The sequence below is a fragment of the Cydia amplana genome, chromosome 6 (assembly GCF_948474715.1).
Source record: "Cydia amplana chromosome 6, ilCydAmpl1.1, whole genome shotgun sequence".
In the NCBI taxonomy this organism is placed as follows: Eukaryota; Metazoa; Arthropoda; class Insecta; order Lepidoptera; family Tortricidae; genus Cydia; species Cydia amplana.
In genome coordinates, this window is record NC_086074.1 from 78,476 (window position 1) to 366,833 (window position 288,358).

A 288,358-nucleotide genomic window follows, 5' to 3' on the forward strand; every position below is an offset into this window, starting at 1 on the left:
ACACTAGACAGTTATGAAATAGGAGCTCAAATAAGTAATTATTTATGGAATTTCCTTAAGGAGCGTGTACTTAAATGTCTGATTTCAGACACTTATACCGCCAGACATACCGGTCGAGGCTTGGCACAGGGTGACCCCCTCTCGCCTTTGTTATTTAATATAGTGACGATTAATATCTGCAGAGAAATAACCAATGTAACAGTATCGCAATATGCTGATGATTTCGTTTTATACACTGCTGCCAAGAACGTCAATGATGGTATATTTGAGATACAATCGGCTTTAAACATGTTGAATAATCTATTAAAGGAAAAGGGGCTATCAATTTCAGGTTCTAAGAGCAAAATATGCATTTTTGGCAAGCTTATAAAGGCCGAGACAATAAACATTAGCGTAAACGATTCAGCCTTACAAGTAGTTGATAATGTTAAGTACTTGGGGTTGTGGCTTGATCGCGGACTGAGATGGAAGCGACATATAGATGAAATAACACAAAAATTGAATAAACTTATTAATATTCTTAAAGTTCTTACAGGACCGCGTTGGGGTGTACATCCAAAACACTTAAGGCGATTATATATAGCTCTTATACGTAGTCGATTGGATTACAGTAGTTTCCTTTATGACACGAGTGCAAAATGTCACTTATACAAATTAGATAAAATTCAAAACCAATGTATGCGAGTGATTGGTGGATTTATCAAAAGTTCCCCTATACATGTAATGGAAAATGAATTGCATATCCCCCCACTACACATTCGTAGATATTATCTGGCCAGTAAATACTATTTAAAATCTAAGTCCCTTTTGAATAATCCTACAATTGATTCAGTTTGCAATTTATCTGAAGTTCTTGGCTCTCGACAGTATGGCATTAAAATACCTCTTTTAGTTTCGATTCACAATTGGCTAAAGGATGTCCTAATTCAGTCAAAAGAGCAACTGGAAATGTTTACCTTAGATACTTGGGTTAGTAATATAAAAGTGTCTGATGTCATTAAAATAAATTTAGAACCCATTACACAAGCCAAAAGACTATACGACAAAAACCAACTTAAATCTAATTGCACACAATATTTGGACGAAACATATAGGTTGCACTACAAAATATTTACAGATGGTTCCAAAAATAAGGAAATATCCGGTGCTGCCTTTTATGACCCCCAGTGCAAGGTATCGGCTAAGTTTAAAATATCAGCCAATGTATCAATTATGCAGATCGAACTAGTTTCTATTTCAGAAGCATTATCTTGGATTGAATCAGTGGATGGAAAAGAATTTGTAATCCTGACAGATTCAAGAAGTGCCCTTCAGCACCTGGCTCGATGCACCTCGAATTATCGAGGAGCACCGATAGCCTATTCCATACTAAAAACAGTTCGCACGTTAAAACAATGCAATAAATCGATTACCCTTCAATGGATACCATCCCATATAGGTCTCACAGGTAATGAGGTGGCAGATACTTTAGCAAATGAGGCGGTTAGTGATGGAATCCCATTTAGTATTGTACCTACATTTATGAATAAAATTTACCTAGCCAAAAAACAATGTAGGCAAATGTGGAGTGAATATTTTGATTGTAGATCGGTAGATAAGGCGATATGGTATAAAACGATCCAGCCACAACTTTTAAGGAATCCATGGTTTGAAGACTCGGGCATGGGTCGACGCGAATTAGTTTTAGCATTTAGATTACGTTCCGGACACATCCCATTAAATAAGTTTGCGTTTTTGATGAAAAAGGTGCCGTCGCCAAACTGTGACGAATGTGACATTTTGGAGGATGCATACCATATCATCATGGAGTGTGTCCGGAATGAAAGTGAGAGAAAGGATATTATGAATGAAACCTTATTTGAAGTTGGGGGTTGCAACCAAATTTTGGGGCACCCACTATCTGAGGATGCAAAATGTATATATAAACTTGTTGCGGTAGGATTAAGTAGAAGATAAAGTTACATTTTTGTATACTTACAGAGCGACATTGTCACAAAAGTGACCAAGCTCTTTAAATAAAGATATAAAAAAAAAAATACCTCAAATTATACCTAATATCCTCATATCTAATTCTAATAAAGCAATTTTGGAAATATTTACATTTAGTATATTTGTTTTAATTTTTTCTACTCCCGTACCTTTATTTGTCATTTAAAAGGTCATCATACACACACCTTTAAACCCCTATGTTATAGTTGTCAAGACAAGTCTTTAGTCTATTCCCCAAAAAAGTATTTGTGCATACACGCAGAATCCTTTTGGTACTTTAACGATACTTCGTGTAATCACCACTTAAAAAATATTTGTTCCAACCTAATTTTAATTGATTGATGAGTACTAAGTGCATTGCTGCTAATTTACAAAATATTCATTAGGTTCTATAGTAGAACCAATAAAATTCCTTCAGAAGTCAGAAACGCGCATGTGACACCCGTAATATAGCAAGATCCATAGACTACGAACACCGCTTAGCGTTGCTTGTTAGTCTCCATAGGCTACTGTGGCCAAAATCGAGAAAAAAATTTATCCAAAATTGTAATTTAACTAAGAGCAAGTACCAGGGCCTCATGAGTTACTAGAAGGTGTCGCTGACCATCCGGCCGTGGGGCGCGGGGCGCGGTGGCCGGGTCGCGTATCTTAGCTGTATACTTTTGGTTTGTTTACCTAATATATGTCCTATATGATTCCACTTGTTTAAAGTATTATTTTTGTTGAATGAAAAATATTTGTTAAATTTACATTTTTTTTTTCAAAGTAAGTAAGTGCTTGGTCGTAGAAAAAGTATTGTATGCAACGTTGTTTAACCGAGTCAAAAAATACTCGTGGCGTCTTTATTAACAATTTTCGGCTTCGCCTCAAATTGTTACTCACGCCACTCGCCTTTTTTGACTCCTCTTAAACAACGGTTGCATAAAATACTATTTCAATTTTACAAAGTGTAATAAGACCCCTGCCGAATTATACTCATAATGTCATTCGGGTAAAATAAGAGTATTGAAACTTGGTTTACATGTTCCTTTGGTAATATCTAAGCTTTAAGTAAGAAAAAGTTCTCATGAGTGGGGGGTGGAGAACTCGGGGAAAGGGGGGGGGGGGGGGGGGGATTTAAAGGTGAGATTTTTCAGTTAATTCTTACATAAATAATTTTTACTACGACTTATAGATTCCGAGATATAAGCGACTTTCTGGAAAACCGTTATACTTATATTAATTTTATGCTTTCTATTTAAATATTTAATTGAGAGATTCATAGATCGCACTTTGTAAAATTGAAAATTTAAAAAAAAAAGTACTTCATGTAATTATTTTCAAAATGGCTTTCTTAGTGTTAGATACCTAATATCCTCATAGGATATTAGGTATAATTTGAGGTATATTTTACAAAAAATATTGAACGGTATTGTATCTGGAGAAGCCCAAACTTGGTATGTTTTGAAAATTATTTTTATTATAATTAAAAAAAACCGGCCAAGTGCGAGTCGGACTCGCGTTCCAAGAGTTCCGCACATTACACAATTTTTAACAATATGTTTTTTTTTTTAATGAAAAGTCAGTAAAATGTCTTTAAAAAACCCGTAGGGGTCGGATCAAAAACTAAGTACTTAAGTCCGACTCACGCTTGACTGTATATTTCTAATAGGTTTTCCTGTCATTTATAGGTAAAGAACTATTTAGTGTATTTTTTTCAATATTTTAGACCCAGTACGTAGTTTCAGAGATAAAGGGGGGGGGAAAGGGTCATTTTTTGCCTATTTTCTTGAATAACTGCTAAACTATTTACTCGTATCTTAAAATGATCATTCCAAAGTTTAATTAATAATTAAATTAATAAACTTTATTTTGAAACACTTTTAGGTACAGAAATTTACAAACTTTTCTCAAAATGAGCTCTTTCATTTGATATGTAACACGATATCTTAGTTTGAAAAACTTTATTTTTTAATTTGCTCTTGTACCCCCCAAAAGTGGCCTACATATTTAAAATTCATTTGTTTACGTTACATATATGTCCGTCTTTGGGTCACAAACTTACATAGGTATGTGTGCCAAATTTTAACTTCATTAAAAGTGAGTAAAATGTCTTTAAAAACCCCGTAGGGGTCGGATCAAAATCTAAGTACTTAAGTCCGACTCACGCTTGACTGTACATTTCTAATAGGTTTTCCTGTCATCTATAGGTAAAGAACTATTTAGTGTAATTTTTTCAAAATTTTAGTCCAGTAGTTTCAGAGATAAAGGGGAGGAATGGTAATTTTTTGCCTATTTTCTTGAATAACTGCTAAACTATTTATCTTAAAATTATAAAAAAAATATATTTGAGATTCTCAAAATGAGCTCTTTCATTTGATATACATACGATATATTTTGAATTACTTTATTTTTTTATTTGCTCTTTTACCCCCCAAAAGTGGCCTCCATATTTAAAATTCATTTATGTACGTTACATGTCCGTCTTTGGATCACAAACTTACATATGTGTGCCAAATTTCAACTTATTGAAAAGTGAGTAAAATGTCTTTAAAAAACCCGTAGGGGTCGGATCAAAAACTAGTACTTAAGTCCGACTCACGCTTGACTGCACATTTCTAATAGGTTTTCCTGTCATCTATAGGTTAAGAACTATTTAAGTATTCTTTTCATTATTTTAGACCTAGTAGTTTCAGAGATAAAGGGGGGGGAATGGTAATTTTTTGCCTATTTTCTTGAATAACTGCTAAACTATTTATCTTAAAATTATAAAAAAAAATATTTGAGATTCTCAAAATGAGCTCTTTCATTTGATATGTAACACGATATAGTTTGAAAAACTTTATTTTTCAATTTCTCTTTTACCCCCCAAAAGTGGCCTTCATATTTAAAATTCATTTATTTACGTTACATGTTCGTCTTTAGGTCACAAACCTACATATGTGTGCCAAATTTCAACTTTATTGGTCCAGTAGTTTCGGAGAAAATAGGCTGTGACAGACGGACGGACGGACAGACAGACGCACGAGTGATCCTATAAGGGTTCCGTTTTTTCCTTTTGAAGTACGGAACCCTAAAAAAAGACTAAAATGTAATGATATGATATTTTTGGAATCCGCTCAGAAAGCCCTTTCGTTTAATACCACACACGATAAGTTTCAAAACAGTTTTTTTAAAATTCCATACAAAAAAAAGCTAACTCATCTCGTTTTTTTTTAATGGTGCTTCGGGTCAAATTGTTTCAAATATCCTAAAGATCAATCGTACCGATCAATCGTATCGTATCGTACCTTTAACATCATTTGCAGCATTTTACTGAATTTCTCGGTGTACTGCCAGCGCTATTAAGAAGGCGCAGAAATAAAAAAACAATTGAAAAGAAAATTTTGGGTGAACCCATATCTTCGTATAATGAATGAAGATGCAAATCGTTTCAAAAGAAAATACCGGCACGGCACCGCAGAAATCTGCGGCGCCGCACGCCGCTCGGCGGCACCGCGCGCGGCGAAACTCACCGCTTTGCGGCACCGCGCGCGGCGCCGCGCACCGCTTTGCGGCACCGCGCGCGGCGCCGCGCACCGCTTTGCGGCGCCGCAGCGCGGCACCGCAAAATTTTGCGTTGCGGCGGGCGTCGCCGCAGAGCGGTTTGCGGCGCCGCAGATTTCTGCGGTGCCGCGCCGCGCGGCGGCGGCGGCGCCGCACCGCTGTCATGTGGCCGGGCCCTTAGGGATCACTTTGTTTAATTTCACCCTATAAAGCTAAAGCTCTGCCCTATCTAAGTACAGAATGTCTATATAAGTAGGTACGTTTATATGTATTTATATTACGATTAGTCGAAACGTCGAAAAACGTTGACGTTGTCGTTCTTAGGTATACCTATGTTTAAGAAATGCCCAAAATGTATAAAACAATTTAGTCGCAGAGCCTAGAGTCATAAAAGCGTATCATTTGGCTTCGTTGTGCAAGATATAATTTTGCATGTGACTACCTAGTCGTTTAGAAAAAAACGCGTCTCTAGATATGCCAAATCAAAAAACATAATAGTTAAATTCACACTTTTCGATTGGTTAATCGGTTCGGTTGTAATCTTGTGTGGTTTAATCTACATTTTCGTAATGATAATTATCGTAAATAAACGTACTCTAGACGTAAGCCCATTTCTGATGCTGGGCGGGTTTCGTTGAAACATGGATTAGGATGCGGCTCGTGGCTTCACCGTCCGAGTGTCAACCTTGGTTCACGCGTCAACGGTCCCTGTTTCATGTAATTAAAAATAAACCGTCACCTCAAAGGCATTGTGTTTTCCGAATCGGAACAATAGACATACGCTCATCGAACTCTATTGTCTATGGCGGTCAAAAACAACCGCATCCGCCCAACTTGGACTAATTGAAAAACACAAAAACAATGCCGTGCCGTGAACTTGACCATTTTGTTGATTACTGTGGTAAAACTGTTGTATAACAGATTATTAGAGTCGGACCAAGAAAAGTCTGCAGCAGATTTGATAGCCCCCGCAGTGCAAGTGTTTATTTATACGTCATAATTTCATAGAAGTTTGACGTTTAAAATAACACTTGCCCTGCGTGGCCTATCAAATCCGCTGCAGACTTTTCTTGGTCTGACTCTATTACATTTATTTACTTATCCCTTTATTTAGGGTGCTAACGTGATCGGCAATAATATTTTGCTCAATGTGCCAAAAATATCTGACACAACTCTTATAGTTCTACGAGTCAAAAATATTATTGCAGGCAATTGCAGGTAACTTACTTAACTAATACATTAGGTTACATCATAATCATAAACCAACCTATTAAATTTAATTACTTGACGATCTTTGCAAAAATAATTATTTAAAAGGCGTTGTTTGATTACAGATTAGATGAGAGAATGGCCACGTTACCCATATACGTCTCGCTGAGCAGGTAAGTTGATCATCATATATATATGTTAATGCCTGTGCAATGTAATATTTAGAATCTACTTAATAGGTATCTGTCAATAGTCATAAATTCCAACAGCCAACACTTTTATTCCAAAGACATAACGTGCCCACTCCGAGGGAAATAAAGCCCATCTGAATCTAAGTAATAGCACAGATTAATAAATACGGTAATTGACTTGACCCCCGATGCTGTGCAAATGCTTGCTAAAATTGGATGTTGCCTCGTGAAAATATTGTTTTACATTTTATTTACTTATAACTATAATAAATGGTCAGCCAAGTGTGGTACATAGGTACTATTAGCACTGAACCAACTGAAAGAGTGTCAATGTCAACATCAGATCTTCAGATCTTACCCCACACAGTATTTCCCAAAATACAAGCTTCTGAAAGTCCTTTCCATCAAAATATCAATTTAACAGTTTTTTAACTACCTCCAGCCCCCGTCGTACGCATCAGCATCACCATACGTGTCTTCTTATTTACTACTTAATTACTCTCCAATAATGAAACAGCATAGAAAACTGCTTTTTTCTATGGGATTCCGCCCTTTTATGCCAAGACAACTATAATTAAAGCAGTTTACGAGGTGGATGTTGCGTTACGAAGTTTACGAGTTACTTTTATATCCGAAAGTTATGAAAATGCGGTTGAGTGGTCGATTTTATGCGCGTGGAACGTGGATATACATGCAGGGAGACATGATAGTAAAAATGATGTAGTATTTAAATCATGTTTGATGGTGCTTGCAGTAATCGTATCCGACGTTTAGAGGCGACAAAAATAAGTTCATGAACTTACAAGAAATGGCCCATTAGTAATTTTTATGAAATACTGTTAACATCGACGTGTATTTGAGTTTAATTGTAGTGTCATGCTCCCATTCAGTATTAGGTACTAGGTATACGGTACAGGAATTGCGACCATCTCGCGACGTGACCGTGTCCTTGTTCAATTTCCATCGACTGTTTGCTTGAGGGATAGGATAGCAAGGAGATTGACGAGAACCACATAGAGTCCTGCACAATAATATCTTGAACAATATATGAAGCGCGCAAAATATGATTCGCTTAATATGGTTCTACAAATAAGTTCCAGTTAGATATTATTGCGCAATAGGCTACATGACTAATTTTTTTTATGGTATCAATCGATCGGGTTTGTTTTTAGGATCAAATGTCTATATGGGACCCATTGCATTAAAGTAACACAAAAGTCAGAAATTGTAGTCAAAGTCCGACAGTCGCACTTCACTCGCGAAACGCCCTATACAAAACGGCCAGAGGCCGGGCCGTGACGTCATCGCCCATCTTGTAGTATGGACAAAACAAGAAAATTGCGTTTTTGTCGGTGAATTATTGCGTTTATGTATATAGTTGCTATACAATATTTTTTTGGATGAAAAGTAAGGAATCGAATGGTACCCTTACTTTTATCGTTTTTGGAAGTTAAAAAAAAAACTTAAATTTTGAAACTTTCAGGTCCTGTAATTTTGTAAATTTTCAATATTTTATTTTAATATCCACATTATTGTGATACATTGCTCGTTTGCTATCTATTTTACTAGATTTTGTTATAAAATTCAACATGTGTCATTATCCCTATTAGTTGTGTTGTGTGATATTATTGCAGGGGACTGTACGCTACTTGTTTCTGAGAAAAATTGACATTTGAACTTAACGTTGAGCTATTAAGCAAAAGCGGTGTTTTTTCCGTGTTTACATTCCTCATTGGTGTCTCAGCCCATGGTTCTATCTATCTAACATGATGTACCATCAAGTAAGTCAGATTCACAAACCTACATAAAATATATTATAAAATTAAAGCATACTTAATGAATATAGACTTTTACATATTTAGACGATGTATAATATTCATCAATAAATATCAAATATCAAATAATGCATAAGAAACAACACACAATGAGTACTTAACACGAGTCGCCTCCTCCGGCCGATATAACAGTACATTCGGACGTCGTCCACAGCATTAGGAGACAAAGGTGACAAGTTGATATGTGCTGTATGACACGTTGTCACATTCTGGATGGGTAGTGGTTGGAGCTTTCAAGCTCGGGTCGTCCCTAGCCCCTGCGACCGCTTCCTGTCCCATTTAGGAAGTAAACGCCGATACGTGTGTCGGACTTCCTAGGGTTGACAATGTCAAGCCATAGGTATTAAATCAATTACTTTCGTATTAACGTATAAAAGAAAAAAAAATGTTCCCGATCATTTTTGCAACATGTAATTTCTTTTATACTTAAACGTTTTATCTATCCGTCACATACAAAGTGTAGAGCAGCTATTCCGGTCGTAGTAACCAGTAGCCCGAATCATAACAGGCAAAAAGGTGGAACTAAGGGAACTAAAATAAGTTGTTGTTTTTGGAATCTCGTGCATACCTACTTTAGATAAAACAAAATTATAACCATATATACCAGTCAGAAAATTTTGAGAGCTTGGCCAATGAAAAATATTTTAGCATTTTATGTCGACGGTTTCGTTGGCAAAAAAAAGTATAAGAATCGGTAGGTATAGTTCGTTTTTTTTAGCATTAGAAAGAACTTGAAAGAAGGTAAGCGATTTTGACATGTCTTTTAAATGAAAAACACTTTTTAAAAATCAATAACTATTACTTATGAAAGCAGAAGACTATAAAAGATCGTATTAGATTCATAATTGTTACATATTTACCGTAACTTATTTTTAAAATGTGTTTTTCAATTAAAAGACACATCAAGATTGTTTACCTTATTTCTAAAATGCTAAAAAAAACGAACTATAAGTGGTAACATTGATGGTAACCCTAACGCTGCTGTTAGTTATTAATTCCAAAGCGGTGATATTGCCATTTCGTCCGTCCGCCACTTCCCACATACTAAGCAGCCTAAACAACAGCCACGCCCGGCCAAATACCGACATAATAGGAAGCAATCCTTTTTCGGAAGGCGTTTTTGAATGTTGTGGACATGTTTTATTGCGATGTATTTTCATGTAAATATAAATAAATATAAATATTAATGGACATAAATATAAATATTAATGGACATTTTTACACAAATTGACTAAGCCCCACGGTAAGCTCAAGAAGGCTTGTGTTGTGGGTACTTCAGACAACGATAGATATAATAATATACAAATACTTAAATACATAGAAAACAACCAAGACTCAGGAACAAATAAATATCTGTGCTCATCACACAAATAAATGCCCTTACTGGGATTCGAACCCAGGACCGCGGCTTCACAGGCAGGGTCACTACCCACTAGGCCAGACCGGTCGTCAAATATGATAGTTTAACAGCAACATTAAAGTGGCCATCTGAACCTTATGGCATTGTAATAAGGGTTACGAAGTATCAGTTAACAGCGGAAACGATGATACCAAGAGGCTAATTACACTTTAACCCTTAAAACGTTTATGTCCCTTTTTTGGTACATGCGCTAAATGCGGCGCCAAGTTTAAACACTATGTGCGGGCTAGAAAAGGAAGTACGTTGAAGAAAGTGCAAGAATTGTACTTTTTTTTTCTAGTTTATGGCAATATCAGGCAACATTCGGTTTATGCGCAAGCGGCAATTGAAATATGAAATTTGCTGAATTTGCGACGGAGTGTGTTCCTGACGTCATAGAATATAAAGTAATAAGCTAAAGTGCTTTCTTTGTGTTGATATTATTACTAGGGGAGTTAAACATTGTTATTATATATAAAGTTCATTAAATCATAGATTAATTATAAGTCAAAAATCGTGAAATAAATCTTGTCCCATTTTTGTGACATTGTCGATAATACTGGCAACCAAGTATCATGCATGCACGTCCTAAAAAACGGACCGTGCCGCCTTGTGCGCAGACACGATTGTGACAGAAAACGGACATTGCCATACTTTGGTTCTATATATTTTTTTCATTTATTGTCATTTTATAGGCTGACGTTGCGTTGGGATTGTGTGATACATAACTATATGTATACATTTTATTGTATTTTAGTTTCAGGTGGTTCCACCATCTGACTCAGAGGAGTGAGATAATAAAAAAACGACGATGACGAAATTTTACTACTAGAGACAGCTTGTACGTACCTTGCCCTAATCCGACTCTCTTTCAGCCAAGTCAGTTTCTCCTGAGATGTCAGATATGATGGACAAAATATAGATCGGTTCATTTACGAAGACGCGTACTATTATTCTTATTGCCATGCCATTAAAGTTTAGTGCACCACATCGTGAATCTGTACTTAAAGATGATTTCGAAGTCAAACGGCCTTGTGTAAAAACCTTGTTAATAATATAATGACTCGACCTGAACACGACCTGTCCGCTAGTACTGCATCTACAAAACTTAATTCCACGTCAGCAAACGCATAATTCGCTTCAGTATCCAAATGATTGGCACGTCTTGAAATGTGCTACGGTTAAAACCTATTTCAAGTCGATGAAGAAGATGTTACTATTCCTGAGGCCTGTAAAATGTAATCCCTTCAAAATTCAGGAGAGTAAATACCTAAATTTGAATCGAGTTGTATGTGGGGCAGACGTAGTAAAGGATGGGAAGGAGACGAAAGCATTTATACTTGGGTACAGGAACATATATATAGTTGTTGTCAAGGACCGCCAACCAAAGTCTGCAGTCTGGGAGAATGACAAGCATTAGCCTCTGATTCTTGCCAAGGAGGAGCGATATAATCCCAGAATGTTTCGAGATGCCATTGGGACTGAAAACATCTAAACTTTAACAGGAACGACAGCTTTTCTCTACCACCAGCTTAGGTTCCAGATAGTCCGTGTGATAAGGAAACAAGCTAGATATAGAACTGTGAGATCATAGTGTTAAATGGTTTGATCATTTTAGTATAGCAATGTTACTTAAAATAATTGTAATTTGTAACTAAGTTTATGAGCCTATTTTGCATGTATAAGTAGCCTTGAAATTTATAGTTTTGGTTTAATATTTCGGTATGTGGGTCATTCTATACATTAACACTGGAAGTAAATATAGTATTATTATGTTTCACATTTTTTTTCTATTTGATATTAAAATTAAACGTTTTTCAAAACATTTACTAGTGTGTTATTTGAAGAATTTACAATTTTCTTGCCGTGTAATACTTTATTCATTTTAATTATTTGAAACTGTATGACAGCGTTGTCCGTTTTTTAGGACACCCTTGGGAGCAATCAATCTATAAGGTTCATGGCAATGTCCGTTTTAACGGACGTCCTAAAAACCCTACTTTCAGAATTTTTTAATTTTTTTTTCGCAAATTATAGTACTTTTTAACTCATTACTATCCCTAAAAACATTCCATGATATAGGTGGATACATTATTTCATGTCTTGCCGTGTTAAGGGTTAACGATTTTTGTACATTATTTACCTATAGTTTAGTCCTGTTTAATCGTATATAAGACAAAATAAATGACTTTAATTTTACTATTTATGAACCGCGAAAAAGGAAATTGGTGGAAGGAATTTTTCAGAAGGTGTCAGGTAATGGTGACCGCTACCGCTACGTCACCTGTCGAACGGGTTTTCCTAACTATTATTGTACCCCTAGTGTAAATTTCATTCGGTAGCGTGACGTAACCTTTGGTGAGAGAGGCAGTGTGAGACTGTGAGTGTATCAAGTGTATAAGTGTGAAAATCACTTATACTTCCACACTTTTCGTTCGTACTAACCACTAATGATGTGTATATAATGAATTGATATTACAATCAGGTCATTACCTCGGATCATAATCTGTAATGAATTTAATTATCCCGACTACACCTCGTTGTACAATCTCATTTCACACTTCATTACACTACCTCCATCATACGAGCGTTATTCTCAACTTAATTAATATTGTCTGAACGGCAAGTTTAGAAGACTAGGGAGAGAACATGTGTTGAGGGTTGTACCGTAGTAGACACTATTGACTGAGCAGTTGTCAACCTTATTACAAAGGTATAAAAGGCTTACCTATGGTTAGTTGTGTTGCCAGTTCGGAGTAGACTGGAGATCGCAGTCTCATCTCGCCGGCAACGGTCGGGTGGTTGTAAAATGGTAGGAAATTAAAGTCGCTGTCGTTAATTTATTGTGTTTATTCGATTTTATTGTTCACTATCACGGTTTTCGTTTCTATCTATTATGCTTCATTTGAACTGAGCTATAAATTTTATCGCTAAACGCACATTTTAAGCACATATTATTACATGCCGGCTGTAAGTACCTTGTAAGTACATAAGTACTCGCCGTGAGTCTGCTAAAATCCGACCCAATCGGAGAAGGGCAAGACGAGACGAGAAGGGAGCATTATGTTATGTACACACTGGTTCTTGGTCTGTCTCAGGCTTTATCGACGAATGAGAAAAATTGCAATAGGTATTTTTTTGAATGAATTTTACGTTACCGATTCCAAGATTAGATTTTTATGAAAACAAAGTGACAAATCTTTAGAGTCTGTTTGGAAAGAAGAATGTTTGGTATGGAACTGTGGAATGTATTGGGCCCCATACATTCCACTCCGACTCTTCTCTTTCCGCACAGACTCTAATTATAAAATAATACACCGAACTTATTTTGTTTTCGTACCATCTTCATCGTGCCTATGTGACAAATGTCATGCTTCCGTAACTATCGCTGCTCAACACGCGTTACAAACACAAACCTATTGACAAAAGCGATAGTTGTATTTGTAAACTATTTACAACCGTGCAATTTAAACAATAATTATCTCATAGCAAATAAGGTTGCCTATCGCTTGTAATTTCTTGGTCGGTTGATAACATATTAATAATTCTTGGAATATTCAATGGAAATGGAATGGAATGTTCTATTTCTATTCTAGTTTATCGAAGTTTAATATATTGATATGTCGCAGGGAAATGATCAAAACAGAGATTTGAACAAATCTCTAAGGGATATGATCAAATCACGCAGGATGTTAAAATGGCGAATCCATATCATCATTTCCCTAGAAAAATCCAGTCATTTGACCAAATCACTGACTCTGAACAGTGAAAAGACAAAATCGACCAATAAACGCGAAACGCTTTTTCATTTCACTAGATTTGTTTAGGAATTTGACAAAATCCCTAACCACGACAGTAAGTTGACGAAACGAACTCAAAAAGTCAACTAAGTTAGTTTTATCATTTCGCTAAACAGGTTTAGTGAAATGATAAAGTCTCAACTGGAAGATGGTATATGGTGATTTGATTAAATCTCTGAACGGTTTAGTGAAATGACGAAAGCAAGTACAGAATACAGCAGTTTACTCTACAGTTAAGCAATTTGATCAAATCTCTGACTAGATTAAGTGAAATGGTAAAATAAAATGTCAATAGTACTGTACGTATCAAAGTTGTTTATTAAACCAGTTATTTTAATCAATTACAAGAATAGGTGGTTGTAAACTGAAACATAATAATTAATTATTAAGAGGGATTGTCTTTTGAATTATTATAATTATACCATACTTTCTTACTACAATATACTATGGTAAAGTTACCTTCTGATAGTAGAGTTGCCAGTTTTGACGGTAATGAAAAACGAAGCTACAAGTGCGTAAACGTAATTTTAATTGAGTACTTTCCTCTACTACAAATTAATTATTTCACACCGTGCACGAAATAAAGCACCAGATAATTATTAGAAAAACATAGACAGCAGTTATTTTAAACATAATTTATATTTAATAAATCGGATTGAAATGTAAAAAGTATGTGAGTTGACCGTGACGTCACTATATTTATCGGTTTTCATATAAATTCCATATTAGGAAATCGTTTTGACAGTTCTATAAAAGTAGCTGATTTGACTAGTAGGAAAGTAGCCAATTATTAAAACATGTGTAGACTTGTGGCATCTTGAGTTACACATGACATTATTTTTTTCACCTCAGCAGCTCGAACAAGGGTACTTTGCTACTTAAAAACAGTGAGCAAAATCGCATTTTGCTCACTGAGTGAGACAAAATGACATTCAAGTGACCTTAATATTCAAATGTCATTTCAACATGCGGGGTCTAATACAAGTTCGAAATACTTGGATTTTATTATCTCTGTCCCTTTCACGTCGTTAGCAAAAAGAAAGAGACAAAAAAATTTTCAAACGACATTCAACGGTATATTGACGGTTTATAATAGACCCCCGAAAACCGTCAGAACGCATCGTTCCAAAACACATACAAGTATGAATTCTTAATATGTAATTAATGAAAATAAAGTTTCAGATTTGATAAAAACTGATAAAAACACTATATTTTACGTAATTTATTGTACGATTAAAATAATGAACTCAAAAAATACACAGTATATCACGTAAAATAAATAATTATGCTTTTAAGAATCTCTACAATAGTTTACAAATAGTAAGTATCCGTAATTCGGACCGTATCTTACAATGTTTTTTTTTTTTACAAAAAAAAAGTTGCCGATTCAAATGTCAATCAATTGATGGTCGTTGTTTTCATATATTACCTATTTTACTGAAATTTACTACGTTTGTTTGTTTGTTTTTGTGTTTGCAGTGGCGTAACTAGGGGGGGGCTGGGGGGGGCACGTGCCCCGGGCGCCGTCCAAGGGGGGGCGCCAAAATGGGCAAAAGACCTCCCATAGAAAATGGACCAGCCAAAATGTAGGAAACAGTCAAATTTTTTTTTCGCGACTTAGGGGTTGGTCTCATAGTAAAAATTGCTCAGTATAATCCCAAAACCTCCCTGGCAACGGAAATGCAGTTATTTTTTAGCCACCCTGTATACAGGGTGGTCCAAACCTCGACGTCCAAAAAATTTTTTTAGAGTCCTCGTCGTTGGTTATCAGAATATACCCCATGTATGTTAGCCGATTTTTCGTAGTTTTCGAGTTTAACTTTTAACTTTTACTAAGAAATTCCGGGGTGAAGCTTTACTTTGCTTTTATGCCTTCTAATAATTGTTCGTGGTATTTGCACTGATAACATGAAATAGCGATGGGGAAGTGACCCCATAAAATAATAGTAGAAATAACAAAAGAGGATTTTTGTAATGAATTACTAATTTGGAAGCTTTCCACCTCAGTTCCTTTGACCGGCGACTCTGACAAATTATGACTATCACTTTTTTTACCTTTTAAAAAAACGTAGGGTCTAGCAGTTTCTAAAATAACCAAAAGTCCTTGAAATCGCTTGTATTTTTTATTTATTTAGGTAAGGGCAACATCTAAGCTTGACATGCTTGAACGTAAAAGTTTGTATGTTTTTCCCAACTCAGCCAAGTGAGGATGCTGATTTTTTTTAGCAACTGCGCCGTTTGTGAAGGATTATGTTACAAAAAGAAACATTCAAAAAAGTTCAACAGTTTTTTTAAATAAATAATTGCTTCACCCCGGAATTTCTCAACAAAAGTTAAAAGTAATAAAAATAAAAATCATAATTCGAAAACTACGAAAAGTTGGCTAACATACATATTCTGATAGCCCACAGCGTGAGGAATCTAAAAAAAATTTTTGGACGGCAAGGTTTGGACCAACCTGTATAACACATGCCGTGCCAACATCACTCGTTCTGTGATACTAGAATGCCGTGAAAAACCTGTCAGGTATTGAGAGCATTCTATCCAGAGTTTCGGTGTGGGATCGGGAGAATTTAGTTCAATTCAATCCCACCAAGCCTCAATTTTGCGCGTTTACCGCTAAGAAAATCTCATTTTTCAAGGCACAACCCTTTCCATGTCAGGGAGTATTGGGAGCCTCGGTGTTGACATCTCCATCAGTGACGTCCAATAATTTCGTAGCCACTTTGCTGGGTAGGCTGCGCTCGTATCCAAAAAACTCGATGTGCTCAATAAAGGGAGGCGATACTTTACTCTGGGGCAGAAAGATCCATAGGCGTACCCACGGTGGGGCAAGGTGGGGCAACCTCCCCTACTTCTGCCCTACCCCTCAAAAAATGCTGCGTACTACCATGGACAGATCCCATATAATGAGTACTGCTGTCACCTTTGGGGCAGGAGCACCTCTAGGCTGCCACCTTGGTCCCTTGAAATCAGTCCAAAGGCGCGCTATGAATAGTCTACGATCCCAAACTTACAAGCGATATTGAATCTTCAAGTCTAAGGAGATCTCCAAAAAAGAAATTTTTAAAATGGTCGGCAACGCGCATGTAACGCCCCTGGAGTGTAGACGTCCATAGGATGCGGTGACCGCTTACCATCAGGTGAGTCGTAAGCTTGTTAGCCACCGATGGACTAAAGAAACACTTATTTGTCTAAATCAAAAGTAAACTTTAATAAGTAAAAAGTAACCCTTTCGTTAGTTCATTTCGTTTGGGGGGGGGGGGGGGCGCAAATTTGGTGCCTGCCCCGGGCGCCATATCCTCTAGCTACGCCACTGTGTGTTTGATTGCGGTAATTATACTTAATTGTTAGTATATCTTAAGAAACATGACTAAATAGGTAAGTGATGAAGAAGGATTACATTTTTCGGGTTGTCTAAATGTTCTTACTGCTGAGGTGAAAAGTTTTATGAACTACACGAGATCAAAGTTATTTACATCTCGTGCGCTTTTGAGTCCCTTACTACGCTCAAGATTCTAAATTAGATTCACTCGCTACGCTCGTGAATCTACTATAGAATCTTTCGCTTGCACGGGACTCAAAATAAGCACTCGAAGAAATATCAAACTTTGATCTCTTGTTGTACAAATAACTATTTTACAGGCACATCTATTTGTTTTGCATTGTGCTTTGGACTTTTCACAGGAACACTTCTTGAACCCCTGTCCTCCAAATACAGATAACTTAGCTGCAATTTCACGTAGACTGTACTTCGTAGAGGGAACTTCTGCAGTAAATGACGTTGTGGTTGGCTGAAGTGCGTTTCTAGGCAGCCAGTCTTTTATAATGCCGACAGATTTACCGATTTGGTACAGATTATTTTTAATATTTAAAACAATCACCGGTACATTATTTCCATCTAATAGACCTCTGTCTACCTTAGGGACGTCCACCAACACGCTTTATTTGATTAGCAACTCTTTGAATTTGTGCAGAGAAGTCTCTTTAATTTTTTCAGCCGATATTTTCAAAAAAAAAAATCACTTAATCTAGTCAGAGATTTTATCAAACCGATTAGTTGTAGAAAGTAAACTGTTGTATTCTGCACTTGCTTTCGTCATTTCCCTAAACCGTTCAGAGATTTAATCAAATCACCATATACCATCTTCCAGTTGAGACTTTATCATTTCACTAAACCTGTTTAGCGAAATGATAAAACTAGTTGACTTTTTGAGTTCGTTTCGTCAACTTACTGTCGTGGTTAGGGATTTTGTCAAATTCCTAAACAAATCTAGTGAAATGAAAAAGCGTTTCGCGTTTATTGGCCGATTTTGTCTTTTCACTAAACAGAGTCAGTGATTTGGTCAAATGACTGGATTTTTCTAGGGAAATGATGATATGGATTCGCCATTTTAACATCCTGCGTGATTTGATCATATCCCTTAGAGATTTGTTCAAATCTCTGTTTTGATCATTTCACTGCGACAGATACATGAGAATACCTACTGCATGCGTGAGCGGTGTTCATAGATGGAGGAGAGCTTTGTAAACTTTGTAAATAAGTTAACTCGTCTGCACTAACTTTGACGTGTAGTGAATTAGACGCTTATGGTGATACCTCCACATTTTGTTGTTGCTGCCGTTTGCATAGATTCATCTTGGTCCGACTCTATTATGTATAGGTATTTGTAGCTACTTATGTGATATGTGAGCGAGATTCCCTGAGAGTAAATTGTCTAAATGAGATCAAATCGTGATAAATATGTTCAATTCGCCGGCATCTTCTGTAGTCAATGTCTTCAATTTGTGACAGTTTATAATAGTTTACTTGGACCTGATTATTGAATCACACGAAGTGTAATCTTGTAGACAATTTGCATGCCCGGGTTACATACCCGGGCATGCAAATTGTCTACAAGATTAACGCATGTAACGAATGTAATAAACACACGCATAGGTATGGTAATGGAAAATTAATGGTTGAATTATTATTGTGAATGCATTGCCGCGTAGCATTTTGTCGATAGATCCCTACTAACACCTACTATAAATAAATGCGAAAGTAACTCTGTCCGTCTGTCTGTTAGTGTTACCTCTTCACTCTTAAACCGCTGAACCGATAAAGAAGAAATTTGGTACCTATGGAGATAGTTTTTTGGCCCAAGGAAGGAAATAGGATATACGAGGGCTGTTTGATAAGTATCCGTTTATGAAAAAAAATATCAGTTGTTTTGGTTTATATGCATTTATTTTTCTTCATAGTCTCCTTTTAGCTCTATACACTTGTTCCACCTATATTCAAGCTTCAATAAACCATCCAAAAAGTATGATTTCGGAAAGTCATTAAAGTAGGCCTCTGTGACGGCAATGACTTCGTCATTTGATCCAAATCACTTACCACCGAGCCATTTTTTCAGGTTGGGAAACAAAAATAAATCGCATGGGGTCAAATCTGGAGAATACGGGGGGTGAGGCAATAGGGCATAGCGTAATTGTGTTAATTTAGCCATCACAACTCTAGACGAATGAGCTGGTGCGTTGTCGTGATGAAACAGTACTTTTTTATTTTTTAAATGGGGTCGTTTGTCCTTCAACACAGCGTAAAATTCATCCAATAAATTGGCATAGTACTGCCCTGTTATCGTTTTCCCCTTTTCTAAGAACTCAATATGTATAATACCCTGCGAATCCCAAAAAACGGTCGCCATGACCTTTCCAGCCGTTGGGACGATTTTTGCTATCTTTCGAGCAGGTTCACCCGGTAAAATCCACTGCTTCGACTGCCCTTTCTTTTACGGGGTGTAGTGGTGAACCCACGTTTCGTCTACGGTCACGAAACGACGCAGAAACTCCTTCGGGTTACGTTTGAACACGGCCAAACACTGCTCCGAAGTAGTCAGTCGGTTCCGTTTTTGCTCCTCCGTGAGTAAACGCGGCACCCACCTCGCCGATACTGTCTTCATACCCAATTTTTCTTCTAATATGTTTTTTACCCGCTCGATTGGAACATTTACAGCATCAACGATTTCTCGAAGTTCAATTCGGCGGTCGGCTAAAACGATATTTTCAATTTCTTAACCATATCGTCTGTAGTCACCTCAATTGGGCGGCCTGGGCGATCCTCATCAAAGACGGTTGTTCTCCCCCGCTTTTACTCGTTAAACCAGTATCTGACGGTTGCCATAGAAGGAGCACATTCATGGTAAACAACTTGCATTCTTACTTTTATTTCATCACATGTTTTTCCTTCCAAAAACAAGAATCTAATTACAGACCGATACTGCTCTTTCTCCATTTTCACAATTTTAAGTTCACGCTTTCACTGAATCGCTGTCAAATGAGAAAAAAACAAAAGAATGCTGTTTTTAAAAAAAAAATCCCACCTCTGAAAAATGGCTTAAAACGATTGTATAGATATTTTCGGTTCCGTGATATTAATACATTTGGAAAACGGGTACTTATCAAACAGCCCTCGTAGTTTCAAACAATCATCATCACCCCACGCAGTCAAGTCGCGGGCAACTAAAGGTTTAATTGTTATTGCGAGTATACGCGTAACATTTACATATATGTATAGGTAATCAATCATTTATTCCGAGTAAGTTGGAGTAAGTTACATAACAGTCGTATCTTGGTTAGAAAAACTTAATTCTGAAAATATAAGTACATAATTGACTTATACCTAAATAGAAATATACACAGCGGGCTCAGCACGGTTCCATTTTTTATCCACTATCACTAAGGCCGTCACTTTCGCACTTACATACTTGTTAGAACGTGACAGGCATGGTGATAAATGATAAAAATGCGACCGTGCTACTAGGGCAGATGAGTATTAAGTCGATAAATTTATAATAATTTGATGCTGCGTCGTTAGAGCAGGTGTGCGGACTGCGCGGGCGCCGGGCGCCGCGCACGTCCGTCCATCTCGCCACCGTGAGTGCCCTAAGTTACCTTGTACCTACCCAACCAACTCAATTTGCCTGTCTGACGTACCTGTACGTGTGCCTGTACCGTAAAACCACCTTGCTAAAGACATAAGTGAAGGCAAAAGCCACCAAAGAAAGTTTATAAGCAGACTCAATTTGAGTCTAATGTTGTCAACATTTAGACCTTATAGGTTTGGAAATACATTTTAATTTTACCACTTGACTGTGCCAATTAAATATTACGCGCGGGAGGCAAGCAGGACTTAATTTTTCGTTTTGTACTTCATGTGCGAACTGTGCCGACGACTTTGTTTAAAATCGTTTAGCATTCTTTTCCGCTGTTTATTTGATACCAGTGATTTGCTTAATTACATACTACTACATATACTCGGACAGTCAGTGAGACATTTTGCATAGAAAAAAAGTTTACGATCACACCCACAATGCATGCACTGTTAGATTCGCGCTTGGTTGGGTTTACGGCCTATAAGCGACATTTACGACTCAAGATGGACGTAATTTGTGTGGAACTGTCCGATTGGAGATATCTCAATTATTCGTTTTAGTAATGCTAGTCAGAATTCTCATTGTTTCAGCGATTCCGATTATCATTCGTTTAAAATATTCCGTTTCGTTTCGTTTGTTTCGTTGATTCCGTCAATCACATTTAGCAGAAAATTATGGCGCCGTAATTCAAGTAAAAATATATCCCGTAGAAATCACTATTTGCCGTATGTTTAATTTAACGAACGTGATGGAGGAAGCGGAGCAGGGAGCGGGACATGCAGACGGGCAATATGTACATGCGTGGAAATCGATGAGCGCAGGGAAAAGACATCTTCCCATCACTCTGTCCAAACTCTTGGACACCACGAGGCTGTTTTCTTTGAATTATTTGTCTAAACAAGGACATCCTTCCTTGCCAATACCTTGGCTTGATAAAACAGTTTTCTTTGTCAATAGCTGGATGGTAAGGGCATGTGTCACCAGCCGCCCGGTCCTTCCCTGCCCAAAAGCTGCGCCCACGCCGCCGCCGCCCCTCCGTGTAAGGCAGCTTGTCGGTGCACTCAAGCACTGGGCAGGAGGAGCCGGCTGCCGTACAAGTATTATTCTAACTTCTTTGCTTTTAACTATTACCGCTCAGCATTGTTAGGTCGAACCAAGCAAAATCTGCATGGCATTTGCAGTGATAAATAACATTAATGTCTCTATGAACATATGATGTTACTATGATACTACCTCACTTTGTTTTCGATACAAAGATAGTTTAGTAGAAATCAATATTTTTTATGTGATCCCAATCGAAATTTTTATTTAATTTTAGAACCAATTAAACCTAAAAATATCGATAATCAAGAAATAGGAGCAATATTACCGCCATTTTGTACATATGATGGTCACCGTTTTCGACTTGATTGTTGCGTAATTATTATAATCAAGTCGCTGGCTGTCTCTTTCAATTTCCATTTAAAAATAGTAAATACATTGCTATATCGCGTGGATAGCAGCATACCTCGTAGGCCTTCGGAAAAGCTACCTTAATTTATATGTCAATTAATTCCTATATCCTATATTTACAGGTATTAATTTGATGTATTTTGTTTGTATGTCAGCCGGATTAGCAGTAAACTAATAAATTATAAACATCTTTAATGAGGGTCCTAACACCATATATGCATCATTTCTCGTATCATAAAATGGTATTAAAATGAGAGTCCGTTTTAATGTTTAATACTTGTATGTAAATTATTTTAAATGGCCGTGTTTTTGCCGGATTTACCTTTTAGGGATAATTTTAAGGTACCTACTCGGAGGATACGATAAAATGGCTTGTAGGTAAATAAAAATATTTGTTTTTATACTTTCTGAAATAATTATATACCTACCTATGTACAATTTGCTTCTGCCCGCAACGTCATCGGTTTGAAATGATTATGATACCTAATTGTGATAAAAACTAACCCTAACTTTGTCCTTTCTCGGGCCTCAAACTATCTCCATGCATATTATCAAATATCATGTATTTAAATCGGTGAAAAAAACCCTGACACCCGCCAAGTCTCCCCGTATCCTGGCGAGTGACCAAAAATTCTGTCATGTCAGGGGAAATCCTCACGTATATACCTACCTATGGCAACTGTATACGCGACGACGTAGGTACAATTGTACATGCATAAATTAATTATAGCTTTAAGGGGAAACCATATAATAAGTTAAAACACTTGTTAAAAAGTAAGAAGCATTGATTTAACGGTTACATACAAATCACAACCACTCGATAGTTTTTATCAATACCGTTTCTTGTGTGGATATATATTTGGAATGGCACAATAAGCATTGTGTGCATATGGGGTCTTCGTCGCGCTAATAGCAGAGAAACTTACTGCCATCGCCACTGTATAGTGTAGAGAAACCATGGGAACTGAACCAACTGCATCGAGTCGTTTGTTCTGATGTCATCAGCATCTGCAATTCTGTAGTGGAGCCCGTAGGGTAGACCGAGGCGAATCGGGTCATTTCGTGTTTGACGCCTGACGGTAAATAAATACAATTTTTAAAGGTGATACTGTTTTTATTAATATTCAGTTGGACAAATTATTTATTAATTAATATAATCCAAGGTTCAGACATACAATAAAACTTAAATATGATTTATGAAAAATAAAATACTAAACCTCTAAGAAAATCCGATTCGCCCCATTTTTAGGGGTAAATTGGATCAAAGAAACTGTGGCATAAAATCTAAAGTAATAATATTTAACAACGTTAAACATATGATTAAGAATCACGAAGGGCAAATACTTGAGATCCACTGTAATTGTTGTCTTTAATATTGCATTTGAGCATTAATTTTATTGTTCCTTTCTAGTTCAATTTTTTATCACACCGCAATATAAAGCGGAACATAAAATCACTCCTATATGCTACTATTAGGTATATGTTTTAACAATAAATCTAAAACATGCTAATGGCCTTTTAGCAACAAAAATGAATAACTTAAATGAAAATAAACAAAAAAATTAAACTTTTGCATACCAAAACTTGAACATCACATATAACTGATTCACCCCATATCAGAAAATTTGTTGTTTGTTACGGGATGATAATTGGAAATTAAACGAACTTACCTGTAAGTGAAGTTCATTTCAATTATATTAGCTGCACAAACTTCGAAATGATAATTTTACTTGTAGTAGGCGCATCATGCCGCCTCCGGCCATGCTATTTAGAGAGAGAAAGTTTTTCTCAAATTCAGACTTCCGAACGCACGTCACGCAACCCACGCGTGACGCTTCTGTCAAACGTCATTTAGTTTAGAGTAACAAGCCAAGTCAAAACACTTTCACTGCCAGAGACCCGCTAGGCGGGTTCTCTTTTCTTAGGCGCTTGGCGCTACAAAGCGGAAAAACACATATTATCAGCTTCGCTCGTAGCTCGCGCTGGCAGTGAATATGCCAACAGATATAACAGCTTGGCCAACTCGGCAAAGCCAAAATTGTCTAAAACTTTGACAGGGATTTTTCACTATTAGAATCCCTGGTTGTCTCAGGACAACGCGGGTACTGGGCGGGAGGGATTATCATTTCGAAGTTTGTGCAGCTAATATAATTGAAATGAACTTCACTTACAGGTAAGTTCGTTTAATTTCCAATTATTATTACGCTGCACAAACTTCTTCAATGATAATTTTACTTGTAGATGTTTAGAGATAAGTATTCAAAGTTTGATTTGGCTTTGTATGGGAACAATGAAAGCAATGATTTTTGATTTCATTTTAAAATACCTACCGTTTTAGTTCGGTATGAGTAACTGTCTATTTCCAATATGAATATAATTTTAATTCTTACACATTATTTAGAGATCTAGTGAGATCATCATTTCATCAAACTGCTTATCATATGATACCTAGTTGAAACAAATAATACATTGTTCCTTATTAAAGGGTATTTTATTAGTACCACTTAGTACCAAATAAAAAACTTAATTATGAAGTATAGGACTATCAAAAAATCTAAAGATGGCATAAAATGAAAGTTTTAGAGAATTCAATAGCTATAAGCAACTCTTAACTGTCTCTTAACAGTGTGTTGCTGCTTTTAGCAACCCTTATTCTCTTATTAACTAGATAGAAGAAAGAATAACTAAGGATCTAACAAGATCATTGGATGAAACTATGGCCCTATTATTATGAAATTGGGCAAAATCGTCAGAAGTCTTACTCCAACGTAATGTTTTTCTTCCATCAATATGACACCAACGCATAACAGGTTGAATGTTTGTTGAAAAAAAGAAATATCAATACCACTTAAAGTATCTTTAAGAGTCGACTTAATTCATCTACGAACCGTTTGGGAAGTGATGAGGTATTTTTCCGGCAATAAATAATAACTAATGAATAACATTCTTCGTTCTTATATATCAGTAACATACAGCTAGGTAATGTTTTGGCCTGAGAACAAACCTCATTCAATTTCAAATTAAGTAGTTTTTTCCCTACAAAATGTTAAAGATAGCAACATTTCTCAAATTTAAAATCAAGGATAGGGTTTTAGCGCGCTGTGTGCAATCACCATAGCCAGAATAATAAGTAACTTTTTACTATTTCTTAATCTTGTAATGAAAGATTTTTATTAGATGGTGAAATTATTGATAAATAATTAAATACTGATTTAGATTAGGTACAAGCTCACACTTAAGGTTGAGGTGGGTGTAGTCAAAAAACGTTTTTCATAAAGCGTTCCACCTTATCATTTGAGGAGAGCCTATGCCGCAATACAGGCATAAGAGCAATTTATAAAAAAATATTTCTATACCTAGCTCCCTCATTACATAATTCTATTAAATAGCAAGCACTTCTCGAACAGCTGCTATGAAATAATTAATGTAAGTATGCTTAATTGTTCCACAAAAACATACACCAGTGTTGACGGTGTTGGGCGCAAGGGACTCCACCGTACTGTTGGTCGCGCCAATCGGAAGTTCCTCCTCTCTCCTCCGCTCCTTCAGTGATGGCTGAAGACACTTCCCGGTTAACACAGGGGTAACCAGGATAAGACGATGTTGAATCTTGTTAACCCGGTGTGAAACCGAAACTTGTGAAACCGGTTAATGGAATAAGTTTTTATAATTGAGAAGCTAGGGCTCAAATCCATATAATTATATGTATGTAACATATAAATATTTTGTAAAACTGAGTAGGTACAATGACCGTGCCTTCTGCTTTTCCTAGAACTTTAATACCTTGAATTTCATTTCAAATGGAAGGAAAGCACAGATAAAATGTTTTTTATAACCATGAAAATGTGAAAGCATCTATGTAGAAAAACATCTGGGTTAATTAATTACTTCACTAGGGTAAGTATATGTATAGCGTTCACATATTTCATCTGCACGACTATTAATAACTCGATCAGAGGAGTTCCAGAATGTTGCAACACATTTCAAAATATTCATTGTTTAATTTATATTAAATCTCCGAGATCTTGATACTCGAGGTAAGCCAGTGCTGTCAAACTGGTTTACTTGACAGACATTCAGACGTACTCATTTGAGTAACCACTGTTGAATTGAAACTCGTATGACAATCTCAGATTGATTTCTAATACCTATAGGATTCTCACTTGCATATTTGGCAGGTTTTTATCAGCAAAATCGAATAGTTTATCATCTCTCACTCATCTTATGCTAAATGATCCTAGACATAAACATACTATATTTCATTTCACCTAGTCGGTTTTTAATTAGTTGAGATAGCTGTATTATCTTCTTTCAGTAGTATCTCACACTGATAAATCTGAAAGGAATGTCTTTGAGCATAAAGACGATCGACAATCGACATATTACTGAAGAGATAAGTTGACAATGACAACCCATGGATTTGACAGTGACAGCGACGTTCCGTTCGCGCTCCGATTATTCTGAAGCAATTCTTAGAGCTGCGTCAAACTTGGCAATTTTTCTCTTCTTGCATTCTTCAAATTCAAATGCGTAATGTCGGGATGTAGAATGAATTTAATATATGCGATATAATCCGTTTTATTTAGCCATCAAATAGCTATACAAACAACCCATTTATATGAACAAAGTTATAAACTTATAAAAATGTAACCAGTTTATAAAATATTGGGTAAATAAATAATCTAGATATTAGCCAGCTTTCTGAGGTATTTAGGTGCTAGTTCCATTTGATTATGACTCCATATATCTTGTATAGGTACATACATAGTATAAGAAACATTTATTGTAAGGAGTTTCAACAATGGATATAGTGTGACCTCTAGACCTTATACACTTCATGAAAGGTCCGATACATATAGCTAGAGAGATATCTATATATAATCACATAATAGTCTAATGACAGGAATTAAAATTGAAATTTCATATTTCTATATGAAACACAGATGTTTCCCAAATTCAAGAATCAGGTAAAAACAACTTGGAGCTAGTGCCATGTAACAATTTGTGTTATTAGTTTTATGGCAGTTCCAATTTCTTGTTGTATTAAAACTGCTTAGATGCAATAATTTTACTTGTCTTAGCAATATATCTGTATTTATTTCCCATAGGGTTTTGTACAGAAAATATTTTAACGAAATATTGAGCTGTATGAAATGTAGGTACCTACATTAAGAACATCATAGGCATATATTATTTTGTACACACAGCATATATCAAAGTCACATATTTTTCCAGTACTTGACTGTTAATTTTACAGAAATATCCATTTTTCGGAATACCTGTAAATACTGGCACAGATAAGATAGGAGTTTTGTATGAGATGTCCTGGACAGAATCCTTGCAAGTATGATGACATTGCTATGAAAAAAGGTATATAATTTAATTAAACCAGGGCTTTTATAAAAAATTGTTCTAAGTGAACACAGGCTGTTGTGTTGGTGCTGTCGCTGGGACTAGGTGCGACCTTGTGCCTGCAGAGAGGATAGTGTTGCTCCGCTTCCTTATTGCTGCTTTTATCCAGGCCGTGCTGTCGCTGGGACTAGGAGCGACCTTGTGCCTGCAGAGAGGATAGTGTTGCTCCGCTTCCTTATTGCTGCTTTTGACCAGGCTATTTTGTATGTTGCTAGTAAGTAGTAAATACTTTATTGTATGAAACAAAGATAAGTAACATCAAAAACATACATTGTAAAAATATGATTGGTAGTTGAGCCCTGTAAGATTAAATTTCTTAGGACTTACAATAATTTATAAGTCATTAGTTATTCTTGCTAGCACACCTTATCACATACATCACTTGTCAACAGCATGTTTAAAAGATTTTTTAAAACATCTTATGCCATTTATTGGGATTCATTATTGAACAGCTACCTTAGCTAAGATTGTTAATGATGACAATCGCACAAAAATGAGCAGTCACTTATGGTTCTGTTACAGTGCACAATTGTATTGAGAGCTAAATCATCACAGTTAGAGAACAGGTTGATTTTGTTTAATTTCAATACTTAGCCTTGTTCCCTACTGACAAGCATCTCGCCAGCCGCAGCGTAATTCTCTGGGTTCACCTCGGAGCACCAATAATTATTTACAGCGCGGAGTATTTTTTCATAATCTTGTCCGGACCATACTTGTTTTGTAATGTCCTTAATTATATATCTGCGAACAAACAACAGCACAGTCCTAGAAGGGTTAATCCCATAATATTCGAATTTCAGGTGCCTTTATCCACAAGGTCAAGATTTGCTCGCTCGCTTAGTACTTCGCTTGCTTGAATTAGAATAAGTACCTACTTAAATTCAGCTACTTGAAAATGAGTATATATCAAGAGACGGCCTAGTATTGGCATACCACATGATTAACTCATTTGGTTAAGAGCTGTGTCTAGAGTGTAACACGCCACAAAACCCAGTAGGTAAGTTTATCTAACAAGACTTGTAGGTGGCTTATGGTCCACTACCTATTTGCAGGTAGGACATGAGCAATGTCTCAGTGCTGTTGGCAAGGAATATGTGACAATATCCCATGGCTACTGGCAGTGAACGCACCTAGTGTAGTACGCCAAGGTTGCCAAGTGCGAATATCAAACAGAGATGTCTAAATTAACACTCCAAAATGATTAGCACAGCCATTTTATGCATTTAGAAACAGATACGCCTAGAATAGCGTTCCAGAATGCATGTGTACAGCACAACCACCAAGTACAGTCAGCAACCAGAGTTGGCTAGTTATAAAACTCCAAAACCACATCACCAACACTAAATAGAAATAACATAACAAATTAGCATTTGGTACTACCATTCTATTACTTACCATTTATGTTCCTTTTTGAAATGTTACATGTTTTAAAAAAGTAACTATTCGAATGCTGGCATTCGATGCTAATTCAGAGAGCGAGGCTTACTGTGGATACCGAGCGAGATCTAGTTCTCGACGCCGCTGGCGGAGATAGGAATCTTGATGATATAGAATTACAGACCTAGAATAGGCCCAAGATCGTGATCTCGATATGTACCGCGTCCGCGCATAGCGGCCCATGGCGACGAGAGGTCGCATTCAGCCTTGATCGCGTACGTTCTTGTATCTTCTTCTCCAATCTTCTTATTCTTCCAATTTACAATTGGGTCACTTTTTATCCTATTTTCCACGTATTTTAAGGAATTTCTTGTCCTTTTATAAACAAAAAGACTTTTTATTTTAGGACACGTAATGGCCGTCGGCTGCATGAAAACGACAATGACGTTTGACAGAAGCGTCACGCGTGGGTTGCGTGACGTGCGTTCGGAAGTCTGAATTTGAGAAAAACTTTCTCTCTCTAAATAGCATGGCCGGAGGCGGCATGATGCGCCTACTACAAGTAAAATTATCATTGAAGAAGTTTGTGCAGCGTAATAATAATTGCAATAGTCGATCGGCAAATAACTTCTCGGCGTCTTGGTTTAATGTTGGCTGTCCACCACGGCTTTTTGCTATGCTTTGAGACATTGTGCATTGTGCATGCTTTTCAAGCTCGTGAACGTTGTACAACTCAGCCGCTCGACGTAGGGATAGCTGTTTCATTAGAACCTTATCAGCAGCTGTAGTCATATTTTCTGTCGACCATTCCCCCTGGTGGGTCTTCTTTTTATACGTACGCACCATCTTAAACATGCAAGCATATAATAAGCTAAACAAAACCGTCCGAAAACCTTGTTTTACAATGTGATCCTAAATGCCCCCCAGATGATCCGAATAACCCCATATCATAGGTTGGAATTATTTTCGCTTAACGGAAATATACTTTTAAATACAATGAAAACAAAAACAAACCAGGAAACACTATACATGATTAACAATAAATAACAACAATTACTAACATTTAACCTTTCGCGTTCACTTTTATCACGGAATGTATTTGCACATTTTTTACATCGGAGTCAAAATCACAATACACCTGTACGAGGGACTCATCGGGAACCGTCACCGTGGCTGACGAGTGAGCCTTATCCAAGGGCAGTAACTGTGGCGGCTTGCATTAGGAACAGAGCTAACCCGGGACGCTGATTGGCTGGCTGTAAGCTGTAACTAACCACGATTTTTCAAATTTGATAAAAATGTTTATTTTGATCCGATTTCCCCAGTGATCCGAATCGCCTCGGTCGACCCTACAAAGAACTATTATTAAAGAAAGAGAGCCAAGAAAGGTTCCAGCTTACTGACAAATATTTATAAACATATATTTATCATATATCATATGTTATATTTATATACAATGGATCCTAAAAATCTGAATAAAGAAATTATTACTAGGTAGCTATATAATATTTAAAACCTTCGCGATTTGGACACATATTAACTCACATTTATAGACGGATTTTCGTGTGCGTGGATATTGTGAGTGTTGCGTGTCGGACTATTGACAATAATTAACATTATGTGTAGTGGGTGGTTTGAAAATGTGATGTCTACCCCAAACTTTTTCATACACTTTTCGTCGGGTATCTGCACAAATCTCTGTTTTGACATTTTGCTGGGACATCAGTTAGCCGCGACCAATGACCAGTGAAACCTGTGTCGAAACGTCGGTATATAAAGGTAAAATTGAATAAATTTCGCGTTAGACCCGTCTATAAATGTGAGTTAATAGGTAGGTATATTATTAATATTGGTTACGTAGCATAATTTCTAAAATCAAAAATCCTAAGTACGAAATTCCTAAAGACAGAACATCGAAAAACAAATTGTCTAATGTACGAAATTCCTAAAGATGCATGTCCTACGGTTAATTAACCTATGTTTTAAATGTCTAAAGTACAATACTGCTAGTGCACGAAAATACTAACGACCTTTTTTCCTGCGTCCAGTTGACCTAAGTTTAAAATGTATAAATTGCGAAATTTCTAACGACATGTGTCCTACGTTCCTCGACATGTTCCTAAGTTTAAAAAGTCTACCGTACGAAATTGATAATTTTATTGAATATCACGACTTTTGGTCGTTCATGAAATGTCAAAAGTGACGTTTCTTCAAACGAAAACGTCACTTTTGACACTTGTATGGATGGGATATGTCAGTGTCAAACAAGCGACAAAAGTGACGTTTTTGTTTGAAGAAACGTCACTTTTGACACTTGTTTGACACTGACATATCCGATCCATATCGTTTCTATAACGAATATTTGACGTATCTTAAAGTTCGAATAAGGCTGTAAATCAATAGGTAGGTTAGGTTCGTTAGGTAGCTTCAGATGCCCGAAGGGCAAAACGCCCAGAAAAAGGAGCCCCGCGTAGCGGGGCTCCGTTGACTCAGGTTAATAAGTAAATGTTCTCGGAAATATTGAGTTTCAAAGTACTGTTTAGAGGCTTTTTGAACGTAGCTATTTTGAGCACTAGACATATTGACTTTCGAAGTATTGTCATTAGGCATCTTGTACAAAGGAATTTTGATTGACATGCATCTTTAGGAATTTCGTACATTAGACATTTTGATTTTCGATGTTCTGTTTTAGGAATTTCGTACTTAGGAGATTTGATTTTAGAAATTATGCTACATAACCTTAATATTATTATTCTATATTGAAACACTAACTAACAACTGAAAATGAAACATAAATGATGTTAAATTTACATAAAATATTGACGTTTATGGTGGCGTTGCCATATTTCACTGCAGAGTTAGAAAAATTAAGCAGATGAGGGTGATGGCATTGTCGAATGATCAGACGTAGACGTTCCAGACGTGCTCAGAATTAAATTATGATAAGCGTCGCATCGTAAATAATATTATCATGGCAATATACCTAATCCTACCGTTAATATAACAAATGCCTTTTTACACACGGTGCGGTGCTTTTCAAATAAACTTATTTAGCAAAGTGATAATGACTTCCCAGAATCTAGATAGACATCTAAGTAAAGAACAAAGCTCGTTTATCAAGCTAAATTTAAATTTAACTTTAAACAATCATCGCATAACTTGGCGTCGGCGGACCGTTAAATTACGTTAAAATCACGTGTCATGGGGTCCTTTATGCGTGCTTATAAATAGGAAGTTCACAAGACTTGACTCCTTTACCTACCTATTCTAACAACAAAGGTTCGCTCGTAGGTTAAGTCCACATTTCCGAGTTAAGATGCCGGTATCGATTTTAGTTGCAAAAATGTAAAATTGATAGATTTAGTCGATGAAATTGTGCACCTTTTGTTACGTAATAGAAATCAGAAGTACTGGTATCTATTAGCACGTCTTCTTATCTTGCATTTGTACAGATAATTTTTTTGAAAACTGACTCACTAAATTAGTAATGATTTTTTTTCTGATGGACGTTTAGGTAAACGCGCGTAAAGCACTGATTTAGTCGATCTTATTTGTAAATTTCGTAAAGTTTGGACTGCTAAAAATGATAATTTTGTATTACACATATCCTGTACTCCAACTTGCATAGGCTACATTTTTCTTATTTGATATTGAAGAAGAGTAAATGAAAGATAGACGAAATCAATTTTCACCAGAAATTACTTCAAAACAAGTGAACGTTTTTCGTGAAAATCGACTTAATTTCAACGTAATTTTGATACTTAAACAATCTACAACATTTCCTGAAACTGCTCTTATACATCATTTTTTATAATTTATAACTATAATTTTTGAGTGAATTTTTAAAAACTGCCTCTTCTCGTCATATATTGCCGGTGACGCACGCTCGGGACCTTATTAGTATATAGTATATCGTTTATTGCAAACCATGGTACAATATAATAGATGTTACAATAAGAAACAGATCACATGGCACCCTGGTAGGGTATGGCAATTATCCTTAAGACTACATTAACTTTAAAAGGCAAGATGAGAAGACGTGTTAATAGAAACCAATACTTGTTATTTCTATATTACGTAACAAAAGGAGTACAATTTCAACGACTAAATCTATCAATTTTACATTTTGGCTCTAAAATCGTTAACGGAGCCTTTCGTGAGAATAAATATTACGTCCCCCAAGTTCATAGAAATTGTGCATTTAGCAGATGGACGGATTGCAATTAGGAAATTATAAATTATAATACTAGTATCGAGAGCAGGGATTATTAAATTATACAACGGGACTTAATCGCGTATCTAAGTTTTAAGATTTACCTCCGACGTTTCGAGGACGGCGTTGTCCCCGTGGTCTCGGAGAAGACTGGCTTAAGTTGACATCAGCATCGTCTAACCGCGCGAGTTTTTCGAACTACCCGCACTTGGTCTTGTTTATCCGCTTGAACGCTTAGACGATGCTGATGTCAACTTAAGCCAGTCTTCTCCGAGACCACGGGGACAACGCCGTCCTCGAAACGTCGGAGGTAAATCTTAAAACTTAGATACGCGATTAAGTCCCGTTGTATAATTTAATAATGTGTAAAAATCGTGAAAGTTTAAATCAGTGTGAGAGATTCGAGAGAACCGAGAATTTGCGGTTTTGGGACTGGGGGCCGATTTTTGAAATTCGATCGCTCGATTTCGTCACTCGAAAATCGGTGGAAAACGGCGAAATGCTAAATTTTTGAAATACGAGCGATCGAAATTTGGAATCTATTGGTATTGACCACTCGATTTCAATTCTATTAATAGAATTTAAATGCCTAGTAGTGGAGATATTATTTAACGAAATACACGAAATCGAGTGGTCAAAATTCAAAAATCGGCCCCCTGGTTTTTGTTTACACACTCAGAGAGCACAGCCTAATTGCAATCTCTGGAAACGAATTTTAGGAAACGCTGGACAAACTAACTCTTTCAGCTGGGCTATTTATGTAGCTATGCTTGTATTTAAGAACTTTACATATTTTTTCAGTGACAAACAGTTGTAGTAACAGTTGTAACTTCTTTAGGGCTGTTGGAAAATATCTGCATATATTCCCTAGTCATATTACTTATCCAATACACTGCTACTCGTACGTGGTTCTAATGATTGACAATTATGATATATGTAGTGCTGTTAGGAATGTGCAGTTTTTACCGTGACTCCCTTACGTAAAACCACAAAGTAACCGACAGTTCATAAACCTTATCCCAAAGGCAAAAACTCTACTTCTGGTAATATAGTTGTCTAACAGTAATTATCCTATAACGCAAGTAACGGTCCTAACAATGATGGGAACAGCGAAGTCGCTAAACGACGTTTTATCAAGAGCATTGTCAAGTGCGGAGTTCGTTTAACATCAGAAATCGGGGAACACTGCTGCTGGTGGAGCCCATACTCCCATAGCGTACTTACTAGATCCCCTGCAAAAAGGCTTGGTCACCATCAGATATATCGGAGCGGCCGAGGTGTTGACAAATACCTGTACAAAGCCTCTAATATCAAGTCGTTAAGGTGCATGTACGGCACTCACTACTAAAGAAAAAACCTAACGTTCTGAATGGGGTTCCAGGGGTTGGGGAAACCAGAAACCTCTTGGAATGCTACCTACCCTATAGGTACCTTCAAGTTGACTGATGCACCGGCCATTTCTAAAACTCCACGAACGATTTTGCAGTCGCTTCCCTTTATCACAATTTTCAAAATGATTTCGATGCACTGTAAAACTGCTACATAACTGCTTTCCAAATGGTGGGGCAGTATAGAAAATCGCTATGGTAGGAAATGTTACAAACTGACAAACAAGCCGAATAGCACCGCTATGGAATGTAATAAATAATATAAAGACTCGTATCCCCACGCAACGGTTGTCAAAGGCAATGCGCATGACTTACAGTAGCCAAGTGTAATTATTGTGTACGGCAGCATGCAAATATCTAGTATTATAATATACGCGCAAGTTCGGCCGCGTAACAAAGGCGAAGTAATGACTCCCGCGCAGCCAACCGTCACCGCCAATCGGGATACTGTGGATATTTGACAGCTTTTCTGGCAGGTTACTCGTATGCGCATTGTTATTGCATAAAAATCATTGGCAAACGTACCTAATGGCAAACGTCAACGGCATTTGTACGATCGATTGAATTCGTTACTCCTACTGAGACGTCAAATATCTAAAATATTGAATTTGTATTTGCAGAGTTTGTATCTAGAAGCGATTGAGTAGGTATGGTAGGATTGGTAGGTACAGGCCAGGTATAAAGGCATACAGCATGCAAATATCTGGTATTAGAACACAAGTTTTGAAGCGTTCACAAAGGATAAGTGATGAGTGGCGTGCAGTGCAGTGCAGCCTACCGTGTCCGCGAGCCACTGGCGATTTGTTAGTTGTCAAGCAACAACGGCATTTAGGTACTGAAAGCGTGTATTCGTAGTCTGTTTAAGCTTACTCTGCTTTGATGTGATAAAATGTGGCAGTGCCACTGTAAACGTCATCTTTTATAGAAATTAGGAACATTTATGGTGAAAGACTTCGAATAAAAGTTTCTGCATAGTTAGCCTGGTCCGACTTAAGGATGCTTGATTAGAACAGCTGAAAAACGACGTGCATCGGCCAGAATTTAGAGTGATATCAATACTTTAAATGCTTGGATAAACTTTAGCTGATAATTTCTCATGCCCGCAACACTTTCGCCGGCCTTTTCGGAATGAGAAGCTACGGGATAGTAAGCTTATAGTAGTGATTTGGCGACATATCGCGACAAATGCAGCGGTCAAAATTAAATACTCGATTGGATTATCCTATAACTGTAACGAAAGGCACTTCTTGTGGGTTATTTCGGTCAGCAACACGGAAGGCCTCTTGTTATCGCACCGGTTCCTGTTTGCATTCCTCGCCACTCGTAAATAACACCACATTCGGGAAAGGTCGGGAAGGCTCTCGTAAATCTCGTGACTTATCACCTTTTGTGTTCCAAGCTCTGGGGTACTACTCCAGTCGCTTTAAGCTTATCGCTAGGGGTCACAAAACCGTGCGTATTTTAGAAAACCGGTTTTTCGGTTTTTGTGCAACAGCAAAACCGGGTTTCCGGTTTTTTCGGTGATTTCAATTTTACATATGATTTATAAAATAAGCAAGTATTTTTTAGGATCAATGCTTTATTACTCAGTCTTCCACGACATTTCTATTTACTCTATCTTTACCAAGACCATCAAATTCCATCAATAAAGTTTTTAACCTCATGGTCAGCAACAGGGATGTTGCGAACATCCGTATCCGCATCCGCAACCGCGGAACTTCCGCATTATTTTCAACATCCGCATCCGCATAAAATCGATGCGGAGCTTATGCGGATGCGGATGTCGAACAAGTCGGTACAGGAACGTCTTAGCGGCGGCGTAAGTGCTAGGTAATTTCGTCATTACCTATAACGAAATCGTCTAGATCCAGAAAAGTCGGCGAAATTACTGTTTATTAAATATAACTGACCTATATTCTTGCTCAAATACTAAACGTTTCGTTTTTTTTTAATAAAAAAATACTAAAAATGTAATATTTGACGTTTTCTAAGTACCTAATCTTGACATCCGCATCCGCGGATGTGAGCCTTTAAATATCCGCATCAGCATCCGCATCCGCGGATGTCAAAAAATCTGCATCCGCAACATCCCTGGTCAGCAATTCTGAAACGGAATGCCTGAGCAAAATATTACGTAACAACGGGGTGGACATAGTCCTCCTTCAGGAAACACACCGCCGCTGATAATATCCAACTCGCTAAACGAGGTAAGTTACAAGGGATTTGATTTGGTTGCGTCCACTACATCAGCTGAGGGTATATTAAGATGTGGAAGGCTATCATGGACTGGACACATAGGAACAACACTTTCTTAACCATTTCTAACAAAGGCAAAGGAACCTGAAGGAACAAAGAAGAAGAAAACTGTACATAGTAAATATCGCGGGATTGTATTTTGTTATAATTACTACAATCAACATTTTTAACTAGAGATCAACGAACGTTCCTACTAAAATGTTATTTAAACTACGTAGTACAGGAAATTAAGGGATATTTAGTGAAAATAGTAAGCTTTTTTTTATATAATACCTACGTATACGAACTTCGTATAATCTATTGTGTTGTTCTAAATATAATAACAAACTCTGAAGTAATTGTTGCTCATCAAAATAATTAAACGATGTTTATAGAACTGTAAAATCGAAAACCTCGAAAAAGGCGGTTTTATCAAAGTCAAAACCCGGTTTTGGCAATTGGCTGAAAACCCGGTTTTTTCGATTTCGGTGAAACCGGGTTTGTGACCCCTACTCATCGCCTTAAACGTCCCAGTCAAAAAATAGGACATCCTTACACAAACTGAATAAGCAGTGAAGTGAAGTTCAAAAAGGCTTATTAATTACTTAAATACGTAGAAAACACCCATTACTCAGGAACAAATATCTGATGTGTTCATAACACAAATGCCCTTACTGGGACTCGAACCCAGGATCATCGGCTTCATAGCTGCCTATGAACCCGATGCCACTATACCAACTAGGCCGGACCGGTCGTCAAATCCAGACCCATGCAGTACATTTTTTACTAACATTTAATCGCAAACAGGTGTATGGTTCACCTAAGTGTTTACCGCAACCTGTATTGACTAGTTGGATTTTTTTTGAAGACCTCTTTACTTTGTAGTGTTTGAGAAATTCTCGATAGGAAGTAGCGGCAGATTTTTGATTCAAGATGTTTTATTATGAAATAACTGTTCAAACTAATCGTTTTAAAGATAATTCTTTAATAAACAGAAATCTTGGGAAATCATACGGAATGTGGAAACGGGTAAAAAATATGAATGCGAAAGTTCGGTGGCCTAATACATGTTTATACCTATGTAGTATGTATTAGATATTTGTGCAGCAATTAAGGAGTCCCACAGCTGCCAGGCCGACACCTAAATCAGTCATTAAATATGTTTGAGAGAGGCGAGTGGTCGGTGCTCGGCGGGAACAGCGGCTCGGGGAACAATGGGAAGGTAAGTTGGCGTTGCTGACTTGCTGCTGACAATGAGCTGCTGTTGCTGGGCTCTGGGGGAAGGAATGCGAAACAAAAATTGTGTAAAACAGTGAGTGTAAACAGTCATTCATCAGATACAGGTAACAGGTTGATTCATAAGAGTTAGCGCGACATTTGTACTGAACTGTTAAAAAGTTAAGTATTAACAATCTATTGAATTGAACTGATACTGATATATAACAAACCACGTGTGATATGCAACCTGCCAACCCATTTGACGTCAACAAGGTGCAGGCACAGTCACAGAACAACGTGACATTACCCGTTAATAGCAACAATTAAATTAAAGCATTACACTACGCTTTAATAACAATAATAACCTTTGCGGCAATTGCGGCGGATTTATGCGCCTTAAGGATTTCCGTCGCGGGATAGGAATAGCGACATTTCTGCCAGTCAACCTTGCTCGATTAATTGTGTGTACGACACTTCGTTACACTTATTTATATCATTCTTGAGTTATGAGATTTATAATATGACATAGGTATATCATAGTAAGACGTATGTTTGTAGGTGCTTGTGTTGAACCAATAATATTTATCTCGGAATTTCAGTTCGGGGGTTCGAATCTCGAATTAATTAATAGCTGACTTCAGCCGTAAGGCTGCCGTAGCCCGTAGGGCAATATAACTGATACACAGTTACACTTCATTATATTAATTTAAGTCGCGCACAAAAGCTTACGTCTAGTTTTTTTTGCACCAAAGGCAAACGAGTGAAAAGAATGCACTGCGGAGCGGTCATTTTACAATGACCATCGCCTGTGTAATATGTAGGTATCTTTGTGCTTTAGGGGTGGTCGCAATAAGTGTCACGCATATAAAGCGCCCATAACTAGCGTCCGTTACACCGATTATCCGTAATCAAATTCCCTGCACTGATACACTTTATATCAAGGAAATATGGAGACGTGATGACAACCCCACTGTATCACCAAAACAAGCGAAAATAACGCTTAAGTCTGCACTACTAAGGCTGTGTGAGCTGTAAAGTTAGGTTGGTGAGGGAACATCCTGTGGTGGCGCGGATGCGGTCGTGTAATAAAACTATGAACGAAAGTCGATTGCCTTTTAGCATTCAAAATACAGATCGACTGCCTGGTTCCGCTCTTGTACGTGGTTGGTTGACTTCTGGCGACTCGTCGCGTTTAAAGACTTATGCCATTATCCACTTTTACATACAGATGTTGTGTATAATTATTCTCCATCGTATTTTCACGGAGACGCGGTACGATAGGAAGATCAGCGCCGACTCTCGGGTCAGCATTATGCTGAGGCGAGCCCATTTCGTGGTAAACAATATGTAAATTTTATGAATTTCTAACCTTTATCATGTTACTTTTGTATGTTTAACTAGTTTATCACGAAAAATAAATGATTTATAGTGTCTTGATATTTCAGTCAGTCTCGGTACAAAAAGTACTGACGTTGGCATGGATGGCAGGAAACCATTAGATTAGATCTGCGCACTGTCTGTTGTGGTAATCCTTAAGAGCCAACAGGAGCTAAGATTTAAATATTTTAGGTAAATATACCCGTCTCGCTAACGGAAGCGGCTCCTAAAACTAGTGCGATAAGGACAAGGCGAAAAATCCTGCGTAAAAATCTCAAAAATCGAGGTTTTGTACTCGACTGTTTCCTCCTCCAAAACTTAACCAATCGTAACCAAATTTGGAAATCTAAATGATTATGACATTATCTGTGTCGGACCGTTTTGCTTTTTTGACTAATTGATATCAGTTTTGAATATCACGCCTCTCATTGCGGCATAGTCAATTAGGCCATTTTGGCCATTTTTGAAGGGCTCTAGCGCCTTAAAAAACAAAAATATCAAAAAAAGCAAAACGGTCCGACACAGATATTGACAATATTAATCTGTGTTGAAAAAATCATTGCTCTAGCTTCAAAACCCACGGAGGAAACAGTCGAGTACGTTTGTATGGAGAAATGACCACTCCTGTTGGCTCTTAAGAGTTGAATCCAGCGGCCTAATAGTCTGTCGGCTAACTTGGCAAGTAAGGCCTTGCAATTCTGTAACCGCGCTTTTAAACAGACGCCGTCTGCTGGACGCGCTGGCTCCTCGGCAGTCCTCGGTCTGTTGTTGACGCTTATACGCTGACGGTGCGTGAAGCGTTGTATTGTATGGGACACATTGCATGACAAGAGTCGAGACATTTAAAGAACGCAGCATGACATTTTGCGCGCAGGATTAAGACAAGACAATTATTATCCTTTCGCCGGACATGTCTATCATCTTGCAGCTAAAAGGGACAGAGATACAAAAACAACATGTACCTTTCTGATGTTCGTCTCAGCAGAAAGTCTCCTGAAATAAGCGCCTGCAATTACGTACCGTCAGGATCAGGACTGACCGTCCTCCGTCAAAATAATACATACCTACTAAATCCAACCCGAGTAAGCTCTTGCATGCAGTCAGTATTGACGACTTGTGTAAAAACTAGAAGAGAACAGGTTGAGTTACTAGTTACTAGCTACAATTACGACTGATTCCCGCCGAGCACAGGAAGTCTCCTTAATAGTTTAAACTCGTTTTACATTTAACTTGATGTGTATAGTATAAACATAGAGCTTCGGGTAATTGTTTTTAGTTTCAATTGATCAATGCTTGGCATGGTGACCTTTTGAGTTAGATTTTTAAATTTTATTACACCATGATGTGGCCAACAAGCGTACCCTCTAGGCCTTTGCAACTTCGGAGTAAGGGTAAGCACTTCAAAGGCGTCACAAGCACTTTGCTGATTCTTAATAAAGTACCTAAGCTATTACATAAACATGATTAGCTTGGATTTTTTGCAGGGAAGCCGTAATTGCCAGAACATAGATTATTAGATAGGTATTAGTTTTTATGTCATTATTACTTAAAAGTCTTTCAGTCTCTATTTCCACCAAACACCAAATGTACCACTGCAAATGTAATGTTAATAAAACACGGCAATCATAATTTTCTCATTAAGAACTAGAAATAGTAGGAATGGAAGTGACACCATAAATGCCGATCCTCTCTGGCGATTTTTTACAGAAAACTCAACTTAAACAGGATTTAAAGCATTTTACAGTCGAAGGACATCCGTCAAACTTGACTGAATTCCGTTACTTTAAATATAGAATATGATCCCACCTGTCCTCTGGAAACTGGTAGAACTAAGTATGGTTAATTAGTCGCCGCCACATTGTTTGTGTCGAACAGAATGGTGTCGACCGTCGCCCGGCTAGCACGTAACGCAATCGATCATACGCTCTGCATAAAGAGCTCGACTTGATTCGATTCTAATGCTTTGAGAATACACCCTCAACTCTTCCTATTCGAAAACAGGGCCCAAGTTTTGAAAATAGAACGCGCGAAATAACACTGAACTTTTTTCTCTGTTTGCGGCCAGTGCTTTTAGACTTTTTAAAAAGTTGTAGTGTTTTTTTATTAGTGGCCATGACTCCAGTTGGACTTCTGTTTAAAGTGAACAGGTGAGTTGGCAACTTGGCACGGCGGTGTTAATGATTCGTGCACTAACAAGTACCTATGCATGCTTTGCCTATGTATGGTGGCTCGAGATGTATGGGCGAGCTTGTTTCTATGCCGGTTATGTTTTTAGTAAATAGGTGCCAGTTGAGATGTTGCATTAGTTAGGATGAATATGTTTGCGTATAGGTTGTTATAATTACGTTTTCAGAATTGTTGTTATTATTTTTATAAATATTTAAAAAGTGCGGCGTACTAAAAATTAATTGAATTTCAATAGGTAAAATATAATTATTAGCATACATTAGAATTGGTTTACCTATATTTTATTTAAAATATAGGTATTTATAATTTAAATCAGGTACGGTATTTTCTAAATTAATACAATTAAAGGGTGTTGTATTTTTGTATTTAGTCATATAATGTTAGTCGAATTTTACTCGAAATGTAATATTCGAAGCCACAACCAATAAAATTAAATCGATGATGACTAACTGCCGTATTCGAACTTCAAGATATTCACAAGAGACGACACGTACTAGATCCATTATAGATAAGTTATAGTTTAGATTTCAACTAGTTCTCTTTTGCAGCGCAATTCGAGCAACCAATGTCACTTTTACGTTAGATAGAGTTAGATATGTGAATTGGATCTCCAAGCCATATCTTGTGGAAATCGTTCAAGAGTATCTCCAGAATCGCGCAAATGTCAAATTTGACAGGTTAGTTCTTAAATATACCTATCGTTATCGTATCCTGGCGATGTTTTAAAAGATATCTAACAGATGTCTATTTCAAAATCCGAATCGGGCCCTAAATGCCCCGGCGGGTGTATTAACTAGCTATATGTCAAATGTCATCGCTTCCGTTTTGTCTACGGCCTTTCAATGGCGACCTTTGTCAGGGTCCATGTGATCTTAAGTTGTAAAAACGTACCTACGTATTGTACCTACACATATTGTACCATGGTTTGCAATAAAAAATACAGGCAGGCAAAGAGATTTCACATAAAAAATACAGGCAGGCAAAGAGATTTCACAATGTCCCATTCTTTAATTTCTTGTAGGTACCTACCTTCACTAAAATAAAAGGTTCTACACATAGTCATAAACTAAGCAGTCATGTCGAGTCTAGTTTACTGGTTTTCCGGGACAGACGGACGGACAGACATGACAAAGTGAGATTAATGTCCGTCGGAGCTCGGTATAAATTTACATCTCATCTGTAAAGTTCAAATCAAACCCAAAGTTATGCGTTATTCAGTGGCAGCTGCTGGAGGAGGAGATTTAGAAAAAAACTATACCTATACCCCACTGTGGACTATATGTAGGTAGGTATTGGAACATTGTTATAAAAATATATTTTTTAGTACAGTTACAATACAATCAAAATTTTACTTCATAAGGCAATTTCAATGTAAAAGATTTATATGTACTTAAAATATGTCAGTTAGCCTTCACATGGCCTTCACCCACGACTTCGTCTGCCTAAGTCTTTTAAAAATCATTTCTTACTAGCTCTACAATATTTGAAATGCATATTTTTAATTTCAACGATTGAGCGTTGTGTTTCTTTTATGACTTAATTTATAAGTCTTATTGTACCTATTGTAAGATATATACCAGGTGTTGTGCTGGTGCACATATGTACCTAGCTAATAGTAGATATGAAATAAATAATATACTTAATACGAACTTTATCATACGACATAACTTCCTAGTCTATTCAGTCCGTTAAACCAGGTAGCGCCACTAGCATTTGGTTCGTGCCTTGATCTTTATATAAATTATATCAAGTGTACAAATGTCACCGTGTACGTGGCCATAATTACCGCAATATTTACATAATCTGACGCTCTGTATGAGTGGAGAGAGTGTGTCGTTTACATGAGCGATGTTCGGACTTTACAATTTGTCAATTCACACGAACCAATATGACATAAGTATAGCGAAGTCACGCTCTCATTTTACGACGATATTCTGAAAAAAACATGAAATATGACATGAACCTTATTAACATAATATCTAATATGTCTGCTACTAGTTTTCTTTGCTTGTAATTGCAATACAAAGAAATTAGAGCGAGCATTAGAAGTTTTACATACCTACAAAAGTTTTATTCGATGTATATCCTTTCTATAACAATTTTTAGCAACAAAAGTTAGTAAGAGTATCAGACATAGATATATGTTATCCACGAAGAAGTTCATGCCAAGTGTCTAATAATTTATTCATCACATATATAAGTATTGTTTTAAAATGAGAGCGTAACTTCGATAGTATGGATGGAAGCGGTTTTTTAGCGGCCGATTCAATCATCATATCTAATATCAAATCATTAACAAATTTTACAACCAGAATGCCGCTTACATCGCGTGGAAATGTGAAATTAATCACCCGCTAACATTAGATCAATATCTGATTGCGAGTGATGACTTTATAGTTGATATAACGACTTGTGTAAGCTTGAAGCCGGCAAGTGCGCGTCGGATCGCGCACAACAAAGTTGCGAGGAAAACCATCTATTAGGCCCCGTAGACAACATGCCAGACATTAATATGGAAGAGTGGTAGAGAGACACAAAACGATTCGATGGCGAAGCGATACCGATTGTCACCTTGGCTAGGCCGCCAGGTAAGTCAGTCTAATACATCAAGATCTTTCGCCGCTTTAAACTTTAGCGTTCGTAGACATACTCCACTTAGGTACAGAAGGTTGGTTTTTTTTTATCTTCTGACTGTGCCTGGGTGAAGAATTTAATACCCAAGTATATATAATGTTATCAAGTACGAGAGTCCTATTTTCTTACAAAGTTTTCCCCTTAATGACGGACTCATGCTTCACGCTTGAGTATTTGTTGTTGAGTAGTACCTCTATTATATCTTTATCTTCATTATCACACCTAGTTTGAACATTGCAAATATAGAGTCTGTCTGGAAAGAGAAGATTCGTGGAATGTATTGGGCCCCACGACTCTTCTCTTTCCGCACAGACTCTATATATGTTTAACTTTATAAAAATACAATAAAAACTGATTTTGATTTAATTTTATTTATATTAGGTATTTGTTGTTATACTTAGTTAGACACAATAAAAACTAAGAAATGTTCAACAGTATGGAAGAGGAGGTTTAGGAATATGATTCTGTTTGTCACCCTTCGGGCACGGAACCTTAAATGAAATTTAATTAGTTAACAATCAACATAACGTGTGCAACATACGTGTTCGTGGTTTTGCCATAACAAGCATTTCTAGTGTAACACGTATACTTACTAGCGACGTGATGAATTTTAATCGATTAATCGCAGAAAAACCGGCCACACTTCTCGGGGCGCCTGTGATTAGGTAGGTACCGGCCCGAGCCCTTGATCAGGGTAGAGCGAAATCGGGTTTTGGCGCCCTTCGTTGAAGTTTTCAAGCGTATTTTCCACCCACCCCTCCCCTCGCCACACTCGCGTCTTTTGAAACGTATTTTCTCATTTGCCATTTTGGCGCCCCCCCCCCCTTGGCGCCTAGAGCGGCCGCTCCACTCGCTCTACCCTAGATCCGGCCCTGGGTAGGTATTGCTACAAGTGTAACATAACAAAGTAACCCAGTACAATTAAATCAATCATACATTATTTATTAAGTTATTTACTTATTGGTTACTTGCTGTTATAACTAGGTATGTAGGTTAGTTGTACGTAATTTAACTGTCTTACAAAAAAGTAGAAAACACCTGTCAATTTATGAAGTGTAATTAAATGGAATGATTACATTGATTACAGTTAAATATTAGGTTTCCAAAATGTATATCATCAGCAGTTATGTTTTAATTATATTTGTGGGTACCTATAATGGATTTGCAATTAGGTAGTTTTTTGTTTTATTTACAGGGTGGCCCAAAACGCGTTGGCAATGTTGTTACTGCGGCATATTGTTGATAATTTAAACATACGTTTCCGCTTATGTATCAAAGCTAAAGGAGAGTACTTTGAAGATAATACGTTTTTTTAATTAAATAATTGTTGTTTTAATTTTTAATGAAATTTTGTAATTAAGAAAATAAAGTAAACAAATAAACGTTAAATCCCCATACTTTAAAGTCCATGACAAAGACAGTTGACGCTCAGCAATCTCAGCATAAAACAGATTCAGGGGGTATATTCCTGTAGGTACCTATAGCTATAGCTGACTATGACTATACAATAACCATTCAGTTTTAGAAACTTCCTACTTCCTGGCTCGTACAGTAAAACTGTGGAATGAATTGTCGCCTGTAGTATTTCCGGTTTGATACCACAAGAGCGTACCTACTCCCATCTTAAATGCCGTTAGCGCAGTTGCAACCCCTCTGTTCTTGCAGGTGTCCATGGGTGACAATAATTGCTTCCCATAAGGCGATTCGCCTGCTCTTTTGCTTCCTATATAAGGATATTTTAAAATCGTCAAGCACGTGGAGTTACCAAACCTCTAATAACCAATGCATCAGACATTAGCTAACTTGTCAAAAATCACGCAAATATGTCTGGCGTGATAACCGACCCATCCATTACGGCGAGTTATGTGTTACGTGCTTATTACTGTAAGTATTTGGTTTCCGTCCGTATGTGGTGTGTAATCGTGGATGTGGCCTGTACTGGAAGTGGGTTCCGGGAACGGCCGCTATTTATCTTTAATGCTACGTTTGCTAGGAACGTACGAAGCTTTGCTGAAAAATGATTACATAGGTTGATGGATATGCGGATAAAATGTGTTGCAAGAAAATTTATTGTTTGATAATTATACAGTTATACAACTATACCACAATTATAATAATTAGGTAAACAATAAATAAATGTTTTATATTAATAGATTTACAATAAATTTTTCTGTCCGCCGCGCCGATTAAATGCGTTAGATTTTCGTCGTCGCTCCTGAATGTCTCAGTTATCTATGAAAAAGATATAAAACCTAGTTGTCTGTTTGAACCCTAGTCGGTCTTGTCCTTATAATGAGAGTCTAGGACTCTAGGTGCTTTTCATATAATTTCAGAATAATTTCAAAGGAATAATTAAAATATCATTTCGATCCCCATCCCCATAAAAAAATATGAGAAAATTTCCGAAATTTTTCAATTTGGTCAAGTTTTTGCAATTTTGGAAATTTTGGGCACCTGTCCTGAATCACATGAATACATTATAACACATTCGTACAAGAAGTTGATGTTAAGCTGTTGGCACTGGCAGTGAGTGTGGTGAGCCGGTCGCAGTAACCGAGCCGGCTGGGAACCAACTCAACCAACTACGCCACATACTAGCTACGCAATCAGATGTTACACTCACAGGACTGCTCTGAAGGTTCTCTAGGCAATATATTTTGGAATATGATGTACAGATTAACCACATTTGGTTTGTACATTATTGTTAGCTTATTTAATTTGCTATCATTTGTTACCCCACATGTCAACATGTGCATGCATTAGTTTAGGTGGAGGTGGGACTACTAAAAGTTGGTGACGTTTACTGCATCTGACTGAACTGTTTTCCCACAAGGGAGCGTACTATATGTAGTTGTAGAACCACTGGCAGTGCGTGATGCGCTGTGCCGTGCGCGTACGCCATTATGGTCTATTTGTATTGATATCGCCTTACTCCCTGTTTGATTTCATGCCCATGAGTAGAGAAAGCGTCAACTGTGCACTTTACATAGTTTAACTAAATAGCGTTCTACTTTGATTAATTAAGTATATTTTGGTTAATCACCCTTTTTGTCTGCCTGTGTTATAAATGAAATAGATACGTGTAGATGATACTAGACAAAAGCAAAATTTTCAAATAGCAACATTAGCAATAGTACCTACTTAAAATGCATTAGGTTTAAGAACTGCTTTACTCTTCTGAATTTCTTGCTGGGAACTGTACCAATAGTTGCAGTATAGTCTTTTTATTACTTAAAAGTTACATTTTCAAATAAATTTCTACAAACATTTTATGTGACAGCTATGTACACCATATACATATGTAAAATGAGCTGTCAAAGGGGTCCTCATTCGGCGCGAGGGGTATAACAGCTGTATTGGCGACATACCTGTTATGTCTCCAAACTGTTAAACGCATCAACTACAAATTAAGAGAAGCCAAAACAAATCTGATGACAACTCAACCCATTGTGTAGGAGGTTAGTGTCCACGTAACTGACGTAACGTGACCGCATACCTGCACTGCAGCCCATGAATATGCATGCGACAAACTGTTCACTGGTTACAAGTTACAACTACTGCGGGCGCCCACGGGGCTTGTTTTTCGACAAAAAAAACCGGCCAAGTGCGAGTCGGACTCGCGCACGGAGGGTTCCGCACCATCAACAAAATAGACCAAAACAAGCAAAAAACGGTCACCCATCCAAGTACTGACCCCGCCCGACGTTGCTTAACTTCGGTCAAAAATCACGTTTGTTGTATGGGAGCCCCACTTAAATCTTTATTTTATTCTATTTTTAGTATTTGTTGTTATAGCGGCAACAGAAATACATCATCTGTGAAAATTTCAACTGTCTAGCTATCACGGTTCGTGAGATACAGCCTGGTGACAGACGGACGGACGGACGGACGGACGGACGGACGGACGGACAGACGGACGGACAGCGGAGTCTTAGTAATAGGGTCCCGTTTTTACCCTTTGGGTACGGAACCCTAAAAACTAACACCTTGCTTAACTTATTTAGACTACTTTCCTAACCAGTCAAAGCAGCTATTTTTTTATGAAACCTAATTTATTTGTTAGAGCCGAGGATCCTCTGTGGGTCACTGTGTTAGTTGGTTATGTTGTTATTATTGGGGGAAAACAAACAAACGGAGTTTCTTTTGCATCGATAAGAGCGTATGTATAGCCAGACTATAATGACGGAATCCCAGAAGTATGAAGCGCCGCGGGTAGAGTTGGTTACTACATCTTTGCATTTATATCTTATTTAGCAGGATCTCTTACGTAAAGATTGTGCCCACAATATTTGTAAGTTGTTTAACATTACCTGAACAGCTTATGCATTAGCATGGCCACAGTTAACTCACTATTCATATACCTTATCGCAAAAACACAAGATCTACACATAGTCAGTGAAGAATTGTGCTGTCAGTACAGTCAGCGTTAATAGTAGCGGATAAAACTAGTGATGGGTAGGACATCAATTTAAAATGAGTTTGTATGAGTACCTCATTTTCTAAAATGAGGTGTTACAATGTCTTACTTCAAATGAGGTGAGGTACTAGCATATTTTCAGCGTCGACTATTCCATTAATTCCAACGGCGACAAAAATATTTAATGTATATACATATTTATGTATTCATTACTTCCTTTATAAATAAATAAATAGTAACATTTAATTGGAGTGCAATTCTGGAGGTTAAGAATAGAACTTTTAGGAGAAAGATAATTTTAGAATCAAGTAAAATGAATAGAGGAGTGAAGTAAGACATTTTTGCGGTACGAAGTACTGCGTAGTGTTGAGTCGCTCACTTGTGAGGCACCTCATTTGTACCACTCATTTTGTTAATTTGTCGCAGAACTTCGTACCGCAAAAATGTCTTACTTCACTCCTCTATTCATTTTACTCATTTACTCTCGCGCATCACATTAATCTGAGGTGGTAAGTTAGTCACTTCTATATAATAACTAGCGACCCGCCCCGGCTTCGCACAGGTTAACAAATTATACATAAACCTTCCATAAAAAAAATTGTCGCTGTTGGAATTAATGGAATAGTCGATGCTGAAAATATGCTAGTACCTCACCTCATTTGAAGTAAGACATTGTAACACCTCATTTTAGAAAATGAGGTACTCATACAAACTCATTTTAAATTGATGTCCTACCCATCACTAGTACTGCGACAAATTAACAAAATGAGTGGTACAAATGAGGTGCCTCACGAGTGAGCGACTCAACACTAGATAAAACAACGCGCGAAAAGTATTCGCCATGCATCCTGGTTAGATACTCTACCACATAAGGATATGTTTCTACAGTTCGCGAACAAAATAATCTATCACAGTCTAATTGTTCTACTTACATATAGAGACATCTTTTAAGTTATTAGGGAATGGTAAGTTCATGTAGGGTAAGGGAAACAGTATGAGGATTCCTTACAGCATCAAGTGTTTCTCTTACCCCGTCTAACCTTAGATACGTTGACGCGTAGTCTGATCCGTAATTTTTGAAGCTGACTATACCATCGTGGACACAGTTAACTCACATTCATATACCGTATTGCATAGACATACGGTCCATCAAAAGTGATTCGTGTTGTGCAGTGATTGCAACGCTTGACCCCCGCGTTGTATCTCATTGGCACAAATAGCTGGCTCCGGCTATCTTTAGAGTTTACCCATTACAATGCAAAGGGAATCGTAAACTTTAAGCACTACAAGCCTTCTAACCTATGGCGTAATTTTGCGAAGGCAGTTGTCATACTGACGCCATACTGTGGCGGTGCCAGGGTGAAAACTTCCTAAGAGTATAATTTAGTTTGGTTTCTAACGTCCATAAACAGACTGTTTTATTGTTTTAAAAGCAAATTTACTAATTGATTTTGAAGTATTATCCGAACATATTGCACTTCCTATACTATAAGATGATTTTGATCGTATTTTTTTTTGAGGATCATATCACTAGTCGAGTTAGACAAAACTAATCAAGGTTTGTACTATGGATGGTGATACCTAGACGACGATACACTAATGTAAATGCGTAAAAAACGTCCATTACCATAACTCTGGGAAATATATACCTACTTGTGGTAAAATACAACATAACTGACCATTTAAACTGTTTAAAAATACTTACCCTTATTTGCAGAAGTTTAAACTTAAAAAAAACAAACTGTACCTACTTAATTATTTAGCAAACGACTAAACTGTATTTTTTAAATCAAAATCAATAGAAATAATGAATTATTAATTTATATACTTTTAGTTCCACACGGCGACGAAGATAATTAAATAATCAACGCACTATGATTAATTGCTCGATTATAAAAACGGCCACTAAATTATGCGACTCGGCAATTAGTCTTTGTCGTTTGATTAGAAACCAGCGCACGCGCATTATCATGGGTAATTACCAACAACATAATCTCCTATTGGCTATTCCTGTCCTTACGCTAGTCTATACCCAGTCTAACATCTCACCCACAATCTAACACAGACTCTATACCGTTAACTTAAAGTTCAGAATCGATTGGCGCGTGCCAAACTCATAAATACAATGTGGGTATAAAGCAAGGAGATTTTTTCTCAATCATTCGTAATTAGTCGACAATCCGAAGAAAATATAGTGTTCTTCTCATTGCTTAAGCTTTATTACTAAAACCAATATTCATTGATCTTAAGACCAGTAACAATCATGTTCAATGGGAGTTCATACAATACTGGTTTGTCTAAAGAGAGTACGATTTTATATTAACAGTGGATGCGTGTGTGGATGGTTGGGGGGCGTTTTTGCGCATCTCGAACGTTACCGGAACAGTTTTGTTTAATAACCAGTATAATCGACGCAGTGGATCGTGAACGCTGATTTATTGAGGTTTAATGATAGATTTGGTGACAGAGTTTTCCATTTTTATCGATTCGAATGGAGAAGATTGTGGTTTTTCAATTATCGAGTCCAATGAAGATTACAGTTTTCTATACGGTTCGTTTGGCCTATCGTATCCTTCTCATCTTAGCATTTTCCCAGTTGCATCCGAAAGGAGTTCGGGATTCGCTTTCTGGTAACCGAATCGGTTTTTATTAAAGCTACTGCCATCTTTTAACCTTTCAACCCAGAGAGGCTAAGCTACTAGAAACTATTAGGTTTAGCCAGGTTTCCTCACGAAGCTTTCCTTCATCGTGGAGCAAATAGTTAGAAAATTTAATATCAAATTATATTTCGTACAAAAATGCCAAGAATAGCGTTCGTCACAAAATCGTTCACGACGTTCGAATTCACAAAATCTCCGTTTTAGAAGTCTTTGTTTTGCTAGGCCGCAAGCGTTTTTATCGTATTTAGACTGATTTTGTAAATCGAGATATCCTGGTCTTGCCCTGCAGCCGCGATAGTTTTGAAAATTGACCTTTCTTATACATAAAATAAACCTAGATATTGGAACGAAATTATAACGGTTAGTAAATTGTGTTCGGCTGTTAGCTACTCAGCAGACTGACTAGTCTTATGGAAACATTGAACCGAATTTTTATACCTAAAACTATAAAGTTATACGTGTTAGGAGTTTTCAATAGCAAATAAATTCATATTGAATTTGTACGCTGGTTCATGGTCGTAATAGCGATTAAAACCGATGTCTGATGCGCGCTGCCTTTTGATTTCCTGTTTATCAATTAGATGTAGCCACCTATGCTGAAGTGTATTTTAAATATTTCAGTGTTCCATATCAAACTTTTTGTTAAATTTGGTTTTCGTTCTACTAGTATTAACCCCCTTACTGACTCATTAAGAAAAATAATCACCCACAACCCACAATGTATTCCTAACATGGGTGAATTCAAGGATTTGAACCTCTTTTCTCTCTCTCGTCTGTCGTTTCCTCATGAAGATCGTGGATGACAAGGATTGATCTACACTAGCTATCGCAGACATCGCAATCCATGGCGTCCTTTACAATAGAGTAGATTTTGCGGTAGACGAGTCCTTCAGTTGATCTGTTCATCTGGTGTGAGACTTTGCCAAACCAGCTATATTAATATGGCAATTAAATTCCAAAGCGTTAGAGATATTCGCATACATTAACCTCCTTTCAGCGGCGGGCGGATAAAAAGACGAATAGCAAACATTTTGTTCGTGCGTCTTTCACAAATGCCGTCCATCTTCTATTGGCATAGCGCGCATAACCATCCACGCGTTTTGTCAGATAGCGGCAACATTCTTAATTAAAGCAATATTAATATGAATTTCTGCAAGTAACTATTATTTATTACTAAGACAGAACAATTCAATTATTCCGAAGTAATAACTTTATTACTTACATTACATTATGGTTTTTTTGCATGATGATATCTAGTAATGGAGTCACAAGTTTCCACGCATAGGGTTAAACGAAACTAAGTAGGCAGCGACTTTGCCTACTATTATTTTCAATTCAATAAAGCCTAGTATGTAATGCCTTTGCTTTGGGTGGAAGGTCACATGATTCGCAAAAATGAGTGCCTACGCTAATTCTTGTTATTCGCTCCCAAGCGGACCTCAGGTTTCCATGAGCCATTGCAAAAGGCCGGCACAACGCCAGGATGATGATGATGATGTCTGTAACGTCATTCATCATACGTACCTACGCATATTTAAAGTCCATACCTCGACGGGTATTCGCCCCCACAGTCTAGCGGCGCACGCGCAGATGCCGGAACCCGTCCGTCCGTCTGCGTGTTGCGTCCGATGTAATTGTTATCTACTACTCATTATTGGTACAGTCGGATACTCAAGCGCCCAAGTTTAATAAGCGAAGCTCGTAGTCGTGTATAATTTAAAACGTAGTATTAAATGTATGGCTCCGCTATTTTTAAAACATTCCAAAAATGAATTCGCAAAAAAATTACATATAGGTACATATCTATTATACAGGTAGAAACTGCTCACAACATTTCACGAGAATAGGTTAAAGAAAAACGAACAGCCGTACAGCTGCCGAATAGTAACACGAAGGCAGTTATGCCCCAGATGAAACAGAAATGCTTCGCTCGCGCCTTGCGCTCGCTCGGTCAAAATACTTAAAATGATGATGGAAGTTAAAGAGAGATTTACAAAACCTTAAAACCCTACGCTACACAGTGGCCAACTAGCCCCTTACCTTGTAAAATGTACGAGCAACAGCCGTCAAGTTATGGTGCCTACGCAACATTTTATGATGTATTGTTTAGGTATGTTCTTAGTAAGCAAAGGGTGTATCTGAGCAGCGGCATCGCTTTAAATATGTCCGTTTGTCACTGTTAAGTTAACTTCATAGCCTAAACTAAACCGTGCCTAAGTCAGGGTGAACGGCGTCATTGTTTATTTTATAGCAGCTTTATAATAATAATTAACCCTTTAACGGACGTAAAGGTGTCAGAAATTATGCTAAATTAATACTTGAAGTTCAAAATAATTGTGCTTAATATATTTCTTCTGCCTTTTAAATGCTTAATTATGGTTCAAAGTCCGAAAGATCCTATCCAATACATACCTAAAGGATGAATTTTGGTCAGGGCACCTTATTAATTCTAACAAAATAAAAGTATATAGATTTTTGAAATACATATCGTGAAATCTTGTGCGTAGGGTTCGATAACTAATTATGTATATATAAATTTAATTGTCGATTCAGTTTTTAGAAATGGCTCTAGCCTAGGGCTTCCAAATACCGGACGTCTCACAATACCGGTATTAATACCGAAACTGTCTTCATCAATACCGGGATCCCGGGATCCCGGTATTGGATATGAATCGCTTAAAAATATATAGTTTTATTAAAAAGGGGAATTAGAAAGGCTCACTGGAATACCAGATATGTCCTAAAAGCTATTAGAACAATAAACAATCAATGCCGCCATCTGCAATAATTTTATTTCACACTCCAGGTTGGCAATAATTTTATCCAATTTGTTGACTTCACCTCACCAGTCACATTTGTAGTCCAACTTAACCAACCAGACAACATTTTTTAAAATTCCCGTCAAAATTTGTTTTGCCATTATTACAGTTATCCTTGCTCTTTCGTTTTATTTTTTGATAAAATTATAAGAACGAATTATGTTAATGTTAATGTTAATGTCACTATCATCATATTCATCACCCACATAACTTCAGGATTCATCCACCACCAACAACCAAATATTTATCTGACGCATTAGGCAACGATCTTGTTTCAATAATAAAAAGAGACCAGTTAGAGTTAGACCAAGTAAAGTCTGCAACGATTTTGATAGCATACGCAGTACGCAGTGCAAGTGTTATTTGTTTGTACGCCATAATTTCATAGAAGTTTGACGTTTAATATAACACTTGCACTGTGCGTGCTATCAAAATCGTTGCAGACTTTTCTTGGTCTAACTCTAGATGCGTCTGACGTTTAGTAAGCTTTTTGATACAGCCGAATATAATGGATTTAAAGGGTTTATACTGAGCATTTCCGTCATTTTTAAAATACCGGGATCCCGGTATTGCCTTTAAAAATACCGGTATTGAAAAATGCGCTTAAAAAGACGGGATCCTGGGATCCCGAAATACCGGGATCCCGGTATTGGAAGCCCTACTCTAGCCCAATAATATTTGATTGTGTCGGCGGCTGTACGATCTAGCATCGATTAATATGCCGTCAGTCAGTGCGTCAAGCGGCTGCGCGTGCGATAACGACGATCACCGAGATCCAATCATTATTGCTATTTAATTGTCCACGTCTATCAATACTTACTCACTCCGCTAGAGGATGTAATGCACAACTATCTACTTACCTACTAGCAGAAATAGAAATAAAATTCAAAATAACTAGTAGTTCGCCCCGAACTGAGAACTCGCGGTTCGCCAAAAAGATCAATTGAATGCAGTCGTCAAAGGATAGAAAACCGTGTGCGATTTATTGCAAGATCTGTGGAGCCCTTAATTGATAAATTTAAGTCACCATAGAAATTAATATAAACTGTATCTGTGGTAAGCCGTAATCTTTCTTGTCAAATGTCAAATACTAAATAATATTATGTTTATTTTATTTAGTTTTTATCTTGCTAATTATTTCAAAATCTTAAATTAAAAAACAACATTATAAATGTGTAAACCGAGCACTTTCATTTGATGCCAAACTCGACCATACTTTCTTGCAATTAAAAAGACCAGAATAGCAAGACCCCTCACAAATAGTTGTTTAGCATTTTAAGCTCTTCTACCTCAATAACCTATTGATCGAGCCTGCTCAAAATTTAATGACTAAAATGTAATGCCTTCAACTTTACGTTCACCCAATTTAATTTAAATTAGAACAAATTTACTTAAGTTATTGTGTATCAAACTATCTTCTGATAGTTCAGCTTAAAAACATCGAAATGCCGGGGCGTGCCCCTAGCCAGCCGTGCGTTCCAAATGTAAGAACTTCACTTCGCTTCGCTCGCTCGTTCGATTATAGAGAAGTTATAATTTTAATTTGCAGATATCAGAAAATAACTTTTTCGATCCCGTGATTTTATAAAACGTCAAAAACTTTTGGTAAAATTGGTCGCCATTTCAAATTGTTGATTTTTAGTCCGCTCGCATCGATCGATGTTGAAAAAAAAAACGATGTCATATTGTATAATTGTATACCTACTTACCTAACTGAAAATGGATATTAATCTGAAAACTTGTTTCATGAAAATAAAAATAAAAACTTATTAAATCAGTAAGACAAGTCATAGGACATGATTAGTTTCATTTTCGATGGGAAATAAGTACCTACCTTAAGTACCTTATATTAACTATTACAGGGCAATGATTAATTAGTGTAATATTTGTTTGTTTCAGTGAGGGCCTGTTCACCTGCCCCGTGAATGCCTCCCCCGTCGACTACGCTAAGGCAAGCGAATTGAACATACAATACTAATACTCCCCGTATATTTTTAATGTTCATATACCTACTGTACTTATTAAATTAAGTTTAAGGGCATTTTTCTCGTAGATTTTTTTAACCAAGTTTTGAAGAGGATCGATTCAACAGGAATTCAACTTTGTGCTCCTGGAGGGAATTTTGGGCGCATTAAATACGAAATACAAATTTTGGGACAGCAAAAGTGTGTAATTTTTCCGTTGAGTTACGAAACCATCATTTTCGTAACTTAGGGGAAGATTTGGTGAACCTATAGGTATAACCACCAAATTTTATTAAAATCTGACGTCAAAGAAAATCGAAAACAAATAAAAAGATGGCCCTTAACAAAAACAGTAGCTTACGACGCTTACGTACCGAATTAGTGATAAATGTGATAACTGATAAATTCGATTGGACGAATTTGCGCCCGCGCGGGTGGTCGTCCGTTGCCTTTGCGGTGCCGCCAGCTGCCGCGAGATGGCGCGCATCACAAAAACAATAACTACCCAAAACCACCGCTTCTGTATTTCTGTACCACTTGCTTTATTGCTCGTAAAGGGGAAATTACATACATCCTTTTTCAAAAAAGTTCGTGATTAGAAGGACAGAGAAAGGTATATGTTGTGTCCGGCGAAACGAAAGGTGAGTTGTCAAATCAATCAATAATTTCTTCATTTCTGAAAGTCGTGTCCGTCCTGTAGCGACCTCTTTCACCAGTTGTCTCCATTCCGTCCTGTCTGTCCTCAGCTGTCTTCATGGCGGTCGTTACTGGGAGGTCAGTCAGGGTAACAATCCTGTCGGTCTCGGAGATCGGCCGCGAGGTCGTTTTCCATCTACTTCTCCGACCACCGCCACCAACAACCAGTTTTTCTAAGTTCTCAGGTTCTCTGCGGGCTATGTGCCTAACTAAGAACTCCTTGGTGCTATGCCTAACTAAGAACTTTTTGGTGCTACCAAAATGGAGAGATGTAATTTTTAGCCCCCAAAATCACCACTCTCAGTATCCCACTCGCTTTTAGGTACTGGTCGGTCGTAAACAAACAGATGGCGTTGTTTAAGTTACGGTTACGTAAACATTGTTTAATGATTGTAACTGTTCGAGTGTGAAGATAAAGTAGCAAATGAAATAAACATGAAGTTTGGTTTTTCATAGATAGGTCAGAATCGGAACCAGACATGTATTATGTACCTATTATCTATACAACCACCAAAAACTACTAAAACTATAATTATTGACATTACCTACTGTACATAATGTGTCATTAAAGGTCAGTTTAGATCAAAACAGAAAACCTCAGAGCTCAGAAGAACCGACACAGGCCACACAGGGTATTTTTTTCACAATTTTCGTATCGGTCCCCTGTTATAGTGATCACCTGCATTAGGTACTTATATAAAAAATATACCTCTTAGCAATGGTGATGCTTTCTTTGCCCATCATTTATTTTGAACTAAATTCTCTATCAGACATATATTTAGTGACTGAAATGTAATCTGTTCAGCCGACCAATGTCGAATTAATGTTTTCGGCGGGGTTGTTTTTCGATTAAAACGAGCTCAGGGAAACCTAAACCTCATAATTGGCGCAGGCGTAGGTATATAAATGCTGTAAGTATACTGTTTGCAAACCAAACTGATGACCGAGATCGTAAAATTTCTCATTCACACTTGCCTGATGGTGTGAAAGAGCAAAGAATTCTTATTTATAATAAAATTATTATTTCACCACGATCGTCTCTTTGATTTGCGAATAGTAAAGGCTTTTTTATTGACGGTAACATATAAATTGCGAGTAACGAACGGTATTCGAACAGCGAGCAGGGGTACGCTACACACGCGCGCTTTTTGTGCGCTGGCGTGCGAACCGGCGGAATCTCAAATCTGAATCCCCTGAATAATGCAACGTTTCCAGCTGCCGCTCTCAGATGATGGAGGCGGTGTCATCGGCTTTTACGACTACATTTATAATTGTTGGCATAATTATATATGGCTGATGAATTGTGAGCCTTACTCCAACGAGATAAAGTCCTCTAAGAGTCAGCACGTTGCTGAGCTGCCGAAACCTCATTGAGAAACCTATTGTAAAGATATTGGGTCCTCTGATGGTCAGCTAAAATGATTGTCGATGTTATTGCAATGATCGATACAATTAATAATCACCTGATTTGCAAGCCTTACAGCAATGATATTAGTAGGCATATCTTTAGATATAGGTAGGTACATATATGATAACATTATACAATATGAAATAAATAAAAATTCTATTATAGCGCCATCTACATTGCAAGATTCAATATAACGTCGATTCATGTCAATACTGTTCGTAAGATGGCGTGACGGTCATATGCAGTGGGGCAATAATTTTGATTTTCTTAAAGTTTAATATCATATAGGCTATCTATCTGCATATCATTTCATCTCTACGTGCCTACTTGTACTTTTGTATTATTTGTGGGTTTATTGTACTTTATTAATATATTTAAACACTTAAAAGTTTGTACCTAGTATCCTTAAACATTGTTCCAAAGCTTCCATCATTATTCCGCATAGCAACAGCATTTTACAGACAACTACAGTCAATTCTCAAACGTGCCACCGATTTTTCACACACAATTACACAACACCAACTTACCTCTGCAGCTGGCAAAACTCTGAACTAACTTCGCTCCATACTACCTCCGCACCATTGTACTACAGTAGCGCCACCGCCACGTTTAACCGCACGCACGTATAGGTTTGTTTTCCTTCGTTTGGTCCTTCGAGCCGGATAAAACAAAGGAGCCACGAAAACAAATCTAGGCGGTTTTTGCTTGTGAAGCCATTCAAAGCAATTATTAATTGGTCATCAATTAAAAATCAATATTACTGGATTAGTTGTTAACCTAAACATGGGGATTTGGCACGCGAGATGTCGGGTGCGCACCGACCGCATAGGTCGCTGCGTTTGCCGCGCCTGACATCGGTCGTATGGTTTAGGTACTGGAATCTGAATGAATTATATATACAGAAGCATCTATATATATAAACAATGATGTAGGTATGTAGTTTATAATTTCTGATTTTGGTTTTATGTGTAGATTTATTAAATAAAATATAAATAAACGCATATTGAGGTCAAATTTACACAATTTAACTTAGCTCCAAACTAAGCATTGGTATAAAAAAATAATACTATAATTATAATAGGTATCTAGTATCTACGTACTGTGATTGGTTTGCATAATTCTATATACGAGAACTTTGAACTTTAGAATTTAGGTTCATTTCACTATGAAGAGTGTTTTCTTTTAAATTTTTGCGTAAAATGTCTAGATTTCTAATGGCGCCTATTTCTATGGATTTTAAAATAATACGGATTATGTGTCACATGGTTGGACTAGCCTAGCCATTCAGCGCTCGTGTGACGCACCATACAATATTTATATCTTTTTCTCAATTAGAGTGTCTTTGTGATCTGATCTCTTAATTTGACGCTTTTGTCTACCTTTAAAGTTTTAAAAAAATCCGCATCATGACTTGGATTGGATATAACATCCCAATCGACTGTCGAGCACCATGCTACGCTCTTGCACGTTTATTGCAAGTGTGGACGACGCACCTTTTTATACGTTTACTTTTATACTTTTATTGTAATTTTGAATTTCTTTGTTTTTATATATTTTGATGTTCTTTTTGATACCATTTTTTGGCAGTGTACTCTTAGGTTTCATGAAATAAACATACTATCAGAACCAGTGCGCCCTTTACCATTAACATTTTGGTCCATTCGTGGATTTAAAAGTGATAGTATATAGTGAATTAAGTATGAGTCAAAATTAAGAAATAAAAAAGCAGTATTAATTGTGGTAAATATGGTCGTCACACGATCGGTGAAAGCGGGTAAGAATGGTAACGAAGGTAAGACCGTTGCGGAGAGTGAGGCTGGGCCGTCGAACGTGCCCTCAGCCCCTCTTGTCGACCCGACAACCGCACCACCGGCGCCTTCACGATCCCGTCCCGTAAGTACGTCATCTCGCTCTTCGTCTACGGTAGTGGCCAGGCGATTAGCGGCTGAAGCGCAGCACGCGCGTCGCCTCGCCGAGCTAGAAGCGAAACAACTACGCCGCCGCCGTGAGGCCGCTGAAGCTGCAGAGTTAGATGCACGCCGGCTGGCTGATCTTGAAAAACTGACCGCAGAGCTAGAATTAAAAGCAGAGATCGCCGCCATCGACGCGAGTCACCATAGCTCTAGGAGCAGCCAAATTAATATAGACCAATGGTTCAGTAAGTCTGAAGCTGCTTTTAACCATGAGGAAACATTTACGAACAATGTTTTTTTCAGGGATCTGGAAGCTAAAGCCCCTCGCGCGCATGTCGTGTCCCCTGTGCGGACAGTGACTGTGCGCCGCGACTGTGGTGCCGCGATAACGGCGGCTCCTCTCGAACGCCGCGACTGTGGTGTCGCGATGTCAGCGGTCATTCCTGAACGTCGCGACTATGGTGCTGCGATGACTGCGGCCCATCCCGAGCGGCCCGAGAGAGAAGAAGTTCCACAGTTGGTTAAAAGTCTGGGTGTTTTAGTTGACAGTGTAAATAAAGGCATTGGCCACGCCATTAATCGTGTTCCTTTACCCCGTTTCGATGGCAAGTCGCATTTAGATTGGCTTGGCTTGAAAAAAGCCTTTGAAAACACACAAGGTTCCTACACAGCTGCGAATAATCTGGCAAGACTGAATACTGCGCTGACGGGCGCGGCGCGCGAGGCAGTCGCCGCGCTGCTTGTGTCTGCGCGCGAGCCCAGCGTCGTGGTGCGCGCGCTCGACGCGCGCTTCGGCCGCCCCGAGATGGTGGTGGCGCACGAAGTAGCTGCGGTGCGCGCATTGCCGCGCGTGAGCGCTGAAGGTAAGGATTTAGCTGTGTTTGCCAGTCGAGTTCGCAACTGTGTCGAAATAATACGTTTATTGGGTCATACGGAATATCTGGCCTCGCCTGAACTATTTCAGGCTTTAATTACTAAAATATCTCCGCTGTTGCGAGCTAAATGGCTAGACTATGCCGTTCGTTATGAGGCTGCCGGTCTGTCAAAGTTAGAAAATCTAGCTGATTTCCTCGCTAACGAAGTCGACCTGCAGTCTCGGTTCGGCATAATCCCTGAGCCGACTACTGCGTCACAAGCGGTAGATAGTAGGCGGGCCAGGGATAATGTGCACGTTGCCGCTGAAAATAATTCTGTGAATTCAAATTCAACATCGCGAAATAACGCTAAATTGAATTCATCGGCGACTGCACCTAAAATTAAATCATGCGTCGTGTGTGAAAAACCGCATGATTTAATTCAATGTGACAAATTTAAGTCGATGTCAATCGATGACAGATGGAGTTTGATTAAAAAGAAAAGAGTCTGTCATCGATGTCTCAAAATAGGTTGGCATAGGTTTAATTTTTGTAAGGCGAAGAAAGTTTGTGACATTGACGGATGTACGTTCCGTCACCACGTTTTACTGCACAACCCGAATTACGAGCGTTCCGCAGCTGCGCACGTTGAAGTAGATGATGATGAGCCGGTAGCGGGAACTTCTGGCACTACACCGCGAGCTCCTGCTGACCACGCCGCACCACCTACTGTCGTGAGCGACTCCGCTTCATACGATGTCGAATCAAAGGAGATTCTGACCCATACATCGACATCGGTTGCCTCGGGATCTCCAGCTCAGACGTTGCCTGCTCGCCCGTTATTGAAGATCGTAGCCGTAACCGTGTCCGGTCCGTTAGGTTCCGTGAATACGTACGCCATGTTAGACGACGGGGCCACAGGTTCGTTTATTGAGCAAGATATCGCCGCGCAAATAGGTGCCTGTGGACCCCAGAGGCGCATGAGGTTAGACTGTGTCGGCGGGTTAGGAAAGGATACGTCTGTGCAGTATGTCGATTTCCAAATGAAAGGTCGCCGTGGTAAGGATACGCACTATATTAGTAAAGCGCGGGCGATGAAAGGTTTAGGTCTCGCTACTCAAACTCCCGATAGGTCGAGCGTGCTTAAATTTTCTCACCTTTCAGACATCGCGGATGAGTTTTGTTACGGCAACATACAGCCATCGATTATAGTCGGTCTCGATAACTGGCACCTCACTATTCCTAGGGCTATACGCGAGGGCACTAGGGCAGAACCAGTCGCGATTAAAACCGCGTTAGGTTGGGTCCTATTCGCCTTTGGTTGCAGTAAAACCGCTCCCGCCGAAACTGTCAACCACGCTATAGTGAGCGAGCCCGCGGTCGCGGATGTCGGCGATCGCGCAGTTTTAGAGCAGTTGATTCGCGAGCAGTATAGTTTAGACTCAATCGGCATTTCGAAACACGAAGCGCGCAGCGCTGACGATGATCGCGCTATTCAAATTCTCGAACGTACTGCGTGTCGCCTGCCTAACGGGCATTTTGAAGTCGGTTTACTTTGGAAGTCGGACAATTTATCTGTGCCAGATAGTCGCAAGCTTGCCTTATCTAGGTTTCTTAGTCTCGAGAAAAAGATGGCCCGTGATTTTCAGTATGCAGAGCGTTACCGTGAAAACATACACGACATGTTTCGGAAAGGTTATGCTGAACTGTGCACGGAAGAGCCTAGCGCCAAGGCGCCCGTTTGGTTTTTACCACATTTCGGCGTAACCAATCCAAACAAACCGAACAAATTAAGAATTGTTCACGATGCTGCTGCTAAAAATCACGGTGTTTCGCTAAATTCACTTCTATTAACCGGTCCAGATTTGTTGCAGCCCCTGCTCGGAATCTTATTGCGGTTTAGAGAGGGAAAAATTGCCCTAACTGGTGATATTCGCGAGATGTTTCCTCAAGTCAAGATCCGAGCAGAGGATCGCGACGCTCAGAGGTTTTTGTGGCGCGACTCGCCTAAAGACCCTATCATGACATACCGTATGTCATCTATGATTTTCGGTGCCGCTTCCAGCCCTTTCACTGCCATTTACATAAAGAACAAAAACGCAGTTGAATGGCAGGAGCGCTTTCCAGATGCGGCTCGAGCCATCATAGTTGACCACTATATGGATGACTGTATAGTGAGCTTAGATTGTGTTGACGAGGCCGCAAAACTTGCCGCCGAGATCACCAACATCCATAAACATGCTGGCTTCGAGATGCGTTCTTGGACCTCAAACAATCCCTCTGCGCTGCGTCTACTGCCCAAAGAGAGCTTGGCTGAAGTCCCTGTAGCTAGCAATAACGTAGATGTTGATCTTGGACGCCTCACTGCTCCTGTACGTACATTGGGACTTATTTGGCAACCAGTTTCCGATAAAATAGGTTTTAATATCGGAATTAAAAGAGAACGCGCGCTGCCAAATAAGTTCACAAAGCGTGAGGTATTGGCTCACGTTATGCGGGTTTTCGACCCACTCGGTATCCTGGCGCCAGTAGTGATAACGGGTCGCATCATGTTCCAAAATGCGTGGCGTAAGGGTATCGATTGGGACGAGGAGCTGTCGCCAAGTGACAGTGCAGCATGGAGACTCTGGTTTGAGGATTTATTTGCAATTTCTGGTTTACAGATTCCACGCTGCTACTTACTTGGCGAATTAAAGATTGATAAGTGCGAGCTTCACTTGTTTTGTGACGCGAGCGAGTCGGCTTTCGCTGCGGTTGCATATTGGCGATTCGTCTTAGAAAATGGTGAAGTGAAGCTGGCTCTTATATGCAGCAAAGTCCGCGTAGCTCCTTTAAAACAAATCTCCATCAATCGCTTAGAGCTCCAAGGAGCGTTAATCGCAGCCCGTCTCGCTTCAACAATTTGCGAAGCACACAGATTCAAGCCTATAAATCGTGTATTCTGGTGCGATTCTATGACCGTTTTGGGGTGGCTACGAAGCGAGGCGCGCTTATTTAAACCATTTGTTTCTCACAGAGTAGCCGAGATTATGGAAATAACCGACGTAAAAGAATGGCGATGGGTGCCAAGTCAACTCAACGTTGCTGATGATGCTACCCGCATCAAGCGAGTGACGTTATCTCCAGAATCGCGATGGATTTCGGGTCCTGAATTTTTGCTCTCTACGGAGTGGCCCAGTGAGCCCAGTTCACCAGAATATCCAGGCATGGAAGAAGAGAGCAAACGTGCAGCGCGTCCTGATTTAGTTCATCTCATTAGTGACGTTGAAAAGCTCGAGCCAGTCTCAGCCGATCCTAAACGGTTCAGTTCTTGGGTGAGGCTGGTGCGCGCAACAGCCATAGCTCACAAGTATTTGACGTTACTTAGAATCCGTTGCCTAGCTAAAAGGGGTCTATGTGTAGACAATTTAGTCCGCTTAGAGGGGGGCTTGTGTAGTTTTGTGTTTCAGCCATCCAACCAATGGCAACAGTTCGCCGCCCCGCGCTCTGTGCGCGAATCTGCCGCGGGCCTGACCGCCGCAGATCTACGTCTAGCCGAACTTCACGTTCTACGCCAGTCCCAGTTGAACACATTTCCTGTCGAGATGGCCAGTCTAGATAGCCATCCCGCCCAGCTTTTGCCACGCACCAGCCGTTTATCCAAGCTATCAGTGACCATCGGAGACGACGAACTTATGCGTTTGTCTGGCCGAATAAGGGCAGCGTCGCAGGTACGGGACGAGATGAAAAACCCCATTGTGCTTGATGGCAAAGATCCAGCTGTGCGCCTGCTTGTCGAGCACCACCATCGCAGGGCTGCCCACGGCAACACAGAGACCGTTGTGAATGAGCTACGACAAGATTATCACCTTTTGTCACTGAGAAGTACCGTCCGCAATCACCTCCAACTGCTTATTTTGCCGAATACGCCGGGCCAAGCAGTTTCAACCCGTGACCAGAAGCACGCCTTGGACACCACAAACGGCCGTTTACATTCACAGGGCTGGATTACTTCGGTCCAGTACAAGGTTCCGTTGGCCGAAGACGCGAAAAGAGATACGTCGCCCTTTTAGATATGAGCGCCGCGCCGGCGCGCCGCCGCCGCCGACAAAATTTTCGCGCCGCCGCCGCCGACGCTGCGCTATCGGCGTGGCATCGGCGTGACCTTGGTAGTTACTACTACTTTCGGAATTAGTTAATATATTTTTAATCGAGTTTAGATCATTAACGGCGCCACTTCAAACAGTTTATAGGCATTCACAAGGTATTTTAGGCCCATATAATTCAAAAATATCGAAGGCAATTGCAAACTTATCTGTCTAGTAACCGCGCTACTAGTCTTGGGGAAACGAAATGATTTAATATCAATTTTAACATCAATATGCTTGTAATAAACATACTGATTTCCTTCCATTTTATTGTGGAACGTTCCACATTACAATTTATAGATTGTATATAATATACACTACACATATGTCAATCACAATTAAAATATTAACTGTGATCAACTCTGGCTAACGTGAGACTCGAACCCACATCTTTGGATTACCGATTAACCGATCCAATGCTTAACTAATTTTGCCAGCTAACCATCCGTCATTTACCGCGAATTTAACCATTGCAAGCATGGTTAAAAGTCTTTAAAGGCATAAAAGGGGGTTAATTTTGAGATATTAAGCGTTTCCACGTCCAAATGTCCGGCCGTTGGCTTCGCACGGAAGGGCGTCGGAATCCGGTCTCAATTAAACTTGGCCACTGTTTAAATTTCAAGCTTTGCTCTCTCGCAGCTCAATCTTTGGCCTTGCATCGCTCGCATGGAATTAAGCCGCTATCTGAACCTGCAAGTTTTTGGCCCTGTTTGGAGCTCAACTTTCGGCCTGTTTTAAAACGCTTGAGCATTGGTCCTTATCCGATCTTAGCTCCATTGCAGCTCGGCCTTTGGCGTCGCACGAATGCGCCCGCAGGAAAGCTCCAGATCTTTAACACTATGGCTTCAGTCTTTATCGGCCTGCGCCCTCGCTCTGCTCTCTTGCAGCTCGGCCTTGCACAGAAGCGCGCCGCAATCGGCGCTCCAGGCGTTCGGCCGTCAGCCAAGCTTACACTTGGCGTTCGATTCTTAGCTGTATGCTTACCTGCAGCTCATCCTCTGGCCTCGCATTGGGAGGCGTCGAAATCAAGTCTTCGGTGTTACATGGAGCTCGGCGTTGGGCCTCACTTTTTGACATAAATCGGTTTTGTTGAATCGATATTGGTTAATGACGGAGCTCGATTTTCTTTGGACTGTCGACAAGACGTTTCCCTGATACAGTCATTTCGCAATTTTTAACTTAGCTCAAAAGATAAGGGCCTCGCTAAGATCTTACGGCCAGAGCCTCACCAAGATTAAGACCGCCTCTGATGCCGCGCGATACCGCCTATCCACAGTTTATACGATATCATTTTTTTTTCGTACCATTATTCAATAAATTATCATTGAAAATAAAAAATGCATTTATTTCATAACTTTCCTACAGCAAAAACATGTTTTTTCGGTAAAATTTTGGTTTGAATTCTTTTTTCATTCATCGAAGGTGTTTCAAGGCCACGCCGCCGATTCGCCGCCGCCGCCGACCAATTTTGACCGGCGCGCCGCCGCCGGCTAACTGCCTATCGGCGCTCATATCTACGCCCTTTACACCTGCCTCGTACTACGTGCAGTCCACGAGTCTTGTAGACAGTCTGTCAACCGACTCTGCGATTATGAGCCTCCGCCGATTCATCGCTCGAAGAGGTACCCCATCAGAGCTGTGGTCAGATAATGGAACTGCATTCGTGGGTGTCAACCGGGGGCTTCGACGTTTATACGATGACGCTACGTCCCAGTTCGCTGCTGCTGCGCAGAGAATCAACTGGCGTTTCATCCCTCCGGCGGCGCGTTTATGGGTGGCTGCTGGGAGAGGCTCGTGAAAACGGCATTACTGCTGTCTTCCCAGGCCATGATGGCATTATAAGAGTTGCGGATGTGCACAGCCTTAGGGGCAGTTTGCGGCAGCCCTTGCGGAAGCTGAATAAGCTCCCCCCTTTTAATAAAAAAGGGGGGAATGTGGACGACGCACCTTTTTATACGTTTACTTTTATACTTTTATTGTAATTTTGAATTTCTTTGTTTTTATATATTTTGATGTTCTTTTTGATACCATTTTTTGGCAGTGTACTCTTAGGTTTCATGAAATAAACATACTATCAGAACCAGTGCGCCCTTTACCATTAACAGCAAGTTATCGCGGTTGGATATGTAATGATAAGCAATAAGCAAGAGAATGCGAGAGACACGAATGAGTTTACATACACAAGACTACTAATGTTCCAGACCGCTGGAGTCGATCTAGATCTAGGCTATCTTTGAGCCTACTTTGTATTGTGATAACGTTTGAATGAGTTACTATAAATGTCATAATTTCTTAATTTCGTAGGAATTTTACGTTTATGGAGACACTTTACGATCTATTATTGCAAAGTCTATGTAGAGTTAGCCCGATACCTACCGTCAACGTCGAAAAATCTCAAAACGATATCTGCCTCTCTGTCGCTCGGATATGTAAGAGCGATAGAGAGGTAGACAAAGATATTCGATGTTGGCGATAGGCCGCCCTCAGCTTTGGTTCGACTCTGTCTTCCTAATCATATCGCGTCATGTCGTCGCCGCGCGACCCCATACGGTCGGCGCGCACCAGACCAATGCGTTTGCGCATTCGTGTCACTCACCTCTCCCAACGACCTTGCAATGCTAACCAGTCACGCGACGCGCCCGTCCCGCTCTAACACACCGCGTCGACATAGCGCCGCCTCGCCCTGACCGCACACCGGTCTGGTAGCATGGCGCTCGCGCACCTTTGTGCTATGGAGCAGAAGGGTCGTAGTGATAGTTCAACAGGTGAATTGTAGATGGCGTTAGTCTGGTCGATGTTAGATGATCTTGGAATTATACAATAGGGTTGGCTGGTCGAAGTATTTTACAGATAGCGCCAGCGTAGGTTTTACCTGTCAAACGGATTGTGTCAAGATGTTGTTTTTTTGGGATTTTAAGGCTTTGCAGCTGCCAACCCTATTAAAACAAAGGTATGAAAGGATAGATCGAGTAATTCTTTTTTCTTGAACCTGCGTAGGTAAGAGTTTCCTGTAAATTAAAATGGAATCTCCGCCATTTTGTAGAAGTTTCAGGTCGGTTTTCACATTCTTACCTGATTATGTAGTTCATTGTTTTCTTAGAAATTCGAATAGGGTATACTTATTAGTACGATGACTTTTTTCTCTCTGTCGATCGGTATTTCTGTAATAAGTTTTTTAATAAAGGCGTTGCATAAATGCAACATGATAAATGGAGCCTGTAATGAAGTTGTAAGACTTGTAAGTGTCCGGTTTGCTCGATAGCCCGGCAGCTGCGCGGGCGCAGGTCGTGAGAACCTGCGCGGCTGATCATTGGCTGATTGTGACTGATCGAGTTGGATCGGATCTGATTCGATCGGACGTATTACGGATTAAGTGGCTCACTGTTGTTGGTAGCTCCAAGTGATGCTGATCTAATATAGTTTTGTTGCAGCAACATTCTATACCGGTTGGTCGTTTTCGACACACCGGGAAAAGGTCGTAGGAGCGAGAACGCCGAAAGCAGAAAATCGGTGAAAAATCAAAGGCAAAGCCTGAGAACCTGACCAGTGAACACGTTGGTGATCCTAGAGAACTTCTTGGTTAAAGCATTTTGTAGGACTTCTTCTTCAAAACAGATAACTGAGGTTTTATTTATGGCATAAGTCGATAAGTCCTTTTGCGTAATTTTTCGAGAAATCTCGGAAAATACTCGGCTAAATAGCGTTGCTCGGTATTCTTATAGTCTTCTGAAACTGAATCGTTTTTTTTATTAACTATGTAAAACACGACCCACTTAGATGGGACTTAGATAGGATTTACTAACATAACTTTAAGGTTTTAGTTTTAATGATACTAATTAATTTGAAAAAAAAAGAAGATAAGCCACCTCGTCAGCATCGTTAAAGTACTTGCCTGTATTCTTCTCAACTGCATATGATATTCTTATTACAGCTTCCTTTTCTAAAAGGTCAACAGACCTTCAAACCCATCTCAGACCCCAGTAGTAAAAAACCCATTATATTTACAAGCCCAGATGTCGCGGGTATTCAATATTCCACGTTCCTCCACGTCGCCTTTGTTTACGGATATTTGCATCAGAAAGGACCCGTTTTATGTTCAATAAAGCCTTGAATATAGTCAATTTGGGGATGAGGTCACTGATCTATCTCAACTAGGGGTGGGATCAACTCGTCTTTTGACCCTTGAGATAGGGTTTATGAGAAGTAGACTGATGCTAGTCATAAACGTCAAAACTACACTGTTTCGTGCATACTGTACCACTTTTTACACGAGCAGCCTGTGGGTTAAATACACACAGAAGGCATACAACGCTCTCCGTGTTCAATATAATAACACGTTAAGGGCGCTGCTGCATTTACCGAGGTTTTGCAGTGCCTCGGGAATGTTCGCGGAGGCGCGTGTGGATTGCTTTTACGCCACCATGCGCAAGAGAGCAACCTCAGCGGCGCGGCGTGTGAGCGCCAGCGGCAGCGCCCTGCTGGCAGTCGTCGCCGACAGGCTTGACGGACCATTTATGGGACACTGGTTGTCATTGCATGCACCAGTGTCCCATAACTGGACCAAATGATGTAGCTACCTAGTTAAGTTAGATTATGTAATTTATTTGTTGACATTTTTATTTTCATTTTCATTTTTATTTTCATTATTTTGTATTGTTCTGTTAGTATATATATGGTTTGTTATTGTGTCGTTTAAGTACTTGTGTTATGTATTGTGTGATTTGTCTCTGTGTTTTATGGGTGAAAAGCCTGAAATAAATGATATTTTATTTATTTTTATTTATAAACTGTCAACATACGTGCAAGTTCCGAATTTTTTTCTAAAAGTGGAACTGCTTTCGGAAACAAGTGGAAAATTTCATGGAAATTTCTATTTAGAAAACGGAAAGTTACAATCTTCATACAAAAATATGAGAAGAAACTGTAATTTCTCCTAATAGAAATACCTACCTAGATCTAGGAAGATAACAAAATATAATTTTAGTAAGTATGAATAATTACAGGATTAAACGAACTTACCTGAAGTGAAGTTCTATCCTGATTATATGTAGTGCTTAGTCCGAGGTAGTATTTACATGTAGTATCCTGATTCCAGAAATACCTACCTAGATCTAGGAAGATAACAAAATATAATTTTAGTAAGTATGAATAATAAGGATATTTGACACAAACAGACAATATTGGACGAAGAAAATTAAACGATTAGGTAGTACCTATATTGATGTAACATACATAGTTGACTGCGAGGATAAGAGAATGAGTATGAGGATGCGCAGCGCGCGCGCATCACTACAACAGATTAATCTATAATTTGAGTGACAAAGGGCGGAATGTGACGTGAATACACGTCCACGTCCGAAGATGGCTGATACCATTCACATTGTAATGACTAATATTATTATATTAGTCGCTTTTGTACGATTTAGAGGTTTCACTGTCAATACACAGTCACACACACACGCACAGAATTATATTAGATTAGAGCCCTACAAGTAAGTATACTACACTAGTTTGTTTACTAGGTAAGTTATCTAACTGAGGTTTGGGTTTGGGTGCATTTTTGTTTAATTTTAAACAAATCAAATTATTTTTATTAAATGTTTTGAAATGCAAGATAGGTAGGTATAAATTTTAGATAAAAAGTTACCTACCTTAGAAGTTACGTCTTCAGATTCAGACGATTCACGTCTTGACAGTTACATTATAATCTTATATCACACTTCCCACATGATTGAGTTTACGCAATCTCAGAAACTTAATATCGTCTTGTCCATCATTGCACGAGGTTAAGAACATTATTGGTTTTAACCCTTGTTTATAATAATTGTAAAGAATCATTCGCAATTGCGATTTCTTGCCAAAAGGAAACTAATATATCTCATATTTAAAAGGGCACCTATAGCCCAGTATTGCTGGTATTTATGGACAAACGATACTCAGGCCGATTACCTCTCGCGCTTAACATTTGATGGAGCTATTAATTTCCGATTAAACACGATTATTGTTTATGAAGTACGTACTATGTTCATTCTGTTTGGCTTGAGATATCGATATGTGAGCCCTTTGATTACACTGGATGGTTGAGGTTTCATAAACATTTGTATAATGTGATATGTGTTTGTAGAAGATATTTAGGAGCTTCGGATTCCGTCGGTATTATATAGTAGCAAGGTTTTGCAATTGGTTGTTTGACGGCAGATCTAGTACAAATATTGAGTGACACTGATCAACGAAATTGTATAGCTTAATTGCTATACATATATTAAATTACGCCCAGATGTAGCGAATACTGTGCTTTAAATTTTAATCCTTGAGGCAGTTTTTGTTCGTAATTACTAAAATCACCTAAAATCAACATTTTTTATCTTTATAGTTTCCTATGTGCCTGTACTGTCTTCTCTGTATGTGTGTCTGTGTGTTAAGTTGCTTACTCTCTAATATATTATTATAATATTTATTTGACGTAATGGTCCGGTCTTCACGGATTTAAAGTTTTTAACCTGTGACTCCTGTGAGAAGTAGTTTGATAAATTTGACATAGAATTTTGGTTTCTTTACGTAATGTTCTTCCACTAATCCACCATCATTCTTAAAACTAGCTTCTATCAAATTGCCACCCGTATAAAATATAATAACTTAGCTTTTATCAATTTAACAAAAGATAATGATCTCATCAAATTCGTTTTCATTTCACGTGTATTATTATAATTCAGTTGTGAAACCAGTTAAGAAATACAACAATGAATAAAACATCCCCAAAACAGATTATCAAAATATCATATTCCCTCAAAAAAACCCTTTCAATCCGACATTAGAATATTCTCTGGACGTGTTTTCACGCTCCGCCGACAGACAACACCACAAAAGACGTCGTTGCCCATCGGGGTGTGCATCAAAACTTGTCTAGTCTTATTGTGAATCGGGTTCCTTTTCTATAAGTTTGATTTAAATTTTAATATCCGTGTGAATGTACCATCACAGTAGTAACATATAATTCATATAACTTTCGCAAAGACAATAAGAAAGCGACCAAATACCTAAGCATTTCTTCATATATATGAGAGTCGTTAAGGGAACCGATACATTCTATGACTCTTTCTCTTTCCGCACAGAGTCTTTGTAGTATAAAATAGTTATACGCAGCAATGTTCACGGGTGTGAGTGACCCGTTTTTAAAATAATTATTAAATTTTCAAGTCTCACAAGGTACATCTATAGTAATTTTTCACTGACTAATATTTGCGTTTGTATATGGAATAATCACCCTTTCATAATGTTAACTCTCTACCTTGTAATCGAATAATACGTGTAGGTAATTTATGGATAAAGATTTAACAAATAAACTAAGCCGTCAAAGCTTGATCCTTGCTATGAAGAATGGCTCTCAAGTACCAACTAAGGAATGGTAGAGACAATTTCAATAGATCGACACAGGTATATTAAAACGGTGTAATTATGGCCATATTTCAAGACACGGGCGATATATTTTATATTACGTATATCGAGTGTAACAATGGCATATATTAAGGAGGGTAATATATTAAGGAGAATATATCAAATTGTCACATAATGCTTCAAGATGCGCGCGCGTCGGTGCCGCTAGGGCTGCATCATACCATCACAACAAATTTATTTTAGCTTCATATGAAACACATACTAAGTATATGACGATACTCGTACTTTCGCCCTCAGTTCGGTTAATGATACATTTAGACTTTTTAAAGCGATTATAGAGTCAGACTGAGAAAAGTCTGCAGCGATGTTGATAGCCCATGCAGTGCAAGTGTAATTTTAAACGTCAAACTTCTATGAATTTATGACGTGTAAATAACACTTGTACTGCGTGGGCTATCAAAATCGCTGCAGACTTTTCTTGGTCTAACTCTACGCAATTTTTAAATTAATATTAAAAAATATATATATTTAATCCCTTCTTAAAATACTGCATTGCGGCCAAATCCGTTTGCTGGAAATGGCGTCCAGGAGCGTATTTTTTTTCAAACCGTAATAAGAAATAGAGCCCATTAGCTTTAAAAGAAAATGGGCTCTATTTCTTTTGACTGCTGAAACTACAAGCCATCGCTGCTTTGTCGATGAATATAACAATTATGTAGGTACTAATATTGTTTGGAAAAAGCGCTCGTGTACGGGATTTTCCGCAGACGGATTTAACCGCATTGGCTTTACATCAAAGACGCACCTGACACACGTTCGAATTGACCTTCAGGCTTTCTGAATATTTACATCATTGTCTAATATAGGTTATAAAATCTAATAAAAGCGATCGTAAACTATCAATGAACAAATCTAATTGCCAAACCTAACGAAGCGAAGTTGTCTTGAATTAAAAACTTCACACCGCTCTATAGTGGCAGCCCTAGCCTACCTATCTAGGTAATCATAATCCATCATAGCCGCTTACTGATGCTGTTGGCTTATCGCCGGTCAAAGGTTCCCGTAATTCCTTCGAAAAGTACCTACCAGGCGCATTACTTTTAGATCTAGATCATTTTAAATGTACGTTTGTGTTCGAGTTTATAGTGTGTAGCTTTCCTAAAATTTACGTTAATAAATTTCAGGGAACTTATTACCTGTACTGTGCAGGCTAATTTCAAACAAATTTTAAGAAACAAAGGAAACTAAACTAGCGAGGAAATGTCGCCAGCATCCTTGGTACAATGCCTCAAGGGCCTATTTTAGATTTAAGCTAGTTTTTAATTTGTTTTAGTACTGTATGTACCACTGTATATATGTATCTTGTTTGTAAATAAATTATATTAGTATGAGAAATTGTTTATAATATAGGTCTACCGTTTAACTGATGATGCGGTTTGAAACAATGTTATGATGGTCAGCAGCTATGGACTGGTTGAAGCTTGACTGCATGAAGCTGACTATATTGCATTATTTTAAGAAAGTAAAAATGTTATAGTGCTTTAAGTAGTCCCAAATTTTAGCTACCTCCTACTAGAAAATGACCGTGCAACTTCTTTACCGACTACCTAAGATAATTGGTAGACCTGTAACTTATTAACAGTGCAGCAGTGTGGATGTGGACATCGGTACACGATGTAAATGTCCTATTATTAAAAGTTATTTATCTCACCCATCAAAAACTATTTAATCAAAAAGCAGAATACGTTCGTTAGTTGTATCATAATAGCCGTATGTGACACGAGGTGACCTTATGACGTCACGTGTGATTTACAGTCGATGCCCGAGATAGTTAAGCCGACAGGAATGTGTCTGTCAAAGAACAATGTTCATACATTCCGTAGGGTTCCGTACACATCTTAAGATTCTTAAGAGGACATACGTCATTATTATACCTACAAATAATACGATATCGAATACTTGTTTACTCAATGGTTCTTACTAAGTACATTGGAATAATGGAATTGGAGATAGCTATACTCCGTATACTTATAAAATATTGGTATGATTAAAGAAAAATATAGTTATTTGAGTTAATTAGGATGGTATTCCACCTGTACCACCCTTAGGTAATTATCAATAAATCTTTGCTCTCCCAGTGAATAATAACTTGCTAGTCAATTACTATTAAAAACAACACAAAAAAAATGTGGCTATCATGTCATTCATTAATTCAAATAAGTGAGAATCTACCCTATGTTTAAATAATAATTTGGACAATAATTATTAAAGTGATAGTTACTCAAAAACCGTTGACGAAGTGGACAGATTCCCGCAGTTAATAATTCTCCCAGATTACACATTCATGAATTTCATGATGCACCCTTTCATAGATTCATCTTATTAATTATACCATATTTAATTCTTGTAGGTCACTACAATACCTAGAGAGATGATAAAAGGGCGTAGGTACTTTTATGAGAGTACCTAAATATGACACTTGGGACTTAGCACTTGGTCAGAAAGCTCAATAGGGGCTTTCACCCTGCGCAAACGCACGACACGTTACAAACGCTTACAAAGTGCGGACGGACCGAAACCAATACTCGTAGAGTCGGACCAAGGTAACTCTGCATGGCATTGGCAATGACAACGTGTTTCAATGTCGTCATTATGGAAATGAGTAAGAGAATCCTTAGGGCAAGATAAACACTTGTAGGGAATCCTCATATTGCTTTTCTTCTTCTTCCTCGAGTTACACGTCCGCTTGACAACTAATCCCTGCACTAGTTATTATGAAAGCGACTACCATCTGACCTTCCAACCCAGAGGGAAAACTAGGCCTTATCGGATTAGTCCGGTTTCCTCACGATGTTTTCCTTCACCGAAAAGCGAATGTTGAAATATCAAATGATATTTCGTACATAAGTTCGAATACTGATACATACTGATTCTCTGACTGAAAAAATATGTGTTTTTCTTACCTATCCCATACCTATATATGACCTTACCTGAAGCCTGACTTTGTCTCTAGAATACTCTAGATCATCCCTAAGATGGTTTCGTTGAGCGTTCTCGTCTGTAAGACACGACAATACCTACACTTGTAAATATTACGTGAGAAAGCCCGAGCCCTTTACTGTCCGAGTTCTGTGAACTGGGATTATTAGGTTATCTCTCGGAGATCCTTCTCGTGTGGGATTATGTTTAAATACGTAACGTTCACTCATCATGACTTGACTTTAAATAGAGTTTACTGCGGGTATTCGTATCAAACGTATCAGTTAAACAATTTAAAACAAAGAACTATGTAATATGGTTAAGTCATATTTATGTAAATGAGTTGGAACTCTGGAAAATTAAGATTTATAAGAAACTGACTTCTGCCTGCTTCGTCTGTGCACGGAATGATGATGATGATTGATTATACTATTCTACATATGTATGTCCTTCCCCGGGCCTTGAACTATCTCTATACCTATCTTTCGCATTTTTAATATCATTATAAATAGTAAGGCAGTATGTACCGGTATATGTACCTATATATACTTTATTGTACTTACATAGAAATAAAAAACATAATAAACACAGTTGACAGACTGAATTAAATAGAGATAACATCATAAAAAAAAGGATATAGACAATTTGAGCGCCATTACATGTAACTACATACATACCTATTATGTATCTGTAATATTAAATATTATCAACATCTTTATGTATGTATTCTCTCTCAACTTCATTATAATAAAATAAATGTAAAAAGTAGCACACCATCGATATACATTCATAAAAATTCCATCACCAACCACCTAGCGAAGAAAGCCCTTAAAAGAAAAATAAAAACAATAGCATATCCTCAAACCACTACTTACCAACTTTACATTACACCTCAACTCCTTCAGCTCCACATTAACTAGCTGCAAAAACAAAGTTTTCCAATTACCAACTTAACTTTACGTTATTTTCCTCCACTGCCAACTAAGTTAGCTGTAAAATAAAGTTGGTGATAAAGGTCTTCGCACACGTGCTAGGCCACCTTGCGCAGATGGGCGCGCAGCTGCCGCCGCATGTGGAATGAGTTGAAATCTCATGTCGGCTGCACCTTGTCTTTAATGATTGTTACAATCTGACGCGTGGCCAGTTCGGGAGAGATAATCATAATCATAATCATAATCATTTAATCGCAATCCATGGTATTACAGGTGTTAACTTAGATTAGGTACAGCATGGACCCTACAAGGGCGTGGCAACATAATAATATTATACATAGGTATATAAGGGAAATTAAACTAATTAATTGTCCATAAACTCTTGCAGAGTGTATGGGCATTCGGTTAAAAGGTAAGTCTTGAGCTTATTTACAAAGTTATCATATTTATTTTCATTTTTTATGTACTGGGGGACCTGGTTATATATTCGAATGGACATCGAGTAAGGGCCTTTGTTGAAGAAATGTAGGTTAGCGGGAACTGCTTGTACAAGTTTATACGGTCAGAGAAGGTTCATTTCGTGTACATACATATTTAATTTTTGGTCTTCGCCGAGATATAAATATTATAGGTAGTACCTATAGGTACCCCCTAAGTTTACGTAGCAAAATGTTGTCAATTGTCATTTATTTACTGAATCAATTACACTAGTTCTCTTCTCCGCTCCGCTAGATTACAACCAATGCTATTTGGTTGATTCCCTCACGTCTCCTCTCATCTCCGGTCATATCCACCTCAGGCCTCAGTGGGAAAGGCAGCTTCACTACTGCTGTATGTAGTCGAAACAAATACATTGAATCTACTTCAGCGCACTAAAAGCGTTTTTTTTTCTTAAGATCTGATGATTGCTGTAAATCTTTTTTTTTTACCTAGGAACTAGCATATCAATAAAAACAAGAAAATATATACATACATACTTACAATGAAGTTAAGTTTTTATACCTATTCTAATACAAGTTGTTGGAAATAGCAGGCGCGTACCGAGCCGTGTCAATGTAATCAAATTAACATTAGCTCTGGATTTACTATGCTTTTGTTATCGGCGCATCTTTATGGTAATCGTATAGCTTTCCCGCTCTATAGCCTCGGTGATGAGTGGGATGGAGTACGCAGGTGGTACGATGGCATAGGTTGATGTAATGTTTCATGGATCAGATCATTGTGTCTCTGTCGGTCTGTTTTAATGAGATAAGGACGTGTTTAAGAGAAGACACAAACGCTGCTTGCGGTATCTTGACTCATCATTAATTTAAATTAAATGTTTTTTATAACAGGTACTGGTAAACAAGAGTACGATTCGCTCAGTAGAAAGGGTTAACCTACGAAAACTAAACTTAGGTACATGAAACGTTTTTGGTGGGATCAAATTTATTACGAAAGGGAGACAAAAGGGATGAAATCGAAGAAAAAATGTATTATTTTTCCAGTGCGTTTGTTTGACCTCACATTCCATTTCAATAAATTTGTTAACGCTAACGCTAGCATGAATAAACGCATAGCAGCAGAGGTCAAGCCCCAACCAACTCAAAATTCACCTGAATTATGTATTAACACAGGACCCACAGATCGTAGACGATAACTAGCCGAGTGTTTTAGATCTATGTTTATTTCATACACACATACATTATAGACTATTTGTTGCGTCTGGAACTCTTATTCCATAAGTTTCTCAACTACTTAAGTAGTTAATTGAATATTCTAAAAGTATTATTGATAAAACAATAAAAATCCTATAGCTAATTTTGTACTAACTAAGGCTAATTTTGTTAAATCAAACATTTGTCGTAAATAGGTAGGTTAAATGATCAAACCTGTTTTGCTTTTGTTATTGACTTTAAAATAGGTACAGCAGATAAAACATATCCCTCAACTATTACATACATACATTTCAATAATTTAAGATGTGACTAATCGTTACATTATTCCTCAATCCTCTTTATTTCCCCAATATTACCACCCACTACTAAACTCAATACCTGCATGGTACATAATGACAGAAACCAAAAGTCCAACAAAAAAGCAAATTCTTTACAAAACGAAGCGCTTCATCTACGATACAGCTTTACAGACGAATACGTTCAACAACTATGCCTTATTATACAAGTAGAGTAAGCACGCGTTGTCACACTATTTTACCCAATTAACCGTTGCATTTAAACATTTATCATTCATCGAAATACTACACCTTACTCCTTTGTAATAAAATGCAAAATTACAAAATTAAACAGGTATTGTTTACATTTACTGGCATCATAAACTAAGCCTGCTGAGGTAAACCTTCCATTGTGTTTTAAGTTTTAGCACCGTGTCATCAATTTCTTTTCGCCGTGCAAGACTCCATAACAACGGTAGGTAAGATCCTTTACAGGAGTTGAGGAGTCGTCTTTTGTTTCTAAGATAACGGATTCTTTCACCTGTATTTGTGTACAAAGTTACATTTGCGATTCTCGAAATCACGGTTTCTAAAATTACACTTAATGATGCTTAAGAAGCGAAGCGCAAAGATAAAGTTGTTTTGAATTTTTGACACAATAGGTCAGCCATTTTGGTTTAGTATTGCACATTATGCGTGATAACGGATTGCATTTGTTTTGCCACACGAGCATTGTAAAACATGTCTCTATTGACTGTTTTGTTGTTTTTTGCAAATGCTACTTATAGGAAAACTATGAAGAAGAATGCTATCTGTTTCTACTAAGGAAGAGTGAAATAAATAGCAAGGTATATAGCTCCTGCCCGCGATTGCGTGGATTCTTACTTATGTCATTTCTTAGGCGGGCGTCAAAGTATCACTATAGGTACCCAATTTTATCTAAATAGATTTAGTTGCTTAAGCGTGAAGACGTAACAAACAGACAGACAGATGGAGTTAACGCGTAGAACGCAGTGTCGTGTGGATGTAAGGTTTTTCGTATGTTCGTCTTGAAAATTGACTAGTCTCTATAATCATGATAAACGTGATAATAGTTTTCCTCTAACCTCGATCACGACGGTGTGTTCCCATTTGTCCCCGCCCCTCGTACCTAACCGCCGCCATGCATGAGGCGACAAATGGGAATCATTTACATATATGAAAATATATATTTGGATAAATGGAAATACACGTTACCATCACGTCTCGTGGCCAGTAGCGGGGGTGTTAGCATTTCCAGCAACACTCTACACTCACAGCAAGTTGTTAGTGTTACTAGATCCAATTCACGTTCAGGCCGTTATAACGGACAGACAGACGGTCGAGGTCGGACAAGGTCGGACAGGTAAGCAACATGTCGCGACAAGTCGCGCTCTGAACACAATTATACCTTTTATGGGTCGGATCGAATGTGAAGGCTAGGGGTTTTGTTTTTGTTGGTAAAAGATAGTTAGTGCCATCGAGGATCTTGATAGAAAAATAAAAACTGATAATGAATTATTGATATTTGAATGTTAATCTGTAAGACCAATTAGCTGTTATTGTCTATTACGGCTCTACTTCTGGAGAATCTTCTGGATTTACTGTATTGTTTAAATTATTTTATAGGTAGGTATTCGATATCATACCTAATTTAAAATTAAAAAAATTCCATATTTGACTGCAGTGCTATCGAGCGACTATGACATTTATGAAGAAAGCAATTCCAATAATAAATAGGCCAATTTAGGTATAGTGATATCATCTCGTACAGTTTTAGATAAGTAATAATTATAATATTTAGGTATCTATTCTTAGTATGTTCTTACATTACGCGTAACGTGAATCCAGTGGAGGCCCTACATATATTTACAATTGCGCTCTTTTTAGAGTTTTAGTCGCTATCTGTAGGTATGTATTTAATTCTAAACGGGACTCTAGGGTGACCCTTAAGAGGTATACGACATACACAGGTATTTGATAGAGAATCACTGTTTTTTCAAGCCAGGGAATGTTTGACATGGTACGAGACTACGACCAGTAGGCAACGTTGAAGCAGTTGACGGAACCTTATACTATTCTTATGTGTCCAAAGTTCAAAAGCCTTTCTCTTATGGTTCCTTTTACTCGCCCGGTCAAAGCAAACACCGACAAAGTCAAATACCGGTAAAATAGATCCCGAGGATGACAGTTTCATTACCGGGAATAGTCCGACCTCCCGACACGTAACAAACAAACAAACACACAATCAGTTAGCGAGAACCCACCGTGGAACTCAATCGCGCCGCCTACTACATCTTCCACAACAAACATTTTGAAACTTTAGCAAAAAAGAACCTTATTCTTATTATAAGCCGATAAAGTTCTATTTCAATTTAAAATATGGTGATCTTCTTATTAGATATAAAATCAATGAAATTTTGAATTTATGACGATGGAAATAGAGTTGAAATTGAGTTACATATTTAAGGATAGTAACAAGGTGTGATATACAGGTGTCTTGCACCACCGGAGTCGACATACACAACTTAGTTTGCATTTCTCTCACCCTTTTGTCCTTGTATTAAAGTGCATTTTATAACGACAGTTTAAAGATAAGTTGGTGGCGGTAGGGTAAAGTGACTCGTCGATGACAGCTGTGGGGTAATTTATTGTCGACAATTCGCGATAAGTGATCGTTTTATGATCTCTTTGGTGGCCGAAATGTTCGGAGAATATTTTTTTACTTTGGAAATTGGACGCGTCTTTATGGTCAATTATGTACCTACAAGAGTAAGACCTCGTTACAGTTGTTACCAAATAGATATACGATGTTTATTATTTACAGTCACTTTAGTCAACAAAAAGAAATGGTAGGTAGAGACTGTAGAGTAGAGACATATGTAATATGTATGTACATAAATCGGCACCTTTTTTGTAGACATTACAAAAGTTAATGATTTAGATACATTTATTATCTAATACCTACTTTCAAAATACGAATTTTAAGAATTAGTTTTTTACATGACAATAGGATGAAAGTACGCAAATTAAGCTTTAAAGTTATTTTATGATTTCCACAAGAAAGTCGCATGTAACTGTTGATGTCGAGTAGTATTTTAAGTACATATGTACATAATTCCACATGTCACCGTACGTTTGTTATCTTTTCTTAAAACCATTATGTTTAAGATAATAACAGTCATATCCAACATACAGATAAATCCATATTTGTCATCTATTAAAACATTAAACTTAATAAAACACACTTTATTACAGTCAACAATATGTTTGCGCGTCCATCTGTCTGCATCAATATTAAACCTTCATAACATCACATTACCATCATTCGAAAATAGACTTTGAATAGTATAAAATAAGTTTTACTTTCTAAATTTCGACCTATGAAGTTGGAACGTTTTGTATTTTCAACGTATGATTAGTAATGATAATGACTCATAAAAGGCACCGAACTTCTCGAAATTTAGTGTCCATTTATTGTGGTGTTTACCCTACGGATTCCTTTCTAACAGACAATGTAGAAGAAAATACCTGATGCGCTCGATCCATCGCCGGTGTCTTTACACTAATAGGCATCAGTTTATGTAGAAAAGCAGCAGTGAATCGGGCCTATGTAAAACTGTTGTTGAGGCTTGAAGTTTGTTTCGCTGCTTGTCCATTGCCGCATTTGCAACGCGTATTTTTAAAATTGTACTTAGTAAATAAGTAATGGATCGTATTTTTAGTAATCGTTTACATAGTTTATTTGTGTTTTGGTGCGATCGGTATATGTCGTTGTGTGGTCTGGGGTTAATCAGTGTTGACATGTATTTTATTGTCCAATATGGAGGTTCGGAGAAGTCAAGAAATGCGTTTGTCAATAATCTTAGAGGATTTATTGAAATCAGGGATTTCAATCAGTGTGTGTTGTCTGTCTTTTGAAGTTACCGACGCTTATGTTTTAAATTTTATTTTTAGTTATCCTCTGATCCTTAATTGGTATACACATCATATTCTCTTTGATTTTTTTACGTTGGCTTTAAGATAAAATTTAAATTATGTATCTTGCGACATTGAAAATTTCAAGATTATGTATTACTAAGTAAGTTTACCCAATTAAACATTTGAAACAGTTAGCTAAACCCTTATTGATTTCATTATCCTGCCACATCTACAAATGTTTATTTGCTTGCAAGCCATGTCACAACCAGTAATTACAACAAGTCGAATTTACCACTGATCACCCAAAACAAAACCAGTACCTAAAAGAATCTCTCCAAACACCATTAATAAGGCCTATTCACACAAACGCCATATGTGTCACGATTGCGTGCCTACCGTAAAATCAAAATGACCTAAGGGCCCACACGTAGTCACGTATACCCGCGATACGACGTCGTATCCCTATATCTTGTTGGCCCTAACCCTATCGCCAAAAAAGAACGCAACTCATGCTAGACCGTCAGGGTAGGTAGGTACTAGTTAGTTTCAGCAACATTAATTTTATTGACAACATTATGATATGAAAATATTAATTGACTAATGATAGTCTTTATCTCCTTACAATAAAGTGTAATTGATAATTATGTTTAGCATGTAAGGACTAAGGGCCAATCGCAAACTACTTCGTTCGTTCGCTTATTAAACTCTCTGGGTCCGATTCGGATTTAAAACTACTTAGAAATCTATTAGACATGACCAATATACGACAACGAATTTTTTTAAGATCTAGCCTGTTAAATTAGACATTTCCACGATTCTGGAGATACTCTTGAACTATTTCCACAAGAGATTATTACGATATTTTAACGTAAAAGTGACAATTTGTTGCCCGAATTAAGCTGCAAAAGAGAACTAGTTGAAATCTAAATTATGTACTAACGTATCTAGTAAGTACATATCGTAACGTTCTCTAGTTTAGCACGGATCTTGTTTGCCGAATACCGCGGTCTATCACTTGAATATGCAAGAGCGATAGAAATGCAGATACCTAATGAAATTTCAGCTAAGTACCTATTTAATGTCCTACCTACCTATCGATGTTCGCGGTAGAAGATAGGCCTATTTGGTTTTAAGCTTGGTTTAGCAAAACCCACTGAACCCACATGGAGTCATGGACGCATAAATCAGGGCATCGCCTGAACAAACGGACACACGTATTGTTTTAACAGCGGTTGGAGACAAATTGCCCTTTTAGTTTAGGGGTGAAAAAAGTTCGAAGCCAGAAGGCAGGCTGCAGAAGATTACCGCCTTTTTTGTACCTGATTATATTTTTTCTAGCAGAGGTAGCAAAGGTCCTTTGGTCTTTAGCCTAGCTCATCATCATCTTGTGAGATTAAATACTTACTATTACATGAACATATTAAATACCTACCATAATTGTACTGCCCTAGAAATATTAACTCTGTCTTTTACTTCTCATGCTTAAACCGCGGAACTGATTTAGATCAAATTTGGTATGAATTTGGCATTTTATAGCGAAATAAAGATACAGTGTAAACTCTATACATATAGCGACACTCAAGGGACCGGACACTTTTTGACGTTATAGAGAGTTTTCGTTAAATAGAGAGAAATTAATATGAAAGTAAACCAACTAGAGGCAAAAATGTCGACGTAATAGGGAGTGAAACGTTATATCGAGTGACGTTATATGGAGTTTACACTGTATTTGTATTTGAAGATAGTTTGATGACCGGGAAAGACAATTAGGATAGCGTTTATCATTTATCATCATTACCTATTCCACGGAGGCAAAGTTGGGAGCAGAAGTTTTAACCCGGGTTGTAGCATTTTTATATTAGGTATGTACTTTACAATATTGAAAGATAGACGAAGATATTGCGTAGGAATCCGGAAATTCTTCAGGACAACCTGACAAAGTACTCAAAGTAGGTACCTATTATAAAGTGTAATAACAAAGGTACCAAAGAGCACGACTATTCCAATGACTATTCCCAGTACCAGGCGACAGGAACCGCTATTCTTGCATTATTAATAAACAATCGACAATCAGAAAAATCGTGGCCACGCGCCGCGCGTCCACGGAATTGTATAATTTCATTCCATGTGAGGCGCCATATTGTTTTGATCGTCTTGCACGCCAGTACGTGACAGTTTTGTAAAGAACCTGGGATTTTTAAATTTAGAATAAGTAGATTTAAATCCTAATAAAGTCCGTCAACCAAATCTTGTCAGTAGTAAAAGGCGGCAAATTTGAAAAATCGCGGGTTAGCAACACTGTGTTCAAATAATTCCAAAACGCGTGTCATCTGTGTTTTATCTGTGGAATGTGGATCGTGAATGACAGCCGTCACCTTATTTGTTTTCATTTGGTTTTCATTCTGAATCGTTTCTGTTTCAAGAGATATTTCTGCTGTCACCATTAAATACCAATACATTAAATAAGAATAAGCAAAGCTAAGGGGCCTACAATGTACAATCATGCTCGTTGATGGTAAACATTACTAAAAATTGAGGTTATGACAAGTATTGGAAGAACTCTTTCGAACTTTTAAGATTATGTTCAGTTTTTTTGTTTTAGGGTTAAAAGGCATAAATAAAATTAAAACGTATGCCTAAATCTATCCAACAAGACCGTAAATTGTGTCCTGGAAACCGTCCATAGGCCCACATGTCTAATATTTTCAGCAATCAGTTGTGACTATTTACAAAGGTAAACCTTTTAAACAGTATTAAGAGCCTTGATTATATCGCCGTTCTTTCGCAATATCTACCTAATCCATACATGTTTGTTGCAGGATTAAATCTTGCCCAATATAAGGCGTTCGTAGTAGGTAGTATCTTTTCAGACAATACTTACCTATGGCGGTTTATGTACGTGTACAACGCAACCAAGTCGAAAAGTGACCCTTATCTTATTTACCTTTAAATTAAATAAACACCCAAATATCAGTTGTTTTATTTTTAATATATATATTGTACAATATATACCAATCAAAAAAATTATACAGGTATGTCATATTCATTCAGAACAGTACACTAATTTACATTAACAAGTGGCATATTATATTGTAAATAACAAATATATGCACTATCTAATTAAGTAATTATCTGCATTTTGATATGATTTTATTTTAGTAAACTTAGAAGACATAGATAGGGAACAAAGAGAATATAAGCACTACTATAGGGAGTTGTTTTTGATATCTTCAAATTTGTTCATCATTTTGATTAACATTGTTTTAACATCGCTTTTAAATTGTCCGTCCATGTTTCAATTTTTTTCAATAAACCGCGAGTGACAATTTGAATTGACGTACGCAGGGCGCGCTCAGCGGAAAAAAAAACTGTTGGTTCGATGTACATTGCTGCTTTTCTTAGCGCAATACTGCTCTTTGAGTGTTGCCCTACTTTAGTTTGCTTTACATTGCTACTGACAAGATTTGGTTGACGGACTATAGTTATTGGGAATTATAATTTGAAATTGTTTTTAATAGAGTTGGGACTACTTGGGACATCGTCGATTATGGTGTCGATGAACATGAATATTGCTAGATTATGCAGATCGTTTTACTGAAATCAGAGGCCCTTACCGCGAAATGCGTTGCTCGTATACCTAAGCAAGAGCGATATTTGATTTTGGCGATAAGCCCTCAGATGACAAAATTAGATACCCGTCAAAATACGTCTGCCGTACATTTACAGTAGGTAGGTATGTGCACTGCACTGCTGACTAGTGTTCCTAAAATAGTGGTGTAACTTCATATTTATATGTAATTTTGTAATATACGTAGGTACCTATTGTTTTTATGCAAATGTATTTTAGAAACTTTGCACAATTCGTAAAAAATATGCGAATCTTTGAGTAGTCGTACAAGGCAAACCATACGACGTTCATTATAATTGTGGAGATTCTATCTTCATAATCTATCATAAATCATGAATATACATACAATTATACATAAACTTTCGGTTAAATTCAATTAATTCTTACAGCTACTTAAGGTTAAATACAATTAATCCAAACAACTTAATTTACAAGTATTTATGAAAATAACGCCATGTGTATGTAAACAAGCTACTGAGAAATATGTCTCGGGTTCTGCCCAATCCATTTGGCATTCAATTTCAGCCTCCCACACAGACAGACGGGCTCCTTATTCGGAAACTAACTAATGAACGATATTTAAAACGATACCGTCTACGCTCAATTCTGCCTTCATTCAATAAAACCATTTACGGCTTTTTAGAATAAATCCCAACTAGTCTTGTATCCTGGACAAGTTTGGAATTGTCTTCCGTTAAAAATTGCTAATTTGCTAATACTTAATCTACTTTACATTCCTTTCCTATATTTTACAAGTAATTTATAACACCTCTTTCAAATTTCGAAGTGAAGCTATAAAATCACGATTTTTGTTGCATTACATCACCTAGCAATAAAAATAATCTTTCAAACTATCCAATTTACCAGCTTACTTAAGTATCTTAGTAATAGACAAAGGTGTATTAAGTAAGGTGTAGTAAGTTCATCATACTTCGATCCACATAAAGGTCAGTGAAAGCAATAATCCGGTAGCGCCAGCATTCTACTTAAACCACATATTCAGCTTATCACAAATTAGAGGTAGAAACTAGCTGTCAAACTAAGCCAACTGACACTTCTAATAAATGTGTCACCGGCTTTATATTTTTTCACGCTATAGTCTAAAAGTTCTCTGCCCTTTCTTTGTCTCTTGATTTTCAAATTGAGAATGACGCAACGGTTTTGAGTTTTGAAAATAGAATGTTTACGCAACAGACAAAGGGGAGTATTACAAATCGTCATAACGGTCGATAATGCGTTCCGAGAGTGACAGTTAATTTATGAAATGGCAGGCATTCTGATTGTTTTCACTGGGTGAAGGCGGGAATTCGGTTTGAAATTTATTGATGGCTGAATCGAAATAGTTGGTTCTAAATAAGTGTAAAGATAAAATTAAAATAAATCCGCTTTCTGTGACAACTTGACTTTTAAAATTATTCTTACTCATAACAATGCATTAAATGTTTTGTAAAAGCTAATTATCGACTGATGGCGACTGTACGTAGATCAGTATCTACGTACCGTCGCCATCAGATAAATCGGAGCGTCCGAGGTGCTCATAAATATCTGAACACGCACTTAAACGCCTCGACAATTTAGAGGCGAGTTTAGATATTTGTGAGTGCCTTCGCAGCCCCGATATATCTGATGGCGACTGTATATGCAGATTTACACATTTAATAATTTAAAGAAATTGACAATATTGACATCGAGCTTTAAATTTGTCAAGTTCAATATTTAAAGAAAACGAAGAGAAATAAGTATATACTAACGTACTTAAGTTTATTAATACCGCGCGAAATATGTAAACTTAATAGATTACGTAGATAGTTTATTTTGTTGTTAAAATAAGTTCAACATAAATTTACAAGTCACTCTACAGGTGTGACTCACAATAATATCAATTAAACATAAATAAGTACCAGTCTTTAAAAAAAACTCCATAATTCCAATTATCGATGACAGTTGACATTCGATAAACGTAATAAAAAAGGAAAAAGGACCTCAATTACATTCTATTTTTAAACATTAACTGGACTAATTACGCTGACAACGTGGTTTGTGGCTTAAACTCCCTAAACCAGACCAGGATTATGACAAGAACCTTATTACATCGCAATAAGGGCTAAATTTAAATGGTTGTTAAAAAAGTTGACGTTGAATAATCTTTAGCCGACTAATTCGTTTGACAGTCGACAGTCGAGTAAATCTCTGTAATCATAATCGACCTAACGCACGTCCCTAATAGCGAACGTTGGCGCCGTAACTTTTTAATTTCCGATTACTTTCTGAATGTCACATTTTCTTTCATCCTTCATTTAAAACTGAACTTTATTTAGGTGTAATAAAAATGCTTTTGCAACAACAGGAAAGGGAGTAAAGAGATGTAAGAATACTTAGTGATTAGTGATTATACTTTTATTTCATGACACAGGCTGACAATCATAATGCTGGTTATTAAACTTTTTGGAAACTTGGACAAAAAGGTGTTGGTAATTCGTGAGATTAGGGGTGCCCTCAAATTGGGATGTTTTACTTTTTAATGTCAACTGTAATTCTTCTGTCAAGGGAATAGATTAAGGACCAATTAAGGACTTATTACGGCAAATAAGTGGCTGAAGTTATCATAAAAGTAATTTATTTATAGTATTTTATGCAACCGTTGTTTAAGACAGCTCAAAAAGGCGAGTGGCGTGAATAACAATTTGAGGCGAAGCCGAAAATTGTTAATAAAGACGCTACGAGTATTTTTTGACTCAGTTAAACAGCGTTGCATACAATACTTTTTCTACGACCAAGCACTTACATTGAAATAAAATTGTAAATTTAACAAATATTTTTAATTCAAGAAGTAGCAAAAATGGAGGGTACTTACGGGCGGGAAAAGAATGAATGAATGAATGAAATTAAAAAAAAAACATGTCTATGGTTCACTTATTTGTCAGAGATGACATTTAAAATAAGGTTGGCAACACTGTATTTCATTCAATATTTTTTAAGTGGTCATTACACGAAGTATCGTAAAATCGCCAAAAAGGTATGCACAAATTATTTTTTGGGGAATAGACTAAAGACTTGTCTTGACAACTATAAGGTCGGGTTTTAAAGGTGTGTGCACAGCCCTTTAAATGACAAATAAAAGTACGGGAGTAGAAAAAATACTTAACGAGTTTATTTACGAGTATGATATTAATTACCAGCATCCGCATTAGCAGATTGAACAAAAACAAATGGTGAACGAATGGTCAAATCGACCGGAAGGAACGATTAGCCCAATATCCGGTAAACGGAGCGATTGGGCAATAACCATAAAATGGATATAATTGTTTAATAAATAAGATAATTGCTGTTAAATCACTCATATGGTAAGTATGTTAACTTAACATGACTAGGTACTAGAGTTTAATTAAGTATACAGTGCGGGATTGATGAATATCTTAGTCTATAAAATAAAAGCATGTTAATAATATCACTAAAAAGAGTGTTGTAAATTCCGGGAAATACCGTTGCAGTTTCAAAAAAGCGTTTAGCCAATAAGTAATAAATTTTGCGAATTTTCTACAAAATGGACCGATCCGTGCTCTACCTCATTAACACAAAACCGTAACATTTGGACGACCGTCCGTGTCGGACGCGTACAAAAGGAACGCCCTTTCTGCGCGTGCACATATGCTCACCATACTACAATTACGTCCAAAATGACGTAAATTTACTTGAACCCTCATACCATTATACCTTTTTAAAAGCCAATACCTAGGACTTCCATTCATCAGAATACTATTCAAGAACGTTATCAAAATCGCTTACAGAGCCTAACATGCACTCATGCGAACCAGCAGGTTCGGTTCGAACAGGGAACCGTTCGCTCTCTAATTTGATTCAAGTGTTAGTATTAGGGTTGCCAGATGGTCGGGATTCGGCGGGATTCTCCCGATTTTTAGCATGTGTTCCCGATTCCCGACAAAGTGAAAATTGTCCCGAAAAACAGCTTCACGTTATAAAACAATAATTTCAAGTTCCGAACTGTCGTCGAGCGAGCAAGCGACCCGCGTCGAGCCCGTCAGCGTGCGCGCGGGGCGCGCGTGGCGAAATTGCAGCTGTTGTAGTGCTAATAATGTAAAATATCGTTGTTTTTAATACAATTAATTTAATTTGAATGGTTTTTTTCCCGACTTAAGGCCCAAAATCCCGAAATATTGATACTTTTTCCCGATAATAGCGCCTTTCGATCTGGCAACCCTAGTTAGTATGACGAAGAATACGTAAGTGTCATTCTATGGAACTTGCTATAGTTGCTAACTAAGTAAACAAACCGCCGTCTCTGAATGATGAATTTACTAGTGACTTTTGTTTACATAGTTAGCAAGTTCCATAGAATGACACTTTAGATGCCTATGGGTTTGAGGACTTTGAGGCCCTTTCGCATTGACTGTAATTTTTCCAGCCGGGCTAGTACATGATTGACGCGACAGTATCTCGCGGCGAGATAGACTACCCTCATTTATTAACATAGTTAGAAAAAGACGGGTAGTCTATCTCGCCGCGAGATACTGTCGCACCAATAATGTGCTAGGGGTGCCGTCCCTCTTTTATTAACAGAGTTAGAAAAAGACGGGTAGTCTATCTCGCCGCGAGATACTGTCGCGCCAATCATGTGCTAGGGGTGCAGGGGTTATATTGACAATGGTAGGTTTTACCTACATATATGTATTATAGTGTGTTTTCTTAGAAAGGCACCACGGATTGGGTTGGTTTCTACTCGGTACCGTAAAATGGGGTGAGTAGGGTTCGCGGGGAGAGTTGGGTAATAGTCATAATAAAAAAAAAAAAATCGATCCAACAATCTTCCAAAATCACCTTTGTATGAAAACCCAACTCACCCTAAATACGAGGGACTACGGGGTGAGGTGGGATTTCCTGTTTATCCTCAAAGTTATGAAATGGAACCTGAATGGAACTACCCAAAATGAAATAAAAACTAAAATACAATCGTCCGGAACACTTATTATAATACACCATTCAGTTTGCATATGTAAAAATAAAGCCCTTGCTACACGGTCGCCGACAAGCCTTCTAACCGTCTGACCTTGGTCAGTTTTGGTCAAATTTTGTTGGAAACAACTGTCTACACGGTCCGGGACGGACCAAGGCCACGCGGTCTGAAGGCTTGTCGGCGACCGTGTAGCAAGGGCTTAAAATGTTATCGAGGTTTTAATGTCAGTTTTACGCTAGGGAATAGTTATTATATTATTAATGGAATAGTTATTTTAACAGCTGTTGGCAGAATCAGCTGACGCGACATGACATTCACATCTCAAAATGACAGTTGGGGGTGTCGTTAAATTTATGTTCGGGTCTTATATGTCAACTGTATGAGGTCTCTGGACAATGAATGTCTGGCATCTTTGAATTCTTTGGGTCAACGGTATATGAACAAGCAAAATGCAAAATGCAAGTTGACTTTTGGTTTTGTCTGAGATAATAAGATTCAATGAAAAGTGATACCGCTCGAGATACCTTGAGTAACCATTAACTGTTGTCAATTCAATTCAATATATTATGTTTTTTTATTAAAAAGGAATACATATTGTGAAGTTGATCGGCCATATGTCTAAATCTGATGAGATGAAAAACTGCATAAAATCGACGTTTAAGTGTCTTTAAATAGCTGAGCTATATCAACAGTGGGACTTATAAAGGCTGTTTTTTTAAGTTAAAGCACATTTCTAAATTAATTTTATTACTCTTTTATTTGCAGGTAAGTTCACCATTTGGTTCGACTCGACACCCAAGATAGGTGCGATAATAAGTCAATGTAAGTATATACCTGTGTTTTGCATTGCATGTCAAGACATGACTTTACCAATATCGCGTAACCAATATCATCATACGAGGGGCGTTCAAAATATTCTCGGTATTGATATCTTACGACCTCTTCTAAAATTTCTTTCGTTACTGGCCGCTAAGGTTTATTCATTGACATTAAAAAAAAGTATAATTCGAACCGAGATGGTCTTTTGTTTTTCTGCAATTGCTGAACAAACATGAACATCATGTGCGAATTGACAATGTTAACTAAATTAGAACATCGATGCGTGATAAAATTCTTGACAAAACAGGGTAAAAATCAAAAAACCATAAAAGAGGAAATGGATTGTGTTTACCGTGAGTCTGCTCCTTCTTTATCTACCATTCAAAAGTGGTCAAGCGAGTTTAAACGCGGAAGGGAGAGTATTGAAGATGACCCTAGACCTGGCCGGCCTGTAGTAGCTACTTCACAAGAAAATATTGATAAAGTGGAAAAACTTATATTGGAAGATGGTCGAGTGAAGGTAAAATCTATAGCACAAGTAACCAATCTCTCTATTGGTACCGTACATGATATTATACATGACCATCTTAATATGTCAAAAGTAAGTGCAAGATGGGTTCCGCGAATGCTGACTCGGCTTCAAAAAGACATGCGTGTAGCTTGTTGTTCCGATTTTATTGACCTGTGCGGTGAAAATCCTGATGAGGTGCTGCAAAGAATAGTTACTGGAGATGAAACCTGGGTTCATCATTATGACCCAGAGAGTAAACAAGAGTCCATGCAGTGGCACATTAAGGGTTCAGCTCATCCCAAGAAGTTCAAGGTCATCCCTTCAGCTGGCAAGGTCATGGCCACGATATTTTGGGATTGTGAAGGAGTATTACTAATCGATTATAAAGAAAAAGGTGTAAATATCACAGGACAGTACCACGCTAACATTCTACGTCAATTAAAGGATGTAATTAAAGAAAAGAGGCGAGGAAAGTTAACCAAAGGTATTCTGCTTCTGCATGACAACGCCCCCGTCCATACTGCTCATATTGCCAAGGCAGCTATTGTTGAATGTGGGTTTAAAACTGTTACTCACCCACCGTATAGTCCGGACTTAGCCCTCAGCGACTTCTTTTTGCTCCCCAATCTTAAAAAGGATCTGCGTGGAAATAAATTTTCTGACGATGAAGCATTGAAGGCGGCAGTGGAGGAGCATTTTTACACGAAAGATAAAAAATATTTTTACGAGGGATTAAAAAAAATAATTGATCGATCTTTTAAGTGTATGAACATAGGGGGGGAGTATATTGAAAAATAAAAATATCAAACTTTTCGTACTTGTTTGTTTTCATTCTCATACCGAGAATATTTTGAATACCCCTCGTAAATTAAAAAAAAAAAACGCAAATGGAGCATGATCGATGTTAATATGCTAATAATATTAGTTTCAACGAGGAAACGTGGTTAATGAAGGTATTAAGGCTCCGTTAACGATTTTAGAGTCAAAATGTAAAATTGATAGATTTCGTTGTTGGAATTGTACAGATTTTGTTGCGTAATATCTAAATAACAAGTATTGGTTTCTTTTAGCACGACTTCTCATCTTGCCTTTTAATAATGAGGTCTCGAGCGTGCGTCACCGGCAATATATGACGAGAAGGGGCAGTTTTTAAAAAATCATCAAAAAATTATAATGGTAATTTATACAAAATGATGTATCAGAACAGTTTCAGGAAATGTTGTAGATTGTTTAAATATCAAAATTACGTTGAAATTAGGTCGATTTTCACGAAAAAAAATCACTTGTTTTGAAGTAATTTCTGGTGAAAATTGATTTCGTCTAACTTTCATTTACTTTTGTTCAATATCATATAACAAAAATGTAGTCTATGAAAGTTGGAGTACAAGATATGTGTAATACAAAATTACCATTTTTAGTAGTCCAAACTTTACGAAATTTCCAAATAAGATCGACTAAATCAGTGCTTTGCGCGCGTTTACCTAAACGTCCATCAGAAAAAAAATCATTACTAATTTACTGAGTCTGTTTTCAAAAAAATGATTTGTACAAGTGCAAGATAAGAAGACGTGCTAATAGATACCAGTACTTGTTATTTCTATTACGTAACAAAAGGTGTACAATTTCATCGACTAAATCTATCAATTTTACATTTTTGCTGCTAAAATCGATACCGGCCTCTTAATAGGCTGATTGTATACACCCACGCTATAAACCACTTAAGTTGACACTAAATCTAATTATTACTTTTTTTATTCGCTTATTAGGTACCTAGTAAACATTGACACACACTACTTACTCAACTTTCGAATAATTTCTTCTTAGATATATAATTATTCACTCTCTATAGAGACTGTGCGTATTAGATGATCTAGAGACAAACCAAAGAAAGTCTGCAGCGCAATAATTTGACATCGAATTAAAAAACTACATATGGCAATGTTTTTAAGCAGTCAGTAAACGTCATGCACTATGGTATGTGTTTGTCAAAATCGTTTAAATATTCATTGTGTTTTGTGATGAACGGAATAAACATGGTGAAACCTTACAAAACCGGCGTGCGGGAGTTACTTTTCCGCATGACGAATAATTTTACACTTGTAAAAAGTCAGCACGAGGCGATTCAAGCTGAAAAACGACAATGTTTACAAAATTTGGAGTTGATGACGGGTAAGTGGAATGAAACATCTTAATACTTCACCATATGTACCTACTTAGATAATATAATATTGGTTTAGACAAAGGTTTCACAGCAAATTGAACACACCTAATAGGTATAGGCATACTTATGAACTTCCTCTAACATTTCGAGAAACTCATTGGTACTAGCCGGGTTTTGAGCTCGAACCCACAACCTCCATGCTTATGCTCACGGCATGGGTACCTAATTTTTAATATATGTTTATTGTTTTAATGGTTTATTTCGTTTTTCCGAAAACTTTAGTTCGCAAATTGCGGGCAATTTCTCTGTCAATCTAATTACGCCTTAATGGGAGTAAAAGAGAAAGATGCTCGCATATTGAGAACTTCGGTGTTCGCGGTAGGCCCTCTGTACCTATTTACCGCCGTCGCGGATATTACAAAAGCTTATTAATTTTGATGAAGCCAAATGTCACATTCTCCCAATATTATTTATCAATATTAGTATATGTCTACATATTAATAGTGACATCTATTGTTGGAATGAAATTTATTTTACCATAAAAATTAAGCTGTGCATACAGCTTAATTTTTTCATAGACGGTAAATATGGTAGAAATTTCACAAGTATCAAGACTATTTAATCCATTTTCTGTGGTGTTGTCGCATACTGATTTTTAAAAACTACTTTTAATCTAGCGCTGCAGACTTTCTTTGGTTTGTCTCTAGTGGCCTAAATGGGAGACATAACTCCAACTAAATAAACAGGCTCTTGTGGTATTCTCTACCGGAGGCTGATTGTAAGTAATTTAACCATTTATTAAGGTTTTGAATTTGTTTTGATTCGATACGATACGCTGACGCTGATTGGTGCGCGTGATGAGATGGCGAATGACAAGTCGAAAATCGTGGCTATACTTAATCAACCTCATATCTGCAACAATCATTTGATGACAAAAACACCCATTTTGGCTGCATACACGGTGGCTAAAAAATAACTGCATTCCCGTTGCCAGGGAGGTTTTGGGAGTATACTGATCCCGAAATCGCGAATAAAAAATGTTTCCTCCCATAGAAAATGGACCAGCCAAAATGTATGAAACAGCCAAATTTTTTTTTCGCGATTTCGGGGTTGATCCCATAGTAAAAGTTGCTCAGTATAATCCCAAAACCTCCCTGGCAACCGGAATGCAGTTATTTTTTAGCCACCGTGTATAAATCGCAATCGAATTGCGGGAGGATAGGGACCATTCATATACTTCGTTTTTTTTAGCATTAGAAATAAGGTAAACAATCTTGATGTGTCTTTTAATTGAAAAACACATTTTAAAAATAAGTTACGGCAAATATGTAACAATTATGAATCTAATACGATCATTTATATTCTTCTGCTTTCATAAGTAATAGTTTTTGATTATTAAAAAGCATTTTTCAATTAAAAGACATGTCAAGATCGCTTCATCATCATCATCATCATCATATCAGCCTTTTATCGCCCACTGCTGAGCATAGGCCTCTCTTCGAGTACGCCACTTATCCCGGTCCTGAGCCAATCTTATCCAGAAGTGACCCGCAATCTTCCGAATATCGTCTACCCAACGACCCAACGGACGCCAGGCACTCCTTTTGTCTGTAAGCGGCCACCACTCCGTTAACATTTTGGCCCACCTGCCATCACTCTGCCTGGCAACATGTCCCGCCCAGCTCCATTTAAGTTTGGTAATGACGTATCCGACGTCCAGCACCTTGGTGCGTCGTCGGATCTCGACATTCCTCACTCGGTCTTGCAGTTTGATGCCGAGCATGGCGCGCTCCATGGCTCTCTGTGCCACTCGGATTTTATGCACAGCCTCCTTAGTGAGCGTCCATGTCTCGACACCGTAGGTCATGGTGGGCAGGACACATTGGTTAAAGAGGCGAGTTTTCAGGCATTGTGGAATGTTAACGGGTTTGAGGATGTCCGCTAGTTTATTGAATGCCGTCCAACCCAGCTGGATTCTCCTGGAGATCTCCTTCTTCTGATGTGTTCTGTCAAATGATAGAATATGTCCAAGATTCAAGTACTGCTCAACCACCTCCAGTCTTTCGTTCCCAACCATAATGGTTGGAATCGATTTACCAGAGATGTTCGCTCGCGAGAGAGATCGCTTACCTTCTTGCAAGTTCTTTCTAATGCTAAAAAAACGAACTATAATACCTACCAATCTTGAAACACCAATCGGCCCATATACGAATAAAAATAGAATTGTTCCCTAGCCTAACCAAAATATCAAATTTAAAATACATGAAAGGTATGGGTTCCTAGGCGAGTCATATGTCATTTATGCTTCTATTCTTATATGTACTGGTAATCCTTTCTACTCACTGGCTTTGCCGCAGTCGAGTAAAACATAACATGCGACATAAAACAACATTTTACTCATTCCATCTCATTCTTATGACAACTATTATGGATGCGCCATCGGAATTCCATTTCATCCACAAACTCCCAAATCTCCCAATCTAAACAAATAAAATAACCTCATATTGAAAAGATCCATTGTTGACAATCACAAGAATTTTATCTCAGGTTAATCTCTGTCCCAATTAAGGTCTATTATACTATAATATTTAAAATACTATCTATATCTAAAACTTCCCAAGTACACATAACATTGTAGTGTTAATTTTCACTTAATTTCTAGCAACTTAAGGTCTAAAATTAATTGAACATTCACGTAAGTTTCGGTTATTTTAAGACTGCCTTATAATCAAAACATCCCAAGTTCAGATTTTGACTTTGACTTGCTACAAGTCAAGATACGGTCTTTTGTGTAAATAATATATTATTTAGGCTTTAGAGCTTGTATGTCAGATATATTTATAGCGCGGCGCGCTCTTTCTTTCTTCGCTGGTATAGAAGTATGTAGTTCCCGCAGCTATAATAAAAACGGTTTTCAAAAATTTTTAAGTATTTTTTGCAATGAAGGAAACTCTGTACCTATCTCACATTCCAATCTAACGCATCACAACGCCTCTTCAAAAATAGCTATGATACAAACATAACGTTCGAAAGGTCAGGACATATAACATGTACAAGAACAGGTCCATCAGCTGTTCACAAACCAGATCCGGACTCGTTATTCGACACTGTCGCCGTCTCTTTCACTCGACAGGCTTGGTGGGAATGGTGGAGAGAGATGGAAATGTCACATTTCCGGTCGAGACCCGTTTAACCGTTGATATTGAGGCCTGCGGATTAAGAAAGTGGTTTCGATTGATTGTTTATGTACCTACCATCGTTACATATACTGTGAATTATTAATGGGCTACATGCATGAACAATATTTTATTATGTATTTTCATAGGTACACGTTCAACAACACCAAATACGCTCCCGACCCGTGGTCCAACCGCTATGTCCAACTGGTTGTACCACGAGTAAGTAAAACTATCCGTAGTTCGACTGTCAGAAATAAATACAAAAAGCGGCCAAGTGCGAGTCGGACTCGCCCATGAAGGGTTCCGTATTTAGGCGATTTAAGACGTATAAAAAAAAAACTACTTACTAGATCTCGTTCAAACCAATTTTCGGTGGAAGTTTACATGGTAATGTACATCATATATTTTTTTTAGTTTTATCATTCTCTTATTTTAGAAGTTACAGGGGGGGGGGACACACATTTTACCACTTTGGAAGTGTCTCTCGCGCAAACTATTCAGTTTAGAAAAAAATGATATTAGAAACCTCAATATCATTTTTGAAGACCTATCCATAGATACCCCACACGTATGGGTTTGATGAAAAAAAAAATTTTGAGTTTCAGTTCGAAGTATGGGGAACCCCAAAAATTTATTGTTTTTTTTCTATTTTTGTGTGAAAATCTTAATGCGGTTCACAGAATACATCTACTTACCAAGTTTCAACAGTATAGTTCTTATAGTTTCGGAGAAAAGTGGCTGTGACATACGGACGGACAGACAGACGGACAGACGGACAGACAGACAGACAGACAGACAGACATGACGAATCTATAAGGGTTCCGTTTTTTGCCATTTGGCTACGGAACCCTAAAAATGTGAAATCCGCAATTATTTTGTAATATTTTTGTAACGATATTCGAGTTAATGTAATAGCGTAATTTTTTTACATATCTTGTATGTGTGGTAAAAGGTGGTCTATTTCCTTTGGAGCATTGTAACAAAATAAGATTTTTTTAAATTAAAATATCGTCATACAGAAAGTTTTTTTCGCTCAGGTTTTTTTTTATATTGTATGAAAGTACGAAACCCCCATTTTTGGTTCAGTCTGATCAAGCTTTTCTATTAGGTCTTTTGCTATTGAATTTAAGTATTTCCGCAATTTTAGTAAGTATTTTATGAATTTTATGATCGAATTTAAACTGTTGTGAGACATACTAACATTGAATAATTGTATGATAATTGATCAAATTTCACATGTCAAATTAGAATAGGTAGAACTTAAATCCGTTTAACAATAAATCGCGCATGAACATATTTTAGTTATTCTTTTTTTTGTTGTTAAGTTTATGATGATGCTTATCTACCACTGTACAATAATAGACACACTTACCATACATCGTCGACATCTAATACATATCTCCCCTAACAATATTTGCTTTTCCCACAAAGCATTAATTTTATTGTTTTCCTGAATTTATCGGCTGTCACATTAACGGCATAGCCCAGGATAATTAAAAAAAAACACGTGTGCAGTCCCATGTTACCCCCATACTCACACCAATTTTAAAATAAATTGACTACAATTTCTATTTATTATATTATCGACCTTAGTAAAATTACATAAAGATTTAAAATTGAATAAAATGTTAATGGTTTCTATGACTTTTTGATAAATGATTGTTCAATTGTTTCGTTACTAATTGTTTTAAGGATAAATTGGTTATTATTTTCTATTGTTAAGAAGACCGGATATTATTTTTAACCCTCGTTAAGTGCAATAAAGTGTTAATACCCTTATCCTTATCGAGGGCTCTTTATATTTGTTATAAACAACTTCGAAAAGTTTGGACTGTGAAGAAATAGAGTTGAAAATCGGATAAAAAATACCAGTTCAAAAAATATTGGAAGTAAAAAGCCGCAAGATCATTTGTTAATTTGTCATTAGTTAATTACTTGAAGTACTTATTTCAGTTGTTTTCCCTTAGCTCTTCTAAATGACTGTTGGGAATTCGTCCTTAGACCAATATCCTAATGGCATTCTGTTTTTTCCTTCGAGATTTTTCCTTAATAAAATTTAATATTCGACTGAACAAGGGAAGATTGAATGCGAATGTTTGTTTCAAACTCATTTGAAGTGTTTTTAAAGTTGTGTCATATGTACCTACTTAATAATTTCCATGGTAAATTAGGTAGTAATCATTGTAAAGTGTCATTCAATAGAACTTGCTAACTATGTAAACAAAAGTTACTAGTAATTTGACATTCAGTGTCAATTTTAGTATGGCGGTTTGTTTACATAGCTAGCAAGTTCTATTGAATGACATTTTAGCCCTAGTAATACTAGGACTCCTAGTACTAGGGCTACTAGGAAATACTACTCAAGAGAAATAATTAATTTGACGACTTTTACCAAAGTATACCTACCTAAGTACGTACCTACATTAAATTTATAATATTTGGAATAGCTTAAATTTGCGAATTTTCTGTGTAAAATTACGTAACATTTTAAGAGAACTGAAAAATTACCCTGAAATCTGATTAGGAAATATGCTGATGGTCTCTCATCGTACATATAGATATATATACTTCTCCTGGATTATTAATATGTTTTTTTAATGAATCATTATGTTTTTAGCGTCCATAGCATTTTACCGTTAGCAATTACAAAATAATTAGTCATAACAAGCTGTACTATGCTTTATGACTGTTCTCACAGTTATAAAATTATAACAACTAAATTATGTTTAACAATAGGTAATATGTAGTATAGTATCATGTCAATGGCGAAAAATAACCGAGACAAATTACTATGACCTTGTGTTTGTAATACATAATAATAATAATCGGGACAAGCCCTTGAAAAAATAAATAATGAATAAATGCCTCGAACTCCAAAACATGTAATATGTATTTGTATAAGTTGCAGATAGAGAGTATTCCCTCTATTTAAACAATTAACATTTTTTTTATAAGGTAAGGGTTTCACTTCACCAGACGGTGTATCTATAATTGTATAAGTATGTATTTATAAAAAAATGCAGAGTAGGTATAATGTATCTATATGATGATACTACGCAGTTTCAAATTAGTGTAAGGGACAGTTGTCAGATTGTTGTAAAGGACATCACTAGCGAATTTTAGTGTAGATGACATAGATTTCTGTAATAAGTCTCTCTAATTCCTAGGTAATAAGGGTGACGACATTTTGGCAAAAATACCAATATCTCAGTTCTGCAATGGAATTCCGCTTGGTGCCCATAGAACAAAATGAAGTACATAGAAATACGTATCTAATGACCTTACTCTCATTTCTGTTGGCGTTGGGTCCAAGCTCCATACAAAGTTGCCCATGGCCCTTTTACAGAAAAGCACAAACAAAAAAATAAGTAATTATCTTTACAAAACGGTTGTATACTAAATTAACCTATGACATCCAAATCAATCAGGAACCTCCAATAATTATCCCATAGACAACAGACGCGGCATTTTACGCTTTGCCTCTATAATTTATGGGCCCAGAAATAGTCCCTCATTTCGGCTACAACGCTTTTGACGTAAGACTAATCTCGTGTAGTCGGCGACAAAGTACGAGTTTTTAGCCCTTTGTCGTATGTGCCATTGTCACTTTTCACAGACGATTCGTGAGCCTTGTTGCAATGATATACGATCTATCAAAGGTCAATGTCGAAAGTTGTTGTTAGTACAATAATGAACTAAGACAGTTTCGTTGCAACAGATTAGTTAATGTGACAAGGTGCTACTGACAAGCAGTACTGTTTTGGATGGTAGGGTAGGGGGATATGGGAGAGTTAGGATGGAACATAATTAGGAATATGATGTAGGATTTCAAAACAATAGGATAGTGCAACTGCAATGAGTAGGGTAGCAATATGTGGGTCCATTTCGTGTTAAGGTAATAAAATAATAAAATGCGTGTATTCAATTGTTCAATAGCCACAATAGGTAACAAACAATACATGACAATCATGCCTCAAATAAATACTGTGAAATTATTTTTACATGGGTAATTTTTTTTTACATATGTATTTACTAAAAATGTATTCGCAATTTTATTTTCCTTTTGATAGTATTGATGTTAAACATTGTTACATTCATGCATTGTAACATACGATAACATGTGTAATAGGTAATTTGTAACGTAGGTACCTATATCAATTTTGCATAAATAACAGGCCACTTAAAATACATATATCAGTTAACTTGATTTGTGACAAATACTAATGAGTACATTATTTAAGTATATACGTCATTAACGAAAAATTCCAATGAAAAAAGAATCATATGGAAGCGACATACCTACAAAAAAAGTGTGGCCGACGCCATATTGCCAAGAACTGAACATGGCGGTCTGTAGTGCTGGGCAGACAAGTTGATATTTGACAAGGATATCGATAAACTAAGTTGTCATCATTTTAAACACATAAACCTATTAGATCCACTTAAAGAGAAGAAAAACATAATGTACAAAAGGCGGACTTTATACGTCTTATGACATTCTCTACCAGTCCACCTTAAGCCCTATGCCTGCCTTAAGGCAAAGCAGAAAAAATGTTGATGTTGGCGTGTAACTTAAGATAACATATAATTGAGAGAACGCTATTTGTTGGCTTATGAGTCTTATGACGGCCGTTTGCATTATCGATACCTACTCTAGTTCATAATCGTACTAATTACGATTAATTAAGACGATAGTGCAGATATCACAAAGTTGCAATTTAATTAATAATATAAATGCATAGATAGTCAGGCAAGTCTTGTCGGTAGAAAAAGGCGCAAAATTCAAATTTTCTATGGGACGATATCCCTTCGCGCCTACATTTTTGAAATTTGCCGCCTTTTTTTACTGACAAGATCTGCTTGACCATTTATAATTAGCGCTATTGTGAACTAGGGTACCGTTATTAGTTAAATATAACATAAGAAGATTATTCTTCCTATGTAGAATAAAACAACATTCATACACAAAAATATTCTTTATTCATTTCTGATTCGGAATAATACAACTTTGTTCAGGTAGTTCCAGAAAGATTCTTTTTCCGTTTGTTTTTTTCTATAATATTGGAAACGTACATCAAGATAAGTTTGAATTACACTTTTTATCAGCAAGTGTTTGTGTTTTGCCTTATATTTTCTGTTCCAATGGTATCTAACCATTTTTTTCTCGTACATTCAGTTCAGATTTCGGTAACCTGAAAAAACAAAAATATTATATAATATATGATTACTTACTTTCCCTCAGTACAACCGCTTTCAGGAGACAGGTTTTAAGTATATACATATATACTTGGTCAACCAGATCTTGACAGTAGAAAAAGGCGGCAAATTAGAAAAATGTAGGCGCGAAGGGATATCGTCCGTCGTAAAATGAGATTGGTCAAATTTTTGCTAATTAATTGAAAATATAAATTTACATACAAAATCTTTCAAATACATGTTACGATTCTTCCCCAAACTTTTCTTAAATTCGATATAAAAGCACATCACTAACTGTCAAATGTACTAATTTCTATAGTACGAAAATATCGAAAATAAATCCTTAATTTATTCCAATATATCGCAAATAGTATTTATTGGCTAGTTATTAACTAAACACACACCATAAGAAGGCAGTCATCTATGAAATAACAAATATTTCAGTTAAAATGTAAACATACCGGTGCAACGACAAACTTTTCCGGTTTTCCTTTTTTCTTGAGCCACATCCAACAAAACTGCACTTAGGCATTATGTCCTTTCTTGTCCTTAACCACTACACCACATTATTAAACAGAAATATTCGCAAAATTTCCGAATATCCAATATTTTATTTTAATAACAGATCACTTTGACGGTTCATGTACCTTGGAAAACGTGAACTGAATATGGCGGACCGGCCACAGTAGGCATGTCACGTGACCATCAAATGAAAAATGTTGCCATAGCAGAACGCACTGAAGTATTGTTATCCTTTTCCACATAAGGGAAAATATATTGGTTAGAAAGTGACAACATAATTTTTACTTATTCTGCATCGAAATGCTTGGTATTTGTATAACTGATTGCATGTATAGAACAATATGCCGTGTCCACTCTTTTATACGTCATTGAAAAATTCTCTAAGATACTTTACGCTGCGTCCAACATGCCTAACCTATAATAACACACAGAGCATCTTCAAACAAAAAGGGGTCGCTACCCCTTCGTCGCGTCGGACCCCCGAGCCGGGCACTCGGGCTCCTTTGTTCTCGAAGGTCCCTTGCAGTTGCATCAGGGGAGTAAGTAATTAGGAAGGTTTGCCTGTTAAGATTGTATCTGGGCTCCCGTGGCGAGAGATATGGGGATGTAAAGCGCAATTTTCGACGTTTATGCTATTTTCATTATAACGTATTGTCTGATTATGTAATATTTTGTGTTTAGTTACATACATCGTTTGCCAGATTACTAATACATAGTATGTATACCTAGTTTAATACTCACATAAGTGTGCTAAAGGGGCAGCAATTACCAATTTCCAATTTCCACCAGCGAATTCTGAATCTGATTTTGTTTTAAACATTGATTCTTTGTATAATATTCTAAACATTATTGTAAAAACAAATATAACTATTAAGATGTGATTAGCCTTATTTTGTTTGCTTATTTTATTGCTAAAGCGTGGGTTTGCTCTGATAATACCTATATTACTTTTTGAAGTGAAAACTTCTTTAGCGGCGCTGGGCACTTTTTGAGGTGGGGAAAAAATGATAAACTCGAGACAGCGTAAGGCGATCACGTGACCGTAAGGTTTAGATGGCCACTCATTTAGATGGCATTTAAATCAATAAAAAAAAACTCAATGACATAATTCAATAAAGCTACATCTTGATGAAATCGCTAATAAAAGTGAACTCTAGTACTGGTGAATAAAACTCAAAGTATCATGACCAAATATATTTAGATGCGAGGTCTGCAAGGTAACTTTACAATTTCTATTCGATTTTTAAACAATTTACGCTACAAATTTGAATTTCGAATTTTAAACAAGCTCACTGACCATCAATTTCGGAACTAAAGTTTTTCAATATAAAGGAGGATGGGTCAATTATACATAGTGCTGCAGACATTTTGGACTAGTTAGTCATTGAGTTTTCACTTCTGTCGGCACTCCCGGAGTGCAACCCGTTGTGTTTTTTTTTCATTATTCGTATTAATGTTTTAGCAAACAAAAGCGATGACGTTAGTTGTTATTTGGTATACATTTACATCTAAGTAATTATAATAATGTCCACAGGGCTTTTCAAGTTGTGTCGTTTGCCACTAAAGCTACTTTCAAGAAGAGCTCTTACCAAAGGAAACAGCTATAAGATCTCTTCTAAACCTCAAAAAAGCTTAAATTTTTTAGTGGTTTCCTTTGCGCTGCGGGCGGCAGCTGCGCGCGCACGTGCGCGTTGCCTCGGTGGCCTGAGCGAGTGCGAGTGCAAAGATCCGTGTCCGGGGGGCAACATTTAGCACAGTATAAAAGTTGCCTTTTAAAAATATTACAATACCAATAAAGTAATGAGCGAAATTGATTTTCTCCTTGCGCCATTTTTATATTTTGTGTAATTATTAAGCTTATGATGTGATAATCAGAATTAGTGATAACTTAGAACCTTGTGCGAATTAAATAAGGAAATAAATTACTGAATACTGAATTCCAATCAGATGCTTAAACATTAAAAATAAGTAAACCTAACTCAGTAGCTTCATGATTTCCAATAATTTACGCAAAAACTGTTTTTATATTACACCATATATAATAATTTTATCTTTTCGGAATACAATAAAAAGTAATTAAAACTACAATTGCAACAAAGTACATACTTTGTTGCAATTGTAGTTTTAATTATTTTTTATTTTATCAATTATTTCGCTAGTATAATATACATATAATACAATCTATACAAAGCCTAAGCTTTTTTAAAACAAATCAATGCAAATGACATTAAACTACTATGGTCCCTTACGTAATTTTTTTAATATACTATAATGCTACGTCCAATACAATGCAATGTTAATAACAGCCAGCTCCACCGTTGAGCCGAGTTATTAATACATACATTGACCGTTTAAATTCAAAATGTCCAAGTTTAAAACTGAGTCCAAGGGTGCCACCCCGTCGTAATGAGTGTTATTTCGAACCTTTACGGCCGTCGCTAATTCCCGAGATGTGGGTCGAAGCCAAATGGTGTAAGGACCAAATGTTGTAAGTGACATGTAATTATCCATCATAATACTAAGAGCAAATCGATATTATTAGAGGTTGGGCTTCAAAGTCACGATGAATTTGTTGAATTTTAATGCAGGTAGACTGATAACTAGGTCGCATGTTTGATTGTTTGTTAGGTAGTTTAATATTGACGGTTTGCTTACAAGGAGTGTGAAGATTCAAGGCTTTCACTTATAAGAAAATAATATCTTCAGTCTTTACTTATAAAAATACGTATATGTACTAGTAGGTTAGGTAAGAACTCTTATTTATTTACCTCAAATTACAATGTTTTATATTAGAAAATACAATTATATACCTACCTATAGGTAGGTACCTATAGCAGATGATTAATTACGTAATTTATGTATTAATTACTGTTCTATAAAATTCTATAGGTACAAAATACACCATCCACGGCACGACTGGCATGATAAATGTCAAGAAATATTATGGAACTGTTTTTTAAGGAGCTAATTGCGACGTATACGATGTTATAATGTCCCTTACGTCATTTACAGTCGTGGGGGATCTATGCGGCCAGTTATATTGGTTATTGTTTCGTTCCGCCAGCAGCTGCCGGACAGAGGTTTACTTCACCACATGTCGGGCATAAAACTTAATAAATATGTAACTAAATACACACACATATGTTCTACAAGTTCATCAGTTTACACACAAAATATTAAAATTGTCTGTATTTCTTCATTTTACAAATTTATAAAATGAAGTCAATATGTTCAGGTGTAGCTAATATACTTAGGTCATACTGAAAATTCCTGGACTGGCCACTTAGAAAAAATAAGTTTTCTCATATATCAGAATCCAGAAACTTTTAGTATGACCCACGTACTAGCTATCATATTGTACATTGATAATATACATACCTATACCTAGGTAGGTAAGTATAACTACGTATTAACTCAAAGTGAACCTCAAACAAACCCTACTTGACTTATTTTCTGTTAATGAAATATAAAAACAAAATACCAAACTTATAAATCCTGTAATTTTTTATTATTATTTTCAGTGGGCAGAAAACGTATTATACTATACCACGTACGTATACTTATCAAATAATATCAAAGTTATATTTCTTAGCTTGATGCCTTCATCAAGTACCTAATGGCAAAAAAACTTTGTTACAAAAATGTATAAACTTACTAGAGTTAGACCAAGAAAAGTCTGCAGCGATTTTGATAACCCACGCAGTGCAAGTGTTATTTACACGTCATAAATTCATAGAAGTTTGACGTTTAAAATGACACTTTCACTGCGTGGGCTATCAAAATCGCTGCAGACTTTTCTTGGTCTGACTCTACAGGCACTTACATAGAATTATTTGATAATGCATCATATAATTTACACCATGCGCAATAGGCTATAACTATCCAAGGTGTCATAAAAACGCTAGAAATCGAATTCCTTATTAGCTCTGAACTTTACCGTACCAATTAAACTCAGACTAAACGCGAACGCATATCAATAAACAAAAGACTGCACTGCATGGCTTGCACCGACGCACACACGTGCACTTACACCCTACACAATGACGTAAGTGCTGCTGTGATGCATTGGACATACGGCCTGTCGGACGCAGCGCGCCCCTCCAGTCGGGTCGCAACTTGCAGGCTGTTGTAGTATCCGGCATTCGGCCGCCGACCCCCGCGCCGGGCGAACGTGACGCGTTGTGAAGTGCAGTGTTCATGGACAGCCAACATGGTGCGTTCTCTGTCTCAGTGGACGAAGACCCTCAGCTTCCCGGCGAGGCTGTCTCCCAACCGCACCTCCAAGGAGAGTGTGGTCAACGTGCAGCCGGGCTCCCCTGGAGTGTCCCCGACTCCGAGCGCCTCCTCGCTCCCCCAGGGATCGGATAAAACAGTTTCCCCTATCCCCATCACGGAGATCAGCCAAATCGTAAGTGATTACTATACCTACCGTTCACCCTCCTAGAATTTTCAGTAAGATTGCGATGCGATGCATTTTGCATCTAAATAGGCACGTTGCACGCTTGCATTCGAATTTGATGACTTAAAACTTTTTTGTTTATTGTTTTTATGACTTACATTTTAATAATTCAGTTATAAAATTTACTTCACATTCACACTTATATTATTTATAAAAATATGTTTAAACTTAAAGGTCATACAGAAATTAAGTAGTAAAGATTAACCATATTCGATGAAAAGTTTTGAAATTACTTGCAAAGGTATTTTTTTGAGCAATAATTGCCCAACGATATGCGAAAAATTTGATAATACCTACGACTCTTACACCATAATCGATTAATATTGCTAAAAATGTCCTTTACGTCATCCAAACAAGGCTTTAGTATCAAGTTCACTTATCAATGTAGTTTAGAACGTGCCAACATTCCAACGACGTGTTGTGCTATCCTTCACCTTAATTTGTGATGATGATGCCCAGGCTCATTAACTCTTCACATGGCGACATCACAGTGCATTACTGGAGTAACGCAATTGTTTACGTCAAGGTATTCTGACGTTTGCAAAAAGACTCATCATTAGGGTTCGAATTCAATTGGAATGTACATTTTTTATTGGTGACACAATTCTATTTCGACAGTTTTATATCCAAGTAGCATCAATGGGACTTTAAAGTCTTAGCACATAGCAACTGTCTAATAAACAAGTTATTTATTTATACATCCTTTAAGGTTGTGGCACAGTTAGATCCACATCCCGAAAAGGTTTGCTACGTGTCTCAAATCCGAATATGCATTCCATATTTGCGAAGCAATCCATAAAGGAAGTAAATCCGGAACAGGTCCGACTAAATCTATTCATGCGTTATAGAATGCCGTGTGTGTTCAATGCTTCGCTTGGTGTACCTTGTCAAACAGGCGTTGGATAACGTGTTGGTGTTAAGTAACGATGGTGATGGAGTGTCGTGGTATGCGGGGGCCGGTGTAACCGTTATGCCCCCCTTGCAGTTACCTTGGCAAGGCCGCTGAGATGCGAGTTTTTGCAAGCACATGACTTTCACCGCTGGAGACACCTTTCTAAATGTTTCAGGCCTTTTGCTGGGATATGAAATTTTGTACATACTTGGCTAGAAAGCTCTTACTCTAAAGAAATAACCTACCTAACAGTAACAGCCATCACTTCACTTTAAAAGGTTAGGTATCTACTTAAAACTTAAAAGTCCACAAGTCCATATACCGATACATTTTGGTGTCCTTTACGTCGATTTGAGGGGAAAAGTTACACCTTCGAAAATATGAAATACAAGACAAGTAAAAAAAGTATTTATTTGCTAGGTAGCAGGATGCCGTTTTATCGCTACTTCACAAAATATACTCATATAGATACTTATGTTGCTTACATATGCTGTTTTTATGTTGACATAGTAAATATGTTTATAAAACTTTATTTTGATTGCCCAGAGTATCCGCGATAATATATGTATGTACTTCTTAATTAGATAGTCAATATAGTCATCTAGTGCACACGTAAATACCAATGGTAATCACTATAATTTACGCAATTTTTAATGTAGAATAAAACAATGAACGTAACTTTCATTGTACAACAGATAACGCCGTTGTAGCCATTGAATCACTAATTACGAAGATTTTAGATAACATAACATAATTCACTTTCCCTTGTCTAAACACTCCCGTTGTGTTGTAATTTCCACAATAAAACACTAAATAAAGTGTTGCCGTTTAAACTTTTGCATAATGTTGCTAATCTATTTTAAACTTGAGAATGAATTATTTGAACGATATGTTGTAAACTTTTAATCGAATGACTTTAATGACGATCATGAATTCCATTAATCTCAATAATAAAAACATTGTTTATACTTTCGTTAATTATACATATATGTACCTACTCAATTAAAGAAAAGATGAATGTTTACCAAAAAAATACCATGTCATCCTCTAAACAAGAAACTCAGCCAGTGAATGATGAATAAATCGATTATATACCTATTGAGAACTTAATCGAATTTATTTAAGTCTAAATTATCCCCTCTTATATTACATACCTAAATAAATACCTAGAAGCAAGTACCTAAAGTAAAATCTTAAGATACCATCAAACTAATAAAGTTTTTTAAGGGCTCTAAAAGTAATTTGGTCCCTTACGACTTTTTGCATGAAGTCGTTTAATGAGTTTAAAAAGTTGTCACTCTCGCTTTTGAGCTGATATATTGAGATTGGTTTTGAACTTTTGAGCGGTTATTTTACAAAAATACTAAGTATTAACAATCATCCAGGGCACTACATTAACTTGTCAAGGTTCGTGACAGTAAATGACACCGTAAATAAGAACTATAAAACTGAAGCCGTAAAAGAAAGCCATCAATAATCCGCCATTCCGGATTTATAGCACACCGGTGCTACAACGAATTAAAAAAGTTAAATTTAAAAAGTTGTTTAACGTTTCAGTTATTGACGACAAAGTTGTAAAGGTCGCTGTGCAAGTACATTGAACTTGACTCGAATGCCAGCCTTAAAATTCTTCTTATTCTGTTATCTACTTTATAACAAAAATGCTTCGGTATGCTATAATTAACGACATAATAATTTCAGTTTAGTTAAACTGCAATATGTCCGTTTTTAAGACATTTTTTTCAAGTAGTGTTTTCTTTTCTTTGTAATATGTTTGTCAGTTTCAGCAATCAAACAAAAATTATTCCTATTAACGCAAGTGACGTAACGGACATTAAAAGTTAATAGTCCTTTACAACAATAGGCCTAAGTTTGACGCAAGAAAAACGATATACATAATATTCGCAATATATGAAAATGCTCGGTGCAGGTACGGTGCGGTTTGTCAATGTTTCGTCAACAAACAAATCCAGAATAATAGTAGAGACAAATTGCGTAAATCGTAAAGGACATTTAAAGTTACTTCTTTATACCAATCGAAATAACATAACGCATTAAATAAATGTAATATTTTGAAGTTAAAGATCGTTCGTTGATCACCACAGCAAATTGTCGGTTGTTAATTTCGAACAAACTTTTATAGCAGTAGCGCCTTGTACATTACTGAAAGAAAGTACCTTTTGTTTTAAAATTACAGAACTAGTTTGTTACGCAAAGCTTCATAAGCAGATGCTCGGTGCACGGTGTGTCCCATAACCTGGCGAATGCCTTTATCGTGGAATGCATTTGATTGCCATAATGCTGCCGTTAAACCCCCGGCTGGGAAAGGCAACGTTCCTCGATAATATGTAGGTACATTCACTGACATTCTGCGATATTATACAGGTAGCTTTCACGTGTTAGAGTTCCTATATGGGTAATTCAAATGTCAATATTAAAAGGTACTCGTAATTCTATGTATGTCAGTAAGAATCCTATGTGCTTCCACGAGGTAGACAGAGTTACCTTGTTTATAATATTAGTAGGACAAATTTAAACCCATGTAATGCTAGCTCAAATCCGTTTCTAAACACTGCTTTCCATTTGAATTTTATTCATAAGTTTTATAATATTTTAATATTGAGTGTGTCAAAGCCCTTTAATGTTTTTTTTCTACAACAGGCAACATTCTAAACGACATGTCAAATCTTCAATACATTATGAGTAAAGCACGCGTCGTTAATGGATATGAATCCAAGGCACTTTCTTTTAATCGGTCAAATGGCTATGCCGTGATTCACATTATGCCAACTAGATGAGACATTCACGAACTTGATAAAATATGGTTTTAATTTTTTAATGGACCTTAGCCTCTGCTAACAGAAACATTAGTTTTGTTTTAAAGCTTTGACATATTTTTAATACTTCAAAGCGAGAACTTTTTTCTTATAAGTAGGTACCTATATACTTAGGGGTCATCCATTAATTACATCACACGAAATTCTAGGTTTTTTGACCCCTCCCCCCTCGTGTGACGTCACATTTTTTCAAAGAAATCGGCAAATCGAATGAAGTAGGTTGTACAATGTACCTATTATTAATATTTTACCAAAATATTTTTGAAAAATACCGCACTGTGCGGTCGGCAGGAGCAGCCGCTGAGCAGGCGGCGTCCCTAAAGAGGGACAAGTATTCGGGGCTAACGAATTACTTGTTCGTTCCCCTGGCTGTGGAGACATCTGGGTGCTGGTGCGCGGAGGCGAAAACCTTTCTCGGGGAGCTGGGGCGTCGCTTGCGGGAGAGAGGTCTCGAGCCCCGCTCCGGGTCATTCCTGGCGCAGAGGTTGTCCATCGCGGTTCAACGCGGAAACGCAGCAAGCGTGATGGGCACCTTTGCATCGGGGGCGATGCGGGGTGGGTTGTTTGATTAGTTTTTATGTGTAGGTTTAGTTGTATTTATAGTTAAGGTTATTAGTATATTTCTTAGTTTCAACAAATAAGAATAATATTAGTAAGTTTTTGAAAAAAGAAATATTAGCAATTTTATATCCCAAAACTGATTAGGAAAGACAATTAAACGAATAAAAATGATTATCTTTCCAAAAATTTGTTATTTAACTGTACAGCGAATTAAGTATTTTAAATAAGTTAAAGTGACGTCACAAAGTTTGTGACTCCCCCCTCCCCCTATCAAAACATGTCACATTTTCTTGACCCCCGCCCCCCCATAAACGTGTGATGTAATTAATGGATGACCCCTTAGCATCATTAAAAAAATTTACACGACTATGTATAACCTCTTATCGAGTTACATTGGAAAGCAAAAGATTCTGGTCACTATGTGCTACTAAACGAAATCATAGAAGTTTTCTAAACGAAATAATAAAAGCATAACACACACTTACACTGTCTTCTATATATATATATAAATGCAAGTGTCCTGACTGACTGACTGACTGACTGATTCATCAACGCAGAGCCGAAACTACAAAAGCTAGAAAGTTGAAATTTGCACACTAGGTTGAATTTATGAAGTGTACAAGAGATAAGAAGCGATTTTGAAAAATTCAACCCCTAAGGGGGTTAAAAAGGGGATGAAAGGTTGTATGGGGTGCAAGTTTTATTTTAAGCTAGGAATTTGAAACTTTGTAAAAAATTACTATATTAAAAAACAAGAAAAATAATTTCTGCGTTTTCGAAAATTCATCCCCCAAGGTGGTGAAAAAGGGGTTGAAAGTTTGTATGGAGATCAAATATTTTTGTGAGCGTTAGACTTGAAACTTTGTATATAGGGATATTATTATAAGACGGGAAAAGTAATTTCAGCGTTTTTGAAAATTCATCCCCTAACAGGGTTAAAAGGGGGTTGAAAGTTTGAATCCATTACAAATGCTTTGAAACTTTTTAGAAAGGCATAATAGCCGATGACAAAAAAAAAGTAATTACGACGTTTTAGGTAATTCAACCCCTAAGGGGGTAAAAAAGGGGATGAAACTTTGTCCTGGGGTGCAAATTTTATTTTAAGCTAGGACCTTGAAACTTCGTAAAAAGGTATTAAATTAAAAAACATGAAAACTAATTTCAGCGTTTTTAAAAATTCATCCCCCAAGGTGGTAAAAAAGGGGTTGAAAATTTGTACGGAGATCAAATATTTTTGAGAATGCGGGACTTGAATCTTTGTATTTGGGGATATTATTAGAAGACAGGAAAAGTTATTTCAGGGTTTTGTAAAATTCATCCCCTAACAGGGTTAAAAAGGGGTTGAAAGTTTGTATGGAGTTCAAATTTTATTTTAAGCTAGGAACTTGAAACTTCGTAAAAATATGTTATTAAAATACAAGAAAACTAATTTCAGCGTTTTTGAATATTCATCCCCTAAGGTGGTGAAAAAGGGGTTGAAAGTTTGTATGGATATCAAACATTTTTTCGAACGCGCGACTTGAATCTTTCTATTTGGGGATATTATTAGAAGACAGGAAAAGTTATTTCAGCGTTTTGTAAAAAAAAAACATCCCCTAACAGGGTTAAAAAGGGGTTGTAAGTTTGTATGGGGTTCAAATTTTATTTTAAGCTAGGAACTTGAAACTTCGTAAAAATATGTTATTAAAATACAAGAAAACTAATTTCAGCGTTTTTGAATATTCATCCCCTAAGGTGGTGAAAAAGGGGTTGAAAGTTTGTATGGATATCAAACATTTTTTCGAACGCGCGACTTGAATCTTTCTATTTGGGGATATTATTAGAAGACAGGAAAAGTTATTTCAGCGTTTTGTAAAAAAAAACATCCCCTAACAGGGTTAAAAAGGGGTTGTAAGTTTGTATGGGGTTCAAATTTTATTTTAAGCTAGGAACTTGAAACTTCGTAAAAAGGTATTATTTTAAACGGGCAATAAACTAATTTCAGCGTTTTTAAAAATTCATCCTTTAACCCTTAAATTGGCAACGTGAATCACGTGGCACGTTGACTTTGAAAAAATACTGAACTTGATTTAAAGGTTTGTTTGTACAATGTTTACTGGCAACTCGTCAATTGTGTTATAGTTTATAGTAGAAATAATAAATAACACTACTAACACTGAGATATAACTGTCAGTGCCAAAATTAGTTCGCGAAGGAAACACTTGCCGGCACCTTCGGTAAGTTGTACTAACTTTTTGAAGTTTTTGGTGTGCTGATTTTACTTGACATGTGTGGAATTTCATTTAGAAATATTAATCTATACGAATAATTACACGATCACTTGTTTCCTTCCTAATTCAAAAGTCAGGCAAACGAAACATTTGTATGTACCACAGGAGTACCGTTGCCAATTACATGATCCAAAGACAACGGGTACTACGAGTTCCATCGCCAACTTGTCCGAAATATACTTTTGTTTATTAATTGCATCGTTTTGTGAATTTTTGTTTATTTTTGGGCATGAATTACAGTATTGTTGTGTTTCTTTGTCGACAGTGCTTAAAACTAACACGAGCGCACAAATCTTGGCTTTGGTTCCTACACCTTATGCATGTTGACCTGTATGATAGTTTGTGTAGAGCAGGAAGGGCAGTTATTGATGAAAGTGGAAGAAGCTTACCAGACAAACAATTAATACACAAGGCCGTGATAGAAAGACCGACAGAGAGTAACCGCTACGACAATGCAGGTCATTTTCTTGAAAATGTAACAACAAGGTCGCGTTGTAGGTACTGTAAGGAGGGCAGGACCTTTGTGTATTACATCAAATGTAAAATGCCTCTCTGTTCCGTCGTTGGCGACAAAAACAATAGGAATTGCTTTCGCCTTTTTCACCAAAAGTAGAGTTTTAATACACTTATTTTTTATAAAGATTTCATAGTAATAAAGTGCATTTTTCTTTAATTTGTTGTTTTACTAAGCTCTTGGCAACGGTACACACATGGCACATTCACCAGACACGTCATTTCACTGGTTAGTTGGCACTGTGACACGTGTGGTACATAGGTTTTCTGGAAATCTGAAAAACCTGGATTTTTTTTCTATTTTTCCAGGGCAGCTTGGACTATGTCTAGTCGCTTTTATCAGTGAAAACTACATTATTTGTAACTTTTATGTCTTGCCAATTTAAGGGTTAAAAGGGTTAAAAAGGGGTTGAAAGTTTGTATGGGGTTCAAATTATATTTTAAGCTAGGAACTCGAGACTTCGTAAAAAGGTATTTTATTAAAAACGAAGAAAACTTATTTAGTGTTTTCGAAAATTCATCCCTCAAGGTGGTGAAAAAGGGTTAAAATTTTGTATGGAGATCAAACATTTTTGTGAGTGCGAGGCTTGAATCTTTGTAAAATGGTATATTATTAAAATACGAGAAAAGTAATTTCAGCGTTTATAAAAATTCATCTCTTAATTAAAGGGTCGAAAGGGGGTTGAAAGTTTGTATAGGGTTCAAATTATATTTAAAGCTACATACTTGAAACTTCGTAAAAATGTATTTTATCAAAAGAGAAGAAAACTAATTTCAGAGGAGGCCAAACATTTTTTTGAGTGCGGGACTAGAATCGTTGTATAAAGGCATATTATTAGAATACAAGAAAAATAATTTCACTTTTAAAAATTCATCCCCTAAAATGGTTAAAAAGGGTTTGAAAGTTTGTATAGGGTTCAAATTTTATTTAAAGCTAGGAACTTGAAACTTCGTAAATAGGTAGTTAGGTAGTAGGTTTTATTAAATAGAGGACATGAAAATCTTCTAAGGGGGTTTAGAGGGATTACATCGAGGACAATTTTATTCAGTTAGGGGCTTGAAACTTCGTAGGTTGTGAAAGACAAGTCTCATGCGTTGTATAATATTAATAATTAAGAAATGATTAACCGTCCTACCGCAATCTCTTGCTGCATAATGTTCTAAGCTAATGTAGAATATATAACCACCAATATACAAATCCACGCGTACGAAGTCGCGGGCAACAGCTAGTTATAAAATAACTGTATATTAAACGTTTAATGATGCATTACAGTAAAACAAACAATTAATAAACATGAGAATAAAATCATAAAGTATTATTCCACATATTTACGATTCTCTGTAAAACATGTTCTATTTCCGACATGGCAACACTTTTTAACGCTGAGACAGAAAGTGCAGCGGCCATATTTATTAGGTATTTTATTTAGTCGGCAAAACATCTGCGTGTCAAATTCCATAGTGCCATGTGCAAGCGGTCGGTGGGAGCGCAGAGCGCACACATGACTTGAAACATAAAGTTATGTAGATTCGAAAATGGAACGTCGTGCTTTGTTGATTTTGGGTTGGCTTGTCTATGCTTTTAACCGTCTTTTGTGAAGATTTTAAAGTTTGATAAATGATTTTTAGATGGAATTTGATGAAGATTTATTGAAGATTTGAATAATATATTAGTTAACTATAATCCATTGGTAACGTACCCTGAGTTATAAATATAAAATAAGAGTGAATTTTAGCCAATGTTTTTATTCATAAATTTATACCTACCTGTCAAACAAAAAACTAAGTTAGGTATTTCAGACAACTTAACCCGTGGAGCGCCCTAACAAGACACGTGTGCCAGTAACTAGTATAGGAGTTCCATACTACGGTAATTTTGGGACGCTCCACGGGTTAATTAGTAGGTCAGCTCATGTAACAATGCTCTTAAATCTTACAAACTAATGTAAATTATGATTATGATATCATTAACGTATAATCATCTGCCCATAACGGCCTACTGTACGCATTTTCATAAATAAGGTATCTATACATCTTTATGATCCTTTTCTTTGCTTGCGCCATTTGTACACCAATTATTAGTTGCTATACATTTTTTTATAGAAGAATGATTACCAGTAAAGTACCACGATTAAGACAAATACTTGAGCTAACCTTCCCCATATGTAATTACCGCCGTACAATATGGAGCAGTGAACCATAGACGAGGAAGGGTGTTTTTTGTGGCGTCAGCTGTTCGTCAGTGTTGCGGAACCCGACACCCACTCTTACAAAGGGCATAAATAATAGAGATTTTGAACGGAACCTTTTTTGCGGGTGGCAACTATTTTATGCTTTATTCTTGTGATAAGTATGTTCTTTTGAAGAAAGAGTAGGTAGATATATAATAATACCAATGTAGTTATAGCTGGTCAAGCAGATCTTGTCAGTAGAAAAAGGCGGCAAATTTGAAAAATGTAGGCGCGAAGGGATATCGTCCCATAGAAAATTTGTATTTCGCGCCTTTTTCTACTGACAGGATCTGCTTGACCATCTATATATACATAGTTTGGCCCAGGACAGGACTGTATCATTATTTTCAAACATAGAGGGAATCATACCATGCGTTGTGTTAGGCCGCCTTTACACCTGTAAGTTTTACTTACGTAAGTAGGGACAAAGCTATTTGTTAGAATGAGATAACGATATTCATCTCTCATTCTGTGGTATAGCTGTGTCCCTACTTACGTAAGTAAAACTTACAAGTGTAAATCCGGCCTTACGCTGTTACTAAGCACTCAAAAGAAAGGGATGAGTACCTATAATTTTCCTGGTTCTTACCGACTGACAAGTTGTGTTTCAACATTTGAAACTTTTACATACTTACCTATGTTTAAAATGTAATTAATTATTTCATAATTAGAACTCTTAGGTAAGTACCTAATTAAATTTAACATTGTCGCTTCTTCATATACCTACTTTTTTCTTAAAAGATAGTTTTTCAACCTCGGAGAAATATTTGTGTAAACTTTATTTTTGAAGATTATCTTTTCACGCGACCTCATAATCATCACATTCTTATTATAATAATCTTCCTCGCGTTGTCCCGGCATTTTGCCACGGCTCATGGGAGCCTGGGGTCCGCTTGGCAACTAATCCCAGTAATAGGCGTGGGCACTAGTTTTTACGAAAGCGACTGCCATCTGACCTTCCAACCCAGAGGGTAAACTAGGCCCGTTTGGGATTAGTCCGGTTTCCTCACGATGTTTTCCTTCACCGAAAAGCGACTGGTAAATATCAAATGATATTTCGTACATAAGTTCCGAAAAACTCATTGGTACGAGCCGGGGTTCGAACCCGCGACCTCCGGATTGCAAGTCGCACGCTCTTACCGCTAGGCCACCAGCGCTTCTTCACATTCTTATTATATGGCTATATATAAAGTTATCAAACAAGCCTTGCAAAAATCATCGCACACACAAAATGCCTCTTCACGATATCAAATGTCATCGGCGAGTAACGGATGCGATATCCGATATTCCTTGTCAAGATATCAATGTGACCCTCTCCATGCCGGATATTAAAAAAATGATAAAAAAAGGTTCCGGAATTTATTCCTAAAGAAAGGATGTTAAACGGTTAGAATCGCCGGGAGCTGATAACATTTGACAATACATCATCCGTTTAAGGATAATCAAATAACTAGAATCAACATAAAAAACACTTTAAAAATATTATTTAAGTTGTAGAACCTAGCAGCTTTTCTATCATATAAATTAATTCAAGTACATATTACAACGACTACACAAAAACCTAAGTACTTTAAAAATATTATTCATGTTGGTTGTTAAATTACAAGCCCAGCAGCTTTTCTATCATAAAGATTATTAATTGATGAAAGTACTTCAGCACACTTAATAACAATGCGGTGCATTAAACAAGACAATAAGTACACCCTACGACAGGCTGAGAGGCGTACCTACTTGAAATAATTGTCCAGTGGCAACACTAAAATTTAAACACAGAGTTCGAATTTCGACATTCCAAAATGGCACCTGCCGGGAGCAGATGTTGGCATAATGAAAGGAAGGCCATGCTATGGCTTAAATGTATAAAATTTGGGCGCACGCACCAAAGACCAGCTGACGGTAAAAAAAAAAAAATTTAGTACCTGGTTCGAGAGGAATCAACAATGCTTGTCGATCAGCTGAGCAGATGGTTTCCGAATTAAAAACCTTTCTGATTTGTTACAAAAAATTATAGGTCGCGAAATGTGTGATGCACGCAGGACTCAGGAATGTGCTTTGTGTCAAAATGTTTTAATCCTGAAAAAGTTAGCAGTTGCAAAGTGAACGCATAAATACACTCTTGTATCATTGATATATTATTGTTGAAATGTAATTTCTATCCGGAAGGCATCTGATCTTCAATAGGCTAGGTTGCTTTAAATATAAGGTAAAAAACAATATTCTAAACAAAATCAAGAACATCCTTGTTTAGATTATAATTTTTATGGAGCCATATTAAGCGAGTCAAAGGTACTTGAGGTTTATTTATACAGGAACAAAAACCCTTTCTAGTCGGAAGTCTGGTTCGTATCCCAACTGTTTATTATCCAAGTCCAAGGGAGCCTTCCCCCTTGTAACCTTTAAGTTGTAAACATACTTCAATGTCAATCTTGTTTTGTACAGAAGTGGGTGATGTTTCCAACGTGCCTTTATCTGGTGATTTGTTTACTGATAGATATTCCTTATAAAAAAAGAGGGCATGCTTATTTATAGAGGGCATATTTATATACTTAAGTAAATGTATAGCTGGCTTGAGATGGATTTCTGATTGGAACGTAATATTGTGCTTAATTAAAAAATAATTTTATAACGATTTGGGTCGTTTTGAAGAGCTAAAGTTTTTAATATTGTACGTTGATTTAATATAACCCATTAAGGTTGATCTTCTCCGATGCCACTGTTATTTTGATAGGTTTTATGTTCAAAACCCTCAAACTAATAACGGGTCTTGGGAACCAAAAGCATTCCAAGCAAAAAAGTGAACAAAATTCAAATCACCTTTAAGTGGTCAAACGTTACCTTTTTTTCTTAAATTAGTGGTCCCAACCCAATGCAAGTTTTTAAATTTATAACTTTTTAATCACTGGAAAGGATTGTAACGATCACATGATACTTGACAGGGCATCATTTGACTTCGGATCAGTAACCGATGATAATGACGAAATTGATTTAATTATTGTATCGTTAGGTGTAATTGCTAGGGCGTGTTAATGATTATAATAATCATAAGCCTTTATTGTTAATGGAGCATGATTGGAGCGTGAAAGAGTAACGTACGTGCGCAAATGTGATTATTCCGTGAGACGTTAGTCTGTTTAAACTTGTCTATTTGATTGCTACCTAGTGTTCGAGCAGACATTATTAAGGTATCGAAGCTTTAGTAGTTAATAGGCTGTCAATAACCAATGGCTGAAGACTTATCCTATTAGTCGTCGGCTACTTAAGTTGAGCAGCTTAATTGGACATGACAATGCTTAAGTTGTCAGACTTTTGTTGGTTTATCGATCCTATGGGTACTAATAACGAACATCCATTATAGAAACAGATAAAGTTTAGAAATCACAAAAATGTGTTTATTTCACTACCTCAATAGGTAGGTATGTCGTCAATTTACATCATCAGTTGTTTTAATTATTTTTTTTTATATTTACAACACGCGTCAAGCCAAGTTCTACTTCTTACTTGCTTGTCTTCTTCAATAATATTACGTGCTTTGAATTTAGTCCATAATGACTCACATCTACGTCTATGACTCATTCGTTGTGTCTGTTCTTTTCACATCAAAGTTGTTCCAGTAATGTTATCAAGTTAAGTGCTAATCTAATTTAGGGCTATTAAATACTATCGTTTCATTAGATCTCTTCACTGTGACCGAACACGGAAGCATCACTGGTAATTTATCTGATGGACCCACATTTTGTTGCATGACAACAATACTTATTCCACGATTATATCTTTTAGGGATGAAGGGCCATTTAGGTTAATTAAAATTTTTATGATGGTGCAGTGTAGGCGGTTGATATCTTAATTGTTGGTTAGAATGGTTAGGCTGCATTAGGCGCATCACCTTAAATATATTATAAATATTAAAATTCGGATGCAAGTAAGATCTGATCTGCAAATAACCTGTGAAACTTCCATCTATAGAAAATTGGTCGATGAGTAAGATTACTTGTTATTCTTATTACTTACTTAGGAACAAACTGAAAAATCTGATAAACAGTATATTTGGAAACAAAGTTATTCCAAATATCGAAATTAAAAACGATAAAATTTGTAAAACCCCCTTATTATTCGCCCGATTAGATAAACAGAAGTGAATATGGTAAAAATTCATTAAGACTGCACGAAAACGGCGGTCGAATATTTGAGATGCGATCACAAACGATCCAATATAAAAATTGTGTTTTTATCGATCGAGGTCTTCGATCTTTTAACTGGGTTCTGATTATCCATATGGCCGCGACACTCAGTTGGCCGGATGTCGGGTAATATTTAAAAGTCGTACCGCATTACGCACTTGATTTCCGTCTTCCTTCGCCGCTCCTGCGGTAACGTCACAATCCAATTTAGACTTTTTAACAACAATAATAAAACACAAATTATATTCTACAATGTTGCCAGTACCTATCCATTAGTGGATCCTATAGTTCTTATTTAATCCGTGGGAGAATGCCTGATGCGTAACGAGCGCTTCAAATTGTCGAATTTTATCAATTCGAAGGCGAACGAAATTGTCGCGTCATTATTCTTTAAGTATGTTGAAACGTTTGAGATATGTCTCATTGTCAAGGTAATTTGGGCTGCGATTTAACGGTCAAGTAATCGAGTAATAAATATCTTCATTGTTTAGTTTTTTAGTTCTCAATGTCATGGCTCTTCTGTTTGGATACGCTACGCTTGAGTTACCGAGAATTTCCATAAAAACAGACGTGGATAGGATAAAACAATGGTGTCATTCAAACATCAAACCACAAAGATGTCTTCCGAGTGCTCAAAAGTACTATAAATAGTTAGGGACTATTTTCCTGGTTTGAAAATTTACTGCTCTTTTCAAAATGTAGCTTTTCTTGGATTCAACTTATGCACACATTACGCAAATATTTGTCATTAGCAGTAGTGGGTATATAGTGGGTAAGGTACATTCTGTCGTAATGCACCGGTTTGTCCACATTTACCAAGAGTGCTTTTAGTGAAACGTCTTAACCTTTATCTTATTCTAAGATTCTACGCCAGAGCATTATCTTATTGGATCCTAAACTGATTACGATATAGTACATTATTGTCGAGGTTCGGAAGTAGCTACTTGCAGGCTGAGGATTCGTTTTAAACGGACGACCTTGGGAGTCCGTTTAATTGAATCCGAAGCCAGCAAGTAGCCTTCCAGCCGAGTCATATATAGTGCTTTTCTCAAAAATGGTGCAAGAAATAGAAATATTTTACAGAACTTACAGAAGCAACGTTCTAATTTTCCATTAATTTTCACAGAAAAAAATACAACCATTAAAAAAATTAGCTTGCCGCCTTTAAAAAAAAAAGCGGCCAAGTGCGAGTCGGACTCGCCCATGAAGGGTTCCGTATTTAGGCGATTTATGACGTATAAAAAAAAAACTACTTACTAGATCTCGTTCAAACCAATTTTCGGTGGAAGTTTACATGGTAATGTACATCATATATTTTTTTTAGTTTTATCATTCTCTTATTTTAGAAGTTACAGGGGGGGGGACACACATTTTACCACTTTGGAAGTGTCTCTCGCGCAAACTATTCAGTTTAGAAAAAAATGATATTAGAAATCTCAATATTATTTTTGAAGACCTATCCATAGATACCCCACACGTATGGGTTTGATGAAAAAAAATTTTTTGAGTTTCAGTTCGAAGTATGGGGAACCCCAAAAATGTATTGTTTTTTTTCTATTTTTGTGTGAAAATCTTAATGCGGTTCACAGAATACATCTACTTACCAAGTTTCAACAGTATAGTTCTTATAGTTTCGGAGAAAAGTGGCTGTGACATACGGACGGACAGACAGACGGACAGACGGACAGACGGACAGACAGACAGACAGACATGACGAATCTGTAAGGGTTCCGTTTTTTGCCATTTGGCTACGGAACCCTAAAAAGAAGTGAAAATACGCCAACCTATTTGAGACACCTAAATAGTCGCGGTACCAACATTAAGCCTGTAACAGACTATCGCACCGCACCGCGACCTTGGAGCGTCGCACCCATAAGTGAGAGCGAGAAACAGATATCTCTTTCTCGCTCTCACTTATGGGTGCGACGCTCCAAGGTCGCGGTGCGGTGCGATAGTCTGTTAGAGGCTTTATAATAAATAATAAGTGCTGATCATCTGTTTGGCTGTTTAAGGGACCTATGCCTTCATTTGATATGGCCATTTGAAGTTTTAAAAAGTTTGGAACTCGTTAAATAATGGAATTTGTATGCGACATTGCAGTCCCGAAATCGAGACTGCAATGTTTTTAACTTTTTAATTTTTTGAATGACCATAAACTATGCACTTCGCGACCTATTTTTTAACCGGCAACGTCGACTTTGCCGTCCATTTTTGAGAAAATAACTTTATTATGTATGGATTATTATGGAAGCTAATAAGCTTCAGTACTTATATAAGTATTATAGTTAACTTAAGTATTCGTTTTTTCTAACGTTAGTTTTTAGCTCCATGTCTCGTCATAGCACCTATGAGTTATACGTTTCTTATATGAGTTATAGGTTAAAATAAACAAGTAAAGCAGCACTTACCTAGGACCTGTGATACATATAAAAGTACCTATTTTATTATTATTTAATACCTATTTTACTCAGATGGAAAAGACGACTAATACCGTCCCAACATATTTTAAAGTGACTTTATAAATAATAACATTATTCGGAGATATACAGGGTGGATTTTCTTTTTGGGTCAGTGAGGGCAGCTACCAGATCCCGTGATGCTACGAGAAAACGGTCTTAGAAGACCTTCCCTCGATTTTAAATTAATGAAGATTGGCTTTTACAGATTTTGGAAAAAACATACAGGGTGCGAGAAAAAGGACATTTTTGCCAATCGAGTCCATTCCTATCCAGTATCAATAGTTTCTTTGGGGTCAACTTACGGTAATGTACTAAAAAGCCACAAATTAAAGAAAACTTTTTCCATACATTTACTATGGAAAAAAAGTGAAATTTAATACACATTTTTCTATCTGGCCAATCAGTCCTGTTACATTTAAGGACCATAATACTGTATGAAGACACTGCTGTAGGACTGATGGGCGACATAGAAAATTGTGAATAAAATTTCACATTTTCTCCATAGTAAATGTATGCAAAAAGTTTTTATTAATTTGTGGCTTTTTAATACATTACCGTAAGTTGACCCCTAGGAAACTATTGATACTGGATAGGAATGGAACCGATTGGCATACAAAAATAGCATGTGAAAAATAAGTTATCATTTTCATACAAATCGTATGGGAACTGTTTTCCTCGATTTGTGGCTTTTCTAGCCGGAAATTTTTTGTTGGTTCCATACAAGCTTTTGATCCTCAATAGGAATGGGTTCGATTGGCATCAAAAAAAAAGTTTGTCATAAATGACCTTTTTCTTGCACCCTGTATGTTTTTTCCAAAATCTGTAAACGCCAATCTTCATTAATTTGAAATCGATGGAAGGTCTTCTAAGACCGTTTTCTCGTAGCAGCACGGGATCTGGTAGCTGCCCTCACTGACCCAAAAAGAAAATCCACCCTGTAGATCTTCTGGATAAAAATCGTCGATAGGCATTAGTCATTACTGGTTTAGTCATCGTGTTGTTATGCACACACGCACCTCGGTTTAATTTTATTGTAGGTAAGTATACGGGACGCATTCGGAACAAATATCCCAAATACATTATGCAAAAAGATTGATTCCGTTGAAATCGTCAATCAAAGGTATATTTTTATTTATTGCGTAAGTTAGAGGTAGGTAGGTACTTAAAGTTTAAAATACGATGATGACGGATAACGGTTATCTACTAACTCGGAAAAATGTCTAAACATTTAACGCAATTTATTAATAATTAATATTAAGTAAATAATATTATATATCATGATGACAACGGAACAACTTGTAACTACTTGAAATTGAAACCAATCTTTGAGGATTCTATTTGATGATGATTTTTAACAATTTTAAATTCTAAATATCTCAGTATCGAAGGGATGGCTGTTACCTATAATCCTTGCACTGACAATAAATTTATCAGTAGACACATAAATGTACAAATCAAACCCAACTCCCGCATTTATTTGATTACATCCGCCACTTTTTATGCCAAATCGCTGTCGCATTCGCACCGCCACGCCATTGTGTTCATTGACCGTAGACAACGCCCTTGACTACCAACATTAAAACAAAAACATTTTAATCTACCAACACAACAATTTCAATTTCGCGAAACTGGCAACCCAGATTATTTTCCCACGAACCATACACGCGACTGTTTTGTTTTCAAACTTAACATATCCGTGCCTGGGGCGATTTAAAAAAGTAAAACGTCATGCTTTCGTTTGATAGTCGTTTGATTGCCGGTTGGCCCGTGGCAGTCTATCATTAGTGTTATTAACCGTGTTCCACAGATGCGTAAGCACTTTTTGACGTGTGTAAGTACCGTGATTTATTATCACGCTCTAGACAAATTGCTCAGCGTCCATATGGCGTACTTCTGTTCAAATTAGACCCTTTTATTCGAGTGTTTTTTTCTTATAAATGCACCACACTACTACGTACACTGCAATACGTTCATTATGTGCTTAGTAGTGTCTGTCCGTACACTTGTTACGTTTAGTTTTTATTGTCTCCCATATATGACATATCAACAAATCGTCCCACGTTTATTATTTAGAGCGTTCGATGTCATTCATAAGCATATTTTTCTGACTTAATCATATCAATATAAAGTTAAAGTCCGTCAACCAAATCTTGTCAGTAGTAAAAGGCGGCAAATTTGAAAAATCGCGGGTTAGCAACACTGTGTTCAAATAATTCCAAAACGCGTGTCATCTGTGTTTTATCTGTGGAATGTGGATCGTGAATGACAGCCGTCACCTTATTTGTTTTCATTTGGTTTTCATTCTGAATCGTTTCTGTTTCAAGAGATATTTCTGCTGTCACCATTAAATACCAATACATTAAATAAGATTAAGCAAAGCTAAGGGGCCTACAATGTACAATCATGCTCGTTGATGGTAAACATTACTAAAAATTGAGGTTATGACAAGTATTGGAAGAACTCTTTCGAACTTTTAAGATTATGTTCAGTTTTTTTGTTTTAGGGTTAAAATGCATAAATAAAATTAAAACGTATGCCTAAATCTATCCAACAAGACCATAAATTGTGTCCTGGAAACCGTCCATAGGCCCACATGTCAAATATTTTCAGCAATCAGTTGTGACTATTTACAAAGGTAAACCTTTTAAACAGTATTAAGAGCCATTATTATATCGCCGTTCTTTCGCAATATCTACCTAATCTATACATGTTTGTTGCAGGATTAAATCTTGCCCAATATAAGGCGTTCGTAGTAGGTAGTATCTTTTCAGACAATACTTACCTATGGCGGTTTATGTACGTGTACAACGCAACCAAGTCGAAAAGTGACCCTTATCTAATAACCCTTATCTTATAAATAAAATCATATCAAAATGCAGATAATTAGATAGTGCATATATTTGTTATTTACAATATAATATGCCACTTGTTAATGTAAATTAGTGTATTGTTCTGGATGAATATGACATACCTGTGTAATTTTTTTGATTGGTATATATTGTACAATATACATATTAAAAATAAAACAACTGATATTTAGGTGTTTATTTAATTTAAAGGTAAATACCTTTAAATTGTACAATATATTGGTATATATTGTACAATATACATATTAAAAATAAAACAACTGATATTTAGGTGTTTATTTAATTTAAAGGTAAATACCTTTAAATTAAATAAACACCTAAATATCAGTTGTTTTATTTTTAATATGTATATTGTACAATATATACCAATCAAAAAAATTACACAGGTATGTCATATTCATCTAGAACAATACACTAATTTACATTAACAAGTGGCATATTATATTGTAAATAACAAATATATGCACTATCTAATTATCTGCATTTTGATATGATTTTATTTTAGTAAACTTAGAAGACATAGATAGGGAACAAAGAGAATATAAGCAGTTGTTTTTGATATCTTCAAATTTGTTCATCATTTTAATTAACATTGTTTTAACATCGCTTTTAAATTGCCCGTCCATGTTTCAATATTTTTCAATAAACCGCGAGTGACAATTTGAATTGACGTACGCAGGGCGCGCTCAGCGGAAAAAAAAATCTGTTGGTTCGATGTACATTGCTGCTTTTCTTAACGCAATACTGCTCTTTGAGTGTTGCCCTACTTTAGTTTGCTTTACATTGCTACTGACAAGATTTGGTTGACGGACTATACATGGGTTTTTAAGACTACAGTTTACATATTTCAGTTGAATCGTTAACAAAGTAAATTTTTGCATAATACCTACCTATAGATTAAGTTGAGAAATCCGTTACAACAGGTAGGCGTTTCATTTTAGCGAACCAAAGATCTTTATTACCACATATATTTTACCAGTGTGTACCTACACCTATGTCACCTAGCTTTTAGCGAACAAGATCATACAAAGAAAACTAATTTAAACCCACATTAGATTGTCGCAATCCCCTTTAAACGTGGCGTTAAGTCCGCAAGAAAGGGAAACGACGCATAGAAGCAAGAATTTAATGCTCTTTTTGCCTGAGCTATTCTAATTATTAACCAATCAATTTAAATCAGTAGAACCAATATACCGGAGTCTCTATATCCACAATAACTACCTGAAATGAAGAGAAGCCTTGTAGTGGTTGGTCTTAGTCAATGCGGCGTTTAAAACAGCCTTTCTTGTTTACCAACATCGAGACGGTAAGATTTTGCAAGCCTACTTTAAAAACCGGTTGGCTCTTCAAGACTTCTCGGTAAAGCCTTAAGTCTTTCACTTTAAGAGCTAGACTATTTTTAGCTATCATTACGAAAGGACACTTCCTTAGCCTTACATGTTAGTCAAATGTTTTAATGGTTTGGATAATGTGCGCGTTGCCCCGAGTTCTAACTTGTTGGGAGACGTGTCAGGACAGGTTGAAGGCTTTCCTCTTATTGTATCAAACTATCAACTAGTGATCCATTCCATACCTACCTAATTTGGTGATGCATAACTTGTCTTCACTTTAGTTTTGCGAATCGCCTTGAACTTTTTGTCGTCAATGGTTGGAATGGAATCATTCATTCTAATGATTCTAATGATGGTCTTATATACAACATTCTCTTTAAACATACGTCACTCTCTTGAGGCATGCGGTTTCTGTAGTCCATGGAAACTCCTAGGATACTTTATTTAGGGGTAAAATTTATGACGTTTCGCATTCCGCTTTAGAGATTATTGATTAACAAACCGCACACCTAAAGCCTATCAATCCGTCAAAACTGTAAATATTTTCTTTATTCGAACGTGTTCCACTCGGCAAGCTGATTAGCGGCCTTATAAGGCCTTGCGTAGGCGCATATGGGTGAGGCATAACCTCCCGTAAGCTCAGGTGGGTAAATTGGGCAATTTTGCCACTCTTCCGACGGTCGGTGTCAAGTTGCAACGCGTTGTACGAATCTTTTAAAAGAAAATTAACAAAACATTTAATTCGAAATTCCAGATTGATTCTGCGAGTTCTCAAGAGTTCTTGTACAAGTCAATATTTTTTCGATTTAAGTTTTACCTTGCAATGTGTAAAACGAGTTACGTGGAGTTCCTATACGAGCTTTTAGAGGTATGTATGTCCATACTTGTATTTTTGTAACCTACAGTGAAGTAAGTAATTTGATTTCCGAGGGTCTACCGCGAACATCGAAGTTTGTAAATTCCGGGCATCAAATGTCTTGTTGTTGCCCAATCCTATATTGTATTACATGTCTTAAATTATGTTGGAACAAATAGGCTTACCAATGTCTCCCTCAAATAAGGTTAGGGGTAGATATTACCTATATTGACAATTTGCTGCTTTGACTTTACAATGACTCGCCGATTCATACTCGCATTAGTAAAAGTGGGTCAAAATCGTCGCAAATTTGTTTGCATATTTTACTAACATCGAGCCAAATCGGCACCACAACCGGTCTAACGAGTTTTCTTTGTTTGATCTTCGTGTCAGTGTAATAAAAGTGATTCGACCTTTTTACTGACTATAACACTTGGCAATAAACATGATATGGCACTAAAACTGTAGAAATAACCTTCTTTGGTAAAAGAGCGTGTTATATGGCATTTGCTAGAGTCTGTCTAAGCTAATTGAGTAGCAAAGTGTGGGAGTGCAACTATAAACATCATATTCTTATAGAAATTTGTCGTGTACGGTGACGCTCCCACACTCTGTTAATGCAAAATCTGTGCGGAGCTATCTAACTAACTAATATGGCTCAGCTACCCAAAGAGGGTATCAACCTCCGAAACGACATTTCCCGATCCTGCGCCTTTTCTTGCCAATTCTCGGTTTGAGCTGATAGAACAAGCTTGTTCTGAATATACAAAAACTAGCGACCCGCCCCGGCTTCGCAGGGGTTAACAAATTACACATAATCTTCCTCTTGAATCACTCTATCTATTTAAAAAAACCGCATCAAAATCCGTTGCGTAGTTTTCAAGATCTAAGCATACAGACAGACAGACAGCGGGAAGCGACTTTGTTTTATAATGTAGTGATACATGAAAAGGCTTCTACGTACTTGTCTTATATTATCATAATCATAACTACCTATATTAAATTAGCATGTTAGATGATAAGATATTACAGGCAAATCGGCAGGTGTAGTGTATCCTAATACAAACAACTTAGGACTTGGCATATCATCAATCTCGAAACCACCAACAATGTACCTTACTCCATTCTTTTACAGTCTAGTTTTACTTGTCCTTACACGTTATTAAGTTCTTTTAGTACTCATTAGTCTAATTAGTCTAAAAGACACTTCAGAGAAGCAGTCAGCTGAGCGTGAGAAAATATGCTGCCATATTAAATCGAAAAAGACTCAAGTAAAGTATTTTTCCTATTAAATGCGACAGATATGCAGGGGACTCTTAATGATAACTACTGCCACTTAGTTAATGCCAATTAAATTTGTTTTGCCCTTTTAGGGGTTCTTAAATCAGCAATTTGTTGCACTTTATCCCACACAAATTACTGAGGCTAAAAATTAGTTAATTAGAATTTTGTGATAAATAGTAAATGACGTCTTTGGTTTAAGAGATAGTGTGACGGTATGGTAGGTAGCTATTCATGTTATTGTCTTCTAATTGAGCTTATCTTTATTTCTATTAATAAAGAAAGTATATCTCATAATATTGCTAGTACAAGCCAAGAAGACAAGAGGACGGCTTGGGTTTATTTATACCTATTCAATAGGTACTGCGTAATGATATACCTAGGTACTTAATAAAAGAAATGTCTGAAAGCAGAGTTAAAACTCAACATGCTCATGTTTAATTCTCAGATAAAGGGGTTTTGCACATCACTAATCACTACATAGTATAAAACAAAGTCGCTTCCCGCTGTCTGTCTGTCTGTATGATTATACATATCTTTAAAACTACGCAACGGATTTTGATGCGGATTTTTTAATAGATAGAGTGATTCAAGAGGAAGGTTTATGTATAATTTGTTAACCCGTGCGAAGCCGGGGCGGGTCGCTAGTAATATATAAAATAAACGAATGGAGGATAATATTATAGTATAGTACCTAGGTACCTACTGTAACCTGTAAACCTATGAAACTAAGGAAAATGTACCCGGCTGGTTACATAATACCTAGGGATGTAATAAAGGAAAGAAAACACAAGAGTCCACTTGATAGCTGTTTTATTTCTTCTTTCAAAACTCCTACATACCCTAAAATTACAACTTCTAGCTCAGTCTGCTAACGGTAGAGCTGTTGGTTCATTAATATCTGTAATCTTACATCTTAGGATAAACCACCAACAAGCTAGTTGTTTAAGTAATTAAATTTTATTCAGGTAATTATAACACGGAAAGTTACACCTGAGCATTAAATTTGGCAAGTAACACTGTCCATTAGATCACAGTAAACCTTGGTTATGATATTAAAGTTATTCATTATATAAATGTGACAAAAGCAAAAGGTTACCGATCTATGACAATAACAAAACTTGAACTTCAAGTAACTATGAGCTTACTAAGGGCTACCAAAGGGCTACCTAAGGGCCAACACATACCTGCTGCCACAGACGATGTTAATTTCTCCAAGTTAACTCCTCTGCATTCCGCCAGACGAACGAGACTGACGATCTAAAAAAAATATAACAAATATCATGAGATTTAGCTTTGTGCACAACTGCTGACAGACACCTAAGTACTGAACCGAATCGTAACACTTACAGAAAAGTCTGCAGCGGTCAAGAATAGCATTTGGGTCGGAACTCGTGACAATGGCCATGAAGACGTCCCGATCTTGAGAAGACCCGTCTCTTACATCAGCTTGCCACGCTCAAGGGCACGCACCTCTTTCCTCAGCAACATGGCAAAGGAAAGCAACATTTGCCTCGACCTATTAAAGCCTGGAAAGAATAAATAACTTAGTCTTTACCGAGTTTGGATTTAGCCGGTTTGCAGCGAAAACACAACATTGCGAGAATTACTTACCCAGTAACCAAAATATATATCTCCGAAACTATATACATACAGCGACAATGGATTTCCACGCTGAGTTTTATATTAATATATTTTAATTTTTGTAACAACCAATATTATGTTCTGACACTAATACATCCGTCTTTTCTTCTCATTCTATTTTTCTCCCATTTCAAATTTAGAGCTTTTTACAACGAACTGCACGTTGCCAGTCATATTGTGCTACCTTTTAAAACATGTAGGTTTAATTACCTAACGACACAAGGAAAAAAGGAAAAAAGGTGAAATACAAATATTTCTATTTGTAACTAAACTATATAATTAAATTAAATCATGTTTAATATTTCTAAAAATAAATTAACACTATAACAGAAATACCAAAAACAACGAAGCTCCACCAAAACCACTAGCTGGCGCTATGTGACACTACGGGAAAACATGTCTGTTATCGATGTTATCTTAAAGTATATCTTTAAAAGAATGAAGCGTAACTATAATCAGCCTTTCTAGCTAATAAAACACGAATTTGTTTTATAAAATAACGTAATGTTGCATAAATTAATTTAACTCAAGTTTGTATCGACGTGTCAGAAAACGTGAAGCTAGGTTTGCGACTGATTATGGATTCTGGCCGTTACCTGAGGGCCTACCGCGAACCACGTTCGACGTGTTGCCTCTCTGTCGCACTTGTAAATTCGTACGTAAGTGTGACAGGGAGGCAAAATGTCGAACGTGGTTCGCGGTAGGCGCTCTGGTCTGGTCTCGGCAGGTTGTGACAGGCCGGAGTTATGTGACCAACTTTTTAATCGGATTTTTAAGTTACTAGAACGGATGAAGTATTATTTATTTGCTACTTATTTGTTATTATGCTAAGAAAGGTGTATTTGTATTTTCAGTATTTCATGTAATGGAAGTGGCATAATCATAATGTAATTAATGGATATTATCGGCAAAATTTTAAAATACTTAATTCATATAATATCTATGGTAGGCTTTATATTATTTTTAAGTTTTCAGTTTTGCCAACATATTTTTTTTACCCTAATATTTCAAAGCCCTGGAATCCAGTCGATCTGCCACAGGTAAGTACCTTTCCCAAGGAATTCCACTCTCGGCCCCAGTGATTAGGTAACTTCCGTTCTCGATAGGCGTTTGCGCAAAGATATTAAACGTAAACCGGTGGGCGAAATGGGAACCAACTGGCTATAGGAAAATGTAGGGGAGTGCGACACTAGCGCCACTGGTGGTGACGTTTAATGTTATCGGTAAAATAAGTAGATTAATACAAGCGGTTATGGTAAAATATCAAAGAGCTCACAACTAAAGATGCAACACACACAAACAAAACAAGGTCGCTATACATATGTGTTCGCTGGTGCCTTGAGGAGGGACGCAGTTTAAAAATGGGATATATTTTCTAAGATTAGAAGCTATCATTGAAAGTTTTATGTTTATGTACTTAAGTTATTAAAGTGACTTACAATCTAGGTAGGCAGTTGTCTCCTTGTATCTTAAATATGTATAAGAGAGAGGGTAAACTGCCTATGTCTACGTCGAACGGTAGTCAGGATAGCATCTACGGCCACACAGCAACAACGTTATGTAATGTAACTGATGAACTGTGAGATAAGAGTGTGAGAACTAGATGAAGCGGCATGCAATGTACCTTACCTTCGTATTAGCTCATAGCTGTGTAGAGTTGAAAAGTAAAAAAAAAAAAACATTATGGGGGCATAGCTGTGGTTGATATACTTACAACAGATTATTTCAGAATAATTTTCAAAAATGTTAATATGCAGAGAGGAAAATTATGACTACGTTACTATGAAAAGGCGATTTCGCACGGGTCCTCCACTTTCGTCTTAAAGAGGCTCAAATTTATTCATATTCGATTTTATATTTAATAATTAATAGGTCAAACGTTTTTTTAAGAGCCACAATTCGTTCTGATCTTTTTAATGATATGGGTCGAAACGAAACATAACCTCCTTTTTTAATCGGTTGTAAAGAAGATGATTTCAAATAAGAATTGAGAACGCTGCGTTTGCGCATCCGGCGATAAGATGGCGCCGTTTCCGGTGAGGCTGCGATGTCCGGTCACTCACTTCTGGGTTGCACTTTGCACTGCAATAATGACTGATCAAACAAATGCCTATAGTGCGTCAAGCTAATCTTGTCAGTAGCAATGTACTGCAAATTAAAGTAGGGTAACACCATGTAACACTCAAAGAGCAGAATTCCGCTAAGAAAAGCAGCAATGTACATCGAACCAAAACGTGTTTATTTTTCCGCCCTTCATACGTTAGTTCGAGTGAATTATCATAACCTCAAATTTTAGTAATGTTTACCGTCAACGAGCATGATTGTACATTGTAGGCACCTTAGCTTTGCTTGATGTCATGCATAATCTTGGTATTTAATGGTGACAGCAGAAATCTCTCTTGAAATAGAAACGATTCAGAATGTAAACAATAAGATGATGGCTGTCATTCACGATCCACATTCCACAGATAACACACAGATGACACGTGATTTTGGAATTTTTCGAACACAGTGTTGCTAACCCGCGATTTTTCAAATTTGCCGCCTTTTACTACTGACAAGATTTGGTTGAGCCAGTATACATTGATTATTTAAACAAACACTTTTTAATTCCATTAGGTTTAGGTAAATATGTAGGTATGTATTTTTTTTCTGAATTGTCGCTAATGACTCCTCGCGTATTAAATCCAAGAAGAATGCATCTCATACGATACGAGCCAATATAAAACTGAAACTGTCAAGTGTCAGTGTATGAGTGTAGTCATAGACAATTAGAGACGATAGACGCTGGCGCCATCTCTTGCCAATTGACCAGTACTGAAAGCCGTGCGAAAACTTTTTGTAGTGGCTATAGCTAACTGAACCTCAACCTAGTAAAGTTAAAACAAAAATATTAACCCAAAAACAAACGACAAACGTTGGACGTTGCACAGCCGGCGACTAGTAAAACAAGTGAATGTTGCGAATGATTCATTGACCGTGAATCATTTGACTCATTGATAAAAGCTTGGACACTACATTGTTGCTAGCTTCATTCCACGGTGTAAATGTCGCTGTATTGTTTTTGTTATTTGATACATAAATAGGTACTACTACTTTATTGATATTTTAATTTATAATGACACTTATTACCTACCTACTTGATATGAAAATCGAGTTCTTAGTGTGTCATGAGTCCATAACGGATCTAAAAAGCATAGTAAATTACACGTAAAAAATTTGGACGTAGGTTTGCAAACCGAATCAACCAACCCATACTAAAACTCCATTAAAAAATGTCTCCCTTCAATGTTTGCAAAATTATGTTTAATTGTCTGTTCTAATATTCTTTTGGTTAAGCTTTATTTAAGCTTTTATTTATTCTTTAGGCTTGTTAACACAAACTATGAAACATTGTAAATTTTAAACTCTCTTTAATTTTTAATGAAGTCACCCAGTAATTGTCATTATATATTAGGTAGTAAGTATAACTATAACTTCCAGTAGCGTGAGTAGTTCCTAGCTAGGCAAGCAATATGTACATTCATCTTTTATATGTGTACAGTACCTTGAAAGATGCCTGTGCCTGTAACAATAAGATGTCTAGAAACGTGTTATTGTTGGCACTGCAGCTCCGAATGTCTTGAGCTACTGTTCAAGGTGACCTGAATTTCACCAAGTGTCAGAATTAGCGAGAAAGCACTACTTTTGACGGCTGTCCTAAACATGAACCTAGAAACATGATATTAAATAAGTTTAAATACGCTATTGTTTCTTTGAGATTTAAGCTCTGGTTTCTTTAGGATAGCGTAGCCGTCATATAACGACCGTCAACTTACAAAATGCTACTACATCCATATTTAGCCGTATTATTTTGTATGGAGACGGCCACTATATATATGTATGACGGCACCGCTACTCTAGGAAAACAGAGCTTTGGGAAACGCAATAAATTGACTAGGGAAAAGTGAAAATTAGATTGACGGGTAAAGTTTTATTCGATTAGATCGGCCGTTCTTCGTCCTTAAGCCAATTATTATTATATAAGGTAAACGTACTGGTGCTCGACGCGGTCCTAGTACATGTCATCTTGAAACTTATCTATTGGGCATTAGCTGTCAAGCACTGGTACGTTTTTTTTATTTAGCCTATTAGTGTGTCCCACTCTAGGCAAAGGCCTCCCCTCTTACTAGACTACGTACGTTTACCTTACATATTTGTATCTAAAAAATCAAGTTTACAAAAACACAGTAATTTTAATTTATTGTAAAGAGAGTTTAAATTCCTCTAATTTAAAACGTAGTCGGTGTCTAAACATAATTTATATCATTCTGTTGTGTGATTCGGAGCATATAAAATATGAAGAAAGATTGTGCATTAATAAATATTTCTAAAATTTAACGATCAGTACACATGTTATTTAACAAGCAGTTATAACTTTAACTCGTCGTACATGTCTCGCCAAAGGCAAGCCGGTGGCAATTATTGCCGTTTTACGTCCGAGTAATATTTACTGTACGTAACTGGATACGTTCAGTTACTAATTAACTATGTAAGTAGCTTCCGTAACTCTTTAGCTGTAATGAAGTAGCGACAGTAATCTTTATAAGATAAGTAACTATACAATTACAAGCAGAAATAAACAACATTTAAATAACATTTTATTTGTAAGTAGTTCTCATTTGGAGTAACTTCAAAAACGGGGTAAATTTGGAAAAAGCCAATAGTTATTAGGTGTCTACTAAACATAGAAGCACTTTCTACTGTAGCATCAACAGTAAGCAAAATGCCTTATTGGTAAGCGTCAGTGACATAGAAGCGTGAACTAAAACTAGCCGTGGGCCAACTAAAGTCGCATTTCTGCGAGCAGCGTAAGTATGAAGTACCTCTGGTTAAAGATATTCAAAATTACCCCACTTTCCAATCTATCCCAAAGCACATTATTAATTTATAATAGCAAGACTATAATCATTTTACATCGCAGACAAGTTAAGCTTTATAAACGAGGAGATGAAAGTTTAACAGTTTAAAAACACCTCTGAAAAATCCTTATGATTAGGATTATCACCTCTTCATCATGTTTTCTGTAGTTTAGCCTCGACCAGCGTAAGTGTGACCTATGCTCAACCATATTTGGTTGTCTTGGGTTCTTATTTATATTGGTTCTTCATAAACAAGTTAAGAAATCTATATGGTTAGGTATATGGGTATCTGAATGCTGCTTTCTCTTTTTAATGCCCATGAGAAACAAGGACGATAAGTTCAAAAGTAATAAAGATGTCTATTTGCGTTTCGTCTACTTATAGTGCGATCCTAAACGGCAAGTTTTGGCTGGTAAGGTGGATTATAAATAGGCGCTGTGTTGGATAGTTGTTATGATTTTGAAGCTTGGTTTAACACTTGCTAGTTCGTTTTTAAAATAAATGGAAAGTGTAAAAGCGAACAATTCTCTCAGCATATATGCTAGGCTAGGTTTTAGTATACTAAAACCTTGTCAATACATTTCTGTTGGATCATGGAATCTAGATTACCTAGATCTAATACTTCCTCAATCTCCGATGTTTTCCCAAAAGCCCCTCTAACTATGTTTTAAATATCCCTATAGTGTAGACTTGTGTATCAATATTAATCAATCAAATTTTTATTAAAGGTACATTCAATGTAACTTATTTATTTTATTATTGAGTAAATATAAATAAGTATATTGCAAAGTTTCAAGCCTGATAACACTTTAGTACTGAATTCGTCGAACGTTACCAAAAATAGAAAATACTAACCTAAACTTAAAAGTCCATCAGTTAGCTATTAGGTACCGTATTTACTTGACAAATAGGATGAAATCAAAACGCAACTGATATTTCGGAGCGACTATAATTGTCAGTCAACATTGTCATTTGAAAAATTGTCGTTTAATCCGTCAACGACTAACGACCATACACACTAAAGTAATAAGTAACACAGAACAAATGTGATCAAATCAAATCGCGATCTGTTGACCTTTGGAAGCCTCGACTCGAACCACTCAGCTGAATTGGTTGATGGGCTAAAGGGTAATTGACACTGCGGTTCGAAAGGTCGCATCTGCGTTGCGGAAAGAGAAATGGCGTAAAAGACGCATATGCATATGTCATAGCGGCGTAGTTTTTCTTATAAATCTTTGTATTTTAGTTTGTACACTCTTTGTAGAGTGCACTTTTTGCAATGTGATTCTTACAAACCACAAAGTATCTTTTAGACTAGCACGGCAGATAGGTGAACAGTCGTCCATGGGGAAAATACACCAAAATATGTATTGGAAATTTTAATGCTGCACGTGACCTTACAGCTAAGTTTAATAACATGCCATGTGTAGCTACATAATTACTCAGTACAGATAATATTGACACAAAGTCGCATTTGCACATGCGTCCTTTCTACTGTCAAAAGTTAGCGCGTCGCCCGCGCAGATTGATCGATCGCCGGAAACCAGCGCTTGTGTCCGGAATGACGATCCATTTTAAATATTTAGCGAGTTACTGAGCAATTTATGCTTTATTACGTGTCGGGGCTGCAAATTATCACTTTTATAAGGTTTTTGACACTGATGGGAACCATAAGGCACTTCCGCATTAAAATATAAATTTACACGTGGACCTTTTCAAATGTAGACTTATTTTATTGCGTTAAAAACAAATGAGTATCCCAGATTGTCAACACAGCTCACTCAACCAATACACAAATACATACCTGATAAGAAACCCATCATACTAGATTCATATATCATAAATTAGGCAAAATATTCGGTTAAATTAATAAACATTTACTTTACATATTTTCTCCACGCCCTTGCTAAATTTACCCATTGTTTGAGATTTCAAGAGAATATCGATTTATACAAATGTCTGAATCACCCTTGGGTGTGCCTTTATTCTTATGGGAATCAGCGAGGGTGAAAAAATGGCACCCCATTCAATTTGTGCGTTTTGAAAGGAAAAATCACCCCTAAAAGTTTTATAAGAGCTCGTAAAACAAGGGAAGTGCAAACTGCGATTTGATGTGATGGCGTTTGTTAATGGCATTTGCCTTTATCGTAATAATGCTGTAATAGTCGAGGCTGACGAAAAACCTTTTAAAGTTCGACTTTTATGAGAGTTAAATGAATAGGTAATTCATTTCGTTGAAGTTAATACGAAGAATAGACCAACAATTAGTTTGAATAATTTAAAATTATAGCGCGTTTTCTGATATTTTGGTTGGTGTTGTTTCTTTAGTTACATTATAAAATTTATAATAAAGCTTCATTTACAGAGTAAAATACAGTTACAGAATAAGATATTCATCTAAATATCTCAAAAACTAATTGAATCAAGATAAAAGCGCGGCTAAGTGAAGATTCTTCTGTCATAATGGGTATAATGACAGATATTGCGAAAATATTGATGTGAAGCAACATACGGTTTTAAAATAAACAGAACGCATCTCCGGTTGCAGATTTAAATGATTATGAGAATAACTAGCTGTTGCCCGCGACTTCGTACGCGTGGATTTGTATATTGGTGGTTATATAATCTTCATTAGCTTAGAACATTAAGCAGCAAGAGATTGCGGTAGGACGGTTAATCATTTGTTAATTATTAATATTATACAACGCATGAGACTTTGTCTTTCACAACCTACGAAGTTTCAAGCCCCTAACTGAATAAAATTGTCCTCGATATAATCCCTCTAAACCCCCTTAGAAGATTTTCATGTCCTCTATTTAATAAAACCTACTACCTAACTACCTATTTACGAAGTTTGAAGTTCCTAGCTTTAAATAAAATTTGAACCCTATACAAACTTTCAACCCCTTTTTAATCATTTTAGTGGATGATTTTTTTAAAAGCTGAAATTATTTTTCTTGGGTTCTAATAATATGCCTTTATACCAGGGATGTTGCGGATGCCGATTTTTTGACATCCGCGGATGCGGATTTTTAAAGGCTCACATCCGCGGATGCGGATGCGGATGCGGATGTCAAGATAGTACCATAAAAACGTCAAATATTACATTTTAGTAATTTTTATTTAAAAAAACCGGCCAAGTGCGAGTCGGACTCGCGTTCCAAGGGTTCCGTACATTAAGTCCCACTTACGCTTGACTGCTCATTTCTCTTTCTTTGCTCTTTCTCATAGGTTTTTTGGTTAATGACTAAATTACCTAGCAGTCTAGCACTTACGCCAATGCTAAGACGTTCCTGTACCGACCTGTTCCACATCCGCATCCGCATTAAATCCGCATCGATTTTATGCGGATGCGGATGCGGATGTTGAAAATCATGCGGAAGTTCCGCGGTTGCGGATGCGGATGCGGATATTCGCAACATCCCTGCTTTATACAACGATTCAAGTCCCGCACTCAAAAAAATGTTTGGCCTCCATACAAATTTTCAACCCCTTTTTCACCACCTCAGGGGATGAATTATCAAAATATCTGACATTAGTTTTCTTCTCTTTTGATAAAATACATTTTTACGAAGTTTCAAGTTTGTAGCTTTAAATAAAATTTAAACCCTATACAAACTTTCAATCCCCTTTTTAACCCTGTTAGGGGATGAATTTTACAAAACGCTAAAATAACTTTTCCTGTCTTCTAATAATATCCCCAAATAGAAAGATTCAAGTCGCGCGTTCGAAAAAATGTTTGATATCCATACAAATTTCCAACCCCTTTTTCACCACCTTAGGGGATGAATTTTCTAAAACGCTGAAATTAGTTTTCTTGTATCTTAATTTAATACCTTTTTGCAAAGTTTCAAGTTCCTAGCTTAAAATAAAATTTGCACCCTAAGACGAACTTTCATCCTCTTTTTATCCCCCTTAGGGGTTTAATTTTCAAAAACGTAGCAATTACTTTTTTTGTAATCGGCTATTATGCCTTTCTAAGAAGTTTCAAAGCATTTGTAATGGATTAAAACTTTCAACCCCTTTTTAACCCTGTTGGGGGATGAATTTTACAAAACGCTGTAATTATTTTTCCTGTATTTTAATAATATCCCGAAATACAAAGATTCAAGTCCCGCGTTCGAAAAAATGTTTGATATTCATACAAACTTTCAACCCCTTTTTCACCACCTTAGGGGATGATAATTCAAAAACGCTGAAATTAGTTTTCTTGTATTTTAATAACATATATTTTTACGAAGTTCCTAACTTAAAATAAAATTTGAACTCCATACAAACTTTCAACCCCTTTTTAACCCCCTTAGGGGATGAATTTTACAAAGCACTGAAATAACTTTTCCTGTCTTCTAATAATATCCCCAAATACAAAGATTCAAGTCCCGCACTCTCAAAAATATTTGATCTCCGTACAAACTTTCAACCCCTTTTTTACCACCTCGGGGGATGAAGTTTTAAAAACGCTGAAATTAGTTTTCTTTTTTTTTAATTTAATACCTTTTTACGAAGTTTCAAGGTCCTAGCTTAAAATAAAATTTGCACCCCAGGACAACGTTTCATCCCCTTTTTTACCCCCTTAGGGGTTGAATTACCTAAAACGTCGCAATTCCTGTTTTTTGTCATCGGCTATTATGTCTTTCTAAGAAGTTTCAAAGCATTTGTAATGGATTCAAACTTTCAACCCCTTTTTAACCCTGTTAGGGGACGAATTTTCAAAAACGCTGAAATTACTTTTCCCGTCTTATAATAATATCCCCATATACAAAGTTTCAAGTCCAACACTCACAAAAATATTTGATCTCCATACAAACTTTCAACCCCTTTTTCACCACCTTGGGGGATGAATTTTCGAAAACGCAGAAATTAGTTTTCTTGTTTTTTAATATAGTACATTTTTACAAAGTTTCAAATTCCTAGCTTAAAATAAAACTTGCACCCCAGGACAAACTTTCATCCCCTCTTTTACCCCCTTAGGGGTTGAATTACCTAAAACGTCGCAATTCCTTTTTTTTGTCATCGGCTATTATGTCTTTCTAAGAAGTTTCAAAGCATTTGTAATGGATTCAAACTTTCAACCCCTTTTTAACCCTGTTAGGGGATGAATTTTCAAAAACGCTGAAGTTACTTTTCCCGTCTTATAATAATATCCCCATATACAAAGTTTCAAGTCCAACACTCACAAAAATATTTGATCTCCATACAAACTTTCAACCCCTTTTTCACCACCTTGGGGGATGAATTTTCGAAAACGCAGAAATTAGTTTTCTTGTTTTTTAATATAGTACATTTTTACAAAGTTTTAAATTCCTAGCTTAAAATAAAACTTGCACCCCATACAACCTTTCATCCCCTTTTTAACCCCCTTAGGGGTTGAATTTTTCAAAATCGCTTCTTATCTCTTGTACACTTTATAAATTCAACCTAGTGTGCAAATTTCAACTTTCTAGCTTTTGTAGTTTCGGCTCTGCGTTGATGAATCAGTCAGTCAGTCAGTCAGTCAGGACACTTGCATTTATATATATAGATAGATAGATAAAGGCGTAACTAAGAAGAAACGAATCATATTCAAGGATGATCATACACTACGGAATGAAAACGATGCGGATTAGACTTACTATATGGTAATCTGAAGTTTCTAAAATAGTCCCCTATTTCTGCCGACTCTCACGCGTCAATCCAATCATACGGAAGTTAAACTAAATCAAAGATGGCGGTTCGCGGTCGGCGCAAACGCATTGACAGCTACGCGATCAAGCCATACCATACCTATTTGCAAAATATTCTCGGCTGCTCATAGTTTTCATTGGTCTCCGGATTTCTTTCCAATATATCTAGATGAAGATCAGAGTTATGCTGGTCCGTTTGTGAAGTTGATGAGTAAGCATAACAGTAGATCTGATACGTCGCCATAACACCACGGATCTAATACACAGCCTGTAGTTACTGTAACGTAATCTTTTATTAAATTATTACGGTACGACTGGCGTTATAGACGGTAATTTATAGGTAATACTGTTTTATTTTTATTATTATTGTCGTCTAGTACCCAGAAGTCAGAACACAAGCTTTATTAAGCTTATTGTGGGACTAGGTCGATCTGTGTCGACTTGTCCTATAATATTTTATTTTTATTTTATTGGGTTACAATACAATACCGATAACTGTTTATTTCTTGTAATTGTAAGGTTTTCTTTAAATTAAACCAACACAAAAAAAAAAATCTTCTTATTCTTATGACGAGGCAAACCGTGGCTATGTAAGCAAAGTTGATATTCTGGAAACTTCTCATAATATCACCGTTTAGTATCAACGATTTTTAATATAACAAGTAGGTCAGAGTGTACCCTATTTCTGATTACAATAATCTAACGGTCATATTTTTCATCAGATATTATGTTGTAGGTATGTAGGTAAATATTTGTTTAATAAATGTACATAAAGAACAATAGCATGATATGAACTGTTGTATCGACCGTTAACCGTTATCAGAACGCACCACCAACATTTCCTTTCAATAGAATGACGCATATTATTCCTAAAAATCATTGCAGATACGTCGTTATTATAGGTACCTCAAAAGCTCGCCTCAGATAAGGCCTATAAATCAAACACATTTATGCAACATATTATCTTCAAAGTTACCGATTCCAATAATAGATATTGTTAAATATATGACGAGTCGGAAGAAAGGTCGTGTCAGGCCGACAAAAGAAAATTACGAAACGTACTTGTGATTTAATTTGTTTGCTGTTTGGTTCCGACTTTACTTCGAAACGTATCTATCAAAGGTCACTTGATAATTTGTACAGTATATTGAGTATATCAAACTGCGCTCGGTAGGTACAATAAAAAAAACTATCCCAATGTCGATTATTATGACTACAATTAAAACAAAACTTACCTTTAAATCGGGGAAATATTAAATTGTCAATTTGTTCGATAATCTTGATCAGATAAGATAAGCGAGTGGGTTAAACCATTACTATAATTTTTTCATGAACCGCTGCAATACCTACGTGCCTAGCGGCGAACGTACGCGCATATTTGCGGTTTCAAAAAACATTAGGTATTAAGTCCTATGTGTCATGTGATTTCCGTGTAGATGCGCCCTTTTAACCCTAGATATTAGCCTGTTAAACGTTTCAACGGTCTTATTTGAATTTAGAATGAATTGTAAGAAAGAATATATTTCGCAAGCAAAGATTTACAATGGTGGCGTTGACTGAGTTTTTGTCTTGGTTTCTATTTTCTATTATGATGAGTTGATGACTTATGCGTAGGCAGCGTAGGTAGCAAAATTGTTTAGCAAATATGTACCTACATATTTACAATCAGTGGTATTTTTAGTAAGATAAAAAATACCTAGTTACGCCGTTTAACCTTTGATATGCGTGTGGTGGTCAAGAATCGTAGGTTCACATTAAAATTTCGGTTGTGCCGTATAGAGCAGAAAAAAATCATTCTCGCAAAAAATGCAAAAAGAAGGCTAAAAATTCAGTCAGGATCAAGAGGCTAAATACCTTCTTGGTATTACCTTTGTTTGGTCGTAAGATAGCCTAATTAAATTAACGTACTTAATAAAGGCTCGGTTTTTTACAGTTCAGTCGGTTAGAAACCTAAAAAAAATAAGTTTGTTATTGTAAAACTTTATTGCAATGTCAATATTATCATATTAGCATATTATGCTTCAATAAATCCAGGTCTATAAGACTAATTAGAAGTGGGAAATATTGACTAGCGACATTTGATTACTTTCCGAAATAACTTTACTTAACTTGAGACCGGTGTATGTACCTACTTTATTACGACCCCTGACAAGCAACGGGATTATAAATCCGATTCTAACAGCCATGGTAGCTAACATGTCAACACTCTTTTATTTAGAGAATAGAACAAATAGGTGCTCGTACATACTTGAAATTAAAACTTGTAACCTAACACCCGACGTCTCGACGACAACCAACTTAATTGATATCATGTTCCACATTCAAATGAAGTGTTCTATTTTCAAACACCTTTTATTCTTAAGAAAAACAAATGGATTTCTTTTTCATGTTAATTAGAGCTGGGTTGCCAGAGTGAAAATAAATTTTGACGTTTGAAATGACGTTTGTAAACAATCAATGCATTAGCGTTGCGTCCAGTAATCGGTAATTAATGTCAGATTTTTTATTTGAATAAAGGCGTATCTGACTTCACGGTTTAAAGTCAGATGCGTCGTTATATTGACTAAAAGGTTTAATTTTCTATTGTCTTCGTGAATAGAATAATGGATTTCAGATGCTCATACGCAAATGTTTTTAGCTTTTATTACGATTTATGCATTATTCTAAATAATTACCTACCTACTTTAAATTTAAAGCCGAACACCTATGCTTCAAAATGTTAAGGTGCATCCACACCGCAGTTAACTTTTTCGGAGCAACCATGTGCAACAGAAATCAAAATAAATGTAGTCAAATAAAAATATCACCAAAACAAAGTTGTAATTGTAACTAATAAGACGAATCATTCTTTTGTTACATTACAGTACGATGTAAGATGTGCTTGTAAAATTCTATTGTCTCTCTAATTGTCAGTTGTCTTTCTTCTAAACAAAATGCTTATTAAATGTATGTGATACTAATCGCTGTAATGTCTCTATTTTACGCCTTCGCCTTCTACTATCCTATTGTTTCTTGGTTATTATAAAATGCAGATAATCTTGGCATGAATGAATGTATAGTCTTAGTCTCAGTCATATTGTATTGTCACAATTATTGCCTTGTCTTTATATTTTAGACATTAAACTACACTTACATTAGCCAGTTTACTACCTAATTATCCTACTTTTATGTCGATCGATTGATTTAGTTGCTCTTAGCCAGCAATTATCTTAAATCGCACGCCGTTTGTTGCAACGTCTGTAGACTCTGTAGAAGGTATTAAGCTAGTTAAGAAGTAAGTAATACCTAATGTAAACAAAACAGTAACGATGACAATTAACACGTAATCTCACGCGCGGCCGACGAACTTCCGTCGGACTCATATATAATCGCCTCTTTATTCCCTATTGTCTTGGACACTGTTCGCTCGTGTTTTGAACTGTTTATTCATGATTTTGTGACTTATAATTTACGTATTAGTTGTATAAGGGCAATTGCAACTCTGGCTAATAGCCTCAAGATTTAAGGGATGAAGAGAAATAATAAAGATAAAACACAAAAATAATAAAGAACAGCTCCCATGATTCAACATGTGCCATTTAATTTAAGGCAGTAAGGTATAGGTACCTAAATAAAATAAATATGTTAACTTAAGCGTTCTGAAATTAATCAAAATATATCCTTTTCTTCCTTAAAGTCTGTTGGAAAGAAATGTTATTTTCTCGTAAAAACATTTAAACTCCAGAACACACGAAAAACCCGAAAACGACCGAAACCAGATTTTTCAACTTTAACCACCGAAAAACCTCAAATCGCAATAACGGCTTACGAACAGTTCCTTCACAGTTTACTACGAAAATACTTCAAACTGAGTCTATTTATCATGAACCCTCGAGATCTTAAGCTAGTAACGAAGTGAGGGGTCAAAGTGTAATGGTTTTTGTAAGTCCAGATATTTCGGGAACTCTGTTTACATTCCCATGTCACCATCGACACTGATATGTTATCGATTGTTAATTTGCCACTGCAATCTAAGCTTTAACGCCTATAGATTAAAGTTGACAATGATTCGGTTGTGTATGTGCAGGCGCCGTCACTTGTCAATCATTTACAAGTTTCCAAAACAGTTTGTTTATGGGATCTAAAGTAATAAGTTAATTTGTTGTTTACATTGGATCGTATATTTATGGTTCAAAGCGGCTCCCTTTGGTAATACATTTTGATAGATTAGTACCATTTTTAAGAAATTATAATTATTCAAATGCATCAAGTCGATTTGCTTCTAAAACAATCAAAAAGTTCTGCGTACAACGGAACGCGTGCAAAGTTATAAAATGCGCACAAAAATTCGGAAATTGAAATTTACACGTTAAAAATAATGTCAAGTCGTTTATAATGTTGGGTAAATTGTCGCCCGCGGCGGACATGCAGTGTTGTAACATGAGAATACATTGAAACTACTAAAATAACTTTTTTATTGACTCAAATTTTGCAAACAAGAACATGACCAGTTGTTTTTTTTAAACCTTTTTTCGAAAAGAGGTTACAAAAGGATTAATGTTCGTTGTTAATTAAAACATGACAGAACACTAAAAATTAGAAATGTCTATTTGTGTTTGTTTAATTATGTTAATTAACATCGTTTTACTTGGAAACCGTTAAGACTAATTAATGTTAATCTAACTTTAGCAAATAAAAGATACGTCTCTAATTTTCACGTTTATTTCTATCTTAGTTTAGAGCTAAAATAGTTTGTATTTTGTTATTGTTTAAATTGGCATATCTAAAAATCGTCATGTACCATCCACTATACCTACACTGGCCTCACCAAACGTAACCGATAATCGCATGCTATGCGTTTTACATTACATTACGGCATTCGGATTAAATTGTTTGCCCCTACTTACTAAGTAGTACTTAGCCAGCAATTATCTAAAATCCCATGCCATTTGTTGCTACGTCTGACTGTAGAAGTCTTTACCGACAATTTTTAAACACTACAGTTAATATGTTGCTAGTACTTTGTCAAAAATGGCAGTAACGTTTCTAAATAATCATGAATTTGATCGTTATATAGCATCTAATTACATAGTTATAGGACTCCCACGCCGCTGCATCGGCGCCTACGCAGACCTTCATCGAGCCTTGACAAACAATGTTGCCACTTGTCAAATGTACAGAGATGCGATTTATTTGAAATACTTCTATTTAAAATGCAAATACAAAATGCAAAATACCTATTTTGTATTTTGCATTTAAATGCCTTTTAGTAAAAACCATTTTGTATTTTATTTGAAATACTTTTCGAGATGTATTTTGCATTTTTAATATTCATTTCAAAATGCAAAATACTTTGTGATTAAGTTTAGCCAACATTACCAGTCAAACAAAATGAAATGAACGAATAACGCTTGTATTGCCGAATTTAACCGATAGAGGCGTCTGCTAGCCATGCGCGCCCTTTTTTAGGGTTCCGTACCCAAATGGTAAAAACGGGACCCTATTACTAAGACTCCGCTGTCCGTCCGTCCGTCCGTCCGTCCGTCCGTCCGTCTGTCACCAGGCTGTATCTCACGAACCATGATAGCTAGACAGTTGAAATTTTCACAGATGATGTATTTCTGTTGCCGCTATAACAACAAATACAAAAAACAGAATAAAATAAAGATTTAAGTGGGGCTCCCATACAACAAACGTGATTTTTGACCGAAGTTAAGCAACGTCGGGCGGGGTCAGTACTTGGATGGGTGACCGATTTTTTGCTTGTTTTGCTGATGGTGCGGAACCCTCCGTGCGCGAGTCCGACTCGCACTTGGCCGGTTTCTTTCTTTGGTCAGAGTGCGCGCCTTATAGCCGTCATAGAGAAAAAAAAATACATAGAGTGCTCACTCCATACATCAGTTTTAGTACCAAAAAGACTATTAGCATCTAGTATCGAGTAGCGGAACTATCAGTACTGCTACTTGACAATAGATGTAGCACCGACCGGAAAGTCTTATGCTGTTGAGATAAGACTTTCCAGTCGGTGCGACATCTATTGTCAAGTAGCAGTACTGATAGTTCCGCTACTCGATGCTAGATGTAGACACTGAAATTAATAGTCTGAACTGATGTATGGAGTGAGCACTCTTGTCTTACTTATTTCTCTATGTAGCCGTTTAGACTCGCGGCTCGGCTCGCGGCGCGTCTCGTGGCTCGCCTCGACACACTCGCATTCGGCTTGTCATTCGGTTATAAACCTTATGCCGTGCCGTTAGTGTTTAAATTATATTAGCTCGACGAGCTTGCGAGCCACGAGAGTCTAAACCGGCTATTATGTCTGACTAGTGTCAATGTGAAACGAAAATGACAAACATTATCTATTCTATGGCTATTCTCATGATAAATACCTAAAATAAACAAAAATATCTGAGATTTAGTCAAAAGGTATTTTATTTTGAAAAAGCATTTTGAAAATACCTATTTTGCATTTAGCATTTGAAATACAAAACGCAAAACTATTTGGTATTTTGCATTTGAAATAGTAAATCTGAAAAGTATTTTGCATTTTGTATTTAAATGCTTTTTTAAAACCATTTTGTACATCTCTGCAAATGTAGATATTCCTTATAGGGTAATAGTCAAGTGTGTGATTAAAACACTTTTAAGTAATAAAATATTGTGTCATCCTTATTCGTCATTATGACATTGGTGTTTGTTAGAAAGGGTCAAAATTTAACAAAGATTTGGCAAATTTTATGAATACTTAAATACAAATAAATGCCGAATAAGCGGAGAACATAGAAAAACCACAGTCATATCATTTTTGTTTTCGATTTCCAAGTAACGGTTTTACCAGTATGTGTTTTAAACAATCGTTTATTAGGACTCGTTGCCTACGCCGAGCTGTCTCCGTGGGCGGGAGGTTACTATTTCTCTGATTGCGTTTCGTAAACGCAGCACTAATCATTTGCATTCACTCGTCGATATTTGATTGATTACGGCTGCCCACGCGCAGCTCTGGGCCGGTTGGTCCTTCCAACTAGGGCTTGCAATTCGAATATTCGAATATTCGAATTTGTCGAATATTCGACCTGTTTTGATATTCGAATATTCGGCCGCTCAGGTTTCGAATATTCGAATATTTTTTATTACTAATAAAAAATCTATTTTATCCGCTGTAGTTACAGTTTCTGTGTGTTTTCCGAGTATTTACAGTGACACTGATTTAAACTTTCACGATTTTTACACATTATTAAATTATACAACGGGACTTAATCGCGTATCTAAGTTTTAAGATTTACCTCCGACGTTTCGAGGACGGCGTTGTCCCCGTGGTCTCGGAGAAGACTGGCTTAAGTTGACATCAGCATCGCCTAACCGCGCGAGTTTTTCGAACTACCCGCACTTGGTCTTGTTTATCCGCTTGAACGTTTTGCGCACTAGGGATGTCACTCTGTCGACACACAACACTAACGATATTCGATTTATCGACTGTCGATATTCGTTTACGCTTACATTTACTAATGACTGGATTCCATGTGGATGAGATCTTGAAACCCTCGTCCCGATTGAAATTACTATGTTTTTTGATTTCAATGGCTTCCCGTACTTTACTACTACTAGTACTACTACTACTAGTGCGCAAAACGTTCAAGCGGATAAACAAGACCAAGTGCGGGTAGTTCGAAAAACTCGCGCGGTTAGACGATGCTGATGTCAACTTAAGCCAGTCTTCTCCGAGACCACGGGGACAACGCCGTCCTCGAAACGTCGGAGGTAAATCTTAAAACTTAGATACGCGATTAAGTCCCGTTGTATAATTTAATAATATTTACAGTGAATGAGGAACGGTAGGTACCCAAATACGAAGGAAATAATATTTTTACTGTATTCCTCTCGATAGACTTCGTGAATACAGTGAAACCTAACTCAATTTAGAAGAAAACGAAATCAAAAAGTATGCTATTTTTACGGTGCGTACGTTTTAAGTTAAAGGGTCATTCTGTTTATTCAGTACAAGCGTACGTTAAGCGAATTTTTGAAGTCTAAACCTTGCCACTCATCGCAATTCTCAAATTTGATCATACCAAACCTGCCCAACTAGGTAATCTAACCATGCACCTTTAGCTGACGAATAATCCACCCAGTAGTCAACTTTTTCCCTTAAATATTCCAATATTATATAATTAGCCGACCATTAGGAATAAAAACTTGCCAAAACAAATAAAATCAATAAAGATTCAAAATACAATGGAATTAAAGGCCTTTTTACAGGCCTCTGAGTGACTACAAGTTAATTTAAATCGGAAAATAATTACCTAATAAAAAAAATCTTACATACCTAGGTTTTTTTTTGGATGGTTAAAGTTATTTTATTTCACGCAACGACGCATTTATAATAAAAGTTTTATCTAGAAATATTGAATACGTCTAATTTTAGCGTTTTACTTGTTTTTATAAAATGTGGGCATTTCATAGTAGGATGATAAAATCTAGTCAATTAAGTGGATTTCTGCAAAATATCATTAGTTTTAGCAATATGTGAAAAAAGCTTTTGAATAAAACGATAATAAATCGATTTCTCGTTCCTTTTCTTATTTTTTATAATATTCGAATAATTATTCGAATATTCGAATATGTCGTCATAAAAAGTCGAATATTCGAATACCTGAAAGTTTCGAATATTTGCAATCCCTACTTCCAACCCAACCAACCGGATTCTTTTCAGAGTCTTTCCGGAAATCGGTTAAATTGCTAGGTACTTTTAAATTACTTCCGTGTTCCATTCCTGTGGTTACCATAAAATAAGGTGGGTGAATAATTTTTCTTGCGACTTTTTGCCATGGTTACATTTTCCTGGGTCGCTCTTTAAAACCTTTGTTTTTCGGAATTTCAATTCAACAAACGTTTATTTTTCTGGTAGTTATAAGCTCTTCACACAAGAGGCCATCTAAATATAAAGCGTTGTTCAAAATTTCATCTAACAAACTGTGCTACTTTTGTGTCCTTACGGGACTAAATATCAACAAGAAATCGTTGATCCACTCAGGTACATGTGGCATCTTTGAGTGAAAATAGGCTAGGAATTTGATTTCCATCTATGATATCCAAAATAGGAAAGTTGCCAGCACAAAATCGATCAAAATAAACCAGTAGCAACATCTCCAACTGAATTATGTTTTACAAATGTCATCGTAACATCCTCGTTTTCATCCTCTATCCCTTTCCAAGACTAATGACACGAAAGGGCCATAAGCTAAGCGCATTAAATATGTTGGAGATGTGATGTTCCCGTCTTGTTTCCTTCACGATACAACGAGTTCTATAATTGAGCGATGCGGGAGAGTTCAACATCGCACTCTATCTTTTTAGAATACGACACAAATAACATTCTATATTTGAAAATTTATACACAAACTTTGTAAGCAGCATTTTCCTTGAAGCTTTCACAGAACTCTCACCTTTAAAACTTGGTAACAAGAATTATATTAGTTTGCAATGTTAGGAGGATCAGGTGCGTGGTTTACTTTGTAGAACACGCATCTTAAGGTGGTATGGTTATGCGGCAGTCCTGCCGATGACCACATGCATCAATGTTTGTAAATAGAACCCGCGTATGATGAGACTGTTTCGATCGCTTCTCGCTTTCTGTACTATTACGTTCATCGCCTGCTCGTTTCAGAGGCTACATCATGAACGTGAACAAAGCCGTTATTGTAACGAGAAGTGCAGGTAGTTGTCGTGAGGTGATGGATTTAGCGCGAGGCAGGCGTTTGGCCGGTGACACCGAACGCTTAGTGGGGATGCTTCGGATGCTAACAGATCTCTAGTTGGATTGTTTACAAACAACTTTTGTTTATTGTTTACTAGATACGTTACAGGTGGAGTTTATTATATTTCTTGATAGATAAAGGGCGTCTTTTGACTTTAAATATCAACATGAAAATGTATTCTGCAAATAGAACACAAAGAATAAAAATCTAACATTGAAGATTTTTTTTTCTTTTTCTGATGATCATTGAATACTAAATTAAAAAGAGATGAAACAATGCGTAAAGATCTTTATTGTGAATGCATATTAAAACTTTGCGCTTTGGTGCTTCAAAGAATTAGCTAAGTTATGTGAAGAAACCGAGTTCAAAGGCTCGAACGAGTTTATTTGCCCATTCCATTATCCGGCTGGTTTGGGAAGTGAAAAATCACGCTTATCTTTATACAAACAGGCAGCGGTGGTCTCCGACCAGATGTTCGTTGCACCCATAAAGATAAAACGTACGCGTGCATTCATTTTGTACCAGCGTTCCGAAGTGAGCGCGCGTTGAAAATATTACGCGCGAAAAACAAATTCAAGCCGCCATTTCGATGTGTTCCATATTCGAACGCGCGGTGCGTACGAGCGTTCGTTTTATATTCTCTTTTTGAGATGAGTTTATTTATAATCGGGTTGTCCTATTTAATCCATTATGCCAGCGCTCAGTCTTAGCGTGAACGTTCGCTACGCGTGCTTCTGATCCCTCTGATCCTTATTCAACATGTTTAAACTACTAGTTTCTAAAATTAAAAAAGTGACTAATATGTCAAAAGTGAGTTTGTTAATGACAGTTTTTGTACGTTTGTCGGCGACATTTGTTTATGGTTTGTTTGTTTTGTTCCAGATATACCCGGATCCGGAGTCTGAGAAGGCGATCATGGGATCCGTGGTGTACTGCATCCACCATAAGGAAGGATGCCAGTGGTCCGACGAGCTTCGCAAACTCAAGGTGAGCTTTAGGCAATGTGTTTAATACCTAGAGCCTAGAAGGTAGGTTCAGGAACCATCAGTGATGGAGGTAATACTGGGTCATTTCAGCGCAAGAGTAACGCGAGTCACCATTTTATTGCGTGTTCCTTTTATTCAGTGCTACTTTTTATTCCTAGATATAGTGACACTTAAAGTTGTATGAAATCGTGACTCGCGTTAAATTTTTTGCTAAATTTTATTTTAGTGTCACTTTTTGACAGGCTGGTTCCATTGAAGTAGGTTTCTAGGCTTTGTTATTGTGATACTGAGAAGTATTTAGTGCGACAGTAGTGATAGTGAAATTAGACCACGAGCAATCTCAATGTATCGATAGTACGTCACACGGCACACTTATATCTCGCTTTATTGTTAAGTTACTTTTTATCGTGTTTACTTTACATGTTCATGTTAATTTGGATAATGGACGGCGTGTTAATGACTTTGGCTTTAAACAAAAGTTACGACATAAATTATTTGTTAATTTCGGTAGTCTCGCGGTATTCCGAGATAAATGCATGGGAAAGGCTTTCTTACTCGACTTTTACTATTTTATTGGTGTACCTACCATGATTAGACCTATTTTATCTAAGAGTGTAACACTTGAATTCCATTCAATAAGCATAATGAATACTCTCTCCGAAAATTACAATTCAAATTTAGTGTCTCGTTCTCTTCTGGTTGTTTGGAGTCCCTCAAGGAATAACTCTAGGGGTCATCTTATTTCTTCTAAATATGTTGTACTTGTCTGTTATTCATCAGTAGAAGGTGCTTTATACCAAAAATATCCGATAAGACACGGTATCGCAGCATTCCAACACAAATCAGTTTGACGGTCAATTACGTTAACGCGGCGTAGAAGTATTTGTGGAGGAACATGTCCAATATTTACGGATTAGAATTCCGATCCTGCCTTTTATTGACTGTGTCTGAATAGCAGCCGTGTCGTGGTTTCGAATTTAGAATACTCACTTCGGCCCATCGCTAAAATCTGGAACTAACAACGATAATCAACGTGAAACAATAAGATATCTTTTTAAACTATTTAATACCTTATGTTCGGAAGAGCAATGCAATGTAGAAAATCGGAATAGGTGTTGATTGGTTATATATAATAAGAATTTTTCAAGGATATCTTTACAAATGGCTTAATTTAAGTAACATAGGTATACGAGCACCTAGAAATAGAAATATATGTCCTACATAATATACTCCTTGAAAAATACATAAGAAACTTTTTCCGAACTACCTACTGGAGAAATTATTTCAAATGGGTCCTACGCACGAACGAGTGAAGTTTCTCCAAAGTTTTACGCAGATTAATACGCTTTCTTCGCAATCTAACGCACTCTGTCATGTATAACTGGTATGACTATTCCGATTTTGGAGTGGACTAATTTTCCTTAACACTGAACACCTTTTACGGATGCAGTGTTGATAGGGCAACGAATTTGGAATCTGTTAATTAAATTTTCCAAGCGATCTTAAACTTATTTTTTTCTTAACATTCATAGAAACTTATGGTTAGCATTTCTAAAAATACTCGTCCACCGAAAAGACTCAAGTCGATATTCAATGAGCTTAATAATCGACTCGTCTTCTTTTGCCATTTTTTTTCTAGTGAAGAATAACAGCACATCATCCTTATAATTTACTTTTTAAATGCATCATGATGATAATGATATGTAAGTAGACAGGTATTATCGCTGCAGGTGGTAGTCGCTCCGCGACTGCACTGCGGCGCCTGCGGGACAGTCGCAACAGTCTCCTGACTGTTATAGCGGACAGGATGGACAGTCAGCTTCTTGCGCACTGGGCCGGGGTACACTCGGTGGTGGCTAGGCTGAGTGTATGTAGTTATTACCGGTGTATGTGCCTGGCTCCTGTCAAACACTATTTATAGTCTAGCTCATATTATTAGTGTTCCGTACAAAACTTTGTTTTTTAAGTTAAATTTAGTTTGTAGTTAGTTAGTTGTAAGTGTATGGACTCAAGGTCTGAAATAAATGATTTTTTTTATAGCAATCAACTCATTTCGAAGCCTTATAATGTCGTGATATTTTTAACTTTTTTCTTTCTATCTTTATGAAAATTCTAAAACAATTTGGTGATCTTAAAAGCAACCTTGTCATATTCCAGGCGCACCTGAACACCTGCAAGCATGACGCGGTGCTGTGCGCGGCGCAGTGCGGTGCCATGATACCGCGGGTGCTGATGCAGGATCACCTCCGGTACACCTGTGCTCGCAGACGGGCTAACTGCGATCATTGCGGGAAGGAGTTTTCAGGGAGCGCTCTTGAGGTAAGGACATTTTATCTTCTAATATTAAAGCCAGGCAGGATCTATGTCATGCGATTTTTTTTTATCACCATGCGTCTTTAGTGGTTCCGAAGGTCATGACTCAAACTCTTCTGCTGAAAATCAGTTCCTCCCTAGGCTCATTTCTTTACCAAGCACAATCGTCGTACATTTTTTGCTGCATCGGTGCAGTAATCCATAACACCTCGATGGTTGTTGTTCCACTATTTCAAACACTGGAAAGAGCCTCAAGTCATTGCTCTGGCCGAATATCTTATTGGGTTCTGCGTGAATTTGAACGTCGTTAGGTTTTTCATACTCTATCTGACATTCCCCCTTGTCGTTTAAGTAGGTATTCTACAACACAACCAATGCTACTCATTCATTATCTCTCTAAAAAGATTCCAGATTGTAATACTTAGATGACTTTTCTTACAATATAAATTCCGCCATTAATTATTTAAACCATCAATTGTATCTTATTTCAGGAGCACCAAGGCAACTGCGGCCACGAGCCGGTGTACTGCGAGAACAAGTGCGGCGCCAAGGTGCAGCGCCGCCACACGCAGCAGCACATCCAGCAGCACTGCAGCAAGCGGCTCGTGCCTTGCAGACATTGCGGGCAGCGGTACACACAGGTAAAGAACTTACATAGGTACTCGTATTCGATCTACATCATTGATTAGATGATTTAATTAGGTTCTAGTCTACTTTTACGGAGGCGTTTGGGTATTTCGTCGCTTTCCCTGCTTTGTCATCTGACATTTTAAGAAGCATTATTTATGAATTTAACCCAAATCCATTAGATACTATATAGTATATTCATTGTTCTTGAGTATATAGTATATATTCAAGAACAATGAATATACTCACCTTGTATGGATCAACTTTCATTGAATTTTTGATCTTTGGTATACCTACATATATTACCCCAAGAAACCTTAATTTTCTCGATCTCCCTGTATGTTTTTGAGACGCGGAAACTAAAAAAATTAAAAACACGACTTCTTAAAAAGATAGGCGCGTTTGAGGTTCGGCTAACTGATAATGAGGTTCATATCGACATCTTTCTTTTTTCCAGGACACAGTATCAGCGCACGGCGCGACGTGCGCGCGGGCGCCGGTGCCGTGCCCGCAGTGCTCCGCCGCGGCCACCAGGGATGAACTAGAGACACATCTGAGGGATCACTGCTCGGCCGCCGGCGCCTGCGCGTTCAGAGACGCCGGCTGTCGGTTTAAGGTGAGTTCACGGTCGATCCGGCAAGATTAAAGTTCCAGAAATAAGTAGTTTTATTCATTATTCGAGGACAGAGCGGCCCGATAGGTTCAGAATCCACGAAAGGGATCCCCACTCCGCTTCTGATGTTTTTTGCATCGTTATTTATAAAGCGTAAAGACACGGTGAGACGGTGAAACTCGACAGTTTACTATGTTACTGACCCATCATCCTCAGGGCACCCGGGCGGCGCTGGAGCGGCACACGGAGGAGTCCGGCGCGGCGCACCTGGCGCTGGTGTCGGCGCTGGCGGCGCGGCAGGCGCGCCAGCTGGACGCGCTCCGCGCCGCCGTGGCGCGCCTGGCCGTCAACTGCTCCGGCGCGCTCGTGTGGAGGATCTCCGACTGGGCCGCCAAGATGGCCGACGCCAAGTGCAAGGACGGCGTCGAGCTCGTGTCGCCGGCCTTCTACACCACCCAGTACGGATATAAGTTGCAGGTTAGTTGTTCGGTGACTTATTGAAGAGCTAATAAAAATCTCCCCGTGTCCCCCACCGTAACCCGCCTTCCCCGTTCGGAAGCATCGATGTGGCAGATGGCGGACTCGGTTCTTATGAATCGCGTTCGGGTTTTATGCGATTCGCTTGCCCGGATATCTATCGATGTCGCTCTGTTGAAGCTTCGGACATTTTTGAAGTGAAAACTTCTTTAGCGGCGCTGGGCACTCTTTGAGGTGGGGAAAAAATTATAAACCCGAGACAGCGTGAGGCGATCGCGTGACCGTAAGAGGCGTAAGGTGGCCCCTCATAATTTAGATGGCATTTAAATCGATAAAGAAAAACTCGATGTTATTTGACATCTATGTTGCGGACTCCTTTTCGAGACTCTTTACCTATGTTCAAATAATTTGACGTTGTCATGGCAGTATGTAAATAAACATGTCGATGAAAAAGTGTGATCTTATTTGAAAATGATAATAATATATAATAAATAAATAGAATACCTCCGCTAAACGTATGTATCGTGTTACCGGGCATCGGTAACATAGTGAGGTGAGTTTTCACTTCTATCGGCACTCCCGGAGTGCAACCGTTGTTGCTTTTTTTACGTTCAATATTGTATGTATTACACTTTAAGCAACGTATAATTCGTTCTCATACCACATTGATTTCCTTCACATTAGTTCAACATGACAATTTGCAATGACAACCCCAAAGCTCTTTGTTTACCAACACGCTCCTTGATTCACTGTTGCCACGACAAAAATAACTTCTTACTCACTGATCCTTATTTAAACCGACTATCAAAGAACGGTGACACACTTATTCGTAACAACATTATATCGTTTGCTCATAAATCCTGTTACGATGTCTTTGTTTGCTTGACATGGTGTATTAATAAGCTAAAATTTCATGTCAATTATTCTAAAACTAGCTTCTGCACACGAGTTCGTCCAAGTAGAATTATAGTACCTATATCCAAACCACTTCTATATAGATTCCATGACCCATGGATGATTTTTGGGATGAAAACTATCCCATGTCCATCCACGGGACTCAAAACATCTCTTTGGGAAAATTCATCTAAATCGATTGTGCGGTTTAAGCGCAAAGAGATTACAAACAGACAAAAAGCTACTCTCGGATTTATAATACCTATTAATAATTAAAAAAAATCATAAAACGTGCGTATCATCTGTTAACTAGTACAGTTCGATCGGACTAGCTTTTTGCGTGGTTTTTTTTTCGTTTAGAAATCGTTTGATGCCACAGGTCTTTTATCTAATGAACATTTGTTGGAATAGTCGAGTATACTACATCACACTTCCATGAAATAAACTTTATACCCAACAATGTGTCATGAACCAACAATTAACCTAACTCCTTCTTTCCAGGCGTCTCTCTTCCTAAACGGCAACGGTGCAGGCGAGGCCACCCACATGTCGGTCTACATCAAGATCCTACCAGGCGAGTACGACGCCCTGCTCCGCTGGCCCTTCGCCCACGCCGTCTCTTTCACTCTCTTCGACCAGAGCGCCTCGCCAGACAGAGCCTGCAATATCGTGGAGTCCTTCGTGCCCGACCCCACGTGGAAGAACTTCCAAAGACCGTCGAAGGAGCCGGACGCGCTTGGGTTCGGGTTCCCGAGGTTCGTGTCGCACGAGATGCTGAAGAAGAGGAGTTTCGTGAAGGATGACGTCATGTTCTTGAGGGTTAAGGTGGATCCGAGCAAAATTGTCGCCGTTTAGGTTAAGAGAAATTATCAGATCTGCCCAAATTTTTGACTACCGATTATACCAGTAATTTGATTTTGGGAACAATATTTTTTTTTTATCAATGGTTTTGCTATTTTGAACTAATTTGTAATTTTGTTTACAGTTACTTAATACGTTTTTGGTATTTTTAGTAGGACATCTGACATTATGATTATTGAAAATTAAAGACATACTGGCGAATACCGCACAAAATTAAATTAGTCATCGTTATATAGTATTACAATATTTAAAAGTCATAGATTTAATGTAAATATTAATTAAGTTTATATTATAATTAGGTTATTTATGTGAATACTTGTAAATATCGTAGGGTAGAAGCACATTTGATGCATTGTTATCCTTTCACTAAAGATCTCTTGAATTTTATTGCCGACAGACGGACGTAACGAACGGAGCTGTTTCAAAGATAATTGAACCTTGTTTACTTGAACAAATAGTGTATATCGCTTTGAGAAATTCATGCAATTAAAATGTTATAAGTGCCATAAGAAAGGACACACGTTTTTATAGGACACTGCAAAAATAGTGTGTTGTCAAATAAGCTGCGTTTAGGCGTTTTTGTCAGCCTTGAGACTAATATTAAAGGCTTTTTGAAAAACGCCAACGACCCCTGACCCACAGATTAAAAATAATTGTCTTTGAAACGTGCCAAGTTCGGTTACCTCGGCAGATCTTTGTACATAGAACTCTGTTTTAACAAAAAATAATTTATCCATAAAAGTTGAGAAATTTATTGTAAATACAACATTATCGAGGAACAAAAAATTGTAAATATGTGTTTTTTTTTCTACTTAAAAAAAAAAGTCTCATCTGTGTGTTATAAGGCTGGAGATAGACCAAAGTGATGACTTTGCCAGGGGAGAAATGAGAAAAATGGCGCCAAAAATTTATGTTTGTCTCTTAGAAAATAAATAGCTTAAATTGTAGTTATTTTTTTCCAAAAATATTTTACCAGAATCAAATGGCAAACACAAATTGAAGGCCTCCATACATTTCTTACAGCAAAGTCCATCAACATGTAACAGCACAATGCTGTAGTTATATGCGTAGGTATATTTAGGCATTTATCATCGATTCCTTTATCAAAATCATTTAAACACAGAAATGTTAATTTGAAATATGTTTGAGCGTTCATGATTTATTTTGTATATAATTTTCTAATTATTGGTATTTCTCTATGATTGGTGTGTATCGTTTTTTAAATTGTTAAATTGTCAGATCTCTTGTAAGCTCGCTTTAAACTAATCTCAACGGTAATTATACATTCCAATTAAAACATATAATAAGTTCTGTAACAGTTTTCCTATTTTCTCAAATCAAAATTACATATATTTTTTTTATTTTACTGATTAGCTAACCCATTTTTGATCAAATAAAGCAGTGTATGTAACTGTACATAATTAGACATTTAAACTCATGTGCTCATATTATGAAACTCACTTCGCTTGTTTCATAAACTCACACTCGTATTGTAATGCCTTTCATTATGTGACAAGTAGATACATAAACTAACAAAGAGCCCACCATTAGTCAAAGTTTAACCTCTGAATATTTTTTACGCTAAAAACATTCAAATAGGTATCTACCTAAATGTTGGTAGGTATAGCTGGTCAACCAAATCTTGTCAGTAAAAAAAGGCGCGAAATTCAAATTTTCTATGGGACGATAGGTATCCCTTCGCGCCTACATTTATCAAATTTGCCGCCTTTTTCTACTGTCAAGATCTGGTTGACCAAGTATACCTACCTAGAGTAATACTACATCATGAACAAATTCAATAGCCAACTGAATTGAAGTAGTAGGACGGCGGTTTTTTCACTAAGATGTAACTCTAAAGCGCTTTTCAAAAGAAATATCTAAAATTATTCTATGGCTATTCAAAATACTTCTGGGAAAATAGGTACAAATATCATAACAGATTTTTTGTATAATGGTCAATTTGGTCATATTTTATTTTGGTAAATTTGGTCTGTTTTTGAAGTAAGTTTTTTGCATAATTTTTAATTTCATTCCTCATGTCGCAATATACTAGTAGGTATATAATGTATTAGCTAACGAATATAAGACTAACAAAGTAGTTAAGTTAGAGTAGCTAAAGTTAAGTTCTACGCTTAGCATTAAGGATTGTACATGACTTTGAATTAAGATAAAAATATATTATTTTTTTCTTAAAATATTTTTGTTATTTTATTGCATTTCCTTCTAAAATTAAACATATTTAGGGTAAACTACCCAGTAATTGGCCCTACGATACTATCATTCGCCTTTATTTTGAAGAAAATTCACCAGGGATCCCATTAAGGTGCAACCGTATTGGAGGGGGCCAAACATTAGTATAGTACCCTATATAGCAATTCAGCGTAAAACCAAAGAAAGATAATAAACATTATCTATGGTTAGGTAATGTAAAATGGCACACAGGGCCGGTTTTCACACCAACCACAATTAACGGACTGGTTAACATCACTCATCACGGACTTTCTATACCTACAATAAAATTTAGCGAAAACGCTTTGATGGTGTCAGTAGGTTTGGTGCAACCGACCTATAATGTCCATGGGCGGCAGTAATCGCTTACCATCAGGTGATTCGTCTGCTCGTTTGCCTCCTATATCATTAAAAAAATGATAGCTTAAGTAAATGGCGCCATACGTCACAAAATTGTCAAACGTTACGCTTGATAAATTTGTTACAGCATAATGTACAGACCCGTACAGCGCCATCAATTTCAGCGGTCAATTTCATCTTGCATTACTTTGTATTTTTACTAGGCAACTAGCATAATTATTAATTATAACTAAATGATAACAAGTTACATTGTTTTGAAAGCATTATTGTCACTCTTACTAGTTTATCTATAGGTACAGTCAGCAGCAGAAGTTGCTAAGCGGGCGAGGTGTTCAAAACTCCCTTGACACGCTCTTATTCTCTTAACAATAAAGTCGCGTCAAGATCATTTTGAACACCTCGCCCGCTTAGCAACTTCTGCTGCTGACTGTACTCTACAATACTTACAAGGAGCAATAATAGCCAATAACTAATAAAAGGTTATCAATTAGGCTCAGAAAGTTGACATGAGACTAGAAACGCGAAATTGGAGCAGGACAGTAGATAAAGGAATCAATTACATTTTAGCAATCGTGAATATGACATAGTTTGATAAGATGCTTCATCATCATCATCATAACTTAAAAGGCTCTTGTCGGTGGAGTAATCGACAATCATTTCTTTCTTTAATTTCCTCATACGACGCATTATTTTTTTATTTGGCTGAGATAAGTAATTCTAGGCTTCCCTTCTCGTCTTTTCAATCCTGCCATCCAAGATAAGATAAGATAAGATGCTTACTGCAGCCATTTTCAGTATCAACTAGTGGCGCTGCGCACTGTAGGCATCGAAAACCCTTCATAGCTTTGCCATTTTGAAAACTTAGGTACAAAACGACGATGAATGTATTTTTGAAAACTTGCTTACTAAATTTCATGAAACTCGGTGGAAACATTCAACGCCTGAACATATATTATTCGAAAGTTTAGTTATCCAAGCTGATTTGATTATGGATATTTATAAAAATGTGTTGGTTCTATATCTGGCAGATAATTTTTATACCATCTGTGTTTAATACCCGCCACGATTTTTTCACCAGATATACCTACATTTCTGCTAGACAATCTAACTGACTCATATTATACCTACATATATGTACCTATATCTAGTTGGGACCTGGATCCATATTTACTTTGATACTATGGATACAATTATGAAATTTAACAGTAAAATAAAAATACTTCAATAAATCTTAAAATGCTATAATCATATCAACAATAAACAAAGATCACTTAATTCCAGATGGTATGTTAACTTATCAATAACCATAGAGAAATACTAATATCTAGAAAGTATGTAAGTAAGCCAAGTTCATAAGTTCTGCGAGTTTCCAGACTGGCTGAAAGAGCTGGTGTTGAGGCTGGACGAGGGAATGGTCTTCGATGTCAACTGAAAATTAATTGCTAATCAAAGAAACCAATAAAAGTATATGTAAAATTTTAAATGAATGAAACTCAAATGTGAGTAAGTTGTGGAGTAAGCTTAGGGGTCTTTTGATTCCCATCCTGCAGTGAACATGTTACAAAAGAAATAACACATTATTTTAACATCCAATTTTATCTTTATCAATACATGGTATAAAACAAAGTCGCTTCCCTGTCTGTCTGTCTGTATGTATGCTTAGATCTTTAAAACTACGCAACGAATTTTGACGCGGTTTTTTTAATAGACAGAGTGATTCAAGAGGAAGGTTTATGTATAATCTGTTAACCCGTGCGAAGCCGGGGCGGGTCGCTAGTATTATATAAATAAGAAGTATAGTACGATAAAAATCCACTAACAGAATTGCATAAAATCTCTGCTCCTCTTTGCGCTATTGGTGAAATTTTACCTCCAGTGGACAGGCAGCCTTAAGGCTACTTTTTAGTGTCAATTGGACCATCACTGGATTAGGTAGTAAATTAAATAATGTAGTAGAAAAAGGTTTTTAAGATTTTGCTCATCTCAAATGTCATGTTCCAAGGATGAAGGAACTAAGTTGTTTGGCTCCGTAAACTATTTGAGCACTAGTAGTAGTTGAGTTGCTGGAAGTCTTTAGGGCCGCTGTGCCCCGTAGTCTTTTGGCACAGACATTAGCTGAGCCACCTTCCCTTTCAATTAGTTTGTAAGCATTATTGTGTACTTTTATTATGTACCTATGTTCAAACTCTTTGAATAAACGTCTTTTATTATTATTATCCCTTTATTTATTTTTCCTCTTACGTTAGGTTATTTATAATATGAATATAAAAGTAAAATATATAAACACTTACAAAACAATAAAAAATACATATAAACACATTATAAAAAACCTAACCTAGGATTTATTATTATTAGTACTCACCATCTGTATCCTGTGCAACTCATCCATCGCCTCCGGCAGCAGGGGCTTCACCGAGTTAATCTCCATCATGGTCAAATGGTCCAGCCTGCCGTAGCGCCCCCCCGCCTTCATCAGCGCGTCCATGGAGGTCCGCAGCTTGGACATGCGGATGTCCCAAATGTCTTTTATTATGGTTTTGATCTCGGCGGCTCGGGGGACGTCCTCAGGGGCTGTCCCGAGGATGAGCTTGGCTTCCACCATGTAGTGTTCATTTGGCATTTTTGTGAATAACCTGGAAGGTAAACGAAAGTTATTTTACTAAAGTGTCATTCTATGGAACTTGCTAACTATGTAAACAAAAGTCACTAGTAAATTCATATTTTTTGACAATTTCACTATGACGGTTTGTTTACATAGTTAGCAAGTTCCATAGAATGACACTTTACATTATAACAGTACTAGGAAGCTGAGATCAGACTATAAAGTAGCTTCCTAACATTTTCAACATATTAAGAGCAGTGTTTGTACCTTAATGGAACCACAAAAAAGAGTGTCAACTGGTTATTTTCTAATAAATAGTACATTGTAATGCATAGACGCCAAAATAGAAGCTAACACCTCCAGTGGTAATTTGAGTGAAATTTATTTCACAAACATGATTTTACGCCAAAAAGATTAAAAAAACAGAGCTTTATATCTAAAGAATTATCAAACAAACATAATCTAATACCCACAAGACATATTCTTAGGGGTGCCATCGGTCCGGGTTTCCCCGGATTTGTCCTAGTTTGGAGGCCGTCCGGGGGGTTTTCATAAAGTGTCCGGGAAAACCAGGAGACTTTTTATGTGAGGACACGTCCAGGGAAAAAATGCAATTTACGCCAAATGTCCAGGTTTTTTTAATTCTTTGTTCGGATCAGGAGAATTTAGAGATGGCCCTACACATTCTCAACAAAATAAAGATTTTTTTAACAAAAGTAAAACTAACTTGGAGGTTTTCTCCGCTTCTTTAATTCCTTCTAAAACTTCGATATCCATCCAGTCAGGAGGCACCATCCGGCACTTTTGCTTCTGCTTGAGCATGACAGCCAGCCACAGGGGCACGTTCATCGGCAAACCCGCCCGGAAAGGCCCAAATTCGCCGCAAATCAAGTAGATTTTGTCGTAAGTGAAATTCGGTATGATACTAACTATTCTGTTCTCGCCAATGAACTCTATTTCGTAAGGATCCATTGTTTACTCGATTTAAAGCTTTTACACTGCAATTTTATCAGTAAAATAAGTAAATAAACAATTATCAAAAGCCGGAAAGCACTGAAAGCAGGTTTGATTTGACAGTTTTGAGTTTATGACAGTGAGGTTAGATGTCAAAGAAACAAGCGCGGGAAAATAAAGACGCGTTCAGTTTAGTGTAGACTGGTGCGATTGTCAACTAAAATAATTCTGTATTTTTATATTAAATAAATTTTATAGGTAAACTTTACACTTAAAATAATTTACATACGGGCAGAAAAAACGTCAAGAAGTTATAAAACGAAAATTAAATAACGACGCCATCTATCAATGTCTCCGCGAACTTGTTACACGACGTGAGGCTCCTCTTTCTAAAACTCTCGCTGGAAAGGTAATCTATTCTAATAGATGTCGCTAACAACCTCATTTTACAATATTCAACAACACCATTTCTCCAAGATCAAACTTTTTCAATTGGAAACGGAGAAAAAATATTTAAAAACTAAACAAAGACGATCATTATTTCCAGTACGTGAGAAATTAAAGTCGATTTATGACGCGATCGAAGCAAATGGCTTCGAGCAAAGTGCAAACTCCTAATTACTAGCAGTAAATTAGGGTGGACGGTTGACAATGTCTCAGACGGTTAATATTTATGGGATGACGGGGCCCGGACTTTTGCCTCCCCAACGTCTGTCATAGCATAGACTATAGTTAAGGTTTGTTGAAGGACTTTGTACCACTAGGATATTTTATGTGTAGTTGCGGAAATTCGGGGTGCTGAGTGTCGTAGTTTAAGTTATGATGGGGCAGGGTACCTGTTTTATTAACATTAATTTAAGCTGTTCTGTAGGAAATGGTTTCAATGCAAGTTTATGTTCATAACATCCCGATTCTGCTTATCAACGCGCTTTCAACTAAGATATTTAGTTTGATTAAGTTCATTATGATTACATTTAAAATTAAGTACCTATGGCCTATGGGTAAATAAAAAGATTTGTGCTAGGTGTTTTTCCGGAGTAGACACACATTTTATCGTAAATAAACAGGCCCGTTAATCTCTCGCCAAGAACGTGTAATAAGTGTGAGTGCGGAAGATTTATAAAATAAAAGCAAACTCGCACGGAAAATAAATAACAAATCTGTCTGCACGAACGAAAAAACACATTGTCTCCTCAGACATCTTTCTCCTTAAATCTGCATACAAATTCGTGAGATCGCGCGCAAATTCACCCAGTCATTTAAAACCCATTCCGTTTGTGGAAAACGCCGTTTTTTGCCCATAAATATGTCTCGGTGACAGTCAGCATAGCAGGGCGACATCTGGCGGGGCGCGCGGCGATTCGTACGCTAGTCACGCCGCTCAACGATAGATGGCGCTGTGTGTCACTCAGAGCGAATTCTTCGTTTCCACTGCATTAGGTCTGTGTAAATAAGTAACAGTTGCTTGGGGTATAAATATTGTGTGTTCTGATTAAATGTTGCTACTCTTTACGTGGATGTGTTCGTTGTTTATTTATAGTTTTACTTCTCGCGCCTAAACTTTATGTCGTTATTCATTGATAACAGATACCTATGTCAGAGTAGCAACAACAACACACAAGATTTTAAGGGTGTTAAGTACCACACCAATCGATCGATAATCGATCAACGGCATCGATCGATAGCTAGGTAGAAACTATCTAACTAGTGTTTCATTCTACGATCAATTCCATCGATCGCCGATTATTGACAAAAAAAAAGTTAAGTTTAGTGTGGTAAAGAGTTGTGATCTAAAATAATACTTTCCAAGAGCCAATCTAGAACCTAAAGATCTTGCTTTTGGGTGAAACACATTTTTTAAGAAGGTCACTTCCATGTCACTTCCAGCCGTCAACTTTTATTATACATAGAGTCTAATACTCAGACTAATAGAGAAGAGTCGTTCGTCGTCGTCGAGAGAGAGTCGAAGACTCTTTCCGCACAGACTCTACGTATAGGTATATATCCCATCCCGTTTTTAGGGTTCCGTACCCAAAGGGTAAAAACGGGACCCTATTACTAAGACTCCGCTGTCCGTCCGTCCGTCCGTCCGTCCGTCTGTCACCAGGCTGTATCTCACGAACCGTGATAGCTAGACAGTTGAAATTTTCACAGATGATGTATTTCTGTTGCCGCTTTAACAACAAATACTAAAAACAGAATAAAATAAAGATTTAAGTGGGGCTCCCATACAACAAACGTGATTTTTGACCGAAGTTAAGGCACGTCGCGCGGGGTCAGTACTTGGATGGGTGACCGTTTTTTTGCTTGTTTTGCTCTATTTTTTGTTGATGGTGCGGAACCCTCAGTGCGCGAGTCCGACTCGCACTTGGCCGGTTTTTATTTTTTATTTGAGTCTCAAGTACCTACTGAATATCCTCTAGGTATGTAAGAGTAAGAGTGCAATAATTAAAAGTAACTTACCCCAAATCCACTATCCAACCATAAAATCTGAACGCACCCATAATAAGTAGCAGTAAGTTGCGCAAGTAAGTAATTATCCGGCTAATTGCTCCCGGTAGGCGCAAATGTGATTTAAATTACTAAGGTTTGGCGGAGATAAGTTAAGAGGTTAAGCGCGTTTGGATGCAGTTGCGCGTAACCTTTGCGGGTTCAAGTTTTATGAGAATCTTACGCCTTAAAGGATAATTCCCGTTAGAACGGTCCGGATCCAGGCTTAAGCATCCGACCCTTCCATTTCTGTCGGGTGATCGGTGATCAGGTGATGCTTTCTATAGAAAATAAAGCGTCGGACGCCTCGGCCCGAACCTGGACCGTTCTAGCGTGAGACATCCTTTACACAAGTTACCGCTATTCGATGAAGATATACCTACCTACACCAGAAATAGTTAAATTTCATAATTAATGGTCACATTAATGGTCACTAAATTTGAAAACAAGCTGTAAAATAGCAAAATATATCTAATCCATTATGCAACAATAGTTAGGTGTCGTGAAAATAGTTACCTATGTTGTTTTCTATTATTAATACCTACCGACTTAGTATAAGTACCGAATTTATTTATAATGTGCGTACGGGGTAGGTTAATATCAAGTAATATTGAAAGGTTTTTTCATGAGGGGTAAGATAAGTCGCTCGTAATGCTTTGGTATATGGACGATTTTTTGTCTTTCCCCCCCATAAAAACCTTTCAATCTTACCCCACCGCAGGCTTACATGTCATCTAAGTAAGTAATAATAATAGAAAATATGTATAAAATACCTAAAAAAAAATCGAAAAAAAAAGAGATATAAAAAGCAACTTATTAATAAAAACAATTGAAGCGATCCCCCGAGCCGAGGTTGGCCGCAGCTTAAGTTGAAGACGAAAGTTGCGAAGTTTTGTGCAGCGGCCGCGAAGATAACAATAATTCACTTAATTACCCTCTTAAACGTATTCACCACAATCTGTATTTGTGGCTGAAACTTTTTATATAAAGATTCTTTTCACGACTAGCTTCGCCCGCGACTTCGTACGCATAAAAGTCGTTACAAACTTCCAAGCAAGGAGTTTCATGAAATCCTTTCTTATTGAAGCTCTGTAATAGTTATAATAGGTATATCTTTTTTAAGCTTCCAGAGAATGGTAGATATGTTTGCCGCATAATAGTTGGATTTACTTATATGCTACTCCTTGAGTCTCTTGACTGTACAGTCGCCATCAGATACATAGGAGCGGCCGAGGTGTTCACAAAATCTGAACACGAACTCTAACGCCTTGACAATAGAGGCGTGTTTAGATTTTTGTGAGCACCTTGGCCGTTCCGATATATCTGATGGCGACTATACCTTCTAAGAAGCGGTTCTCCGATTTGAACCAAGAATTTTACCCCCTTACTTTTACAACCGAAAATCATTTAGATTTCCACATCCCCAGTTAAGACGTTAATTACCACGGATGGACGAGCCTGATATACCGTTATGATCGGCACGATTTATCGGCCAACAAGTCGGGCAACTTCGCCGATTCCGATGAGTAACGCGCCGAATGTTGCTCAACTCCCGTTTGATTTGCTTGGATACGTTTAATGGTTTTAAAATATTACCCGAGTTTAATGAACCGAGGGCTTTGATTGGTGCGCTTGAGGGTGGGTTTGGATGAGTTTTGAGCAGAGATTCAGTGGTTAATGTAAGATGTGTAAAGTCAGAAAATATTGAAGAAGATTCCTCTGAGAGGCATATAGCTATATCTTTTATAGGTAATATAATATATGTATGTTAAAAGAGAAAAAGTCCTGCGACAGGATACATGTAATAACCCCTTAATTCTGAATTTCCAAATCAAATGATAATTTTGAACCATGCAAGTACGGAGTCGAAACGACTTTTACAAGTTTTACAATAACTGACCAATTACAAGCTCGAGGTACCTAGCTAAACTGTGGATTGTGGAATGAACAGTTGCCCGCGCTATTTCCGGACCGATACAACCTCCAATCAAACCTATAAGAACAGAGCGTACAGATCAGGTACCTATACAGGGATACCGCAGTTTGTACAGTTAAGGTACCGTTTTGGATTAAGACTACACTGCCGTGTCATGTCACGCGCATCTCATGTAACTTTAAAAGTTGAGTTTCGAGATAATTACGTTTAAAGTTTTAAAGATACAAATGCTGTTAGAGTCGGACCAAGAAAAGTCTGCAGCGGATTTGATAGCCCAGGCAGTGCAAGTGTCATTTATGCGTCATAATTTCATAGAAGTTTGACGTTTAAAATAACACGTGCACTGCGTGGGCTATCAAATCCGTTGCAGACTTTTCATGGACTGACTTTATCGATGACGGTCTTGGAGGATATAATCAAACGGAGACGCCATGTCTGTAATTTTCTGTACAAAACAGTCTGCCGATTTTTGCGGGGGAGGGGAACGTCAAATGTATGCGTAACGTAAAAATAGCCATGTCAGATAAACGTCAGTCCATACATTGTGTATGACCGTTGGCCGCCTATTTTCGACAGAGGGGAAAGCCTATTAATGGCTACTCCGTTTAGTTGTATCCTCCAAGATGACGGTTCATCGTATTTTTTTATTTTTTTCTAATCTACATGTAGGAAATATGGTCACAGAATAGGATCTGTAAAGGCCGGCAACGTCAACCTCATACTAGTCATACTTCTCACTCAAAAATATGTCCCATTGTTCTAATTCGCCGACATAAGAGCTATGGGACATATTTTTGAGTGTGATGAGTGTACCCATATTTGTACACTTGACTATAATAATGTAGAGTCTGTGCGGAAAGAGAAGAGTCGTGATGTATGGGGCCCAATCTTGGAGGATACAATACAACTAAACGGAGTAGCCATTAACGGGCTTTCCCCTCTGTCGAAAATAGGCGGCCAACGGTCATACACAATGTATGGACTGACGTTTATCTGACATGGCTATTTTTACGTTACGCATACATTTGACGTTCCCCTCCCCCGCAAAAATTGGCAGACTGTTTTGTACAGAAAATTACAGACATGGCGTCTCCGTTTGATTATATCCTCCAAGGGCCCAATACAATCCACGACTCTTCTCTTTCCGCACAGACATAGAAAAACCTTTTTTGTTAATAATTATTTAAGCGAGCAATTTTAAGATTAATTCTGAAACTGTCATGTCAGTGTCAGTGTGTTTGAAAGACGTGAGTTTGTTGAGTTGTTGATTAACAATATTTATATTTTCTTGTGTCTGATTTGTGATATGTGGTGACACTATCATTTTGTGTTGCGAGTTGCGTATGCTGTATCGTTTACGTTCACTGTTTAGTGAGTGATTGTGGTAATTGTCTTGTATTTACTCTGGCGTTTTTTTGTCTGACGCCGCGCGAACTACTATGGGTAAGTCTTACATAATACCACTTCATAGCTTACAAGTAGAAGAAGCTCCCTAATGCTACCTAAATATTATGTGGTCAAATCTAGTGGATAAGTAGCGCTAGCCTCTTGAAAATGGAAAATATTGAAACAGTCGTCCACTCTTTCATCTTAAGATCTAGTGTGCCGCACACTTGTTTACCACCGTCACAAAAACTACAAACCGCGCTGTCAGCGACGAGATATACACGGGCCATTAGCATCCGTCCCTCCGACAAATCTCGTGACGCGTAAATCAGACTTAAGCGCGATTAAAAAAGAAAAGTGTTCATACGTCCTCGGCCCGTGTTCCAGAGCAATCCGCGCATTGTTGGATGAAACCAGTGGAGTAGGATCTCCGATTTCGCTACGCTCGCGGGTCGAAATGACAAGAAGTGGAATCTTGAGCGCTGCAGGGGTTTCAAGACACGAGCGTTAAGCAATCTTTGCTACCAAATGAAACATACAATTTTTCACCACACCAACACGAAGAAAATACTGTAAAACATTACAGATGAAATCCAAATGAACGCTATTAAAATATATTAAATATTTATCATTCAAAACTATCACTTAAAAGCCAAATCCACCATGAACATGACGAAACAACTCCCGATTTGCATCAAATTACTTTGACACTCTAGTGGATAAATGCAACTTTCTCACCAGTTTTTGAAGAATAAAGACAGCCTTTACGAGCTGATGTGGGGAAAACATTTTTACTGTTTTATGCAAACATAATCTTTCAGTGTATCAACCTTCTGAATATAGAGATCTTGTTACAGTAGCGACAAGACGAACTCGAGACAAAATCCTTAGCGAGGAAGTCAGGCCAAAGCCGGCCAGATTTACCTCAGGCATCCACTTTAATTAGCGCACTTTGTTGTCGAGAAAAATTACTGGCTTTAGGAATGTGGATATAGATTTAAAGGGCTTGGGGGATGTCAGCGTTACAGGTGACTGGGGAAAAGACGGGCACGGTGGTGAAATGATTTCTAAATAATTATTTTTATATTCACTTCCGTAAACAATTTAAGACAGAAAACAGTCACGGGTGGTGATAGTTTTTAATATTAGGCACCTAATGTATCATGAATCCTATGCCAAGTTAGTACCTGCCTTTAAAGTGAATGGCACGGCACGTAAATCGTAAATTTAATTTAACCCTTTCGGCGCGCATAAATAAGCCGAATTTTGCATCACGTTCAGCTAAATCATACCAAAGTAAAAGCTACTATTATATACTCGATCATTATCAGTTTATAAGATTTACTAATGTACCAAGTTCACTTGTAATTTATGAAGCGGATAAATGAAAAAACAAATAGTTTCACATTCAGCGAACAACCAAAGACAAACAAGTTGCTATCCGCACATGCTACTAACGCCCTTCGTAGCCAAAACAAAGCATTTTAATATCTCCACAATATCATGAGATCCTTATTTATAATAGCAATAACATCGTTCAATAATGACGGAACCATATTTCGCCACCATTACATCTTGGTCTGCCTTCCCCCGCCGTAGCCTAAGAAATGCAGGTTATTTCGCGGGGTGAGTTCGCCCAATGTGGTGCGGAGGGTTATTGGTTGTTTGGAGCAATGTTAGCGATTTATCGTATGTTCTATGTTCGGAAGCGAGTCACGTAGCTCGTAGGGACGGGTGTCCGTCAGGCGCATGATAGGATGATTTGAACGTGACGCGATAGGGCGGGATGAGGCCATTGGTATTCGGGACGAAGGCGATAACACATCTAATCTAGGTTTACACGGCTGTGATAGTTTAGGCATGCGTCCACGCCGAGAGGAGACATCGGTGGGTATAGCGTGGTCGGGTTAGGTAAAAACCGATCACGTATAGGTATTCCGTCATTTCCGAGTTACAGCTATTGAAATAAAGAAATAGAACCAAGAAATTTATGATTGTTTTGAATATTTTACTATGTCATCAACAATTACAGATTTAGGCAAGTATAATATGTTACGTATAAATACGATCTAACATGGAACTGGACGAACTGGTCGGTTTTTCCCCGAATCTATTTTATAATTAATAACTATTAGTAATTATCTAATTAAAATATACAATTATTTCACGGAGAAAGTGATTTAAGTAAAGTACCTACATATTATATATTACGGAAATGGCTAGTCCTTGCCAGTTTTGTTTCAAGCTTAACGTCTTTTTGCATCAAAATCTTAGTAGTAGGTTTAGGAAACTAACTTTCTGACAGTATCGATCATCTGTCTTTTTATATCGGTAAGTAAAAACCGTTAAAATATACCTAATGGTATAATTTACAGTAGTTACAGATATTCACCATGCATCCACATCTCTCCACGTCTCCTCATTTAAGTTTGAGAAAACAGAGTGTTGAAAGTTGAAACACAAATCACAATTGTCCCCTACATCACGTTTGTGATTGTGATTTTACAGATATGTAAAGTTTGTGTATAGGTTAGTAACTAGATAAAAAAAACCATAAAGAGACAAGGGTCCTGTAAAATTAAGAATAAAAAAAGTTCTTTTAAAGTTGGTAAAAAATAAGTTCTACTAATCTGTTGTTAAATATTATCATTATCATCATCATAAATATCGTAATATTATGTCAATTATGTGCCATTATAAAATTAAAAACTGCATCTTAAAAAAACCAAGATTTTAAACATAGTTTTCTCATAAATGTGAAATTTGTCCATAATGCAATATTTTCGTAACCGATAGTGTAGAATGTACAAATTGTATAATCCACAGAAATTGAAATATGACCGAAACTTCCTTGAAAATATGCGAGTAATGACCGCGAGCTAAACAAAAAACTGTCGAAACAGTCGCCCGGCCAAAGGGGAGAGCGGGCGAAACTATAAATTGCGCTCTAATTACCCCGGGGCAGCGTCACATCATGGATCCAGACAGTTTTATGACGATTTACGGCACATTTCGACGCGGGGACCGGCCCGCTTAGGGAATCCGACCCGCCGGCCAAGTCTGGTCTCCCCTGCCCTCCTCCTCCTACTTAAAGAAAGGGGAGGAAAGAGCGGAGCGGAGCGCTGTTAAAGTCTTCACAAGAATGGTCGGTATACGTCACCTTTTAGACTGTAGGGGGTTTTAAGGCCTCCAGTTCTTTATGATAATGAAATCTGAACAGGGTGACGCGGAGGTGATGCTTCGTGGAGTTTTTGTTGCCCCCCTTATTTATTGGACGTATGAGAGGGGCGCTGCAAACTTCTGAATGGAATGTGTTTCGTGTTGCCGTAATGGTCGGAATGTTTTGTTTGATTTTGAATTTTTCCGAGGGTTATATTATTATTACTTACATAGCATGTGCTGTAAGGCTGTAACTTATATGTCAAGTTACAAAAGACAAGAGTTCCCTCCTAAAAAAATCCTCGAGTTTATTATCTTGTTATACATATTGCAGTTATCAGTGAAATATTAAAAATACTTAAAAAAAAATTCTTAAATGTTTCATGATTTGACCGCTGACATTAATTTCAACCGCTTTGCGCGTTATAAATTGAATGGTAAAACGTGGCCAGTGTTTAAAAACGAATGGTAATTTTATTTTTAAACGATTTGTAACTTAAGTCTCATCATAGGTGGCTACGTACGTACAGTCACCAGGATAAATATATGACTGTGGGCAGCCGTGCAAAAATATCTGGTGCTCCATTGGAGGCATAAGTATATGACGACACAACCTCGGTAAAAATATGTGATGCTTTGTGGCCGGCAAAAACATCGTTAGTCTGTATCCGCATAAATATCGGATCGGGTCGCTTCAAAATATATATTTTACGACTCATAAAAATCAAAATTATGTGATTACTCTCATCTGGCATAAATATCTCTCCACTGTAAATGTAAATATATCGGATGGACGACGGACCGTCATATATTTTTGCTGGTGACTGTACCGTTACAGGTCCTTGCCAGTTTGTTTCATCAAGAAATCCCAGGTTTTATTTATTATGTTTGGATTTGTACAATCAAAATATTTAGAAGTCAACGTATAGAACATGAGTAACATCAAATTGGTTTCCGAGACTCTAAGAACAGTTACCACGACTAAACAGAACAAGAACCGAATAAAACCGAAACACCTAAATAATTGTCAGTCGATAACCGAAATCCACACGCGATCATAACCGTTTAACCGCCAATTTTATACTCGCAGTTCGATTCCGACCGAATTTACAAGCAATAAACGTGCAAACAGACGCCGCTGTTACATAAAATCAAATCAACAGTTATCCCGCGAGCCTATATCACAATCAGGGTTAATCGCGTATGTGACAAGTTGCCTCGTTCGATTTTGCATCCAATTTTCTTTGGTCTCCGCTGTGGTACCGTGTTGCCCTTACTTCCCCCGCTCGGTTAGGTGATACAGGGGGTGTGAAAGGTTTGAGTCTTGTGGTTGGTTAGACACACGCGCCTCGCTCGCTGGCTCCCGATACGGCGTGACTGACGGACAAGCATGCATTCAAATGGCGTATTTTGCCTCCCCTCAGAATAAACATCTCGAGCGCGGATCCGACGCCAATTTGGAATAGAATTTGTTGCGGAATGCCGAAATGCTTTTTGAGGGTTAAATTGCACTTAATTTGCACTAAACAACGGTTTTTGATGGAATTGGCGGAATTAAATGTTAGTCTGTGCGAACGTCTCGTGTGTTTCAACTCTGTTTCGTTGCGATGGTTCTTGAATTTATCAAATATGTATTGTTTTGTTTTACGATTATTGCGCTAATTTTGTGGATATTGTGTTTACTCTGTGTTATTTACCTACTTTAAATTTCTCGAAGTACCTACTAATACATAGGTAGGTAGGTTGATCATGCAGAAATAGTAAATATAAAGTATAAGGATTTTTACGTGTGTTGTTCACAAGATTACAAAAATTTTTGAAACTAAAAAAGATTATAACAAGGGACATCATTATAATTGTTATAAAGCATACATATTCTAATAGGGGACATTAATAATTTATTTCAATAAAGCAGTACAGTAGGTTTTGTTTAAGTAAGTATATTTCTATTATTAATATTTATTAAGGTAGTACATACCATACCCATTACAATACTTTATTTATAGAAATATCAAATGATCACATTAGTATTTCATATTATGATGCCCCTTGCTAGTAGAAGAAGCACTGAATTCTGCTGTAATAGTAAAACAAATAATAATTTACTAAATTTTGGCATTACTTGCACGCTGCACCACACATGCACCGTGCACTTACTTATCTCAAGCTCTCACCCCCAAAAATTATAAAATATAAATCAGCCCCCTCTGACGTGGTATATCAGCGATGTATCACCGTAATCGAATAGGCAACACATGGTACGGTCGCCTGCGGATCTGACAACATTGTATTAAAACATTAGACGAAAGTATTGTATAGTGAGAAGTTGAGAAGTGGGTATCTGACATTTTCTACAATAGGGTTTACATAAGAACTTATAGGTGACATTCGGATTTCGACCTCAGCAGCGTTACTGTTGCAGCATTGATCCGGGAAAGTAAGTAAGTACCTACATTAATAACGGATTCAAGTCAGTCAAGGAAATTGCTTGCTTCCGTTAACGCTGCTGCAGTTGCCATCTGAATGTACCTAACCTTATTTCTGTAGTTGTAATTTAAACATAACTTACTTTATTACTAACAAAATTGTATGGGCTCTGCTTGAAATAAACGTTTTTATTATTATTTATTTTATTATTTATTATACTTATCTAATTCTATACCTAATAAAAGAACACTTTTATCAGTGTTATGATACTGCTCTTAAAGGACTTCGGAGTCTCAAAATTTGGTTTTCGGAGAGCGGGACTCAAAAGGGCATAAAAACTTCATAATCAATCTGATTTACTTCAATGCTTATGTAATGATAATACTTGAAATGTTGTTGAAGATGTATGAGTCTACGCAAGTTTGTACAAAGTAAGAATCAATTATCAAAATCCGGCCACGCTGGTTTTCCGCCAAGTGATACGTCAAATATGGCGCTCGTATAGGATATGCATGCATTGTCACTGCCATGTCGGTTAGCGTGGTCGGATATATTTTAATTTTAATGCAGCATCTTCAATTTATAAAATATTGAATCTTGTCTAACATGCCATGTACTCGGTTCTCATTGTGGATAGCTCTGGCTATAACCCAGCGGTATACGCCATAATGGCGCAACTGACAAGTTTCACTTTTATAGCCCGTTATGGCGCCGTCCATCACCAATATGACTGTTTATTTGTATTCGTTGCCGCCATATTGCCTTATTAGATTTATTCATGCCAGTTAATATTGGTTGTATTTGCATAATGGCATGCGCATAAGTCATATTTCTATGGTTTGATAGAATATCAATAAACAAATACCGAATTAACTTTTAGACCGACACTAAATTTCGTTAATAAATAATATATTACTTGCATATCATAACATATAGGAAACACCAAATCGGGAGTCGTGGAAATCAAGGGGAGAGGCCTTTGCCCAGCAGTGGGACACTCATATAGGCTAATAAAAAAAAATCATAATTATGTTATTAGGTAAGTTAAAAAGGGCCGTTATTTGGCTCTTATGATGTTGCTTATGTCCATAGGCAGGCGTGTCTCACTCCGCGATTTCGTCGCTTTGCTACAGGTAGCTAAAAGTACATCCGTTCGGCCCCAATTTTGGGGAAAGCCATAAGCCGCGCGTGGCGCTGTCGCCACCTAGCGGCCATATCTGTGCTGATCGTAACAGACGCGTTTTGTTAGAGAGTGAGTTTTCTGTACTTAGTACTATTATTTATTCTGTGCCATAGGCGACGACGACCGCTTCCTGTCAGGCAGCTCGTCTGCTCGTTTACCGACTACCGCATAACATACCGATTATTATGGAAAAAGATATACCTACCTATTATTTCATATGATTAAATTATTTAGTAAAACGAGTAGAAATATCAGAATTAATATGCATAAGTACTCGTATTTAGACAGTGCGATTTCTTTTAATAATGACCTTATTGCTTTAATTTTAACCTATTCAATGTACCTAATTTCGCCTCTTCGAAGCATTTTCGCTACACACCGGAAAGTGTATGTTATCGGCTACGGCGTAGCGCTACGATTGTAGAATCGTAAGAATAATGGAGACGTATTATAATAATAATAAATGGTTATGAAATAGATCTCGACCAGAAAAGTCACTTTTGACAACCACACATAAATTCAGATCTAATTCATTTACTCTTATTATGATCAGAATACGCTTCAATCAGTCATGTTTAAAAAATACATATATACAATGTTACTTACTAAATCTACACAAATAATTTAAGCACTATTCTTTTATTGGCAATTTCGACTGTTTCTTTGTCGCTAATTCAGGCTTTCAGCAGTCCTCTTCTATTTATTACAATCCATCCTCAGGTTATTATATTTGTTATAAATGTTATAATCCATATTCAAAACTAAGCAGGTTCTCACCCTCGCAAATAACCGTTAAACAAACAAATAAAGCAACCAATTTTAATAACAGTTCCCAGAGACAGATGGCGCTGTTCCCTCGACACTAAAACCTTACGGCTCTTCCACAGAACGCTTTTAGTAATATTAGCGGAATTAAGTGCAATGCGCGCGCACAATTAGATGTATAAATAAATTCGTTTTACACGCAACAGATGGCGGTAACGGCGCGCTCGTAGGTGATGTTACGTTACGTACGGTTGTTTATTATATTCGCGCTGCATATATTTAATTTAATAGTGTTTTATACCTGTCATGAATGCGCCACTACACTTAGGTATACCTCGTATTTGATATACGTATTAATCTCTTTTAAATCATACAGTTTAATTCACTTCTATTTTTCAAGTAAACATAATTCCATTAACTGGGGTTGCTTTGATTCGTGGGGTAACATTTATCATGAATTATTAATTCACAAGGAACTTTAGAAAAGTCATCTACACATAAAAAAACAATAATTTAAATCAATTACATACACAATTGAAAACAAACAATACAAGTCATTTGATATGTCAGCGCCGATACAGAAGGACTGCAACCCGACTGCAATTTGTATGGGAGCTCTTGAAAATATTATCACCTTATGTACATAATTCAACTATGTTCTCGCAATAAAAAATATTGATTGATTGATTGATTGCACTTCGACTGCACGCCAACTACAACGTCCGCGTGCAGTTCCCATATAAGTTGCAGTCGGGTTGCACTCCGACTGTACCGGTCCTATGAATAACCTAAAAAAACGCATTAAATACTTTGAAACATCATATATACCTTTTAAAGTACTAATTAGATACAAAATTTTAAATACAAGCTTGCTTGCAAGAATACAAGTCATTTCCAACGTTATGGCCAAACAAATGTACTTCTTATAATTTATAATATCAATACCATCCTTTATTGTACTAATTAGATGCTAAATTGTTACGATTATGTCACTAAATCGGCTCCTAAAGCCATTGAAACAAATATGTCTAACCCCTTTACGTTAAACTCCGTTACGTTGGAAACGAAACCCTTAACAGGGTCTCATCAACATCACAATCGCAAAACTCGAAAAACCGAAGCCGAAGGCGGAATGGCCGAAATTAATTCCATAAACAACATATGCATATCATAGACTTGCGACAGTAGACTCCACATCATGAAGATAGGCACGACATTGTTTAATACTACTATTGAGCTATACATTTGCCTATTCTTTCTTAATTTAAATTTCTTTATTTTGTGTACAGTACGCAGATAGGTAGTAATCTGCAAAGTGGCTAAATATATTGCGATATATCCTTATGACTATGGTAACAAAGGTGTGTTGCAATAGCTGCAATATACAATATTTGGCTTTTTCACTATATATAGTTGGTCAAACCAAATTGTCAGTAAATAACAAAAAAAAACTATATTCATCCTTTTCTTTTGGGTGCTAGTACTAGTGTGAGACAAAGATAGTATGATTTTCTCTGTTTATGTTTGAAATGAGACAGTCCTTTGAAAAACTATTTATAAGATATGTAATAAAGATTACAGCAATTATAGTAACCAATAAAAGTAACTGAACATTTGAACAATTATTGCTATGTTAAATTGAAAGTGTTTCATATTTGCTACAATGTGTAACGAAATTAAAAAGTACAGGACTGATTTTCCTTGTCTGCTCAATCGACGTAATCACTTACACTGTATCAGATATACACACGCGTTTCCAAACGCTTTTAATATGGGTACCCGTTTGACGGACAATGATGCTACAGTTACCATTCGTTAAGATTTTTATATGCACCATCTAGTGTGTAAGTGACCTGTGGCAGGCATAGACAATAATTCGCACGCGTTTCAGAACGCTCCTAAGATGGCCGACCGTTTGGTGGGCAACGGTTTAGGGTTACCACACGGTAGGATTTTTAGGGTTCCGTAACCAAATGGTAAAAAACGGAACCCTTATAGATTCGTCATGTCTGTCTGTCTGTCTGTCCGTCTGTCCGTCCGTATGTCACAGCCACTTTTTTCCGAAACTATAAGAACTATACTGTTGAAACTTGGTAAGTAGATGTATTCTGTGAACCGCATTAAGATTTTCACACAAAAATAGAAAAAAAAAATTTTTTTTGGGGGTTCCCCATACTTAGAACTGAAACTCAAAAAAAAATTTTTCATCAAACCCATACGTGTGGGGTATCTATGGATAGGTCTTCAAAAATGATATTGAGGTTCCTAATATCATTATTTTCTAAACTGAATAGTTTGCGCGAGAGACACTTTCAAAGTGGTAAAATGTGTCCCCCCCCCCCCTGTAACTTCTAAAATAAGAGAATGATAAAACTAAAAAAAATATATGATATACATTACCATGCAAACTTCCACCGAAAATTGGTTTGAACAAGATCTAGTAAGTAGTTTTTTTTTAATACGTCATAAATTCCCTAAACACGGAACCCTTCATGGGCGAGTCCGACTCGCACTTGGCCGCTTTTGTGCAGTGCTTTTGATATTGTCTTAGGGATTCATCAACATTTTTTGTAAACCTGGCTTAAAGGATTGTAAATATATTCCTTTGAGCTAAGGATGTAGGTACGTACGTCTTCGTCAGATTTTGATCTGCTTAACAGATTTCCCGGTATGCACATCTGTTTGACAGATCCAAATGTACGCATTTCAGGAATGCGACACGAGATTAATAGACGGGTATAATAGATACCATCGGCATAACTCATAAACGTCCCTAAAGTTGAACAAGCTTTTGCTAATCGTTTTTAGGGTTCCGTACCCAAAGGGTAAAAACGGGACCCTATTACTAAGACTCCGCTGTCCGTCCGTCCGTCCATCCGTCTGTCACCAGGCTGTATCTCACGAACCGTGATAGCTACGTGACAGTTGAAATTTTCACAGATGATGTATTTCTGTTGCCGCTATAACAACAAATACTAAAAACAGAATAAAATAAAGATTTAAGTGGGGCTCCCATACAACAAACGTGATTTTTGACCGAAGTTAAGCAACGTCGGGCGGGGTCAGTACTTGGATGGGTGACCGTTTTTTTGCTTGTTTTTTGTTGATGGTGCGGAACCCTCCGTGCGCGAGTCCGACTCGCACTTGGCCGGTTTTTCTTTATTGATAATCGTGTATTGGAAAAAGCGACTTGCTAAGTTTTTGGCGTTTCTTTACATTTGAGTTTTGACTATTTTTGCCAAAACTTTTGTAATTTGCACGTGGTAACCCTAAAAGGACAAAATGGCGCCTTTCACGCTACCTGCTTGCTAATTGGTCATTAGGATGCGCCTAATGTGCCCACGGGCCAGGTCGGGATCAGGATGGCCGTGTTGTTATTGCTTTTTTACAATTTACAGTTTGGATTGTTTCAATTACGCAGTCTTTCCTTTTATTGCATGCGAGATGTAAACTCTTATTGCAAATGGGGGATACATTTAATAAGTTTATTACAGTTTACAGTATTATTTTCTTCTTTCGTATCCTCATGACTGAGGGACGTGACAACTTTACTATGGAAAACTAGTCTATAGTTGTTCAAACCAATTTGTCAGTAAATAAGAACCTGGAAAACTATACTCATCCTTTTCTTTTGGGTGCTAGTACTAGTATAAGATAAAGATAGATTTTTTCTCTCTGTCTATGTTTGAAATGATACAGTCCTTTGACAAACTATAGTAGGCTAGTGTGTCCATCTGTAAGATTGTCCCCCAAATATTAAATTATATTAAAATAAAAAGATCAATGTTAGTTCAAATACCGCTTACTGCCACTGCCACTGCCAAGCAAACCTACATGTGCTACGCCGTAGTCCGCAGCAGTGTTTGCCTCTACGCCGCTACGAAGCGAAAATCGTTTCGTTTTAGAAGAGTCGGTGCGCAACGTTAAGGCCTGGTGAGTGAGTGACGTTTCTTCAAACAAAAACGTTACTTTTAACACTGACATATCCGATCCACATCTAATTTTAGACGTTTATTAAAATTAGAATCAGGCCGTTAGTCAAACAGGCCGATTCGAACGTGCACTGACATCAGAATGATAGGGATTTGATCGTAATTCGTAATACTTATTATACTTACTAACTTTAAAAGCTTTTGCTGATTTCGTGTTCCCTCTTACAAAATACATTTCACGTATTTGTCTATAACTCCCAAATTGAACCAAAAATCAAAACTTCTTAACTACATTTACATTTTACACTTTAAACGTGACATTTACTCCCTACAGGTGGGCAGATGCTGAACTAAAATATTTCATATAATTTTGGGATATTTTAAAGACAGTGGCGCCGCTTTTAACTGTTTCAAACTATTGTTAATTTACTGCTCAACGCCAAAACGGACGAAGTTACTTTTAGTCACATTCAAATTTGGACTTAAACTAGTTTGAAATACAGTTTCATTTATATAAACGCTAGATGATTTCTAGTTTATTTAAATTATAGTACACATGTTTTTAGAATTTGAATCATAAATGTGTATACTTAAGGTATATTTTAGAGTGTTTTGAGTAGTTATAGTGGAGGTAAAATCTGACCGCTCGGACATTTTATTCTTTATGGGTCAACTAAATTGCGCACCCTTGTCTGGTCCCTTTTTAACGACACTTTATATTTATACAGGCTGTTGTTTTAATTAATGGTGTGTAACTAATTTAATTTATTGACAAAAATATTAAAGCTTTCAGAAAACTATGTTGGGCTCACGTTTCAGACTGTGTACGTACATTTAAAATTTAGTAGGTAAGTACTGTAAGTAGGTACCTACCTGTACCCAGTAGTCCTTACTAATACTACTACTACTATACAAAGTAACTCTGTGTGTCTGTTACCTCTACCTCTTTATGCTTAAGGGGAAAGGAGACGATCACTTCTCTATACAAACGTAGTCCTCATTTTCCTCTCTAGAAATTGACATTATAGAAAATATTTTGACACAATTGGATGTCCGTATATCAATATCAACCACAGCTATGCCCGCTCGTTAAAAAAAATCCTATATTTAATTTCTTTGTTACAAATGCATGTATAAGAGAACATCCCGTATAACGGAAACATTGGCACATAACATTAAATTTATATGACAAACTATTGCTTAAAATTCAAATTGTACGTGAAATCTTGTTGGACCGTAATTGTATTGACCAATCCCGAGCGAACGTAGGGTTGGGACTAAATGCTACACATTCAGTCGCATTAAATACTCATATTCACAGGTGGATGAATAAAAAACATGATAAAGAACCTCCTGTGTAATAGAGTGTGTAGCCACCACCAGTTTGGCACTGACATAAACGCCATCGAGAACGTAATTTACCTACTTTCTATGCATCTCGCTCGTACTCGCATATTAGTGCGAACGAGATGTATAGAAAGTAAATTTAGTTCGTTCTCGATAGCGTATATGTCAGTTTTGACACTGTCAGTGAGTCATGGTACGGGCTCTGAGGTGTAGCATTATGAAAGTAATGTTATGAAGGAAGTGATAACATTAAAATAATGTTTCAATAACGTATAAGTACATATTATAATGTTGGTCGGAAAGATAATAGTCCTAATGGGTTTAATTAAGGTACAGATTCGCGTCGGGCCTGTTAATTATTCATTTACACGGAGCCCTGGCCTGTCTGCATCTTCATCCTCATCCTCGCCGCATTGGCTATAATTGTGACGTAAGGGAGCGTCCTAATGTCTTCCATCTCCATACTCGCTCTCATCCTCATCTTGTGTGAGACAATAATTGTGATATAAGGGTGCGTCCTAATGGGTTTAATAAAGGTACAGATTCACGTCGGGGCCTGTTTATGATTCGTTTACACGTAGCCCATGTCTCTACTAATATTCTTCATCTAAATATATAAATCTGTTATATACTAACTATTACAGAACAAGTTGCGTAAAGTTTCCAATAAGCTTGAAAAGTTCTCGAAAACTTCAGGAAATAAAAAACTCTCATTTTGGAAATGCATAATTTCGATTCCCTGACAATTAGCAATAGTAATAGGAGGTGTTAAATAGGCGCGGTGTTAAAAATATTCTCAACAATAAAGACAATATCGATAAAACAAGTCGAATCGCGCCCCAACACCACATGGATCAAATAGACTATTGCCGTATTTATTGTCGAAACCCTTAACATATTAATTCATCTGCGGAAACGTAACTGCCCCCTCTTTTATATTAGTTAAGACATTTAATTAAAATTTCAGTGCGCCGTGGAAGGGTTAAGTTAACCCTTTAAATGCGGAAAGGTCCGTTTATTATTGTTTTTATTGTGTTATTGTCGTGTGGATTGGTTCGGGACGATTTTCAGAGAAGTTGGGATGTCGAAATGTCTTTTGTTTTCGTTATAGGTGCTTTCAATAAATTATATCGCACTTAATTTTTAGGTCTTTACCATACTCGTAGATGCTAGAAGGGGAAATATGATCGAATAATATATTTGTTATAAACTTAGAATAAATTTAAAAGTCGAAAAATTAGTTTTGGGTGAGACTTGAACTCACGGCCTCTGGATCGATACTCCAGCGCTCTGCCATCTGAGCCACCAAGACCTCATCCATAGCCAGCAAATTTTTCCACCATATGGGTCAAGGGGACCCTAGCGACATCTACCATAAGAGCGTTACACGGATACCGGAGTTCCAAGTCATATTAGAAATTCACCGGTAAAACCAGACAAAGACATTTTTTTTAACAAGCAGATATAGCATCGTAACCGGCTAATTTAAATTTTTAACTGATTTTAATTTTACCACTAATTTTAATTTTTAACAAGCAGAAACGTCTGCGAACAATGCAATTCAAATTAGAATAATTTTTTCGCTTTTTTTTTTCGGTCGCAGACGTATCTGCTTGTTAAAAAAAAATATCTTTGGTTTTGATACGATCTTAACGATTGTCTTGCGGGTGCAGCATAACGGCATATAAGAAACGGGAATAGTGACAGGCGATAAAAATGGAACCATGGGTGCAGCATGGTTCTATTTTTATCGCCTGTCACTATTCCCGTTTCTTTCGTACTCACATATTTGTTAGAACGTGACAGGCATGGTGACAAGCGATAAAAATGCGACCGTGATGCTACCGTCGTTGGTGCATGGCGATATAATTAAATTTAGGTATTGCACGTCAAACACTTGCTGATTGTGACGCACTTTATTCAAAATGTATAATAGCTCTCTTTCATATAATACATTATTTGTACATGTACCTATGTACTACAAAATTACTCGTTGTCACTGCTCGTTGTGCACTGACTTTTCACCCAATCTTTTAACCTTCTCTAACATACAGGGTGTAAATTTTTCGGGGCTGCAGATAACGCGGCCATCGATAAAGTAACAGGTGGACGGAACGGCGTGCGACGTCCGTGTGTCCGTAACTCACGCACACTGGTGCCAGTAATTATTATATATACAGGAGCCATTGAGGAAAAAGTGTATCATCATCATCTTTCTTGCCTTTTTTACGGCTTTGCCACGGCTCATGGGAGTAAGGGGTCTGCTTTTAAACTTTATCCCAAGAATTGCCATCGTACTAGTTTTTACAAAAGTGAAACTACATATTTCATTAAGGACAAGTTTTGATTTTGTATTTATTCCGCACAAAATGAGGAGCACTTCAAACTGGCTATTTTTTATCCAAATCAAACGAAAAAAATCGCCAAAAAATAAAATCGGCCTTAAAAACATGAAAAATACCCCATTCAAAGAATGTCGTGTAAAAATCGCAATACGAATTGAAAAATTACCCTGAATTACACGCCATCCTAAACGCTACAAATAAACAATCATGGCCCCAGATCAAACACGTTTTCAATTCTCATCAAAAAAGCAAAACGCTATGACGACGGCTAATAAAAACAGGCGATATTGTCTGTTCGCGCAATATCGTAATGAACCGGCTGTATGGAGGCCATTTAATCTCACACCTGTATCAGGGATGGAGCTAGGTTCAAGTCATAAGCGACAGCGGTAGCGATTTCTGAAGCCTCGTTGGTTCATGCCCCTATGGCAGTCAGATTTTTGTAATATTGTAATGAACAGGCTGTATCAAGGCGCGAGTCACAAGCGGCAACGGGAGCGATTTCCGAAGAATTTGGAACTTACACACTTAGGATATTATTTTCCAAATACTGCAGTACTTACCTAGTACTAGCTGCCCGATTCGAACTTTAACCTTCTCTGCGTACAAATTTTTGTACATATTTAAAAAAAATTTTTGAACACTCATTTAGTAACAAGGGTTCCAAATTCAAAAACAAAACAAATGCTTCTGGGTCTCAGGAGGTTAAGTTTAGTTTAGTTTAGTTTAGTTTATTTATCTCAATATACAATTTTCATACAGGTAAAATATACATTCATTTCAGCTTGTACTACTTGTCGTATGATGATCGTTTTTTTTTTTTTTTTAGAATAATAATAAGAATAGAACTGAATATCGTTAAGATACGTCAATTAAAGTTTGAATCGGGCCGTAGGTCTTCGTCCACGCTTCTCTACATACGCTTGGTGGCTATCGCGGTGGGTCCATTCATTTATTCATAGTTATAAAAAATAATAAAATAATAATTTGAGCCTATATACGTCCCACTGCTGCCACAGGCCTCCTCTCATGGGCGAGAGGGCTTGGGCTATAGTCCCCACGCTAGCTACTCACGCTAGCACGCTATTCATAGTTATTCGGTAAATTTTAGTAAATCTTCTTCTTCTCGCTACTTGTCACGCTCACCGCTCCTCCCTTAACCCCCGTAGACATGCATGGGTCACTCGCTAAATGCCCGGCAGTTAGTCCTAAATAAATACGGCCGGCCATCTGCGTAGGGACTGCGGGGGGACATTAAAACATTGTTTAGACGCGATTAGGCCTCGCGCTGACGCGCGTTTTTTGCGATCGCAATCTGTGTAATGGTGATGTGCGTGTGATTATGTTTTCGGTGATTGAGAAGGATGGTTTGTGACATAATGACATTTAATTTTAATTATTAAAAACAATGAAGGTGCATCAGGTACTTGATCAAAAAAAAATGTTTTGGATAATCTATGTTCTGGATCGTTCTTTGAAATAGGATATTATTTTTTGATTACGAGTATTATGTATTTTTTTATTGTTCCTGTCTATGATTAGCTATGCTATATTTACTAAACTAGCGACCCGCCCCGGCTTCGCACGGGTTATACAAAACCTCAACAAGTTATACACCTAAACCTTCCTTAAGAATCACTCTATTGATAGGTGAAAACCGCATGATAAAAATCACTCTATATAAAACCGCATGATTAATCCGTTTATAGAAGTTTTCGAGTTTATCGCGAACATACATACACACAGACAGAGAGACGCGGCGGGGAACTTTGTTTTCTAAGGAGTGGTGATATATACTTTTGTAGGGTAACGATATTAAACTGAAAATAAATGAAAATTAGATATGTTTTCGTTTTAAAGTTTTAAGGATTTGGATGGAGTTTGGCCCTTCCGTGTGATTTTTTTTTCATGGCATTAGCCCTTAATTAAAACATGTAAAACTTTTAAAATTTTATGTTAGCCCCTTCTCAGACCGCTTTCTCCAATCTCTTGTTGCATGATATTGTTATGGTTAAATTTTGATAAGCAAATTAACAATACTTTACCGTTTTAAGTGTACCATCGACCACACTGTTAACTGTACATCGGTGGACCTTATACCTTTTGTAATACGGTCCACCGATGGACAGTAAAGAGTGTTGCTGTTTGTAACACCGTCGCCCACACTGTTAACTGACAGCTCGTAAACCTTATTACAAAAGTGATAAGGTCCACCGATGGACAATTAGAGTCTTGCTGTTTGTACGTACCTAGTACCTACACGCCAAAATCCCATTGATCGGCCGAAGTTCGAACTCCGATAGAAACTTTCCGTTATCTGTGCAAGTTCGACCAATCGCGTCAACGTCTGCGAGAAATTAAAAAGTTAGCTGCCGCGGGCGACGCCGGCGCCGGTGCTAGTTTGATCACTTCAGTCTTCAGGCAAGTTTGGATCATTCCAGCTTTCATGATGGTAGTGTATTCTTTTGAAGGGCTTGGTTTGTTAGGATGTCTAGTCTAGAGTGTGGGACCTAGAGTTGCATTAGAACTTAAGTTTAATTTTTTAGATTTTTAATTACTATAAGAGGTTTTTTTTAAACTGTTCTAAAAAAATAAAAGGATTTTTTTTACCTCCTCACTCTTATAATAGGTAAATAAAAAAATCAAACGTAGGAACATAGTTAATTACAGTATCACTACCCTATAAAACAGAGTCGCTTCCCGCTGTCTGTCCCTATGTTATGCTTAGATCAATTAAGAACTACACGCAACGGATTTTGATGCAGTTTTTTTAATAGATAGAGCGATTTAAGAGGAAGGTTTATGTGTAATTTGTTAACCCATGCGAAGCCGGGGCGGGTCGCTAGTAGTTAATATACATAAAACATCGTGCGATAATGATAGGAAATGGCGGGTTAATGTACCAAATTCTTCATTCTTAGCGTTCTTACTTTAGCAGAAAACGCATGTCAAGTTCAAAAGTTCGTGATTTTCCCACCATTGATGCGTGTAATCTAACGTTACCTTTATCTATTTGCTTACGTATCATCCCAGCTACATTGTCAACGCCTATCAAGCGTTACTGTAATTTGATGAGCGCCATCTTGCGAACTTTTTACGAAATATGAATATTTAATGCTATATTTGGCGCCCAACGGTATTTTGCTTGTTTCGGAGTTTCCTAACAGTGATTTGGGAAGATTAAGTTTGTAATTTAATCAACTTATGCATGTAAAAATTTTCTTTTTTGCGTTGGATTTTGTTTTGTCAGTGTGGCCTTTTGTCCTTTATTGGTATATTTCTAGAGATTTTAGAGACACAAGTTAACATTTATAGTGACACCATAAATACAATAATATAGCGAGATAAAAAATACATAGCAACATTTATAAATAGGTGTAACAGCCAATACGTGGGTAAACATTATAATCATAATAATCATAATCATTTATTCGTCGCAATCCATTAATAATATTTATAATAATCTTATAAATAATAATGAAGTACGAAAATATAACACAATATATAAGGGGGACCTACTAATGTTAAAGAAAATACTTAAAAATACCATTCTGTCATTTGTATGAAAAAAAACCTCAATAAGTAATAAAAGTGGTACAATACCGCAACTAGTCTATTTAGTCATCACATACGCCGTAACGAAACGCAATCACATGTTCACCAGAAATATGACGTGAAGGCAGTAACGGAACGCAATCAGTGCACAGAGGTTTAATATCGTCTAATCTGTGCAGTGTCTATGGTTCGTAATAAAAGTGGCCGCCAGGGTTGCCAAACAAGACAAAGTGTCGGTTACGAATGTCGAATTTTAATTTTGGACAGGAGAGAATACTAAATTGTGGACAGCGAGACAGGCAATGAAATGACACAACTCGCTAGTCAAAATCTATAAAGCTGATTTTGCTCGTGATGACACTGTTTCTGACATTTCGCCGTGATACCTATAGAATAGCACTTTTCAACGCACCCTCAAGAAAAAACTAGCAAAATGTGAACATTAAATTCCGGTGCTTTCTAAGTGCAAAAGAATGCTCCTCACTACAAAGTAATAGCAATAAGTAGTAAAGTTTTTTTTTTCAATGTCCGCCAACAACCTTAACTAAGAATGTTGTGTGGTAAGTTGGTAACCCTAGCGACCATCACGCGAGGTGGCGCCCTGGAGAAATCAGCCGATATGTGCGCGGCTTAATTAGACGGAGCAACGGTAAATATGGCAGCTCCTATTGCCACAATTTGATTATTGTGTGCCCCGCAAATTAATTCAGATTACATTGAAGAAGAACCTTGTCTGAAAAGTGGACGACGTTTAACTATTAAGATGGTGGTGTGGTGACCCTGGTAAATATCGCCCTGGAGAAATGAGCCGATATCTGCGCGCCTTATATTTGCCATTTTACTGTTTATATTGCCCGCCAGATTCACACGCAAATTGATTCCCTTGTCGTAGGGACAAAGATAATTCGAAGCCCATTTAGATAGTTTGAAGTCCAGAAGAAGGGCTATGATGACCTTTATCATTCTCTCTCTTTATCATTTGTCACCATGCCTGTCACCTTCTAACAACTATGTAAGTGCGAAAGTGACGCATGACATGACAGGTGATAAACACACGATCACGTTACCGCTGCAGGAAAGGACATAGGATAGTTTTTATCAATCGTCATCATCATCTCACGCAGATGAAGTCGCGGGCAGCTAGTACCCCTATAAGCCAAACGCCTACGTCAACATTCAGGCCCTTTTTGCCCCCAATCTCCCAACTTATCGGGCCTTTATCACCGAGCCGTCACATTTAATAATAATGAATGATAATTGCCTTGGAGCTTACAAAGGCGATCGGCTAGTAAGTTATTTCAGTTTAACTTACACTTGGAATCTGAGAACTGTATCTTATGTAGTTTCGTGTTGGAGTTGGGACAGGGGAGGCGTGGAGTCGCGGGTATTCAGCGTTTAGACTGCTTCGTCACCAAAGGCTATCGGCTCATTGTGTCAGTTTAACTTACACTTGGAATTTGAGAACTGTATCTTATGTAGTTTCGTGTTGGAGTTGGGACAGGGGAGGCGTGGAGTCGCGGGTATTCAGCGTTTAGACTGCTTCGTCACCAAAGGCGATCGGCTCATTATTTCAGTTTAACTTATACTTGGAATTTGAGAACTGTATCTTATGTAGTTTCGTGTTGGAGTCGGGACAGGGGAGGCGTGGGATATACTAAGACTTGGCCCGAAAACGGGCAAAAAAACACGCGCGATGAGGCTCGCCTCGGTGCGGGCTCTCATCTTACTTGTCACAAATGTGGGCGATTATGCCGTTCAAGGATCGGGTTATATAGCCACGAGCGGCGCTGTTCCATACTTTACAAAGTCTGCTCTGCGCTGCGCTGCGTGAACTGCGCCGCCTGCGTCTCATCATACGCTTAGCCTACGGCATCTCCACAGCTCCCCTGTCCACTCCCGTATTCTTAATCACTTAGCATTGGTAAACGGCACGACAAGGTAAACAATATGAAGACGGCAACTTGCCCCATAACTCAGGGGTACTTTGCCCATTGTTGCCCGGGCAATTTTAAACTATGACACAGTGGTGTATTATTGAAACCGTTGTGTGAGATTGTGATCTTGCGTGATTTACTTATTTGCATTGTAACAAGTTTAGGGTCGTTTCCAGCATGTTGGTACCTAGAGGCGTATTCTGATTGTGATAACAGGTATTGAATTTGATCTGGATTTGTTATGGATATGATCTATCAGTGTCACGAGTGACATCTCTTCAACCAAAAACCTCACTTATGACACGTACAGGCCATATCCAAATCGCCTGTACGTGTCGGCCAAGATCAAATTCATAACCTGTTATTACAATCAGAATAGGTACGCCTCCTACATCACTACACCTTATAAAACAAAGTCCCCCGCCGCGTCTGTGTGTTTGTGTGTTTGCGATAAACTTATAAAAGGGTTTTCACATTGTCCGATTCGATATTACGTTAATATAAGTACAAGCCTTTTAATACTTATAAAGGCTACTGGCCGTATCTACGTCCATAACTTCACAAACAAACAGAAAGAAGCAGGAAACAGGCGACAAAAAGGCGACATAAAGGCGACAAAAAGGCGCTAATTTTCCCAAACCAAAAACTGGTAATGGTTATGCGTTGCAGCACCACGCGTTTGTCTCATGATAACGCGCGCTTACAATTAGCGAGGATGGCATTATGCTAACGTCTGCCAAGATCTTTGTTTTCTCATTTAAAGTTTATTTCGGATTATAAAGACAAAGATAGTTTATTTTTCAAGTAAGTATATGGCATATTACAATACACTTACGAGTATGAACGTCAAATAAAGCTACGCCGGTTCTAAACCTACACCTTATGACCCGAGAAGATTTAAATCCTTTGGGTCGTTAGTTTGCGATGACCGATGAATAAGCCACGACCACCTCCTACTGGATAGTACCTCTACCTACAATATTTTTTTAACAATCCTAATGATTTTATGCCCTCCACTTACTTTATGCGTCTGCGTGTCAGCGTGTGCATTTAATCATTTTAATCTACAATTGTTTCAACCGTTTTTTCTTTGATTTAAAATTTGTAGTATCGCTTGCAGACGTTTCTGCTTGATAAAAAAATAGGTAGTTTAAATAAATAAAGTGTGAATATAAGTCGTTTTTATTTTCCATCCTTGCATAAAGCGCTCCACACATGCAATTAGATGTGACTTGGCCATAATCGTGAATGTTGAGCACCGGCCACATATTCCCAACCTTTGCGATGCACCCCCGTCTCTCGCCAATCAGGAGCCTTTACGGCTAATGGTTATGCTTTCATACACTTTTTGCATTTATTGTAGTCTGAATAACTTTTCCGGTGTATTTTTGACCGATTGAAAGCGAAGGTCTCCGTTTTAGCTTGAATGATAAAAAGCCTACTAAATATATAAGGCTCAGAATAACATGAAATACTGGAAAACACTTTAGGCTGCCTATCCACTGAGGCAGAGTGGAGCGGTGGGGCGGGTTGTGGGGAATCAACCGATAGCATTGGTTGTAAGACAGATTAATATCCCCCGGCAAATTTAGGTTTACATTAAAACTAGCGACCCGCCCCGGCTTCGCACGGGTTACACAAAACCTTAACTAATGATATACCTAAACATTTCTCACAAGAACACTCTATTAATAGGTGAAAACCGCATGAAAATCCGTTCAGAAGTTATTGAATTTATAGCGAACATACATACACACAAACAGACAGACGCAGCGCGACGGGGGACTTTGTTTTATAAGGTTTGGTGATATAACAAAGTGAGGCAGTGTATGAACGTCATGTTTTCATAGAAATTTGACATTAATGACGATGTTACCACACTTTTGTCATTGCAAATGCCATGCAGATTTATCGTGGTCCAACTCTACACGTTTTCTCTTCACGAACGATCGAAAACTTTGAATACCTATCGCTCGATCAACAAATGTTCCGCTAACCCTTTTCAAAAATGGGTTCCCGTTCCTTATACCCCAAGGCGTCATCTTGGCTAATGACACATTGTACCGGTACGGTATCGGTACATCTTGATACGGTACCGTACCGGTACAAGCTATTGTTGAAGTTTAGATTTGTTCTCTGAGTTAATGGGATGTAAGGATAAGGATCTGGGAATTAACCTGAATGTTGTCTTTGACTGATATTGTAAATGAGAAAATTTTGCCGATTTATCCTTTAAGAGGAGACTTCGGCCGCTTCTTCATACAAACGTAGTCCCCATTTTCCTCCTGGATATTGACATAATGGAAAATGGTTTAACATATTTTGATGTATATTAACTATAGCTATGCCTCTCTGTGTCGGACTTTGCTCGATTTTTTATTCGTGTAAAAATTAGGAGCGAAAACAGGGAGATTCACTATGCTATTCGTAGACGCCCCAAATAAAACCAAATCAATTTGTAGGCATAAGGTAAAATAATAAAATATTTAAGATCTTTTCCATTTTAGTTAAACCTGTTATCGACATTTTAGGCCTTTTAATACACAATCGCTGATGGCGTTTAGATCAACCGATTACACAGCGGATTAACGACTCTGCCAGTTCCATTACAACTTTTCGCATCACCCTGTATTGACTTGGTTGTTTAGATATTCTTTACACTCGATTAGCGGGGGGCTTCGTTTTACTTCTAAAGTGGTGTCAATGGTGTCGAAGTTGTTGTGAATGATTATATCATTGGGTCTCATTATCAGCCCTAGTAGCACGGTCGCATTTTTATCGTTCATCACCATGCCTGTCACGTTCTAACAAGTATGTAAGTGCGAAAGTGACAGGCATAGTGATAGTCGATAAAAATGGAACCGTGCTGAGCCCGCAGGTCAAAATCTGAGGATAAATTAGCGGGCAAAATCGAGAGAAATCTTGAATATTATCAGCACACCTTTAATTTGCTGTTTTTATAAGTCGGCTACGTTTTGTTCTTGTATCGGTGGTTACCATAAAGTCAGGATCTTTTATATTTTGTTATGTTTTTGTGTTTTATTCTATTTTGATTTAGGTAAAATTATGGTTTATAAGTATATTTATTGTACAGAATAGGGAACTCTATCAGTCCACTAAATTTTTACGAAAAACGACATAAAATTAAAAATTAGCCCATAGACTAAAGAGACGCGAAGTACACCTAAAACGACTTAAGTTTATTTTATTATTAAGATACAATTAATCTCCAGCCAGCTATTATTACATTTATTACCCGCTCCCTAAACTAATTTGCAACCTTTTCATTTTCCCATCAGTCGCGATCAACGAGGTTTTTAATTAAAACAGAATTAGTGCGGTCCATTAGATCCGCGAGTCGTCGGCACCGACAAATGAGGTGATCGCGGCGCCGACAAATTGCCAGCATTTGTATAGGTAGGGCTGCTCGTTCGACGGAAGATGGTGCCTCGGATATTTGGCCATGTAAAGAGTTATAAGAATCAGGTTAGTGGCGGAGGCCACCAAATTGGCAGCATTTGTAAAGGCAGGGCTGCTCGTTCGACGGAAGATGGTGCGTCGGATATTTGGCCATGTAAAGAGTTATAAGATCAGGTTAGTGGCGGAGGCCGACAAATTGGCAGCATTTGTAAAGGCAGGGCTGCTCGTTCGACGGAAGATGGTGCGTCGGATATTTGGCCATGTAAAGAGTTATAAGATCAGGTTAGTGGCGGAGGCCGACAAATTGGCAGCATTTGTAAAGGCAGGGCTGCTCGTTCGACGGAAGATGGTGCGTCGGATATTTGGCCATGTAAAGAGTTAAAAGATCAGGTTAGTGGCCGAGGCCGACAAATTGGCAGCATTTTTATAGGTGAGGCTGCTCGTTCGACGGAAGATGGTGCGTCGGATATTTGGCCATTTAAAGAGTTATAAGATCAGGTTAGTGGCCGAGGCCGACAAATTGGCAGCATTTGTATAGGCGGAGCTGCTCGTTCGACGGAAGATGGTGCGTCGGATATTTGGCCATTTAAAGAGTTATAAGATCAGGTTAGTGGCCGAGGCCGACAAATTGGCAGCATTTGTATAGGCGGAGCTGCTCGTTCGACGGAAGATGGTGCGTCGAATATGGTATGAATACGACCGTCATTGTGGAATTTGATCATACAGTTTGCAATTGAAGTTTAATAATGACGAATAAAACGTCATTTCGACTGAGGTCAAATCAAATTTGAAGCGCTTAAAAAAGCCAAAAGTGTCGGATACGCGCACGAAGGCTTCCGTACCATTAAAGTACCATTCCGTACCGCGGAAAAGGGCAGAAAATCACGTTTGTTGAATAGGAGACCCACTTAAATATTTATATTATTATGTTAGTATTTGTTGTTATAGCGGCAACAGAAATATTGGCATCATCTGTGAAAATTTCAACTGTCTAGCTGTCACGGTTCATGAGACACAGCCTGGTGACAGACAGACAGACAGACGGACAGTGGAGTCTTAGTAAAAGGGTCACGTTTTTACCCTTTGGGTACGGAACCCTAAAATCTCTCTTTAATGTGGTGAACGAGTAACAGTTTGGGCGCGCCGGTGTCGATCTGGCCCCTATTTCACCACGGCGACAGGTGCGACAATTCGACAAATGCCACTGTTGCTGACGTCACAGGCATCCATGGGCTACGGTTACCGCTTACTATCGGGCGTATTCCTGTTTGCCACCATCATTGTATTATTTAAAGAAACTTTATTATATAGGCAAAAAATAGGTATTTCTCTTTCGAAGTTCATGATGATGATGATGACAATTGTCACACGATTTAATAGAACTTTCGGTAATTCTTGACACGAAATGAGTTCTGTGTCGGAATTTCGTGACAATTGTCGTGTTTCTTGTGACAATTGTCATTAGCTTCGCAAAATAAGTACTTATTTAATGGCGATATAATGGAGTTTTTTAAAAATTAATATGTTGGTGGCAAACAAGCACACCGCCCCTCCGACGGTAAGCGGTTACCGTAGTCTATCGAGGCCTGTGACGTCAGTAACAGTGATGTCGACAATTTTCGCACCTGTCACCGTGGTGAAATAGGGGCCTGGTAGCGGCTGTCGAATGCTCGTCTCGGAGTCGCGGCTCGCCGGCTGGTAAGGGAGCAGAATCTGCTATAAAAAGATACCCAGTACCTACCTGGAGTACCTGGGCCAAATACATTTAAGAAAAATAATGCTTCTGTGGACAATGCATTAAGGTTAACATACATAACATGCTTTTTACAAGCTTTTATTTAACTAAGTAGAAGCGGGAGTTGGAAGAGGGGTAGACCTCGGCGGATTTTCTCTGATCAGATCGGGGAAATCCTGAAACAAGGCCAGGTCAAGAGCACCCTAGGACACAAGAGTTAACATAGGGAAACTGCTGTGGTATGCAACCTAATTGTGTTTTTTTTTATGAGTACAGGTGCTTATTTAACAAAAAGTACAGTCAGCGATAACATGTTGTTTTAAAAATGAAATATTTTTTTTCTAATTGGAAATCAATTCGCTCAATAAATAAACTTGAAACTACGTACCAACAGCAACACCCTTAACTGTCCATCGGTGTACCTTATGCCTTTGGTAATAAGGTTCACGAACTGTCAGTTAACAGTGTGGGCGATGGTACCTCTAATCGAAGCTCCCTCACCACACGGCGAGCCCTGTCAATAAGGTGATACCGGTTTAATTCGGCGTCTTGACGCGCGGCTCAGGAATGTTCATTACGACACTTTGCTAATCTATGTGCCGACGGCTGTCTAACCCTGCCTTACGACCTTTCGGATCTACATGCCGACGGCTGGCTAACCCTGCCTTACAACCTTTCGGTTCTGGGGCACAGACTTTAGGAATAGTAGGTTTACTATAAAGGTCTAACACCAGCAACGAACTATTAAAATAACTGTACCGTGTCCGCGGTAAAGGACGACTTACGAGGCGTCCGACATGCCATTTGGTGTCCGCGGTAAAGGACGACTTACGAGGCGTCCGACATGCCATTTTGTATGATGGTTGATCGGTGATCACGTGGTGCTTTCCATAGAAAACGATCGAAGGGCTGGGAGCTCCGACCCGGCCCCGGCCCGGTCTAGCGTGAGTCATCCTTAATTAATTTACAACCTTAAAACCATCACCACCAGGGAGGAGGGGCACAAATAACATCTTTGTATAGTTTGTAATGGACTCGAAGGCCATTGTTTTTCTAACCGTTTTCCGTGGTCTCTATGTAAAATTAAGGTAGCAATCACAAATCAAATCAACAATTAACTTTCTCCCAAGTAAAACCCCTTTTATGTTTAAAAAAACAAAAGCCCGATTCATTCGAAAACTTCCCCAATTTATAGACAATCGGAATTCAAGTCCAGTTGCAATTAGGGGGTTAAGATAAAGGAGCTCTTTAATTATTGGTGCATTTCTTTTGATCAAGGGTTGAATTTGTCGAAGTCGCTCTGAGACCCATTTTGATATTGATTAAACTTGGTTTAATGTATCCCCTTTAAATTTAGTACCTATACAGATTATAAATTAATTTTGTATCCGCAGACGATACCACAAACCACAATGCTAAGAAATAAAGGCTGTCTCGGGCGAGATTCAAACTCGTGAGTCCGGGATATATGCTTTACCAAGTGAGCTACTGAGACTTACCCGTTGACAGCGAATATTTTCACCATATTCTTCATATGCGCCTCAGGGAGGCGCCTATATAGTGACATCTATCGTACTAAATGTGATATGTACATATATAGTGAAGTAAATATATATAGGGAATAGACTACATGACTAATTTTCATTAATGGTATCAATCGATCGGGTTTGTTTTTAGGATCAAATGTCTATGGGACCCATTGCATTAAAGTAACACAAAAGTCAGAAATTGTAGTCAAAGGCCGACAGGCTCACTTCACTCGCGAAACGCCCTAAACAAAACGATAAGGGAACGTGACGTCAAGGTCTCTGGGAGCCCATCTTGTAGTATGGACAAAACAAGAAAATTGCGTTTTTGTCGGTGAAATATTGCGTTTATGTGTATAGTTGCTTTATAATATTTTTTTGGATGAAATGTAAGGAATCGAATGGTACCCTTACTTTTATCGTTTTTGCAAGTTAAAAAAAACTTAAATTTTGAAACTTTCAGGTCCTGTATGTTTGTAATTATTCAATATTTTATTTTAATATCCACATTATTGTGATAAATTGCTCGTTTGATATCTATTTTACTAGATTTTGTTATAAAATTCAACATGTGTCATCATCCCTATTGATTAGAACAGTGTTTTTAATAGTTTTTCATTAAACTAGTATTTTTATCGTTTCTGGATACGCCCTCTTATTTTTGGAAGCCTGTTGAAAAAAAAAAACCGCCCCAAACGCACTGGCATAAATCCCATAAGTGCCATAAGTCAGTAAACAAGTACCGAATTAAATCATAAAGAGTAACATACAGCCACTAACTCACGTCAGATAGATTTACTTTCTCATATATCGCCATTATAAATATCGTTGTACGGCCACTATTTTATTTTTATTATCGTATGTATTTATGCGTTGTTTTGCGTGACGTTCTATTTTATTAAATATTGAGACTATATTTCATTTATGAAGAGAACTACTCTTAAATTTGTTGTGTTTTTTTCTAAGACGTATTTTTAAAAGTCAGTAATATCTAAATCGTGTGCGTTTTATTTTAAACTGTATTAAGTATAATTATATGTTAATATTTGCTTAGGAGGGGATCTATCAGCTGTCAATAGTGACATTTATTTAACCAGAAATTACTATCTGAATAGACCTCCTGTATGATCTTTAAATGTGGTATAAGTAGGTAAGTAACATGAAAATACAAGCCAATTTGAACTTACTCTGATATCAGAATGATATTAACTGACGTCAGTTATCAATTATCATGTATATTGCCTGTAAATGTGAGTGAAATAAGTTAAAAAGGTCAACGTCATTATAAAGCTTTACATTATTGCATCTAATGTCGGTAGTTGGCCGTAGTCCAGTCAACAATATTATGTAGTGCCATTTCCTAAAACAATAAACCAAGTTGATAACGGATGTTGGTTGGACTAAGGATTTATATCACCGTACATCAGGCGGGGAAGTAAAAAGACTACTTTTGTTTATATCTTATAGTTAGTGGCTACTCTGATCTCTTATGGTATTAGATTTATAGACCATTATTGCCAATAAGTAATAACAAAGACAATTTACTGAAATATGTTTCATAAGTTATTACATAGAACGCTGATAAAAAAATTGCGTTGTCTCCCATTTTTCCTTTTCACCTAATATTCTTTTAAGCAAATTATTCCTAAAGACCAGATCTTTTCGTTATACATAACGAAAAGTTCATGTAAGAGTAATAAATCTTAATATGATTTTAATTTCAAAAACCAAGGAATGCAAAATCAAAAAAGTGATTATAAATGTTTACAAAGGTTCGTTAAATGAAATAATCAAAATATGTATCACTAAAATGCATACCATTACGCCAAATTAAGATGTTGTGTATTTAAATATGTCATAACATATCCAAGGGCGACAGTGACCGCTTCCCATAAGGCGGCCCGTCTGCTCGCTTGCTATCACATGAAAAATACCTATTAAAAACGAAAAAAGTAACTATAGTTGTCAGATAAATTCGAACCTCTAAAATTAAGAACAACTCTATAACAATTATGTTACCTATGTTATCAAAGATCAGGGGATTGGATAAACTAATTTTACATGAACGGAATCTTTGGGTCTTAGTATCTTCTGGCACTTGACTTCTATAAAAGAAAGGCACTTTCTTCACCAAGCCCGACTCCCTAGGTCAGGCCAAATTAGAAAACACTCCCATACCCCAATTATCCCGACAATAACAATAAAAAAACTTTAATAAACAATGGAACGGGAGCCGCTTGTAAATTCGCCAAAAACAGCCGCACTCCCCCTTAACTGGGTGTAATTACGGTCATTTGGTGTCATCTTGCCCTTAACGAGATCGTCAAAATGGCTATAGGAGCCCGGAATTGGACTGCGAATTAAATATACACTAAGATTGTGTTACAAACATCATTCAACTCGTATAGAATTAGGAAGAATATTTTCTTATGATACAAGTAGGAGGCAAACGAGCATACTGGCCATAATGAAGCGTTGGTGGCCCAGCGGTAAAGACGTGTGACTTTCAATCCTGAGTTCGCGGGTTCATACACTTCAAACCCCGGCTCGTACCAATGAGTTTTTCGGAACTTATGTACGAAATATCATTTCGGTCGCTTTCTATGGAGAAAACCAGAGTAATCCCAATAAGGCCTAGTTTAGAGAGTCAGATGACTGGCCAGATGGTAGTCGCTTTCGTAAAAACTAGTGCCTACGCCAATTCTTGGAATGAGCGGGCCCCAGGCTCCAATGAGCCGTGGCAAAAACCCGGGAGGACGCGAGGAAGAAGGCTTTCCCGTTTTATTTTTTCTACAATGGTGAACATTAGGAGCATTTTGGAGAAAAGGTTTTTTTTTATACATCTATAATATTTCTACGAAATCCAAGAAAAATGGTAACGGATAGCTTTTAAAGACAAGCTAATAACGCTAATACGAACGGAAAGCTTTTAAAGACAATCTAATAACGCTAATACGAAAGGCACTATTTATTTATTAAACTTTATGGCACAAAAGAACAACTTAATGTACAAAAGGCTCACTGCGTAATAATCAACTCACTGTGTAATAATTAATCGTATATGTATTAATGTGACATACTAATTCCTTCCAAAATAATCAATAATACATATACTATAATAATAGTTAGAACTATGCTTACGTCCCGCCAAAACTACGGTATGGCCTTGTAACTTGGGGAAATGGACCTTAGAAATATAATGCGACATTAGGACTATTTTTGGTTCAGAAAGCGAGTGTCTCGGAATTATTTAAAATTAATTACGTCACGCACCACATCCAAAGACTTCCTAACTCCAACTACATAAAGCTTAACAATAAATAATATTTTAAATTAATGCTAATGCCCTCTGCTAAGTGTCGGGTCGGCGTCATAACTCAGCAGTGACGTCGGTGGCTTAATGCGACTACTTACCGTTGTTTATTGTGATTGCGACGCGATAGATGGCGCTGCGATTAACTAACGCAACGATATTAAACATAAACAGCTCTATATACAAATGATGGCTAATATTTTAAGAAAATAAGACGGCCCACGCCGACGGATCTTAAAAAACTTCTGAAGCAATTTTATTAAAGTACATTTAGTTCTTTTTTGCCAAAACGTTTTTAATACATATATTTAACATAAACCTTAGACATATTTCTCCTTTTTTACCCATTGCGACTATTGAGTGCCGAGAAGGGTAAAAAAAAACATAAAATTAAATAAGTGAGTCCAACATTCCAGTAATGAGATAAAAATGAGATCAATTCGCAAAAGTTCAAATAGTCCGACCTCCGAAGTTTGATTAGGACTAGTTCAATCTTCCTGTCTTGTGTCTTAGGTAGACCTACATATATGTTGTCGTAATACATACTTGCACAAAAAGCTGGTAGGGAAGTTTGAAAGGGAATAGTAGAGTTCTGTTGAAAGAAAAAGATAATGTGTTCCTCAAATAAAACCAGTGTTTCACACAACAAAGTTCAACTAATTGCATCTATTCAGGATTATTTGTTTTTGGTAAACGACCAACACTTAAAAGCACAAGAAAAAGAACTCTTAAGCTATTTTTGATCATTAACAAGGTACGTTTTATGGACCCCTGATAGAATATGAACTAAAATATTAGGTATTAGTTTATAAGATTCACTTTAATATATTTAAATATGGGTACTTAGGGATAATGAAGCAATTCTGTTTACCCCAAAGTGTAAGGCCTTAGTACCAAATCATATGTACGTCACCAAAATAAGAAGTGACAATGATTCCTGTAAAATTTAATTGTATAAATACCTGACAGTCACAAAGTGTCACATAACACAGGAAACCCTAGCCAACATACCTAAGTGAACAGTAGTGTACGTGCTAACGTACCGGGTGGACATTTTACGCACGCGGCTCAATTTGTGCGCCCTACCGGACATATTTAAGCTATTTTATTTATTTTGAGATACAAAAGGCCTTATCGGCGGATATATAGCGGTGGTTATCGTTCAAAGTTGGCGACACCTGATTTTAATATAAAGGAAGGGTTGTTCTACCTACATATGGGACGGTTTTATCTGAGGATAGCATTGATAGGTAAGTTGATAGTGTCAGTCAAGTGTAAAAATATGGGTGCATACAACTTATTCAAAAATGGGTCCCATAGTTCTGCGAAATAAAATACCGTTAGCTGGTCACATGAACATGTAAAAAAACAGATATTAGAATTGACTTTTATATGATGATTTCGAATGACTAATTTAATACCGTCAATTTGAATTCGGTTTGTAATAAACTGAAATAGATAATGTACACTAAAGAAAAAGTGACCAAGTCCAAGTCCAAGGTTTATAATGTTATACAGTAAGTATATATTCTTTTCCTTTGTGTGGTAGAAAGTTCTGTGTTTCGTTCGGTAGCAAAGTTTGTTCAGCCATATCAGGACTTAAAATTCCATCTTTCGTACCACTAGCTGCGCTCGTGCTTGGATCTTTCGCTTGAAAAACACCATTGCCCCATTGTAATATAGGTATAGTGAAACACAAATCCCCATCATATCTGTTCGAGAAGTTGTCATGGATGTCCACTCGTAGGTCCTTAGGGGCACGTAATTGCAGTGTTCAGTTGGTGACACCGCGACATGCCTCAGCAGCATTTCGTGGGAGCTTTAGGTACATGGCCAGCCGCTGCTGGAATAGTATACCTCCTCCCCTCAGGAATCTACAAAGTATCATAAGTTTTAAAACCAAACTTAAACTCTGTATACTTCAACACCAGCGGCAGCAGGAAGTTTTCAGAAATGACACAAGTTTCTTTTAGTGTAATAATTATGTGCTTACTATGTTATAATTATATGCTTTACCAGTGAGCTAATCAATTATCAAGAAGTAAATAATATACCTGTTTTTATGTCCGTATACAGTGGTTGCTGTCATCATTTTTCTCCTCGCTTACTTGCAACTCGTGCATCTTACCATTGCGCGAGTATTTCGTGTATTTTTATGCAGCTCTTGTTCTGCATGGAATATGTGTATTGTATTTTGTAACAACTAAAGCCGGGCTTCTTATATGCTAAAGTTGTAAAACACACGCTTCGGCAAAAGTAACTGTGAATCTAAATCAGTTATGTAGTATTGTTTATTTTACGTTGCATGCTTGTATTTTGTTTTCTTTGTAATGTTATCAAGTTTATTTCACGTGTTTTCACAACAACTAATGTTTAAGTAACATATTATATTATAATATAGGAATGTTAATATCCAACAATACTTGTACGGCATGGCCTTGTAAGTCATCATGACATTTTGACATGTACGCGCAGGCGCAGTCGGCGCAGAGCGCAAAGTGGACGCGTTCGCGTTCATTTACTTATAGGGTCGTGTTGTACGGTTGCGTTCGTGGCCCACAAATGGTCTCGCCGGAAGACCAGCGCTGACTTTCGGGTTAGCATTATGCTGAGGCGAGACCATTTCGTGGTAAACTATAATTTCTGTTTAAAATATACTTTTTTTTGTAATACGTTTGTATTAAATGTAGTTTAGTTTGCCATGAATAAACGAATTCTTATTCTTATCTTATTCTTATTCTTAATATAAATAACTACAATACAATACAATACAAATACTCTTTATTGCACACCTCATTACAGAAAACAATACGGATAATACAGGAAGAAGAGGTTAAACAACAGGCGGTCTTATCGCTAAAAAGCGATCTCTTCCAGACAACCTTTAGGTAGCGGAAATTAATAAATTTATGTCATGTCAGTAGGTGTTTCATATTCAATATAAGAATTTTAGCACAGAAAAACACAATACAAAAACAGTATAACACAAATAAAAATAAAATAAGATACATATACATACACATATACATACACAAATCTATATATATAAATGCAAGTGTCCTGACTGACTGACTGACTGACTGATTCATCAACGCAGAGCCGAAACTACAAAAGCTAGAAAGTTGAAATTTGCACACTAGGTTGCATTTATAAAGTGTACAAGAGATAAGAAGCGATTTTGAAAAATTCAACCCCTAAGGGGGTTAAAAAGGGGATGAAAGGTTGTATGGGGTACAAGTTTTATTTTAAGCTAGGAATTTGAAACTTTGTAAAAATGTATTATATTAAAAAACAAGAAAACTAATTTCAGCGTTTTTGAAAATTCATCCCCCAACGTGGTGAAAAAGGGGTTGAAAGTTTGTATGGAGATCAAATATTTTTGTGAGTGTGGGACTTGAAACTTTGTAAATGGGGATATTATTATAAGACAAGAAAAGTAATTTCAGCGTTTTTGAAAATTCATCCCCTAACAGGGTTAAAAAGGGGTTGAAAGATTGAATCCATTACAAATGCTTTGAAACTTCTTAGAAAGGCATAATAGCCGATTACAAAATAAAGTAATTGCGACGTTTTTGGAAATTCAACCCCTAAGGGGGTTAAAAAGGGGATGAAAGTTCGTCTTGGGGTGCAAATTTTATTTTAAGCTAGGAACTTGAAACTTTGCAAATAGATATTAAATTTAAATACAAGAAAACTAATTTCAGCGTTTTTGAAAATTCATCCCCTAAAGTGGTGAAAAAAGGGTTGAAAGTTTGTATGGATATCAAACATTTTTTCGAGCGCGGGACTTGAATCTTTGTATTTGGGGATATTATTAAAAGACAGGAAAAGTAATTTCAGCGTTTTGTAAAATTCATCCCCTAACAGGGTTAAAAAGAAGTTGAAAGTTTGTATGTGGTTCAAATTTTATTTTAAGCTAGGTACTTGAAAGTTCGTAAAAAGATATAATATTAAAATACAAGAAAACTAATTTCTGCGTTTTTGAAAATTCATCCCGTAAGGTGGTAAAAAAGGGGTTGAAAGTTTGTATGGATATCAAACATTTTTTCGAACGCGGGACTTGAATCTTTGTATTTGGGGATATTATTAAAAGACAGGAAAAGTAATTTCAGCGTTTTGTAAAATTCATCCCCAAACAGGGTTAAAAAGGGGTTGAAAGTTTGAATCCATAACAAATGCTTTGAAACTTCTTAGAAAGGCATAATAGCCGATTACAAAATAAAGTAATTGCAACGTTTTTGGAAATTCAACCCCTAAGGGATTTAAAAAGGGCATAAAAGTTCGTCTTGGGGTGCAAATTTTATTTTAAGGTAGGAACTTGAAAATTTGCAAAAAGATATTAAATTTAAACACAAGAAAACTAATTTCAGCGTTTTTGAAAATTCATCCCCTAAGGTGACGAGAAAGGGGTTGAAATTTTGTATGGATATCAAAATTTTTTTTGAGCGCGGGACTTGAATCTTTGTATTTGTGGATATTATTAGAAGACAATACAAGTAATTTCAGCGTTTTGTAAAATTCATCCCCTAACAGGTTTAAAAAGGGGTTGAAAGTTTGTACAGGGTACAAATTTTATTTTAAGCTAGGAACTTGAAACTTCATAAAAAGGTATTATTTTAAAACGGAAAAAAAATAAATTCAGCGTTTTTGAAAATTTATATCTCAAGGTGGTGAAAAAGGGGTTGAAAGTTTGTATGGAGTTCAAACATTTTTGTGAGAACGGGCTTGAATCTTTGTACAGAGGCATATTATTAGAATACAAGAAAAGTAATTTCAGCGTTTTTTAAAATTCATCCCCTAAAATGGTTTAAAAGGGGTTGAAAGTTTATATAGGGTTCAAATTTTATTTACTTCAAACTTCGTAAATAGGTAGTTAGGTAAATAGAGGACATGAAAATCTTCTAAGGGGTTTGAGAGGGATTATGTCGAGAACAATTTTATTTAGTTAGGGGCTAGAAACTTCGTAGGTTGTGAAAGACAAGTCTCATGCGTTGTATAATATTAATAATTAACAAATGATTAACCGTCCTACTGCAATATTTTGCTGCATAATGTTCTAAGCTAATGTAGAATAAATAACCACCAATATACAAATCCACGCGTACGAAGTCGCGGGCAACAGCTAGTACATACATATATATGTATATATATATATATATATATATATATGTGTAAATATGCCAGCTATAGGGAAAAGGAAACAGGTAAAAGTATTACGGAGCAGATAAAAAGTGAAGTTTAACGAGTCTCTTGAAAGAATTAGGAGACTGGGCGCACCTTACGTCTGCAGGCAGAGAATTCCATAGTCGAACAGATTGGAAAGTGAAAGAATTAGTATAGAATTTAGACGAGGATGACGGGACAGAAAGAAGAAAATTCTGGGAGGACCTAACCGAACGGAGATAGCTGTAACGGTTTTTGAGATAGCGGGGAGTTGCGGGGTTAAAAAGAATGGAATACAGAAGTGACAAAACGTGGGAGTTACGACGTAGGCGAATAGGGAGCCACTTGAGCTGCGACCGGAAGTGGGAGACATGGTCATATTTGCGTAGCCCAAATATAAACCGAATGCAGACATTTTGGATACGCTCAAGCTTATTAAGTTGCTCCTCAGTGAGATCGAGATAAGACGTCAGCGTAATCCAGAATAGGGAGGAGAAGAGTTTGTGCGAGGGCAATTCTAGTAGGAATGGGAAGGAAGTTTCGTAATCTCCTGAGGGAAGCAACTGCCGCGAACATCTTCCTGCTGACTTCGCCCACCTGAGGACCCCACGATAAGGTCCTATCCATATTGATGCCAAGGTTTTTTACCTTCTGCGAGTAGGTAATTAAAACGCCATTAAAGTAAATAGGTGAGAGGTTGTTAAAGTCAATTCTGGGAAGCAGTTTTGGGCTACCTATTATAATAGTCTGTGTCTTTGACGGATTAACTTTTAGGCCAAAACTGCGACTCCAATTTGAGATTTTGTCTAAGTCGCTATTCACTTTACGGATAGCAGACGTGAGTTCGCCAATAACGCCCTGTGAGTAAATCTGAAGATCGTCGGCATAAAGGTGATAATGTGAAGTTAGGTTAGAAGTAATTGAATTTATGAATATGGAGAACAACAAAGGAGACAGCACGCCGCCTTGCGGAACGCCTGCCAACGTGTTGGACCAAGAAGAAAGACAATCATCGACCTTTATGCGCTGCCGACGACCACTCAAGTAACTACGAAACCATCCGACTACCGCAGGAGATATATTAAGACAGCGTAGTGTTCCAAGATATAGTATGCAATAAACTTCGAGCAATTATGACAAAATTATATAGTTTAAAAAATATTGTAAACAGGAAAATATTGCACACTTTATATCATTCGTTAGCCGAGTCAATAATTTGTTATGGTTTAAATGCATATGGGCGAACTTTTAAAACTTACCTAGATAAAATATGTAACATCCAAATTAGAATAATTAAAAATATATTAGTTGATAAAAACACTAAACTTAATTGCAAACAAAACTACACGTTATTGTATAAAAAGTTAAAAATTTTACCAGTTCATGAAAAAGTTAAATACTTATTATGTATAGAAAACTATGGCCTTGACAGCTTTAAAACATGTAGAAAACCATTACGTAATTTTAGGGTAAGCACAAAACGAAAATATGTACAATATAATACTAATAATTATTACGGCCAAAGAACTCGTAAATACTTAATACCTAAGATTCTTAACCAACTAAATAGTTCAATAGACCAATGTAAAAGTAAACAGATGTTTAAAAAAAGATTAAAATCACTATTTCTAGATAATATAAATCCATAGTATGAATGTATAGTTTTACTAGTGTTCGTTTGTATTATTGCAATATTGCATTAACCTTGGGTGAATATTTCACCTCACGAGAGAAGCCTAGTACAATAATAAAACATAAAATCATAATAATAAGGATCAGGGTGATGTTGTCGTGAGGTGAAGTAGGTACCTACGCATGCTGACCGTACAGTGTTACAAACCGGTCTTGTTCAATTATTATATATTATGCATGGTAACTTTAGATTTAACTTAACCTAAGAATATATATACAGTTTGCTCTGTACTCTGTAGGTATAACGCATAAAGTACATACTTATAAACATAATCGAGAGCGCACTATTCGCCAACAAACTGTCTACAGTTTGGCGAAACTTTTGTATACCTAGACATAAGTATTTTTTTGAAATAAAAAAAAAAAAAAAAAAAAAAAAAAAAAAAAAAGGAGAACATCAAAATCAACGGTATTGAACGCGTTGCTAAAATCTAGCAGCGTTAACACCGTTAATTTTACCTACCTATTATTTATTTTTATTATTTTTATTTTTAACTACCTATAATTTTCAAAATTTTCTCAGTTTACTTCTAATTCTAGATAAATAGAGTTGTCGCCCAATGCGGGCAGTGGCGCCCCCTGACGTCGCGCTATAAACAAGCCTTCTCATAGTAGTTCCGCTATCGGACTTTGACGGTCGGGGGCAGTTTTAAAACCCCCCACCGGCAGTTGTTAATAATTATGACCCCTGTTTTTGGGTTTAATGTTTTACCCAGCAATAAAACGTAAGTTGGGCTCCATATTGTCATGTCCTCGGTTTTATTAAAGGTTGATTAGATTTTCGACTAATGTGGCCCTTTTGAATGGACGTAGTTTTGGAAGTCGTGAAATTTGACATAAAATGAGGTTAATGCGTTGCGGTGTGCTAATGTTATTTTGTATTGTTCTATTTTATTGGATTTGCGACATATTGTTTTTGGATACTCGTGAAAAGGACCTTTTTAAACTTAATAAATTAACTTCAAAATTATCTTCATTACAGGCATTGCCTAGTGCGGAGACCCCTGGTATATCTGTAACCTTTGCCGAAATAAATGATCTTTATTCTTTAAAAAAAATTACAATTACAAATACGTACAAATGTAATAATTACGAGACACAACGTGGTATGACAATACCTACTCGTAACTCGTGTGCTGTTTTACATTGCGGGCCGAATTATTTCGTATGGTTAACATTTTCATTGTATTTCTAAGCAAAATCTATCTCAATATACTTCTTAGGTCCTATGCTCACCACCGTTTATATATCCGCCCGTATTGGATTTACACACTGTATTAGTGGGATAGTAGGGATTTAATTAAAAGTGCAAATATTCACCGTCTTGGTAGCTCAGATGGCAGAGCACTGTACTGGTGATCCAGTGGTCGTGGGTTCAAGTCCCACCCAAGACAGTGAATTTTCAACTTATATATTTATTAATTATTAGCTTAATAGCATCGTTCGCAGACGTTTCTGCTTAATACAAAATTAATTTAGTTGGGATTGATTAAAACTTCATTTATCATCTTGAGATCATAAACACCGAGATATATACGGTACGCGATCGCATCGTAAAAACCGTTAGGCAAGTTCAATCAAAGCACCTGATCTGGGCCCTCGGTGCGGGTTCGATGCCGGCCGTAACATAAACATGGCAACACTATTAAAAGTTAGACTCGTTCTGTAAGCCAAAATATTATTCGGACTACCTTCCTTCTATCGAGACGGGGCGTAGGGTTGACACCGTGGAGTTTTTGTTTTAGGTTTTCAGGTATTTTATGCAGATGTGTTGTGTAGTTTAATGTCGTACAGTGATATAGTCAAGTCCTAACATAAATACAAAAGACTGCTGCCTAATTAGCTAAGCGGGCGAGATATTCAAAATTATCTTCATTAGGATATGTTCATAGTCTACGAAAAAGTGTCAACATCATTTTGACTATTTCTTCTGCATATTATACTCGTAGCTAAGTACTGCTGACCAGCGACGGAATATATATACTTGAAGACGAAGCTTTGACTTCAAAACACGGTCTTTATGAGTGGAACTTAATTATCTGACACGTATCACTGACTCCAAAAATATACCCCGCGCGCAGTTTTAAATATTACTCAAAACATAATTTTCCGCTAAGAAAAATTTGTAGTGTTAAATAAAAGTTATAATTGGTTAAAATGAAACCCAAACATAACAAACCTCAATCTCTTGCGCGGCATCAAATCATTTGACGTTGTTAACATGCGCGTTGTACAATGAGTCGCTCACTGCAATTCCCGTGCTGGGGTCATTTTTGAGCTCTAGATAGAGTTCTACACTGTTATTGTAGTTCGTTGGTGGCAACCCTGTCCGGTCAGAGTCCGGCGGAGGCCGCTTGTCTCATAAACTCGTGCCTGTATCAGCGGTAATCTGCGGGATTTGTCGATCAGCCCCGCTATCCAGTGCCCAGATTTGTTCGGCTTACGTCCGTGCACATACGTTTTGCTTCGAAGGATGTTTATGGCGGCCAGGTGGAATGGCTGATTGAACGGGCAGAGAATGGGTTCGAAGAATATTGGTAATAATAGACGGGTAAATCATCATTTGTTATCGATAAATTATTAATAGGTACATTGTAGGGAATGCTCCCGGTACTGAGTTTGTATGGAGAGAACCGGGAATTCCCGGTTCCAGTACTGTATTTGTATAGAAAAACAGTACCGAGAGCGTTACTTTCATGTTGCTTTGCTGAAGCTAATAGTACAATACTACAATAATATTGCTTCTTTATTCCGCTAAATATGGAGTATGTATAATTAAATAGGTACCTATCTATAATATTTAAGTATTTAAGAGTAGATTAAGCAAAATTACCAGTTCGTAGTTAGAGCGTGCGACTTTCAGTCTGAAGGTCGTGGGATCAAACCTATATAGGCTCGTACCAATGACTTTTTCGAAAATCCACTTTTCGGTGAAGGAAACCGGACTAATCCCTATATGGCCTAGTCTCCCCTCTGGGTTGTAAGGTCAGATGGCAGTCGCTTTCGTAAAAAATAGTGTCTAGCGCAATTCTTGGGATTTGTTACCAAGCGGACCCCAGGCTCCTATGAGCCGTGGCAAAAAGCTGAGATATAGCATGAGGAAGATGACGAATATTTTAGTACCTATTTCGATTTAAAAAGTATAGAAAAGCTCATTAATACTCACTTTTCACAGTAACCTTTGAAAATCATAATATCAGCATCACAAACACATCGGCTGAATTATCCATATTATTATGTAGTTGTTTAATTGTTCATCCACGTTGACGCGGCGTCAGGGTGGTTCTTCCGCGCGACTGGCCTGTCGTCTTGACGGCAATATTCATGTTTTGGAGCACCCTGTAGTAACGTGATGTGACAAGAACGCATATCGACGGGGTCGGGGACCTTTTGAAGGATTCATTTTGTGAACAAATAATTAATTATATCACATAACACAGGGACATTCAAAAATACAAATTCTCGCGCGGACGACCGTTTTTAGGGTTCCGTAGCCAAATGGCAAAAAACGGAACCCTTATAGATTCGTCATGTCTGTCTGTCCGTCTGTCTGTCCGTCTGTCTGTCCGTCCGTATGTCACAGCCACTTTTCTCCGAAACTATAAGAACTATACTGTTGAAACTTGGTAAGTAGATGTATTCTGTGAACCGCATTAAGATTTTCACACAAAAATAGAAAAAAAACAATAAATTTTTGGGGTTCCCCATACTTCGAACTGAAACTCAAAAATTTTTTTTTCATCAAACCCATACGTGTGGGGTATCTATGGATAGGTCTTCAAAAATGATATTGAGGTTTCTAATATCATTTTTTTCTAAACTGAATGGTTTGCGCGAGAGACACTTCCAAAGTGGTAAAATGTGTGCCCCCCCCCCCCTAACTTCTAAAATAAGAGAATGATAAAACTAAAAAAAATATATGATGTACATTACCATGTAAACTTCCACCGAAAATTGGTTTGAACGAGATCTAGCAAGTAGTTTTTTTTTAATACGTCATAAATCGCCTAAATACGGAACGCTTCATGGGCGAGTCCGACTCGCACTTGGCCGCTTTTTTTTCACGCTGTAGTCTTCATTTTCTGTCACAGTCTGCCACAGGAAAAAAATAAAATTAAAAGATTTTAACAAAACTACATTCCAATTTCAAAAGAATCTGTAACTGAAATAAATAAAGCTTTTACCCGCCATAGAAAATTAGCTTGTTAAAATCAAATCAGGTAACCTTGTAAAAATGTAATCTTGAGAGTAGACGAGCAAAGTTTATGCCGCCAAATTATACATGATCACATGACCACAATTCCTCTACCAAAGAGCAATAAGACTGCAACTTTTTCTCATTAAACCACCTAATGAAACCTCTACTTTATCTCCCATCCAATTTTAAACTGCACCAATCTTTCCCCGTTAATTGATTACCAGTAACTAATTGTACAAATTGGTCGCCGACAGCGCAGCGGCCTATCAATAAGGTCGCCGGCTAAATTGAGACAAGCGAGTTACGAGTGTGCTTGATGCATTCTCGGCCTTATGGACTGTTGGGAGACAAAGGAATACTCTAAGACGTGTAAAAGATAATATATGACAGTTGATAACGATGGCGTTGTATGACTCCCGCCCCGATTCGAACAATGGTTATAAGAAGTCACAAAGGTACGATACCGATCTGTCAGTGTCAAAACTGACATTTTTTCAAACAAAAAACGTCACTTAAACACTGTGAGGAGTTATATTTTGTGCATATTTCTAATAGTAATGTAAGTATAAATAGCTAGGTATAACGCTTTTCCGAATAAATGACAGTATTTACGAAATACTGTTCGAAAATAAGCAATGCTATGTTGTTTACTTGCTGCCGTACTTCCCGCTCCACATGGCGACCCTGCCAGTATTCGAACCTGGAATCATCTGATCTCCACAACGCTGTGACTTCTTAATTCTTAGGTAATATAAGCATTGTTCGATCAGGCCGCCCCTCTGTATGCAACAATTGCAGGTTTACTATTTCATGAAGGCGACGGCGACCCAGCGATACTTATAGAGGTTGTCAAGCGATAGAGTCTGTTCCGAAAGAGAAGAGTCATGGAATGTATTGGGCCCATACATTCCACGATTCTTCTCTTTCCGCACAGACTCTACAATTTGATATTTCAGCTATAGATGTAGTCGTTAAATATTTACGTTACAAATATAATGTTCAGGGAAAAAAAAACCCTCAATGGGTCTACAATTAAAGTTCGTGACTTTAGGTCCCACACAACACTATAATGTGCAGCTACTTTTCGAGTATGTTGACTTTACGCGTCTTAGTAATTGTCTGTCTATGGTAGAGCTAGGTTTATGTAGAGAGGAGCAAATAGCTTAGCATGTTGTCTTGGCGTAAGTTATTGGTAACAGGCATGGAGAGGCTCTACACCTCAATCACATAAGGTGTCTTTGTAGCCCAGTAATCTATTGAAAATTAAGATGAAAATGTACGACAGCCCTAAAACTGCCTTATAATTTTTTCAGAAACAGATACTTGATGTATCTAACTACCGAACATGCTCATAAAATTTCACGAGAATCAGTTAAGAACATCCGGAATTCCGAAAGCATTTATTCCCAACCCGAATCGGAGTTCTCTAAAGCTCGGTAAAAAAATATAATTAAAGTTAATAAAATAATTTGATTCGTTCCCAAACTAGCATTTCTGCAATCTTCAATTACTCTGCAGTAGAAGCTGGAAGTGACAAAACTAACTTGAACCAGATCAAACTGCCTCTAACAGCTTAGAGCCGGTGCGAGTTGCGCAACGTGCACCGGTAACATCAACTAGGAATGGGTAATTAATAACTACATAGTAGTTCTTGTTTCTTCAAATGGTAAATATCTGAGCAAATTAAAAATAATAAAATTAACGCTGTGACTGAAATATACTGACACATATGCTCATTGTTTTGTAAAGCAAGAAGAAAACTGTCATTTTAAATATTAGAAGGCTTTTAATTAAATAATTACAATATAGATTAAAGACGGCGTAGATGATATAAAAACCGAAAGAGAAAGCAAAAAAAATGAATTTACAGAAAGTAGTGACGATACTTCAAAATAGGTGTTCAAATGTACAAAACTAAATGTACTTAATAAGTATTATGCACTGTAATCAATGCTAAGATGCATTCAAAAACAATAACAACTGCTGATTTGGCGGCATTTTAAACGATTAGTCTTACTATTTAGTGTTACGACGGACACTTAACGTAAACATCGACCAAATAAAAATAAAGTTAGGCGACAATCGCACCCTTTTAGCGAAATGTCAGCGACTAATCGTAAAGCAGGCGCGTAATGCAGCGTGGTACGGCGATCCGGGCTGTTGCTTAAACACGGTCGCAGGTATGGCTGGTTAAAAGGTTGATCAGAACATCAGGACAATTATTGAAGATACTCAAACAAACTAGTTACACAAGACCTGAAACTAGAAGGAAACGACAATTATGTCGCCTGGCAGTCCACGTGGCTGTTTGTGAAGTCCAAGTATAGCTTGACTAAAAGCAACTACTTACCGATTTGTCCAGTCGTCACAATAACTGAACGCGCACTCTAACGCCTTGACAATAAGAGGCGTGTTCAGATATTTGTGAGCGCCTTGACCGCTCCGATGTATCTGATGGCGACTGTACGTCATGCTCTACGAGCACACTTGACATTAGCTAGATTTTCGCACATATGAAGTTGTTTTTGATATTTTTGCAAGAATCTAAAGAAAAAACATAGTTTGATTAGCACGAATCATTCATATACATATAAGTAGATTCTTATCTAGAGCTATGAGAGAGGTAATGCCATTAGTATTTGTAATAGACTAAGCTATAGCTCGACTAGAAATGAAAATCAGAACTAGCAACAGTCAAGCCGCGTAAGCCTCAAAGGCGACAATAGTAAACCTCACCTGATCTGTGTTCATGCTGCTTAAAGAGCTTACAGGCGATTGGCAATTGTTCGCTATGTGACGTGTACTCACAGAATAATGGCATGTCGATGGCCGGTCGATGTATTTAGCAGATGGCGCCATCATAGCTTGCTCTGTCAATTCCTAGATTTGTAACCATTTTTTTGTTTTTTTAATGCCCTGCCCTTTAAGCCAAATCTCATAGAAAATGAGGCAAGCTATGATGGCGCCATCTATGCAAACCTTTGACAGTTGCCAACCATATTGAGCTAAATTACTGTAGTAGAATTTATGTGACTGTCACATAATGATATCCGATATAATACGAGTTTGGGTTGACTCGCTTTCATAAAAATATCACACGAGTGTTTTAGTGCCTTTAGATACTAAATCCGTCTGTTCATAATGTAGCCGCATTTATCTTAGTTCTAAGACAAGTGGTCGCCAAGCTCTGGTAACACCGGCCTAACCAGGTTCAAACCGGTTAGAACCGGCTCTAACCGCCCCGCACCAGTTAAATCCGGCCGCCAAACTTTACATAATGGAACAGTCCTATCTCTACTAGTTCTGCTGAGGCGAACGGTCTCTAAGCGACGGTGACCAGGCCTAACCTGGCTCAAACCGGTTCTAACCGGCGCTAACCGCCCCGCACCAGTTAAATCCGGCCGCCAAACTTACGCCCTCTAATGGCTTTTGATAGTTACGAGGGGTGTTCAAAATATTCTCGGTATGAGAATGAAAACAAACAAGTACGAAAAGTTTGATATTTTTATTTTTCAATATACACCCCCCCTATGATCATACACTTAAAAGATCGATCAATTATTTTTTTTAATCCCTCGTAAAAATATTTTTTATCTTTCGTGTAAAAATGCTCCTCCACTGCCGCCTTCAATGCTTCATCGTCAGAAAATTTATTTCCACGCAGATCCTTTTTAAGATTGGGGAGCAAAAAGAAGTCGCTGGGGGCTAAGTCCGGACTATACGGTGGGTGAGTAACAGTTTTAAACCCACATTCAACAATAGCTGCCTTGGCAATATAAGCAGTATGGACGGGGGCGTTGTCATGCAGGAGCAGAATACCTTTGGTTAACTTTCCTCGCCTCTTTTCTTTAATTACATCCTTTAATTGACGTAGAATGTTAGCGTAGTACTATCCTGTGATATTTACACCTTTTTCTTTATAATCGATTAGTAATACTCCTTCACAATCCCAAAATATCGTGGCCATGACCTTGCCAGCTGAAGGGATGACCTTGAACTTCTTGGGATGAGCTGAACCCTTAATGTGCCACTGCATGGACTCTTGTTTACTCTCTGGGTCATAATGATGAACCCAGGTTTCATCTCCAGTAACTATTCTTTGCAGCACCTCATCAGGATTTTCACCGCACAGGTCAATAAAATCGGAACAACAAGCTACACGCATGTCTTTTTGAAGCCGAGTCAGCATTCGCGGAACCCATCTTGCACTTACTTTTGACATATTAAGATGGTCATGTATAATATCATGTACGGTACCAATAGAGAGATTGGTTACTTGCGCTATAGATTTTACCTTCACTCGACCATCTTCCAATATAAGTTTTTCTACTTTATCAATATTTTCTTGTGAAGTAACTACTACAGGCCGGCCAGGTCTAGGGTCATCTTCAATACTCTCCCTTCCGCGTTTAAACTCGCTTGACCACTTTTGAATGGTAGATAAAGAAGGAGCAGACTCACGGTAAACACAATCCATTTCCTCTTTTATGGTTTTCTGATTTTTACCCTGTTTTGTCAAGAATTTTATCACGCATCGATGTTCTAATTTAGTTAACATTGTCAATTCGCACATGATGTTCATGTTTGTTCAGCAATTGCAGAAAAACAAAAGACCATCTCGGTTCGAATTATACTTTTTTTTAATGTTAATGAATAAACCTTAGCGGCCAGTAACGAAAGAAATTTTAGAAGAGGTCGTAAGATATCAATACCGAGAATATTTTGAACGCCCCTCGTATTAGATTTGTATGGAAACTTCACACTCACTTAACATGATTACGATGGACATGTTTGATTTGGTGATTTTATTTCAGTTACAATTTGAGGAGATTAGAAATTTGAACGAAATACAATAACATAATATGTGTTAAATTAACCTAGCCGTCGCCATACAATAAGGAATTAAGAAATAACATGATATTTAACATGAATATTAAAGTAATATATATATTTAAGTCTGGTATCACTTTCTGTCGCTGGAAATTGTAATAAAAAGAAATTACAGCAAGTAGAAGTTTTACACACAAAATTTCTACTTGCTCTATTTTCTTTGTACCTATAACAATTTTAGCGTAATTATATTGTATGGGAGCGGCTTTTTGGTGGCGCTCTAAACGTGTGCAATTAGTTTATGTGACTGCTACATAATGAGAGGCATTAAAACACGAGTATGGGTTTAAGAAACGAACGTTAGTGAGTTTCTTAATAGGATCACACGAGTGTTTTAATGCCTAATTATGTACAGTTACATACACTACTTTATCTAAACACATACTTAAAACTAATTAAAAGATAAACTGTACGTCAAATGGCGGTGAATGAAAACTTTTTTCACGCATGTCACGCATCCATAGTTTTTTTTTAATTCCTAGACAAAAGAATGAAGTCCCTATTCTCATGTCACTCGAGATCAAATATGGTGCGGTTTATATTAACAAAAAATACTAAATTGACATTTCGAATCGATAACTGTTTTAATATCTATGGATACTAGAATAGAGACCCACTTGAGTTTTGACTGCTGTTCCAAATTTAAACTCATAACGATACAAAAAAATTATAACGTTATAACATTACAGTACAGATTTTCCTACTACCACAGATAAGAAAGTTCTCATAGTAAAATTGGTTGTAATAAAGCTGGTCATTTCTTACGGTTTCTGAACGCATTATAGAGCAATAATGACATGTGTGTAGATAAAATGTTATTGTATGGGAGGTTTCATAGTTGACTGCTGAGTATTTTTTTTGCATTACGTATGTGTTCTACTAACATTAACGTTTATTTTTATAGTTTTAGTTTTATTATATTTTTCTTTGTTACCTACTAATATAGTTTTGTAGACAAAAATATGGATACCTGTCTGAAATAAATATTTTCATTTTCATTTTTTTTCATTTTTAATCAGTCGCTTTGTGGTTGGTGATTATGATAGGTGCTCAGATATTCTTTTACCGTTAAAATCATTACAAGTACTCCCTCATTAGACGTATTTTCTACTTCCAAAATTATCACCAAAACACTCTAGAAATTAAATTTGCATACATTAACTACACCACAAAGAAAGCATCAGTCCCACTAATATAACAAATGACGACTGGCCGCCATTAGCCCCCGAATTAATCTAAACAGGGTGACCATTCTTCATTAGCACAAAGGGACCTTTGTCCCGATTGTAGTGACGGAGCCGTGATCCCTTCACAATACTACGTCACCCTACAATGGAGTGATAAATTGTTGTTTTTTAGTGTTTATTGATAACTGTGCTGGATTTGTGGGTTAAACCGAGTTAAACTGATTGACGGAGTTGGTTTTGCTGTGATTATCCGATAATTTTCTTGGTAGGTCATATACTGAACAACTTAGTAGGTTTAGTTATAGAAATTAAGATAAAATTGACAGATGTACACACACACACATATACACTTTACTTAGCAAAAAGTTTTGTTCAAGTAATAAATATCTGATTTTTGAAGTTCGCATGTATGCACGCAATAAATTTAAAACTCAATGTGATTTTATAATGACTGCTTATGCCTGTTAGGACCCATTTAGACGATGCGAGTTTCATTACAATGCGGGTTTTGATTGGTCGGTTGAATTGGACGTAACCAACAGTCCGCAATGTAACTAAAATCGCATGCGAGTTTGCGCTCCGTCTAAATCAGCCCTGGCATTTTGGGAAGTGCCTGTATCTGCTACGGCGTAGCACGCGCTACGGCCCTACGGCGTAGGACGCGCTACGAAATAAACGCGTCAAGAATGGAACAGCCATATTCGAACTTTAAGATACGTCAAATATTGTGGCTAGAAGTATACTTGCAAAGAGTCGAACCGTAGTTTTCATGCCAAGTGTTACGTCAAGTATGGAGCTTATATACCTAGGGATATGTATGCATTGCGACTGCCAAGTTTGTGCAAAGTTAGCGTGGTCGACAACTATATACATATTTAGATAGTTTAGTTAGGTTTATATATTTCGATGAGTTATCATTATTAAGTGAACATTACGTACCTAGATGTCTTAGCCCCTCCCCATCAATCTAGTCCAGCTGTGTACAGGAGCTTACGGACTGCACTAACCCGCAATTGATGGCCAATCGAGTGGCTAATGACCACACCACCAATACGACCATTATATTAAATCTGACTGTTCCTGCCAGGTGATTTACCACACGGTTTACAAGCCTCGGGTGATATGTGCTAATCAAATCTTCGGTCATTGCAATCACAGGTATAAATAAACAAACAAATGTATCTACAGAGAAAAGCAAAAAGTTTTGTAAGTAAATAAAATAGAACCAGACATGTTACCAAAAAGCATAGCTCGAGAGATAACACAGTAGAAAAAAACTCGATGACTAGTGAAAAATGTTTGCAGCACTACCTATGTATAATTGAGGTTAACGCCATCTAGCGTTATTTCGTCGCATTACTTGAAACCCCTGAGCACATCACTGTTAGTACTCGAGTTATATTATTACCAGTTAGAGGGAAACTCACTAGATGGCATTTAAATCAATAAAGAAAAACTCAATGACATTGTAACAGTTTTTCGATCAGGTCACGTGTCCGTCTTACGTCTTACGAATCTTACCTATCGCGAGTTTAACATTTTTTCCTCATCACAATAAAGAAGTTTTCACTTCAAAAACTACAAATTTTGGGTGGGAAATCGGTCCGTCGCGTCTTAATTTTTTTTTATTTCTCTGAAAATTCGACAACTCTGTTACCTATCCGAATCATAAAATGTTGATTCTTGGTTCAAATCTTGTTGCTCGCAAAACCTAGGATGGACATCGGACCTACAGTCCATCAAGAATTTACTACCGTAGGTGTCTGGGGGAACACAATACGTGTTGATTTAGCGAAGTGGGTGCGAGGCAGATAGATGCCATCTTCAGATAGCCGAGACAAACGGTGCTCTATACAAACGTAGTAAATAAACATCAATGTGTCTGTGCTAAATCTTCGTGAATGGTCGTACGGCCCGATTTGAACAATACTTGAAGAAGTCACAGCGGTATGATACCGATCTGTCAGTGTCAAAACTGTCAAAAGTGACGTTTTCGGTTGAAGAAATGTCAAAGATTATATTCGACAGTCATGAGTGTCATGACGCTTACATTCAACATACAGTTAAGGTCAGGGGGCCGATTTTTGAATTTCGATCGCTCGATTTCGCCACTCGAAATTCGGTGGAAAACGGCGAAATGAAAATTTTTGAAATTGGGAATCTAGTGGTATTGACCACTCGATTTCAATTCTATTAGTAGAATTTAGATGCCTAGCAGTGGAGATATTATTTAACGAAATACATGAAATCGAGCGGTCGAAATTCAAAAATCGGCCCCCTGTGCGGAAAGAGAAGAGTCGTGGATTGTATTGGGCCCCATATATTTCACGACTCTTCTCTTTCCGCACAGACTATACGTTACATACTCACAATATATCATCACCCTCCTCTTTGCCAATCGGACAAACAAACAATCAAAAACTCGCTACTTTCAGAGTGACTTTAACACCTCTAAGACAACATGAAAAGGCCGTCAACAGTCAGATAAACAAAATGTCCGCGTGACGGGTGACAGGTGACAGGGGACGCGTCACGGTAATCCGCGGCCGTCAGCCCCGACGTGATAAGCCGTTTGATCTTTCGGAAAAGTCTCGTGCTAGCGTGGAATTATGTACTTACTACGTACATCTTGGGGGGCAATTCAAATTTACAGTTGACATCAAAATGATAACTAACTAAATAATGATGTCAGTCGTGCGTGTATTTCGCGCGTACTTGTCTGTGCATGTATTGGCGCGAGCGAGACGCACGGGCGATTGACATCATTTAGATATTATGATTTTGATTGCCATCTTGGAATAAAACCGCTAGCGCGCTACCTATCATGGCTGCATACATTAGCGGCCAGCGATGGACGCAGATGCTGATTTGATTGTTTATAATAGGTGTTTATTTAAATGTCATTAATTGTCATCAAGATCCTTTTAATGTTTGATTGTAATAAAAATACAAGTATTTGGTTAAGAGCGGTCGGACTAGTGTTCCGCAATCCGGAAGTGTCGCAAGTTTGAATCTTGCCCGAACGGTGAATTTACCTTTTTCCTTTTAAAGTCATCCATTTTTCAAAACCTTCAAGTCTTCAAGATTCTCTAGATAATCTCTTAAATTGACTCTGCTTTTCAATTAGATCTTAAAGAAGCGTGTCCAGCAGTCAATGTTCACGAGTAGCCATTAATTGTCTCGGCTTACCCGACCGCCCATCTAACGTAGGCAGTTAGGAGGTCCATCGCTAACATATGGCTGTGTCTTGTCCAATTGCACCTTGTTCTCGAGGTGCGATGTCACCAGATATTGATGGCTACTGGCGATACGACTTGCCTTAGAACCAAACATTAGTCTGAAAGAGACATGTTCTAGGTGTTCTATGACAGGGGGTTACGTAGGGATACCTTGGACGGTACTTCCGCGATGTCTTGGTGGACTCCAAGGATTTCTTACCGGTGGGCGGAAGGGCAGCCTAACTTCCAGATGTAACTACTTAATATAATTAATTATTATGTGCTTTTTCGTGTATGTGCATTAAATTAGCAGTAGCCACTAAATCTGAAGACGGTTCGAATCTGACCTCTAGGGTCACCTTTTCTTTAGCATATGACCTATTTCAGTTTACAGGTCAGGGTAGTTACCTCAAGCAATTACCGAGACACAGTTGCGGTCCGTCGTAACATACGGCTGTCTTGTCTAATTCGGCCGTGTTCTCGCGGTGCGCCGTCAGCGCTTATTGATGGCTCTGATTAAAACAGTTCCTGGAAGAGACACTTTCTCAAAGTATACAATACAATACAAATGCATTTATTTCATTACTTTTTACATCAGTTCTTAGGTATAATATAAGGGTTAGGTAGGTACTTAGTCCATCTTAGGTATATGAAGTAAGTAGGTAAGTATTTATCTAAACATTTAATATTTTAGTTAAATACTTGACATCGTGAGGAAACCAGACTAATCCCAATAAGGCATAGTTTCCCCTCTGGGTTGAAAGGTCAGATGGCAGTCTCTTTCGTAAAAACACGTGCCTACATCAATTCTTGGGATCAGTTGTCAAGCGAACCCCAGGCTCCCATGGGCCTTGGAAAAATGCCGGGGTAACGCGAGGAAGAAAAGGAGATGGTTAGGGCCATTAAGAGACAAAAGATATGGCACGCCGCGCGAACAACGGAAGTTGCGCGGGTTTTTAACACGGGTAAAAATTGAATATAATAACTACAATTTAGCTTTGACCCTTTCAGGGGATAGAATTATTTAACCCCCTCAAAATTAAGAATTTATGATATTTAAAAATCTTATGCTAAAATCAAATTGATTACTTCATCAATACATATTATATAAAACAAAGTCCCCTGCTGCGTCTGTCTGTCTGTTTTCACCTATTAATAGAGTGATTCTTGAGGAAGGTTTTGGTGTATAATTTGAAAAGGTTTTGTGTAAATTCGTTGAACTACCCGTGCGAAGCCGGGGCGGGTCGCTAGTATAATACATTACATAAAATGTCATTCAATAGAACTTGCTAACTATGTAAACAAACCGCCATACTAAAATTGACACTGAATGTCAAATTACTAGTAACTTTTGTTTACATCAATGAAAAAAGAATCATATGGAAGCGACATACCTACAAAAAAAGTGTGGCCGACGCCATATTGCCGAGAACTGAACATGGCGGCCTGTAGTGCTGCGAAGACAAGTTGATATTTGACAAGGATATCGATAAACTAAGTTGTCATCATTTTAAACACATAAACCTATTAGATCCACTTAATGAGAAGAAAAGCATAGTGTACAAAAGGCGGACTTTATACGTCTTATGACATTCTCTACCAGTCCACCTTAAGCCCTAAGCCTGCCTTAAGGCAAAGCAGAAAAAATGTTGATGTTGGCGTGTAACTTAAGATAACATATAATTGAGAGAACGCTATTTGTTGGCTTATGAGTCTTTATGACGGCCGTTTGCATTATCGATACCTACTCTAGTTCATAATCGTACTAGAGTCTGGCTAATGAAAGTTGAGCCTGAGATTTATTTAAAACTTTTTATATGGCAACTTTTTTTCCTATGAAATAAGCTGTCAGTTTCAAGCTGTCATTTAATTTCATAGTAATTTTATTGCCAGGTGCGGTTTTTATTGAAATTCCCGCGTTATCTCAGACTCAACTTTCATTAGCCAGACTCTAATTACGACGATAGTGCAGATATCACAAAGTTGCATTTTAATTATTAATATAAATGCATAGATGGTCAGGCAAGTCTTGTCGGTAGAAAAAAGGCGCAAAATTCAAATTTTCTATGGGACGATATCCCTTCGCGCCTACATTTTTGAAATTTGCCGCCTTTTTAGGGTTCCGTAGCCAAATGGCAAAAAACGGAACCCTTATAGATTCGTCATGTCTGTCTGTCTGTCCGTCTGTCTGTCCGTCCGTATGTCACAGCCACTTTTCTCCGAAACTATAAGAACTATACTGTTGAAACTTGGTAAGTAGATGTATTCTGTGAACCGCATTAAGATTTTCACACAAAAATAGAAAAAAAAAACAATAAATTTTTGGGGTTCCCCATACTTCGAACTGAAACTCAAAATTTTTTTTTTCATCAAACCCATACGTGTGGGGTATCTATGGATAGGGCTTCAAAAATGATATTGAGGTTTCTAATATCATTTTTTTCTAAACTGAATAGTTTGCGCGAGAGACACTTCCAAAGAGGTAAAATGTGTCCCCCCCCCCTGTAACTTCTAAAATAAGAGAATGATAAAACTAAAAAAAATATATGATGTACATTACCATGTAAACTTCCACCGAAAATTGGTTTGAACGAGATCTAGTAAGTAGTTTTTTTTTATACGTCTTAAATCGCCTAAATACGGAACCCTTCATGGGCCAGTCCGACTCGCACTTGGCCGCTTTTTATTTTACTGACAAGATCTGCTTGACCATTTATAATTAGCGGTATTGTGAACTAGGGTACCGTTATTAGTTAAATATAACATAAGAAGATTATTCTTCCTATGTAGAATAAAACAACATTCATACACAAAAATATTCTTTATTAATTTCTGATTCGGAATAATACAACTTTGTTCAGGTAGTTCAGAAAGATTCTTTTTCCGTTTGTTTTTTCTATAATATTGGAAACGTACATCAAGGTAAGTTTGAATTACACTTTTCATCAGCAAGAGTTTGTGTTTTGCCTTATATTTTCTGTTCCAATGGTTTCTAACCATTTTTTTCTCGTACATTCAGTTCAGATTTCGGTAACCTGAAAAAACAAAAATATTATATAATATATGATTACTTACTTTCCCTCAGTACAACCGCTTTCAGGATACAGGTTTTAAGTATATACCAGATCTTTTCAGTAGAAAAAGGCGGCAAATTTGAAAAATGTAGGCGCGAAGGGATATCGTCCGTCGTAAAATGAGATTGGTCCAATTTTTGCTAATTCATTGAAAATATAAATTTACATACAAAATCTTTCAAATACATGTTAAGATTCTTCCCCAAACTTTTCTTAAATTCGATATAAAAGCACATCACTAGCTGGTAAATGTACTAATTTCTATAGTACGAAAATATCGAAAATAAATCCTTAATTTATTCCAATATATCGCAAATAGTATTTATTGGCTATTTATTAACTAAATACACACCATAAGAAGGCAGTCATCTATGAAATAACAAATATTTCAGTTAAAATGTAAACATACCGGTGCAACGACAAACTTTTCCGGTTTTCCTTTTTTCTTGAGCCACATCCAACAAAACTGCACTTAGGGATTATGTCCTTTCTTGTCCTTAACCACTACACCACATTATTAAACAGAAATATTCGCAAAATTTCCGAATATCCAATATTTTATTTTAATAACAGAACACTTTGACGCTTCATGTACCTTGGAAAACGTGAACTGAATATGGCGGACCGGCCACAGTAGGCATGTCACGTGACCATCAAATGAAAAATGTTGCCATAGCAGAACGCACTGAAGTATTGTTATCCTTTTCCACATAAGGGAAAATATATTGGTTAGAAAGTGACAACATAATTTTTACTTATTCTGCGTCGATATGCTTGGTATTTGCATAACTGATTGCATGTATAGAACAATATGCCGAGTCCACTCTTTTATACGTCATTGGTTTACATAGTTAGCAAGTTCTATTGAATGACACTTTATCTTTAAAATCTCAACAAAGTTTCTTATTTACAGCACTTCTCTTGTCTTTATATCCGTAATCATGAGAAATAGTGGGCGTGGGCAGGTGACGTCCCGCACCGGTACCGGTACCGGACCGGTTCGTAACCGGATTAATTTGTGGGCGTGCCGACGGATTGAGTGCTCGGCTGATTATTATAATTCGTATTGATGGGGGTTAACGGGGTAAACAAGTGATTTAGTAGCAGTTGCGTTGATTAACGTTAATTTTGTTTAAAAATTTAGCTTCCTTTGCTTTTACGAATTGTAGTTTCAAACTATTTTTAGGGTTCCGTACCTCAAAAGGAAAAAACGGATCCCATAGAGGATCACTCGTGCGTCTGTCTATCTGTCAGTCCGACCATTCCCCCCCCCCCCTTTATTTCCGAAACTACTGGGTCTAAAATTTTGAAAAAAAAAATACACAAAAACCTATACCATACTATAGATGACAGGAAAACCTATTAGAAATGTGAGTCGGACTTAAGTATAACCTGTGACTGATTATGTTATACATAAATATCCGGAGCAGTTGACCCACAACTACCTATACGCAGTTTTTCCACTACTTGTACCTAAAAAATAATTTCGGAATGACATAAAATTAGCGTACGACAAATTATTTGGTACACCATTATTGGCCGCTAATTATGTCGCTCTAAATGATCTACAACGCTATTGCCAGCTCATTCCTGGGAAATCTAGGTACAGTCGGAAAAACTATTCGCTAACCAAGCTAACAGCTTTGCTGACTCTACATTATTATTGTGAATATATATTGGACGTTCTGCGTCAAAGTAATACTAGTATTTATCAGTTATAACTTAAAGTAAAATAAAACGGAAAAGATTACTGCATTGAGCAAAGATACTTTCTTAGCCACCACCTTTTTGGAGTCGGTTAAAATAAACGACAACGTTTTAAATATTATATGACATATTTAAAACTATCGCGTTTTAAAACATTACGAGTAATTATAGTACCTATGACCATGTTTTTCAAAGAGTTTAGTCTATCGTTGACGAAAATAAAAGTGATGACTTCACGTTGGACACATAAATTCGCGATAGACGTTTAAAATGATGATTTAGTACATGTTATATAACTACTATGTGAGTACTTTATATGGTAAATTAATGTTTCACAAAGTGTATCAAGCTCACCAGTAAATCAAAGAGCACTTAGTTGAGCAAAAACCCCGGCCTGATTAATAGCCCCGTGACTGATGACCAACTATTGTGTCACTACAATTAGCGTCACCTGACTCGCTAGTCGGACCCTTCAGTCGTCGGACCCGCGCCTGGCACAATGGACAGAGGTTGAGAATAGTAAGTACTACCTAAGTGTGATGTGACAGAATCTTTTAATCTTAAGAGGGAATGTTAGCCAGGAAATTAGAAGGAAAGAAAATATATAAAATTGCGAACGAAGATATAGCCATCGGGCTGCTTTTTACCTTTTATCTCTTTTACTCTGAAAGTATTATACGATTAAAAAATTTTGCTCGTCAGGTGCTGTTATATAACTAGCTATTTTATACTAAAAAATAATACTGCAAATAAGACGTTTTCATGTTTTTATCTAACGGGCCAATGCGTTAGCCTCTTGAAAACGGCTCACATACCACTGAATTTCTATACCTTCGCATGTATACAGGTTCTTCTTCATCATCGCGCGGTCATTTTGGCCTTGAGGTCGTACTATTTAAAGAAATTTAGCTTGTTAAATCTTCTTTATTCAAGTGAGTGAAACCGTTGTCGTCTAAACAGTTTAAAATGTGTCTCAATAAAGTTTAATCTCAGAAATTAAACTTGACCCCAGAATACAATGCATAAAACAATAATTCCAAAGACAATCCCATGCCCACTCTCTCTATAATCTCCCTAATACGTCCACTAATCACAATAACTGCACCAGCGGCAATTACGCGGATGTATATCACCGCTGCATTATCAATTTATAGCCAGTATCGAAACTTGCCGGCAAGTTCGGGCATAAATTAAAACGTATGGCCGAACTAAATGTGGCATTCAATGTAAGGAAGTTGGAGCTTGTGTATACAACAGCGGTATTGGCAGCAGTTTATAGGCATGAGGAATGTATGTTAGGTAGGAATTGTAGCTAGAGGCGACTCTGTTCTATCTTAGTTATTGGCTCGGTTTTTCAAATTAAATGTTTCTTTGGCCGTCATCGCCTAAAATCGTTTTGCCAAAGCTCAACATCAACCTTTTCAGCATAATAATATGAAAATATGTCCTTTAATGGTATAACAGCTGGCTTTGGTAACTGGCTCTAACCATCATTCAACCTTAAACCGAGTGAAAACGCAGCCCTATGTGGGCTATGTGGAAAGACACTGGATAAATCGCTCTTTAACTCTTTATTACTCATATGCATTTCGAATCTATTGTTTGGCCCTACTATTAAATAAATAAGTTCACCTTTAAGATATTAAAGGTATAGTATGTACATAGTACATATGACATCACATGTTGATCGTAAGTATGTACCTAAATACTTTATGTAGGTGTATGCAAAATGAATCAATAAGGATATTTATGTCCCTTATCTAATGGCCGAGATTTTTTACACTTTCACTTCCATGCTTATTATAATATGAAGGTATGCACTGATAAGGCGTAAAAGGATTAACGCGGCACTTTGCATAAATACTTGGACGCAAAATTAATCCCATTGTTATTTAAATCGATCGGTAATTTGGTAATCACTTTGTTTTGTCGATAAGACTGATAACAGCGTTGTATTGTTAGAATAAACTTGCAGTTTCTTATCTCCCCGTATTTTGACAATTGCATCTTTGTAAATAAATACCACGGTTTCATTTCATTAATCTTCGGACAAGATTATTGTGTTATGATAAAGATAAACTTGCGGTTTTCTCGTTTTCGTAGCGCAATTTTAAGATTAGGTACATAAAATACCACGTACATACTTATTTACTTCTTGTTATAAGTATATCAGTTATGTCAAAAAAAATTGTAATCAAAATGTTTTATCCTCTAGTCAAGTAGCCATCACATTGACACTTGCCAAGACACATGCAATTTTGATATAAAAATAAAGATTCCAATTAGAGTTAACGGGCCCACTGATTACCAGTCCGCCGGACGATATCGACCTGTCAGTTAGAACAAAAAGTTGACAGTTCCGAACAGCTGACAGGCTGATATCGTCCGGCGGACTGGTAATCAGTGGGCCCCTTCAAACGGGAGTTAACGGCCTTTGAATAGGCGGCTCGAGGTTAAATTACTTATAATTGCGGATATTTTTGCTCACATTCGGGAACACGAGACTTCGTTTTTGGTTCATTGGCTATCGAATTCAGCCATAAGTTTTGATCTTCATTTTTCACGGCACTGCCATAACTAACGGAGCCGCTGGCCACAACTCCTGACAACTAAACAAAACCATTTAGCGTACAAACCCGCGCCCAACAACGCGTGACACAATAAACCAATAAAACATGAGAATAAATAAAAATAACTGCCGAGTTATAAATAATGTTGAAGTACTAGTACTCTGTATATCACGGGGCTCAGGGCTTGTCACAGCTGAGTTATGGCGTCACAGAACATAAAATATACAGCAAAAACTGTTGTTCTTCCAACAGTTTTGCCCCATATTAAGAACGAGCACAAACAGAATGTGGATTTGGAACGAAGGAGTTATGGAGTAGCTATGGCATATAAAATTTTACAAAACGAAACTTGTATTTTAATTACTGATGATCTGAGTGATGATCAAGATATAGAACGAGAGCGCAGGGCTCTGGCGGTACGTGGAAATATGCTTGCCCGCAGGTTTGCTCGATGTTCCAATGAAGTAAAGATAACGCTTTTTAAAGCTTATTGTCAATCTTTTTACTCGAGCAGCCTGTGGGTGAGGTATACCAAGCGTGCCTACAATGCTCTGAAAGTGCAGTATAACAACATATTCAGAATGCTGTTGGGCTTGCCCAGCAGGTGTAGCGCGTCAGGTATGTTTTGCGAGGCGCGCACTGATGGGTTTCCTGCAATCATGCGAAAAAAGATTACATCCCTGCTGAGGCGAGTGAGACAGAGTCCCAATAGCATTCTGAATGTGATTGCTGACAAGTTTGATTGCCCGATCATTGTATACTGGCTAGGGCAAGTAAAAAGTGTGGCAAAACATTTTGTTAATTAATTTTAGTTTCAGCATTGGTTCTTAGTTTTTTAGTTGTAGTTTCAATTTTAATATATCTTAGTCTAGGCACTAACATAGTTTTAATTATTTTAATTATTGTAATTTAATTTAATAACTATATACTAATACCCTATGGAGTCATGTGCTTCGAAATAAAGATTTTTGTTATTATTATTTATTATTATTATTTATTACAATGTTTGAAATATTAAAGGATTAACTCAACAATTTGCGTAAGGATTACCGCGCAAATATAATCCTTTTGTTAGGTTTATCAAATAAGTTCTGTTAAGATGAGATTAAAGCTTATAATTTCTCATCTCTCTTTACTTTGACGGTTGCATATTTTCAAGTAAATACCACATTTAATTGAAGACAACAACAGACATTGAAGTTAAGTGAGTTGTTTATTGTTCAGTACGTAAAGATTTAAGAAGAAAAGTCAAATTGCCAGTATGGACTTACTTAAAAATTATATTTGCACCCCTTTAAAACAAATTTGTTGCTGTTTTAGCTTTATTATTATTAATTAATTTTATTTACTAAGCAGTACAGTTTAACAACAAAATGCTTAGGTACATTACAATTTAAATCAACTCCAATCTTGAGTGTTACCTACAACTCAGTTTACCTAATCTTACCATGTTACTCTAAACAAGTAAAAAAAAAACATCTTAAATGTATTATTATCGGTGCAATAAATAATATATTATATTTATACATTTTATTATATTTAATGTTAATTAAGATAGTTAATTACATACGTCGTAGAATAACGTTCCAACACAATGTAGGTATATTGTTAGTGAATAAAATAAATGAAATTAAATTAATGAATATTTACTTACCTACGAGAGTAGGCTGAGAAGAAATTCCATCTTTTTTATGTTACCCGACCCATCTATTGCCAAAAATGTCATAATTATTTTATTAATACACAACTAAGTATCATCAAAAAACTACATATCAGGCTTTACAAGCGTTCGATCGTCACTTAGACTTCTCCATTCCTCCACAGCTGTCACAAAAACTTGTAATCCTAATAGCTACTCCACGTCTACCCCTGTCCGGCGTCCTCCACTCCGATTCTCCGCGAGTCCGCGGGGTAATTCGTTATTTTTATTGTTTTTTGTTATTATGATTCTGTCCCTCGGATTACTGCGATGATACACGGCGGCGCTGGATGCGTTTAATTGCTCCGTTCTAGAGCGCATGCGATAAATAAGATTAACTAGATCGCTCCCAAGAATATAAATTCGAAAGAGCTACGGATGGATTTTGCTTTTTTTACTATTCGTAAATTCGTAATCTAGCGAGTAAGTGGTTATTTGATTATTAAATAATAAACAATACTTAACAAAAAAATTAAGAAGTAACCTTTTATAAAAACTTAAATTAATTGATTCATTGACTAACGCTTGAGTAGTAGGGAAATAAATATTAGCGGATTAATGCGCGAAATAAATGATTTTAGTAACTACGAGTACGTATTACTATTTACAAACCGATCAAAAACACAGACACAGTTACACATCGAATATATCAATATACGTTTAGTAATACTAAATAAAAATCGGGATAAACAAACGCCATGCGCTTGCATAAAATTTGCACAACACAAACAAACCCGGTACCGGATTAAAACAGCATGGTATTTTTAAGTAATCACTTTCAGCGTCAAACGTTACACCATAAAATAGATATCAATAACGAACGGTTAATCCTTTACCTGACTTTCCCATTGCGCTAATCCCTCATTAAGGACAAAAGATAACTGATTAGCTTAACCACTTTCCTACCTAGGTGTAGGGGTTGGCTCGCTATAAAAACTCGCGTCATTGATTTCAAACGTCATTCAACCAGCAACCTTCGTTCTGACAACATGGCATTCTTACTCGACGCAGAAACCATCCTAGCCGGCATTGAGCAGTGGCTTCAGCTGGAGCAGAAATGGGGCTCCCCTGTAGACCTCGACGACGCACAAGAAGACTTGGATCGCACTCCTAAGATGAAGACAACATTCAGTTCCTTAGACTTGAAGAAATCCACATTCGACTCGTCTTTTGTCTTTAAGACTGCAGAGAGGAAACTTGGAAAACACTCTAAAAAGTCCACGGAATACTTAGAGTTCATGGAAGATCTGAAGACACCGAAAAAGATAAAGCCGTTTTTCTTCGTCAGCGGCGAAATTTTATCGGCTTCTTCCGTAGAAGAGATTTGTGAAGATATTGACGATGTCTTCAAGTCTTTGGAGAAGCTGTGTTCAGCGACCAGCACCGTTCGATTCAGCCAAGCGAAGAAAAGACCCAGTATCCACGACATAGTTCAATGCAGTATTTCGGCTGCGGATCTTTCGTTCGACGACACTATTGAACCAAGTCAAGACGTGGATAGGTATATCGATGAAGTTTTCGACCATCTGCATTCTACGTTGGCATCACTGAGCCGAACCCTGGATGACTCGGCCAAGGAGACTGTCACACATTTGGTGAAGAAGTTCACTACGATACTGAAGAGACCGGCCTTGAGGTCCAGTCCTGGTTTGAAGAGGAAATGTGGCGAGAAGTTTAGGGATTTGGCTGCCTTTTGGCAAGGGCGAGCTGTCAGTGGCAATTAGTTGTATAATAATAATATCATGATTATTATTAATTTTATACACTTCAGTATTGATATGTATTTAGTCTAATTTAGTACTAATTAGCAGTTGAAGGAGCTTACTTAATTTGGTTTTGTATACAATTTAATAGGAATAGTTTCTATAATATTGTGATGCTAGAGCCTTAAATTTATCTGTATTTATTGTTGTAATTTGTAAGTAGCTAATTTATTGTAACCTGTAGTTTTTTTAAGTTTTGAGTAAGAAAAATAAAGAATCGTCCGTCATACTTTGGTTTTACATTATTTTGATTATTTCCCCCTTTAAATTAAGGTCATCCACTCTCCTCTTAAGGCCGTAGGTTTTCTTTCAATACGATACATACCTATATCTTCGGTTTATAGACGTTAACGAAGGTTTTATTTTCATTAGAAGAAGCATCAGTTAAGAAAGCAGAGTGTTAATGGGATTGTCTGTGAATAAACGTTTACGCATAATAATAATAAAAACTTCGCCTCGAACTAAAGTTCGCATTTACCAATCGCCGTCTCATCTCTCGCATAATAAGATTATCGCATGCAAGCGATACCTGCCCGATACCCGCCACCCAGGACCAGGGCCGCCAGGGCTGGCACACGAGGGCCGTAAATTGACAAAGTGTCCAACTCTCATGAGCAGAATAAGTTGCAGCTTCCGGTCACTGAAGTGGGACAACACGGGCCACAACTCGCGGCTGTTCTTTCGCGTTTAGCTAGCGATTAGTCATTGTTGTAGTCTTGTAGGTAGATAAAGAGGACAACACTCATTAGTGGAATAAGTTACAGTTTTCAGTTACTGAAGTGGGACACATGGACCCATACAAATAGGAACAGGTCCAGACACTGCAGCCAAAATGAGAGTAATTGATTGAAAAACGCCAATCAAAAAGTAAGACGTATTGTTGACAAATGCGACGAGAAGTCACGTGGTCATTTCCATACATTATTTAATCTTCGATTGGCGTTTGTGCAACACCTCATGTGCTAAAATACGATATTATTAGTGGTATATGCAAAGGTTTGAAAGGTAACAATCACGTGAGTGTATAAATTTTATGTTGTTTAACAATGCAATCATTCTGGCAGCTTATTAATTACGATAATAATGCACTTAATTTCGTCTGGCAACCCTAAGTCCAACAGCCCAAACGTGTCCGTCCCACGTCCCCTCCCGTAACTCCCGTATGCTTCCACGCCGTGATTTAGCGCGCAACTTGCACCCCCTTAATGAACTGGACACCATCTACTTCCACAAAACGACGCAACTCCATACAACTCCCTCGGCACTTACGACCTTCTGTCAACAAGTAACCTGCAGGTAATATTGCGCAGACGCCGTTCTGACGTTGTCTTGTTCTGAAGTGTCCGGGATAAGTTATGTGTCTTCGTGTTAAGCGTATTTTAACTTCACTACAAGACTGCACTTTACCCCATTGTCTCTAGCCGCCCGCACGTCAAAACTTGCCAAGACAAATGGAATTTTGATTTGTCAAAATTAAAATTTACAATCTAATATAACAGGAGACATTTTTATAGGTCTCTGGCCGGCTAGATGCTAAATGAGCCATTGTATGTAAACTCAAAAAGCCCTTTTGCTTGGACACATACGGATAAATAGATCTATGTAACGCTAGAGTAGATTTCCTTTTGCATGTACCTAGTACCAACTTATATTTATATGCATATGGTTTTAACACAATGTCTCATCAAACTATTTCACATTAAATAGTTACCTACAGTAAAACTTAGAGTAGTTTTTGACGCGCGACCAGTGTCGTGATTATTGTCCCAACCCCAACTAGTCCCAAAATCCAAGATGTAATGTGGACTGTCACTGTGATGCTGTTAATTTGTTTACTTTACACTCTTTACCTGGGTGATTTGCCTATATTCAGGTAGTTACGTATTTTCCCACCTCGCATAAAGTAAACGAAAGCCATATTTGGTCCGGATTCGCAGCGTACTGTTATTTTACATATATTCTAACATTTAATTAACAAAATCAAGGACGTATGTAACATTAGAACATTAAATTTGCAAAATAATTCGTAATTAGGCAAATAATCGACAGAAAGTAATGCCGAGCCTAGATGTACTTCATGGTCCGTTGACAGCATTATTGTGTTTGAACTCACTACAACAAGACAAGTGCTCTTGTAAACCAGTATAAAATGACCCCGATCCGTATAAAAAGGTATTCGTCATCTGAAATCATTCTTTTCTTCGCACAGGTTAATTCAGAATGTCGGATTTGTACTAAACTCTCTCGTATCAATAGAGCGCCAGTTTTCGTAAAGCCATTTGAACATTGTTATAGTGATAAATGTGATAATCAATATGAAACCCACTAGGGTTCTCAGTCTCAGTGACAAGTGACAATATACGAAGTGGCACAGAAATTAAATTCCTTAACCGAAAATTCGTAACTAATGAGCGGCCGGCGACTGTTTGCGATCAAATCGCTGGCTCTAGCTAAGTTATTGGAATAACGCCTCAAAACCTTGATGAAACATTTATATCCTACATTTTACGTATAAAAACCGAAGATACATATTTTTTGGAATCATTCAAACAGTAACATTTGACCAGCAAAATGTTCACTAAGATTGCAATCATCGCTGTCTGCCTATTTGGGTTAGCTCAAGCTGGAGTTGAATATAACATAGGCACTGGGCTTGGCTATGGTTCTAGCCATGGCTATAGCTCAGGCCTTGGCTATGGAGCTGGGCTAGGCTATGGAGCTGGCTATGGCGCTGGGCTAGGCTACAGCGGCTTGGGATACGCCCAGGCGACTTCGCATGTACACCGTGTTGACTATAACACTGGCTACGGTGGCTACGGAGCTGGCTACGGTGGTTACGGGGCTGGCTATGGTGGACACGGACGCGGTCGTCAAGGTGGTTACGGTGGTTGGTAATGTTTTTCATCAAAATGACTTAATATTCTGTTTGTCTTAGTTTGATTTGATATTTATTGTTAAAGTAAATAAAAATATTTATTTTTTAAGCACTTAATGGAACGTTTTACTATTCGACGAATAATAGGAGTACCTATATAGATATTCGACATACTTGTATTCCATAAGAGCGCCCAAAAATATACAATGCAAAAGATTGCCGGTCAAATTTAAAAGTCCACCCAAAATCGGAATGATGTCAAGTGTGTCATTGGAGGTATTGAATTCAGAAATAATATGTACATAATTGCGTAAATTATTTACTTTTGTGACAGTATTTTCCATGTTATATCAAATTTAGTTTTCACAGTTCACAGTTAATACGCTTTCCCGCTTAGATGCATTTAGTCCCTTAAAACTTTCTTAAATGGGGTTTACTTACTGCATTTTCCTAAACTTCCGTAAATATGTTAATAAAATAAATCAAAAGGTCACAACCGCCTTAACTAATTAAGGCGGTTGTGAACTAAGTAACGCACCGTCACCCGGTTCCAGTGGGACTATAAACACGTCCAAACAATTACTAAGTAAAAGTCCTGCGTCTCATATTATAGGGGGAGGGAGGGGGGGGGATGTCCTGTGTCCACTGCATAACGCCGCAACTTTATGCATCCCTGGTTGAACATTATCGCAGAATATAACGGCGTAGTCACTTTGATATTAAAACGAAGATAGTTAGAAGAGCTATATTTGTGTCATAAAAGAGCAGATATTTTTTTCATTTTGAAATTTAGTATTATGTGAGGTGATTATATAGGTCATACTAGCGACCCGCCCCGGCTTCAAATAATACTTAAACCTTCCTCTTGAATCATTCTCTATTAACCAGCTTCTACTATGGGATCAACTACGAAACCCAAAATAATACAAGAAACCCTAAATAAAGGACGCTTACCACGAGCGTCTCTATTTCACGCGCATAATTATATTGCTGAACCGCTCGCACAGTGTCATTGACCGCTGGCGTCATGGGCGTGCTATATACAGATTGGAACAAGAGGGTCAATGAACGAAATTCCACTGGTAAGCGTCCTTACAGTTTAAATCGAGTGCTAAAAACATATTCGGGTATAGTAGATTGTACAATAAGAGCATAAAGTGACCCATTATCACCCGAGGCAATTTTTTAGTAAACGAGGGTAAAAATGGACATTTATGCCCTTGTTGTACACTCTGCTTTTCACTTCGATTGCGAGGAAAATAAAACACATTTACACGGCAATTTACACCACGAAATTGTAGTAAAGCGAAAGAACATAATACATAACCAATTTCCGCCAACTATCTTTTTATTTTATTTTTTAATTTTAAACATATGATCAGAGTTTCAGACGCTTGGTTTTCTGCCAAGTCAAACATTTCGGAGCAGTTTTGGACAATAATCGACTCCTATTTTATGTGATTTACTAAATTTAATGACAGAAAATACGGATTTCTAATAAATTGTAGCAAAAATAAAATAATATAACAAGTTTTGTCATCTAGACAATTTTATTGCTCAGTAAAATTGTGCAATATGTTTTAACTGTTTGGCTGTTGAGACCGATTACCTTAGTCTTACAAGAAAATTTTACTTTTATGCTCTAGAGCATAAAATGCGATTTTATGTCGTCTACGCACGACATAAAGGTGCACTTTTTGAGCATGAGAAGTGAAAACAATTTTTTGACTTAACGTAATTATCAAAATATCAAATATCATTTATTATCAGGCAACTGAGGCCCATATATTACAAACTAACATACATACAATAATAAAAATCTTACAAGCTAAAAATTATTTCCGCGACACGGTGGTTTTCTGTTGTGTCGCCTGTTCCAATGTAGGATTTGGCAGATTCCCACGGAACCGCCGAAACACCACAGCCTTATACACACAATCCACAATTATTATATATTTAGCAGCCCAAAGTAAGAGTTGCTTCAATGTCAATAGTAGAGTCCAGGGATGTTGCGAACATCCGCATCCGCATCCGCAACCGCGGAACTTCCGCATTATTTTCAACATCCGCATCTGCATCCGCATCCGCATAAAATCGATGCGGAGCTTATGCGGATGCGGATGTCGAACAAGTCGGTACAGGAACGTCTTAGCGGCGGCGTAAGTGCTAGGTAATTTCGTCATTACCTATAACGAAATCGTCTAGATCAGCGATTCTCAAAGTGTGTTCCGCGGAACCCTAGGGTTCCGCGACACCCCTGCAGGGGTTCCGCAAGAATTTAGAATAATAAAATAAGCATAATTATTATGCTTATTAATAAAAAAATACACTTCTAAAAACTATTGTTTTATTGTAGGGTTCCATCAAGTATTTCGCTTTCCAAAAGGTTTCCGTCAAAAAAAAAGATTGAGAACCGCTGGTCTAGATCCAGAAAAGTCGGCTAAGTTACTGTTTATTAAATATAACGCACCTATATTCTTGCTCAAATACTAAACGCTTCGTTTTTTTAAATAAAAAAAATACTAAAAATGTAATATTTGACGTTTTCTAAGTACCTAATCTTGACATCCGCATCCGCATCCGCATCCCCGGATGTGAGCCTTTAAATATCCGCATCCGCATCCGCATCCGCGGATGTCAAAAAATCTGCATCCGCAACATCCCTGGTAGAGTCATAGAGAAAAAAATACTTTTGGTACTAAAACTGATGTATGGAGTGAGCACTCTATGTATTTTTTTCTCTATGGTAGAGTCAAGGGAAATTGTAGCGTTTTTGAAGTCAATCCCTCCGCTGTAAAGCTAAGCTGTGTAATAGCCCAGGCTGACCAAAACGTATGTGTATTGAGAAACCTAATTAAACGCTAACTAGTTGATGATATGACTTGGTTGCGAAGTTAGTCGCGTAATGTGTGTGCTGCATATTACTTGTATAACATACGTACGCTATAGTTACTTTAGTACAGTTAGCTGCAGAGCTCGCATGCGTCCATAGACTACGGTGACCGCTTACCATCAGGCGGCTCATAAGTTTGTTTGTCACCTACGTAGTTAAAAAAAAGCGCGTCCACTTGCATCACAAGAGCCCGTACCATGAGTCGCTGACAGTGACAAAACTGACATATACGCTATCGAGAACGTAGGTAAGGTAGGTAGGTAGGTACTTTCTATATATCTCGCTCGCACTAATATGCGAGTACGAACGATTATGCATAGAAAGTAAATTACGTTCTCGATAGCGTTTATGTCAGTGCCAATTTCAAAAATATTGCTATGTTTATTCGATGTCACGAGAATCCCCTCACCTGCCTATGGCCCCCAAACTTTCGGGGGCTCGCTACGCAGGACTGACACCTATTAATGCAGTTAGTAAAAAATAGCGAAAAATCGAGGGAAAAAACAACGTCCATTAGTGCGACGGGTCGATCATCGAAGTGATTATGAATTAAGTTTATGAAGTCCGAGGAACAGGGGACGATGGAGTGGTTAATATGTTTTTTAAAGCTCTTGAGAACGATATGATAATGATCAACTGACACTTCGAAATGACAACTGACTTATGACTTATCAAGAAACATCATCAGGGCTGATTTTTTAATACCAAATCGGTGGCAAACAAGCATACGGGCCGCCTGATAGAAAGCAGTCACCGTAGCCTATGGACGCCTGCAACTCCAGAGGTGTTACATGCGAGTTGCCGACCTTTTTAAAACCTGACTTAATAAAAAACCAGATTTTAATAAGATTACTAATCGTTTTTTTGTCAGATTTCGATAGAATTAGGTGAAAAGATACTGAGTTTCCTATTATGTAACAATACTTATACTTAAGTGTTTCAACGTGTTTCCTACAAAATCATCCCCTCAGTTACGAAAACGTATGGAATTGTCATAACCATAACTCAACTCAACTTAATTAAAACCTGACAAAAAAACATCGAAAAAATAAAAAAATGGCCCGTCTGTGAGCTTCTCCATACATTTGTTGGTCCGTCACTGTAGTCCACGCACTAATTCAATATGGCCGACGTAAGCCATTTGCTCAACTTACCTGATGTGAAATGTGAACACAGAAAGTACCAACATTTATAAAGCGCCTCCATACATTTGTTGTTCCGTCACTGTAGTCCACGCACTAATTCAATATGGCCGACGTAAGCCATTTGCTCAACTTACCTGATGTGAAATGTGAACACAGAAAGTACCAACATTTATAAAGAGCCTCCATACATTTGTTGTTCCGTCACTGTAGTCCACGCACTAATTCAATATGGCCGACGTAAGCCATTTGCGCGCTTGACGCCGCGAAAAAATCAATTACGCCGGTTTTTGATAGCCGGTGACCGGCTCCGCTGTGTGGAGGCGGACTCTTCATAAAAAAAAAATCTGTTTATTACTTTCAGAGGTACAGTTACACTCAGTTACAATCTCTATATTTGGAGATTATCTTAACTAAATTTAGCCTTATATTTATTGTATTTGTTTTAGGTAGTTAGTGCTTACATTTTATTTAATATTAGATGTAACCATCATTAATTTATGTTAATCAGTGCTTTCTTAAGTGTACTCTTTACTTTATCAGGATACTTTTCTATTATTTCTACTACTTGTTTGGGTAAGCTGTTCAGGATATTAGGTAGGTATGTTGGCCTGAGCCTTTTCCCATATTCATTGATACTTTTTAGGGTTCCGTAGCCAAATGCCAAAAAACGGAACCCTTATGGATTCGTCATGTCTGTCTGTCTGTCTGTTCGTCCGTATGTCACAGCCACTTTTTTCCGAAACTATAAGAACTATACTGTTAAAACTTGGTACGTAGATGTATTCTGCGAACCGCATAAGATTTTCACACAAAAATAGAAAAAAAAAACAATACTTAGAACTGAAACTCAAAAATTTTTTTTTCATCAAACCCATACGTGTGGGGTATGGATAGGTCTTCAAAAATGATATTGAGGTTTCTAATATCATTTTTTTTTCTAAACTAAATAGTTTGCGCGAGAGACACTTCCAAAGTGGTAAAATGTGTCCCCCCCCCCCCGTAACTTCTAAAATAAGAGAATGATAAAACAAAAAACAAAATATATGATGTACATTACCATGCAAACTTCCACCGAAAATTGGTTTGAACGAGATCTATCTAGTAAGTAGTTTTTTTTTTCAATTCAATTCAATTCAATCAATTTATTTAGAATCCATAAGATCCATAAATGTTAGTACTTACAATAAACAAACCTTAAAATTAATTAAGATTAGTGTCATTTAAAAATACAAAATTATAATAGTAATAAATCCAACAATAAATAATAAATCTACAAGCACTAACAATAAATATATAACTGTTAACGCCTCGTCTTTGCTCGGGAATCTTCGGGAGCCGTCGCCGACGCAACGCATGGTGCGGGGCGCGGAGAAGCGGGGCCGGCAGCGGCCATTCTCTCAGCAATCTTGCGACGGACGGTCGAGCCCGTCCGCTTACCACTAGTGATATTCTACTACCTATGTATCACGAAAGTACTTAATTATACGTGCATGTATTGGACTACGAGTGTCATTTAACTCACCTCATCCACGACCCCAAGATCTTCTCGTCCACCCCTACATGCGTGGACATGTGGCGACCGTGACATTTCTTCAAAATCAAACGGTCATGAGGCGACCGTTGGAGTTCGAGCGACTGTAATGGCGACTGCCGAGAAATAACGGACTGCACAAGAACAAAGAAACTGGGATTGCTGCCGTGGCGCTTTGGATTCTACAACACTACAAGTTGAAATAGACATCAAAAGTCAATGCCGATGTGAAGTAAGCCCGTTCCTTTTGTTCCCTAATTTTTAATAGACTTCTGTTTGCTATAAATTAGTGCTAGCCTACTTGCAAGCGTCAGGTTATGTATCTAGCTTTATGCGTACTAGCCAATTTGCACTATTCTGAGCGCTAAGTTATTTTGCTTGGTTTCTATATAGATCAATGCATTTAAAATTGCAAATAGAAGTGGTTTCATTCGGTAATTAGCTCGATAATGCTTGCCGGTTTTTTATGCACCGTTATTTCAATCTTATCGCCTCGTCATAGGTAAATGATTTCTATATAAATCAATAAGTTGCTCGTCTATTAAGTTTTATGCAATAACAATACGCTAGTAATTATTATTTTAAAGTACGACAAAGTAAGTTAATGTTTAAAAAGTGTACGTTGTAGGTAGGTACCGTTATAAATAAATACCTACCGCTAATTTTGTTCTATGCCACGCTTGCTACTTCTATTCTTTATTGTGCATAAAGATTTAATACATTTTATTTGCTTCGACTCATTAAAGGTGCATTTTAGTTGTTTATTTGCATTTAATAGGTAATTACGACTAGGGTTCAAAGTTCATTGAGGTGAATTCCTATGGTTCAAAGTCCGTTGTGGTAAATTCCAGTGTACATCGCTGCGCGCTGTTACCGGGAGCGTGTTGCTACGCGGTTTCCGGGCTATTCGCGAGTACGAGCGCTGTGGAGACGGGTTCGCCGGACGCGGCCGGTGCTGCTGGCGGGCTCGGCGGCAGCTGTGCTGGACTAGACGGCTGGATCGTGTTACCGGTTTGATTGCACCATTTTATTTACCTAGCTCATTGTTTGTTGTTTAAAATGGGTGAGGAATTAATTAGAAAATTAAATAGAAGGCGCGGTGGTCTTAAAAGTCAGTTGACCGTTTTTAAAGACTTTGTAAAAACAGTACAAGGGTCTGAGCACACGTCATTATTAATAAAGGAGCTGAGTTTGCGATTAGATGGACTTCGTAAATTAATGGTTGATTATGACGCCGTGCAAGTTCAACTTGAAGATATTTCCCCTAATTTAGACGAACAAATAGCGGAACGAATTCAAACCGAAAGTCTTTTCTATTCGCAAATTGCGTTAGCGCAAGATATAATTGATTCGTTTTCGGCAAAAAATAGTGTGGACAGTGGCTCAACTAAGTCGAGCTCTTGTAATGAAAAACATTCGTCAGTTCGTCTACCAGTAATAAATTTGCCGACGTTTGATGGAAATTACACGCGTTGGTTAGAGTTTAAAGATTTATTTGAGTCATTGATAAATAACAACGAGTCTATTGCGCCGATAAATAAATTCCACTATTTAAGGAATTCGTTACAAGGAAGTGCTAGTTTAGCAATAAGGTCAATTGATTTTTCTACCAGCGGATACGAGCTTGCGTGGAAAACATTGTGTGAAAGATACGATAATAAAAATATATTAATAAATAATCATTTGAGTGCGATCGTAAATATTAATCCTATACAAAAGGAGTCTTTTAAGGCATTAAGGTATTTAATTGATACTGTTTCGAAAAATTTAAGTTCATTGGATACGTTAGGTATTTCAACTCAGGGTTGGGACCCGTTGGTGATTTTTTTGGTCTCGGCGAAGTTAGATCCCAAAACAAATGGAAAGTGGGAAGAGTATAAAGCCAATTTTTCGTGCCTACCCTCAGGTGCTTTAAATAAAAATTCTTCTGAAGTACCCACTTTAGAGCATTTTAAAGAGTTTTTACGTAATCGTGCTAATGTATTAGAAACGATGTTTTGCAGTCGGTCAAATCAGTCAAATGAAAGTAAACCTGTTTATAAGGAAAATAAAAATACCAAGTCTTTTGTTTCTTCTGGCGAGGGACCACGAGTTAAGCCGTGTTTGGTATGCGGCCAGAATCATCATGTTTACCAGTGCACCAAGTTTAAGTCTATGAGTCTGGAGGACAGGCTTGTTGAGGTTTCAAAACATAAACTTTGTAAAAATTGTCTACGCGCGGGACATGATGGTTCTCAATGCACTTTGAAAGGTTCCTGTCGCAGTTGCAAGAAAAAACACAATTCTCTCTTGCATTGCGACAGCGTCAGTAGTAATAATAATAATGTTGCTCCTACCGACTCTGTAAAAAATATTAACACTTCTGTTCACATGTCGACTGACGCCGACGCATCGGGTCAGGTTATGTTGTGCACGGCTCAAGTCGAAGTGTATTGTCCTAAGAATAACGCTACTTACGTCGCTCGTGCACTCTTAGACAATGGTAGTCAATCGTGTTTAATCTCAGAAAAATTTAAGCAAAAGTTAAAACTACCTACAAATAAAATTGAACCATTTGATATTACTGGGATCAATAAACAGAAAACGGAGATATTTGAACGTATCCAACTAAAAGTTAAGTCTCGCTTTAATTCTTACGAATTAGATGCTAATTTTTGGGTGGTCCCCGAAATCTCGGATGATGTGCCAAATGTGGCAATCGATATCGAAAAATTAGATTTGCCGCATGTTGAGCTAGCTGATCCGCTGTTCTATAAACCGGATCAGGTTGATATTTTGTTGTCAGGGGACAGATTTTTTAAAGTTCTTAAGCCAGATCAAATAGATCTAGGAGAAGGAAAACCTATGCTACAAGATACTAAGCTAGGATGGTTAGTAGTTGGTCGCACGGGCGAAAGCTACAACCAAATTAATAATGTTTATTGTCATTTAGCCACTACAAGGTGCCAGACGTCACTACAAGATGTCGATAATTCTCTAAAGCGTTTTTGGGAGGTGGAAGATTTGCCTTCCGATTGTAAGTCTTTGTCTATTGATGAAGAGTTTTGTGAAACTCATTATGTTGATAATACTAGTCGTTTACCTGATGGTCGATTCTCTGTACAGATGCCATTTAAGGAAAAACCCGAGGAAACTCTCGGAAACTCATATCCTATAGCTATGAGACGTTTTCTTAACTTGGAAAAGAAGTTAGATAAAAATCCCAACGTTAAAGAACAGTATCGTGATTTTTTGCAGGAGTATGCTGATTTAGGACACATGACTGAAGTTAAACGGCCAAGTTTCGGGTGTTACTTGCCCCACCACTGTGTTATTCGTGAGCAAAAGGAAACTACTAAGCTTAGAGTCGTTTATGATGCGTCAGCTTCTACGAGCTCAGGCAAGTCTCTGAATGACATTCAGGCAGTAGGTCCAGTTGTGCAAAGTGACCTACTTTCAATTCTGTTGCGTTTCCGTACTAATAGGTTCGTTCTAACAGCTGACATCGAAAAGATGTATAGGCAGGTCTCTCTTAGCGAACAACAGCGCCATCTTCAACTCATTCTGTGGAGAGACCAGGCTGATCAGCCTGTCAAGATTTTTCAGCTCAACACTGTTACGTATGGAATGGCTTCGGCACCTTTCATCACAACAAGGTGCCTCAAGCAGTTAGCTCTCGAATGTCAAGATGAAGTGACTTCTAATGTCATTAAAAATGATTTTTACATTGATGATCTTAACACAGGGTCGTCAACAGTAGAAGAGTTAAAGTATATATATGAAAATGTTGTCAAAGTTCTAAATTCTGCATGCTTTCCCCTGCGCAAATTTCGCACGAATTGTCCTCAAATTTTAGAAGACCAGTCAGGGTCTACGAATTGCCTTGACTTTAATAATGATGCTTCAGTTTTAGGCCTAAAATGGTCCCCTCAGGCGGATACCTTGCATTTTCCGATAGACTTTGCACCGCCTAATAAAATAACAAAGCGAACTATCATATCTACAACTTGCAAATTGTTTGACCCATTGGGGCTTCTATGTTGCTGTATAGTAAAACCTAAGATTCTTCTGCAGAATTTGTGGTCTGCCAAATTGGACTGGGACACTCCAGTACCTTTCGATTTTGAAAAAAGATGGTTAAAGTTTGTCAACAATTTGGATCATTTGACAAATATCAATTTAAGTAGACATGTTCTATGTGATTTACCTAATACTGAGCTCACAGAGATTCATTGTTTTGTTGATGCGTCCCAAGAGGCGTACGGAGCATGTGTGTATTTGCGGTCGGTTGACAGCAATGATCATGTGACAGTTCGATTGCTTTGCGCAAAGGCCAGAGTGGCCCCAATTAAAGTTTTAAGTATCCCACGGCTTGAACTGTGCGCCAGTTTATTGGGCGCTCAATTGTGCACGAAAGTAGCTCAGTCTATAAAAACTAAAATTGTCAAACATGTAATGTGGACCGACAGTATGGTCGTTCTCGGTTGGCTTAAATCGCAGTCTAAAACTCTGCAAGCTTTCGTACGCAATCGAGTAAATAAAATTAATGAGTTGACTCAAGGTCACGAGTGGAAACACGTACCTACGGATTTTAATCCGGCAGATCTAGCGTCGCGGGGCGTTGATCCGCAGCATCTGCCGTCTTTGTCTTTCTGGTGGGAAGGTCCTTCGTTCCTGAAGAAGGATTTTACGGAGTGGCCCTCACAGCCTCAAGCGCCTTCAGACTTACCTGAGGTCAAGGTGTTACTAACTGTTAAAGACGAAACCTTAAGCTCTGGTGATCCCGTCGTAACATTCGATCGACATTCTAGTTACGTACGTCTGAAAAGGATGTATGCTTACGTCTTCCGGTTTATACATAATTGTAGAAAATCAAATGCCAAACTTAAGGGACCTTTAACAGTTCAGGAGCTTAAGGACTCGTTGGCGTTTTTAGTTAAGAAATGTCAAGAGCAGTCGTTTCAAAAAGACATCCAAAATTTAAGCCAAGGTAAACCACTTCATAGCCGAAGTAGACTTTTGTCTCTCAACCCTTTCGTAGATTCCAGTGGTGTTTTACGTGTAGGAGGGAGAATAAGTAATTCCAACTATCATTTTAATAAAAAACACCCAATTTTGTTAGATGCTAAGCATCACTTTACAAAGCTTATTATGAGATACGAGCACTTACGTTTGTATCACGCAGGTGCTCAGTTGATTTTATCGTCACTACGCGAAGAGTTCTGGCCAGTGGGTGGTAGGAATTTAGCTCGGAGTATATCTCAAAGGTGTGTTGACTGTGTTAGGCAAAGAGGAAAAACAGTTCAGCCTATAATGGGTGATCTACCGAGCGTAAGAGTAGAAACAAGTTCCGCTTTCCAATCTACTGGGATTGACTTCGCCGGTCCTTTCATGATAGCTAATAAGAAGGGACGCGGCAGTCGTAATACTAAAGCCTACCTATGTGTCTTTGTGTGCCTCGCCTCTAAGGCGATCCACCTCGAGGTGGTTAGCGATTTATCCACTGAAGCTTTCATACTGTGTCTACGCAGGTTCGTATCGCGTCGTGGCAGGCCCGAGGTAATTTACTGTGATAACGGGAAAAACTTTGTAGGCGCGCACAATGAGCTAGGTAGAGTTTTACGGTCCAGCCGTCATCCAGTTTCGGATTACGCAGCTAACGAATCGATTAACTTTAAATTTATTCCCGCGTACGCGCCTAACTTTGGCGGAATATGGGAGGCTGGCGTCCGAGCAGCCAAATTTCATTTAAAACGCATTGCTGGTAACGCAAACCTGACGTTTGAGGAGCTTACTACTTTTTTTGTGCAAACGGAGGCTATTCTAAATTCTCGTCCTATCACTCCTCTTTCATCAGACCTCAACGACATGTGTCCCCTTACCCCAGGGCATTTTTTGATTACTCGGCCACTGACTTCATCTGTGCCATCTCTACCCGTCACGGGCACTCCAGCTACGAGATACAAGCGCATCGAGCTTCTTCGGCAGCAGTTTTGGGAAAGATGGCGTCGCGAATTTATGGCTGAGCTTCAACAGCGCGTAAAATGGAAAACCAATCAAAGAGGAATCCAGATCGGAGATCTCGTTCTACTTAAAGAAGACAATCTGATGCCGTTACAATGGCGCATGGGGCGCGTCATTCATCTTTACAATGGCCCTGACGGTGTTTGTCGGGTCGCCGATATATTGACGGAGAAAGGTCCAATCAAAAGGGCCGTAAACAAGATGTGTCTTCTGCCAACTGATCCTGAACCCGATGACGAGGACAATAAGTCAAAGGATGATCAGACCGATCCCTAAAAATCAGTCTTCAGCATCTGATCCCTTGAAAGCAGTATGCTTTCAACGCCGCGGAGGATGTTAACGCCTCGTCTTTGCTCGGGAATCTTCGGGAGCCGTCGCCGACGCAACGCATGGTGCGGGGCGCGGAGAAGCGGGGCCGGCAGCGGCCATTCTCTCAGCAATCTTGCGACGGACGGTCGTGCCCGTCCGCTTACCACTAGTGATATTCTACTACCTATGTATCACGAAAGTACTTAATTATACGTGCATGTATTGGACTACGAGTGTCATTTAACTCACCTCATCCACGACCCCAAGATCTTCTCGTCCACCCCTACATGCGTGGACAATAACTATTAGGCAACCTAAATAGTCATAAATCCCCTAAATACGGAACCCTTCATGGGCTTGACTCGCACTTGGCCGCTTTTTTGGTATTTTAAAGTATGGTTCATTGGTTAAGGTCCGGAGGTGGGATGGTCTCTTATACCTGTCCAGCTGCCCCAACAAGTGTTTATATTCTAGTATCACAGCAAGTTTTACTTTGTCATATACACTAAATATTCTACAGTACCTGAAGATCTCGAACAAATGCTCAATGATCTAAGCCAGGCATCAATGCAAGTTGGTCTAAAAATGAATATGGAGAAAACAAAGTGGATGAGCACTGCTGAAAAGGCAACCATTTCATTGGAAGGCAAAACGATGGAGAGAGTAAGCGATTACGTATATTTAGGCCAGAAAATAACGCTTGACGGCAACCCCTTGGATGCTTAAATTAGTAGGCGCATTCAATTGGGTTGGGGCGCATTTGGAAAACTAGCCGATGTTTTCGTCCAAAATCCCACAGTCACTGAAAACCAGGGTCTACAACCAATGCGTCCTCCCAGTGATGACATACGCATGCGAGACATGGACGTTGACTGTCGGAAGGATCCGCCAGCTAAAAGTGGCACAGAGAGCTATGGAGCGCGCGATGCTCGGGATCTCTTTGCGAGACAGAATTCGCAATGAGGACATTCGCCAACGCACGAAAGTTACCGACATCGCCAAAAGAATTGCGCAACTGAAGTGGGAATGGGCCGGCAATATCGGTCGAAGGGATGACGACCGATGGGGCCAGCGAGTACTGTTTTGGAGACCTCGACTGGGAAGCCGAAGAGACGGAAAACCACGAGCCAGATGGTCGGACGACATTAGAAAGACGGCAGGGTCGACCTGGCATAGAACCGCCGCGTACAGAACAACATGGAAATCCATGAAAGAGGCATATGTTCAGCAGTGGACGCAAATATGCTGAGAAGAAGAAGAAGATTCTACAGTACATAAACAATTTATGATAACTATTTTCATATTGAAGTTTTATTTTCAAAGGAACTATAGTTTTTAGTAATCTTATTTGAATATTGTATATTTTTTGTAAATATGTATTAAATGTTCTCCCATAGCTAGAGATACCATAGTATATAACAAATGAAGGGTATATTATACACGGAAATATCATGTCTACTCACTTTAGTAACATTTTAAGTAATCGCGCTTTTAAAATTTGAAACAATGTCAAAGTGTATGGTAATTCCGTGACCAGGACTTTTTTAACTAAAAAAAATGTGACATATATATTATACAGAGGTAGCAAAAGATATAACTAATAGTTCATCAAGAGATTAATTTCGCGATAGACCCGTCTATAAATGTGAGTTGATAAGATAAGATAAGATAAAAGATAGTTTATTCAAGTAGGCATAATTACAATGCGCTTATGAACGTCAAATAAAGCTAGGTAGACCGGCTCCAACCCTACACCTCTGCCCCGAGAAGATTTAAATCCCCCCCTCAATTGGAGGAGGGTATCCCAATATGGGACCGGCAACAAACTCGGCGGGACACATCTTTTCAAAAATAATTACATCTTATAATTAACATGCATTACGAGAAAATAAGGGAAAAAATACAATTTAAATTACTATAGAATTCATGCAATTATACACATAAGGTGTAATAGAAATTTGATTTAGAAAATATACATATGTACATGGAATCATACAAAATCGTAGCTCTTTCAGAAAACATATCAAATTCTTACAAAAGGAAAAGAAAATAAAGTTATTAAAAGAAATGGGAAAACATATTATATAAATCTGATTGATTATTATTAATTACCAACATATAATATTTGATGTGCTTTCCTGCTTACCTGAGCTGTGTCACCTATGATATGTGTTCAAAACGCGAAAGTTTTAAATATTTAAGAGCTCGACATTTTGAGATGAAAATCTCATTTTCCGAAAAAAGTGACTATAGGTCAATGTTCTTTCCGTGTACCCTTCAATGGAAGATATTTTTAGTTCATAGGTAATTCAGACAAACATTATGTCTTCGCAATAACAGTGTGACATGAAAGAGAAGAAATTAAATAAAATGGAACTAAACAATATCCACACAAAATTATTGTCATGTTTAATCATTTAACGTCAAAAATGTGACAGTTGCGAAGAAAGTGGCGCCCTCATTTATTTTCTACAATTTTTTGTCGCACTGTAAGTTAGTGTTACGACATCGCCCATCTATTGCTGAATAGGTATTTTCCAATCGATTTTCAGATCATGTAACGTAACGTTTCCAGTTACCAATTAATGACGATTTATCACAATCTCTAGGGCGTAACGATTTACGGCTACGTAAAGACATGTGTTGGAACGCAAACACCAAATTTATCTATACTATAGAGAATATTTTATAAACTTTTTAACTCAGTCTAATGACATTACATTTAGGATAGTTTATAGATTGTAAGTAAATAATTAAATTTACTGAAGAAACACGCTACAACCCTCAATTATCTAATAACCTCTAGCCGCCCAGAGACCTATAAAAAGGTCTCCTGTTCCATTCTAATTTGAACTTAAAATACACAAATATACAAAATAAAATAAACAGCAATATACAACAATTCTATATAATACTTTTATAACACTTAACGCTACACAGCTAAACGCTAGGCCTATACCGATGCCGCATCCAATACGTTATACGTTAATGTTTACTCTAGCTCCTTATCGCTGAGCACTCGACGATGCGCCGCCGCACAGCAACAGAACTAGTTTGCATGCCGATTGTCAACTTACCTACATATGTTTTTATTAGTAACTGCACTGTTAGTTTAACTTGAAAATGTATTTTAGTTTATAATGTTCTCATGTAAGTGAATTTGTAATTCTTATGAGAATAAAGAATCTTTAACCGTAACTTTGTGTTGACAAAATAAAATTTCATTTTGCTTGGCAATGTTTGTATGGGCGGTTAGAGGATAATAATCGTTTGTCTTAATCTGTCATTCTGACTAATGTATTTGTAAGAAATGGATAAAATATAAATCAACTAATTGAGGCTTGTAGTGCATTATCACAACCTTCCAAAATAATAATAATCTTTAGTTACGGCACAGAATAAATAATAGTACTATATTAATAAGATACACTCTAACAAAACTCATAAATAAGATACACTCTAACAAAACGCGTCTATTACGACAACTATGACCGCTAAGTGGCGGAAGCGCAAGGCGCGAGCAATCGTCCGTTCCGGCTAGACACCAACATTGGTGTGGGCCGCATGTACTGTACTTGTAGCGACGCAACGAAATCGCGGAGTGAGCCACGCCTGGTTACGCCTAAAAAAAGCATCCTCCACACTAGCATACCGCTTTACCTGAGTAAATGTGCATACAATTCATCATCGGTCTGACACGCACTAGTCGCCGTGACATGCCTGACAAAATTGTACCCGTACCAAACAGTGTCAAAACTGACATACACGCTAACGTAGACGTAATATACTTTCTATGTATCTCGCTCGCACTTATACGGTAAGAGTTTGGTGCATACATATGGTGCGACTTTCCCGAACTAGTGCGAGAAATAGCACTTTCCGTGCGTATGTCGAAAGCGTAAAGTGCCATATGTACTGTAAAACGTTGTACGATACACATGCGAATAGGTAATTCGCAACTCGTACCCCTTCGGTTGTGTTTTAATTTATCGCAACTCGTTTCGAATTTCCTCTTTTCCGCACTTGTATCGTAAATAACTATTATTTAACTAACAGTATAAAACGTTCCTACTGGAATTTGTAACAACGTATTCAAAAATATATCAGGAACTTTGATATTATTTCAATATACTTTTAATTTTAAATTTGGTTCGCATAAAGTTTAAGTAAACTACGGTGAACAAGCGATAGCGCCATCTAAACGACGGGCAGCGCCATCTAGCGACGAATGTTGCAACTATAACAGAGCTTGATTAGCATTGATTTACTTACAGAAATAAGACAAAAACAATGTCTGGTTACGGTTAAAAACATTATGTTTAGAATTAGTACGGGGTTAATTATTATTTGACTTAAATATTTGTATTTAGTATTCAATTTCTCTTATACCTATTGTACCTAAATCTTTTCCGCAAACTATTACTATTTAATCTCTGTTTGGCCCAAAGGTTAACTGGTAGAGAATGGCTTCTTGCATTAAGTTCGCCTTTTGTACAACGTTTACTGTGCAATAAAGTTTAAATAAATAAACAAATAAACATACATTTAGGTATTCTGAAAGACCCCTGCACCTACTTAATTTTTCTTGTTTCTCTACCAGACAACCAATGGGATATGGTTTTCTGGTAGAGAATTCCTTAAGGCATGAAGTCCGTCATTTGTACTTTGTACTAATGTACTATTATGTACCTATCACATTTCTATTAACACATCTATAGGTATTTATGAGGGTTAGTGCAATACTTAAAGACAATAAATAAATATTATATATATAGTACTCTTTATCTGGCAGAGGTTCGAATCCGCGGCGTTTCCACCAGAGATGTACGAGGATGCGTAGCTTAACTTAACTAAGCGTAACCAAAGAGAATAGAGAGTAGATGGGCCCTGTCATAGTAAATTTTTTAGTCACAATAAATTTACTGCCATCTATCGACACACGATTAAAACTCAAAAAAAATGTATAAAACTATCAAAAAAATGTAAGGTCAGGTTCATGAAGAATCCATAAGGGTTCCGTTTTTAGGGTTCCGTAGCCAAATGGCAAAAAACGGAACCCTTATAGATTCGTCATGTCTGTCTGTCTGTCTGTCTGTCTGTCCGTCTGTCTGTCCGTCCGTATGTCACAGCCACTTTTCTCCGAAACTATAAGAACTATACTGTTGAAACTTGGTAAGTAGATGTATTCTGTGAACCGCATTAAGATTTTCACACAAAAATAGAAAAAAACAATAATTTTTTGGGGTTCCCTATACTTCGAACTGAAACTCAAAAATTTTTTTTTCATCAAACCCATACGTGTCGGGTATCTATGATAGGTCTTCAAAAATGATATTGAGGTTTCTAATATCATTTTTTTCTAAACTGAATAGTTTGCGCGAGAGACACTTCCAAAGTGGTAAAATGTGTGTCCCCCCCCCCCCCTGTAACTTCTAAAATAAGAGAATGATAAAACTAAAAAAAATATACGATGTAAATAAAATAAAATATTTTTATTGACAAAAAACAAGTTACTAAGTGGGTTTTGAAGTCCCTGACTTCTGAGCTAGGTAAAGACCTGTGTTACAGAAGTCAGTGTCCTCTCCTAGACAATAGAAACTATATAAGGAACATCGAATCTAGTATGACTTATTTACTACATTTCCCATTTTGTTTTTATTTTATATTTAAAGCAATTAATTATAGGGCCTGTTTTGATACCAGAAAACAATGCCATTCTAATATGAGTGCATAGCAATTACATTATATATATATACATATTGTGTGTGTGTGTGTGTGTGTGTGTGTGTGTGTGTGTGTGTGTGTGTGTGTGTGTGTGTGTGTGTGTGTGTGTGTATGTGTGTGAGTATTCTAATGTAGGATGCTTTCAGTTTGATCATAGTCTAATGCCAGTAACCAGGACTTAAGTTTTCTCTTACACTCATGTTTAGGTAGGGGATAGATATTTAGAGTTTTGTTAATCTTATTATATATAAAGATTCTCATAAATCCCTGTTGCCGTCTGGCAGTAGCCAATCTGCATTTATATGGTGCACATACATTTGTCATTGTTCGCTTACTTGTAATTTTATTTTGATCATAGGGGGTAAGCTTATGCTGCTTTAACGCTAACAGTAGTATATATAGTTGTCTGACAGATAGCAATTGACATTGTTTATATAATAGACTCGTTGGATATCTATATGGTCTACATGTCATGACCTTCAACAGGGATCTCCGCTCTTTCCAGTTTTATCATGTGGGTTTTACAAGCGCCACCCCATACAACATTGCAATAGCCAATGACTGGCTGCGCCAGAGCAACATACACAGTTTTCAATAAATCTAGTTCAGATACAGATCTTAATTTCTTAAAAATATAAACTAGTTTTCTTATCCGTGTTGAGGTTAGCTCTAAATGTGGCTGCCAACTCAGTCTGTCGTCAAGCAGTACTCCCAGATACTTAATGCAATCAGATTTAGCAATGACAGTACAAGTACAGTCAGTTCCTGTCTGAAAGTTACATGTGTGAACCTTAAGTTCCCTATTATACATAAATGATTTATTTAAAGAAAATTGTAAATATGTGGTCTTACTTAAGTTCAAGGTAAGTAGATTTCTTTGTAACCAGCTATTGATTTTATGGAGTCCTATCTCAGCATTACTATATACTTCCTCCCATGTATCTCCATGGAAAATTATAGAGGTGTCATCAGCATAAGTGAAGATTTTACCTTTTGTAAGGGATAATTGACACAGGTCATTTATGTAGATCAGAAACAAACTGGGTCCCAATATACTGCCCTGGGGCACTCCATAAATGACAGGGGCATCCTTACTAACAGTGTTTCCTATTTTAACTTGTTGTGTACGATTGACCAGGAAGTCACATTGTACATTACCATGTAAACTTCCACCGAAAATTGGTTTGAACGAGATCTAGTAAGTAGTTTTTTTTTAATACGTCATAAATCGCCTAAATACGGAACCCTTCATGGGCGAGTCCGACTCACACTTGGCCGCTTTTTTTGCCATTTGGCTACGGAACCCTAAAAAATGACTTTTTCTTGATTTCCGAGGGACGTTTTTTCTTTAGACTTTATTCATCTATGTATTTGGTGTAACTAATAGAATCACTTCATTTACTATTCTGGCAAATAAACATTTCTATTTCTATTTTCTATTACCTGTCCTCGCCCAGCTCTAGTGGACAGTAGGTATTCTATTGGTTCTTAATAAACAAATTCCTCTCTACGCATCATCGCACATCTCTGGTGGAAAGGCAGCCTTAAAATCGTACCGCTTTACCGTTTGGTAACCGTCGCTTCAATGCAATTCTTGGGATTAGGTATCTGTACGGCCCCTCAGCTCCTTCATGATGCAACCAGGAAACGCTCCAATAAGAAGCACTGAACGTGCTGAATTTTAGTTCCGACATTCATCGCTAGATGTCGCTAGGTGTATTTTAGATGGCGCTGTCGTTTGTCTTCCTTGGTTTATACAATAGCAATAATTGATATCAATCATTTGATTGTTTTCTAAATAGATATTTTATTTTTGGGTTCGTTCATACAAATACGAGTAAGAACGATTAAAGATTATTAATATATATGTTTTGGGGTAATGTAAGAAGGTTAATTAAACTTAAGTTTACCCTGGTATAACTGGTATTACCCAAGCCTATAAAGTCCGAAAATAAAAAAAAAGCGGCCAAGTGCGAGTTGGACTCGCCCATGAAGGGTTCCGTAATTTATGACGTATTAAAAAAAAACTACTTACTAGATCTCGTTCAAACCAATTTTCGGTGGAAGTTTGCATAGTAATGTACATCATAATTTTTTTTTAGTTTTATTATTTTCTTATTTTAGAAGTTACAGGGGGGGGGGGGACACATTTTACCACTTTGGAAGTGTCTCTCGCGCAAACTATTCAGTTTAGAAAAAAAATTAGAAACCTCAATATCATTTTTGAAGACCTATCCTAGATAAGTACCCCTCACGTATGGGTTTGATGAAATTTTTTTTTGTGTTTCAGTTCTAAGTTTGGGGAACCCTCAAAATTTATTGTTTGTGTTTTCTATTTTTGTGTGAAAATCTTAATGCGGTTCACAGAATACATCTACTTACCAAGTTTCAACATATAGATGACAAATCCATAAGGGTTTCGTTTTTTGCCATTTGGTTACGGAACCCTAACAACATTAATCTGTGTTCGTCATTTACTCGTACCAAAGATATAGTAACTCCGTATAAGATGAATAAAGTTTAAGGAAAATACGTGCCTCGGAAATCAAGAAAAAGTCATTCTCGGATACCAGATAGCGCACACCCCTTGGGCCTATGCTCGGCTAGATGGCGTTGACGACACCGTTTGATATTTATAATAGATAATATATTTTTGATAGTTTTATACATTTACATTTTGAGTTTTAATCGTGTGTCGGTCTATAGTCCTATACTATTCTCTTTGCTCTTACACATTTAGGTCTACCTAACATTACCCAGCCAGTGTTGGGTAGACCCAAGTGTACAGGTAACCTAGCCAATGTTTCTCCGGATCACATCAAAAATTAAAATAATATTGTTTTGTTAAAATAACTGAAATATTGTTTCGCGGCAGTCGTGTCAATTTGTAACATTGCATTGTTAAAGTTTTAATGTGACGTGCATGTTAAAGTTACAACTTTGTCACAATACTCGTACGTGAAACCATCTCATTAGCGGAGTTAATCTAATATTTAGGTAGGTACAGTTAAAGTTATTTTATTATATTTTTCCCTATGCCGTTAGCGCCATTTAAAATACAGGCAGAGACATCTAGCGACAATTGCGAAACTAAGATTCTCTTTTCAACGCCTGATATATAAGTTGATGGTTAGTTTTATAGTTAAAATTGATTGTTAGTGTTACTTAAGTAAATGAAATAACAAAATAAATTGACGAATGAATCATTTTTAAAAGCAATATGATGATTTACAAGCGCCCAATGACCGTAATGGACGCATTATGAGAGTATAATTAATTTATGGTTCGTTTTGCGTTATCCAATATGGACATAAATCCCTATTGTGATCCTGAACTTTCTGATTAGGATATAATGTGGGAAATATCCGGGAAAACAATATGGAGCTGAGTGCTTGGACATTTTTAATCTCTAATAAATATTTAAAGTACCTACATATGGTGCTACTTTACCGCCCTAGTGGGGTAATTGGCACAATACGTGCATATGTGGAAAATTTAAAGTTCCATATGTACTGTAAAACGTTGTACAATACACGTGCGAAAAGGTAATTCGCAACTCGTGTCGATTTGAAACACTAGGTATACTACGTATATCTTTGGTCATGTTTCAATTTATCGCCACTCGTTGCGAATTTCCTACTTTTCGCACTTGTATCGTAATGTACTATTAAAGACCGGTCTGGCTTCTTCGTAGTGATCCTGATTATGAAGTAAACTAACCTTCTTCCTGTATTATATTTGACTAAATTGTGCTATAAAAAGTACATATTCTGCACAATTAACAGAATTATACATAACTATAAACAACACCATATTGTGATCGTTACAATTAACATTAAAGATAATAATATCAAGCAAGCATGTTAACAAAATTTCCTCTTCCCATCTGTATAGTAGCTCTCATTTAAAAATAAACCATATTTATAACTCTTTAGGGATTATAACCCAGTAACGCGGTGAGTTCAAATGGGAGTTTGCGAAAGTAATTACTAGTTATTAAAGCTATATTTCAAATTTATTCTTCGCTTATTAAGAAAGGGGTATATTGTTAGAAAATGTATGTCGCTTAGGACGTTTTGAGTGTGAAGGGAATTCCTTTGCCGGTTGGTAGTAACGTTTTCAAATTAGATTGCGGATTTATTTAGTATAATCAACATTTACGGTAGAAACGTTAACATTTGATGTGAAAGTGTATCTGATATAAGTACGCAGAACAACAGTATGTGACGATGGAAAATTAAACTTGGAATATATTGCGGCGGATTACGGTATATCATGCATTGGCGAGAGCGAGACGTACAATACTTAACTAAATAACATAATTCAAATATCATTCTGAATCTGGGCTCCGATAACCTCGAAAATCGAAGTTCGCAAATTGCGGGCATCTTTCTCTGATGTCACTCTAATTATGCCTTCATTGGAGTAAAAGAGAAAGATTCCCGCAATTTGCGAAATTCGGTTTTCGCGATAGGCCCTCTGATGTCAGTGTAAATTCGAATTGGTCTGTTAGTAATAAAGCGCCTGACGTTTTTAACGAGCAATTCAATGTAACTTACATTTTGTCGGAGTCAACCAAATTCAACCGTTCACGGTTCCGGTGGCCTTTCCAAGATGACCGTCTTCGATAAAAAACGGCAATAGAAACTTAAATAAGTATGGAAATAGTCACGTGACTTTGATCAGAGGGGCTACCGCGAAAACCGAAATTCGCAAATTGCGGGGATCATTCTCTTTTACTCCAATGAAGGCGTAATTAGGGTGACAGCGAGAAATACCCGCAATTTGCGAAGTTCGATTTTCGCGGATATAACCCTGCATGTGAATGCGATACATTTTTATTTTTCGAAACTGTCGAAATGGTATTCCATTTCAATATGGTAGGTAACTTGTGGAATAAATAAAAAAATACTAAAAAATCATTGATGTGGTTGGCAACTGTTAAAGGTTTGCATAGATGGCACCATGATAGCTTGCCAGTTTCTCTAGTTTTGTTCTATGAGATTTGGCTTAAAGAGCTGGCGTCCAGGCCATAAAATTCCGTTAAAAAAAACAAGAATGTTACACAATTCTAGGGATTGACAGGGCAAGCTATGCTAGCGCCATCTGCTAAATACTTCGAACGGCCAACCCCATTCACAAACAAATTTATGCAGGTCAAATTGTTAACAAAGTTCCTATACCTACTTACCTATTAGGTAAAAACGACTTTAAAGTACTTACCTAAAGAATTAAGTAACTAATAGAATAGAATTCTGCGTTACTTTGAGGAAATCTATGTTAATTAAAACAAAAATATCACTTTGCTAAACCGCGAAATAATAAGAAAGAAGAAAGAAGAAGAAGGAAAAGCATTTATTAGCACAATAACATAACCTTAAAAACTAACAAAAGAGAACACAAAATGAGAGGTTGCGCTAAATGCTAGGTGTCACGGTATGAGCCACATAGCACACTCCGCGACGCTGATTTTCAGTAAGGCCCAGTGGATGGACTAGGTGATAACGTTCTAGTCAATTAGTACTAACCCGTTACACTTACCTACTTGCGAATTTTTACATGCAATTAATAATTTTTTGCAAGGCTCGCTTGAAATCATAGACAGAGAAATATATAACAAAATTTGCCATTCATTGCGTCTTAGAATAAACTTTAAAAGTATAATAAAAATCATAACATAAATTATGTAATTATGTGAGGTCGATCTGTGTAACATTTTATTTATTATTTATTTATTGGTATTCTGTATAGGATAGCAACTGCCGTAGATATAACTAAGACATATTAATGCTTACTTACATAAAATCAGGCCAATAACAGTCACTAGCCATACATTGATTTACATTAATTGTTTTTAGGGTTCCGTAGCCAAATGGCAAAAAACGGAACCCTTATGGATTCGTCATGTCTGTCTGTCTGTCTGTCTGTCTGTCTGTCTGTCTGTCCGTCCGTATGTCACAGCCCCTTTTTAGGGTTCCGTAGCCAAATGGCAAAAAACGGAACCCTTATAGATTCGTCATGTCTGTCTGTCTGTCTGTCTGTCTGTCTGTCTGTCCGTCTGTCTGTCCGTCCGTATGTCACAGCCACTTTTCTCCGAAACTATAAGAACTATACTGTTGAAACTTGGTAAGTAGATGTATTCTGTGAACCGCATTAAGATTTTCTCACATAAATAGAAAAAAACAATAAATTTTTGGGGTTCCCCATACTTCGAACTGAAACTCAAAATTTTTTTTTTCATCAAACCCATACGTGTGGGGTATCTATGGATAGGTCTTCAAAAATGATATTGAGGTTTCTAATATAATTTTTTTCTAAACTGAATAGTTTGCGCGAGAGACACTTCCAAAGTGGTAAAATGTGTGCCCCCCCCCCCTGTAACTTCTAAAATAAGAGAATGATAAAACTAAAAAAAATATATGATGTACATTACCATGTAAACTTCCACCGAAAATTGGTTTGAACGAGATCTAGTAAGTAGTTTTTTTTAATACGTCATAAATCGCCTAAATACGGAACCCTTCATGGGCGAGTCCGACTCGCACTTGGCCGCTTTTTTCCGAAACTATTAGAACTATACTGTTGAAACTTGGTAAGTAGATGTATTCTGTGAACCGCATTAAGATTTTTACACAAAAATAAAAAAACACAATAAATTTTGGGGGTCCCCATACTTAGAACTGAAACTCATTTCTCAACTTTTCATCAAACCCATACGTATGGGGTATCTATGTATAGGTCTTAAAAATGATATTGAGGTTTCTAATATCATTTTTTTCTAAACTGAATAGTTTGCGCGAGAGACACTTCCAAAGTGGTAAAATGTGTGTCCCCCCCCCCACCCTGTGACTTCTAAAATAAGAGAATGAAAAAAGTAAAAAAAATATATGATGTACATTACCATGCAAACTTCCACCGAAAATTGGTTTGAACGAGTTCTAGTAAGTAGTTTTTTTAATACGTCATAAATCCCCTAAATACGGAACCCTTCATGGGTGAGTCCGACTCGCACTTGGCCGCTTTTTTTTCTTACTCTAGCAATATGGGTACCAAATGAAAGCTAATGAAAAGACCATTTCAAAAATATATGTAAACTGTCGGGTTTTTTGTTTGTTTTAATAAAAGTTGCAGTTTAAGGTAACAGAAAATTATACTTTTTCAACTTGATGTACTTTTCTTATTTTTTGATATAATCTGGTTAATTATTTTTTATCATTACATAGAGGATATTCACAGTCACTTGGTATGTATTTTGGACTAATCTATTCAGCCATTTTCAATTTAGAGCAGTTCGAAGTCAACTGTGGATTGTGAAATTTTTGAACGTTTTCTAATAATTAGTTAGACCAAGTATTGAAAATGGTACAGTATGTTATATATTTGTGATGTACTCACAAAGTCCTTTCATTTGGTACCCCACATGGTATGTTTAAAAGTAAATAAAAAAAAGTTTGTACTGGCGACTTTATGACGTCACAGCAACCACCCCCACCATGTTCGCGCTAGTCATCTCATATATTTGTGTTCAGGGCATTACGCTGAACGCATCGATACCATATTCACCCATATCCGAGACGACATGAACGGGAACTAACCTAAAGCCTGCGTTAACGCCCTACGAAATTACACGCGGTAACCCTCATTTGATGTTTAAAATATCCAATGTGAAAATAACAATCATTATTTTATAAATGTAATCCCTACTCGTCTGTTGGTAGAGAATTAATGATTTATCAAACCTGGCAAATGGTACCGAATCAATGCTAAAGCAAGTTTGCCTGATACCTTTGTTTTAGTTGCAACATTCGTCGCTAGATGGCACTGCTTGTCGTTTAGATGGCGCTATCGTTTGTTCACTGTAGTTTACTTAAGGTTGACGCGAACGATGTCATATACACAATTATTGCAGTTATTTTTTTTTATTGTTCTTATATTTTTGAATTTGTTCTTGCAAATACCAGCAAGAATGATAATACTTTTCAAACGCGTTAAGGGTCTATCTATTTGCGATTTTCATCGATTTTTGACAAGTTTTGTGTTTTGTGCCCGAGGTGCTAAAAATATCTGAACACCTAAGAGGAAAGGGGACGACCGCTTTCTCAAAATCATCTAGTTCCCATTTTCATCCCTTATTCTAATTGTTACCTTGTTTTAATTGCCACATTCGTCGCTAGATGGCGCTGCTTATCGTTTAGATGATGATATCGTTTGTTCGCCGTACTTATATGTGTAAAGGGGTATAAATAATTTCCTTTGACCGTTTTTCACCATCTAGTTTCGCTAAATCGAGTTAATGATTATGGTTAATGTTCGCTTATATTCCTTTCCATATTAATTTTTTAGTTGGCCAATGTGAAAAAAGTAAATTTTGCCCACTTTTACAATATAATTATGTTATTCCATTTTTATACTTTACATTCATATTGAGAATTTGAGAAATGTAGTGTTATTATAAAATTGAATAAACTGTTTGATGTTGTGCAAAACGGCGGAAGTAAACGAAAAAACCAGCCAAGTGCGAGTCGGACTCGCGTTCCAAGGGTTCCGTACATTACACAATTTTTACAAAGTATTTTTTATGTGAAACGAGAGTGAAATGTCTATTAAAAACCCGTAGGGGTCGGATCAAAAACTAAGTAATTAAGTCCGACTCACGCTTGACTAATTACAGGACTAGTCCTTCATCTATACTCTATACTAGATATACCTTATCCTATTGTAAGTACAAAGTTTCAGAGAAATCTAGCTAGTCGTTTAATAGCTAGCTATCTACGTTTGTATGGAAGACCGCGCGAGCTTGCGAGAGCGGACTCTTAATATTTATTTTATTCAATCCATTTCCAACCACACTAAAACCTCTAAACAGCTAATTGTTCCGACACGATTATTGTCGTTTATCACTTTTATCGCGCATCTCTATTTATCCCCGCGATATATCACACCGTATCATCGACTGCAGGGTCGATAAATCGCGCTAATTTTATGGGGTTATTGGCAAAATGGCGGTTTAGGACATTATGCCGCTGTTATGAGCCTATTTGACATGTGCATAGGTAATCCTATGCCATAATAATGCAACAAAAGCACCTAGTACTTACCATTCTCTAGTAAAATAACAAAAACCGGACAAGTGCGACTCGGTCTCGCCCACCGAAGGTTCCGTACTTTTTAGTATTTGTTGTTATATCAGCAACAGAAATATCTGTGAAAATTGTTCAACTGTTTAGCTACTTACATATGATATGTACAGTTTACAGAAGTAAAAGATTTTAGATAAGAGATTAGTTAATTTTGTGTCTTTTTCCCAAAAAGATGTTTAGTGAGGGTCCCAATATTAACTCTGTTCTGTACTTGGCCCCCTGGAGCCTCCATTCTGACAGAATGTCTTGCTTAAATCAAGCAGCGAATGATGGTAATAACAGTTAGCGCGAGTTACGGCGCAGATAATGGTGGTGGAGGGATTTCGGCCTAAGTAATTGCTAATTTCGGGGTTGATAATTGTTGCTGTTTTACGGGGTTGGAGAATAGAAAATGTTGATAATTTTTTCACCGGCACCGGCTTCTGACACGTCGGAAGCTCGGAAGGGAGGAGCCCAAGCGTATCAAATCATTCCACCATTTTTTGCGGGGGAAACGTGCACACAGTCGCACTTCTCACTCACTACATACATACATATTAAATAAGTAAGCACATTAAGATGGGTCTAATAATTGTATGAAAGCAACATACTGCAATTTATTGAAACCAATTGAGAATGACTATACATTTTACAAATATAGCTTCATTTTCTTTGCCGATACTTATTCGTAAGGCTATTTCTAGGACATCTACATTTATATCCACTAGATCTTTTAATCGTTTCCTGTTTGATTTATAGACGTTAAGATGAGGCCACACCGTCGAACCCTCAGTACCCAAATCACGGTGTCAGTGAGGTCAGAGTTTAAGCTATGGACCAATCGTAATCATAGGCTTGTCGGCGGCCGCACCACGGAACTATATTACTGGAAATACTAGAATATGTCTGTTAAATTTGATCATTGTAAGGACTACCAGCATGAAACGAAATTAAACTGTTGTGAGACATAGTGAGTTCGTGCTGTGTATCGCTACAAGTGTTAGGTGACTAAAGCCCAAACACACCACTATGCCCGCCTACAACGACATCGGAAGACCTCCCCCAACCGGTTTTCTCGGCGCGCGCGCAGCGTGCGACGCGGCGTGCCGCAGTACGCGATACACGGCCGTCGTGAATGCTGCTCGCACTGTTAGTGCTTGAGAAAGGAGAGCTAGGCTCTCCGAAACATGTCGCGTGAGTGACTTAAAACAAGTGAGTCTAAACCGTAAAATTATTCAAAACTACCAGCATGCTTTATAGGCAAAATTTGTAGAGAATTTAACGAAGAATATTTTACTCGTAGACAGTTTTGTTGAAACTTCAACTGATTTTACAAAAAAACACGAGAAACTGTAATGCGGGACATTTGTATCGTTAATTATTTTATTGTAAAAATAGAATTAATGCTTCAGTCTATAAAATGCATATAAATAGATAGAGCCCCGAAATAGTTAACGAGCAAAAATTTTTTTTTCTTTTTTTTACACAATGGGGTTGGCAACTGTCAAAGGTTTGCATAGATGGCGCCGTCAATCATGTCCCTTTTTCAATGGATGTGACTTAAAGGGCTGGCATCCGGGGCATTAGAAAAAAACAAAAATTTGACACCATTCTAGGGATTGACAGGGCAAGCTATGCTGGCGCCATCTGGTACTTGGACCGGCCAACCCCATTGTATAAGGGAGGCCATCCAGCAGCTTGTATATCTTCGGCGTTACGCACAGTGTCGGGCTCCAGTCTTGCGCAGATTCCCGCTAATGCCTTAATCTTGAGGCAGTGGACGCCGGTCTTAACGTGGATACACCCGTAAAGGAAGAAACTTAAAAGAAAAACTGAATGATATACTTAGCAAGAAAAAAATTAGGATATTGAGTAAAATTATCAAACAATTTATTGAAATTTAAAATAGAAAAATGATTGAATTAATTGAAAATAATCGAAATTAAACTTTCGTCAGTCATACGATTGAATTAGTTTTCATGTGACAAAATACGAAAAGTTTTTTTATTTTGATATTTTTATCAACATGCTAATAAAAAAGGTTGTCGGACAAAAACTTAAAGAACAGTCACGGACAGGTTTTTTAAGTCGCCGTAAAAAGTGTAATATTTTCCAACTTTAAACTAGGTAAGTACCTATTGTTTACTTTCAGACCATAAACAAAAAATATCTGCCAATCAGCCACAGTAAACTTTGCTTGTAAAATCCCGTCATATCCCCCTTAACCTATCTCCTCACCTTCAAGGTGTCTCCCCATAATTCCCTCCCCGAGGAATTATTATTATGCGAATAAATACTCCAAATGTCACGCGTAAATGTCCCGCCTTAAGGTGACAAATGCCCTTCGATAGTTGAGGGGGGAGGGGCGAGAAGGGGGGGGGGGGGGCTGTAGGGGTTGGTTAAATGTTTATGCTTTTAATGGCTTGGAAATTTGGATTTTTAGTCGACCTTGTTTGGCGTTTTTGGGTGTTTGTAATTTATAAATTGTTGGTAGGTGTTAGGTTGACGACCGCTATGTTTTGTTGTATTTTGATTAGGAGAATAAATATAAGTATGAACTACTTTTTACGCCATGCTACCAAATTGGTACCTTTTGTACTTACCATGAGTTATGGGTGACTTATTGCTTTTTGACAAGAAATGATGTTAGGTCAGTACCTAACATCATTTCTTGTCAAAAAGCAATAAAACTATCCAACGACCGGCTATCGAGTCAGTACTCGATAGCCGGTCGTTGGATAGTTTTATCCTAATGTAGGTACAGATTATTTTATTTTATTTCGATTTTATTTCAAATTTCATACAAAAATTATGTTTAAAAAATGTTATGGTTGCGCCGCGATCCTTATTACTTACTTAACGTCTCAGTGCCAAATAAATAAATCTAACCAAGCTTAATACAATCCAAGACGAAATCCTGACGGAGTGCACCAAAAAACTCAACATATATCCTAAGATATTGGCTCTGTTGACATATTTACAGCCTCCTCGACTATTAAGTAGTGATTTAGTGCCCCGTATCGGATGGATTCGTTTTTATCGACGCTATATATCCAGCCAGCTCCATTATGCCTTGTGGGGAGTGGATGGTTTGAGTTACTTGTGTCATGTGAAAATACTGAAAATGCTTCATCCTAAATTTTATTTTTAACCCCCGAAGCAAAAAGTGTTATAGATACCTATTTCTTGAATGCCAATAGGTAATAGGTAGGTAGAGTTAGACCAAGATAGGTCTGCAAAGATTTTGATAGCTCACGCCAATGCGTGTGCAAGTGTTATTTATACGTCATAATTTCATAGAAGTTCGGGTTAAAGAATTTTTTATTTTCTCAAAAAAAAATTTACATTTCACTTATATGAGAAACATTTTTTCATAACATTTGATGAATAGGTACATAAAATTTTATATTATTTATAAATTGCGTAGATAAAGATTTTAAATTTTACAATATTTAATGTTTGCTTCGACAAACATGCATTATTATAATACGATAATTGAAAAACAATAATTATTATAATTCTATTTCTAAGTACTAATACTATTTCTAAGCATGCAGTATCACTAGAATTACATGTTTTGTAATTCACGGAATTATCATACATAGGTAACTATAAGATCAAGAGATGCAGAAATTATACATTAAAAATGAGGTAGGCATAGAATTGCAACGGGCAAGTTGCACAAACAAGGTGTACATAGTGGAACGTTCGACGTTTAAACTTACACTTGCACTGCGTGTGCTATCAAAATCGTTGCAGACTTATCTTGGTCTAACTCTAGATGCTGCGCATTATGCTTTTCTTCAAACTCCCCCTACAAAATTAATAAGTCCGCCATGATATCTAACAATGCACAAAACTAATTAAAACGGAAGCAAAAAAAAGCGAATCACGTCAAATTGACCGTAAAATTGGAAAGAAAAACAATGGGGTTCGGCCGATAGCAGACTTAAATTAAAATTAAGTCGAGTTCGTCTGAGGAACCCTTTATGGGGTACGTACGGGGGCGCAATTGGTTTGTAAACGCTCTTGGGAATTATGTGCGTTTTACGTTACGTTAGAACATTTATTTATTTATTTAAACTTTATTGCACATCAAAAAAAGTACAAAAGGCGGACTTAATGCCTTGTGGCATTCTCTACCAGTCAACATTCTAGATCTATGTTTTGAATTACTCAACCAAAAAAAGAAAAAGCCGTCTTAAAATTAAAATATAAATAAATATTAAATATTATTATACGACATTCTTACACAGATTGACTAAGTCCCACAGTAAGCTCAAGAAGGCTTGTGTTGTGGGTACTCAGACAACGATATATATAATATACAAATACATAAATACATAGAAAACAACCAAGACTCAGGAACAAATATCTGTGCTCATCACACAAATAAATGCCCTTACTGGGATTCGAACCCAGGACCGCGGCTTCACAGTCAGGGTCACTACCCAAGTACCCACTAGGTCAGACCAGTCGTCAGAAAATAGCACGTAATAATGCCCCATGTGTTTCCACTGTCCGGTTAACTCCTAAAGTTTCGCGAAGGTATGAATATTTACGAAAGCATTAATGATTTTTTAACTTCTCAGCTTAAGAGGCTTTTCTCCGATGACTCTCGTTTAAGTTTTAAGTTCGACGTTTGAGTGGTTTCCGATAAATCGAGTTTAATTATCGAGAGACATGCTTTTGTTTGGTTTACAACAAGTTTTGGTTTGTTTTAATTATGTTTACCTGGGTTTCTATGAAATTGAATCTTTTTTCAGTACTCCTTACTAATTACTAAGAATACTCTGTCCGTTTGTCTATCTGTCTGTCTGTCACCAGGCTGTATCTCATGAACCGTTGAAATTTTCACAGATAATGTATTTCTGTTGCCGCTATAACAAGAAATACTAAAAACATAATCAAATAAATATTTAAGTTGGGCTCCCATACAACAAACGTGTTTTTTTTGCCGTTTTTTTGCGTAATGGTACGGAACCCTTCGTGAGCGAGTCCAACTCGCACTTGGCCGGCTTTTTATTTGAGTTTAAAAAAAAAACGGTCTCAGCTAAATAACTGTAACAGAGGAATTAATTCGTAAGAACTATTATGTGTAATATAATCTGTGCCCGCGATATTTCCTTATAACTGTCAAGAAACGAGCGTTCTCCCATCTTAATAGACGGCAATGCACTTGCACCCTCTCTGGTGTCCATGGGCAACGGTAATTGCTTACCATCAGACGGATTCATCTGTTTGCTTGCCTCCTATATCATAAAAAAATAAATTAATGTCAAATTGACATTCAGTTTTTATCACGGCAACTATTCTCCTGTGACAAAGTCGCGGGCAATAGCTAGTTGTAGTATAAATACAGACAGACAATGTCCCGTCGATAGGGTAAAGGTTTATGACGGACGTCGGCTATCGGTCGCCGCAGTCGCATTCGCCCCGTTATGCCACTTTATGCGTTTCAACCCGCCCCGGATTTGTCGCGCTCAATCGGTTAATGTAGACAGATTATTTTGTCGGCAGTGTCGAATTTATTTCAAGTGGTATATCTAAATCTCGCGTATATATACTTAAGTTATCTATTATCTTAGTGTCCGACCCTGCGGCCGGCACAATTTTGGATTAGGATAAAAACTGGTTCAATGGTGGATAAATAAAATATCTTTGACATAAACCTAGGTCGAGCTGTTTGAGGTATCAAAATAAACTATCTCGACAACGAATGGCAAATTACTCATAAATCTTATAATAATACATATAACGCTCTAACACTTAGCAAACTACGAGTATATGAACGATAATTATTATCAAGGTATCATTTATGATGATGTCAGGTGCATGTTCGAATTGGCTTGTAATGTAAATGTATTAGGTATATGTAATTAATTAACTAATAAAGTAAAGGAAAGAGTGGAAGGATTCGCTTGCTTCTGGTAAGTTTCAATAGCTCAGTTGGTTAACATGCAGCGATCAGGTCAGTGTTATGAAAGGTCGCGTTCGTGTCTTGCCCGGAATTTTTCCATTTTTAGGGTACCGTACCCAGAGGGTAAAAACGGGACCCTATTTCTAAGACTCTACTGTCCGTCTATCTGTCTGTCACCAGGCTGTATCTCATGAACCGTGGTAGCTAGACAGTTGAAATTTTCACAGATTATGTATTTCTGTTGCCGCTAAAATAACAATTACTAAAAAGTACGGAATCCTCGGTGGGCGCGTCCGACTCGCACTTGTCCGGTTTTAATCTAATTATAAAAGTTAGAAGTATCGCTAGTACACGTATCTGTTAAAAATAATCAAGTAAGACTTGAAAGGCGTATGGCACAGAACACAGATACTACAGAGAGTGCACATAACAGAGCGTAGCTGACAGCAGTAAACAGCGGGACCACTCGCCGCTAACTCGTCCCCGTGCGGTTTGGGACGATGAAAACTAAATGTATAGAGTTGATAATACCACGTTTGTAGTTATCAATAGTACGTCGGGTAATACCACGTTTTGGAGTAAGTCGGAACCTATAGATTGAATCACACCATGCAACAACAGACAAAACCAGATTAACCACAGTGCTTAAAAACGTTGACGCACCGTTACCGCAGTAAAATATATGACAAAAATGCAAAGCGATTCGTCTCTGTGCATTCATTGCCTTTTTTTTCATGCGCGTGTATTAATTATACGTATGTATATATGTTTCCACGAGAAGATTGTCAATACGTACCTTGAAATAATTTGAACTTCTACCTAGTATTAGGTATTCTAATTTTGGAATTTGGAACAAGTATTTGTGATAAACTCACAAATAAATGCCCTTACCGGGATTCGAACCCGGAACCTCTAGCTTCCTAGGCAGCGTCACAACCAACTGGGCTAAGGGCCACCCCCCACTAGCGTCTTTTGAGCCTCAGCGTCTAGTCAGCGCTTTAGAAAATGACGTCGCTGCGCAGTACGCCAACGTTGTATCGAGGTCGTTAATGCAGGTGGTATTATCAACTCCAAGTTTTCCCAATAGGCTGACCAATTAAAACGGCAAGTCTCGCATCTTAAATCTGCCGGCATGTTGGCAATATGTGCCGCGCCGATTTAGCGTTACTGCCCACCCACTGTGATTGTCGCAGCGAGTGAGCATATACTCCCTATTCCTACACTCTGACCACGGTAACTTTGCACAAACTTGGCAAGAATGCATATCCCTATAAGCCGTAGCATAGGGTGACTGATATAGTAATTGGCCACTCTTAATAATAAGACTTCTTTTCGCTTGTTTCTTTTTGATTTGTTAGGAAAGGCGAATTACTATGTAGTGTGAGCAGTCACCCTAGCACTTGAGATGAAAACTTAGCGTGGTCCGACTCTAGTTATTTGCTAGCTGAAAGTGCTGAAAATAGGGTTGTAAGATGAAGTAATTTTTTGAGGAATGAAAACGGGTCAATAATCAATGAAAGCTTACAAAAATAGTGATAAATTGTAGCATTTTACCTCCCAACCTCCGGCTTAGAAAAAGTTGGAGAAAAGTGACATTCCTTCAAACAGAAACGTCACTTGACAGATGATATTCATAACAAATCCATATAAAATTGTAACCTATAGTTGAATCCTAACCTATAGTTAATTTTACAATCAGAATATGTCTCTAGCTCTTTGCTAATAACAACATCTTATGTTTCGTTACTATCAATTGATAATTGACAAATAACAGCGTTCGGGATTAGGAAATTTTCTACAGATGTTTTCATTGTTTATCCTCGTAAGGCCCAATGTGCATTACAATGTACAGTCTGTTCCTCAAAGTCACCCTAATGAACTTTGCAACAAGGTTCAAATTAAAAATAGGGAAACTTTGTATGGTGGGCCTTACGAGGTTAATTAAAAACAAATCTCTTAAACTAAGTGTTCCTTGTTATGCTTGCCCACCGTGTATATGTCGCAGTCAAAAGTGTGAACTGGTCAAAAGAACTTTTAACCGACAAAAACAGGCAAAACTGCTTTTGACTGAGCATGTTGCTCAAAAGTAGTTTTATCTGAAAATCATTGGTTAATAGTAATTGTGACTGTTACTATCAGTCAAAAGTACTCGCACTTGACAATTTTTAGATAGAAATTTGTTTAAAAACGAAACTGTTCCCAGAGATAGGTAGGTTAGGGTTATTTTTTTTTGCTACGCCCTAAAAACGAAACTGCTGCCAGAAATAGGTATGATTTTCAGGTAAAACTACTTTTGACCAACATGCTCAGTCAAAAGCAGTTTAGCCTGTTTTTGTCGGTTAAAAGTTCTTTTGACCAGTTCACATTTTTGACTGCAACATATATAAGTACTTGTGTAAGTATAATACGTTTGTCCAAATAATCGTACAGTGATTATCAAAAGCCATCGCTTACAGTCATTAGTCGCCACTGAACCGGAAATGGAGAATAAAACTGCATCCGGCGATAATGATGGCAATTAGAATAACGCTCATTAGCTACTGCCGCGAGTGATAATTATGCGATTATGTAGACACCCTGTACATGTACACACATCCTGTATACAAGTGGAAATAATTTGTCAATAGTAAAAAGAAATACCTATATGGAGTTACATAGTGTTTATGAACTTGTACAGTCCGTGATTGTTACGCCATTTAGGGTTCTAGCTAAATTGGACATTCCATAGCGTAAGTATGAACAACCAATTTAGCTAGGACCCTAAATGGCGTAACAATCGTGGAGGGTGATGGTACGTAGGTTTATGGCTCCTCTACACGATGGGCCAGCGCCGGCCACTCCAAGGGACGCATTTATGCGTTAGAGGGAGCAAGTGATATTGCTATCTCATTCTACCGCATGGCTGCGTCCCTTGGACTGGCCGGCGCTGGCCCATCGTGTAGAGGAGCCAGGGCTGATACAGACGGACTGCAACCCGACTGCAATTTGTATGGGAACTGCTCGCTGAGTGCACGACAACTGCAACGTCTGCATCATAAAACAGCAAACATAAGTAGGTAGGTACCTATGTCAAAATATACTTGTAGTAGTAAAACACTTTATTGTATATACAAAAAGAAACATAAAACATGAAAAAACACACATCATTTGTACAAAGGCGAACTTATCCCTGTCTTAAATGTCTCTTTCTTAAAACACAAATGCTCAAACGACGGAAGGACAAACGATTATCAACGAAATTTTAGATTTGACAGACATTTAGGTATAACGCCGTAGAATATAACGTCATATTTATAGGAGTCATATTTATACCACGTATTTATATCCTACCGATGTTATTCTTACAGTACGATGAGGGCTATTGTTGCTAATTAAATAAAAAGTTGCAATCGGTATATTCCGGTTATTATTAGATACCGGTTAGCGTGGTATCGCGCCGGCGCGCAGTTTGCATCTTACATTTCTTATTCGTTAAACATACTTACGCATCACTTTCATAAACACAAATATAACAAATGACGGAGGGAAAAACGATTATCGACGATTTAGATTTGACAGACATTTAGGCTTAGTTTTTAAGCTTAGTTTTTAATTTTAGTAATAATTTTTATTTTAAGGGTTTTTATTATTTGTTACATACTTGTTTTAAACTTTAATAAATATTTTTTTTTTTAAGTACATTGATATCTAACGCCACAAGTTTCTAACATCCTATTTATTCCTCCATAATATATCGTACAGATCTTACAGTACGATGAGGGCTATTGTTGCTAATTAAATAAAACTTGCCGCCGGTATATTCCGGTTACGGGCGGTTATCGCGCGCGGCGCGCTGTTTATGCTTTCGATTACGGGGCGAGATGCATAAAAAACAAATGAGCAAGGAATTTGTTGGTGCGGCCGAGGCGGGCGTGAGGGTTAATGTGAATACGCCTCAGCGTAATACCTAGGAAGCCAATTTAAATTCACATTTTGACATAAAAAATATATCTTTTTGTTATCATTCGTCCGTGTGTCCCGCTCGCGCCAAGTACTTAGCCTTTAATAGTTGGCTCCGAAATGTATTCGCTTGGTTTAAAAAAACACGATTTGTAAAAAGTATTTTAAACTATACATTATGATAAAAACCACTTTCAAAATGCTAATTCTTCGGTAATCGAATTTTAGTACCGTCGTGTTAAAAACGCCGTGTTCCGAGAGATTTCCTTGGCCATAAACTTCCAGACATGAACTAATTTTGCCTTTACAAAATATGTTGTTAAAATTTATACACAAGCTTCTTTCCGACTGTATTTTGATTTCAACAGTCATCTAATGCTCATCGAGACAGTTATATAACTGTTCTTTACCTTCTCGTCCTGTCTCCATCCTCAGATAACTTGATGTCATTATAACATTACATTGCCAACGGTTTTCTAACACTGTTAAATTTCAGCTCGTATAGATGTGGTCTAATATCAACAAATTTTGAAGCATACGTTGTCACGTACGAATATTGCAAGTTTAACGAAAGTATAAATAATTAAAAATGGCGTCGTATCCATGTTAGTCCTGTGAGTCCATCTCAAGGCGCAGCGCCGTTATATTTAATGTGTATGAGCTTGATTTGAACGTAGTATCAAACTCCGCGCATTCCTCCAGCTTATTATTAATTTGTCTCTTTACATCCCGAATTAAACTTAATGCTTGTTCGCTACGCCGTAGTAATGCTACGGCACCGGCGTAGCAGTGCTACGAAATTAGAATTTGAGGAAATGGGAATGTATGAGTTGTGGGGTAAAATGGAACGAGTTTTATTTACTTTGTTCAAAAGTTAAATATTATGAAGGTTGATAACGTAGCATGTTTTTTTTCCTCAGGTCTTTCAGATAATTTTACTATTTTACGACAAGTAGCGCGGTGCGTTAACAGTATTTTATGCAACCGTTGTTTAAGAGGGGTGAAAAAAGGCGAGTGGCGTGAGTAACAATTTGAGGCGAAGCTGAAAATTGTTAATAAAGACGCCACGAGTATTTTTTGACTCGGTTAAACAACGTTGCATACAATACTTTTTCTACGACCAAGCACTTACTTTGAAAAAAAAAAATGTAAATTTACAAATATTTTTCATTCAACAAAAATAATACTTTAAACAAATGGAATCATATAGGACATATATGTAGGTAAACAAACCAAAAGTGTACATACAGCTAAGATACGCGACCCGGCCACCGCGCCCCGCGCCCCACGGTGCACCACGGCCGGTTGGCCAGCGACACCTTCTTGTAACTCATGAGGCCCTGGTACTTGCTCTTAGTTAAATTACAATTTTGGACAGTTTTTTTCTCGATTTTGGCCACAGTAGCCTATGGAGACTAACAAGCAACGCTAAGCGGTGTTCGTAGTCTATGGATCTTGCTATATTACGGGTGTCACATGCGCGTTTCTGACTTTTGAAGCAATTTTATTGTTTTTACTAGTTAGTACTCATCTGTCAGAGATGACAATTAAAATTAGGTTGGCAACAATGTATTTCATTCAATATTTTTTAAGTGGTGATTACACGAAGTATCGTAAAAGTACCAAAAAGATACTGCGTGTATGCACAAATACTTTTTTGGGGAATAGACTAAAGACTTGTCTTGACAGCTATAACATAGGGGTTTAAAGGTGTGTGTACGACCCTTTAAATGACAAATAAAAGTACGGGAATAGAAAAAATACTATAAATAAATGTTATAGGGCATCCTTACACAAATTTACTAAGCTCGACAGTAAGCTCAAGGTGGCTTGTGTTGTGGGTACTCAGACAATGACATATATAATACACAAATACTTGAATACATATAATAATCATATAATATAATATACTCGGAGCTATAAAAAAAAAGTTCAAATAATAATCACTTACATGGATTCGGTATATAACTATATAATTATATTACCTTACTATAACATATTTTATCTTATATCTATCTAATACCTTTAAACAAGCAATTCTTGCATATATTTATTTATATATTTATACTTTTAAACGAGCAATTCTTATATTGGGGTTTTCGGGGGCGAAAAATCGATCTAGCTAGGTCTTATCTCTGGGAAAATGCGCATTTTTTAGTTTTTATATGTTTTCCGAGCAAAGCTCGGTCTCCCAGATATTGTATGGTTTAAGCGCGAAGAGATCACAGCTAAACACCGTTACTTCCGCATTTGTTTAGCCATCGCCTACTTGGAAAATTGTAAATTTAGATTATAAACTATGTAGTTAATGAATGAACAGTGTAATGTAAATACCATACGATAAATGAATAAATAAATGTATATAGTGGTATTAGGTATAGGTAGTTACGATGACAGTGGAGGTACCTAAATTACCCATCCAAATTAACGTCAATAATTTGATCGTTCGGACGTTCGGCCGCGCCGCGTAAACCACCGGTAGCGTACCTACCACGGACTCTCGAATACGTTTTGGGTAGGTAATAAGTACCTAATGTGGCCATTCTGAATGAAATACTGTTACTTACTGTTCCTACAGGGGGGCTAGTCAAGATGACAATCGTACATCGACATACGCCAAACGAAAATAAAACAACTATCGCGATGACACATATTGGCCCAATTCGAACAATATATACACTTCTAAGATGTCACGATACCGATCTGTCAGTGTCAAGTGACATTTGTTCAATCAAAAACGTCACTTTTCACATTGACAGATCGGTATCGTACCGCTGTGACACCATAGAAGCATTGTTCGAATCAGGCCGTATTTCCATACATTATTAAAGATTTGATTGGCATTTTCCAGCAACGATTGTTAACGTGGCTAGGGCTCCAGCACACGAACGTTTCTCGAACTGGAACCAGTAGTTCCCCATTCGAGCAACAATATCAGTTCCACCGACATTAACACAACTTTATAGCCGAACGACAGAATCGGCACCATACGGCCATTTTATCGCAATATACTGCCGAATTAAAAATACATAAACATGTTGCATTTTACGATAATTACGCGACACTATTCACTGGCAGCATTATAAGGATCGTTCGATTTAAATGTGGGATTTGTGTGGTGATTGGTTTTTATTTTTATTGAGGCTTTGTTGATAGTTTGGATTTGGATTCGCGAGTTTGGTATTTGAAAAGAGTTTATGTGACTGCTACACAGTGAAAGGCATGAATTAGGTACCTACTTAATATATGTACAGTTACATTCACTGCTATATCTATACACATATTATAATAAGCTCTTTATGATGTGTTCAGGAACCGCATGTTACAACGCTTATTACTCCGTCTCCGAAACTACTGAATCTAAAATTTTGAATAAGATACACAAAATAGTTCTTTAACTATAGATGACAGGAAAACTTATTAGAAATATACAGGCAAGCGTAATTTGGACTTAATGTACGGAACCCTTGGAACGCGAGTCCAACTCGCACTTGGCCGGTTTTTAAAATTACCCCGTCTTTTATATTACTTTTATATATTTTATATTACTTACATACAAATATAAGCGCATAAGTTGATCCTAAACTTCAGGACCACTTAACATCAAGTGATAAAGTTTATTTTCCACAAATTGTAAAATAAAATAAACGCAGTAAAAACGACATTTACCGCTGTAATGGAGTAACCATGATCGTTAGCTGCTAATTGCCGGCCAAGGCCATTAATGCCCTAACAATTATTATTTACTGCTTTATTACTTTATGAAGCATTGCCTTTTTAAATGTTGTTTAACAAGGCCTAATTCATTATATTTTAGTGATGACGAACTTTTTCTTCATATGATAGGCCCGGGATTTCATCAAAATCTTCTAGGCGCGCGAGTTTTGGGGAGCTATATGGGATATATTTTTGAGTATGATGAGTGCACCCATATTTTTACACTCGACTGTACCAACTGGGCTAAAGTAGCCTCTTCTGAAACCTCATTTTCAGGCGCGGGACGCATCACCAAAACGATTTTAATCCATTTTATCTAGTTTTTGCGGCGACGCCCGAATTGTTTTGACGTGTTGCGGTGCATTATAATTTATAGCAAACACACGCCATACAGAAAGTGCACTTTTTATTACTAATGAACATGATACGACTGTATTCAGTGTTTACGAAAGCCAATGCCATCTAACAAAATGAGACGCCAATCGAAACTTAAATGTTATGTATGCGAGCACTCGAGCCTGAAGAAGGACCCCCTAAGGGCCCGAAACATGTCGCCAATAACGACTAAAAATTCAAGCGAGTGAAACCGTTGTCGTCTTTAAACAGTTTAAAATATGTCTCACAGAAGTTTAATATCGATTAAAAGTTATGTACTTATGGAAACGATTAACGTGACTTTTCGATTAGGGTTTGTCGAAAAAGGACTGTCATCTTCGCTACAATTCCTGACCTTCTACACTAGAGGGAAAACAGACTAGGCCTTACCTTATTGGGATTAGTCCGGTTTCCTTACAATATTTTCTAGTATCCGACTGAATACGGATTTTTGCCGAAACGGAAATCAAAGGTTCGGTAGGTTTGCAGAAACCGAACCTTTGGCCGAATCAGGACACCTTCCAACAACGAAACCGAAATTTCGGCCGAACACTACTGAAAGTACTTAACAAATTGTTAAATTACAATCGACCTGTACCCGGTCTGTAAATTTCATTCGATAACGTGACGTGACCTTGTTTGCGTAAGGGCGGTTTCGCACTACGTCCGATCCTAATCAGATCCGAACACGTGAAAATAAGGGTCTAGAAAACTCGGACCGAATTCGGATATTCGCTTACGCATAGTCCTATCCGAACCCGTGAAAATATGGGTCTAACTCGGACCGAATTCGGATATTCGCTTACGCATAGTCCTATCCGAACCCGTGAAAATATGGGTCTAACTCGGACCGAATTCGGATATTCGCTTACGCACTAGTCCTATCCGCATACCCCGGCCGCCCCGCTACCCCTCTTCTCGTACGCAGCTCGGCTTTAACTCGGACGCAGTGCGCGAGCGTTCATACAACGGCTACTTCGGTCCGTCAAAATTCGTCTCCGGAATGGAGATTCTAGAATGACGGAAAGAAATCGGATGTAGTGCGTAACTTACCATAGAAATAGTTCTACGGCTACAACGGACCATATTTTCACGTGTACGGATCTGATTCGGATCGGACGTAGTGCGAAACCGCCCTAAGTGTCTTTTTGTAGGGGATTTTGAGTTTACAAAACGTCCCGCTATGCGCGCTGTTCAAAATCCCATATAAAAATAGACTTAACGCAAACGCGAACGCTCGTCACGCTATCGAATAAAAATCGCTACGCTAGCCTCGTGCCGCCCACCATACATAATTACAGCCAAGGATGTTCGAATCTTGTTGTATTTTCAATTGGGTTGAATTTCATTTGTTCGAAAATTTTACGAGACAAATGAAATGCTACCTACCTTGTTTTTAATTAAGGTTGACATTCCATCGAAACTGAGTGTACATCCATGTACATTGGGCGGTACGAGGCTAGTGGTTCTGGGCACTACTGGTCTTGATCAATTTCTTTCGGACATGACATCTATTTCATTTGAATATAAATATGTTTTAATTGTTATTATTAAATAAGCCTAATTGAAAACCGACTCCTCTGCACCTAACTACGCTGTACAGTCGGCTCACAAATAAATATAAACTCATTTTTGTTGATAATGAATCGCATTAAATGCGCGTGCGTTTGACTGCGGTCGCGTCGCGGAGCGGTAATTGTTATTTTTAATTATAGTATCAAACTTGGTTTGTTATAATTTACACCGAATAAGTAAAGTAATTAAATATGAAATAACTTAGAGATCATTCTAAACCCAAGACTCACACAAACCTAGCCGTCACCATACAAACGAAGTTACACTCTCGTTAGGGTTCCGTACCAAAAAGGTACAAAAGGAACCCTTAATTATGGTGCGACTCTGTCCGTCCGTCCTCCGTCTGGCTGTTACATTGCTAAATAAAGTGTCATTCAATAGAACTTGCTAACTATGTAAACAAACCGCCATACTAAAATTGACACTGAATGTCAAATTACTAGTAACTTTTGTTTACATAGTTAGCAAGTTCTATTGAATGACACTTTATCTCGAGAACTACTGAAGCTATAGATTTGAAATTTGGAATAATTATGAACAACTGTAACCCAAATACATTCGACTTTTTTCTTTTTATAATTTTTTTTAAACTACTTTAGAGCGAGCGGGAGTAGCTGTTTTACATACAAAACTTTTACTCGCTCTATTTCCTTGTATAACAATTATAAGCAATTAAAACTAGTACCAGACCTATGGATGTGCCACGTAAATATTCATACCAAGTTTCGTGTAATTTAAGCATGGTATTTAAAAATGAGAGCGCAACATCAACTGCATGTGTGCGGCTTTTGAAGATAATGTTGCATACTTTAATTTTCTTTACAATATATTCTTCATATTTTTTTTGTTAGTTGTAACACTTGTAACGGGATTTTTTTTATTAGATAACAAACATAAAAATATAAAAACAGAAATAATACCTACTAAATTAAATTAACTAAAAATATCTACCTATAAGACCTACCTAGAAGGCTGGATGGTGGCAATGCTGAATGGCGATGCCGATTCGTTGGGCAAGGAAGTAAATTTTCTTTAAGCGTAGGTGTCATTCTAGATTTGTGGTACTAATATACCTACTTCTACCTTTGTCACAACAACCTTAGACGACTTTGAAAACTAAAGCCAAATTAATAAAAGAGACAAACAAAAACAAAGAAGAATAAAAGAGTGTTTTGTTTTCCCTATCGTTAATTCAAAAGTCTCTATCCTTCCACCTATATATCCACCACAACGTTCAACCTGTCCGTCTATAAGCATTAAAATCTAAAAGTTAATCAAAACATTAGAGCACAAAGCCCGAATTCAAAATGGCGGCGCGTTCATTACGGCAATAAAATCGGGTGTGTTCTAAATTTCCCAAATTTATTTATTTATTGCTTTTATAATACGTCCGAGTATATATCATGGGGCTGTCATACACGAGCGATAATGCAAAATTTGCGGGCTAAGAAAACTATGGAGAGGACAAGGGAAAATTTTAAAATTATGTTACAACATTCAACAAAGTATCTATCGTTATCTAAAGGCGAAATGTATTATATTTCGTATGCAGCTTTAATAATAATATTTCGCTATTTCATTTGATATACTCGTATACCTACCAAATTATTCTTCGGTAAAGGGAAACATCATGGTGTTACCGAAAACAAGATAAACCCAAAGCCTTGGTTTTTCTTTATGTTGCGATGGCAAATTAATTTCTCTTCCCTAAACCTGTCTGCGCTGCAGTTGGCACTAGTCTGCCAAATGGTCTCCTTTGTAATGCAACCGGTAAAATGTTGAGATATGGAACAGGAGGCAAATTTTTGAATTTCGGGCGGTCAATTTCGTTACTCGAAAATCTGTGGAAAACGGCGAATTGATATTTTTGAAATACGAGCAATAGAAATTGGGAATCTAGTGGTATTGACCACTCGTTTTCAATACTCGAAATTCAAAAATCAGCCCCCTGCGGGCTCAGCACGGTTCCATTTTTATCGACTATCACTATGCCCGTCACTTCACTTACATACTTGTTAGAGCGTGACAGGCATGGTGATAAACGATAAAAATGCGACCGTGCTACTAGGGCTGCAGTAGTTACAGGTTGATATAATAATTTCACAACAAAAATAATATCACAATGTGCGTCTCCACAGCAGGCCCAGTTCCGCTATCGGCAGCGAACGCCGAAGTGCTAGTAAAGAGAGGCGTCACAATAATTCTACTCACATGACAATGCTTTAATGTGCGTTTGATTCATTCGCGGCACAAATGAGGTTATCATTTGCAGCGCCCGAATATCGCCATTGTTGTCCGCGGCATTGTCGATTTTATTTATGTTTTATAGATTTGCGTTAATTATTTATGTGGGCTGTTGTGGTTACTGTTTTGACGGGTTGTTGATATTATAATGAATGCAGGGTTTGCTTGCATTCTCATATGTTTATAAAACATGAAAAGTATTATAGATTATGCTTTATTACATCGGTAAGCTTCGACAAGTATCGACTTTTAAACTCTTTTCTTGAGTAATAAATTAATACTTGGGGAGAGACTTGCTCAGTACTCAGTAGGTACCACCTATATCAAATTAAGCAATGTAGCAACGGATTAATGAACTTAACTATAGTTACTACATACACAAATATATGTTTAAGCCACAAAACATAACTCGGGAACAAACATTATTGATAAATAAATAAATACCTTTTTGAAATTCAAATCAAGGTTCGCCGGCTACGGTGGTGTGGTGATGCTGACTCGACTAGTCTGAGACCATTTATTAACTCGGTTATAAAATTAACGTACCTAACTAATATTTTCAGATTTAATCAGACTAATCTTTTCTTCTCCATGTGCGTCTTATAAGAAATACATTTACGTAAAAAAAATACATGACTAATGTAACTCCTTTTTAAATTTAAACTACAAACATTAACCAAATCCTTCAACGACCTAAATCTAAAGCCCCATCCATGCACCGTCCAAAAACCCGCATAGATCATCAGACTTGGCCAACTTTTACGGACACCTTAAGGCCATTAAGGGCCTTAATGACTGGCTGTAAATTGGCCATAATTCACAGCAGTAAATAACACGAGTGATAAGGGCCCGCTGAGTCGACGTACGTCGGGCGTCTGTCTTAGGTTAGCATGTGCAATTTATGGGACACCCCGTATATTGTCAGGGTTAATTCTGGTATTGGATAAAGTGTCGACGAGTAATGTATTGAGTTTTAGTTTTAGTGGGGTTTGTTTATGTTAAGGGTGCGTAAAAATGTGAAAAAAAATGTGGTGGCATTTATACCTAAGTGCATGGTGCACTGTAATTTAGTTTTATAAATTATTTACATGATTTACATTTAAAATACAATACAATACAAATACTCTTTATTGCACACCTCAATAAAAGAAGACAATACAAATAAAACAGAAATACAAACAGAGGTAAACAACAGGCGGCCTTATCGCTTATCGTTAAAATATTGTAATTAGTTTAGCTAAACTGTTTGGTCGTTTGATACGTCTTTGCGTGAATGTTGTGTTTGTGTTCGCGTATGAACTTTTCTTTAAGATTTTCTCGGAGTTTGAAGATTTTAAAACTTTTTTTATGTCGCAATTAATTGTGTAAGTATGTATTTCAAATATGGTTATTTAACATTTAACGAAATATTTCTCTATTTTCAAACATATACCTATATCGTCTAACAGTGTTTGCTTAGTTGGTTGGTGCTATGTAATTATAGTGTATACCCAAATTATTTAACATTAATAAAAAGAATAAGAACGTTTTTATTGTCCACTGTGTAGGTAAATATACATAATATAGATGATCTGTACCAAAAATAGCATCGACAGCTGCCCTTGCTTGCTGCAGCTGCATTTGTCAGTTTATTATGTCCTATATTATAGAGTGAACCATAAATATATGTATATGTTTTGTTCTTTGAACTAACGCTCAATAAAAATATAATTTAACATTTGTCTAAGTGTTAATTTTCTTATTTACGGAGATTTTTGTAACCACGTCTTTTCACCTACAGCACTATACGAGTATATAGGTATCGTCGATGGATTTATCGAGCACCTGATTCACCGCCGTATCGCTTTTTAACACATAAATATTTACCTTACCGACATAGCGATATTGTTTTATGGCTATTATTGTTAGCTCTGTGTAGTCTTGAAGCAGGGCTATGCTATACTTAATGATTTCTTCTTTTCTTGCTGTTGTTGTCTGTACATGTTCGTACATGTTTTGTGATCGTTACGAATAAATATATTTTTATCTTATCTATAAGCGAAATCTAGCTAACCAATTTAACCATAGTCATTTTTAATTCCTAATAGCTAAGGATATATCTGTGACAAACACGGATATTTAGTCACATATTTTAAGGAAAGATCATGAGAATCAGGATTTTTGAGGACATATCAGGGTCCATGAGACCATACATAGAAAATATATTTAATTCAGAGTTAGTTTCTTTGTATGGTCCCATAATATTAACATATTTATTTACATTTCATTTTGTGTATAAAATCAACAGAACTTCTAAGACACCGAGTTGATGATATAAAGATTATAGAGGGACCTTAAAGTCCCTTAAAATGTCAACACCGTAAATCCCCCTTCATACTGTCAACAACAACAACAATGCATACCTATGTCACTCCCGGGAGCCACACGTGAGTAGCCCGTACGACAATTTTATTTTGCTATTAACATAATATCTTATATATGTATAAGTTAATTACGAGAGGGCTAATGCAAAATAACATCTTAAGTACATAGTAGTTTTTATATTGGTTTTTACACGTTTTAATAAATGTAAAATGCCATGAAAAATTAAAGTCGAGAGCCATCGATGGAAACAAAACACGAAAACATGTAAATTTTTAGTTGTAAATATACTACATATCGTCCCATGGCAAATCACCACTTGTCCGCGCTCTCCAATCGGATTGTGATGTATTTACCTAATTGTAAGTAGTTGGATTGGATGGATCTATTGGATCTGTGTTGGCACTAGTGTATGAAGTTCTATGAGGCGATGGAAAAGTCTTCTGTCTTGCATTATTGTTAAAAAAAATTTATCATTATAAATGGGCTTACTCATGGCCACAGACTACTTTTACATTTGTACTACTTATTTGTCCTCTCCTTAGACTGTATCATGTACCTAGTCCAAATAAATAAGTATCTGTTTTAAATTTCACAGTGTAGGTATATTAGTTCGCTGTATATTTAAGCATAATATTTTACACCTTAGCTTTTACTGTGCTAGAAGCATGCCAATATTTAGACAGGCGTGATTAGTAGCGATCGCGGTCGTCAATTTTAACACCACTCGAGTGATCGGAGCTTATACAGAGAAACTTACACGATTTATGAACATAGCGTGGTTTTTCGGGGGCAAAAACCAGTGTGAGCGATTAACTGATTAGTTAAATGTCGACTCAAGTTTTATAGACATCGATATTTCTAAAATGAAAAAATAAACCTTTAAATCATAATAACAAGTATGACGACAACATGACTCTTGCTTTTAAAATAAACACGTTAGCTCTTTCATTGTCTATAGAAACGAGCTTGCTGCGGACTCTTAATCACATGCTTTTCATAGAATAAAGAAGTATTCTTTAATATTCAACAAACCAATTCAACCAACAACACAACAACTAACATACTGCACTAAACATGGCCGTATGTATATACGTGTATATGTGTATACATATATGCATATATGTATATGTATTAGATTGCAACAATGGCGCCGGGAGAGATACTGGTTTGTTCTTACCTGCACTCTAAATACTTGCTAAGTACGTGTTAAGGGGGAATCGGTACCGCACAATTTAATTTTGATTAACCTTTTGAACGCCAAGAACACTTCAGGCGTCGTCTGGTCGTCTCCACAGCGCCATGACTACTACACAACTACAGCACACACTATTGTACCTACCTCTGAAATTACATACTTAACGAGTATAGTTTAATTTCAGGAGAAATGGCCCCTTAAGTTGGTGGTGACCACAAAAACTGTGAGAATCTTTACGACGGCATTATACAAGCTTAAGTCTAACATTTAGTGGCAGTTTTCAGGCACTAGTTTAAGAGTTGAACTGCAATGGTCTCACACTATTGTATCTCTGGCTTATACAACTTTCAAACTAGAAATCATAAGCCTAACTTTTAGGACAAACGCCCCCTTAAGTTTGCGGTGACCACAAAAACTGCAGGACTCTTTACGGCGGCATTATATGAGCTTAGGTCTTGTATTTAGTGTCAGCTTTAGGCAAGACCTGTTTTAGAACCGTATTGTAGTGGTCACACTGTTTACAACTAAGCTATGTTGGTTAGGACTACATTTTAAGACATTTTATTAGCTGGACATGTTTGCTATCTTCTACACACTTAGGTACACTAGTAAACACTTCAACATTCAATTAATTACCAAAATATGAATAAAACAAAAAAGGTTTGTAAACGGCAAACTTTCATACATACCTAATAGGTATACATATTTAGTATGTATGTGTAGGTATACACGCCAGTATATTTCGTAATGCACACTTAATAATAATATCCGTTTTTTAATATTTTTTTGTTGACAATATCTTTGTTTAAATATGTATAAATTGTCAGCAATAGGGTTCACAAATATATGAGCGTTTCAGGTAAACAAACGGGTAGATTAGCACAAAACGGCGCTTGGTGAAATACGGCGCATGTACATCACTATCACTACATAATATAAAACAAAGGCGCTTCCCGCTGTCTGTCTGTCCCTATGTACTTATGCTTAGATCTTTAAAACTACGCAACAGATTTTGATGCGGTTTTTAGGGTTCCGTACCCAAAGGGTAAAAACGGGACCCTATTACTAAGACTCCGCTGTCCGTCCGTCCGTCCGTCCGTCCGTCTGTCACCAGGCTGTATCTCACGAACCGTGATAGCTAGACAATTGAAATTTTCACAGATGATGTATTTCTGTTGCCGCTATAACAACAAATACTAAAAACAGAATAAAATAAAGATTTAAGTGGGGCTCCCATACAACAAATGTGATTTTTGACCGAAGTTAAGCAACGTCGGGCGGGGTCAGTACTTGGATGGGTGACAGTTTTTTTGCTTGTTTTGCTCTATTTTTTGTTGATGGTGCGGAACCCTACGTACGCGAGTCCGACTCGCACTTGGCCGATTTCTTTAATAGATAGAGTGATTCAAGAGGAAGGTTTATGTATAATTTGTTAACCCGTGCGAAGCCGAGGCGGGTTGCTAGTTTTCTATAAACTGTCAGCAATCGCGTTTATTAAATATATGGGCATCAATTAAACAGGCCCATCAAGGTAAACAAACGGGTAGATTAGCGCAAAACGGCGCGCGGTGAAATACGGGGCGTGTAAATTTTCTTACGCCCTTCACCATCGACAGCCCTGAAGGGAGCGATAGCAGAAAACAAAAACGCTAGGAAATTAAGTTTAAAATTAATTTGCGCACAGTACAAAGACATGCAAAAGTGCACTTTCACACATCTTAAACTTTGGTTGTTTAACACATTTTTTTTGCATTTGTATTTATAAATTGCTTAGGGCTCAGGACACTATTCCTAGGCTGTATAACAATAGAATACTCGTACTCCTAAAAATGTAAATCATTTTTCATTTTCATATGAATGAATATTTATAGAAAACTATGCTATGTTTACACGTTATTGCGATTAACAATCATTTGTTTTTTTTAATACAAAGAAAAGAAGCACTCCAAATAATTCCACATTTCAAAAATTCTTCAATTAAGAACAGAATCATAAAACAAACAAAACTCCCCAAGTTATAAAAACCAATAGTCCATTAAACACATAATTCTGCGCACCTTACCCGATCCGTCGGCTCGAGCCGTTAGTAAGCGCCTTTTTTAATCTCAATAAATCAAATTTATGAGTTGTGTAAGCTTTGTTTTATTTACCCTTTTATAATTTTGTAGTCCCTGCGTGGTGGGACGAGTGGAGATTAGACACCCTTGGCTATAATTATTGCTATCTGATTATCTGATGTATTATTCTAGGGTTAGGTATAGAAGGATAGATCAAATTCAAGGATCCTTTCATGTTTTGACATAGGTACAATTCGTGTGTAACTTTTACACCGAGCCCCGGCTTCGCACGGGTTAACAAATTATACTTAAACCTTCCTCTTGAATCACTCTATTTGTAAAAACCGCATCAAAATCCGTTGCGTAGTTTTAAAGATCTAAGAAGCATACATAGGGACAGACTGCGGGAAGCGACTTTCGTTTTATAATAGGTATGTAGTGATAGTGATGTATGTGTAAATAATAGTCCCGGCGAGTTTCTTATTGCACCGGTGTCTTCTCGGGGCTGTGGTGTAGCGTTAGAAACGGTGTATATAATTAGCAGTGTCTGACATTCATAAGTGCATTGAAAATTGAAATATTGGAGCACTAACTTTATACTTTGGACTTCTACTTTATATTTTGACAGCATTTGTGTTATTAGATTTTATTTTCATTTTCTTTGATAATCATTGTTCAAATATAAGCTACCTATACATTAGGGCCGATACAGATGGACTGCAACCCGACTGCAATATGTATGGGAACTGCAAGCCAACTGCAACGTCGGCGTGCAGTTCCCATACAAGTTGCAGTCGGGTTGCAGTCCGTCTGTACCGGCCCTAAGACCTATGTGTATGTATACCTGTGTTTTTTCGTTACGTTCGTTACGTAGATACCTACTTTGTCATAGATTATATTTGGTAGATATTAAACAGTCTCTAACTAGGTATCGTAGTTTATTGTTGCATGAAATAGCACTATGTTTATAATTACAGTTTAAAAGTATGTACTTATACAGTACAGTATACAAATACTTTTTCAACTTCCTACGAAACAGTACTTCTTTTTCTAAATTAAAAGTAAAAATACCCATTTAAATAATCAATATATTTCAGGTTTCCCCACTTCCCCTTCCCCTTTTTTGTCTGGGCGTGTAGCAATTAATTCCCGCATTGTACGCGCGTCTTTAATAATATATCGCAAACGCCTTCATAATATTCCAACCAACATTCTAAACACTAGTTTAAACTTGATCTTTCATTACGTACAGTTATTATGAAGCTGGGGGTCAAGATATTGTGGCTTTGCCCTTCCATAGCCAATGAGAGAGCTTTGGACCATCGATTCTAACACCTGTTTTTTAATGTCATTTGGGGGAAGATGATTTATATTTTGGTGTGTTTTTGAGTAAAGGCTTTACATATAAATTGGGGGAAATGTCGTTTGTAAACAAATAAATTAATTAATGTATTTTGTAAATACATGGAGCTTTTTTCGTAATCCGCATTTTTAAATATAAAACCCCCATGAGAATAATATTTAACGTTTAACTAATTATATTTAAAACGAGTCATAACATACTTAATTGAATTAGTTTTGCGAAGTTTAGATTAAGTAAGTTGTTTATTACTTTTTAATAAAATCATAAATATCTATATATTATGTTATGTTCATTATTATTAATTATTTACAATGTTAATGTTTATTGGTGATCATGTTATATTGGTTAGATCATGTTAGATGTATAGTAAAATACCCAAATGCGGCTATTACTATCTCTACATACTTATAAAAACCTGACACAAAAATACACATCACAACATCGGAATTTTATTAAACACCATTTCTCCAAATAGCCTCAAACGAGGTCAGCACTAATAAGCACCTCAACATTGAAATAATAAATCTCCCCCCCCCATTCCCCCCCTCCCAAGGAGGCCGTGAGTGTCAAGCGATGATAGACGGCGCAACATAAACCTGACGAGACGCGTTCCCGCGCGGAATGGCCCAACCGAGTCCTCTATATCACTTTTATTACATGCCATCTTCATTTTCATATTTCATATTTGCATTTCCACCCTGCCCCCTCTCCCCTTTTAAGCTTTTTCTGTGTAATCGCCCGCTTTGCGACGCGGTCAGGGAGTGAATTAGGTACTCATAATTTTAAGTTTAGACGTCGATGTTTTACTTGTGTACTGGATGGTTTTAACTATGCATAATTAGATATTTTTTAATTAGAATGAAGTACGTAACGTAAAGTTTAATGGACTTGAAGATACGATATGATATGAACTACGTTAAATCCATGATCATATTTTTGTGATAAGAACACAATATACAATACTCGGGTCTCTATTGTTTCCCAAACAGTTTTAAGTCATAATGTATTGTTGGCTCGCATTTTCGTTAGTCATAATTAATAAATGCGTCACTTTTCAGGATTGCCATAAAACAAACCTAACCTAACCTATCTATAGGATAACCTTACGGAAACCCTGACAAGTTAACGGTTTCAGTTTTATGACTAATGATAATATGACAAACAATACATTATGACTTAAAACTTTATGGAAAACAAAGGGACCCCACAATACTCATATACCTACACAACACCTAAAGGCCGGTACAGACGGACTGCAACCCGACTGAAACTTGTATGGCAACTGCACACCGACTGCACGCCAACTGCAACGTGCAGTTCCCATACAAGTTGCAGTCGGGTTGCACTCCGTCTGTACCGGCCCCAACAGCTAAAATTCTAACTCGGAAACTAGTGACGAAAATTTTTAATTACCATAAAGA

General features: G+C 37.2%; 3 protein-coding genes and 1 non-coding gene across 7 annotated transcripts; 3 read left to right on the forward strand and 1 right to left on the reverse strand.

Moving 5' to 3' along the window:
* The first annotated feature begins 41,303 nt into the window (after window positions 1-41,303).
* Window positions 41,304-158,831, forward strand: LOC134648614 (TNF receptor-associated factor 4). Of its 4 annotated transcripts, XM_063503101.1 has the most exons (8): window positions 41,304-41,684; window positions 56,154-56,205; window positions 152,942-153,046; window positions 155,203-155,364; window positions 155,850-155,999; window positions 156,443-156,601; window positions 156,815-157,075; window positions 158,471-158,831. In XM_063503101.1, the coding sequence occupies exons 1-8, from the start codon at window positions 41,650-41,652 to the stop codon at window positions 158,822-158,824; spliced, it is 1,278 nt and encodes a 425-aa protein (XP_063359171.1). In that variant the 5' UTR covers window positions 41,304-41,649; the 3' UTR covers window positions 158,825-158,831. The 4 variants fall into 4 exon arrangements, with proteins under 4 accessions (XP_063359171.1, XP_063359170.1, XP_063359173.1 ...); XM_063503100.1 differs by lacking the exons at window positions 41,304-41,684; window positions 56,154-56,205 and adding an exon at window positions 107,304-107,790; XM_063503103.1 differs by lacking the exons at window positions 41,304-41,684; window positions 56,154-56,205 and adding an exon at window positions 152,343-152,672.
* Window positions 158,832-162,769: 3,938 nt separating this feature from the next.
* Window positions 162,770-165,069, reverse strand: LOC134648619 (probable DNA replication complex GINS protein PSF2). Its single transcript, XM_063503109.1, has 3 exons — window positions 164,749-165,069; window positions 163,782-164,052; window positions 162,770-162,847 (listed from the first exon to the last, which is right to left on the reverse strand). Exons 1-3 carry the CDS (start codon window positions 164,991-164,993, stop codon window positions 162,770-162,772), a joined length of 594 nt encoding a protein of 197 aa, XP_063359179.1. The 5' UTR covers window positions 164,994-165,069.
* Window positions 165,070-209,604: 44,535 nt separating this feature from the next.
* Window positions 209,605-209,677, forward strand: Trnat-ggu (transfer RNA threonine (anticodon GGU)). The gene has a single exon. It is a non-coding gene; the product is annotated as a tRNA-Thr (tRNA).
* A 21,987-nt stretch (window positions 209,678-231,664) lies between these two features.
* On the forward strand, window positions 231,665-232,550 carry LOC134649299 (uncharacterized). The gene has a single exon (XM_063504026.1). The coding sequence runs from the start codon at window positions 231,816-231,818 to the stop codon at window positions 232,548-232,550; it is 735 nt and encodes a 244-aa protein (XP_063360096.1). The 5' UTR covers window positions 231,665-231,815.
* Window positions 232,551-288,358: the final 55,808 nt, after the last annotated feature.

Coding starts and splice junctions, on each gene's coding strand:
- LOC134648614 (XM_063503100.1), top strand. CDS start 107,593: ATGGTGCGTTCTCTGTCTCAGTGGACGAAGACCCTCAGCTTCCCGGCG. Junction 156,000..156,442: donor GCGGGCAGCGGTACACACAG/GTAAAGAACTTA, acceptor TCTTTTTTCCAG/GACACAGTATCAGCGCACGG. Junction 156,602..156,814: donor ACGCCGGCTGTCGGTTTAAG/GTGAGTTCACGG, acceptor CATCATCCTCAG/GGCACCCGGGCGGCGCTGGA.
- LOC134648619 (XM_063503109.1), bottom strand. CDS start 164,993: ATGGATCCTTACGAAATAGAGTTCATTGGCGAGAACAGAATAGTTAGT. Junction 164,053..164,748: donor GAAGCGGAGAAAACCTCCAA/GTTAGTTTTACT, acceptor TTTACCTTCCAG/GTTATTCACAAAAATGCCAA. Junction 162,848..163,781: donor AGTTGCACAGGATACAGATG/GTGAGTACTAAT, acceptor ATTAATTTTCAG/TTGACATCGAAGACCATTCC.
- LOC134649299 (XM_063504026.1), top strand. CDS start 231,816: ATGGCATTCTTACTCGACGCAGAAACCATCCTAGCCGGCATTGAGCAG.